This window comes from Narcine bancroftii, chromosome 8, assembly GCF_036971445.1.
Source record: "Narcine bancroftii isolate sNarBan1 chromosome 8, sNarBan1.hap1, whole genome shotgun sequence".
NCBI classification, from domain to species: Eukaryota; Metazoa; Chordata; class Chondrichthyes; order Torpediniformes; family Narcinidae; genus Narcine; species Narcine bancroftii.
Genome location: NC_091476.1, coordinates 154164615 through 154400240, shown reverse-complemented (window position 1 = coordinate 154400240; position 235626 = coordinate 154164615). Strand labels below are relative to the sequence as shown.

General features: G+C 41.6%; 2 protein-coding genes and 1 pseudogene across 5 annotated transcripts; 1 reads left to right on the top strand and 2 right to left on the bottom strand.

Moving 5' to 3' along the window:
- Window positions 1-34319: 34319 nt before the first annotated feature.
- Window positions 34320-48938, bottom strand: LOC138741909 (protein ripply1-like). 3 transcript variants are annotated; one of them, XM_069896137.1, is made up of 5 exons: window positions 48777-48938; window positions 39097-39309; window positions 36475-36550; window positions 35565-35638; window positions 34320-34636 (listed from the first exon to the last, which is right to left on the bottom strand). In XM_069896137.1, exons 2-5 carry the CDS (start codon window positions 39186-39188, stop codon window positions 34498-34500), a joined length of 381 nt encoding a protein of 126 aa, XP_069752238.1. In that variant the 5' UTR covers window positions 39189-39309; window positions 48777-48938; the 3' UTR covers window positions 34320-34497. The 3 variants fall into 3 exon arrangements, with proteins under 3 accessions (XP_069752238.1, XP_069752239.1, XP_069752237.1); XM_069896138.1 differs by lacking the exon at window positions 39097-39309; XM_069896136.1 differs by lacking the exons at window positions 34320-34636; window positions 35565-35638; window positions 36475-36550; window positions 39097-39309 and adding an exon at window positions 45888-46430.
- Window positions 48939-87762: 38824 nt separating this feature from the next.
- Window positions 87763-162224, top strand: LOC138741908 (protein lin-28 homolog A-like). 2 transcript variants are annotated; one of them, XM_069896134.1, is made up of 5 exons: window positions 97309-97996; window positions 99342-99571; window positions 99760-99929; window positions 152172-152356; window positions 160929-162224. In XM_069896134.1, exons 2-5 carry the CDS (start codon window positions 99541-99543, stop codon window positions 161296-161298), a joined length of 756 nt encoding a protein of 251 aa, XP_069752235.1. In that variant the 5' UTR covers window positions 97309-97996; window positions 99342-99540; the 3' UTR covers window positions 161299-162224. The 2 variants fall into 2 exon arrangements, with proteins under 2 accessions (XP_069752236.1, XP_069752235.1); XM_069896135.1 differs by lacking the exons at window positions 97309-97996; window positions 99342-99571 and adding an exon at window positions 87763-87870.
- A 7794-nt stretch (window positions 162225-170018) lies between these two features.
- LOC138742135 (prolyl endopeptidase-like) lies at window positions 170019-203440 on the bottom strand (annotated as a pseudogene).
- Between the last annotated feature and the right edge of the window lie 32186 nt (window positions 203441-235626).

Sequence of the window (235626 nt, the reverse complement as noted above, 5' to 3'; positions counted from 1 at the left end):
AGCAGCCCAAGAGGGGAAGAACAACAACAAGAGGCCCAGCAAGAAGAGGCCTGACAAAGAGATACAAGCAGCTCATCAGGAAAAATAAGAGACACAAACACAAAGAAGAGAAGAAGAAGAAGACACAAGCACAGGTACAGTCACAGAAGAAGAGGAAGAAGAAGACCAAGATCTTCACAGAGAAATAAAAGGTAAAACTGATGAACAGAATATAGATAAAGTCTTTTTTGAAGAACAAATGAGATCATTAAAAGAATGGTCGTCATTAGAGTTTAATGCAATTAAAAGAAAAATGAAAAGAACAGAAGATAAAATGCAAAGGTTAGAACTGGTAATGACAGAAATAGGGAAAAGAGTAGAGAGTGTGGAAGAGCGGGAAATGGCTGTAGAAATGGAAGTAAATGACTTAAGAGAAAAATTGGAAGAAAGTGACAAAAAAAAATTAAAGAGACACAAGAATTATTATCTCAGAAAATTGATACGTTGGAAAATTATAGTAGGTGAAACAACATAAAAATAATGGGTCTGAAGGAGGGTGAAGAAGGCTTAGACATAAAGGAATTTATAAAAGGATGGATCCTGAAGGTCCTGGGAATGACAGAAATGCAGGAAGAAATGGAAAAAGAAAGGGCACACTCAGAGCATTATCTCCGAAACCACAGGCACATCAAAAACCAAGATCCATCTTAGTAAAATTTTGAGATGTTCAAATATATTGGAAAGGGTAAGGAATAAAATTAGAGAAGATAATAAACCATTGGAATACAAGGGTCAAAAAATATTTTTTTACCCAGACATAAGTTTTGAACTCTAAAAGAGAAGGAAGGAATTTAATACAGTGAGATCAACTTTATGGAAAAAAGGTTACAAATTCATATTAAGACATCCAGCCGTGCTTAAAATATTTATACCCATGGAGCAAAACAGATTTTGCTTGGATCTATAGGAAGCACAAGAATTTGCAGAATGTTTGCAGGACAGGAGAAGAGATGTAACAAGAGTGAAGAATGGCAATAAAGTATATATAAAGATGTAAAAACAATGTATAAGTAAAGAATAAGGGAAAAGAGAAGGGAAGGAAGGGAGTAAGGGGGAAGAAAAGAAGAGAGAGAGCTTTGTTATATGTGTTAAAAAAAAGTGTTTTCTGAGAGGGCTGGGTGGAGGGGGAATAACCGTCACTGCAAAATCAGTTGACGCTGCGAACAAGATCACAACCCAAATGAAAAGGGGAGTTGTGGTTGCCCGGCAAGGGATATGGGGCAACTCAGAGAGGGGGGCAACTTTTGGGGTTAAGGTATTAACGGATGTGGGAAGCGCGGGGGTACTTTATGTCTTAAATGTGTTGTCGTATATTAAGTGTAATAAGAGAAAACTAAGAGATGAAAATGGGGAAAAAGGGGATGGAGGTGGCAAAGAAGTGCAAAAGAGATGTATGCAAGATTTATGATGGCCATGTTGAACTATATGACTATAAACATTAATGGAATACATAACCAAATTAAAAGAAAGAGGCTACTAAATTTATTGAAGAAGGAAAAAATAGATGTAGCATTTGTGCAGGAAACGCATCTAACTGAAGCGGAACATAACAAACTAAAGAGAAACTGGGTAGGACACGTAACGGCAGCATCATCCAGTATAATTGGTTACACAGGGTATATATTACTCCTCAAAAATTAAAAAAATGGGATTCAACATTATCAGATAGATGTTTTCACTGTAAGAAGGAAATGGGAACAACAGTACATGCAATTTGGACATGTGAGAAAGTGAAAAAATTTTGGGAAGATCTAAATCAGGTATTAAATAAAATCACAAAAAGCAACATACCAAAAAATCCAGAGCTCTTTCTTCTAAGTAATATAAGTAAAGAATTAGACCTCAAACTGGATGAAGCGCAAAAATGATTTATTATGATAACCTTAGCTGTAGAAAAAAAATGTATAATGTCAACTTGGAAATCAAAAGAGAACCTGAGAGTACAGCAATGCTACATAGAAATGAATAAATGTATTCCATTGGGAAAAATAACATATAATTTAAAAAATGAAGTCACATTATTTGAACAAATTTGAGAACCGTACATGAAACACAACAGAGAGGGCTTGCCTCGGACCTCCACCCCCTAAAATGATAAAATGATAAGAAGACAAAATGACTTGATCCAGTGTGTAAAAGTAGATGACACAATTTTCTTATTTATTTTCATTGTGTGATGACATTATTTAATGATTTTATTGTATTGTATATGTTGAAGGTTTAATGGGTTTGGAGGGGGGAGGGAAGGTAGGGGGAAAAAAGGGGAGAAAATGCCACTCTGTATATTTAAGAGGGAAATGTTTGCATGTATTTTGATTGATATGGTTCACAGTGTGAAAAATAAAAAAAAATTTAAAGATTTTACAAATGGGATTCAAAATTATCGGATAGATGTTTTCGCTGTAAGAAGGAAATGAGAACAACATTACATGCAACTTGGGCATATATGAAAGTAAGTACGATTTGGGAAGAATTAAATCAAATACTAAATAAAATTACAAAAAATAACATACCAAAAAAACCAGAGATATTTCTTTTAAGAAACATAAGAAGTAGAGAATTAGACCTCAAATTGGATAAAGTGCAAAAAAGATTCATTATGATAGCCTTAGCGATAGCAAAAAAATGTATAATGTCAACTTGGAAAATGGAAGAGAGCCTGAGAGTACAGCAATGGTACATGGAAATGAATAAATGTATTCCATTGGAAAAAAATAGCATAATTTAAAAAATAAAGTCACAATGTTTGAACAAATTTGGGAACCATACATGGAACACAACAGAGAGAGCTTGCCTATGACCTTCATCCCCTAAAATGAGAATGAAAATGATAAGAAGACCAAATGACTAGATTCAGTGTGTAATAAATAGATGACACATTTTTCTTGTTTATTTTCCTTTGTGTGAAAATACTGTTTTATGGTTTCATTGTATTGTATATGTTGAATATTTATGGGTATTGGAGGGGGGTGGGTAGAGGGTAGGGAGGGAAGGGGGGCGGGAAAGGGGAGAAAAGACCACTGTGTAAATTTAATGAGATACGTTTGTACATATTTATTATTTATAAAACCCTAAAAATGTACTTTATTTCTCAACTCCTAGTTCTGATCGACAGGGAGAGCAATATCAATTCCTGGTGTTGCCATTGCTCTGGGCCTCTAAAGGAATAAATGTTTTATGGATATCAGTGAAACCACATAAACTCCATATCATCCATTAAAATTGATGCAACTGATATAATAACCTAGTTACTGCAAACAATACAATGATCGGGAAATGCTGGAGATATTGCATCATGGAAAATAAGATCAAATTTTCCTGGTTGAGAGAGGGGGATGTGCAGATGTCAGTTTCACTCAAAGTTGCTCCACACTGTGACATTTCCTTCAGCAAAACAAAATTGGCATGCATTTGAACAGATATATAGACTCAAATATAAACACTGATAGAAATGCAGACACATAGCTAAATACACATTGATTTGTACTGTACACATACTGACATGCAAATGCAAACAGTTGAAGTAACATAGCAACAGGGTAGGGATCAGATACAAGTCAGGTACAGGAAGGAAAAGAGAGATTAAAAAAGGCAAAAGGGAATAAGAAAATGTAAAATTTATAAAATTAACATTTTGAATGTCAGGGAAGAATTGACTAAAAGCATGAATAAGATGAATAAGGAGTATCAGAGCCAGCCCCATCAGGCTGAGGAACAGTTTCTTCCCACAGGCAGTGAGAATGCTGAATGACCAAAGGAACTGCTCACACTAACCATCTGATATTCTCATATGTACAAAACAATGTCTATTTATTTGTACATACGAATACTTGTCCTGCATATGTGTTATTTGTCTGTATGTGTGTTATGCCTGGTTGTGTGTCTGCGTGTTTTGAACCAAGGACTGGAGAACATTGTCCTATTGGGTTGAACTTGTACAATCAGATGACAATAAACTTGACTTGACATGAAGAGCTCAATAATGGGTGGCATGTTTGCCACAGCGGTTAGTGCAATGATGTAACAGCACCAGCGATCAGGACCAGGATTTGAATCCTGTGCGGTCTGTAAGGAGTTGGTATATTCACCCTGTGTCTGCGTGGGTTTTCCTCGGTAGATCCAGTTTCCTCCCAGCATTTGAAATGTACTGGGGATGGTAGGTTAATTGAATGTAATTGGGTGGCATGGGCAGAAATGGCCTAGTACTGTGCTATTTGTCTAAATTTAAATTTCCTTGATGTAACCAGGAAGGCCAGTTGGCATTGCATGTAAAATTCTTTGGCTTGGCTTCGCGGACGAAGATTTATGGAGGGGGTAAAAGTCCACGTCAGCTGCAGGCTCGTTTGTGGCTGACAAGTCCGATGCGGGACAGGCAGATACGGTTGCAGCGACTCCAGGGGAAAATTGGTTGGTTGGGGTTGGGTGTTGGGTTTTTCCTCCTTTGCCTTTTGTCAGTGAGGTGGGCTCTGCGGTCTTCTTCAAAGGAGGTTGCTGCCCGCCAAACTGTGAGGCGCCAAGATGCACGGTTTGAGGCGATATCAGCCCACTGGCGGTGATCAATGTGGCAGGCACCAAGAGATTTCTTTAGGCAGTCCTTGTACCTTTTCTTTGGTGCACCTCTGTCACGGTGGCCAGTGGAGAGCTCGCCACATAACACGATCTTGGGAAGGCGATGGTCCTCCATTCTGGAGACGTGACCCACCCAGCGCAGCTGGATCTTCAGCAGCGTGGACTCGATGCTGTCGACCTCTGCCATCTCGAGTACTTCGACGTTAGGGATGAAAGCGCTCCAATGGATGTTGAGGATGGAGCGGAGACAACGCTGGTGGAAGCGTTCTAGGAGCCGTAGGTGATGCCGGTAGAGGACCCATGATTCGGAGCCGAACAGGAGTGTGGGTATGACAACGGCTCTGTATACACTTATCTTTGTGAGGTTTTTCAGTTGGTTGTTTTTCCAGACTCTTTTGTGTATTCTTCCAAAGGCGCTATTTGCCTTGGCGAGTCTGTTGTCTATCTCATTGTCGATCCTTGCATCTGATGAAATGGTGCAGCCGAGATAGGTAAACTGGTTGACCGTTTTGAGTTTTGTGTGCCCGATGGAGATGTGGGGGGGCTGGTAGTCATGGTGGGGAGCTGGCTGATGGAGGACCTCAGTTTTCTTCAGGCTGACTTCCAGGCCAAACACTTTGGCAGTTTCCGCAAAGCAGGACGTCAAGCGCTGAAGAGCTGGCTCTGAATGGGCAACTAAAGCGGCATCGTCTGCAAAGAGTAGTTCACGGACAAGTTTCTCTTGTGTCTTGGTGTGAGCTTGCAGGCGCCTCAGATTGAAGAGACTGCCATCCGTGCGGTACCGGATGTAAACAGCGTCTTCATTGTTGAGGTCTTTCATGGCTTGGTTCAGCATCATAAATAAATTATTAAAAGGTACAACTTTCCGATGCAGCTTTATAGTCAGAAATCAAAAAATAAATTGCAGAAGCTCTTAAAAATAAAGGCACAGGATCAAATGAAGTGACAATGGAGCAGTGTAACTCTGCAAGATGCATCCTTGTGTGGATTTTGGATAGTGCAGGTGAATGGGTAATCTACAATGTTCATTACAGAACAGGAGCTTCAAACAAGAGTGTTTATTCTGCTCTAACTGCAAGGAACCTTTTACAAATTGTGCACATATTACCATTACTGAATCCTCTGACAAAATTACTCATTTATGTAACTATACAATCACATCATAATGCTTTTGTGAAGAAAACATGTAAACATATTTCAAACTTTTTCACTGTCATAGATTCAGTCAGATATTTTTCCTTGGAGAGTATTGCCTCGTTGGGTCTGTGGAACTTGCAGCCTCTTTCCCTGATTCACAAGTGTTTTGTGTCTCTTGCATAATTCTTGATTCACTTTTGTTCACTGTTTTAAGAAATTGACTCATTATTATCCTTACATCAATATCTTCATGCATTTTAATTTAAAATTTAAATTTAGGCATACAGCACATTATTAGGCCCTTCTGCCACACGAGCGCATGCCACCCAAATATGCCAATTAATTGACAACCCTTGTACGTTTGGAAAGGTGAGAGGAAACCAGAACACCTGGAGGAAACCCACACAGATACTGGGAGAACATACAAATGCCTTACAGATAGTACGAACCGAGGTCGCTGGCACTGTAATAATGTTTCACAACCGCTACGCCAACCACCCACTTATCTACTGCAGTTCTTTGAAGACATAACTATTAGAATAGATAGGGGTACATTGTGATTTGAGGATTTTAGTACAATTCTACACAAGAAGTTGGTTAATGGAATTAGGAGTATTTTATTGGCATGAGTGGGTTATTGGTCAGAAAAGGTGTGGGAATAAGTGGATTTCTCAAGATAGAAAAATGTGACTAATAAAATACCTCAGCAACCTGTGAGTTAGATCAATAATTTGTCTGAAGGGAATCTAACATCACATTTTCATGTTTGTTCATGATACTAACCTAAGGGGATTTGTAAGAAGGGAGAATGATATAAAAAGGTTTCAGGGTGCTTCAACAACAAACCAAGTGGCTGACAACATGACAGTGTGGTGGGAAAGGTGACCTATATTGGTGTTCACACAGAAGATTATCTGTTAAAGGGAAAGAAATTGGTAAGTGTTGATCAAAGTGTTACCGAAGACTCATGATGCAGGTTTCAGAAATGGTGAGTTTGTCAGATGAGTGTAGGCTGGGAAGGAGGAATGATATTCTTCCATTTTGAAAAATAATTGACAATCTCATCAAAATTTACAAAATTTTTAGAAGACTTGACCTGTTAGATAGAGGGAAGATATTCCCCCAGACAGAAGAGTCTAAGACTGTCAGTATGGCTTAAGAATAAGGTGGCCACTTAGGATGGAGTTGATAGAAAATTTCTTCACTTAGACTAATTGTGACTCTAAACTTTGGAGTTCTCTACTGTGGAAGGTTGTGGAGAATCCATGGTTCTGTACATTCAAAACCACGATTGATGGATTTCTGAATATAACTATTGTTATATCCCTCAATTCCCTTCATATTCTGAAATCATATTGCACACTATTGTAAGGTAAAAACATCATGAGTTGGGACCGGAGAAAGAGTCACCCAGTACTAAGGAGTAACAGGATGCAGGTGTGACCTTGTACGCTCAAGATAAGTGTGGCAATAACAAGATGATGTGCAGCAGACTAACAGAGAAGGGTAGCAACAGCTTATTCATTGGACAATGTAATGGTATGATAATTTACTAAGTACGTGTCCTGAGGTATAAAAAAAAACACCACTTGCTGATATCAGGAAAATGCGCCTTCTCCAACTAACACTGTTAGTTGCAAGTGTTACAATCCGGTAATAAAGAACCTTGATTTCGACTCAGTCTGGTGTCTGACTCACTCATTCTCGAACAAAGCAGACCTAACAATTTGGTGACCCCGACGTGATGGGTGAGTGGACACTAGACGACGGTTTCTGTTTTTCTTGACAATCATCTCAGCCAGCTGACAAAAAGGTCCAGAGAAGCCTGTTTTAACAAAATTCTCTCTCTCTTAAAATCTTTATGATTGTCAGTAAGAACTGGAGATCGGACAAATTAGACAATCATAATTGAAGGTCGTCACCTGCCAGGATTGTAACACGTAAGTGTTTACAGACAAAACTATAAAAGTCCTTAAGGTGTTTTAGTGACATTTGATAAGTACTTCGCCGACAAACTACTAGAGTTTAAAAAGTCTTTATTGTGACGTTGCAAAGTCCAATAGAGTGAGAAGGTGGTCTAAGAACAATTGGAGACCTGAGTTTTCTGCCCTAAACCGGTTATTAAGAGGAGAAATCTCCCACGTGAAGGTTGGGCTTTGAAAGAAAACGAAGGTTCAGGCTTATTGGTCTCCATTGTATAAGACTCGCTTATAAATGTCCAGTAGGTATGATAATGTCTGTATACTTGAAAACTTAAGAATTTATTTCCCAAATTCGCCGTGGTGGAATACCACAGCGGACATTAGAGACCTTGAGACGACAAAAAGAGTACTCAGAGATGCCTGCCTGGTGAACAAGGGCGACGACCAAAGACTGCAAAAGCCGGATCAGGTAGGAGATATCAATGAAAAAGTTGACAGAATCTTAAGAGACACATGGTTTATTCGAAATATTTTTGACAAGTTAAATGAAGGTATTCCCAGCATCACCAAGGAGATAAAGTTACGTAAATTCATAGATTGGTACAGGGAAACTGGACAAAAATATAGCCTAAAAACTTGGTTTCCTAGTTGTAACCTAACTTTCAGACCTCTTTGGGAAAACAGAAAGTGGAAGACGAGCAATCAGAGTATACAGGACAGTCTGAGGTCCACCGGAGGACCAGACTTGGAGACTGTTTCACTAAAAACTTTTGTCATCTGGCCTGAAAGGAGACATTTTTAAAGGCGATTTTTGTTAACATAGATCCTCTAAACCACACATGTCAAACTCTGGCCCGCGGGCCAATATAATTATATTTGACCCGCAAGATCATTTCAAAAATGTATTAGAGGTGGCCCGCCCTGCAGCGAGAGCCGATGCTGTTTTTTGGTAATGTCACCCCCACCATCCTCCCCCTTCATTGCACATCCTTCCCCATTGTAACACGAGAAATTGTAACACGAGAAGTCTGTCGATATCATCAGCCGGCATGCCGGTTGGAAGGCTCCCCGCACAACCAGTCACTTCTCCCACCTGTCGAGCGGTGCGGCGGATGGGCGAGCGCCTGTGATTTCCTGTCGGCGTGACGGGCATGGCAGGCTGCGCACGGCCCTTGGGCAGCGCGAGCCCTGCGCGACTGGCACCGGACGGCCCTTCCACAGCGCGAGCGCACTTCCCCCGGTCACCACGGCCTTCAGCGCTTGCACCCGCGCGGACCCCAGGGACGGCTGGTTCGGCCCTGCATGTGAAGAGAGAGATGGTGGCTCTCCGCAAAGGCTGATCGGCAGCACGCTGGGCCTGAGTGGGTGGGTAAGCAGGGGTGGGCAGAGGGTGTAGGTGAGGAGTAATGGGCAGGGGAAGTTATGGTGGTGCGAGGAGCAGTTAGAGGGAGGGATGAGTAGAAGGAGGGGTGGATAGGGAAGAGGTAAAAGGGGAGGGGCAGGGCGAGTAGGGGAGGGGTGATTAGAGGGTGAGAGACGGGTAGAGGGAGGAACAGGTTGAGGGGAGAGGCAGTAGAGGGGCGTGTATAGGATGGGGTGGGTAGAGGCAGAGCGAGTGGTGTGAGGGGTGAGTTGAGGTTGGGTAAAGAACTGGTCAGGTAGAGGGATGGTGGGTCGAGGCCTAGATCCTGAGGAGTGAGCAGGAAATGCTAAGTCCTGATGCAGGCCAAAATGGACACAGCCTGTGAATGCTGACTACATCTCCACAGGGATCAAATAGGTTTCCCTCAGGTCAAGCAAAGGGTGAACTTGAGCTACCTACTCCTGACCTGTAACATTATCCTCCTAAAGTTATATCCTAAAGTTTAACATTACATATGTTGAAAGAAGAGAAAACATGCAGATGTTGTTGAAAAATTTCAATAAATATTTAGTTCGGCCCTCGACTTAGTCCAAGTTTTTAATTTTGGCCCTCCGTGAATTTGAGTTTGACACCCCTGCTCTAAACGGACAAGAACCTAAATTAAGAGAGGCATTAGGAAGCAACCCCGCAGCAATGGCTGCACAGTTGCTGGCTAAGACCTTTGATCAAGTTATTAGGGAAATTAATCAGGAATTAGAGAAGTGAAATATCAGTAAAGAGGCATTGGAGAAACAAAGAATTCTCCGAAAATGTGTAGATCGCTGGAGGAAGATGGGGTGGTTACCCGGGAGCGCCGAGATGTTCCTGACAGGTGAGGGAAACAAAATTCTAAAGCGTAGGGTCTTAGATAAGCTGGAAGAAACAAAACGAGACATAGAAAGGAAAATCTTTAATCGTGAGTCTGCACAAAAAAGATGAGAGACAAGGAGATATGTTACCGCGATGTCCTAGCTCTATTCGAGGAATTTAGTCTCCCTGATAACCCACCTATTATGGCCCCTGTAGAAATAGATTGTAGACCCCCACCCTATGCATACGTTGAGTCACAAGGTACCCCTGACACCCCAGATGGGACCCAGGAGTCACGTCCCTTATATCCAGATATTGAAACACTGGGACATGACGGGAACATCAGGAATGGGGACTCGTCAGTCAAGATACAGGCCCCTTTACTTAAAATAAAAGGGGGATTAATAGACATCGAGACCCCCGCAGGATCCAAGAAAATATAAGAAGACTCAGAGACACAGAAAAGGAACATGAAAAAGGTTCAGGATAACGTTGAAAACTTAAAAAAAAGATGTGATTGTGCTAGGGCAGATAAGTAAGGAACAAAAAGAATTAATGGTAGATGTATTGAGAGAAATGGAAAAGATAACTCCAACAATGTCAGCAGAACTTCAAGCTGGAGGAGTAGTAACAGGAGTAAAGGACGAAAAGTGTAGTACAGATGAGGAAACGAGATACGTCCCACCATGGGAGGGAAGTAGCACAAGAGAACTCGGGAAGGAGAAGAGTAGACATGCCTGCCTGGACATAGTTAGGACGAAAGAGAAAGACGTGAAACCACTAGACAATGACCGAAGAAATGATCTTAGAGACAAGCGTGAACGATATACCTCCGACTCTGAGACATCAGGACCTGACGGGGACAGTGACAGTAGTGACGAAAAGGTGTCTGAACAGGGAGGACAAAATAGATGTATTCCAAGAGTAAAGATGGAACAGAAATCCCCAAAATTGAGATATCAATTGCTGATCACGGGGCAGGGAAATCAAAAGTATGTACCCTGGTCATGAATGGACTTAGAGAGTCTAATGAAAAGACTTCCTCCATTAAGTAATGGGGCTGGTCCATGGATTTCTTGTTTCGAGCGAGAAACCTGTCAGGAACAATTAGCACTCGCAGATGTCAGAACTATCATGATAAAAGTGAAGGCAGAAGGGGCCCTGAAGCAAATAGAGAGAACACTCAAAAGCGGAAAATTGGGGGATGAAATAGAATTTGACCCACTTTGAAATAGATTTTGGGAAGCACTTAGAGAAGCATTCCCCTACGCCCTATAGTCTGGACGCCTTGGTAACCCTCCAACTAAAAGAAGGGGAAGGTGCACATGAGTACCTCTCTCGAGTGTGGGACTTATGGGAGACAGGGACTGGAGAAAGATCCGACCACAGCCCCCTAGGAAATGCTCATTTTCGAAATGGGACAATAAACAGACTACCTAGTCCAGTTCAAGCAAAATTAAGGGACATTGTGGGGTTAGAGACGATGCCAGAGGACTTGTGGAAAAGACTCCTGACACATGCACTCAAACGACATCGTCAATCAGAACAGGCTAAGTCAGAAAGTGCATCCCAGAAGGGAGTGGACAAGACAACCGATAAATTGATGAAAGTCATAGAACAAATAGGGATAAAACTAGCGGCCCAACAGATAGTCCCACAGGCCATGGGGCCAGTGATAAATCCGGGACCCCAAGAAAGGAATGGTTGGGAAAGACCACTAAGTACCATGTATAGAGGAGAACATACCCTATGCTGGCACTGCCACAATCCTGGACACTACCAGCGGGACTGTCCAGAGGCTGGGAGAGGAAGGGGCATAGGATTACCCTCTATTAGAGGTAATAGAGGAAGAGGAGGAAATTTAAGAGGACAAGCAAGGGGTAGGGGTGGACACATCGATCGGCACCAGAAAATTGGGGGATGGCAGAGTGATCAACAAATACAGGCACCCCAGTATGACGACGATATTTGGGAAGGTGCTGAATTAGATTATTGACGGGGCAAGAGTCAAGATAGATTCCAAGCTGAGGGAGAAGCTATTTGAGGAACCCATGGAGGAGGTGGATTGGGAGTTATTTACAGACGGAAGTTGCCATAAAAGTTCAAAGGGTAATGTGGCGGGATATGCAGTGGTACGATGGGTGGATGATGCACCCTATCTAGTAGAGTCCTCTATCATCCCCCAACCGGCATCAGCACAATTGGCAGAAGTGATAGGGCTCATAAGAGGATTGGAGCTGAGCGAAGGTAAAACGGTTAACATTTATACTGACTCTGCGTATGCTTGGAGTGCAGTCCATATTGAAGCACCAGGCTGGATAAGAAGGGACTTTCGGACTGCAGCCAGACAAAACATCCGACATGATCTGGTTTTACGGAGACTTGTCAGGGCAGTCATGCTTCCCCGGGCTCTAAGCCTAATTAAGGTGGCAGGCCATTCCCTACAAAACACAAAGGAAGGGAAAGGAAACACGGCGGCTGACAGAGCAGCCAAACAGGTTACTGGATATTAAGAACCTATACAGGGGATGATTCTGAGGTCCCATGGCAAAAAAGAGGAATTAGGGAGAAGAGAAAATAGTAGTAAGTTGAGTGACCAAAAAGAGAAGGAGGGAGAGGGACCCCCACCAAATATTGAACACCTGATAGAAATACAGGAAAAAGCTAGCCCAAGTGAGAAAGAGGAATGGATGAAACGCGGTGCTACATGACAGGAGATCATCTATGACAATCGGACAGTACATGTCTGGCGCTCCCCAATAGGTACGATAGTTGCCCCCCGCCAATTACTTCCGCTATTATTTGAAGAAGCACATGGGCCGACTCACATTAGCGCCACCAAAACTTATAATACGCTTAAACAACATTGGTGGAATCCCTACTTACGCGAGCACATTGATAACTTTAGAGCTGAATGTACTATCTGCAATGGGCATAATCAAAGGATCACCTTACCCCACCCGCTTTTACGATTTGCAGTACCGACAGCCCCATGGAAAGATATCTATATTGACTATACAGATATGGGTACTGACCTTAGGACAAAGGAAGGATACCGATATCTCTTAGTGGCAGTAGATAGGTTCTCACGGTGGGTGGAGGCTGTCCCAACGAAGAGGGAGGATGCGGATAGTGTAATAGGCTGGCTGACGCGAGAGTTGATACCCTGCTACGGGGTCCCCAGCAGAATATGCTCTGATAATGGGTCCCACTTTAAGCATGAGCTGATCCGACAGGTTGAAGAATACTTAGGGATCAAACACCGTTTCGGTAGGGTCTATAGGCCTAAGAGCCAGAGGCTAGTAGAAAGGGCAAACAGGACGATAAAATCCAAATTAGGAAAGGTTTTGGGTGGGACCAGGTTGAATTGGGTCGAGGCATTGCCATTAGTACTGATGTCTATGCGACAAGAGAAGGCCAAAGATACCTTCCTCTTACCACACGAGATTCTAACGGGTCGATCCATGCCCGGTCCAAAGACTGATCCAGCCTGGGTAAAGAATTGGGAAGAAAGGGAAGTGGAACTGGACCATTATATGCAGATGCTGGGTAATATGGTTGCTTTAGTTTCACAACAGGTGGCGAATGCAAATAAAGAGAACCCAGACACTGAAGGAGTTCCAGTGAAGGAGGGAGACCTGGTGTATATCCGTAAACCAGGGAAGGTACATTGGACTGAAATTAGATGGACTGGACCATACACTGTTACCGCCGTGACAGATAGGTCGGTAAGAATTGACAAACCAGGGGATAATAATTGGCATCATTTTGTCTTTTGCTCCAAGGCAAAACAACAAGTAGCGAGTATTGGAAAATATGATGAGACTCATGTGGACAATGCCGAGGGCCCTATGGGCATTCCTGCTGATGGGTGGCCAAACAAGCCAACAGAGTAGTTCGGATCCATGCGGGGCCAAAGTTATTCTAAAGATAGATAAAGACAAGGATAGCACCTTCCAGTTCGATCTATGCAGTGTGGTAGGAATGAGGCATCCTGGAGAGGATATGATGTTTACATGTGTAACTTTCAGAGAGGATATCCGGAGTGGGGCCTACATGTATGTCCGTCCTGGAGTGAGGTTTGGTGGTGGACAGGACCCGACACTAGATGGATAAGAAACCCCTTTAACAAAGGGTCCAGCAGACCCCTTTATAATTTTTTCACTAAGGTCTCCCTGATACGTGGTGCCGTTACCCATACTATGAAAGGCAAAAATCCCCTGATTTTGGCAGTAAAAGCGGGGTTGAACAACCCGTGGAATATGAAGAGATGGAGCTCTAAGACATGCGAGGGGGGCACAGGGAGAGAACCTGGAGTCGGAGATCTCCTCTACCTAATGATTGGAGTGTCTGTAAGTGGAAAAGACCCTTGGGGAGTGGTGAGGTTTGACTTACAAACCTACACAAAGGACATACCCAAACCCACTTCTACAGAGGAGGTAGTGTGAAAATTTGATAGTAAGAAGCTGTCCAGGGGAGAGAAGATAGCAATTGAGACAGGTATAGATGAGACAAACTCCTGGATAGAACAGATGGGTAAATATGCGGATCAGGCAAGGTATGGAAACTGCTGGATCTGTGCCCGGGGAAGGCCAATGTTACGGATGAGCAGATTGATTTTTGAGGAGACAGATGCTATGGACTGCGCCTTGAACCTAATGTCAGAGTCTAACCCACTGAATAGGTGTCTGACATGGGAACAGGCGTTTCCCATAGCTCCGGCCAATGTGACCCCTCCCCTATCTTTAGATCCACGGGCATAAGTAATGTTACTTGCTTCGCCAATAACAACACAGCGGCACACGCTTTCCACATGGGTTGGCTACCCAGTGACTCATGCAGGACTCATGTTGATCTCATGGGCAGCAGAAATGCTACCTGATTGACCCAGGCTAGGGCAGATATTTGGTGGTTTTGTGGAGGTAGAGTGCTGTATAACTGGCTCCCCTCTAACTGGAATGGTTGGTGTGCTTTAGTAACGCTTAATGCGCCAGTCCTGATTGTGGAAAGGCAGGAGGGGGACGAGGATGCCCTAGATCTACACCACACAGGGGGTTGGATGTGGAGAAGAAGAAGGAGTGTTGGACTCCTGGGGCCAGAAGGAAGGAACCTTGACGGGGTGTGGATTGATGCAATTGGCCAAGCCCGGAATATACTGGACGAATTTAAACTAGCTGATGAGATTGCAGCTGGGTTTGAAAACTTTCCTATATTTAGTGCAATCTTTCCCATCACAGCAAATAAAAACATAAATAGGATCAACCTAATTCACTATAATGTCCAGCGCCTTACAAATTTGACCAGGGACGTTGTTGAGGGAGTACACCAACAACAGTCAGAAACTTCCCTTATGACGCTTCAGAATAGGATAGCGATTGATATGGTCCTGGCGGAAAAAGGCGGAGTGTGTGCCATGTTTGGAGATCTATGCTGCACTTCTATCTCTAATAACACAGGGCCAGATGGGTCACTCACTAAGGGGCTGACAAAACTTAAGGCATTGGCGAAGGAATTAAAAGCCCAATCTGGAGTCTCTAACCCTGTTTTGTCCTGGTTACATGGAGTGTTTGGGAAATGGGGCACAATGTTGGGACAACTTTTCCTAGGATTGTTCATTTCTGTATCCATTTTTATCACTTGTGGCTGTTGTTGTATTCCATGCATTCAAACGCTGGTCACGAGGACCATTGAGAGAGCCTTGCCAACCGCGATGAGCTGCCTCCAAAATATCAAGCTCTACAAGCTACGGAGTGGGACTATCTCACGTCACAGGAGGCGTCAAAAAATGCTGAGATCGATCCGGAGTCTGATGGAGAATGCGACAGGGAGGAGGGATTATAAAATAGATTGTAGAACAAATATTATAAAATAGATTGTAGCACAAATGTTAACTTTTATCTTAACTAATTACAAATGCTTAGAAGGGATAGCCAGTTATTTGCTTGGGGGCAAACGGGGAGGAAACTTGTAAATGGGCAATGGGATCGGGGAAACGGATGGGGGGTATACGCTAAAGAGGGTTGGGGGGAGCCCTCGCCCACCAGCCGAAAAACCCCGTGAACAGAACCCGTATAGAGCTTGGCAATAATAGGCGAACTAATGTAACGCGGTGGTAGCATAGTCAGGGCAAGATTGTCCTCTAAAGAGGACAAAGGAGGGATTGTAAGGTAAAAACACCATGAGTTGGGACCGGAGAAGGAGTCACCCAGTACTAAGGAGTAACAGGATGCAGGTGTGACCTTGTACGCTCAAGATAAGTGTGGCAATAACAAGATGATGTGCAGCAGACTAACAGAGAAGGGTAGCAACAGCTTATTCATTGGACAATGTAATGGTATGATAATTTACTAAGTGCGTGTCCTGAGGTATAAAAAAAACACCACTTGCTGAAATCGGGAAAATGCGCCTTCTCCAACTAACACTGTTAGTTGCAAGAGTTACAATCCGGTAATAAAGAACCTTGATTTCGACTCAGTCTGGTGTCTGACTCACTCATTCTCGAACAAAGCAGACCTAACACTATATAATAGGAAACATTGGTAAATTTCTACACACTATATAATAGGAAACACTGGTAAATTTCTACAGATGTGTGGTGGAAAGTGTGTTGACCAGCTGCATCACAGACTGGCATGAGGACACCAATACTCCTGAGCAGAAAGCCCTACAAAAGGTAATGGATGCAACACAGGATATCACAGGCAAAACCCTTCACACCATCGCTGCCTTTGGAGAGCAGCATTAATCATCAAGGATCTACATCAGCCTGCACATCACACTCTTTTCTCACTGCTACCATCAGGAAAGAGGTCTAGGTGCCACAAGACTCGCACCACGAGGTTCAGGAGCAGCTGATACCCCTCCCCCATCAGACTCCTCAACAATAAACTCAAGCAGGGACTTATTTAATGACTCTTACCTTTGACCTTATTGATTTTTTTCCCTCTCTTTATTGCACAGTTTGTTTGCATGTGTACATTGTGTATAGTTTTTTTTTGCACTGCCAATAAGTGGTAATTCTGCCTTGCCCACAGGAAAAAGAATCTCAGGGGTGTATGTGATGTCATGTATGTCCTCTGACAATAAATGTGAAAATCTAAATCTGAAATCTAGTGCAGGAAAATGGAGCTGAGGCAGCAGATCAGCAAATTATCTTGATGAAATGTGCAGCAGAATTGAAAGGGCAGCGGCCTACTCCTGCTCCTGTCTCTTAATTTCTTGTAATTACTTAACGTAGATGATTGTTTCAGACATGATTTGCAACCCTGACTTGGTGATAGGGTGGCAGTGAAGGGTTGTTTTCCAGATTGGAGACCTGTTTCCAGTGGTGTATCAGAAGGGGTGCTGTTGAGTCCACTGTTATTTGACCTGTATTAACAAATTGGGTGAGAATGCATTTAACGACAAAATGAACTTATACCAATAACCTTGAGCAATAAAATTTTGGAAGCGTAGTATCATAAAGGTATACAACATCTGGAGGACGGTTATGAAAAAGGACTTTTCATGTAATTTTAACCGCTGAGGAAGAAATATGAATTGCACAACTTTTTTTTGTTACCTTCAGTTCCAATCCTTCCTTAGAGCCAATTTGGGCGCTGAAGTTTAACCTCAAGAACAGTTTCTTTCGGGAGGAGTCACGTGATGGAGTAGTGGCCGGACGGTGAACTCCAGCCCTCTCCAGAAAAGTCGGGAAAAACAAAGGAAAACACAAAGGCACAGAAATAAAAGTTACAGAAAAGTGAGTATAAAGGTGGAAAGAAGATGGCGACAAAAAAAGAAAAATCGAAAGCAACGGTAAGAAGAGAGGAAGAGAAGACAAAGGAGGAAAAAGGTGAAGGCCTTACCTGTCCGAAGAGGCCCGCTGCGGAGAGAGAAACCCGCTCCCTCAGGTCGGTAAATAATGGACTACAAAAATGGCTCGCTGAGCCGAGTAAAAGTGCGCAACCGCGCATGCGCGAGGAATCGCGCATGCGCGATGCGAATGAAAATAAACACACCGACGGGAGGGGGGACCAGCTGGGGAGTCGATCTCCACAGCCGGCAACGACAGCTGCAGAACACCTGCAGCAAGAAGAGACCACAGAAGACAATAGAAACAAGAAAGAAGAGAAGGAAAGGGCACCAAAGAAACAACAGATGGTCAACCCAGAGGAAGAAGAAGAGGAAGAGGAAGAGTACAATGAAATAGAAGAAGAAAAGAAAGGCAAGGTAAAGAAGGTACTTTCTCTTATTAAAGGATACATGGAGTCATTTAAAGAATGGCAAACACAGGAATTTAAGGATTTAAGAAAAAGAATAAACAACACAGAAGAGAAAATATATAAAATAGAGATGACCTTAACAGAAATGGGAAAGAAAATGGACAAGATGGAAGAGCGGGCAGTAGCAGCAGAAATGGAGGTAGAAGACTTAAAAAAGAAATTGGAGGAATCTAATAAAAAAACTAAAGAGACACAAGAACTACTAGCCCAAAAAATAGATATAATGGAAAATTATAACAGAAGAAATAACATAAAGATAGTGGGCCTTAAGGAAGATGAAGAAGGCAAGAATATGAGGGAGTTTATAAAAGAGTGGATCCCTAAGACCCTAGGATGTCCAGAACTACAGCAAGAAATGGAAATAGAAAGGGCACATAGAGTATTGGCCTCTAAACCACAACCACAACAAAAACCAAGATCTATTGTAGTAAAATTCCTAAGATATACTACAAGAGAAAAGGTACTGGAGAAGACAATGGAAAAAGTAAGAGAGGGCAACAAACCACTGGAGTATAAAGGGCAAAAAATCTTCATTTATCCAGATATAAGTTTTGAACTCCTAAAGAAGAGAAAAGAGTTCAATATAGCAAAGGCGATTTTATGGAAGAAAGGGTATAAATTTAAACTAAAGCATCCAGCGGTATTGAAAATATTTATTCCAGGACAACAAAACAGACTATTCTCGGATCCAGAAGAAGCACGAAAATTTGCAGAACAATTACAAAAATAGACTGAGGGATGAAGACGGGTAATGAGAGTAAAAATGATCACGATTGATATGTATGTGGGTAAAGACAAAAATAGACTGAGGGATGAAGACGGGTAATGAGAGTAAAAATGATCACGATTGATATGTATGCGGGTAAAGAGGTATAAGAGTGAATAGAGACTGTGCATACGTGAATGTATCTGTACTTAGAGGAAAATATAGATAGTATGGACAAGAATTAATAAGGGAAGGTAATGGAATAGAGAGAATAAGGAGGGAATTAAAAGAGTGACCTTTGTGACATATGAAAAGTGAAATCTTTTCTGGGGGGGGCGGGGTGGGGGGAAATAGCGGTCACTGCAAAATCAGTTGACGCTTGCGAGTGGATTCGCAAATCCAAATGGAGAGGGGAGATGTGGTTGTCCGACAAGGGATAAAGGACAACTCAGGAGGGGAAGGGGAGAATGGGGATAAATAAGATAGAAATAGGAGAATAAGGAAAATGTTGGATGTTGTAGGAATGTTGTCTTATAAAGAGTTGAAAATAAGAAAACAGAAATGGAAAAGGAGGAAAGGTAATGATGGAAAAACGGAAAGAGAAGATAAACAAAATATAAAAGGGCTACGCTGAACTATATGACTTTAAATATTAATGGAATACATAACCAAATTAAAAGTAGGAAACTACTAAATTTAAATGAATAAATGTATTCCATTAGAAAAAATAACATATAGGTTAAGAAATAATATTGAAATATTCGAACAAGTACAGGAGCCTTACATTAAATACAATAGCGAAAACCTCCCGGGGACAAACATTACCTAAGTTGATGGAAGGAGAAGGAAAGAAAAGAATGGACTCAGTAGAATTTCTGGTGTATTTTCGTTGAATGACAACATTGTCTGACTGGCTTAATGCAACCTAGATTGTATACCTAAAATGGATGAGAGGGGGGGGGTGGGGGGTGGCTTGGGAGGAGGGGGGGGGGGAGAAAAAGTCACTGTATATGTGTGAAAAAGAAATAGTGTATATCATGGCTAATGTGATTTATGGTGTGAAAAATAAAAAATTTAAAAAAAAAAGAACAGTTTCTTTCCAACAGCTATCAGACTCTGTAACCTCTGCTTGTTACTGTCTGCAGTATTGCAAATCACTTTTTTTGCACTAGGATTTCTATGAATATTTATTATCTATCCTATGTATTCATTACTTCTTTTTTAATTTAATTCATTTAGTTTACTACTGTAGTTATTTTTCACAACTATCCTCTTTGACTGAAGCAAGAATGTAAATGTAAAATGTATATGACAATAAACTTAATTGCAACTATTGACTGGATATTTTCAAAGTCCAGTCAATGATTCATACTCAATTCCCATATTTGGTCTGAATAGATTTATCAGAATAGATTTATCTTTCTCGAAACATTGTCTTGGTTTTGGATTTGCACATTTCTACTTCAATTTAGGCAATCAAATTGAATCATTCGCAAAGACGTCAATGCATAACCAGCTCCGGGAAGATAAAACTAGTCGCAAGGTGTGGTCATTTCAAAACTGCAATCAACCAGCTATAAATCATGAACCTGTAATAATCCTGGACTACTTTTTCTTTCCAGATTGCTTTTAGACATGTACATTTTTCTGAGCTGCCTCTTTGGAAGCAGAATAAAACAGAATATCAACAAGATGTTTGATATAGATACAGCTCCCAAAACTCAGAAAAATGCAATAAACTGGTCTGATATTGAACATAAATTAGCATCAATTCAACTCCTTAACTTTTCAATTTCACTCCATCGAAATGATGCCACAATTGAATCAGCCATTTCCACAGACAGAGCAGTATCGTAAATTGTATGGACACAAATTCGTCCAACTCAGTACTGAATTTGTGCTTAGCAAGCAGCTCTTCTTGAGAACACTTGGGCTGACACCTCATTCCCATTTTAAACATCCCTAATCAGGTGATAATTCATGTTTAGAATTTTAACGCTTCATTTCGAATCTTCAGTCTAATTCATCTTACTAAATCATTTTCATAGATCCCTTTTATTGTTTTCTTTCTTTTTAAAATATATTTATTGATTTTTTTCAGTATAACCAATAATGAGCTACAAGATTTAGCTCATTATACAATGAGCTACAAGATTTAAAAATATTTTAGAAATAATTCTAACAATTGTATTAGCTGCTAATGGAATATCTTCATATGTGTATTATAATAGGAACAAACTTTAAAGCACTTATGCTAAAATAAATTCAGTGCTGCTGACCAATTATTACTGGTTATAGTTGTGGATGACTTATAGAATATTTTTGGATTTCCTATCATGTGTCGGTGGCATGGTTTGCAATTAGTGCAACGTCTTTACAGCTCCAGCAATTGGAAGCAGTGTTCTAACCCACACTGTCTGGAAGGAGTTTGAATGTTTTCCCAGCAGCTCTGGTTTCAAAATGTACCGGAGTTGTAGGTTAATTGGGTGTAAATTGGGCCAAAAGGGCTTAAGGGCTGAAATGGCCTGTTACCGCGCTGGGTGTCGAAATTTTAAAATGTATAAAGTTATCAATACTCTTGAATATACTCTCACTTTCATTTACCACTTTTATTTCCCTTATGATTTTTTTTCTCTAATTTGTCTCTAATGTTTCTTAACTTTAAACAGGTTGATTTTGAGCTCAAGCACCGTGTATTCAAAAATGATTAGAATATTCCTGTCCTCCTTTTAAACAGACTTTCTGTTATTTCCATGGCATTTCTTCACCTTCAGACCACAATCAGTGAAGATTGGTAAGAACTTCTCCTCCACAATTCCCATCAGTACCAGAGCATCACAGGTCTGTGTTCTTACCCCCTTGGTCTCCTCACTTTACACCTTATGACTGAGTAGCTGAGAACGACAATAAAACCTCTACAAATTTTCTGACGATGCCACGGTTGTGGGTTGTATAAAGGAAGGGGATGAATCAGCATACAGGATGGAGATTGAAAACTTGGCTGAATGATGTACCAACAACAACCTCTCACTCAATGACACCAAAACTAAGGAGCTGATTGTTAACTTCAGGAAAGGAAAGCCAGAGGTATTCAATCCACTGATCATTGGGGGATAAGAGGTGGAGAGGGTGAGCTGTTATGGGCCCAGAGGACCCCAAACCCCAGCAGCAATAGAAATTCACTAAGACAAATGATTACTTAAACAAAAGTTGATTTTAATTACCTTTAAACATGAAAACAGGATCGAGGAGTCACATGATGGAGTAGTGACTGGTAGGGTAAAACCAGCCCGCTCCAGAAAAGAAGAAAAGTAGTTAAGAAGTCAAAGTTCAATAAATATAAAATATAATAAATAAAAAGATAAAGTTACAGAGAAGAGAAAGAAGATGCCACATAAGAAGGAAAAAGTAAAAACAACGGGAAAAAAAAGAAAAGACACCGGAAAAGAAAGGAGAAGGCCTTACCTGCACGAAGGAACAGGGAGCCGTGGTGGTGAAGAGCGCCCGATCTCCGAGGTTGGTGTCGGCCCTGCAGAGTTGCGACCCCCTGACCGGTGGACTGCAAAATGGCTCTCTGAGCCAAACAAAAGTGCGCAACTGCGCATACGTGAAGAGTCGCACATGAGCAGTGCGCAATCTAAGGTAAAGAAAAACACCGACGGGAGGGGGGGTTCAGCCAAGGAGCGGGCAACCATGGCGTGACCAGCTGAGGGATGCCCAACACCAGGGCTCTCAGCTGGAAGATGAGAAAAGCGGCAGGAGAGGGAGTGAAGTACCAGGTGAGAAAGAAAGTCGATGGGGTGAATGGCAAGAGGAGCAGCAGCAAGAGGCTCGACAGATGAGCAGCTTAGAAGGAGAGGACCAACAGCAAGAGGCCAAGCAAGAAGAGACCCGACATAGTAAGACAAGCATCTCATTAAAAAAATCCGAAGAGACACAAATACAAAGAAGAACAGCAATAAAATATATATAAAGATGTAAAAACAATGTATAAGAACTAAAGAAGGGAAAGAGAAGGGAAGGAAGGAAGTCAGGGGTAAAAAAGAAGAACTTTGTTATATGTGTAAAAAAAAGTGTTTTCTGGGGGGGTTGGATGGGGAGAGAATAACCGTCACTGCAAAATCAGTTGAAGCTTGCAAGCGGGTTCCCAATCCAAATGGAGAGGGGAGTTGTGGTGGCCCGGCAAGGGATAAGGGGCAACTCAGAGAGGGGGGTGGGGGTATTTAGGGTTAAGGTAATATTGGATGTGGGAGTTGTTGGAGTATTTTATGTTTTAAATGTGTTGTCATACATTGAGTTTAAAAAGGGAAAACTGAGAGATGAAAATGGGAAAAAGGGTGGCGGTGAGGAAGCGGAAATGAGGTGTAAACAGGATATGAGATGGCCACGTTCAACTATATGACTATAAACATTAATGGAATACATAATCAAATTAAAAGGAAGAGGCTATTAAATTTACTTAAAAAAGAAAAAATAGACATTTCATTTGTGCAGGAAATGCATCTAACTGAGGTGGAACATAAATTAAAGAGAGACGTAGCGGTAGCATCATATAATTCAAAAGCTAGAGGTGTAGCTATATTAATTAATAAAAATGTACCAATCGAAATAGAGGAGGAAATAATAGTTCCAGCAGGGAGATATGTAATGATAAAGTGTCAGTTATATTCAGAATTCTGGAATTTGATGAATATATATATGCACCTAATGAGAAGGATCAAAAGTTTATGCAAGATATTATTTTTGAAGATTGTAGATACACAAGGAAATATATTGATAGGAAGGGATTTTAACCTTAATTTGGATCCAATGTTGGATAAAACTGGACAAAAGACAAGTAAAAAGAATAAAATGTCCAAATTTATGGTTAAATCAATGCAGGAAATGAAACTTATGGATATATGGAGGAAGCAGCACCCAAGGGAGAAGGAATACTCATATTATTCAAGTAGGCATAAAACATACTCAAGGATTGATATGTTTTTGTTGTCGGCCCATATTCAAGGGAGAGTTAGGAAAACTGAATATAAAGCTAGATTGCTATCTGATCACACACCCCTGTTATTAGCAATAGAACTGGAGGACATCCCACCAAGAACATATAGATGGAGGTTAAACTCCATGCTACTTAAAAGACAGGAATTTAGAGAATTTATTGAACGCCAAATTAAAATGTACTTTGAAATAAATACGGAATCAGTGAAAGACAAATTTATATTATGGGATGCAATGAAGGCCTTCATCAGAGGGCAGATAATAAGTTATGTAACTAAGATGAAAAAGGACTACAATCGAGAAATAGAACAGTTGGAAAGGGAGATAGTAAGTACAGAAAATGAACTAGCAACAAGGGATATAACAAAAAGAAGAGAATTGGCGGATGAAAAAAAAAAACGAAACATTACAAACATGCAAGGTGGAGAAGAACATAATGAAAATAAAGCAAAAGTATTACGAACTGGGATAAAAAACACATAAAATATTAGCCTGGAAAATTAAAACAGAACAAGCTAAAAGAATTGTTTTGGTATCAAGGAAAAAGGACAAACAAATTACATATAATCCAATAGAGATTAATGAGAACTTCAAGGAATTTTATGAACAATTATACCAAACTGAGAATGAGGGGAAAGATGATAAAATAGAAGAGTTTTTAAAATTGAACTGCCAAAATTGCAAGAAGAGGAGCAAAACAAGCTGATAAAACCATTTGAAATAGAGGAAGTACAGGTTATATAAAAAACGTTGCCGAACAATAAAACACCCGGAGAGGATGGATTCCCAATAGAATTCTATAAAACATTTAAAGAGTTATTAATTCATCCTCTCCTGGAAGTAATGAACCAGATAGAAGAAACACAAAACTTGCCAGATTCATGCAAGACAGCAATAATTACAGTAATACCAAAGACGGGGAAGGGTCCACTAACACCAGCATCATATAGATCAATATCTCTACTTAATTCAGATTATAAGATAATAGCAAAATTATTAGCAAACAGATATGCCGACTGTGTACCAAAAATAGTAAAACAAGATCAAACTGGATTTATTAACAAAAGACATAACATCAGATAATGTCTGTAAATTTATTAATTTAAGTCATGCAGTTCAAGGAAATAAGAAGCCAACAGTGGCTGTTGCTTTAGACATAGAAAAAGCCTTTGACAGGGTAGAATGGAATTATTTATTCAAAGTATTTCAGAGGTTCAATCTACCAGAAAAATATATTAATTGGATTAAAGCATTATATAATGGACCATTGGTGAAGGTGACAATAAATGGATATATATTGAACCAATTTAAATTAAGTAGGTCAACTAGGCAGGGATGTCCACTGTTCACTTTAGCAATAGAACCATTGGCAGAACTTATAATAACAGAAAATAAAATAAAAGGGATAAAAATAAAGGAGAAGGAGTATTAAATCACTTTTTTTGCAGATGACATCATAATATTCTTAACAGATAAATGGTTATATATGGTAACCAGAAATATCAATAAAAGAACTACATTGAAGGAATATGGAGAAATATCGGGGTACAAGATTAATGCAAATAAAAGTGATGCGATGCCAATGAGTAATGCAGATTATACAAAATTTAAAAGAGAATCACCATTTAAATGGCAAACACAAGCAATCCAATACCTAGGTATTAGATTAGATAATAAGTTAAGCCACCTGTACAAATTAAATTATCAGCCATTAATAAAGAAATTACAGGATGACTTAAAACATTGGAAAGAATGACCACAAATGTTAATAGGGAGGGTAAATTCCATTAAAATGAATGTCTTCCCAAGGATACAATACTTATTTCAATCATTACCAATTCCCTTAACAGAGAAATTCTTCAGTGAACTAAAGGGAATAATAAGGACATTTTTATGGAAAGGGGGAAACCCGAGGATAGAGTTAGACAAATTAACTGAGTGGTACAACCAAGGTGGTTTGCAGTTACCAAACTTTAAAAATTATTATAGAGCAGCACAATTAAGGTATTTATCAGATTTTTATCAAACAAAGGAAAAACCAGATTGGACTAAGATAGAGCTAGCTAAAATAGGGGAGAAGGTATCGGAAAATATATTTTATAAGTGGAATGAAAAGCTGGTATGATATAAAAGCTCACCAGTATTGCATCATTTACTCAATATATGGAAGAAGATTCACTTAGAAAGGAAAAAAAACAAATTACCAAATACCAAAATTATTATTGATGCAAAATCAGCTAATCCCTCTTTCCTTTAGAGAATGGGAGAGAAAAGGAATTAAAAGAATTGAAAATTGTTTTTTGGGAAATAATTTATTAACATTTGACCAAATGAAGTACAAATATGGAATAACTCATGGTACAATGTTTGCATATCATCAACTGAAAGCCTACTTAAAGGATAAATTGGGTAACAGACTGAGATTACCAGAAGGAAGCAGCTTTGAATATGTGATTACAGACACAATGATAATTAAAAGATTTATAACCAACATTTATAACCATTAAGGTATTTATCAGAAAATGATGAAACAAGCTATAAATCTAAACAAAAGTGGGAAAAAGATTTAAACATAAAGATAAAAAATGAAACATGGGAAAAGTTATGCTCTGGAACTATGAAGAATATAATAAACACAAGGTTACGCATGATACAGTATAATTGGTTACACAGGTTATATATCACACACCGAAAGTTAAAAAAATGGGATCCAACATTATCAGATAGATGTTTTCGCTGTAAGAAGGAAATGGGAACAACAGTACATGCAATTTGGGCATGTGAGAAAGTGAAAAGGTTTTGGGAAGATCTAAATCAGGTATTAAATAAAATCACAAAAAGCAACATACCAAAAAATCCAGAGATCTTTATTCTAAGTAATATAAGAAGTAAAGTATTAGGCCTCAAACTGGATGAAGCGCAAAAAAGATTTAATATGATAGCCTTAGCTGTAGCTAAAAAATATATAATGTCAACTTGGAAATCAGAAGAGAGCCTGAGAGTACAGCAATGGTACATGGAAATGAATAAATATATTACATTGGAAAAAATAACATATAATTTAAAAAATGAAGACACATTATTTGAACAAATTTGGGAACCGTACATGGAACATAACAGAGAGGGCTTGCCTCGGACCTCCACTCCCTAAAATGATAAAATGATAAGAAGACAAAATGACTTGATCCTGTGTGTAAAAGTAGATGACACAATTTTCTTGTTTATTTTCATTGTGTGATTACGTTGTTTAATGGTTTTATTGCATCGTATATGTTGTATTGTATGGGTGTGGAGGGGGTGGGAAGGGGGGAGGGAAGGTAGAGGGGGAAAAAGGGGAGAAAATGCCACTGTGTATTTTAAAAAAAAGGAAAGAGGTATATGTGCCACAAGACTCATACCACCAGGTTCAGGAACAGTTGTTATCCCCTCTACCATCAGACACCTAAACAACAGGCTTAGAGACTCATTTAAGGACTGTGCATTATTCATTACTGAATATTTATTTTTTCTGTATTTGCCCGATTTGCTTATTCTTTCTTTGTTTACATTTCCCCCTTTTATATACATATATTTTTCTTGAGTACAGTTTATCAATAACTTCCTGGTCTGCAGGAAAAGGAATCTTAGGGTTGTATGTGATGTCACGTATGTATTCTGACAATAAATTTCAACTTTGAACTTTGAAAAGGACAACATGTTTGAGAAACTGAGAGATTAACAAAAACTGGTAAAATATTGGGCAATAGATTGTAACAATTGACAGATCAAGGAGAAATTTAATGGTGGAAATTCTTGGGAGAAGGTAAGTGGGAGGTAGGGGGACAGTACCAGACTTGAATCATTAAATAATCAGCTGGCAGGAAAGAAAGTTAAATGATCAGCATTTTTTTTGTTTAAAAACCAAGTTTGTCTTTTATAAAGTGTTTCAGCCTTTAGGATGTGAGTCAAATTGTTAGGTTGGAAATTTCTGGTACTGTTGAAAATTAAATGGGGTAAGTGGGAAAAATGATGTCAGACTCGGAGAGTTCTAGCCGCCTTCAGGTTTGCACGTTTACCTGTCTGTTTGCTGAAACTTTGTAAATGTTTTACTATTATGGATGTTCTTTTTTACTGCCTTTGAGAAGTTGTTTGCACAAGAGTCTGAGTGAATGATTTCCACTGCTAACATTGTTCATTGTGTAACTTTTCATGTCTCTCTCCATACCATTCACCAATGCATAATATCATTCAGATAAACCTGACATTCTCTGAAGGGAGAAATAAGAGATGAAATTCTAGATTTAATCCATTCTTGGAACTGCTGTCCAGGCAGTCATTTGTTGGCTTTCTTAGATGCCCCGCAAAAATGATGGTGGCATTCTAGTTGATATGCCTGGGCATTTTCCTTTCTCACTATGGTGTATGGCTGGTGTTACACAAACGCTGGATTGGTCATGATGACCGATCTCCCTCTTTAAAGAACAGTCTAAACAAATTACTAAAAATCGAACCTCAACTGCAGCTTCTGGAAATCTGAAACAAAAATAAAAAAATGTTGGAGATGCTCAACAAGCCTGGCACCATCTGTGGAGATGGAAACAGTTAATGTTTGATGTCAGTCTTTTCATCTGATCTGGGAAGATTTAGAAAGTAGGCAAGATTAAACTATTAAAGAGGGGAGGATTTAGATTAAAGGAAATTTACTGAGCTTCACATGGAAGACAGGACAATAGTTGACCGACTAGGAGAGGATATTGAAATTGATCAATGTGGAAGGGGCATACACAAAGGGATGATATGGGAAGGAATATATAGCCCTTTTTACACTTGCATCCTTGTAAATCGGCTGTTCAATGTCCCCATTGGGAATGGCGTTTTGCTGTTCACACTTGGCCACTCTTAACCAGGACGCTGCACACTTTCACACTTAAAAGGAAATATCCCTGGGGATAGGACTGTTCTACCTTCAGTCAGAAGTGTCCGAATGCAATTCTCATTTCCATGCTTGACTGATTGCAACGCCAGCATCTGCAGACAGTGGGGATTGCAGTCGGGGTCGAGGCAGTCTAGCTCTGGGGTGAGGTTACATCATTTCACGCCAGCGTTCAGACGATTTTGCTTTCACACTTGACCCTTTTTCAGTCGATTGGCCATTAATTCTTGGGACCACTTGCAAGTGTGAAAGGGGCTGTTACAGAGGCTGCTGGAAAAACTAAATAAATCATATTAATTTAGGACATCATTCTCATCTTCAAGCCTACCATCACTCTCCCTTCTCTTCAACCCAAACAGATCCCTCATCATTCCCCACCCAGACTTCTTCACACTTCCCCAGCCTCAACTGCTGGAGAGAATTCACTTTTGTTCAGTTTGTGCCCAGTGATTTCATAGTCACTTATTTATTACACTGGATTGTTAAAAATTGTGAAAAATGCACAATGAAATTTAAACTCCCATCAGCTGGACTATTAGAATCAAAATCAGAATTTATTGTCATGAACATCACTGCCTGATATGGCAGCACCATCTCTCAGGACAAGAATAAACTCCAGAGGGTTGTTAACTCAGCCTGCGACATCACAGGCATCAGACTTCACTCCATCGAGGACATCTACATGAGGTGGTGTCTCTATCCTCAAAGACCCCCACCATGCCCTCTTCACTTTGCAACCATCTGGGAAAAGGTCCAGGAGCCTAAAGACGAGCACTCAACAAGGACAGCTTCTTCCCCACTGCCACCAGATTCCTGATTAATGAACCAAAGACATGGCCTTACTTTTTGTGCACTCTTATTTTTATTTTCTTTTTATTTATAGTAATGTTGCAAGGTGGTTACAGTATGAATGTTTGCTCTGTGATGCTACCACAAAACACCATATTTCATGATTTGCTCATGACAATAAATTCTGATTCTGATGTGTCATGAAATGTTTATTGGCAGTATTATGTGTGCAAAGTTGCTAAAGTGCAAAAAGAAGAGAAAAAGTTCTAAAGATACAAGGTCAGCCATGCTCGGGGATGGCTGAATCAGGGATAGAGCTAGAGTGACTGAATGGACCAGAAAAATCTAGCGGAAGTGCTCTGTGTGAGCTGATACTCTACCTTACGCACATATTATGAACAGTGATGCAATTAGAATATTGATGGCCATGGCACCCTCTTACCCATGCAACAAAATAGCTTCAGGGAAAACGGTAAGAAATGAAGAAAAGACTGTGAGGGAATACCTCGTCCATCACTGGTACATCAAATTTAGACATTCAGCACAGTAACAGGCCTTTTCGGCCTGTGCCCCCAATTACACGTAATTGACCTACAACCCCTGTACATTTATGAAGGGTGGGAGGAAACCACACAGACCTGGGGAGAACGTACAAACTCCTTACAAACAGCACTGGATTTGCCCACCACGCCCATCTCCACCCTTTCTCATCTTCAAGCCTACCATCACTCTCCCTTCTCTTCAACCCAAACAGATCCCTCACCATTCCCCACCCAGACTTCTTCACACTTCCCCAGCCTCACAACTGCTGGAGAGAATTCACTTTTGTTCAGTTTGTGCCCAGTCACATTCTCAGAATCTGGTGCGTAGTGTTCTGTTGTCCTCAACGGTTTCCATCTTTTCTCCGAAAGGATTCTGTTCTTTGGCAGAAGCTGCACAAATCTCGAAGAGATTACCCTCCTCAGTGTAATGCTTTGGGAAAGCAAGGACAATGTGGTGCAGTGTCATATGTAGGGCACAGTAACCAAACCCGGAGTGAACCCTGGGCAGAACACAAAGTAAAATGCCTGCCTTAAATCTCATTGGATTCATCAAAGTCAAAAGGATTCTGCTTGAGAGAATGATTTGGGTGATAAATGTACTGACCACAAAAATGGCCCGATCATATCCCACTGTACACAAGCCCATTTACAGAGATAAGCCCCACTGATCATTTCCAACACATTTTATTTTATTTCACCCTACTGTTTTTTTTTAAATTTAGACATACAGCACCGTAACAGGCCATTTCAGCCCACAAGAATTTGCAAGACCACAATCTTGTATCAAACAGAGATAAAGGGGAATGATTTCCAGTTAAGCACTTCATTCCTTTAAACGGAGTGAGTTGATTATTCACCTCTATAAAACACTTAGGGTTACAAGGTCGATGAGTCCAGATAATCGAAACTCAATTAGACATCAGTGTTAAAGGCAGTTGAAATGTCACAGTAAGCACAATTTACTCAGACTACATTAGATTCCTACACATTGAAGACTTTCTAACTATTATTTCATAACTTTAACTTTCATCAATTTTTCTCCTGTGGTTTCCAGATACCGTCATGATGTACAAATTAAAATTGATCACTGGAGTTTGTGGATTTGCCCAGGTGAAACCTTCAATACAACGTTTTTAACATAATTATTAACAAAGAAACAGATCAAGCCAATAAGTAAATGTCCAAAATTTGGTCGAGGAGAGGTTAGTTGAAATCCTAATGTCGGAAGCTGAAGGCTTGGCCCTCATTGGTGCAGCAATTAAATTTGGAAAGGGGAAAGAGGACAGAGATAGAAGAGGTGAAGTGTGTGGTGAAAATGCCAAAAGTGAAGACAGTCAAAGATCAACATTTTAAAATCAAGCCTTTGCCTAACATGCAGCTAGAGTAAGAAGAGCAAACAGAACATTGCAAATTTTGCATTACCCCAAGTTTACTGATTGTGGACTCCAGCCATAAATGTGCTTATATCATCGTCTATAGTTATTAAAGGCAGGGATGTAGCTTTCTGCAGCAGTATTAGAGTGGAAACCAACCATCTTAATGATGTCATAGATACAAGATCCACAAAGAGATAAAATAACACCATTGCTAATCAAACTGTTAGTTTGAGAGCTGGAAGGGAGAAGGGTAATGTTGTTTACTGATGTCTTGAAAATAATTGATCAAAGAGATATTAGTTGGATTTTTAATGACAATCCAAAAACCTCACATTTTCTCCTAATTAAGATACTTTTTGTAAATTGATTAAAAGCCCAATGTGTTGGAATTCTCAGTTCCAACAATCCAAATGATTCCTGTCCTGCAATTCCATTGAAAAAGCCAGAAAACCATTTTTCAGCTGAAATCAGGAACATTTGTAGGTGGCTCAGCTCAGACTGGAACAGAAGAAACTTCTGTCTCGTAGAGCAGCTTTGCCCATTCTTTACAATTGCTGGAATCGTCCAGAGCAATCTCAAAGCCAAGCCTGACCCCAAAGCATCAACTGGAGACCACATCTCCAATGGCAGCATTTCCCAGGGACACTTTCAACACTGGTTGAACAATTTTATAACACAAGTTAAATAACTAAACTAAAAGCACATTTCTAGAATGTTGTAAATATGACAACCATCCAGGGACAGTTCGTAGATGAAGTTACAATACCAGACCTAACAGGCAGTCAGCTTCAGGATGAAATGTTGGCAAGAATACTGTGAGCCCTTCAACCATTGCAAACATCAGAGGGACTCAAGCAGTCCCTATCTGTAACATGTGGACCTGATGTTGCAGGTGAACATGTGTCCCGCTGGAAACTGGTGTGGAGCAAGTTTCCTCCCTGTTGGCTGTTTGCCAAAAGCAGAGGGTAGGAGGAGGGGCCAAACAGATGGACATCAAAGGATGAAAAGAGGGTGAAAGATGCCTCCAAAGCACAACCCATCCCCCCAGTAAGACAATGCTTGCAAATCTGAACTTTCACTTTATCACCTAGAAAAGCTAAGGTCTTCTTCAAGTAAAGATTGAAGGGGACGTGATGAGCTGAAGCATGTTGTAGGAAAGAGAAATGAAAATGTATACAATTATTGAGGTCTTTTGATAAAGAGGTGCTGCTTCCACTGGTACATTCAGTAACTGGAGCTCAAGATTGTAATATTTACCATCTACAAATAGCTGTGTATTTATTTGACAAGGGTACTTTAGTAACACATCCAGCACTTGCCTACTGCATGGACAAGGATGCCATCCATTGTGGAATTTCCATCAATGGATTTAATGTCTTCTCTGAGTATGAATGTTGATTAGCTGCTCCAGCCTTTGTCCCAAGTGTCCACCAATTAATTGGTTCTTCAATTTGAGACTCAAGGCCAAGTTGTCCTTAATTGCCTCAATTACTTAAGGTTTGGAGGACTACTCTTTAAGACACTCCTCAGTGTAATGCTTTGGGAAAGCAAGGAAGTATCAGCAAGACTGAGCTCATCTATTAGAGTCTTGACTGACACCAGCAAACTCAGAGCCTACACCTTTCACAGATTCTGTACTGTGCTTGTCGTCATGTCTTGATGCATCATCTCCACCCAAAATGTCTCCCATCTTTTTGCCTGCACAGATGCGACTTGAACCGTTATGTTCTTTCAGTAATTTACTGCTTGCTCCAAATTCCAGCATAGAACATTGAATAATTCATCACAGTATTAAAGGCCCTTTGGCCTTCGATGTTGTGCTGACCTATATATTCCTACCTCATAATCCTCTATTTTCTTTTCATCATATGCTTGTCTAAGATCCCCTTATGTTTCAGCCTCCACCATCACCCCTAGTAACGAATTCCAGGTACCCAAAACTCTTTGTGTAAGAAAAACATACCCCTGATGTCTCCCTTAAACTTTCCTCCCTTTACTTTGTATGGATGTCATCTGGTGTTTGCTGCTCCTGCCCTTGGAAAAAGCCATTGGCTGTCCACCTTATCTATGCCTCTCAAAATCTTGTAGACCTATAATAAGTCATGTCTCATCCTTCTTTGCTCAAAAGAGAAAAGTCCAACCTCTGCTAACCTTGCCTCATAAGACTTAATTTCCAATCCAGGGAATATCCTTGTAAATCTCCTCTGCACCTTCTCTATCACCTCCACATCCTTCCTATAATAAAGTGAAGGATGTGGAAAGATTTTCAGTCTGTCACATACACCTCCATTATGTATACTTTATATATTAACCGATTAATATTGTGTGTGAAATATTACCTATCATTTTCCATTGTTAGTATCCATAAAATAAAAGCTTTTGCTGTAAACTGAGTGTGATATAGATTCCACTCGACAGTGTTGATATAATTTAATGTCTTTTCCTGGACTGTGCCAGTGCGCAGTCCTTTACAAGAGAGGATCTGGATGAAACAAGATGGTGTTAGAGAGCAAGCCTTCACTTCTGGTAACTTGTGGCCTGATTCCCCTCTCTTCTGTTAGATGGACTATAGGTTATTGATTGCCTGTCAGCCTCAGGGAGGTCCTATTGATATTTAGTCATAGGGAATATTTCCTTTGAATATTGAATGGTGTTATCTTAGCTATGTGGACTTCAGTAAACAGGAGATAGTGTTAGAGCAGCCCACTTATATATCAATGTTTCATAGAATTTCATGCTTGCAACAGGTCTCCCAGGCAGTGTCCAAGATTGGGAAGAGTGGCTGATCTTTTTGACAGGATCAGTTCAGAGCAAACAGAGATTGAACTAAATATTTTATTTACAAAATAAGGTGGATTTTTATAAATACAAAAAGAATTCAGTTAGTTTCTGAATTATAAATAAATATGTAAATAATGTAGAATGCAGATCAATAATCCTCCAAGCGAGAAATTCCCTCCCAGCCACCAGCAGTGCTTGTATTAGAGCATGGTGTTATATACTTCAGTCCTTACTCCATGGATCCTGTCTCTGGCTAATCATTATCTTCGTGTTCAGATTCACTGTCATTCTCCTGATAGAAGGAGATTGTTGCCTGCACTGGGAAATTCATCAACAGATCAGCGGCATCTTCATATAAATAATCAAAACATTTTGATTTTGGCCAGAGAAGTCTGTTAAAAAGACAAAATAAGAACATTGTTTAAGTGTTTCACAAACTTCAGTTCTTTCACATTTACATTTGTAATAGTACCATGCTGATCTATGTCCATCCCTCCTCCCAATCCACAGCTCCCGAACTGTCCTTCTCTGATACTACCCTTCAGTGATCATTTCTTCCCTCTTGCTCATCCTTTGTCACCTTCCCCTCCTTCCCCACATCCCTCCCTTCCTCTTTCCCTTCACCACCACCCTTCAGTCTCTGGGATTCCTCACATCATTCTCATTATTTAAGTTCTACCATTTGGCTTATGTCACCTGTCTTAATAATTCTTTTGAATCAAAGGCCAAAAGTTCTGTAGAATTATGTACTTTTCAAAGTGTAGCAGCTGTGTTGTTAGCAGTACAAGATTCAAGTGGTGAACAGGAAGATCCCATAAACCACAGCTGGTTGATTAGCACAGTATAGAAAATGATCTCTTCCCCCAAACACCTCTCAGCCTTGGTACAAAGAGAAATTGTCCCATGCAAAGCATTCTAGCCTTAGAGATGCAACTCTGCCAAAAAAGGGACTGAATTAGCATTACCACAAGCTAGAACCAACATTTTAGTGGGAAGGGAACACTCTAAATGTAGCATCCTCACTTGGCAAAGTTCCAGGATTGGCGGGCCCATCCTACTCCCACTGCAAGTGCCTGAAAAAGTTTGCCTATGTTAAAGATGAGGCATCTTGGCACTGCCCCTGGGACGGAACTCATTCAGGTGTCTTGTAACAGTTTGAGCAAGGGGGCTCAGCAAAGAGCATGTGTCTCTGGACTCTGAGACCATGTACTGGAAAGGAAAGGTTTGAATAACAAGTTCCCCAGTCACTGAAGTGGGGCTGAATATGTATATTGGATATTAATCTGCTTCTGAAAACTAGTAGCACAAATGAACACTTACTTGACAGGGTGTTGGAATGATGGTACTTTGTCTTCAGTGGGTGTTGGCAGAGGTTGCCCACTGCTGAAATTCAACTGCAACAGGAAGGTTAGAGGTTTAGTCTTGAATAAATACCATCTTCATTACCTTTGCTTCATTATATACTAGTTGGTCCTGGCGCTGCAGGAAGGCCAGTATGAGATTTGTGCACGCACACACATTGAATGTCACGTACGCAAGTGAGAGATCACACAACCAGACAGGCCATTGTGTACTCATAAAGGTCTCTGCACACCAATGGAGGCATTCTATAGCCATCCCAGCCATTCTGCACATGGGCAGAGCATTGTACAATTATGGTGGGATATCGCATACCTAGAAATACCCAGAGGGAACATTACCCATTCTTCAAAGGCATCGCTTCTGAACTGTATGATGGCAGAGATGGTGTAACATCATTATCAGTTAGATACGGCTAGGGTTGAAGGGGGAAAGGGAGTACCATTTTCTTCTCCTATTCTTTTGATATTGAGCTGGAGTGTGTATGAATCTCATGGTCTCTGCTGCCTACTGAGATGGCTTTGTGAAAAATATTTAACTTTGTGAAAAATATTTAACATTTTCAAACCATTGATTGATAACAGAATTGGCCACTACACAAAAGTGCTAGAGAAATTCAGCCGGTCATGCAGCATCCATAGAAAGTAAAAGGCAGTTGATGTTTCAGGTCTGGGCCCTTCTTCAGGAGCCCTCATCAAAGAGGCCCTTCATGGTTTAACATCCTCCTGTTACTGTCTGAACTTTATTATTTGAGCATTCACAGGTGAGTAGGTATGGCTGGGAAAGAGGAAAGAGGGTGTACTGTTTGAGAGGACACATTGATTAATCCAGGAATATCTCTTTGACTAACATATTATTTGATCAAACTTACATTTGTCACCTGCCTTTGTTGTTCCCGTTCAATATCTTTGGGTGTGATCAGCCATGGTCTCCAAACAGTAGCAGCGCTATCAACATTAACACAACAGAAAAGGTAAGAAGAGAATAGCAGAATCAAGGTCAAAGTGCTACAAGATGTCTTCCCTACAAACTGGCAGAAAAGATACTGAAGGAATGATCCACCATGGAAGGTCCTGTATTTGAGGTGAGATATTTGAATGAATCCTTGCCTTCCCCATCTGATGGACATAAAACCTTTTTTGGAAATTCATCCTAGAATTTATCCCTCACCCAGTATCACATGAACAAATCATATGGCGGCATGGTTAGTGCAGTGTTCAGCGTAACGCAGTTACAGGGGCAGGAACCTGGACCAGGATTTGAATCTGGTGCTGTATGTAAGGAGTTTGTACATTCTCCCCATGTCTGTGTGGGTTTCCTCCGGGAGCTCCGGCTTCCTCCCACATACAAGGCTGCAACTGGCCAGCTCATGGGACAAAAGGACCTGTTCCTGTGCTATATGTCTAAATTTTTAAATTTTTGATTATCTGGTCGTTATCATATTGCCATTCATGGGACATTCTTGGGTACATTTTGGCATTTGCTTCATTATCAAAGGCATTTAATCAAATCCAAAGTACTTTGAGAAAAGCACTTCCTAAGTGCAAGCCTATCTTTTGATGTTACTCGGGTGCGTTTGTCAACAGAGCATGCGTCCGTCCAATCAAGACACATTCTCTTCTCTCCCCTCCCTTTGGGCAGAAGATGCATGAGTTTGAAAACATGTACTACAGAATCAAGGGCAATTTGTTTCCTCCTGCTATCAGACTCTTGAATGGACCTTCCATTGATATAAAATGATGACTTGCACTGTTTAACTACATTTTTTCTCATCAACACTTAACTCTCCACTTTACTTTTATGTAACACCACACACTTGTGTTTAAAGGTAACACTATGTGTTTAAGGAATAAGAGATATGGGGAAAAGGCAGATAGATGGGGTGGGTCAATGATCAGGTGATCTCATTGAAAGGCGGAGTAGGCTCGACAGGCTGGATGGCCGACTCCTGCTCCTATTATGTTCTGTTTTTGCACTACCTGCTGTACTTTGGTTGATTTGTCTGGATACCACACGATGCAAAGTTTCCCACTGTATCTCAGTGCTCATGACGAGAAACAATTCAATTCAAACAACTAAATAGAATTTCTTTGGGAGCTGCAGTCTCTGCTCCCCTATGTTGCTGTCATGGGGATGTCACCAAATCAGTGAACAGCAAGGACTGTGCTCTGTTGTAAAGGATTGATCATTAATGGTTCAATTGATTGGGTTAACTGATCATACTCTGTGGATAGATGGGAAGGTTACCTGTCAGTGGGGTCATTAACCCTGGGATAAGGAGGGGACACAGTCAGATTGCTCACTTTCTGCTGCCCATTATCCCTTGCAGAATGTGTATGAGGGAGCATGTTAAGTAGGAGCAGGAGTGATTTTTCAGCTCTTGGATCTAGTTCTGCCATTCGATCAGACCAAGGCTCAGCTACATTTGCTTCACTCCCTTGACATTGTTACTCAACTAACATCTACTAGTCTTGGTTTTGAAAGCTCCAACTAAACTAAACATTGGGGGGCAGAATCTCTCTTCCTACTATTCTTTTAGTGAAGAGTTCTTCCTGATTCTACGTCTAACATATCTAGCTCCAATTTAAAGATTGCATTATGGTCATTTAATCCTTGACTTCCCATTGGAGGAAATTGTCCCTAAGCATTCATCATTTTGCTTCCTTTTTCATTAATCTCATTTAGATTAGCTTTCAATCTTCTGAAAACAAGAGTGCAAACTGAATATATATATACATATATATATAATCTGTCATCCTAGTTTGAGGCTTTGTAACAATGGTTATGAATTTTCCCTCGACAACATTCAATGACAATATATCTCTCTGAAGGTGAGGAATCTATCATTGATCATAGATCCATTCAACCTTTTTTGAGCATTATTTCTTACCTTTTGCATTTAAGAATATGTATTTTTTGACTAATTTTCAGACCTGGACACCAGACTCACTGATTTGTGCACATCAAGAATTAAATGTTTCAGGTTCAATAGCTCCTAATCACTCATTATTAAGAAAAATATTTTACTTGGTATTTCTTGTATAATTTGTTTCATTGAACTCGATCTGCTGTAGTTTAGAATGCTTCCTTCGTCTAGTTTCCTCCTAACATCCATGCATGTTTACTGTGCCTGCTAACTGAGTGTTATCTAAACTTCAAAGTTAGAACTTGTTATTCCTTTATCCAAGTCCCAGATGTATCAAGTCAGCACAGATTCCTGAGGGAATACCACTTGGCATATTTTCCTGAGCAGATTAGATTATTCAATGGTCAACACTACCCACATGTAACAGCCGCAAGGAGAAAAGATGAAAGGACTGTTGTTTTTTCAAAAGTGCTACCAACGCAACTTTGAGGTCAGAGGATGAGGATCAAACTACCTGTGCATATTATCTTTACAATGACCACGGGCAAACACCCAGAAAGTTTTCAGTCGAATTGAGCTTGAGGTGTCTTAACATTTAACAATCAGTAATAGAGATGAAAATCTTACCTTCTGTCTGCTGACAGATAAGCACTGCAGACTCGGTGTAAACACTCCAGGCAGATAGGGCCTCTCTGAGCTCTCTGTGTACTCTCGTTCATCTCTAATCGATGATGCTGCGGTTTCTCACTCAGGAGCTGCCGGCTGACAAGCTTTGTCAACGTGACTCTGTCCTCCTGCTCTGCCTCCTGTTCTTTTTATACTCTGCTGCCACTAGCCCTCCTGCTCTTTGAAAGCGGATAGGCTGTAAGCTCAGGAATTCCCCTGAACTCAATGTGATGGGTGACCTGCTTGTGTCAACACAGGGCAAAGAGGGAGGGGGGAGGCAAATGCTGAGTGTGGGCCACTGCTCCAGGCTTTCAACACCTCTAGTGGAAGCACCACAGCAAGAGTAAGGGCGTCAGGCAAAACAGTGTGCAGTCAACACAGAGGCCCCTGACTCCAGATTGTCACACCCTGACACACTTTCACGGCTTCCTAACCATCAGCACATAACAGTGAGAGTTACCAGCTCCAGGACTTCACACTGAAGGGTCATCGCCTTATCACAAGGGCAGAAAGACAGGCTGTGCATGTGGAGCATTTAGCAGTTGGAGGGTAGGTTTGTTTAGTTAGATCAACTTGGAGCTGTATCTAAAAACACAATGACAGTTGTCATTTGTGGATGAGGAGAGGGATGAGATGGTAAAAGTGCACAATTTCTGCTTTGGGGACAGTTGGCAATTTGCTTCCAACATATGCTTGAAATTCCTGGAGTTAAATTAGTTTTTAAGCTTCGGCTAAAATTTAACGGTGTAATCACAAATGTCAAATATTCCAAGTATTAGGACAGTGGTTTTCAAACTTTTTCTTTCCACTCACATATCACCTTCAGTAATCCCTATGCCATTGGTGCTCTGTGACTAATAAGGGATTGCTGAAAGTATGTAAGTGGAAAGAAAAAGTTTGAAAACCCCTGTTTTAATCATACCTAATTGACTCATTACATGCACAGTTTCATAACTCCAAGAAATTTTTCTCAAGCAAAATATTTCAGAATCAGAATTTATTGTCATGAACAAATCATGAAATTTGGTGCTTGCAGCAGCGTCTTAGTGCAAACATTCATATTATAATCATCTTACAACATGACTATAAAAATTACAATAATAGGGCATGAAAAGTAAGGCAGTGTCTTTGGTTCATTGATTATTCAGGAATCTGATGGCAGTGGAGAAGAAGCTGTCCTTGTGTCATTGAGTGGTCGTCTTTAGGCTCTTTTACCTTTTCCCCAATGGTAGCAGAGTGAAGAGGCAATAGCCTGGGTGGTGGGAGTCTTTGAGGGTAAGGCTACTTTTTAAAGACACTGCCTCATGTAGATGTCCTCGAAGGAGTGAAATTCGGACCTGTGATGTCACAGGCCAAGTTAACAACCCTCTGGAGTTCATTCTTATCCTGAGAGTTGGGACCTCCATATCAGGCAGTGATGCAACCAGCCAGAATGTTCTCTACGGTACACCTGTGGAAGTTTACGAGAGTCTTCCGTGACCTACTGAATCTCCTCAGACACCTCACAATATATAGCCGCTGGTGAGCCTTCTTTGTGATTGCATCAACATGGAGGCTCCAGGGCAGATCCTCAGAGATGTTGATACCCAGGAATTTGAAGTTCTTGACCCTCTCCACTACTGAGCTCTTGAAGAGGACTGGGTCATGTTCCTCTGACTCCCTCCTGAAGTCAATTATCAACTCCCTGGTTTTGCTCACGTTGAACACAAGGTTGCTGTAGTGACACCACTCGAAGCTGCTCTATCTCCATCCTCATTGCCGTATGTGATTCTTCTGACAACTGTGGTGTCATCAGCAAATTTACAGATGGCATTGGAATTGTGCCTGGCCACACAGTCATGGGTGTATAATGAGTAGAGCAGTGGGCTAAATGCGCATCCTTGGGGTACGCCTGTTTTGATGATCAGTGAGGAGGAGATGTTGTTTCCAATTCATACTGACTGTGGTCTTCCAATGGATCCAGTTGCAGAGTGGGGTTACAGAGGCCTAGAGTTTGTAGCTTCTTGACCAGCTCCAAGCGAATAATGGCATTGAAGGCCGAGCTGTAGACAATGAAGAACAGCTGTAAGTGTGAATTGCTGTTTTCGAGGTGATCCAGCTCCGAGTGGAGAGCCAGCAATGTTACATCTTCAGTGGAGTGATTGTGACAATAGGTGATTTGCAGTGGGTCCAGATCTTTGCTTAGGTATGTGTTAATTCTGGCCTCTCAGAGCATTTCGTCACAGTAGAAGTTAATGCTACTGGGTAGTAGTCATTGAGTCAGCTCACACTACTCTGGGTCTAGAGCACTGGTTCTCAATCTTTATTTCCCACTCACATACCACCTTCAGTAATCGCTCACAGAGTACCTATGGCATAGTGATTATTGAAAATGGTACGTGAGTGGAAAGAAAACCACTGTTTAGCATGATCAAGCAACCTGAAATTATTTTCTTTATGCTCTTAACCTTGAAGAGGATTCTAGGGGGAGTCACGTGATGGAGTAGTGGCTGGTCGAGTGGAACCAGCGCTCTCCAGAGAAAAAAAAAGTGTGAAGAAACAGAGCACAATAATCATAAAATACAGGCAGAGAAAGATAAAGTTACAGAGAAGAGATTGAAGATGGTATCCAAAAGGGAAAAAGTAAGATTAACAGAGAAAAGGGAGGAAGGAAAATCACTGAAGAAGAAAGAAGAAGGCCTTACCTGCACGTCAGAGCAGAGAGCCACCGTGGAGAGGAGCGTCCGATCTCCGGTATTGGTGAGTCCCCAGAGGAGTGGTGTCCTCCCGACCGGCGGACTTCAAAAATGGCTCTCAGAGCCAAGAAAAGGTGTGCATGCGCAGTGTGCAAGTAAAAGAAAAGGTTAACACCTGAGAGAGGGGGACTCAGCTGAGGAGTGGCTAGCTGCGGAGCAGCCAGCTGAGAGATGCCCAGTATCGGGGCGTTCAGCTGGGAGAAGTAAGCAAGAAAGAAGAAGAGTGGTGAGAAAGAGAATGAAGGGCTGGAAGAGGGTGAGTGGCATCAGGGCGACTGGCAGGGGGACAAACTGCGGCAGGAGGCCTAGCAGTAGGTCGACCTGCAGCGGGAGGCCCAACAACGGGTCGACCTGCAGCAGGAGGCCCAACAGCAGGAGACACAGCAGCTGGAAGCCCAGCAAGGATACAGAAGCAGCTCACGAGAGAAGGATGAAGATACACAGATACAGAGAAGAGAAGAAGATGACACAGACTTAGATACAGACACAGAAGAAGAGGAGGAAGAAGATCAAGAATTTCAAAGGAAAGAAGAAGGTAAAATAGGACAAAGTTTAGATAAAGCCTCTTTTGAAGAACAAATTAGGTCATTAAAAGAATGGGTATCATTAGAATTTAGTTCAATCAAAAGAAAAATGAAAAGAGCTGAAGACAGAATGCAAAGCTTAGAGTTGATCATGATTGAAATAGGGAAAAGAGTAGAAAATGTGGAGGAATGAGAAGCTGCTGTAGAAATGGAGATAAATGATTTAAGAGTGAAGTTGGAAGAGAGCGAAAAAAAAATTAAAGAGACACAAGATTTATTATCACAAATATTGACGTATTGGAAAATTACAGAAGGTAATTAAAAAATAATGGGCCTGAAAGAAGGCCCTGAAAGAAAGGTCAGATATGAAGAAATTTATAGAAGGATGGATCCCGAAGGTGCTGGAAACGACAGATTCACATGAAGAAATAGAAATCGAAAGGGTGCATAGAGCGCTAGTACCAAAACCGCCACCACATCAAAAACTGAGATCCATATTGGTAAAATTTCTAAGATATACGACAAGGGAAAACATATGGAGCAGGCAAGAAAGAAGGTTAGAGAAGACTTTGGAATAGTTGGAATATAAGGGACAAAAAATATTTTTTTACCCGGACATAAGCTTTGAACTTTTAAAGAAGAGGAAGGAATTCAACATGGCAAAAGCAATCTTATGGAAGAGAGGGCATAACTTTATATTAAGACATCCAGCAGTACTCAAAGTATTTATTCCTGGGGAATGGAATAGACTGTTCTCTGACCCAAAGAAAGCCCAAGAATTTGCTAAACATTTGCAGGACAGGAGAAGAGAGGAGGATGATCGGCAAGAAAATATATAAAAATATGTAAAAATATAAAGTAAAGATAATGTATATATAAAGATTTAAAGATGGATAAGAGAAGGGGAAGAAGGGGGAAAAAGAGAGATCTTTGTTATAAGTATAGGAAAATAGTGTTCTCTGGGGGGGCTGGGGGGGAGAATAATGGTCACTGCGAAATCGGTTGACACTTGCGAGTAAGTTCGCAAACCGAATGGAAAGGGGAGTTGTGGTTGCCGTCAAGGGACAAGGGGCAACCCAAAGAGGGGAGGTTCATTTGGGGTTAAAGGGTTATTGCTTGTGGGGATTGTTGGGGTATTCCATGTCTTAATTGCGTTGTCATATATTGAGATTAAAAAGGAAAACTTAAAAAACAGTCATGGAAAAAAGGGATGGAGGCGGTGAAGAGGTGGAAAAGAAGTGAAAATAAAGATATAAGATGGCCACGTTGGACTCTATGACTATAAACATTAACGGAATATATAACCAATTTTAAGTGTACCCCATTGGGAAAAAAAAATCACAATTTAAAAGACAAAGTTGCAATGTTTGAAAAAACCTGGGAACCCTATATGGAACGTAACAGAAAGAGCAGGTCTCGGACCACCACCACCTAAAATGATAAGAAGATAAACGCGATCAGATTTAATGTGAATAAGTGGATGATACGTCTTTTTTGTTTGTATTCCTTTTGCATAAAGATATTGTTTTATTGTATTTTATACGTCCAATATTTACTGTTTTTGGAGGGGGTGGGAAGGGGAAAGGGAGGGATGGGGGAAAAAAGAGAAAATGTCACTGTGAATATTTAAAGAGATGCATCTGTAAATATATTGGTTGATAGGGTTCATAGTGCGATAAATAAAGAATTACAGAAATAAAAGAGGATTCTATAATTTGTGATATTTAAAAGTGGAGCCCTGGAGTGGTTTTATTAAAACAGTTGAAAGTACATTCAGCATGAAAAAGTCACTGTATATGTGTGAAAAAGAAAAAGTGTATATCACGGCTAATGTGATTTATGGTGTGAAAAATAAAAAATTAAATAAAAAAAAAATCATTTCAATAAATGTATCGGGACCCCTATTTGTGAATAAAAACATTAAAAGTGGCAGAACAATTTCAATAAATTCATTGGTGGAGTCAAATCTTTTTCTTAATAAGTAAAATACATTTTTGATCATAAAACTTTCAAAATGTAACTATTCACTGCTGTACTCCTTAGAAAATGAGTGGAGTTTGACCATCTTTCCTGAACCAGGTCAATGCAATCTTGCTATGTTTATGGAGGGCAAGTGGTGGGTAAATTCTGTGATTTGAGCCTTTTCCAGGTAACATGAAGAAGGGCTCAGGCTTGAAACGTTGAGTGTACATCTTTATCTCTTTTGGACATCGAGAGACCTGCTGAGTTCCTTCCGCATTTTGTTTTTACTACAATCACAGCTTTCTGCAGACTTTTGTGCTTCACTCCAGGTAAGATGAACCCATGTAGAAGATTGTGGAAAAAAAGAAAAATGGTAATTTGACTATAAATCACATGTCCTGTTCTTTTGCATTGATTTGACCTATTTCTTTGTGAATCAGTTTGAGGTGCTGAGTGGCCTTCTCTTAGAACAGAACAGTACAACACAGTAACAGGCCCTTTGTCACTATGTCTGCATCAAATATAATGTTATTTTATACCAAAACTCTTGAGCTTACACATAATCTATGGCCATCCATCTCTGCATATTTAAGTGTCTATCTGAAAACCTCTTAAACATTGCTATATTGTCTCCTTCCATCACTACCCTTGGCAACATTTTCCAGGCACCCACCAGACTGCATTAAAAAAAAAGCATTCCACACATCTCCCTTAACCTTTCCCTCCTCACCTTAAATTCATGCCCTCTAATACATGGAACATAAAACAGTACAACACAGGAACAGGCCCTTTGTCACTATGTCTGCATCAAATATAATGTTATATTATACCAAAACTCTTGAGCTTACACATAATCTATGGCCATCCATCTCTTCATATTTAAGTGTCTATCTGAAAACCTCTTAAACATTGCTATATTGTCTCCTTCCATCACTACCCTTGGCAACATTTTCCAGGCACCCACCAGACTGCATTAAAAAAAAAGCATTCCACACATCTCCCTTAACCTTTCCCTCCTCACCTTAAATTCATGCCCTCTAATACATGGAACATAAAACAGTACAACACAGGAACAGGCCCTTTGGCCCACCTGCCTGTCCTGAACATGATGCCCAAATTAGATTAAAACTGCTGCTTGCTCGTGCATTCCCCTGTAGGTTCATTGGCCTATCAAGAAGCCTCTTAAATGCGACTTTCATATCTGTGTCCACCACCACCTCCATTCTTCTCATCCTGTTCCATTTCCGTCACCTACTCTTGTCCTGTTCTAGGTTTGGTGTAAAATCTCTTATTTTCATCTGTTTTATGTTTTAATATTCTGGATTGTGTTGGCATTAATGATTATAACAGGTGAAAATTCATCCACTAAAACCTTTAAGGAATGAACCTGTGAGAGCCTCCACAATGTTAGAGTTTTCTGTTAATATGATTTGGAACTCCTAAAATATGCTAGTGTCGTTGTCTCTCCGGGGAAGGGCCTACATGTTCAAAATTGTTCACCTCATACATTTTTTTATTGTTTTTATTTTTTTAAATTGATTTTATCATTTTACTCACTTCACATCTTCCTCATGGTTTTTTCCCCCAATCTTTGGGTGGTTGATCTTTGGGTATTGATTAGATTAGTCCGGACTCAATTTTGGGGACCCTAACAAGCCAATCTTCTCAGGGTCGGTCCACTGAAACAGGTAAATAAAATGCAAGCTGAAGTGGGAATCCTTGTCGCATTTCTTATCAAATCCATGCCTGTACTCTAGATCTGTCTGTGCAGTGAGATAGGGAGCTGGAGAGCAGTAGAAAGCACGGAGAGGGAGCAGTGAAATAGAGTCTTGATGAAGGTTTCCGGTCCAAATCTTTGACCGTTTTTCTCTCCTACAGATGCTGCTCGACTCTGCTGAGTTCTTCCAGCAGATTGTTTTTTTCTGTGCAGCAAGTACCCTTCCAATGCTCTGCTTTTCCTGGTTCTGATTAAGAAAGTACTTCTTCCCAGGGCCTTTAATGAAGCCATTTGAATGCTGTTGTTGTTCACCCTTCAAGTTTGAAGATGGTGATGAGTCACTGGTTGGTGTGGTTCCTGTGAGCAACCACAGTTGTTCAGTCAGAATAATTTGAACTTTCAATTTTTGGTGGAATTGTGAATAATGAGATAATAATGATGATAATCAGGAAATGTATAGATGAAACTTCACCAAGAGGATTGATCACAAGTGAAATTCTTTCAAGACTAAGGTAAATGCTAAAATGCTTCACGGACAATTAGAGGGAGTCCTTGAAACTTTACTGCTGCCCTCAAACAGGGCAAATTCTTTTATCTGCAGAAACCCTTATTTGACAGGCTCTCGTTTGATTTTGTACCCATCTAATTTATGAGCTTGACCCTAGAGTGGATGCTAAGAATAGTGTGTCAAAACCATTGTGGCTGTGGTCACATCTTACTCCACACAACTTTCTGCAGTAATGTAGGAAGTACAACAGCTGCTCTGCACACAGCAAGATCCCACAAGCAGAAACTCTCTACGACCTGTTGTGGACCTGCTAAATTGTTTAGAAATATTTGACAGAGGTCTAAACATTGCTCAGGTCGTGGATGAAACCTGCCCCGTGTTTTTTCAACTAATTCAGTGGGCCTTTTAATTGCACTTGAAGGCCAGACAGGACTTTCACATCTTAAAGATCTCCAACTATGTAACATTCCCTCTGAACTCTATTGGAATGGTCTTCTAGGATGTGTAGGAATGATTGGGAGAGACTGGGTTTGAGAGGGTTGAAATGAAATAGACAAAGGAGAACCGAATCCAACGTATCCACCGAGCGCTGCCGTGTAGAATGGGGAACCAGCCTGGTTGTGCACCTTTGATCAGACCTGGACATCTTGTCTGCTCTTTCTCCATTTGGCTGAAACTTCCCTTCCCGTGGAATGGTATTATCTAAATTATTCAACTGTAAAATTCAGATATGAAAGTTCTGCTGATGTGGTTCTCCAGGAACCCCGTGGGGAATTCAGTTCGGGGTCGGGACAGGAGCCTTGATTCGGACAGGGATCTGGGGGACGTGTCATATCTGACAGCAGGCTCCCTCACACCGCTCCGAGCAATTTGTCTGCAGACGTGTACTTTTGTGGCAACGTCTTGCGGGAGACACTTGCAGGGCGGAAGGTCTGTTTATTTTAATACTGCCTCCACGCATTAACTTTTGCCTCGGGTGACATTTGCAGCCCGACCCGTCCCAATCTGTGGATCCATGAGAAGTTCAAGGGTCCAGGGTATGGAGACTCCTGCCCTAGGCGTCAAACAGATAGAATAAATCGGCAGAAGTGTAGCGGCTGGAGACACACTAACATAAACCTTTAGCTCACGGCTACTCATGGGGGTAACTTCTCCATTAACTGCTAGATAAGCATGTATCACATACACTGACGAATGAGATTCAAGATTATTTTGCTAACATGTAATAAAACAGAAAATGTAATATTACACAAACTGTCTACAGTGAAGCCGACAAAGAATTGCCATTAGCAGAAATTGCCCAGCGCCTCTTCCAGTCTTTATAAGTTAAAGAGAAACCCCCCCAGTCACTGAGTGTCGTGGATTCAGCCACACAACCTTCAGTCCAAACCATCAGGATCCCTAGCTCCGGATCCAAACCTCTGATGCTATCATGAAGCCCTGGGCACCTTCTTGCCCTTCGGTTCCCATACCTGGTCCCCCTCCAACCAGTCTCCACCAGTCCAATGGAGAGTGAACTGAATGAATAGTTAAAGAGTTCTTTTCCAAGTTAAGATGCTAAGCCCAGGAAATGGAAAGGCCTCTTCCCCTATTAGATATATCAAAGACATCAAAATTATTTGGGCCCAGAGTCAATTCCCTTCACTTTGTCTCATCTAACGCTGACTGGACAGCAACAACATGAGGATAATAGAATAAAAGTCCAATACATTGTCCCATTGAATAGCCAAGCAAAATTAGAAACGGCATTCTTCAAGAAATATTTATGGAATTTATTTCCTTATTCATTAAAAAAGTTTCAAATCAGGATTTGGAGTCATAGGTTATTGTTTGTTTGTTATGTCTGGTTGTATGTTTTTCACCAAGGACTGGAGAATGTGGTTTCGTTGGGTTATACATGTACATACAGATGAGAATAAACTTGGCTTGATATCATGAGATCAAGTGCCTTCAGCTTTTCCAAAATTTCCTTTAATCTAATATTTGATATTAAACAAGCAATTTAAGAGAAGGGGGATTTAGGTCGATCTGTTTTTATTTAGCTGTGCTAAAAATGTGTTTGCAAATGTTGCCAAGACACTAGATGAGTTGGAACACAAGCCACAGAGTTATAAGTGAACACAGGTGAATGTAGAATGTAAACACAGGTCAGAGGTATTAATGTGTGAACATAAAGGAATTAAATACTGGCTCACCCTGTGGCATCCATATTCCTTGAATGAATTAAACAGAAGGAACAGGTAGAGATGACACAACAAATGATTCTCCAATGAGGAATAGATAATAAGAATGTAACAAGGCAAGAGTTTAGCTATCTTGTTGGATGGCAGAGGAGAAATGCTGGAGGAGGATGTGGTCACCCTTTACAAAGGTCAAGAAGGAGGACCTCATTGGTCATGTTCATACAGGCTGTCATTTATGACATCACTGATGTTGAATGGGTTTCAATAATGAAGTAAAGAAAAATTGGGTGTTTATTTTGGGAGACAAGAACATTTTGAGGATTTTAGATAAGCACTTATGGTTAGATGTGACCTGGATATTTATTTAATTTACTATTTACAGAGCACTACTGTGTGTGAATGATTACACTTCACAAGCAATTGATTGTATGGAAAATGTCCATAATTGTAATCAGGCTTTGCAAATATATAAGATTTTTAAAATCTTTCTTTTTATATTGTTTAACAATTCATAGTCTATGAAACACTTGGAATATTTATTTTATTATTTACAAAGTAATGATGATGTGATTCATAGCTGTCTGTTACCATGTTCTCATCTCTCTGCTGGTATCACTTCTTCCCAATCCCTTATTGACAACTTTTTCAATGGCTGTGCCTTCTATTGCTTTAAGCTCTGGAATTCCTTCCTTAAACTTATTGGCACTATTCCTTTTTGACTTAGGTTTTAGTCATTCATATTCATATCATTTTATGTGGCTCAGTGTCAAATTTTGTTTGCCAACAGTCCCATGAAATCTTTTAGACATCTAATGGATAGGGAAACTCTCCATTGTAAAAGGGCATTTATATATTGTGGTAATTTAACTTTTATTATATTGAACTGTTTCAAACTAATGTTCGCATGTAACCCTAAACTCTGTTCACAAAAAGGACTGACTCTCAGCCTCACTTCAACCCACCAGCCCCCATACTCACACCTACCCACCCCATCTAGCAAGTGAGCACTGGCAGGGTCTGGGCAGATGTTGTCAGCTACTGATGGATTGACACCTTTTGTCCACACTTTAACACCCGCCAAAGCTCAGGTCAAGCCCCTTTCACACCCAGCCAGACCCAATGAGCTGCTGACTGCCTCGCAAGGGGACAAATTTATACTTCACCATTGGGATAGTTGACACTCACACATGGGGCAGACACACTTACAGAAAGGGACAGACAGACAGACACGCATGCACTATGACTCAGGGGCCAGACCCATTCAAACACTCGCATAACAGAGACAAACACCACACAATCACAGTGTAGAATGAATTGAAATGTTTGTTGTCGTGTGTACTGAGATAATGAAAAACATTGTTTTGTATGTTATTCAGCTATTCTTAAGCACAAGTAGACACCGAACATAAAACAGAAGGGCAAAGTACTGCCTTGCAGAGTTAAAGATCAGTTAGAGCAGTGCAAGGAGAGCATCATTTTACCAAGGAGAAGGCCATCCAATCATCTAATAACAGTGAGGAAGAAACTGTCCATGAATCTGGTGGAGCATGTTTTCAAACTCGTGCATCTTTGAGCTGATGAGATGGGGAGAAGAGAGTGTGACCAGGATGGGATAGCTCTTTTCATATATTGGCTGCTTTCCAAAGGCAACGGGACATGTAGGTGGCATCGATAGAGAAGCAGTTGACAGGAATAGACACAGTTCAACACACAGCCAGAAGGGAAAATGTACTCACGAACACTCAGAGGAACCAGTCATATTCACACATAGTTACTGAGGGACATAAATGATTACCTTCAGTCACACATATACATTCACAGGGGAAGGCAATCATACACTCATTCAGACAAACTAGGATAGATTCACCTACCAACATCCACTCATGGATGTGATCGTTGATGTAAATTAAATGGTTGACAGTGGAGAGGGATAGTCCTAACTAAGATTAATCATGATGACTGTCAGTTCTGTGTTTAAAATAATCACCATTTGATCTTATCAGATGGTTACACTTATCACATACTGGAAAGTATTGTGTAATATTCTTATTGCCTTGGGGAGATATTTTTGTCCAGTATTTAAGACTATACTTAATTGGGGTATATCCTCTCTCAATTTCTTTCCCTAACTACCCAGCTTTCTCCCTGTTTTCTCTTTGCCATAGTCCTCTCTCCTTAATGTCTTTCTAAACCAGAGTCTATGTACCTTTTCTCCTTGTGTTATTCTGTTTTCTCCATCTCACTGTTTATTTTGGCCATGAGCTGAAGATGTGTCATTTTTAACAGCAGCCGTTGCCTCATCCTTCCCCCTCACTCCACCTCTCACGCACTTCCACAGGTCCTCACACCGTGACTGCAGCACAAAGCAGAACAAAATCAGACCCAGTGGGCCGATAAACACTTCAGCACCCTTTTACACACTGCTATCATGATTAGAAGCCATTTGTTTCTTTTGACCTTTAATTGTAGAGAAAGTGATTTATATTTTAAATATAATTGCAGATTTACTTGCAAGTTTCCTCTTCATATTCCTTAATGTGGAGAGTGGCATTGATTTAAGATTGTTTCACTGTTTGAGCTGTTTGTGCTAGTTATAGTTAGTAAACATGCACCAAATGTATGACAAATGCACCATATGTAGAGAGTAATGAGCAGTGAATGTTGTTATATGCATTCTGAAAGGTACAAATGCACCAAAGTTCTTACTTGGAGCAGCTAAGTGGGTAATTTGTCATAAAAATGAATAGCATACATTAAATTAAATTGAAAGAGATAATAAATACAAAAAGGTAGATAGATAATAAATATTCAGTTATCATGGCTCTAGAAAGAAAAGCTGGCTATACAATAGAGCAAAGGGATGTTTCCGCAGTCCGCCATTTCTCTTGGTGGTCTGTTATGTTCCTGGAGCTGCTTGCATTTAAGGTAGGAACTCACACATGCAATGATCCTACAGACTCCTGGTACACTATTCACGACTTTAGAGTGGAGCCATGAATTGAGTCATGGCTAGAAACAACTAGAGTGTATCTCATAGAAACATAGAAACATAGAAGATAGGAGCAGGAGTAGGTCATTCGACCCTTTGAGCCTGCTCCGCCATTCAACGAGATCATGGCGGATCTTAAAGTTCAGTACCCCGTCCCCGCCTTCTCTCCATAACCTTTAATACCCTTATACTGAAGAAATAGATCTAATTCCCTCTTAAATAGATTTAATGAACCTGCCTCTACTGCCCTCTGTGGCAATGAATTCCACAGATTCACCACCCTCTGGGTAAAGAAATTCCTCCTCATCTCAGTCCTAAATGGTTTGCCTATTATCCTCGAACCATGGCCCCGGGTTCTGGATTTTCCCATCATTGGAAATATCCCATCTGCATCCATTCTGTCCAGTCCTGCCAGAATTTTATAGGTCTCAGCGTCGCTTGGTTGAGAAAAGTCCTTGTGCTTCCCCTGTGTTCAGCTGATCATGTTACGTGTACAGGTTGCCTAAACAAGGTTTGGATTTCCTTATGTTTGGAAGACTGGCAGTTGCTCTAATCTGTATATTGGGTTTGATGGTATGGATGGGAATGAACCTATGGTCTTTGGCAGGGAAAACCCAGCATTTATTTTAGAATTAAGGTTTTACCACACAATGGGTTGTGAAAATCAGAATTCCCTCCTCTCAAAAGCTTATGGACACTGGCCTATCAAGGCTGCATGACTGAAAGATAAACTGTTTTGATGGTTAAGGAGAAAATGAAAATGGAGCAAAGATAATTAATTGAGTTGTAATATAGATTCAGCGGTGATCGAACTAAATTGTGGAGGAAGATCATAGGCCGAATGGCCTCTTCCAGTTCCTGTGGTTTGTGCTCAAGTGCAGTGAGGTACAAGGGAAGGCATTTGCTTTGGATGAACCATTGAACTCTTCGATCTCATGCTGCTTTAGAAAGAACAGGAGAGAGTTTCCTGTGTACTTGTCCTTCAAATGAAATTTAAAAAGAAGTTTACTGAGTCAGTTTTCATGTTGCTGTTTGTGGGTTGTTGCTGTATGCATTCAGCTGCAACCTCTGCTTCTTTTCCATTTCCTGCACAGACTCCCTTCCACTTCAAAAATGTAATGTTTTTAAAAGAATATTTTGCAGTTTAAGATTTATTTCCCCTTGTGTTGCTTTGTTAACTTGTCCACCCTCTCCCCCACACTTGTTCTGCTGTAGTATAGAAGATGCATGCCCAGAAATAGAGGAAAGACTGGCACTGAAGATGAAGGCTGGTCGTGAGCAACTGTTCGTTGAAGGCTGCCACTCCTTTAAAATTTGTGTCGTATGACTAATTGTTCTGTTGGTCACCAAAATTTTTAGATGGAAGTTCCAGAGAAGAATAAACCACATAAGGTTGTTTGAGATCTTCATAGCCAAGTCATGCAGACCCGCTCTGTACTTGCAGTTTCTCCACCTATCTATGCAGAAACACACATGTTGTCTATCACCAGTTGCACCCCCACCCCCCCCCCCCCACCCCAGGCTAGCCCCTCTGTCTAACTCTCCTTCCTAACTCTGTCTAACTCCGTAGCCTCTTCCTGTCTTGTGCTTTGGCACCTCCGTACCAGAGAGTAATCCAACTAGTCAGAATGCTCTCCATGGTACACCTGTAGAAATTTGCAAGTCCTCGGTGACCTACCAAATCTCCTCAGACTCCTCACAAAGTACAGCTGCTGGTGAACCTTCTCAGATTTCAGATTTATTGCCAGAGTACATACATGACGTCACATACCACCCTGAAATTCTTTTTCCTGCCAACATGGCAGAATTACCACTTATTGGTAATGCAAAAAGAAAACTGTACACAGTGTATACATGCAAACAAATAAAGGATTGTAAACTTATAACAAACGTAAACAAACCGACTGCAATATAAAGAGAATTTTTAAAAAATCAACAAAGTGCACAAGTAAGAGTCCTTAAATTGAGCTTGTCATTGAGGAGTCTGATGGTGGAGAGGGAGCAACTATTCTTGAACCTGGTGATGTGAGTCTCGTGGCACCTATACTTCCTTTCTGATGGCAGCAGTGAGAACAGAGTGTGTGCTGGGTGGTGTGGGTCCTTGATGATTGCTGCTGCTCTCTGACAGCATAACTCCCTGTAGATGTTCTCGAAAGTGGGGAGGGTTTTGTTGTGATGTCCTGGGCTGTGTCCACTACCTTTTGCAGGGCTTTATGCTCTTCATGAAGGCTCCAGGATAAATGATCAGAGATGTTGACATCCATGAATTTGAAGTTCTTTATTCTTTCCACTGCTAACCTTAATAAGGATTGGTTTATATTCTGGTTTCTCTTCCTGAAGTCTACAATCAGTTCCTTAGTTTTGCTAACGTAGTTTGTAAGTTGTTGTGACACCACTCAACCAGCTGATCTATCTCACTCCTCTATGCTTCCTCATTGCTGTCTCTCTTTTGTTAGGTCTGCTTTGTTCATGAATGAGTGAGACAAACACCAGACTGAGTCGAAATCAGGGTTCTTTGTTCTTTATTACCGGATTGTAACACTTGCGACTAACAATGTTAGTCGGAGAATGCATTCTGCCGTTATCAGCAAAATGGTGATTTTTTATACCCTTGGATACATGCTTAGAACATCATCATATCATTACTTGTCCAATGACTAAAACTGTTGCTATCCTTTCCCTGCTAGCTTCCTGCCTCTCAATCCATCAATGTCTCTCTTATCTTGTAAGCACAAGGATGCATTCACATCTTGTTACAGCCCTGCACAGGGTAACTCCTTACACATTCCCATCTCATGATGTTTTACCTTACACTTTCTGCCAATGACTGTGGTACTTCCAGCAATCACTTCAAAGCACTGGAAAAGTACTTCAACCACAAAATCCTCCAGATCTAGTGTCAAAACAAGCAAGTCTACATCAGGACCTTTCAGGCCACCATTCCCAGTAATTAGGCTCTGGTTCCACTCCGTCAGGTCTGTAAGGCAGGGCATATCATTCACTTCTCTGGCATCAGACTTCCAGAAGAAACTCTCTGTTTTGTCAGGGTAATAAATTATTAGGTAGCCAGAGAAAAATATTAATGGATGTCCTTAAAACCTCCTTTAAAGTGTTCCTTCTGATTCTTGTGAATCCTGGCTGATGACTGGTCAACATGGAGAAGGATCAGTGGATGAATGACCAGCTCACACATCACTCTCTAACCCATCCCATCTCATCCAGCAGTGTAAGTTTCTGCAGTTCCCACACTGACCTTATCATACCTTCAGAACCAACTAAACCAGTATTCATGAAGGGTAAGTGTTAATTCAACAGTATCAGAGTGAATCCTTGCAGAAGCTGGCGACCCTGTGATACCAGTCTCTGAAGCCAGCATCAGAGCATTCTTCAAGAGGGTGAACCCTCGCAAGGAGTCAGGCCCTGATGCCGTACCTGGCAGGGTAATGAACATCTATGCCAATCAACTAGCTGGAGTGTTCACGGACATTTTCAACCTCTTGTTGCTGCAGTCAGAGGTTCCCACCTGCTTCAAAAGAGCATCAATCATCCTGGTTCCCAAGAAGAGCGGGATGAGATGCATCAATGACTATCATCCGGTAGCTCTAGCCTCCACTGTGATGAAATGCTTTGACATGATGGTTTGTGGTTTGGATGTTCCTGAACAGTGCTGTCTGGTCTCTGAGTGTCGTCCTTCATTTCCTATTTTTATTAGATATATGTTTGCCTTATTTAGAGGGAGGAGTTTGATTATTAGTGGGGGGGGGGTCCTCTTTTTCCTTTTTTTGTTTTCTTTTTTTTTCATTTTCAGTATTTTTGATATAGTGGGTTGGATCTGAAAGAGTGCACACAATTTATACTGTGCATAATCAAGGTTTTATTTGAAATGTTCAAATTTTTGTTTTTTTTAAATCATATCTATTAGATCTATATGTGTGTATTTTTTTTCAAAAGCTTGATAAATATATTTTTAAGAAGGAAAAAAATGAGAGGTTAGTTATGGCCGGAATTAGCTTGTACCCAAGTAAAGATTTGGACCCATTGCAATTCACCTACCACCACAATCACTCCACAGCAGATTCAATCTCACCGGCTCTCCACTCAGCCCTGGATCACCTGGACAACAGCAACACATACATCAGGCTGCTTTTCATTGATTACAGCTCAGATTTCAACACCACCATCCCCTCAGTACTGGTCAGTAAGCGCCAAAACTTGGGCCTCTGCACCTCCCTTTGCAAATGGTTCCTGGACTTCCTCATCGGAAGACCACAGTCAGTGCAATGCCTCCTCCTCACTGACAATCAACACAGGTGCATCTCATGGATGCACACATAAACCCTCTGCTCTACTCGCTCTACATCCATGGCTGTGTGGCTAGGTGGAATTCAAAAGTCATCTACAAGTTTGCTGATGACACCACAATTGTCGGCAGAATCATAGCCAGCGATGAAGAAGTGGACAGGAGGGAGATAGAGCAGCTCGTTGAGCAGAACAACCTTGAACTCAATGTTAGCAAAACTAAGGAACTGATTGTGGACTTCAGGAAGGGGAAAGCAGGAGAACACAAACCAGTCTTCATCGAGGGGTCAGCAGTAGAAAGGTTTAAGAAATTCAAATTCCTGGTTGTCAATATCTCTGGGGTCTCAATGCTGATGCAATCATGAAGAAGGCTCACCAGTGTCTATATTTCATGAGGAGTTTGAGGAGATTTGGTATGCCACTAAAGACAGTTACAAATTTCTACAGATATACCATGAAGAAAATTGTGACTGGTTTCATCACTGTCTGGTATGGAGGTGCCAATGCACAGGACAGGAAGAGGCTACAGAGAGCTTGGCCAGTGCCATCATAGGCACCAGTCTTCACTCTATTAAAGGATATCTACAAGAGGTGGTGTCTCAAGAAAACAGCCCCTGTCCTTAAGGACCCTCACCACCCAGCCCTTGCCCTCTTCACGCTGCTGCCATCAGGAAGGAGGTACAGGAACCTGAAGACGAACACCCAGCGGCACAAGGACAGCTTCTTCCCCTCTGCCATCAGATTTTTGAACGGACAATGAACCACAGCCATTACCTCACTCTTTCTCTTCTTTTGCACTCATTTATTTATTTTTAAAAATGTGATTTATAGCAATTTTTTTCACTTGTAAAGCTGATGCAAAACAACAGAATTTCGTGACACTTGTTGATGACAATGAATTCTGATTTTGTAAACTGATCAGAGAATGAGGGACTGAGGGAAACGTGAGGATATGGCTCCACCCAGTGGAAATGATGGGGAGTGGAGCTGGGAGCAGCTCAAATCCTTCTGTGGGGATCATGGTGAGATGGTGAGGGTAGGTTTTATAGATACTGCAGAGCTCCAGTGAGAGAAGGGGCCCATGTGAAGGCTGGAGAATTAGAAAAATCAATATAGTAACTTGTTCATTACTGTAGGAAAAATAAAAAAGGTTTTGCTTCACATTAGTGCCCAACACTTCTTTCCAAATCTGTAAGTGCACCATCATCAATAATTTTCTGAGGAGAATATCGCGTTGCTTTGCAGAAGAACAGTGGTGAATTAGCAGATGACAATAGGTGACAGATTGATTAATCTTTGTGCCATGTTTTTGATAAGCTAATGTTGGCTGCTAGTTGAAGATGGATGGGTATCCTGTGGTAGTGCCCTTCAGGACTACCAAATGCAGGCAAATGAGACTAGCTGAGAAGGCCAACTTGGGTATCCTGTGGTAGTGCCCTTCAGGATTACCAAATGCAGGCAAATGGGACTAGCTGAGAAGGCCAACTTGGTCGGTGTGGATAAGCTCCGTCAGTGGAGGGGCTAACAGACCACTTGGTGATGGACTCACCTGGAATATATTCTCTGCTATATTTTTTACTTGTAATCCTTCTTCCAAGCATTCAACATTAATCAGCTGATCAAAGAGGGGTTCTCTTGCCCATTTTGAGAACTCCAAGCATCAGTCCCTCCACCAACATGCATGTGTGCTGTCATCTTTTATTGATCTCATATGTCGATGAGATAAGATATCCACAGGATTGATGATGGGGGAAGCTGATATGGTGCCTGTGTAGTACATTGCTATAAGTTTTCTGACTGCACTGAACAGCCCTTCCAATTTATAGAGCAATTTCCAGATGTTTGTGAAGGGGGCTCTGTCAGGTTGACTTGGCTGACAGAAGAATATGTCTGAATTCACAGCTTATGTTGATGCCAGGAAATCTATTCAATTTAAACCTGGTAATAATGGAGGGGAGCATGAAAATCTGCAGACGCTGTCATTGTAGTCAAAACACAGAGATGCAGGAAGAACTCAGCCAGTCTCACAGTGTCCACAGGAGGTAAAGATATATTACTGATGTTACAGGCCTGAACCCTTCCTCACAAGGTATGTGTCAAAAAGGAGAGACGGGCATCTGTATTCAAAGACTGGGAAAAAAGGGAAGAATGGGAGGGGGAGAAGTGCAGGCCAACAGATAATAGGTGTTAATTGAATAAGAAGAGGACAGGAAGGAAATGTGAGAATGATTTTGGCTCTGTGAAAGGAGACATAAGGAAAAGGGAAGAGAGAGTGAGTGAGAGAGAGAGGAATGGGCTAGAGGATTGGAAACATGGAGAAAGAGGGGGGTGGGGTTTAATGGAAACTGACAAGTCGATGTTAATGCCATCTGGTTAGAGGGTGCTCAGATGGAACCTGAGGTGTTGCTCCTCTAATTTGCAGGTGACCTCAGTCTGGCAGTGCATGAGACCATGGACAGACATGTCAGTAAGAGAATGGGTCAGGGAATTGAAATGGGTGGCTAGTAGGAGATCCACGCTATTGCGGCAGACAGAGCCGAGGTGCTCAATGATGCAACCTCCCAGTCTGCGTCTAGTCTCTCTGAGACCACCGTGGGAGCACTGGATACAGTTGATGATCCCTCCAGATTCACAATTAAAGTGTTGCTTCACTTGGAAGGACTCTTCGGGGCCATGAATGGTGGTGAGGGAGGAGGTGTAGGCACAAGTGCAGCATATCCTGTGGTCACGGGGATTGAGTAGTTGGTAGGCCACTACAGAGGGTATTTTAAAATCAACTTCACAGAGCAGATCCTGAGTCAGACTGGGTAAGGATGTTGGGAACTAGATGGGTTTGTACAACAAAACATGAACTCATTATAATTGTCATGGCTGAAAGTAGTTTGTGTTTTTTTTCCCCATCTTAATTCTGCATTTTTATTGAACAATTTTTACAGCTGTCATGGTGGAAATTAAACTGTGGTCTCTAGATTGTTCATCTGGGGCTCTGGAATATCAGCCCATTGAAACAGATTGGAGCCTCAGCCTTCGTATGAGATTATTTCCCAGTGAACCAGGGTCAGCTCCTGATATTCCGGGCTCTCTGGGTTTTCTTTTTGTCCAGAAATTCGCCGAAACCATCACGAACTGGACCTTCAACTTCCAGCTGCTGGTAGGATGAGGGCAGTGGGTAAATGTGGGGCGGTGGGGGGGGGGGGGGGGCACCGTCACTAATAAACAAGGTGGTTGAACATCCTCCTCCATCTATCACAAATGGGCTCAGCAGGTCATTAACTTACAGACCATGGCCTGGAGTGAAGCACCTTGGGATCTGGCATCATGGGTTTGAACTTCCAACACCGGCAGCATTACCCTTCCTGGGGTAAAAACAACACAAAATTCTGGAGAAGCTCCGCAGGGCAAACAGTGTCCTTTATGTAGCATAACCAACGTTTCGGTCTTGAGCCCATCATCCTGGTATCAGCAGTTGAGTGGCCTTTTGAAAGTTTTTTTACTTCAACCACGGTGTCTACAGATTTTTGTGATTTACCCTTCCCAGGGAGGGCTGTTTAGAAGAGGGGAACATTTATTGGTGACTTAAAATTTGAATGTAAGGAATTATGTGAAGATTAGAGAAAAGAAAGTCATTATACTACAATTGTAAAAATCAATCACTAATCATCCATCAATATCTGCTTTGCCAGATGAGCAATGAAGTATTCACAAAAAAAATCAATGGACTTATCAATAGATTCCTCACTGATTACATTCTCAGCACATCAGCTCCCAGGGGCATTATTACCAGTGATACCTTTCAAGTCTTTAAATTAATGAGATAGTTTCCCCCAACTCTGTTGGGGGAGGGGGAGTAAGAACATATTACTTACTCATAGGGTGGTTTAAAAATCTTTTGTATTTAGAAGAAATAACCTGATGAGATATAATTAACGACCTTAAGAAAATGAATCTGCTGAGAGAGTTTAAAATGCAAACCGCTTTCTCCATCAGAATAGTGGACTACCCTTCAAATGTATTTTATTGGCCATAAAATGCTTTTGAGCTTCCCAAAGTCATAAATTATGTTTTATAAAAACAAGTCTCTCTATTAGTTAGTGGTCTAAAACATGAAGAATTCTTTGGCAGCTCCACCCACCCCCACCCCTCAGCTCACTTTCTATCACTGCTGTGTTTGCCCAGAAATTCATCTCAACCTCTTCTGCACCACTGCCCAAACCATGACATCACCACCTTTGTGGTACGTGGGGACACCATCACCTTGCAGCTGTAGTACTTACCATATTACCTGATCCTGAAGTATCTTTATGATTGTTCATTCCAATATTTTGTATGAATAGAAGTCTAAAGTGTTTGTAAGTGTATGACTATTGAATGCAGAAACCATGTTAATTTATTTTTGGTAACACTCCAGCCTCCAGCGATTCTTTTGTAAGATTAGTCATTATTTGCTCCCTTTGTTCTTACTTTGTCTCTAACTCCCCACCCCTCAGTCGTCTCTCTGCCTCTCTGCACCTGTCTCTCCACCTCTCCCACCCTTTCTCCTCTACCCTATCACTATTTAGCCCCTCCCCAGCTACTCTCCCAAACCTCCAATCTGTTCTTTTCCTTCCCCCATTGATATCACCCCTTCCGACTTCAATCTCAGTAAAGGTTCCCAACGTGACCTGACCATTTCTCTCCATGACCCGTTGAATCTCTTCAGTATCTTATTAATTCAACATTCTAGCATTGCAGTTCTTGTAAGATAAAACATTTGTTGTGAACTTGGTTTTTAGTGATGGACTTTAGCCAAAATTTTCCATCTGTGACAGAGTAGATAGAAATATTTCTGGGAGATTGGGAAAGGTTTGTTAGGGTAGGTCACAAGCAAATACTTTAAAACAGATCTTATTTGAAATGCTGGAGCTCTGATAATACTGGAGACATAGTGGTTTCTCACCTTTTTGCAAGAGCTTTGAAGAGTCACTAAATGGGTTCTTGTTTACCCAAAAGTAACATAAGAAAGAATGCTCCTATTGTCTGCAGGAGAGTTTTGCTGTTGTAAGAGGTCATGTGGTTTGGCAAGCAGAGAGAGTCAAACAAGCTTTGTCTGTGTGTGTGTGTGTGTGTGTGTGTGGGTGTGTGTGTGTGTGTGAGAGAGAGAGAGAGAGAGAGAGAGAGACAGAGATCAGGGCCAGCCAGCAGAAGTTGCTGGAACTGAAACAGGACAAGCTGGCAAGCATTTGGAAGACAGCCTGGTCGAAGTCCTTGTAGTTCATGCAAGAGGAGAAGATTGGCTGTCTAATGTTTCACTTGGAATAAGAGAAACAAAAAGGAACTCTGTAGTGACCTGAAAGAAAGAGGTTATCATCTGGAGAGCCCTGATGGGGCAAGTTTCGTCAGCAAGACACTGAGGTGACTGATGAAAGTACATCAGTTGTGGATGTCCTGGAACAACACATCTCTCTCTGAAAACCAATAAGAACTTTCCTGAGCGGTAACCATTTACCTTTCGAGCACCAAAGCCTGGTGAACTTTATAGATGTTAAATTCTCTGCACAATATAAGAATTGCCAGTGAACTTGGAGGAATAAGAAGTGAGATTGGACTGTGAATCAAAGAACTTTTCTAAACTTACACACACATTACATACACATGCACTTAAAATTAGAAGGGGGTTAAGTTAGGTAAAGTAAGTAAATAGTGATAAGTTAAAGTGTGATTCTATTTTCATGTTTAAAGATAATTAAAAGTAACTTTTGTTTAAGTAACCATTTTGTTTTGGTGAATATCTATTGCAGCTGGGTTTTGGGGTTCTCTGGGCTCATAACATCAAAATTTAATGGTGCCCCTTTAGATAAGATATTATTTATCGTCATGTAATAAAACAGAAATGCAATATTACATGAAATTGCATTTAATCTGCCATAAGGCAGGGGAAGATTCACTATTAGTATTGCCTGGCACCCCTTACAGTAGGAGAATGAGAAACAAAAAGAGTTCCCTCAGAGTCACATTTGCTTCCAGTGCTCTCGCGGACTCTTCAGCCACACAAGAATCCAGTTCAGTTGAAACCACTGGCAGCCCAAGCCCAGATCCAAACATCCGACACGATGAGTGTCCAGGGCCCAGGGCCCTTCAGGAACCCTTCTTGCCCTCAGTACCCTTTCTAATCCCGGTTCCGATATCTTTGTTCTCATGAACCAGTCTCCAGCAGCCCACAGCCCACAGACTCGCCCGCAAGTCACCAACAGTGCCAAATGTAATGCTACCCCTTTAAGGCATTTACTCCTTGTTAGAAGAACCCATAGCTTCATATGTTCCTAAATGTTTGTCCATTGCCATCCTCCTGCCATCTATTAATCAATGATGTTTATCATACAACACAACACAACCACAGTGCTATTTATAACAGGTCAGTCACTGTCAGTACAAACTGACCAGCATGAATTCAAAGCCCTGTAATCATCCCCCGGCCTAATTATAGAAGCTTCATGGCTTAGAGATAATTTGTTTTTTTTTAAAACAGTTTCTTGTGAGGAAATAAAGGAAGCTTGTTCATATGCTCTCTGCCATTATACTGAGTACATGAATCCAACAAACCTCAGCACACTGAAACAGCAGAATAACAAGTCACGGTCTCTTGTACACATCAAGTAGGCTGCCCCTCTGCTTTGGATTTTCACACACTGACGGCAACATGCAGGGATAAACCTGAACACCTCGGCCTTACTGCAAGTGAGTGGGCTGCTCTGACTGACCACAGAACAGGTTGTGGACAATTTTCTGCACCTGGCTGGGATCAGAGCATCAACCATCGGGAAAAAATTAGTTGGTCTTTAGGGGTAAAATGGAAGAGTTGTTTTGCTGTTAGTCAGTATGCTGTAGGGGGGACTGGAGACAGTAAACTTGTAGCACCTGCTGTTTACCACTATGGTCACAGGATGGTGATCAGCAATCCTGCTCATAGCTACCCTTTCACAATAGTCCATCCTCTGCTACTAGTTATGGAGTGGAAATCGATGGAGATCAGGGCAGGTTTGGTCATTGGTTGCAGTATTTTATGCCGTTGTGTAGTGAGGCAATTTCATAATAAGAGAATGAGATAGAGAAGGTGAATATCACGATGCCTCCGTTGTTGCTTTCGATCGTCAATATGGCGTGGTCACTGTGTCAGCGGGGAAAGAGAGATCAGCGACCACGCTAGCCAGTGGTGTGGTGTCAATAGTGATAGGGAGGTTGGTTAGCAGATGTTTGGGCAGCTCAGTGGGGATCTGGTCAAAGGGGAGTGATCGGTAAACAGTAGTCATTGCATTGGGTCAGCAGGGAGGAGTTACCTGAGATGGCAGCGAGGAGTCTCAGAAGGCAAACAGCAACTAGGAGTAATTAATGGGTCTGTGGGGAGCAGAATGGCCATTAATGTGGAGTAGTGAGCGAGGCGGGTTAGTAGGAAGTGTTCCATTGATATTGGTCAGTGGGAATGGCCAGAGGGGCCAAGTCGGTAGAGAATTCCCTTGGGCTTGCTCAATACTCAGTGGAACTAGTCAATGGGAGTGCTGAGCAGATGGATGTTTAACTATTTTTTTAATGTATTTATATATTTTTATAATTTATTTACATTTTAAAACTATTTTATTTACACATACAGCATGGTCACAGGCCTTTTCGACCCACAAAATCGTGCCACCCAATTGCACCTCTGTACTTTGAAGGATGGGAGGAAAGCGGAGCACCCAGAGGAAACCCACGCAGACACAGGGAGAAAATACAAAATCCTTACAGACAGTGGTGGCGCTGTAAGTGTTGTGCTAACCGCTATGTTAACCATGCCTCCTGTTGCAGTCACACCCTCCTCAGGAAAGGTTTGAAAATCTTACAATCAATCCATTGTTTTAATCAGCCATTTTCAACGTGGGGCCATAGCACATTAAAGGGTGGAATTAAATCATAAAATAACTGGAGAAGGGGCCCATAAAGTTTGAGCAGAGCCCAAAGGGGGCCTAGCCAAAAGAAGGTTGAGAATGGTGGGTTAAATCATCTAGAATTTATGAACTTTGGAGTGAAGATAGAAACAAGAGTTCAGCTGTCATAGTAATTAAAATTATTAGTGGTAAAATCATCAATGCCTCTAATTTAGTTGAGGTTAGGTGCGTGATTCAAATTGGTGTCCGTGATATTGCAACTCAAGTGTAAATTTTAGTTTCAATTACTTGTTTGTAACCACAGACAATGTTGCCAGGCACTCTTCATTTTTCTGGTTTTCAGTATATCATTGTACATCTTCACATATACAACCTTGTTTACCTTACACTTGTCAAATACAGTAATATTCCCATTATCTGGAATTCAAGTAACCAGCAGCCTCAAGCAACTGGCAAAAAATAAAATTGCGGAAAATAAATAGGTAAAAAATACATGTTTGAAATCGATGCACTTTAGTGATCAGTTCGCCAATTCATGCAACACGCAATCTCAAGCAACTGGCAAATTCTCTTAAGTGGCATCTACCAATCCCCATAGGTGCTGGTTACCCGGGGAGGGGAGGGGGTAGTTTTACTGTATAACGGCAAACACAAGCAATCCAATACCTAGGTATTAGACTAGTCTATGTTTCCACAGACCTTCCATAATAAATCGATGGATCAGCAGTGGTCCAAGGACCACTAGATGGGAAAAACTGTACTAACAGTTAGATAGCGGAATCGAGTTCAATGAGAATTGAATAAATGTCTCCAGTGGGGAAGACTGCAGAGTTTTGGGAAGAGTGCAGAGTGGGATAACTTGGACAGCACTTCCAAAAAATTGACACAGCCATAAGAGACAAATGACCACCTTCTGTGCTGTAATGTTTCCTTAATACTGATGGCGCTTCTTGATTATGAATTGACGTGACACCTCATTACTTTCTCTCCCTCACTAACCCCTGGGTACCAGATTCCACTCCTGCATCTTCATCCTTTCTGCCTGAGTAAATTTGTTACTGACTCTACAATTAAAACAGGCACAAAGGTCGAAGTTTGCCTCTATAAACAGTGCAGTGGGATTCACAGGATCGTCCGTTCAAAGGTCAGAAGTGAGAAAGGTCAGAAGGACCATTTTATCAGAGGTGCTGATTCTCAGTCTTCCCCAGGCTAATGAAATCTTTAAAGGTTCAGCTGCCTGTGCTTGGCCATGCCTGTGACTGCTACATGATGAATGTGCTGCTTGGAAAGGCTCAGGAGGGACAGGCTGGTGTCTTTAAATTCATTTCCATTGATATCCATTGCTCCTCCTGTCCTGACCTGCCTTAAGTAAGTAATATCCTGCCTTCAGTTCATCTGCGTACCAGTTAATATTTTCCATTCCCTCAAAAATATTTCTGAGGCTCAATGACTCACTCTTCTCCAGTCACTCTGCACCTTTCATCCCCTTTACACTGAGGTTCTGTCTTAACTGCATTACATTGCATTAAGCTGTGTGTTAAATACAGGATATATTAAAAAAGCTACCGAACAATAAAACGCCTGGAGAGGACGGACTCCAAATAGAATTCTATAAAACATTTAAAGACTTATTAATTCCTCCTCTCCTGGAAGTAATGAACCAGATTGAAGAAACACAAAACATGCCAGATTCACGTAAAACAGCAATAATTACAGTAATACCAAAGGGGAAAGATCCACTAACACCAGCATCGTATAGACCAATATCTCTACTAAACTCAGATTAGCAAACAGATTGGCTGAGTGTATACCAAAAATAGTAAAACTAGATCAAACTGGATTTATTAAGAAAAGATGAACAACGGACAATATCGGTAAGTTCATTGACTTAATCCATGCAGTACAAGGAAATAAGACGCCAACAGTGGCAGTTGCTTTAGACGCAGAGAAAGCCTTTGACAGGGTAGAATGGAATTATTTATTCAAAGTACTACAGAGGTTCAAGCTACAAGAGAAATATATTAATTGGATTAAAGCATTATATAAGAGACCATTGGCGAAGGTGACAGTAAGTGGATATATATCAAACCAATTTAAATTAAGCAGGTCAACTAGGCAGGGATGTCCACTATCTCCCTCACTGTTCGCTTTAGCTTTAGAACCTTTGGCAGAACTGATAAGAACAGAAAATAAAATAAAAGGGAGAAAAATAAAAGAGAAGGAATATAAAATCAGTCTATTTGCAGATGACATCATAGTATACATAACAGAACCAGAATTATCAATAAAAGAATTACATAATAAATTGAAGGAATATGGAGAAGTATCGGGGTACAAGATCAACGCAAATAAAAGTGAAGCGATGCCAATGAATAATGCGGATTTCACAAAGTTTAAGAAAGAATCACCATTTAAATGGCAAACACAAGCAATCTGATACCTAGGTATTAGACTAGTTAATAATCTAGGCCATCTATACAAATTAAATTATCAGCTATTAATGAAGAAATTACAAGATGACTTAGAACATTGGAAAGATTTACCACTAACACTGATAGGAAGGGTAAATTGCATTAAAATGAATATCTTCCCAAGGATACTATACCTATTTCAATCATTACTAATTCCCTTAACAGAGAAATTCTTCAATGAGCTAAAGAAAATAATATGGAAATTCTTATGGAAAGGGGGGGAAACTGAGGATAGCACTAGATAAATTAACAGAATGGTACAAACAAGGAGACTTACAGCTACCAAACTTTAAGAATTATTATAGAGCAGCACAATTAAGATATCTATCAGATTTTTATCAAACAAGGGAAAAATCAGATTGGTCCAGGTTAGAGCTAGATAAAATAGGGGAGAAGGTACCAAAACATATACTTTATATGTGGGATGAAAAGCTTGTGCAACATAGAAGTTCACCAGTATTGCACCATCTGCTCAACATTTGGAAGAAGATTCACGTAGAAAGGAAAAAACAAATTAGCAACTACCAAAATTATTATTGATGCAAAATCAACTAATCCCTTTCACAATAGATAACCTTTCCTTTAGAGAATGGGAGAGAAAAGGGATCAAAAGAATAGAAAATTGTTTTTTGGGAAATAATTTATTAACATTTGAACAAATGAAGTACAAATATGGAATAACTCACGGTACAATGTTTGCATACCACCAACTGAAGACCTACTTGCAGGACAAATTGGGAAGCAGGCTGAGGTTACCAGTAGGAAGCAGCTTTGAATATGTGATTACAGACACAATGATAATTAAAAGATTTATAACAAACATGTACATCAAGCTGCAAGAGAAAGAGAAAGAGAACGATGAAATAAGCTGTAAACCCAAACAAAAGTGAGAACAAGATCTAAACATAAAGATAAAAAATGAAAAATGGGAAAAGCTATGCTCCGGAACTATGAGAAATACAATAAACACGAGGTTACACATGATACAATATAATTGGTTACACAAGCTATATACCATGCCCAAAAGTTAAATAAATGGGACCCAACAGTATCAGATAGATGTTTTCGCTGTAAGAAGGAAACAGGAACAACAGTACATGCAATTTGGGCATGTGAGAAAGTGGAAAAGTTTTGGGAAGATCTAAATCAGGTATTAAATAAAATCACAAAAAGCAACATACCAAAAAATCCAGAGATCTTTCTTCTAAGTAATATAAGAAGTAAAGAACTAGGCCTCATTTTGGATGAAACACAAAAAAGATTCATTATGATAACCTCAGCTGTAGCAAAAAATAATGTATAATGTCAACTTGGAAATCAGAAGAGAGCCTGAGAGTACAGCAATTGTACATAGAAATGAATAAATGTATTCCATTGGAAAGGATAACATATAATTTTAGAAATAACGTCACAGTATTCGAACAAATTTGGGAACCGTACATGGAACACAACAGAAAGGGTCTACCGCGGACCTCCACCCCCTAAAATGACAGAATGAGAAGACGAAATGAACTAACCCAGTGTGTAAAAGTAGATGACACAATTTTCTTGTTTATTTTCATTGTGTGATGACATTGTTTAATGGGTTTAATGTATCATATATGTTGAACATTGAATGAGTGGGGAGGGGGGTGGGAAGGAATGGGGGGAAGGGAGGGGGGGAAAGAGGAGAAAATGACACTGTGTATATTCAAGAGGGAAATGTTTGTGTGTATTTTGGTTAATGTGGTTCATAGTGTGAAAATTTTTTTTTAATTAAATTTTTTTTAAAAGCTGTGTGTTAGAAGGGGAAGGGGGAGACCAGAGAGTGGGGCGTAGGAGGAAGGGAAAAGATGAAGTGTGGCAGTGGGAATGGGGTGCATGGACAGTGAAGGAGAATGCAGATGGGAACAGGGGAAACGTGGAAGCTAAGCCAATGAATATGAGCCATGAACTTTGTGATGAATGGTGAATGTTTTTTTTTGTGAAGTATAATTGTGTGTGCATATATACTTACAAATAATGTATGGGCAATATTTTCCTGATATAGGATTGTAGTGCATTGAATGACTCAAAGACTTATTGACTCAAATGTAACGAGCAAAAGACTGGAGCGTAGTACATCGAGGTCAACCAGTCCAGATTGTCCTGGGTCTGGTTAGAAGCAGCCCTTTATGACCTGCCAGTAGGCGTGGCTATGGCTCTCAGCCAATCACTATTACTACATGTAAATATATTAAAATATATACATAGGTGATAGGATCCTGTACTATCACAAGGATAAAAACAAGAGAAAAACAAGAGAAAGTGTTCCATTATTCTATTATTTAATAAGATCATGACTAAAATTTTACATCAACCTTATTTCCTCATTTATCCTCCTATCCCTTGATTCTCTGAGCTCTGCAGAACCCCAATCCTGAGTACACATTTACTCCATTTGTGGTAGAATTCCAAAGGCTCTCAACCCTCCTTCCCAGAGTTGCTGCTCCTTTATTCAAAGATTGGCTCCCAGTTCATTCCATCCAATACCATGCACAAACATGATGGAGGAACTCAGCAGGTCACACAGCAGCCATGGAAAGCAAAAGATAGTTAACTCTTCTTCAGATGTGTGGAAAATCAGGCCAGCATCCAAATAGATTGTGTATCATGCAGTGATGCACCCCGACATGACGCTTTCAATGGTGTACTTGTAGAAGATGGAAGGGATGCTGGTGTCATCAAATTTCTTCAGGCTTCTGAGGAAGTAGAAGCACTGCTGCACTTTCTTGGCCATCCCTTCAATGTGGATGGACCAGGACAGTCACTAGAAATGTTTGCCCCAGGAACTTAAAGCTGCCCACTGTCTCCATCTCAGCATTGTAGATGTGGACTGGGGAGTGAGATGCGCCCCTCCTCTGGAAATCTATAATCAGCTCCTTGGTCTTGCTGACATTGAAGGAGAGGTTGTTGTCCTGGCACCAGGTCACAAGTGCCTCTATCTGTCTTCCCACTCCATCATTATTAAAGATCCTGCCAATGAAAGTGGTATCATCTGCCAACCTATAGATAGGTTGTCTTGGGTGTTCAGGCAGTACACAGCCCTTGTAGGGCCCAGGTATCAACAATGATCATGGAGAAAGTGCAGTCTCCAATCTTCACTGAATCCGGCCTGCAGGATAGAATGTCATGGATCCAATTGCAGAGAGGAATACTGAAACCAAGGTCACTTAGATTTTGTTTGTGTTGAAAATGGATCTGTAGTCGATAAGTAGAAGTCTGATGTAAGTGTCCTTGTGGTCCAGCTGTTCCAAGGCTGAGTGTAGGGCCAGGGAGATGGCATCTGCTGTAGATCTATTTCATATGGAGTAGTTGGTAGGCTGGATTTGATGTGAGCCAAGACTAACCTCTCAAAGCACTTCATGGTAATGTATATCAGAGCCACTTGCTGATAGTTTTTTAAGCTCAAAGTTGTCTGTGCAGGCACGGAAGGACATGTCCAGGGACTCCATCAGGTCCAGATGATCTTGGTGGGGTGGGTTACTCTCTGGAAGGCTGATCTGACATCGACAGCAGTGACTGTGGGTGCAAGTGAGCTCGAGGTAGGGGAGCTGCCTCACTGCCCCCCTGTTTTTGGCAAGGGTAGATGGCTTTGAGCTTGTTCAGGACGGATTCGCTGTTGCTTATTATTCTGTCCGCCTTTGGTTTGATCCATTATCCTTAGCTTTGCACTTATTTTTAGCAGCAGGGTTCCAGCACTCTCCTATTTGGGATGGTCTGACTGGAATGAGACCACAGTGGACAATTTTGTTTTGGTGCACAGGTGAGTGATATCCCTTCCTGATGGTTTTTGTTCAATTCCTGGCTGAACCTTGATGAGTTTAAACGTTACATTTTTGGGCATACATCCTGGTAACAGGCCCTGCCGGCCCATGAGCTCGTGCTGCCCAATTAACCTACAACCCCTGTATGTTTTGGAGGGTGGGAGGAGACTGGAGTACTCGAGGATACCCACACAAACCCATGGAGAATGTGCAAACTCCTTCCAGACTATGATGGATTTGAACCCCAGTTGCTGGCACCGTAGTCGCATTGCACTAACCACTACGCTAAATGTGCTGCCCGTGTTTAACGTTGAATTACAATTTGTTGCTAATTTCTGACTCTCCATATAAGCAAAGCAATGACACCAGCAAAACAAAAATGAGTTAGGACAAAACTTCAATGGACTATGGTTTCCAAAGACAGTTGTTTTGATGATATTAGGATTATATTCAAGGACACCGTCAGTGATGCATTTGGTGTTATTCATCTTCATGATGAATCCTTAAAACTTACCATGGAAACAGATATTATCACAGTCCTGTGCTGGGTAGCTGCCCATTTTGGAGTGACGGAAGGCTTCAGCACTACAGGCTGTGCCATCTCTTTAATTAATTTATCTAACATCCTTGTTTTTTCCCCAATTATCCTTAAATAGAGAAGAAAACAATGGTTATTTGTATAAATTTCCTCAAAAGAATAGCTTTATTATTAAATATTCAAGACTCTCTTATTGTCATGTAATAAAACAGATGTAATTTTACACAAAATTACCTTTCAACAAAGACTTGCCATCAGCAGAAATTGCCCGACTTCCCTTACAGTCAGAGAAAGTGAAGCAAAAGAGAGTCCCTTCAGGGTCACTGAGTGTCCGTGGATTCTCCTCCAGCGCTCCCGCATGGACTTTAGTCCACATTATCGGCAGAGACGGTACAGGGCGTACTGGATAAAAACAGGTGCCAATTTTTCCACAGATAGATTGGACACTCGGTGATCTGAGGCTGGTGGAAGTATAGGTAGTATGGGTGATAAAGAAGGCACACAGAGTGGTAGCCTTTATTATCTGGAGCTTACATTATCAGATCAGGGGATTTATGAAAGCTTTGTGAGCCATTGTGTGCAGTCTGGTCACCACACTCTGGAAAGCACATGATTGGTCTGAAGAGAATTCAGAGAAGATTCACCAGAATCTGTTATTGAGAGAGACAGGATAGATGGGTTTTGTTTTCTTAGAATGGAGAGATCTGAGTGAGATGTAGAAACTAATCTTAGAGCTGTGTGCTACCATGGGCACATGAAAGGTTTGGAGGGGATATAAGGAAGAGTCCTTTCACCCAGAAGGTGGTTGGAGTGTGGAATGTTATACTGAGAGTGTTGTGGAGGCAGAAACTCTCATAATGTTGAAGAAGTATCAGGCAAGGGAAGGTAAATGGGAACAGTGTGGAGGGATACAGTAGTTTGCTTTGAAAACATGGGCTGAAGATCCTTGCTCTAAGGTCTATGATTCTTTATTTAATGATTCTAAAGATGAGGGACTTCAGTTGTCTAAATAGACTTAAGAAATGAGGATTGATGCCCATGGAATAGAAGTAGTTGTAAGGAGATGTGATTAAGTTATAGTAAAATCCCTGTTATCTGAAATTCAAGCAACTGGCAGCCTCAAAAATGCAGAAAATAAATAAGTAAAAAAATATAGAAGTTTAAAATTGCCACACCTCACCATTAGTTCACCAATCACGTGATACACAATCTCAAGCAACCAGAAAATTCACTTATCCAGCATCTACCAATCTCAATAGGTGCCAGATACTAGGAGCTTTACTGTATTTAAAGTCATGAATAGATGTGAGACTTTTCCCTTTGATAGATAAGTCAAAGAATGAAGGTGTTTGGCAAAAGATCCCAAAGTGACAAAAGGGAAATTCCTTTATACATTGATTTGTGAAGGTTTCAAATACTCTGCCTGGGTAATGCTGAAAGGATATTCAAAGGGGAGTTGGATAACTATCTGTAAAGAGCAAATTTTCAGGCCTTGATAAGAATACAAAGGAGATGGGCAGGCCGGATCATTTGACCATGGAGCCAGTATGGCCTTGATGGGCTGAATTGCCTTCTTCTAAAGAGTAACCACAGAGATATTTTTTAATCAATGCTGGGAAAGAAAGGTTTGCGTTTAGTTTGAGTTTGCTAATGTTCAAATATCCTAAGCGTCTCAGTATGGTATGCCATTTTCTTTTATTTATGACCCGCTAAAAAGAGGTACAGAGGGAAGTAACACAGAAAGAGGCCATTTGATGCCTGTGCTTCACACAAGTCTCCTTATCAATACATTTGTCTTTTCTCTCTCAAGTCAAAACACAGTATTGCTGAAGGAACTCAGCCAGTCTCAGAGCATCAGGCTCAGGCCCAAAACATCGGTAATACTACTCATCTTTACCTCATGCGAGACTGGCTGAGTTCCTCCAGCATTTTTATGATTTTACTACAGTTACAGCATCTGCACACTTTCATGTTTCACTCCACTTTCCTCTCAACTAAATTTTCATTAGATACACCCATATTAAGCATCTCAATAATGATATGTAGGATTGATAGAGCCAGCACTGGGAGGAGGGGTAGTGGCGGCACTGCGAGGGGGTTAGCGGTGCCGCTGAGAAGGGGGTAGTGACGCCAGTACAACATGGCAGCCACTGAGACCAGTTCTCGTGAGAACGCTCCTTGTTGCTGTTTATGTTGCTCACTACTACCCCCCTGAGTCTGGCCAGAAAATTACTGCACTGGCTTCTTTCAATAAAATTTGCAGCCGACTGAATAATAACAAGACTGAAGGTTCGGGAACACCCCTTTTTACCTCACCGCCCCCTTGGATCTTTTCACCACCCACAAGGGGGGGCAGCAGCACTCACTTTGGGAATCACTATTTTAGAACATGACCAAGTAGAATGTAAAAAGGTTCCTATCTCTTCACCACATCTAAAACATTTATCTGATAAATCCTATTTCATTTTATTCAATTTTTGCGCCGTTAAATATAATTGATGTAAATAATTATATTGAACTAATCTATACCTTACATTTATAATGTTTGTCATACAATCTCAACAAAGATCTGACCATCTTTTTTCATCAATTCTAATATTTAGGTCTGCCTCCCATTTCTGTCTAGATTTCTGAAATCCCTGTTTAATAGTAGTTGCTTGTAATAAAAAGTACAATGCAGAAATAAATTTCTTAGTATTACTTCTCCTAATAAGAATTTCCAACTCACTACAAACTGGTAAGAACATTGTTGGACCTAATTTTTCCCACAGGTATCCTCTCAGTTGAAGATAGCAAAAAAAAGTGTATTTATTCCTTAACTGTTGAAATGACATCAATTGAACTTGTTCATAACATCTCCTACATTTTAATGCCTTTATAAAACCAAATATTTAAAAATTGATTATCTTTAGTAAAAGGTATGAGATTATTTTGAAACAAGGGTGTTTTAGGTGAAATACTTTCTTTTGTTCCCATTTCATTATTTATCTTGTTCCAGTTAGTAATCAAATGTTTCAACAATGGAGCTTTGAATCCCATTTGCCTATAAATTCCTTTGCTAATTTCTCTCCTATTTTATCCATTTCTATTTTGACCCATGCTGGTTTTCCTGATCCCTCAAAAAGAAAAGTAAGAAATCTCAAATGAGCCACTTGGTAATAATTCTTAGAAGTTAGGAAGCTGCAAACCTCCTGATTCATATTTGCACGTTAGTCTTTCTATAGAAACTTTTGACATTTTACATTTCCAAAGAAATTTCCTTGTATGTTTATTTAATTCTTGAAAAAACTTTTGTGGTAGTAATGTTGGTAAGGTTTGAAAAAAGATATTGTATTTGTAGAAAAAATATTCATCTTAATACAATTAAGCCTTCCTACTAAAGTTATTGGCAAGGTCATCCATTTTTTTTAAATCCTGTTCATCTTTTTTAAGCAATGGTAAGTAATTCAGTTTATATAAATAGTTTAAATTATTATTTATCTGGATCCCTTAATATTTAATTCCCTCTTTTGACCATTTAAATTGAGTATTTCTTCGATAAAGACTATAATCTCCTTGTGTAAGGAGCATAACTTCACTTTTATCTCAATTTATTTTATAACCTGAGATCTTACCATATTATTCCAGATTTATATGCGGTTTCCATAAAGAATTCTTCAGTTCTGTCAGATATATCAAAACGTTGTCTGCAAATAAACTAATTATATACTCTTCCTGACAGACCTTAAACCCCCTAATTTCTAAATCGCTCCTAATTACTTCTGCTAGTGGTTCTATAGCTAAAATGAACAGAGCTGGGGATAAGGGTCAGCCTTGTCTACTAGATCTCTCCAATTGAAATGGAGTGGACATTTGTCCATTAGTTATTACTTTCACTTTAGGGTTAATTGTATAATGCCTTGATCCAGTTTATAAAAGTTTGGCCAAAACCAAATGTATCTTGCACTCCAATCTATCAAACACTTTTTCTGAATCTAGGGCCACTGCTACATTCAAATCTTTCCTTTTTTGATACTGATTAACTTAGCTAAATTGTCTGCCAACTATCTCATTTTAACAAATCCTCTCTGATCCATGTTTATTAATTTGGGCAGTAATTTAGTAACCTGATTTGCCAATATTTTAGCAAGTATTTTGTAATCTGCATTTAATAATGCAATAGGGTCTATACAATGAAGGTTTTAAAGGATCTCTTTTTTTTGTATCACAATAATTATTGCTGTTGAAAATGAGTCTGGAAGTCATTGATGCTTGATCTAACATTTCCACAAAAATAGGAAAGAATACGTCTTTAAATTCTTTATAAAATTCAGGTGGGAAACCATTTTCCTCTGGGGATTTATTACTTTGAAATGAAGCAATTCCTTTCTTTACCTCTGATTGTGTAAAATGTGCATTCAATGTTGTTTGTTCTTCCATATTTAATCTAGCTAAATTTATCCTAGATAAATATCTGTCTATTTTATTATCATCTTTTAAGGACTCTGAAATATATAGTTTAGAATAAAAGTTTTCAAAAATTTCATTTGTTTCTCGAGGTTTATAACTGGTCTTATTCAAATCATTTTTAGTTGGATTGATCGTTCTTGAAGCCTGTTCTGATTTCAATTGCCATGCACAACACCTAATTTGTAATACCTTTGTTTAGTTCTTATAATCATTTTTTTTCTGTTCTATAGGTTTGTAATGTATTACATTGAAGTTTTTTTAAATTATTTTCCTATGTTTATCTTTGGAACTTCACTTCTGAAGATTTTTTTCCAATACCTTTATTTCTTGCTCCAATTGATCTACCTCTTTCATATAATCTTTCTTAATTTTAGCGGTAAAACATAATTTGCCCTCTCAAATAGGCCTTTAAAGCATTCCATATTATAAATATATCATTCACCAAATTCAAATTTGTATCACAAAATATTGTCTTCTAATAAAGTCGTAAAATTCTTTTCCTTTTAGTAATATTGAATTCAGTCTCCATCTCTTTATCTGGCATTATAAGAGTTATTAACAAAGGTGAAAGATCACATAAAATTCTTGTTTAATATCCTACCTTTATTGTGCAAATAGTAAAAATAAGTCAATTCTAGAATAAGAATAATGTCTATTTGAATAAAAGGAGTAGTTTCTTTCTCTAGGATGAATTCTTCTCTCACGCATCTATTAAATTCAAATCTCTCATTAATACCAAAGTAGTGTTTAGTGCTTTAGATCTCCTCTTGTAGTTTTATCTAGAATTGGATCTAAGCAAAAGTTGAAGTCTCCTCCTATCAAAATATTGTCATGGGCATCTGCTAAATTCAAAAACATATCTTGAATAAATCTCTCATTATCAACATTTGATGTGTAAAGGTGAAGAACCATCCATAATTCTGAAAATATTTGACAATGTACCATTACATATCTCCCAGCAGTATCTGTTACTACATTTTGTATTTTAACTGGGATATTCCTTTTCACTAAAATTGCTGCACCTCTTGCCTTAGAATTAAAAAAAGAAGCTACACCATGTCATGGGTTATTGTGATGTACCTGTTCATGTTTGGGCAGGGATCAATGGAACGGAAATAGTGAAAGACAGGAGAATAGAAAAAATATTCCAAATAGAGAGGTGATTAGCAATAACTGCCATTAATTCAGTAAGATGTCCCAACAAGATTCACAAGAACATTCTCAGATAATGTTTAACATGTTCAAGTGAAAAGGTCATTAGAACAGATGACCAAAAGCTTAACCTAAGTCATGAGATCAAAGATTGAATTAAAAGAAAAAGAGGGAGCTAGAGGTGGAGAAACTTGTTTCAGGGATCCAGAATTCCAAGGCTAGGTAGGTGATAGCATGTTTGTTAATCATGGGAAGGATGAGATGCCCAAAAGCTCCATTTATCAATAAAAATAAAGAACATCTATCTTTGGGTTTGAAGGCATATCATCATGAATCTGTAATTGAGGCCTCAAAATAGGTTTTCTATAAAAATTCTAATCAGCATCAAGCCAACAGACTGACCCTGGATGAATCACATTTCCTGTCATAAAATGTTCCAATATATTAGGGAGGAAAACAAGGTAATCCAGCAGGAAATCAGATCAGCAAGGTCAGGTACTTCATGATGTTGATCTAGCTGGCTGATGGATCAAACACTGCCAGGGACAAATTGTATGTATACTCAAGGACCTGTTAGATGACTTCTCACTTGATTCTTGCTCTGTATCTAAGACCTGTGTGCAGAAAGGGTGTAATTCCAGAAGGTTACTGCACATGTGCGCATATGCACATAAAAGCAAGGGAAACTGAGTGCCATAGGGGAAGCAGACATTTGTTCTTAGAATACACAGAGAATTGACCTCAGTAACGGAAGTTCTTGTAATACTATCCATGTTCCATTTCTTCAACCGAATCCATTCCAAGGCTTCCTCTTTTAGGTTTCATTTCTACCTTTCTCCTCAAATACAGTCTCTTCCTAGTTCTTCTCTTCTGTTCCTACACTGTTCCTACCTTTCCTTCCCCAGATTCCCCTTCTTTAATGTGAACATGAAAGGGAAAGATATGTTCCCCTCCACCAATAGAATACTACCTAGATACTGACAGACACAATCTCAATTTAGGGGAGAATCTCACCTGGGGATGTGTTTTAGCCTGCACTTTTATGAAGTTGTTAAATATTTATATTTGTCGGCACAAGAAGGTCTAGCAGTATGGGCAGGAATATCAGGTTGGCAGAGATTTTCAGATTGGTACAATTAACCTTCATTCTCTTTTTCTCTCTGTCTTGTGTTATGCAGAACGAGTTGAAGAGGTATCTGCATCTCGGGTCTTTTCCCCATAGATTAGCGTGATATTGACGACAACAGAGAAAGGGCATAAACAATGGATTTGTGATCAAGCACTGCACCTTCAATTAGCCATTCTCAAAGGGGGCCGCAACACATTTAAGTAAAAGCCTTGCTTTATTTTCACCTCATGTAACATAAATATTTTTACATTTTTTATGTAGTCAGTAGGAGAGAAGCAAGGAAGAAACCAAAACTTGACAGGAAAGGGGGCCCATAACCTTTGAGCAGAATCCTAAAGGGTCCATCGCTGCAAAAAAAGGTTGTGAACTGCTGCTTTAAACAGTTGCTTCATCCATTGAGTCTGGGCTGGTTGTATGAAAGGACAAGCCTACTACTCCAATTTCCTTTACACTTTATCCATTCCCTTTCAAATCTGTTACCCATAGTATTTGACTAATTTTCTCTTGAAGCTTTGAACTTACCTTGCTTCAGTTACCCTTTTAGACAATGCATTCCAGATCATAAAAATTAATTGTTTGGAAAAATGGTGCCTCATTTTCCCCTCTGGTTCTTTTGCCATTGCCCATTGATAACTAATCCTCCTCAAACAAAATATTTAATTTATTAGAGATACTTAGAATTTGGTTTAATTCTGTCAAATCCTTCGCCATTGGGAACAATCCTCACTTCCCTAATCTCTCCACATAACTGAAATCCTCAGCCCTGCTGCTAATTTTGTAAATGTCTCGATTCCCTCTTTTCCAACTTTTTAATATTGATGGCCAAAACTGAACAGAGCACTTTGGGTGGAACCCAACCTTTATGTTTTAAGTCAGTGGTTTTCAAACTCTTTCTTTCCACTCACATACCACCTTAAGTAATTCCTATGCCATAGGTGCTCTGTGATTAATAAGGGATTAGTTAAAGTGATATGTGAGTGGAAAGGAAAAGTTTGAAAACCACTGTTTTAATCATGCTAATTGACTCATTATGTGCATGGTTTCATAACTCCAAAGGAAATGGGCCAGTGACAAAATATTTCAGTAACAATTGGGTCTAGAGCAATGGTTTTCAACCTTTTTTCCTCAACTCACATACCGCCTTAAGTAATCCCTTACTAATCACAGAGCACCGATGGCATAGGAATTACTTAAAGTGGTATGTGAGTGAGTGGAAAGAAAAAGTTTGAAAACCACTGCCTTGAAGGTTTAGCTTTTGTACTCTATAAATAGCCTTAGATCCCAAATATGGCAGTTACTTCTTTGACAGCTTTGTCAATGGTCTGCCACCATCAAACCTCTGTGCACAAGACACTCTTAAGATTCATCTTCCTCCTTTAAAATAGTTTAATTTAGGTTAACCTCACTCTTCTAATCAATGTGCAGCATTTACATAGAATAGTACTGCACAGAAACAAGCCCTTCAACCCACTATGTCTGTGCTGACCATGACAGTGGGCTGTATAAAAAGGGAAAACGAGTCAGCATACAGGAGAGAATTGGAAAACTTGGTTGAATGGTGCACCAACTATAACCTTGCATTCAATGTCACCAAAACCAAAGAGCTAATTGTTGACTTCAGGAAGAGAAAACCAAAAGTATATAATCCAATGATCATTGGGGGATCAGAGGTGGAGAGGGTGAGAAAATTTAAGCTCTTGAGTGTCACTATCTTGAAGGATCTTACCTGGACCTAACACACTAATGGCATCGTGAAGAAAGCACATCAGCGTCTCTACTTCCTCAGGAGTTTGCGGAGGTTTGGTATGGCATCCCAACCCTGGCAAATTTCTATCGATGTGTGGTGGAAAATGTGCTGACTGGCTGCATCACAGTCTAGTATGGGGACACCAATGCCCCGAGTATAAAGCCAGGCAAAAGGTAGCGGACACAGCCCAGGATATCACAGGCAAAACCCTCCCCACCATTGAGAACATCAACGGGGAGCGCTGCCATCAAAAAGAAGCAGCAACAATCAAGGATCCACACCACCCAACACACGCATTGTTTTCATTGCTGCCATCGGGTAAGAGGTATAGGTGCCACAAGACTCACACCACCAGGTTCAGGAACAGCTGCTACCCCTCCACCATCAGACTCCTCAACAATAAACTCAATCAGGGACTTATTGAAGGACTTACTTTTTTTTCCCTGTCAGTTGTTTATATTTCTTTATTTGTTTACATGTGTATATTGTGTACATTTTTGATTTACACTACCAATAATTGGTAATTCTGCCTTGCCCACATAAAACAGAATCTCAGGGTTGTATGTGATGTCATGTATGTACTCTGACAATAAATCTGAAATCTGAATCTGAATTTGAACTAATCCTATTTGCCAGCACATGGTCTTTTATATCCTTCCATTTCCCGCCTTTTTGTATGCCCATCTAAGTACCTTCGAAATGTTGCTATTGTATTTGCTTCCATTACTGCTTTTTACTCACACCTTTTTTAATTTTTTTTTATTTTTCACACTATGAACCATATTAATCAAAATACATACAAACATTTCCCTCTTAAATATACACAGTGGCATTTTCTCCCCATTTTTCCCCCCTACCTTCCCTCTCCCCTACTTTCCCTCTCCCCTTCCCACCCCCCTCCAAACCCATTAAACTTTCAACATATACAATACAATAAAACCATTAAACAATCTCATCACACAATGAAAATAAACAAGAAAATTGTGTCATCTACTTTTACACACTGGATCAAGTCATTTTGTCTTCTTATCATTTTATCATTTTCGGGGGTGGAGGTCCGCGGTAGACCCTCACTGTTGTGTTCCATGTACGGTTCCCAAATTTGTTCAAATAATGTGACTTTATTTTTTAAATTATATGTTATTTTTTCCAATGGAATACATTTATTCATTTCCATGTACCATTGCTGTATTCTCAGGCTCTCTTCTGATTTCCAAGTTGACATTATACATTTTTTTGCTACAGCTAAGGCTATCATAATAAATCTTTTTTGCGCTTCATCCAGTTTGAGGCCAAATTCTTTACTTCTCTTTTTACTCACACCCTGAAGAAGGGCTTAAGCCCAAATTGTTGGTCATGTATCTTTACCTCCTATGGATGCTGTGAGACCTGCTAAGTTCCTCCAGCATTTCTGTGTTTTTTTACCCAGTCTTTGCACCACTGTGTTAAAAAATACACTTCCCTTTTAAAGCTCTGCCTAAAGCTAGGCGCTCTAATATTTGATATTTCCACCCTCAAAAAAAGACCCTTCCGGACTTTTGGTCAATGTTACAGGGGGAAACTGGGAGAACCAATATATAATTTTTAACCGACAGCCCAATTTTAGTAAACTTGATAGCCATTTTGCACTAATTATCAATGCTTGAAAAAGAGCAAAGCAGTTAAAGGACAAAAGGTTACCAAAAGAACGACTTGCTATTTCTGTTCAAGTAGAGCCATTGAAGTCTGAAAACAACCTACTGAGCCTATTAGATCCACGTTTGATGCTACATCTGAAAGCGAGTGATAACTAATGTGACCTCAACATTGAGTTAAAACCATTTTCTATTTTCAGACAAGATGATATGTTCTAATTCTGGATTGGGCCTTGAATCCTACATTTTCCTGTTGAAGGTAAAAACAAGTAGACCAAACTGACATTGCATTAGATTGTTTACAAAAACATATGGAAGTTATTTGATTTATTTTCTCCTTGGATTATCATCCAACTCAGCTTCATGTCCTGGTGAATAATCTCCAACACCACCAACTAAAAATGACTTGTTTCCATTCCTTATGAACTTCCATATTACAGTCTATGACATGGGTGGCCAAACGTTTTTGGTTGTGGGCCACATAATGAAAAATATAAGGAGTCACGGGCCAAATAATATTAAGCTTGGCAGTTTACAACCGGTTATATTGCAAGCAAAATGGTGTTTTTAGACCTGAAAACCCCTGTGCCATCAAAAATGAATTTTCTATCTAAATTACTATATGACACTAATGAACAGTTTAATTGTTGTCATTACAGTAGTGTCTTGATGTGCTCACATATTACAGTAGGCATTCTGTGCATTACAATGAAATAGATTGTATGTTGATGTATACCTTCTTTGGCAATAGCATAGTGAGTATATTAAGCAATAGCATTTATTGTCTTCAGGAAGATTCAATGAAGCAGAAATGTCAACGTTGCAACAACTGCTATACCTTTTATTCCATTTATTGTGAGTATATGGTTAAGGTTCAATGACTGGACTTATTAAGAAAGCTTATGAGCTCGACTTCGGTGGTAAAATTGGTGACTAAGACAAACCCTGGGCTCCCCACATTTGTTGTGCATCGTATGCCGTCAACCTGAGAGCTTGGCTCAGATGTATATTATGCGATTAAACATGGTAAATTCAATAAAAGTTAACTTAATGTTTCTCCAACTTTCCTATGTGATACAGCAAATCTGAAATTACCTTTGTGTTCTGTATGAAGTTGTCCTTCATAATCCCCAATTTTTTTTTCAGGAAGCAAACCTTTCGAAAAAATATGTTCTCCAGTGTTACTGCATCTCGTCTACAGAAGTGCCAGTGCAAATCACTGCTTTGCTTCTCCACTCTCACCAAAAACCCAATTCTTATAACACTTCCCCATGAAGCTGCAGGAGATGCAACACTTCACCTTTTACTGACTCACCTTCCAGGAACTTGCAGAAGGGGAGTAGTAATTCGCTACTCTTTCGAGACACGAATGCCACTAACTAAATGACAGTCTGTCTGATAACAGTCTCAAGATCAGGAATATTAACTCAGGAGAAGACACAGAGTGGATTGTTTAGCCTTCCAGCGAATTTGAGGGATTTTGCAGAGACATATTTTGTGCTATTGTATCTCTCTGGAGTTTCAGGTCCAAATCTAAAGAGCATTGGATATCAACAGTCGCTGGTACCTGGCATACCATGGGTTGAGGTCTTCATCTTCAAACACCTTTTCCTCAGTCAGGCTGTGTTGAAACAGTGTGGAAGTTCATCATGGATGTCCACCTTTGTTATGAATTATCCCGAGATATCAGGGTAAACAGAAACCCATTCATGTTGCTTTGAACCTGTGCCAGTTAATCCATTGCATGGCCTGAGATAATTGTATCAGGCAAGTACACCTCACAGGGCTCTGTAACACAATACTAATCTCAGAGCAGTCGAAGCCTATGCTCCTCTTGGCCAGCTGTAGTGTGTGGTTTTTATCCACCAGATGCTCAGGAGAGTTAGGGAACCAGGCTCAGAGCCTGCTGCTGTGCCTGTGATTATGGTGGTGCGGTGTTGGGTGGTAGCCTGAGCTCCTTGGGTTAGTGACTCAGAGCTGAGTCAGAGGATGAGTTGAGGATCTGTTTTCCTTGTACAGCGGATGAGTTGGTAAACCACACATCTCACTAATAGGCCCTTGGAAACATAACCCTACTCTGCCCCAGCCCAAAAGTGAACAGATGCTGCCAGAAATCATTGAAGATCACAAGAATGTACAAGCCATTATTATTTATGAGCATACGCCTGTATTGTGAATGTTCCACTGACCTTACCCTGCAAATGATTGATACAAGAATGAAAGAGATCTCTAGTTATTTAATTAAATTTTAATATTGGCATCATGAACACTGTTTTTTGTCTTCAGGTTCCATCCACAAATAGAATGTCCCCCATCCCTTCCTGAGGTGTGCCAGTATTGTGAAGAAGCTTGTTTCTGGTGTTTTGTGTTCTTCCCGGGCCAGATGAAAGTGTTGAACATAAACTTTTCTCATTTCAAACACTCAACATTTCGCAGCTCAATATATCTGTTGAAAGGTACCTCCAAATCATTTCAGGAAGGAGAAGGGGGAGTTGTTTTCCTCACTTAGAAAATGGCCTGAAACTACTCAACTCCGTTCCTTACCGTATGTCCTGTGAAATGCTTAACCCATTTTTCATGTGGGTCAGGAACCACAATTGCTCATCCTGATTGAAACCAATTGGATACTTTGAAAGTGTTATTGGTTCAGCAATTACTTAGAGTAGTAACAGAATTAACAAGCCAGGTGCTCAAGGCTGTGAACCCATACACAGGTAAGTCCAGCAGCGAGGAAATATGGCATGAAAATGCTGGCGAATGACAGCAATAGGAACAGTCCGAGACACTGAAAATCAAGTTCAGGCCAAGATTCCAGAGTTCGTCCAGTGATGCCTGTGTTACTTTGGCCCCCAGTAACACTCGTCTTCAGCTGGATTGCAGGATGGTGTCTGTTTAAGCTTGCAATAGAAAGGAATCATCGTTTCTGGAAGACAAAGGGAGAAAAGTGGCCCTGTCTCCTTTTACTGCAGGTTTCCCTCTGATTTGAGACCCAGGTCTCAGTTCAATCCCATTTACCTGACCTCTTCCCCACCATCCCTACTTAATCAATATCCATCAGACTCAGTCCCTGCTATTTTTAATTGACTCCCCAGAACCTGCAGAGTTTGGAGGTGTGATTACTGCCTAGTGTGTTGTCTTAGTGTATGTGGGTGGTAGAGTTTGGGGAAATGATAGGAATGTGGGGAAAGCTCACAGGTGTGTGTGTGGGTATGGGTGTGAGTGTGTGTGTGTGTGTGTGTGTGTGTGTGTGTGTGTGTGTGTGTGTGTGTGTGTGTGTGTGTGTGTGTGTGTGTCTGTCTGTGAGTGTGTCTGTATGTGTGTCTGTATGTGTGTGTGTGTGTGTGTCTGTCTGTCTGTCTGTGAGTGTGTCTGTATGTGTGTGTGTGTGTGTGTGTGTGTGTGTGTGTGTGTGTGTGTGTGTGTGTGTGTGTGTGTGAATGAGTGAGAGAGAGAGACCCGACAGCATTGGGATTTCTCCCTGAGCTAGCAGTGGGTCAAGTGCCTCCATCTATGTTGTATAGACATGGAAATTAGAAATGTTGACTCCACTTTATACAAAAATATGTTGCTTATCTCATTCTAACAGTAATATTAGTTTTTCTTTCTTCGATCCTTCACCAGCAGAAACAATTATTTCGCTCACAATTACTGAACCCCTTCAACATTTTAAACCTCCGTCAATCCACCTGTTGTGTGTGGGGGAGGCTCCATGCCTATTGCTGGTGGTCACTTGGCCTCCATGCCTAAAACTCATTCGGAAATCACACCACCTGTCAGTACGTGGTGTGCTCTTTGTTCCACTCAAAGTTACAAAGTTATAGACAATGTTACAAACTGCAGGTAGAATGCTAGTTAGGATTGGGCTCAGACCACTGGTCAGTGTGCACCTTGCCATTGGCTGGTTCAAATCACTCAGCATCCTTACTGACTAGACCCCTGTATTTAGCACCAGCACAGAGGACATTTGCTCTCTCTGCCTTATGGTGATAGCCCTGGACACCTCTCCATGCCAAATCACTGTTGCAGACATCGCTTGGAAGAGTCGCAGGTATGGTGCACACTGCACTGAAGCTAAGCCGTAGTATTGCTATAGCTTAAATTTTTATAGATCAATACTGGCTGTAGAGCCACAACTCTCAACTGATCAGGGGTCTGAGGGTGTGCGAATACCCCTGTAGGCACAGTGGTACCAGGTCCACCTCCCCTTATTCAGGGGCTTGGGAGGATGTGTATAACCCCTGCTTATAGGGTGTGAATGACTGTATTGCCTGTTTAAATTAATACTTGTGTACTGTCTAACGCTCTTCCCTGTTTGTTTCTGGTTCCCACTTTCCCTTATAAATTGTCTCTCTCATTAATTATTCTATTAATAAAGTGATGTTTGATTGCAAACCCTAGTGTCCAATCGTGTCTCTCTTTGAACCCACCAAACCTGACACTTTCTCAACAAAACACTACCCTAGTCTTATAGCTCAAATAAGAACAAGCCATGTCCAAGCAGATATCTGCATAACCCACTATGCTTGGTAGAGTTCCTGCAGATCTGCAATGTGGCCACTCCAGGCTATTGTTGAGGTGGAATGTCCAGAACTCTGAATGAGCTCTAACCTGAGCTTTCTATTGTTGCCACACAGGAAAGAACAAGCTCTGTCAAACTTCTACTTCCATACAGCTGATCTGTATCTCGACTCTTAGTTCCATCTTAAATAGTGTGGCGCAACAGAAGGTTAGCATTCTTAGTTTTGAAATTTCTAATTGACTCCAGCCTCAGCAGGATTTTGCTGTGAGAGGTTCAGAATTCCACTGAGTGAGGTGAAGAAATACTTCCTGATATCACTGAGAATGGTTGAACTCTAAATATGTTTGTTCCTCAACTCCTTCTTCTGGACATAAATAGAAATAGTTTCTCTCTCTATCTGAACAACTTCTTTATCATCTTACAAACCTCAGTTTGATTATCCCTGAATCTTCAAAGGGAATAAAATCCTTACTCTTCTCCTCAGCATTATAATTTAATCATTTCACCATCAGTATTGTTCCGATGGGTCAGTCGCCGCCCTTCAATGCCTGTCTAAACTGCTCCCTAGCTTTTAATGAAATTGAAGTATTTCAACCCCTTCATTTAATTCAGTTCTTATTGCTTTTGTTTGCCGTCAGCTTTTAATTATTTGTGCACCAGAATCCTGAATCTTTTCTTCTCCCTGCAGCTCCCAGTGTTTCACCATTTGGAAAACATTTTAGCTTGCCATTATTTTTGAGAGCATGCACCAGTGTTCACCACCAGCATTATCGGAATCAGGATTGATTATCATGAACAAGTCAAGAAATTTGGTGTTTAGCGGCAGCATCGTAGTGTAAACATACGTATTATAACCATTACGGGTACCTGTGTGTATAAAACTTACTTCTGACGTCTCCCCTAAACTTTCCTCCTTTCACCTTAAACATGTGTCCTCTGGGGCTTGCTATGGGAACAAAAAGTGCTGGCTGTCCAACCTGTCTCTGCTTCTCATAATTTTACAAACCTCTATTAAATGTCCTCTCATCCTTTGTCGGTCCAAAGAGAAAAGCCTTAACTCGGTCAACGTTGATTCTGCTTCAATGCTGTTGCTTGACGGATATATTTTGGTCACCATATTGGGGGCAAGTTATCTGCTCTTAGTTTAAAGTCTCATTATAAAGTTGGAGTGTTCAAATATGCCCCACTCCTCCAGAAGGCAGCTCAAAATATGTGGTTCAGATTCTGAGTGGGACTCAAACCCACAACATTATATTTCAGAACCAACATGCAGTTCAATGCATACCTTTTACTTCAAGAGGCAGTCTTTTGTGGGTCCTTAAGCAATTCTGAGAGAATTTAAAATATGGATCTATGTAAAGGTTAAACTCAGGATGAAATCAGATGAGAAAATCATGTCATTAAGCACCCTCCTTTACAGACAATGACATGTACTTCATAAAGCTCAAATAAAGTAGTAGTCACTCTTACTGGTCAAGGTTGCGTGGAACAATGAGACTGTAAGCTGCTTGTAATAAATGGCTAATTGATCATACTCATTAAAACCACCTTCTGCTCCTTGATAATTGTTATTGGACCATGGGATCCATCTTGATCTCTTCATTTAGAGACCAGCCCAATAACCTATGAAGCTTATTGGGCTGTGGTCAGTCTCACTCTACCTCAAGTCTTTGACAAACAGATGGTTAGGATGACAATGGCAGCTGGTAGGAATGTGAGACAATCAAGATTACTTTGGAGGCAGCCTACTGTAGTTCTGTGTTGCAACTTTAATGTAAGCAGTGGGGATTTTCGTAGAAGTCCTGACCTGTGTATAATCATAGGCGATTGGTATTAAAAGTTTGGTTCCATCCACTGAATAAATCATGTACTCAATCCTCCAGATGATGGATTGTTTGGTGAACTAGGAATAATTTATATAATACTTTTCACAACTTCAGAACATACTAATATACCTTGCAACCTAAGAAGTATTTCTGTACAATTGTCATGGATGTAATGAAGGAAATGTAGAGGCCACGAATCTCAGTCATCCATCCAATAAACCCTTAGTTTAAAGAACTTTCAGACAACATTGAATGTGTCTCTCATAGTGTTCAAGTAACAGATATTGCTCATGAACCCACACATTTCTGCCTCAGTAATACCAAAATGATTTGAAGAGAAAAATTATTGAAGAGAACTGGAAGGTAAGTAATAGGCTATGTGTATATCACTTAAAACATTATCTTGCTACAATAGACACCAATGTGGCTTCCAACTTTTATTCAGGCTTGACTTATCTCAGAGCCAAAAGGCAGTATATCCTTTAGGAGCTACATTACCACCATTTATTGCTTTTTTTTGTCTTACTAATCTTATTGTTTATTTCACTAGGTTGGCTTGAATATTTTCTATCTGTGACAACAATTTGGAGTTGTGAAGGACATAGAAACATCCCAGTGAAGAGACAACAAACAGCTGATTAGCCTGCTGGTCATGGGTTTGGTCAAAGAGGTGAGTTTTAAGGATCTTGATGATGGTGGGTGGAGGTGGAGGGGAATTACTGGGGATTTGGGGACCAAAATTCAAAACATGAAGCTGAGAGATCAAGGCTACCATTGATGAAGCAGGGATGGTGACGAAAGCAAAGTTGGTGGGTTGAAATATGCCCCGCTCCTCCTGAATGCAAAGCAGCCCATAGTCAGAGGACTGGAAAGTTTGGTGGGTAGGTGTTTCTGGAACAGGAGGAATTTATGAGGAAGTAATCACAGTATTTAAAATGTTCAACCTGTGTGGACTTGACTAGGCAGTTAAGGTGGTCTGTGATGGGAGAGTATATTACAGACCTATAACAATAATGCCTTGCATTTAACTATGAATTGTCTTTTCGTGAGATTCAAAGAAAAGATGTTCAAAAGTTGATATTCATCCTTATAAAGAAATTTCAGAACAGGAATCCAAAGTTTGTTCAAGGAGCATTTCTAAGAAGCAATAGTTACATGAGGAGAGTGAAAGGTGGTGACTTGGTGACATTTAAGAATTCTAGATCTTTATAACTGAAGGTCCAGCATAACAAAGGTACTGTGGCAATAATGGGCTGATGACAATTTGAAATTTGCTGGAAGGTAAAACTCAAGGAGCACCAAGATTTCACTGGATTTCAGAGCTAACAATAGTTTTAATGACAGGGCAAGGTTGGGGAACATGCACAGGATACATTTTAAAAACAGCTGCATTGTTGGCTCAGGAGCTAAGGTAGGTTCGCATAAACGTGTGTGTGATCAGTGAATGTGACCAAGTTCGAGCTAGTAGCAAGGTAGATTGTTACATGTTAAGGAGCTGGATCTTGTGGCCACTAATTTTATGTAATGTTCGTTTTTGATGTGACATGTTTCCTGTGGAGTTGGAATTGCTCACGAGTTTCCATTTGGGCTTTTAGTTTGAAGTTTTGTTTTCTCACTTTTACCATCTCTGTATGAAATAGGTCCAGCATAATGTCACACTGAGCAGGGTGGAGAATCAGCGACGATCATTCCAAAGCTCTTTGTCAGCATCAAATGATTATATCTGCCCCATTAATTCATTGGGTCTCCATCAGTGATACTCCCATTGTTCTACCCACTTTCTCTGATACTGTAAAGTAATACATTTTCTCTCTTCCACAATTAATGTTAGCTCATTTTCTCTTCCTACAGGTCTTCCATGGACCTGTAGGGTGTTGGGAGCATTTTCCATTTTTATTGTGGAGTTTTGCTCTGTATCTAACTTATGCTGTACTTGGGCAGGAGTAAGGGTTTTGACCCAGCAGAAAGCGAGGGCCATTTCTGTTCATAGAAGGGCGGAACGGTTAGAGTAGCGTATAGAATGAGGCTATTACAGTGCCACTAATGTAGATTTGAATTCAGCACTGTTCTTCCTGTGACCTGTCTGGTCAGTGATCTGAGTGCTCAGGATTCCACACAACCTCCAAAACTGAGGGTGTAATTGGGTGACATGGGTTTCATTAGCCACTTTCAGGTGGCCAGAATACCCCAACGTAAAGCCACCTAAAATACCCGAATGTGGCTGTTGGGAGGCCACCTGAAAGTGGAGAACCCTGACCTGAAGGGCACTCTCCTCGGGTAGGTGTATTCTCCGCTTCCGAGCGCTCCCCCTAGGCACCTGAAAGTAGGTGAGATGACGGCCACAGTCAACAGGAGTCGGCGTTTGCTCCGCGGCGCCTCTCCCTGCTGCAGACCTTTCAGGTGCCAGAACAACACCTTTAGCGCTGCCACTTGAATGTCGCTTCACACATACCCACAGCCGCTCCGGAGCTGAATTCTCGTGGCAATTCCACCTGAAAATGACTAATGGCTCAACTTGGCTTCTACCATGTGGTAATTTGAAAAAAAGTGAATAACCAGACGTCCTAGATCTAACTTAATTGGGAAAAATAAAATCCAGGGGTGAAATGAGTGATATATTTCATGGTCAAGAATGCACTATTTTATGGGGAAGTATGGATGCAGATTCTCTTGCAGGTTTCAAAGGGGAATCACAGATTCAATGGGGGGGGGGGGGGGAATTGCTGCGTACAAAGGATTGGTCCAAATATAGGTAAGTAGGATTGGTGTAGACGAAAAAAAAGGGCACTGCGGGCATCGTGGGACGAAGGGCTATTTCTGGGCTGTGCGGGCAAAAAGTCAGAAAACGGGACTGACGATTGGTCGTTTTGAACACGGGCCAACTCTTCCTTTGATAAAAGAGCATGGGTGCATTGGGAGCCCGATGAAAGGCAGGGCTCAGTTCTGTGAAGCTCACTCACTCGGAGCCTCACTGCACGTCCAGTGACCAGGCACCCAGGCAAGAGTCACACCGCCCAAACAGCGACAAATCACTGCACAATGGGAGGGGGAGGGCATTTCCAAGTCTCGCTTGAGTCGGTGGCCGTATTGAAACATTAAACACGCAGCGACTCCCATCCAAATCACAACGCATTCCACTCGTTAAGAATATATACTATATAATATATAAACTTTTTCTAAAGTTGCAGGTAGTTGTCTCCTTGTAGCGCACGTGTGTGTCTGTACAGGGAAAAAAAACCTTGTTAATTGCACAGATATGTGCAGAACCCTTCTCTTCATTATATATGAAGATATCGATAGACCGAGTGTTTAAAACGCACAAATAAAGACCCCTGTAACATTGCCACGCTGAGCTCAGGGTGTGCCGCATTGTCACGTCCAGTTCCTCGCTGTGTGAGGCACCTCTGCAGACTCCAGCCAGCGAGCCGCTGCCCAGCACAGGTGCTCTGCGTGTTCACAGCCGCTGACCAACCTTGCTCAAAAATATAATTGGAACCCACCGTCCGACCACCCCCGCCGCATAAAGACACGATGCTAATAAAGTAACGGGAGAAAAGTATATGTTAGGAAATATCTCATGATTTCGAATGAATACAGTTAACTCTTTGTGCGCTGATTCACATCCTTCCCCACCCCATGTACCTGCACATGGACCACTCCGCAACCACCGCTGCTGGGAGAAAGCGAGGAGTTTTGTTTATTTCTCTGGAGAGGAGAGTTCTGGCCAGATTTATGGCAGAGTTAGTTCAGTTTTTTTTTCTGGAGTTTTTTAAGGTGTGGTCTGTGGTGATCTTTTTGATGGGGGGGGGGGGTGGAACAGGGTGAGTTTTTTTTATCTGAAAATGGAAATAAAAGCAGAAAACACTGGCACCGTGCATGGAGAGAGAATGTCTCAGTTCGAACACCTTCTGTCAGAATAAGGTGGGGAGGGTATGGTTGGGGTTGCTGTGGGGATACGTAATGAGTGAGGCAGTTGGAGGGTGAGTCGAAATGGAAGGTCCCAATGAAGAAGGGAAATCAAAAACATGGGTTGGGGATTATGGTCAATAACTTCAGGAAAGGAGGCAATATTCGGGCTTCCTAAAAGACGGATTGGGGTAGTTTTTCAAGGGGCGGGGGGGGGGGCGATTGTGGTTAATGTTTCTGAAGGAGGGGTTGAGGGACTGCTTTTCAGGGGTGGGGTTAGGGTGTGTGTGTGTGTCGGGTGCTTGGCTGGTGTTTGGTTTCTAGGGCTGTCTACAGCCAGTGATTTTGGGAGGGGAGCTGTGATCATTGCTTTTGATGGGGCCAGTGTTTCTCAATGGCAGCACGGTTGGCGTAGCGCAACGCCTTTACAGCGCCGGAGTTCGGGACCAGTTTAAATCCGGCGCTGTCTGAAAGGAGTTTCTGCGTGGGGGTTTTCCCGGGCGCTCCGGTTTCCTCCCACCGTTCAAAGATGTTCGGGGGGGGGGGGGTAGGTTAATCGGGTATAATTGGGGGTCATGGGTTGAAATGGGCTGTTATTCTACTGAATATCTAAATATATAAATTCAAGAGTGCTTCTGGACATGAGGGTTGTGGTCAGTGTTGCTGTTGGGAGTGGAATGGTCTCTCGCAATGTTCTTGGAGGGAGGGTTTGCTGTGTAAGTAGTTAATGTCTTTTATGAGGGTTGGAGGGCACTGTCCTTGGATGGTGTAGGTACAAGGTTTGGCTCATGTTTCTTCCAAGGAGCATATTCAAGTGCAGTTGATGACTGGGTTGTAATTCTTATCGAAGTGTTTCTTGGAGTTCGGGGGTGGGGTTGTGGGGTGGGGAGGTGAGGGAGGCATCTTCCTGGATGGGGATTTGTGATCAGAGTCTTGGCTATGGAGTTTGTCTCTCTTTCTTGCATTAACCTTGCATTCCTTGCTATCGCTTATATCAAAAAATCTATTGACCTCTGTCTTGAACACCTTCAGTGATTAAGGCACCATAACCTTTGCACTGTTAAGTGAGGAAGAAATATCATCTGTGCTCTGCTCTGAATGACTGGCATCTTTTTTGAGGTCCTTGCCCCTGGGTCTACAAACACCTACCATAACCAATTCATTAGACCACAACTGATCCTTGGAAGAAACACTGCTCAAACTTGCCAGGGGGCCATCAATCTAATACAGTAACTACAGAACAACATACTCAGAAAATTCAACCCCATTCTAGAAACACTGATATCCCCACACAACCCCCAGCAATAACAATTCACAACCCACACCATTAGCATCACAGGCTAGAACCTATCACTGCCAGAAGCACTGAACATGTATTCACACTTGAGAAACATTGGCCATGTCCTTGGGCTCAACCACGTAATGAGTCTATATCTACCCAGGTCAGTGTTTTGGAGTGTGGATACTCTGGATAGTAGGCTTTGTGGTCAGCAGTACCACTGGTGGATGGTTGTGGTCCATTCTTCTGGGGAGTTCTCATCAGTGTTTTCAGGGTAGAGGCTTGGGGTCCTTGTGGTTGGGATGGGATTTGGGGTCATTGCTTGTGAATTTCTTTTGGGATGGTGGAATGGTTTTCCTATCTTAAAATCTGTGGTCAGTGTTTCTGGAGTTGGTGGGGGGTTCATGTTCACTTTTTCTGCTGGGGAGTCTTGTGGTCTCTGTGGTCAATGTTTGCAGGACTTTGAGATCAGTGCAGGTGGGGTGAGGTTTATAGTTAGTGTTACTTTGTTTAGGTGTTTACAAGTTGGAGAATTGTGGCCCCTTTTGCTTTGTGATCAGTGTTTCTAATGTGATGGTTTACAGTTTTTCTGTGCTCACTATTTCCATGCAGAGATACAAGATCTTTTATGATGAATGCTTCTGGTTGAGGATTTTTCAGTGTTTAAATAATTGGGCTTGATGGTCCAAGGATGGAATATTTTTGGGGAGAGCTTGTGACTGGGGTTATTTACAGTGAGTTTTTTGTGGTTAATATTGTGAGGATGGGGATTTGTTATTCAGTATTAAGGTACTTTCAAACAGGGAAAACATCTGTCTGTAAAGACAAAGGTTCTTCGCCCTTGCGCCTAAAGTCTTGCCTCTCTGAATGCGCTGTGGCTGGCTCCAAGGTACCGATTCCAACCCTTCTTGGGGAAAGATAATCGGCTGTGTTCTGCCGCCCGTTCTGATTGTACAGCCGCTGCAAGTGGCTGGTTAGGGGTGTGAGCCCACAACCAATCTCCCCACTCATCCCTCTCCCTCCATGACCCCCTCAAGGCAGGGGCCATCAGTAGCCATCAGTGGGCAGCTGGTTTTGGATGTGATATCCTCACTGGTCCGCTTCGCCCTTTGGAGTCGCTCCCTGCGTCTCAAAACACGGCAGAGCAATGGCTGTCTTCCCTATCCATAATCTCCCACACAGCTGGAACTGTTGTGAGAAACAGAGGATAAATATGTTCTGCCGCATATTTATGACGGGTGGTGCTATGGCACCAGTTGCCCCATCACCATCGGCTCCGGAGGGTGCTATGAGGTGCTTCTTGATATGAATGCGAATAAGACTGCTATCTGAAAGGTAAGTTTTAAGTTTTTGATCTGCCCTTGTAGCTGGCCTCCAGGCAGAGGCCTGACGTGATATGCCCTTTACGAGGTGAGGATTTGGGGTCTGGGGTAGAAAATTATGCCTCCTGTTTTTGTCAGAAGGTTTGTGATCTATGTTTCAAAGGAGTAGATTTGTGGTCAATACTTCTACATTTAATGTTTCGGGTGAATAGAAATTGCAGAAATGAGTAAGTTGGCTGGGGTTTCGGATGCAGCTTTTTTTTTGCCTTTAATTAAGGCTGGGTATTTATGATCAATGTTTTGTGATTTATTTTTAGCGATTATTGCTTCTGGGTTGGGAATATGTCACTGTTGCTGGAGGGTATTGTTTCTGATGGGGTAACTATTTGCAGTGAATGATTTGTGATCATTGTTTATGGTGGGGACTAGTTTGAGTCTTCAGTTATAATATGGCTATAGTGTAGTATTTTCTGCATTGCAGTCAATTTGCTTATATTTCTTTTTGTTTACATTTCTTTCTTTTGATTACTGTACAAAGTATAGAGAAATTCTTGAGAAAGTAGAAAGTCTGCCTGGCCTGCAAGAAAATAAATATCTGGGTTGAATGTAATGCCATGTATGCACTTTGACAATAAATCTGAACTTTGAAATTTGAGTGGGGGATTATGGTGATATGGTGATGGTTTGCTGTAGCCATTGTTGTGGCAGTCGGGTTGTAGCTAGTGTTTCTGCATTGGTTTTGAGGTCAGATTTCCTTGCTAGGGATTAAAGTTGGTGGTTCTTGCAGGAGATGTATGGTTTGGCCATTGTTTAGGACGTGGTCAATTTTTCCATGGAAATGTGATCATGATCAGTGTTTAAGGTAGAGATTGCAGTTGATGATCTTTGGGTGTTGTTGGAGGTGAGAGCAATGGTGGAGTTTGCTGGTGTTCAGTGTTCCTGGAGTTGGGGGGGGGGTGGGGGGGTTGTATTCCTTACATTCACAAGCACCTTCTACTCTACAGCACTTTCAACCTGACCCCTCCAATCTTTGCATCCGACATCATTCTCCAGCATCTCCACAAACTCCAATATGATCCCACCACCATCCCCTCTGCATTACTCTCCCATCTCTCTGCTTTCCACAGAGACTGCACTCCCTTCTCACCCACTTGGCATATTCCCCTGTGATCTAAGGAACTGCTACACCAGTACCTTCACCTTCTCACCACCATCCAGAGACCTGAACAGCCCCTCCAGGTGAGGCAGAGATTCACCTGTACCTCTTCCAACCTGATCTGCGATGGGGTCTCCTCGACATTGGTGAAATCAAGTATTTAGCCATCGATTTGGAGAGGTCAATTGCAAGTTGGAAGAAGAGCATCGTCTATTTATAAATGTTGCATTTTCCGATTTCAAGGGACCCACAACACAGGGTTCTCCTCCCATGCACTCACCTGTCCACCTCAATTTCTTCTCCCTTTCTTCAGCCCTTGCATCTCCTTTTTCCACTGTGTACCATTCTCCTACTAGCCTATTCCCCATACCCCTACCTACTACCAATCTGTCCTCTCCCTTTTAATCTTGATACAAGTTCTCAAGCTGAGATCTCACCTGGCACACTCTTTGCCTCCACAGCTACTGCTTGATTCTAGGTGCTGTGTTCTGTTTTGGTCATCAGCTTTATTGGCGTTGGGGTAGGTGTCAGTACATTTCCCAGCAGAGTTTGTGTTCAGTTTATCTGATATAGCTTGTCAAGGTGACTGTTTATGGTGGGGGATGTAGTTCAATGTTTCCAGTGGGGATTGTGGACTGTAGCATCAACAGGGGAATATTTGGTTTGGGTTATGATCATTCTTTTTAAAAAAAAAAATTATTTTATTTTTCACACGATGAACCATACTGACTAAAATACACGTAAACATTTGGTTATGATCATTCTTAATTAAGGATTCTAGTTTACAGCTGTGAGGTGTGTAATTTAGAATTGTATTTAATGTTTTTAAATTTAGAGCCATGGCATGCTAACCAGCCCTTCCTGCCCTTGAACCAGCACTGCCCAGATGCACCTATGACTAATTAAACTACAAACTCAGTGTTTCATCAGAGGGGGGGGGGGGGTTTGTGCTTGGTTGGGTGTTGTGGTCTGTGTTTGGTATGGAGGGGATATCTTGTAGTCATTATTTCAGAGGGAAGGGGGTGTTGTGGTCTATGTTTTGGAGGAAGGGGTATGTGTTGAGGTCAGTGTTTTGGAGGGGGGAATGTGTTGGGGTCAGTGTTTTGGAGGGGGGAATGTGTTGAGGTCAGTGTTTTGGAGGGGGGAATGTGTTGGGGTCAGTGTTTTGGAGGGGGGAATGTGTTGGGGTCAGTGTTTTGGAGGGGGGAATGTGTTGGGGTCAGTGTTTTGGAGGGGGGGATGTGTTGAGGTCAGTGTTTTGGAGGGGGGACATGTTGGGATCAGTGTTTTGGAGGGGGGAAATGTGTTGGGGTCAGTGTTTTGGAGGGGGGAATGTGTTGGGGTCAGTGTTTTGGAGGGGGGAATGTGTTGGGGTCAGTGTTTTGGAGAAGGGAACATGTTGGGGTCAGTGTTTTGGAGGGGGGAACGCATTGTAGTCAGTATTTTGGAAGGGGGTGCATGTTGGGGTCAGCTTGCTTCTGGCTGCTGGCAGTCTGTTTGTTATTAAGAGCGCAGTGAATACAAGGGTTGTTTCTCTGCAGTCCCGGGGCCTGTGTACAGTGGCTCTCAGTGTCCGAGCTGGAACCGCACAATCCGAATTCCTGCCATTGTCCAGCCCCAGGACTCACAGGAAATGAATGAGCCGATAAGATTTGACCTGCAGAGATGGCTCTTTGATCGGAACCTTTAAATATCCCCTTGCCCCCAGGGTCCTGGAGATGGGGGCAACATGAAGAAATCGATGTGCTGAGAGGGACTCGGATCGATTAGAATCGTTGATTGTCAAAATTTCGATCGTTTTGCGCGTCGATTCGAAAACGAATCAATCTTTATAATGATGGATCTTAAACTTCGTTTCAACGGGTTGGGTTCCCCGGATAGTGCTTTAGGGCTGCGATAATCCGACAACACTTCTAGTTTGACCGACCTGAGAGTATTTCACGGATCAATGCCCAGCAGGAATTTTAGTTATTCATCTTGATTCAGTTTTGCTTTATGTATATTTTAAAAGTATTTTTATTTATTGGGCATATCGAAATCACTTGCCAGTGGACCCGTTTCACATGTCAACATAAACTCACTTAAACTGCCTTGACTCCAGCACTCTCTGATATTAACATTACAATATCCCCCCCCCCCCCCCCCCCCCAGTCACCGGAGGTCAGAATACAATCTGTAGTTATTTAAATCCACTTCATTTTTTTTTAAAGTTTTCTTCTTTGAAAAAGGATTCCCTGAACGGGCTGTTTTGAATGATATTTAGACTTGAATCTATTTTACACATCTCACCAAATGACCCTGAGTGAGACGGGGTTGTTTAAGGCCGTGAGTTCATGGCCCGGAGCTCGCATCAACCCCACTGTCCCGTAAGCGGCACCCGCTTGTGACCCCCCCCACCCCCACCCCTCCTCCCCGCTCCGCGTCCCCCCCACCCCCACCCCTCCTCCCCGCTCCGCGTCCCCAAATCAGGACAAACTGGAATGGAACCCTCGGAGCAGGAAAACGAGAACCGAATGCACCAATCGTCCCCACCCCCAATTTTCTTTTAAGTAAACTGATAACCTAAATGGTTACTTTCCGGAGGGAAGAAATGTTTTGTAATTTCCACCGTATACTCTTTCTCCTAATCGTAGGAGTTGTATCAGGATTTTACAATTCTTCCCAATCTTTTTTTCCCTCTCTCGTTCTCGAGATTTCTACCCCCCCCAACCCCCTTTTCTACCCCCCCCCAACCCCCGTCCCATTGTTAAACGTGAGTAAACAGCCTCCCTCGCTCGCCGCACATTTACAAGTTCACACCTATCCAACGTGAACCAACTCGGTCACACACATTTAAACGTACACTTCCCGTTACACAAACTCTGCATTGATGCACAGGATACAAAGAGCCTCGGCGTTGCTCGCACTGACACCCACCCGTTCACACAAATGTCCTTTCTGTTCTTTTGCTGTTCCCTTTCACCCTGGGTTTTAATTTTGGACGGGGAGGGATTGGGGTAGATCTGGAATTTCTAACGTTGACGAGCCTTCAGTTCGGTGCTTGGGAGGTCCTGAGATATAAAAGGAATGTGCCGTGAAGGGGCTGTAATTGCGAATGTCCTAGGCCCGAGCAGACCGGTCAGTTGACCACCTTGTAAGTAACGTAACCGGGTTGAAAATCAACCCCCCCCAGCTTTCATTTCTTTTCATCGCCCAACTCTAAATGAGATTGAGGTTGGTATGTGGACTATCAGTGAAATTCTAGTAACAAGGCATTGTCAATAGCAGTTACACTGAGTCCTTATTTACTACCCCACCCCCATCCATTCAAAGTTGGTTCAGGATCTTAATGTCATTAAGGCACCGCGTTAACGAAGGGATCGAGAATATCCATATGATTCCCAGATATCAATGAAAAGTTCCAATTGCTGACGTTTACTGGAGTATGTTTGAGTGTGAATGTGTTAGTTGTGAGTGTGTTTTGTCAAGTTGAGGTTATATGTGCGATTGAGAGAGAGAGAGAGAGAGAGAGCAACGGCGTGGCTTTCTGAGCTTGTCTGATTTGAGTCTGAGTGTGTCCGTACGTGTAAGAATCTGTATTTGAGCGTATATTAGTGATTGCTGGATGTTTGAGTTTGCTTTGACGATGTGTGTGTTTAAGTATATTGTTATTGTGTGTAAGAGGGAATGTATAACTGTGAGAGCGTTTGATAGAGTATGTGTAACCCGAGATAGGAGAGTTAATTTTCTTTGAACGTTGTATCTAACCTGTGATGCGGTGCAAAACGTTGCAGAAGGGTTAAGCAAATTTTCCCTTGGCTCTTTCAATCTATGGCAGTTTTAAAAAAATCGGTTGACCTCTTCAGAAACCTCACACAGAAGTAGGCTCCAAATTAGTGCCCCCTCATCTCAGTGCCCATTAAGGATGGGAAATTCGAGTGAAGCAACGGTATATTTTATATTTTCTGTGTGAGGATCCATCGAAGAGGGTCATTTGTGGTAGTGATCGATTCAGGGAAGGTTTTAATTTGGAATCATGCACATGGAAAGGAACCAAAAAGGCATATAAGGTGCACTGAAAGGAGAGACGAGAGAACTCGTTACCTGCCTAATTTACCAGCGGCGTGTGTGTTGTGTGTGTGTGTGTGTGTGTGTGGGGCGGGGGGTAGTTATTTGCCCAAGACTCGCATCTTGTCCAAAGGGGACACATCCCGGGATTAATACCGTTTGGCAAAATGGCCGAAGGTAGATTTTTTTTATATGGAGAGGAGGAGGGGGGTTGTCATTTTGACCCCCCCCCCTTGTTCATTTGAATCGTTGCTTTTATGCGTGTGTGTGTGTGTGTGTGTGGAGGGGGAGGGAGAGGGAGCTCGGGCTCGCTGTCCATTGTTTATCCGCTCCCATTCTTCAGCCCCACGCACCGCCCACCTTCATTCAAAGGGGAACATGTTTTGTATAGCTCCCATCCCGCTCATCCTCTATCCTTTCGCTTTAAGCAGCTCCCGGGACCTGCAGCAAGTTTCACGTTTGGTCTCAGTGAGGATTTACAAGTGAAACCGGGAGACCTGTTAGAGAGGAGGAGAGAAAGCGAGAGGGGAGAGCGCGAACGGGAGGAGTGCGAAAAGAAGTGAGGGAGGTAGAGAGGATTAAGAAATCAATCCAGCTGCAAGGAACGGAGGTGGTGATATCGACACCGGAATGGGATCCGTTTCCAACCAACAGTTTGGAGGTTCTGTATCGATTCTCCGACGTTCTTGAATTTTTTTCTCAGTTTGTGTGGGATTGGACTGATGTGTGTGTGAAAGGGAGTGTGTGTGTTTTTTAGTGAAGGTGTTGGAGTGAAGAATGCGGGTTGTGCCTGTGAACGCTTGTTTTTAAGTGAGTGTTGGATTTTCATGTCTTCGCATCCTCTTCCAGGTTCCGGGAGAAGCTCTGACCAGGAGCTCGGAGACTCTCCCAAGGCGGCAGTCTCGTTCGGGACTGGTCAGTGTAAATGGTTCAACGTCCGGATGGGATTTGGTTTCCTCTCCATGACTGGACGGGACGGAACCCCACTAGAATCGCCCATCGATGTCTTTGTCCACCAGGTACACCCAATAGCAGATCTTTAGATTCGCGCCTGCCCCCTCGCTTTAAGCAGACTATTTATTGGGGCTGATGAACCCTCCGAGTCTTGCTTTTTGTATTGTAATCCCCGGCTTGGTCTGTGTGCCTGAACGGATTTTGCCTGATCTGTGTTGTGTACCTGACCTCCTTGTACCTGTTTTGTCTGTATCTGATCGCCAACTATCTGGGTTCCCTCTATTTTTTTGCTCGGAAGATCCGAGCCCAAAAAAAGTTTTAATTAACGTGTCGGAATGAGCGAGAGTTTTGGAATTGGCAAAGTGTGGGCCCGGGACAGGCCGGCAGATCGGGACTTGTGGAAATGTTGGCGGTGACTTACTGACCAGGATAACGTGGTCACATGTTGGCTTCATGGGCAGAACCGAGAACTTGCGGCTGACTGGTGAGAATTCGAAATTACATCGCTGCAGGTTTCCAACTCGATGTTCCCCATTTCTGGGAATGTGAGCGTTGTATTAGAAATATTGAAACTTTCAGCGCATTGGTGCTCCTTCTCCGCCCCCTCCCCCTCTATATCCTTCACTCCATCTTCCTTCCCACCAAAATTCCCCCTCCCCTCCCTCCTCCCCCTCCCTCTTCGCCCCCTCCCATCTCTTCCCATTCCTCTCCCTCCTTCCTCCTCTCCCCCATACCATTCGAGTCATCTCCTCTCCATTCCCATCGTCCCTCCTCCGTCCCCCTCATCCCTCCTCCATCCCCCTCGTCCCTCCTCCCTCTTTGACCCATCTTCCCCCCCCATCCTGTTTCCCCCTGTGTGAAATTGCCGGACGACCCCTCCCAGAACCTATTTTTCAGCTGTTTGACCCCCTGCTCAGTTAAAAGTTCAGTAGAGTGCAGGATGCTGCCTATGTTTCTACATGATGGGCAGAGATGGATGTCCTATACTCCAGGCACCCACACACACAAGAATTATTAAATAATGCATTGGTTCTCCCGCTTGAGTTAATGAAACTCGTCCAGTGATGTCACTGACAATAACATTTCATTCATAAAAAATCTTTGCACTCCAAGTGAGATCGCAGAAATAAGAACCACCTTCAATAAAGTGAATGATTCTTGTTAGGAGATTTTCAGTGCCATCCTTTTCTGCTGTTGAACATTGAGTTTAGAATAGGTTGAAAATACACTGAAGGTGGTGTCTTTTTCATGTGTTAATCCAATTGTGAATAATTAGTTGACTCCTGGGCTACTTCCTGCCAGGGGAGACAATACTTTGTAAATCGATCGCTATCCAGAGTCCTCACTTCAATAATATTAAACATGGGTTTAAACAGTGTGCCCATGTGATTTTGATAGGATTGCAACTTCTTAGTCTCAGACTATATTAAATGATTGTTATAGCAATCAATCTAGAGCCTAGGTTGATTACAATAACAACTATTTAATATGGTGATCTTTTTGTTGGGTACTGTTAATGCAGATTTCTATGTTGGTTTTGGTTGGCGCTCCCAATGAAGAAGAGTTGTTGAAGGGTTGTGCATTTATGACTTGCTCAGTTCTTGCAAGACTGGCTGCTCTGACAGAAAGCAATCATTCAGACAAAGGACCATGGAAGTTTCCAACTCTCTGCCATGTATCTGTGATGCTAAGGAGAAAGAAAAAAAACTTTCAAAGCTCTGTCTGGGCTTCACGTTCTGAAGGAGAATGGACAGTACTGGAGAAGGGACAAGAAGAATGTCCAACTATGACACTAGAGACAAAATTGTAGAGTTAATGGGAAGGGACAACCAGATGTGAAGCAATTGAGGGAATACTAATTATGAAGGAGAACATTTTTCAATTATGTCAGAGGTCAAAACAAGGGGCTATTTTTAAAAAAAACCAAATGCTTGTAACATTCAGGCTGTACCAGAGAAAGGAGAAACTAAGCTAATGTGGTTTAGAAAGACTTAAATATCTCCTCACAATTTGATATACAACCCTGAGATTCTTTTTTTAAAAAACTTGCAGAGAAGGCAAAATCACAATTTGATATACAACCCTGAGATTCTTTTTTTAAAAAACTTGCAGAGAAGGCAAAATTATCACTTATTGGAATGCAAAAAAAAACTACTCAACATGCACGTGTGCAAAAAAAACTGTACTCAACATGCACATGTAAACAAATAAAGAAATGTAAACAAATTGTGCAATGCAGAGAGAGAAAAAATCAATAAAGTGCTGAAGTAGGAATCATCAAATGAGTCCCTGATTGAGTTTGTTGTTGAGGAGTCTGATGGTGGAGGGGGTGCAGCTGTTCCTGAACATGGTGGTTCAAGTCATTTGGCACGTATACCTCCTTCCTGGTGGTAGCAGCAAGAATAGAGTGCGTGCTGGGTGATGCGGATCCTTGATGATTGCTGCTGCTCTCCGACGGCAGTGTTCCCTGTAGGTGTTGTCAATGGTGGGGAGGGCTTTACGCTCAGGTATTGGTGTCCCCATACCAGACCTTGATGCAGCTGGTCAGCACACTTTCTTTCCACCACACATCTTTAGAAGTTTTAAGCAAGGGACTTGAGAGGTAAGCAATGAAATCTTCATGAATATGTTGGCCTGGAGTTAGCAATTCAACAACAAAGGGTATTATACTGGTGGTCAGGGAAATTTGGGCAATTGCAAACAGCTTTTGTCGAAAAGTCATCATCTTGTTAACATCATGGTCTTGTTCACTGCTAAACACACCATTTGGTGTCAGTTTCATTGCAATTGTTTCTCCCAGGAAGGCCCCAAATGGTTTATTTATTGCTCCAAATGCTCTGGTTTGTAAGATCAAACAGCAACGCTAACATGCCAGTTCCTATTTGTTTACCTTTTGAAGATGTTTGCTAAAGTTGGATGACTGAGTGTTTTCTCTTGTCAATTTTTTTCTGTCCAAAGAGTGCTGATGGAACTGCTTCTAAAGTATTAAAAAATTGTATTAATACCATTCCCTGTCTGTCTTCAGGGTGTTTCCAAAATAGTTTATAATATTTTAAGTACCTTTCTGAAATATAATGTCTGATGTTCATTATTAGACATGGTAGCCAATTGATACACATTCCCACAGAGCAATAAATATGCACAGATGAATGACTTTATTTAATGTTGAGAAATATGCTGTCACTCAAATACAGGCCACTCCATCTACTACAAGTGCCTTCGAGAGCAGGTGGAGTTTTGAGTTCATGACACAGCTACATGAAAACATATTGGCCAACCACAATTGTAGCATTGCATCAGAACTGATTTTTCCATGGAAAGGTTCTTCTTTGATGTTTGGTCTTTAATGCTGAAAGCCACAGCAGTGATCATTTATTATTATATCAGAACGTCAGGCAGGCTTACTGGTGATGTTATGAAACTACTAAGCATTTTTAAGGAGTTGTATATCGTGTTTTGCATTGCTAAAAGTAGTATTATTTAATTTAAGATGAGGAAATTGATTAACAGCACCTCGGAGCCAAAATCAATTCTCATCTTTCCTCTTATCACCTTTGGCTGTTGGTCTGCCATTCTGCCTCCTTTCTCTCCTCAGTCTTTATTCAGGAGCCTATCTGGTTTTTGCTTGTACCTCCAATATATCTTTACCTCCTCTGAATGCTGCGAGATTGACTGAGGCTCCAGCAGGGTGGCAGAGTTTGCGTAGTGGTTAGTGCAATGCTGTTACAGCGCCAGTGATCAGGACTGAGGCTTGAATTCTGCGCTGTCTGTAAGGAGTTTGTACGTGCTCCCCGTGTCTGCCTGGGTTTTCCCTGGGAGCTTCAGTTCCCTCTCACCCATCAAAATGTACGGGCTGGGTAGGGGGGGGGGGGGTGTTGTAGGTCAACTGGGTGTATTTGGGGCAGCAGAGGCTTATCGGCCGAAAGGGCCTGTTAACGTATTTGTATGTCTAAATTTAAATTTCTGTGTTTTTACTGCCATTGAACAAGATCACGGACGATCTGAATATGATCAAATCTCTGTTCTTTCACTCCAGTCTGTTAATTGGACAAAGAACTACTGTATTCAAAAAGATACTTAGTCAGGTGGCCAAATGTCAAACAAATGGATAGGTTTTAAACAATGAAGAGGGAGGCGAAGATATTCACAGAATAGAATTGACTACAGAAAGTATAACTAGCAGCAAAACCAGAGGAGGATGTAGTTCCAGGAGTATTGTAACCCAAGAGGAGATGCAACAATTTGAACAGATGAGCTATTAAGGGCTCTTAACACAAAAGATACAAATTTTAAAATATTATAAGTCATGGATATTGTAAGTCAACGGAGACAAGTGTGCAGGTTGGGGTAGGTGTGGCAGATATTTGGACGAGATAAGCTTTCCAAAGGATGGAAGATGCGATTGAACAGTGGAATAATCAAATATAGAGAAAGCAAGGTCAAAGGATGAAGTTTTCTGCAACAGCTGGTCAGAAGCAGGTGAAATATGGGTGATATTATGAGGGTGAAAAAGGGTAGTATAAATGCTGGGCAGAATATGGGAGCCTTGGAGGATTAGTGAAGTTCTGTGAGTTAAAAGACACAAAACATTTTCACTTAAATGGTCTCTGGGCAGAATGATCAGAATGCAGCAAATTGAAATGCACCAGTTTCGTTTGGATTCTTTGGAGTTGCATCTGTACATCTGCAGAGTAAAGTCCAAAGCAGCTCAGATACAACTGCAGAATGTTTGATGAGGGTAAGTACCAGTTTTTAAAAAAAAAACAGCCAAGGTGTTTCTGCTACAGAGTGATTTGATGGCCAGTGAGCACCAGTATAGAGGCAAAGGGCTAAGTCAGCTTCCTGTTGTAACTTTAGCTCAGGTTGTGGGGATAACAGGAAATGAGCTAACAATTGGAAACTGATTGGAAGGAAGAAAGGGAAAAAAAGATAATTGCAAGGAAGGCAACATTTGAGCAAAGGAGAAACAAGGAGCGAAAGGAGGATGAGAAATAAAAGCATGCTACTAAATGGAATGTGAACAAAAGCTAAACAAAAGGAGGGAATGATAGGGGCTCACAGCAGAAAGATAAGGGAAGGAAAGAATTGCAAATTCAGTTTGATGTTTGATTTCCCTTCCCCCAATTCCTGTTCAGTTTGCACTGGGGGAGGGTGCACTAATAGAGACCCTGGAGAAGGATTTGTTATCAGACAGTGAGGTCTCCAGGACTGAACTAGGCAAATGATCTTCACTACACATTTCACCTGGGATATTTTCTACACAGTACAGAGGAATGAGAAATGTGGATATTAAAAATTAAAGGGGAATTCTTTCAGACACACGTAGCTCCCTCACTAACCTGGAATGTTCATGTTATTTTCGTACTTTCACATTTCCTTTTGGAGGATGGTATGAAATGTCTAAAGGTTTTGAGGGCTGATTAATGTCTGACCATACTACTGTGAACCATTGTTATCCCAGCCAGTGGTGGTGGAGGATGATCTATACTAGCCATTCTCAATCTTTTTTTGTGCTATGTCCTCCTTAGGACACTGCTCAGTTTATAGGCCCCCTTTCCCTGTAAAGCAGTCAATAGCTGGTTTCTTCTGCACTCTTCTACCGTCGACATGAACAACATTAAAAAAATTATGATTTCAGTCCCCCCACCTTAAAAGTGCTGTAGCCCCCAGTGGGACTATATGGCCCTTGTTGAGAATGGCTGATCTATACTGCTGGAGGGTATAAGTGGGCTCCCACAATCCAAATAATAATGGAGGAGTGCCCACCAGGTGTCCAACTAGAAGTCTGAACATAATTCTCTGGAGTGGGGTTCAAAACCAGTACCTTGAAATTTGGAAGTGGGACCAGCTGTAATGAAACGAAAGGACATCTCCAAACAAAATGCTTACAATTGGTTTGTGTGATCTGTGCTGATGTTTATGCCTTCTCTGTCTAACTTGGTCAATCTCATGCGATTCCGTTTCCATCATGTTCTTGTCCAGCTTCCCCTTGTATGCATCTGTGATTTTTTTTTTGTTGCCTCGTGTGGAAACAAGCTCTGTTTTTTTTTAGTTTATTTCTCTACAGGATGTGAACATTGCTGTCAGTACTAGCATTTATTGTCCATTCCTAATTGCTCCCTTAACTCGGCAGCTTTCGAGGCAGTTAAGATTTAACTACTGTGGTGGGTGTAGTGATACAAATGGGTCAGACTAAAGAAGGCAGATTTCCTTCTCCGATGAAGTATCGTTTGTGATTTTATGGTTAAGATTACTGGTATGCATTTAATATTTAATACAATTTAAATTTGCTCATCTCTGCTGCAGCAATACTTGAACTCCTGTCACTTCTGGATGCTAGTTCAGTTAACTAACCATTATTCCCATTATTTTCTAATGAATTCTCCATTGGATTCATCATGGCTTCTTCAGTTGATGCTTCAGTTGGATTTAGTGATTCAGAAATAAATGGACAAGAAATTTGGGTTTTGATAGCATCCCCCTACCTACTTTTGAGTTCCAGCTCAAACTCCTTTTTTCACACAAAGGTAATACCTGCACTGATCCAATTCTTTCATATGATTTTAAAGTGATAATTGGGTGATTTGATTAAATCCTTTGACAATAAATGCATCTAAAAAAATATGTAAATTACTTTTAAAATACCTAAACCAGTTTTTTTAAAATCTTGAGACAAATTCAAGCAAAGCTCACATTTATTTAGCAAGCAGTTTTTATTTGCCTTTTTTGTAAAAAAACTTGTTTAATTTTTGAATGAAGTTAGTGGAACCTAGTAGTGATTAATTTATGGGGGGGGGGGGGGGGAGGGGGGGGTTGGGCATTTTTTTGGGTGGTGACTACATTCTGTATGACTTGCTGCTTTATTTATAGCCTTCAGAATTGGCCCCTTCACAGACAAACATTGGCCTGTTTTCAAAGAGCTCAGAAAAATAGCTGTGGGGAAAGAATTGTATGCAGTGTTTGTTTCAAAACAGCACATGGTCACACAGTGTTACCTTGAGGCCGCGCTAATTTATTGTAATAAATGTAATTCCTCTGCCTGAAGTTGAGGTCCAGCTTTGCCATTTATGCCATGAGAAGAAACTGAGGAAGGCCTGTAGCTTAAGGATATTTGTTCAAGTAGTTGAGGTTTTATAAAATATTTCCAGTGGCAGAAGGGACAGATAATTGATGGATAAAGTCATTGATGGGGGAGGGTAGGAATGAGAATTTTTACAAAAAGTGCAACAAATTATTGTTCTATCAGTATTGTATTGCTGGAGAGAGTGGCGGTAACAGGTTCAATAGTAAATTTCAAAAGGGAATTGAATATACACATAAAAGGAAAATTTTGCAGAGAGAGGGTGGAAAGGGCAAGGGAGTGGGACTAATCAGATAGCTCTTTCAGAAGGAACAAAATAATACACGGACTGTGCTTTCAGCTGCTTAGGCAATAAACTCTTCTTCCCTGAACCTCACTACCTCTCTTGCACACTCTCCTTACAAAGTACCCCACGACCAGAGTTTAATCAGCTGTCTCAAAGACTTTCTGAGGGTTATTGCCAAAATTGATAACTGCTGCAAAATGCTTGTGGGGATGTTTGGTGACTTGTTGCGGTTGATTTTGGAATGACTTTTGCCCACATTGATGGAACTCTTCCACAAGGTGAAAAACACAATGCTGGGAAAACTCAGCAGGTCAAGCAGTGTCCTTTGTATAGCTCAGATCAAGAATCATAGCTAACATTTTGAGCTGGAGCCCTTTCTATACCTTGATGAAGGGCTCAAGTCTGAAATGTTGGTTCAGTATCTTTATCTTTGTTACATACACTATTTGACCTGTTGAGTTTCTCCAGCATTGTTTATACTTCGACCATGTTTTACTTCTGAACTGTTCCACAAGTCTGGCATCTACATTTTACAATTTGCCGACAATCAAATTCTGTCAGAAATGAATGAGAATGGAACGAATAAAATAAAAGAATTATCCACTTACCCTACTTGCAGCCGGTTCGGAACTGTTTCTGTTGTAAACTCCTCCAGATACTCCCCTCTGTGATATAATTAGTATATGTAAATGCTGAAAGTCCTAGCATTCTGCAGAAGAGGGAAGTATTACTATTACCCTACGCCCACTCTGTCTCTCTATCCCTTTTATACAGAGGATTCAAGCCGGGTATTATCCACCTTACGAATGCTTCACCTACCTGTGTGAATGTATCAAAGTTTGATTGAGGGGTCTGAACTTATCTGGCTTTTATCCGCCAAGGTAGGTGTCAGAGGGAAGGTGGGCTATACTACACGACCCACCTCTTTAGCATCAGGAAGCTGGTTGCTGTGCAAAAAGACTTACTGACTAAGATTTTCTTCTTTTCTGTTTGAAATAGCAAGTCAGCTTCTAGAGACAACTTCTCAGTGTGAAAAGGGTACTAATTTGTGCCTCTGCATGGCTCAGATATATTTAGACCAACAACATCTTACAATTTCTCTGAATGCAGCAAGTACTTGGGGCACTAAAGTTTTGAAGAGTGGAAGTGATAATGGTTGAGAGGGTGGGGATTTGGGCTGCATTGACGAGTCCTATACCATGATGCACTGGAAGGCGTGGCTTAGGATTTGAATGATAGAATAGAGGGAGTTTGGACAGGTGAATAAGACTTAAATCATTTCCACGACTACAAGATGTTACAGCTTTACAAAAAACCTTATGAATTGCATGCTGTAACATGATGAGTGTGATGGCCATTTTGGAGCATATCAAGGTTGCACAAACAAGATGATAAAGATCAGATCATTTTAAGTGATGTTGGTTTAAGGGATAAATATTAAGAGAACACTCCCGCTGTCTTCCACATATCATCATAAATTCTTTTAAGTGAACTGGAGAAGGCAGATCAGACTTTGTTTCAACATCCCAGATGATAGTTTCACCAGTGGAACGTGCCTTCATTAGCTGCAAGAGGAGCATCTGTTTATGTTATTTAAATTTAGACCTACAGCACGGTAACAGGCCTTTTCGGCCCACGAGTCTGTACCACCCAATTTACACCCCATTAACCTCTGGTACGTTTTGAACAGTGGGAGGAAACGGGCCCTCGGGGAAAACCCACACAGACATGGGGAGAACGTACAAACTCCTTGCAGACAGTGCAGGATTTGAACCCCGGTCAGGTCCTGATCGCTGGCGCTGTAAAGGCGCTGCGCTAACTGCTTCACCAAACACGATTCGATTCTCCAGAGAGGGGTAGGAGTTCAGTCGATTTTAGTTGCAATACATTAAAAAAGTGTGCTGGTTTGTCGCCCTCCCAGAGGGTGTGGTGTCACTTTAAGAGAAGATTGGAGCAAATAACCAGGATAGCAGATCCACTGGCATCAATGCTGCCCAAAAGCAGCTCACAATAGCCTGAAGCTGAGTTGTAGCGAGAGGAGGAACAGGAGTGGAAAACTTTCTCAGTGATTTCTGCGACCTTTCCTTTGAAAGAATGTGGCACTGCCCCACATCAAATTCCCGTCTTTAACCTCTGACCCTGCCATACTACAGGAAAGAGCTGTATCTTTGTGTATTCTTGGAAAAGTTCCTGTGTACGTGAGCGAGTGTGAAAAAAATCTATTTATATTCGTATCTCTATTTACATTTGTGTATATATAAAATTATGTTGATATAAATGTATATATTTATATGCATAAAGTGAAAATGCTTGTTAGTGAAGTGTATATTAGTGAGTTAGTGACTGTCAATCTCTTGGTGTGGTCAGTGAAAGTATGACTCTGTATTTGTATGAAAGAATGTCTTGTTTGCTTGTACCTTTTGCACCATTGTTCTGATGTCTGTATCCCATGATGTCCCATGTGGTTACAGTTGTTGGCTTGTTTTAGTGTGCATCAATATATGTAGGTCTGCGTTGATCAATGTGCAGATCAAATAGGCCAATGTTGTGTTGGTTTAAGTGTGAATGTGCAAAGTAATTTTACATCAAATTTTTACAAGGGTTTAATGTGCATGGAGCAGCAACTCCTCCCTTCTTAAAATTCATTGGATTTCATAACAGCTGGGTTCTCTTATTGGAATTTTCAATGAGAATCAAGTTACGTAACAAAAAGGGGCATAAATAGATTTTACAGAAAATATGTTTATATAAGGATTGCTTTCTGTAAGAATCATGATGAAGGGTTTTCGCTCAAAATGGCGACCTTCCGTGGATGCTGCATGATCTTCTGAGTTTCTCCACAGTTTAGTGTGTTGCTCCGTTTACCAGTATCTGAAGTCTCTCTTGTTTATTTCTCTTATTAATGGGGTTGGCTGAGGATGATATTGATAAGAAATTGGTTTAGTTGGGAAAGTTTGTACCAAATTCTGTTGGTCACAGGATTGGAGTTTACCAGCTCTGTAATATTCTGGGAAGGATGGTTGCATTTGCCTGGCGTAATAAATCATATATGGAAACAAGATTGTCTTTCAACAAATTGCCTGCTTGGAGCTGGAGAGGATCCTTGTCTATACTTTTAATCAGACATCAGCTTCACCTGGGAACAAAGTCTTTACCACTTTGTTCCCTCCTCTTGGGGAAGGGGAGGGAATCACCAAACACAACTGCAGTAATGCTTTCACTAAGAGTCTTATTTAATTCTCATTCTTGGGTGTCAGTCTCTCTGGCTTTTTGGTTACAGATTATGAGCATGAAAACACCTAAATTTAGACCCCTATATTTAATTGGTTATGACTACAGGCCTTAATCCACTGCTAAGGTTTGTGGATTCATGTATCCAGCTCCTATGAGGATTGGTAGATGCCAGATAAGCAAGTTTTCCAGTTGCTTGAGACTGTTTGTTGCATGAATTGTTACATTTCTGTATTTTTTACCCATTTCTGTGAATTTTTTTTGCCAGTTGCTTAAAATCTGGATTACAGATATTTTACTGTATAGAAATGTAGCTGAAGAAGTTGAGCTGGTAAATCTGTAATTGTGTTGCATTATGACAGAAGTGAACAACTCTACCAAGAACAGGGATGGACTCTCCAAAATAGACGATCAGAAAGTTTATTTCAGATCAGTACAAAGGGGTGCTTCATGATATTTAAACATTAAAGTTACTATTTAAGTTCAAAATTCACATTGGTCTTACTCCTCTAATTGTATGGTGTATGTTCAATAAATGTCATCTTCGGGGGAGATTTGGCAAGGGAATGGAATCTGAATTTTAGAAAGGATGGAAGCAAAATTGGATTTGGAAATGGAAGCATTTAGAAAGTAAGAATGGAATGCTGTGAGAACAAATCACAAGGAAATGAAGCAAGCCAGTTTGGCAGAGCTCAGAGTCAAATACCTTAATATACAGGGTCTAGGAAGTAATAACACTGATGCAGCAAGGGCACAAATTCACATTGGATTATGACACTTGGGGTTTACAAATTTGATTGTAACATGAGTTTAACCTGCCATTTTGGCAGGTTATCTACCTGTGTACAGGCCAATTGGTGGGTAGAATTTAAAAAAAACTGCATGGGTTGGCAAACCACCTTAGAGATGGATCGCTGACCTGTGTAGATGTACCGTGTAGCTGCTGGTGTTCAATTTGATAGATAGCTGCCTGGGTTGAAGATGATGTCAGTGCATGCATGCTTGCATGCGCTCGTCATCAGTGCCACACATGGGTAAGAAACATGGGCCCCGAGCAGCCTCAGTTTGTAAACCCCTACTGTGATTGCTAAAACCTGGCGTTAAATGGGCAGGAAGGACAGTTCAATTTAGAGGCAATTGTGATATTGGGACATCTTATGGGAGAGAGGGAAATCGAAGAGCTAATGTAGAGGAAGTCTCTGAGAATGCTAAAATAGCAGGGCAGGTATAGCTGGAGATTTCAACTACACTTATTAATTGGACAGTAACACAGTCATAGAAAATGTATAATGCATTTCAAGAATTTTTTTCTAAATTTTATTTAAAATGTAAAAAGTTATTTAGACATACAGCATGGCATGGTAATAGGCCCTTTTGTCCCATGAGTTCGTGTCACCTAATTAACCTAAACCTCAATATTGGGAGGAAACCCATGCAGATACTGTGAAAATGTACAAACTCCTTACTGAGAGCACTAGATTTGAGCTCAGGTCGCTGGTGCTGTAACAGCATTGCGTTAACTGCTATGCCAACCGTGCCACCCTAAACTCTAGGCCTCTTCTTCTTTCTTTTTCTTTCTTTGGCTTGGCTTCGCGGACAGAGATTTATGGAGGGGTATGTCCACGTCTGCTGCAGGCTCGTTGATGACTGACAAGTCCGATGCGGGACAGGCAGGCACGGTTGCCTTGGTTGCAAGAGAAATTTGGTTGGTTGGGGTTGGGTTTTTTCTCCTTTGTCTTTTGTCAGTGAGGTGAGCTCTGCGGTCTTCTTCCAAGGAGGTTGCTGCCCGCCAAACTGTGAGGCGCCAAGATGCACGGTTTGAGGCGATATCAGCCCACTGGCGGTGGTCAATGTGGCAGGCACCAAGAGATTTCTTTAAGCAGTCCTTGTACCTCTTTTTTGTTGCACCTCTGTCTCGGTGGCCAGTGGAGAGCTCACCATATAACACGATCTTGGGAAGGTGATGGTCCTCCATTGTGGAGACGTGACCCACCCAGTGCAGTTGGGTCTTCAGCAGCCTGGATTCGATGCTTGCGGACTCTGCCAGCTCGAGTACTTTGATGTTGGTGATGAAGTCACTTCAATGAATGTTGAGGATGGAGCGGAGACAGCGCTGATGGAAGCGTTCTAGGAGCCGTAGGTGATGCTGGACCCATGATTCGGAGCCGAACAGGAGCGTGGGTATGACAACGGCTCTGTACACGCTGATCTTTTTGTTTCTTCAGGTGGTTGTTTTTCCAAACACCTTTGTGTAGTCTTCCAGAGGCTTCCATGATGCTGAACCAAGCCATGAAAGACCCCAACAATGAAGACGCTGTTTACGTCCGGTACCGCACGGATGGCAGTCTCTTCAATCTGAGGCGCCTGCAAGCTCACACCAAGACACAAGAGAAACTTGTCCGTGAACTACTCTTTGCAGACAATGCCACTTTAGTTGCCCATTCAGAGCCAGCTCTTCAGCGCTTGACGTCCTGCTTTGCGGAAACTGCCAAAGTGTTTGGCCTGGAAGTCAGCCTGAAGAAAACTGAGGTCCTCCATCAGCCAGCTCCCCACCATGACTACCAGCCCCCCCACATCTCCATCGGGCACACAAAACTCAAAGCGGTCAACCAGTTTACCTACCTCGGCTGCACCATTTCATCCGATGCAAGGATCGACAATGAGATAGACAACAGACTCGCCAAGGCAAATAAGCGACTTTGGAAGACTGCACAAAAGAGTCTGGAAAAACAACCAACTGAAAAACCTCACAAAGATAAGCGTATACAGAGCTGTTGTCATACCCACACTCCTGTTCGGCTCCGAATCATGGGTCCTCTACTGGCATCACCTACGGCTCCTAGAACGCTTCCACCAGCGTTGTCTCCGCTCCATCCTCAATATCCATTGGAGCGCTTTCATCCCTAACGTCGAAGTACTCGAGTTGGCAGAGGTCGACAGCATCGAGTCCACGCTGCTGAAGATCCAGCTGTGCTGGGTGGGTCACGTCTCCAGAATGGAGGACCATCGCCTTCCCAAGATCGTGTTATATGGCGAGCTCTCCACTGGCCACCGTGACAGAGGTGCACCAAAGAAAAGGTACAAGGACTGCCTAAAGAAATCTCTTGGTGCCTGCCACATTGACCACCGCCAGTGGGCTGATATCGCCTCAAACCGTGCATCTTGGCGCCTCACAGTTTGGCGGGCAGCAACCTCCTTTGAAGAAGACCACAGAGCCCACCTCACTGACAAAAGGCAAAGGAGGAAAAACCCAACACCCAGCCCCAACCAACCATTTTTCCCCTGCAGCCGCTGCAACCGTGTCTGCCTGTCCCGCATCGGACTTGTCAGCCACAAACGAGCCTGCAGCTGATGTGGACTTTTACCCCCTCCATAAATATTCGTCCGCGAAGCCAAGCCAAAGAAGAATTTGCCTTGGTGAGTCTGTCATCTATCTCTTTGTCGATCCTTGCATCGGATGAAATGGTGCAGCCGAGGTAGGTAAACTGGTTGACCATTTTGAGTTCTGTGTACCCGATGGAGATGTGGGGGGGCTGGTAGTCATGGTGGGGAGTTGGCTGATGGAGGACCTCAGTTTTCTTCAGGCTGACTTCCAGGCCAAACATTTTGGCAGTTTCCGCAAAACAGGACGTCATGCGCTGGAGAGCTGACTCTGAATGGGCAAGTAAAGCGGCATCGTCTGCAAAGAGTAGTTCATGGACAAATTGCTCTTGTGTGTTGGTGTGAGCTTGCAGGCGCCTCAGATTGAAGAGACTGCCATCCGTGCAGCACTGGATGTAAACAGCATCTTCATTGTTGAGGTTTTTCATGGCTTGTTTCAGCATCATGCTGAAGAAGATAGTAAAGAGGGTTTGTCGTTATACACCTATGACTGTGTGGCCAGGCACAATTCCAATGCCATCTACAAGTTTGCCAATGACACCACAATGAATCACAAATGGTAATGATGAAGCATTCAGGAGGGAGATAGACCAGCTCACTGAATGGTGTAACGGCAACAACCTTGCGCTCAACACCAGCAAAGCCAAGGAGATGATTGTGGACTTCAGGAGGAAGTCAGCGGAACACTACCCAGTCCTCATCGAGGGCTCAGTAGTGGAGAGGGTCAAGAACTTCAAATTCCTGGGTGTCAACATCTCTGATGATCTGTCCTGGAGCCTCCACGGTTGATGTAAGCACAAAGAAGGCTGGCTCACTTTGTGAACTGTCTCAGGTGGGTCGGTACGCCACTGAAGACTCTCTAAAACATCTACAGGTGTACTGTGGAGAGCATTTTGGCTGGTTGCATCATTGCCTGGTGAGGCACTAACTCTCAGGACAAGAATAAACTCCAGAAGATTGTTAACTCAGCAGGCACCAGACTTCACTCCATTGAGGACATATACAGGTGGCGGTGTCTTAAAAAAGCAGCCTCTGTCCTCAAAGACTCCCACCACCCAAGCCATGTCCTCCTCACTCTGCTACCATTGGGGGAAAAGGTACAGAAGCCTAGCACTCAGTGGCACAAGGACAGCTTCTTCCCCACGGCCATCAGATTCCTGAATCATCAATGAACCAAAGACACTGCCTTCCTTTTCATGCATTATTATTCTTATTATTTTATTGTTTATAGTAATGCCATAAGATGGTTATAATGTTTATGTTTGCACCCTGATGCTGCCGCAAAACACTGAATTTCATGACTTGGTCATGAGAATATATCCTGATTTTTGATTCTAAATCTGTATCTGAAGACAATAGCTATACTGGAGAGTTGGTGGTAGTGGGAAAATGTTGGTAGTGTTTATCATTCATTTATAGATTTAGCATTCTTATAGTGAAGGACAAAGATAGATCAGGACCTAATCTTGCCAGACAGAATTATGATTCCGTTAAACTAATAGAAATTACTCACTGAAGGTAAATTTATGCCCGAAGCAGTGGGAGGCTTTCAAAGAAAGTAAGTAAGTGTTCCAACAAAATACATTCTCAATAAATCACAAGGGGGCTTAATGATCTGGTCATTTTACCTTAAATCATTGGAAGAATTGAGGGTGAATGAGATGAGGGAGGAAAGTTCATTTCAGGGAAGTTTGCAGAAAGCCTAGATGGCGCAGAGATTAAAATAAAAAGAAAATTAGAAAGGCAAAGAGTGGAAATTACCAAATCAAATTAAGGAAAACCCTATGTGGTTTTATAATTGTGAAGAAAAAGGGGATAATGAAAGGAATGTAAATTTGTTCAATACCAACATGGGTGAGTTTGGAGGCAGGGATATCTGTACACTTCCAAATGAATGATTGCTCGCTTTATCAGTTCAAGTCAATGGCCTCATTCGTTGATCTTTCTAACATATGCCATTGCTACTTGTGGTTGTAATTTTCTCCTGGATCAGAGAAGGATGCTACATTGGGGAGGAATATGAAGGGCTGAAAATAATTAAATTTGATAAATCAGAAATTGTAGTCCAGCCTCTGAAAAGAAACCAGTAAAGGAGATTGTGTGGAATCTGACTTTCACTTGGCTTCAGGCATTGTATCCGAAGACTAAGCTACTGATGAAGAAAATCTGATATAAAGTACTTGTAGGTCAGATACCCCTATTATAACTTTTTTGAGAAAATTAATGAAAATATACAACCAGAACACAAATTAGTACTTGGAGAAGTACAGGTTAATCAAGAATACAGCATAGATTTGTTGAAGCATGGTTACGTTTAAATAACTTGCCATATATTTTGACATACAAGTCAAGTTGTAAAACCCTCAAAAATCATCCAAAAAATGGGGGTCAACTTATATGCCAGATATACTTTTGAGACCTTAAATTCAGGTCAAAAACTGTTTGACACCGATTTGGCATATTAGTCGACCCTGAAATCACCAATTTGGCGTATTAGTCGACCCGGAACATCTCCCCACTGCTAGTGCTGCTGTTCCCCTCTGCCGAGTGTTGCCATAACCCACCCAGGCATTCTACAATTTTAGAGCCTGAGGTTCCCATTACTGCCCAGTGAGGTTCCTGCTCCTGCTCCAGAGAACGAGATCGTTGCTCCGAGGTTCCCTCTCCTGCCGGGAGAATGAGGTTCACGCTCCTGCCTGGCAGGCCAAGACTTTTTTTACTGTTCCCTTTCACTTGCTTACGGTAATTTACAGCTTTGTTATTTGGTGTTTTTTTTTAAATTTGGTTTGCTGGAGGCCTGGACAGCAGAAAATGGGGGTCAACTGGTATGCTGGATATACCATAAAAATCGTTTAAAAAAAAAAAAGGGGGCGACCTATTTGCCCGTCGACTTGTACGCCGAAATATACAGTAATTGAGCAAGTAACAAGGAGAGGTAATGAATTCAGACCAATACATTAATTTTAGCAAGATAATTGGAAAAATCTTTCTTGGCAGGGAAGTAGAAAATTAAGACCGTGAGATTGAAGGAAAGTGACAAATTACGTTAGAAAAAAGTTGACTCATTTGCAATAAATGAAGGAAAATTGTCAATAATTTTTAGGCACTGAAGGGTTGTAATACTGGAGCTTCTCAATCAGATTCTGTGCTTTTGGTAACCAATTAATATTTTGCAATTGCATGTAGGAGCCATGATTGAGATGTTTATACATAGGTACAACAGACCCAATAACAATGCAGGCTGTTGTCAAGCAAGGCCATACAAATAACCATCTCAAATCTCTTTTTTTGTTTTGCTGCACTTTATCTCCACAAAAACATCTGACAAGAGTGGAACTAAATTGCAAGACAAATGGGAAATCATTCAGCTTGGAGTCAAACATAGAAGTCTGGAGACACTGTGACTGAAGTTAAAACACAAAGCTGGAGAAATTCAGCAGGTCAAACAGTGTATTTTATTTAGTAAAGATAAAGATTTTTTTTTAAAACATTCAGCTTGGGTTGTTTCTACTCCAAGTCATTGTGCTGCAGTTCATAGATGATGCTTGCTTACATGTGCGTACATGCACATGCCATTGTTACTCATTGCTGAAGCATGTACAGGAGAATTGGTCTTGTGCAGAACATCTATGAACTAAAGATCTTTCACAATCAAATGCTAACAGCACCCTTCAACAATAAAGGATGGTGATAGAACTCCCATAAACCATGGACTACTTCTTACACCACAGGAGTTCTATCTCACTGAAGGCAGAAACCGATGATGAAATTATCTATCACTCAATTTGCCAGCATCTCGTATTGGGGCCTGCAATGCCCTCCAATTGGACCCCAACAGGCAGGTCACATTTGCCTGCTGAATACAAGACATCAAAATGATCCATCCATCTAGTCTGTAAGGTATCATCTTCCAATGTTGCCATTCCATCATTGATCCTATCAGTCTCCTGACCCCCACAACGCACAAGGAGGAGAATTATAGGGAGTGTAGTTAAGAGCAAGAAATATGTAAATGCAGAAAGATAAATATCGGAGGACTGGTTACAGAGCACAAAAGTGGCAAATGAAATTCAATATGGAGATGAGTAATGTTATCTTTTCTTTGGCTTGGCTTCGCGGACGAAGATTTATGGAGGGGGTAAATGTCCACGTCAGCTGCAGGCTCGTTTGTGGCTGACAAGTCCGATGCGGGACAGGCAGACACGGTTGCAGCGGTTGCAGGGGAAAATTGGTTGGTTGGGGTTGGGTGTTGGGTTTTTCCTCCTTTGCCTTTTGTCAGTGAGGTGGGCTCTGCGGTCTTCTTCAAAGGAGGTTGCTGCCCGCCAAACTGTGAGGCGCCAAGATGCACGGTTTGAGGCGATATCAGCCCACTGGCGGTGGTCAATGTGGCAGGCACCAAGAGCCTTGTACCTTTTCTTTGGTGCACCTCTGTCACGGTGGCCAGTGGAGAGCTCGCCATGTAACACGATCTTGGGAAGGCGATGGTCCTCCATTCTGGAGACGTGACCCATCCAGCACAGCTGGATCTTCAGCAGCGTGGACTCGATGCTGTCGACCTCTGCCAACTTGAGTACTTCGACGTTAGGGATGAAAGCGCTCCAATGAATGTTGAGGATGGAGCGGAGACAACGCTGGTGGAAGCGTTCTAGGAGCCGTAGGTGATGCCGGTAGAGGACCCATGATTCGGAGCCGAACAGGAGTGTGGGTATGACAACGGCTCTGTATACGCTTATCTTTGTGAGGTTTTTCAGTTGGTTGTTTTTCCAGACTCTTTTGTGTAGTCTTCCAAAGGTGCTATTTGCCTTGGCGAGTCTGTTGTCTATCTCGTTGTCGATCCTTGCATCTGATGAAATGGTGCAGCCGAGATAGGTAAACTGGTTGACCGTTTTGAGTTTTGTGTGCCCGATGGAGATGTGGGGGGGCTGGTAGTCATGGTGGGGAGCTGGCTGATGGAGGACCTCAGTTTTCTTCAGGCTGACTTCCAGGCCAAACATTTTGGCAGTTTCCGCAAAACAGGACGTCAAGCGCTGAAGAGCTGGCTCTGAATGGGCAACTAAAGCAGCATCGTCTGCAAAGAATAGTTCACGGACAAGTTTCTCTTGTGTCTTGGTGTGAGCTTGCAGGCGCCTCAGATTGAAGAGACTGCCATCCGTGCGGTACCGGATGTAAACAGCGTCTTCATTGTTGAGGTCTTTCATGGCTTGGTTCAGCATCATGCTGAAGAAGATTGAAAAGAGGATTGGTGCGAGAACACAGCCTTGCTTCACGCCATTGTTAATGTACAGTTGGCAGAATAAACAAGGTGAGGGAATATATTGTAAATAGATAAAAAAACTTGGGTGTCGAGTCCATGCCCACAGATCTCTCAGAAGTGTCAGGGCAGGGAGAGAAGATGAATAAGAAAGCATGATTGTTAACTTGGCTAAATCATTGAATACAAAGGGAAGGAGTTTGGGCTAAACCGTTATCAGATGGAACTCTTGCCACTGGTAAAGGTTTTTTTACTACATAAAAAACTGAATGTAATGCCAATGGAGAGAGTTTAAAGAAATTTTTACCATGATGTTGCCAGGCTGGAGAATTTTATTTGAGGCCTTTCCATGGAATCTTGGATGCTTTGATTCACTCTGGGTTCTGAGATGACTGATCCCATTGTGGATTCCATAGACTAGATCCTAGTTGGTCAGGTGGGCCAATGGGTATTTTGGAGGTGCTCCTCTCTTTCCTTTGTTTCTGCTAGTCTTCTGTGCTCTCTCAACAAATGCACACATGGTTCTCAGCATTGTGAAATACTCCTCTTGACTTTGGTATAGGCCCAGGATTCCATGAGCACACCCTTGCACAATTCCCCCTCCCCCACCCTGTCCATCTGCAATCATCCTGCTGTAACAGAGCCTGAACCAGAGTGCGTGTTTCTGGTTGTGGCCTCCTTTCAGAGCTGACGAGGAGATGCTGGAGGAACAGGCAGCATCCGCGTGTAGAAATGGTCCGTCAATATTTGGGGTCAGGTGCCTGAATGCAATTAAGGACATTGTGTTCGTGGATTTTGAGGAGATGGTGGTATTGCTTCATTGCTTTGAGAAGTGTATCTGAGGTCATTGTCACTGTTGCCCAATAAGGCACTTATTTTGTGGTGGTTTTGATCTTCAATACCTTTTTGTCTGCCAAAGGCTCTGATGCACTTGAGATAATTTTGACCATCATCAATGATATCCTGCCTTCTATGAATGGTAGCTGTTGAGATATTGTATCACAATAAAACTTCCAATGTTTTATTGTGAACCATTGCTGTCAGGGCAGTAATATGTTGTGCAGCTTTTGGGGTTGGTGAGGTTGGTCAAAGACTTTTTGTGTTCCAGATGTTTACTTTATTATTCAGTCAATATATTGTCTTGTAGCTTGGCCTTGGAATGGCCAAGAGACAATTGCTTTCTACACCTCGATTGCTTAGGTTGATTCTGAATAAAGATGAATTAGTTTGAATTATTTCCAGTTAAATCTTTAGATGATTTTCCATCTAGCTTCTTGGAGATGAAGTGAAGCATTGTAGCAAGAAAAATTGGAAGTGTGGGGGTGTTGTGTTTCTGGTGTCAGGTTTGCTGGGTTCACAGAGAGATGAGTCTGGACACAAGTGCTACAATCAAAAGTAACTTTATTGAACACATGGGAGACAAACAGGGAAGGCGCCAGAGTATACTTAATTACTCTACTACTAAGTAACTACGTAGATATTCACATTGGACCCAGATTGGATTCTGATACCAGTGACTGCCTATCTTCTACATGGTACAAGACAAAAACTATAAAGGGGCAATCAGACTCTCCGATACGGTGATTGCTTACCCTATCACAATCCCCTGCATATGTACACACTTAACATATTTCTGATTCTCTGTACCAGTGGGACTGTAGCTCTCTGCAAGCACTGATCTATTGAGGTATTATGGATCAACTCAGTGTAGTGCACACCTTACCCATGACTCCTTCAGCAATGTCCACAGTAGCGACCTCGCATGGAGTGATGTCCAGGACTTGGACCAAGAGGCGAAGAGGAAGAAATCAATGTTTCATACTGTTCTGAGCTGGGCATTCGCCCAATAATGAGACTGAATTCATTTGAATAAACCAAACTGTAAGGTGTGCACTAATGGGTGGTTGGAGTCCAACCTCGATTGGCAGATGATATGACTTTCAGATAAGTCAAGTCACCTTTATTTGTCGTTCATACCATGCATTTGCACAGTAAAGATGAGATAGCATTTCTCCAGGACTGTTTCATTCGGGGGGGGGGGGGGTGACATGACTCTCCATAATATTGCAGACAGAAGCTACGTGTTCCTCCGAAATCCACATATAATGGGAGAAATAATGTTGCCATGTTTGACATTAGTTTCCATCTGTTGTAAATCCCAAGTTCAGATCGCATGGCACTATGAGTGAACAGATGACTGAGGTGAATTTTTGCAGACAGTAAAAGACATTGCTTCACAATCCCTCTCTATTTACAGAGTCAAAGGCTTGAGTGATGACAAAGTGATTTACAGTGATTGCAATTTCTTTTGAAGTTGTGATTGGATGAGAAGCATGCATCACGCTGATTTTAGGAACAGTCCGCACCCACAGGGAGAGGTGGTTGAGTAAGTCCCTATTGATGATTTTTCTCTGTGGCACTTGGCAGGGATTGCAATCACTACAGTCAGATTTGCCACCTTTCTTGAAGATGATCATGGCATCCCTGAGATCCTTTGGTACATTCTTTTCTTACCAGAAGTTGAGACTGAAGTCCTTTGCTGTATGGATTGCAATAGTTTGTCTAAATAGATTATTAAATTTAAATTAAATTTTAAATTTAGACATACAGGCCATTTTGGCCCACGAGTCCGTGCTGCCCAATTAACACCCAATTAACCTACACCCCTGGCAGGGTTGGCGTCAGAACAAGTCTAATCGGAGGTGGGGGGGCATTAAGGTAACCGCAGGGGGGCACAATATATTGTTTGAAAACTTACTCGGGGGAGGGGGGGAAGGGGTGGAGGGGTGGTGCCTACCTGCAACGAACCTCCTCCGTGCGGCGCCGTCACACTTCCCCCCTCCCTCCGACGTTACAGACAAACACACTGCTTATATTGCGTGGAGACTAGTGATGGCACAATAACTCATTTGGGGGCAATGGCCGCGAATGCCCCCCGTTGGGGCCAGCCATGACCCCAGTATGTTTCAAACAGTGGGAGGAAACCAGGGAAAAACCACGCAGCCATGGGAAGAACGTACAAATTCCTTACAGATAGCACGGGATTCGAACCCTGGACCCGATCAGCTGTAAAGATGTTGCACTAACCACTATGCCAACCATGCTGTCCCATGTAATGACTTACCTTTTATAAGGTGATAAAATCATAGATCATGAAATTGCCTGACATAATATGATATAATTATAGAGCTTATTCCACAGGATTTAGAATGTGACATGGTAAAGAATGGTACATTAAATATTGTGCAGGAAATTTCAATCTGCTTACAATTGAGGTATGGTAACTGTAAAAGATTGACTCTTGATACAATATTTAAACATTCCCCTCACTTATAACTTTATTCTTTTCTCTATTTTTAGTAAAAGTGCCTGCTGTGTGATGCTGCTTAGAAAAAAAATTCCAATATTTTCATTTCCATATTTAACTGAATGCTCTAGGGTTTGTTTGGATACATGGACCACAGAACGTATTATAATGTTCAAAGTTCAGATTTATTGTCAAGAGTACGTACGTGAGATTCTTTTCCCTGTGGGCCAGGCAGAATTTGTAATGATTGGGAGTGTAAAAAAACTGTACAAGAAAGATATGTATACAAAAGAGAGAAAATAAAGAAATGTAAATAAACTGCAATACAGAAGAAAAAAATTATTCAATAATAAATAATGTGCAAATAAGAGTCCTTTGTGACATTCTAAATCTGTTCTGTGTTCCAGTGATTCCAGGGACTTGTACCACACTTCCTTCAGCTGGAAGAGGCATGGAGTTTATTTCAAATGTGTATTTTATTTCACCTTTTCTTCTACTACTGGTGTTCTGCTGTCAAAATAAATTACTACTTAGTTGTGGTCACGACATAATGTGGTTCCATATTTGAAAATGAGATTAATGACCAGGTACTGTAATATCTCTTTGCTTGATGTGGGTTGAGGAAGAATTACTGATCTGGGAGACTGTTCAATGAAATTAAAGACGAGGGAGATTTTATATTCCATGTTGGATTGTAGTTTTAACTCATCAAACGACAGCATTACTAGACTCCCTCATGGTGGCAGAGGATCTCTCCGCCTCTCATCAATTTCCTCAGTCGTCTGAAATAAAACAATCAGATCGATTCTAAATCTTCAGGATTTATAGAAAATCTTTCCTCGCCTGAGCATTGGTCAGCCGAGCAAAATACAAACTTTTTTTGGGTAGAAATCTAAAATGGCAAAATGGTGGTGATCATCAGCGAATCAGACAGTTGTGAGAAACAGTCAGGCTCTTCAAGCTGGGTGACCTTTCATCAGAAATGGGGAATATTAAGAAGTTAAACATGTTTTACATTGTGGAGATGGATGAAGAAAGCAAAGAGAATGTCTTTGACAAGGTAGAGACCACCAGACACTGAAGGCTTCTTGATTGTAGCAAATTTACCTGGAGGGTGTGTAATAGGAGGACTTGAATGAAGCAGAGAGATGAACAATGCCACGACTGAGAGTCATAAAATGCTATATTTGCCGCAGGTCTGAAATAAAAGAGAATGCTAGAAAGTGTTCTGAATGCAGCAGGTTGAAGAGAGCGGGAGAGAATTAACATTAAATGTTGACATTCTTGCATCAACTCTCCAGATAGAAAGGCTTGCCATCTGAAATCTGGCTTGCTCAATTTGGGTCCACTCCACACTGTCCAGTCCACAGGGGCGACTCTGAGCTTTCATTTGCTTCTTACTTATATTGTCCATTCTACACCCACATTGAAATTTATATCTTTGGTCTTTACACTCAGTTTAATTGGAACAGCGTAAAGTTCAAGGAATCCAATTCGATCCTCTGCCACCATGAGGGAGTCGAGTAATGCTGTAGTTTGATGAGTTAAACTACAATCCAACATGGAATATAAAATCTCCCTCGCCATTACAATAATTGGGACTCAACAGTGAATTCCAAATCTGTCCAATAGACAAGAGATCTGATGAAAGTTGATCAACTTGAGATGGTAACTTTTTTCCATACATACTGACTGACTTGCTGAATATTCCCAATATACTCTGGTATTTTAGATTTTTACCAATTGTAGTTTTTTTCTTTCATTCCAGCTGCTTTTTTCTTTCTTTTCATTAAATTTCTATTTGCATCTCCTTCAGTCAGAGGAGCTGTGATTAACAAGCCTTCAGCACCATCACAAAGCCACCACCACCATCATTTGTGTCATTCAGTTTTGCTTGGAATTTAGAAGATTGCAGGGGATCTTATAGAAATGTATAAAATTCTTAAGGGATTGGACAGGCTAGATGCAGGAAGGTTGTTCCCGATGTTCGGGAAAACCAGAATCAGGGGACACAGATTAAGGATAAGATGAAGGTTCTTTTAGAACTGAGATGAGAAAAAAAATTCTCTCAGAGAGTGGTGAATCTGTGGAATTCTTTGCCACAGGAAGTAGTTGAAGCCAATTCCTTATCCATATTTAAGAGGGAGTTAGAGTTGGTCCTTGTGGCTAAGGGGATCAGGGGGTATGGGGAGAAGTCAGGTACTGGGTACAGAGTAGATGATCAGCCATGATCATAATGAATGATGGTGTAGGCTTGATGGGCCAAATGGCCTACTCCTGGACCTATTTTCTATGCTTCCATGTTTCATGCAAAATAAAATATCTTTCTAACCTTCCTGTTTTGACAATTGGGAATTAAAATGAAAATTTAACTATCTCTCTTCATAGATAGTGACTGATCTGCTTAGTATTTCAGATACCTGCATTTATTTAATTTCTGGTGCATTTGCATTTGAACTACTCCAAACCTAATTTATCCTATCTGAGGTGTAAAGGGGAAGTGATGCAATATTCCAGTTGTAAAACACAGAGATTCTGTTGACATTGTGGTTAAGTGTAAAAACACTAATGCTGGAGAAACTCAGCAGGTCAAACAATGCCTTTTACCCATCTTCTGCTGCCTGTTTCTATCTTCTACCCAAGATACATAAACCTAACCATCCAGGCAGACCCTCTTGCCCCACGTAACTAATTTCATCCTACCATGACTCCATCTTTTTCTCCCCTAGTTCAATCCCTCCCCATCTACATCCAAGAAACCTCTCACACCCTCCACCTCCTCCAAGACTTAGATTCCCTGAACTGGACTGCTTCATCTTCACGATGAATGTCCAATCCCTTTACACCTCCATTCTTCACACAGAAGGCTTCAAAGCACTTCATTTTTACCTGGACCTCAGACCTGAGCAGTCACCTTCCACCACCACCCTTCTCTGCCTGGTAGAACTTGTCCTCAGCCTTAACAATTTTTCCTTTAACTCATCCCACTCCCTCCAGATTAAAGGAGTATGGGTCCCAGCTATTCCTGCCTGCTTGTTGGTTTTGTGGATTAAAACATTCTCCAAGCCTACACAAATAAGAGCCCCCAACTCTTCCTTCAGTTCATCGATGACTACATTGGGGTGGCCTCATGCACCCGTCATGAGCTCGTCAATTTCATTAATTTCATGGCCAATTTCCACCCAGACCTCAAACTCACCTGGTCCATCTCCGATGACACTCTCCCTTTTCTGGAGCTCTCTTGAGATGGAGACAGAATCTCCACTGACAATTATTACAAACCCTCTAACTCCCACAATTACCTGGACTACACGTTCTCACACCCTGCAAGGACTCCATCTCCTTCTCTCAATTTCTCCATCTCCACCGCATCTGCTCCCAAGATGAGGAATTCCAGTCCAGAGCCTTGAAATGTCTGCCGCCTTCCACAAACGAGGCTTCCCTTCCACCACTATTAAGTTGGCCCTCACCCACATCTCCTCCATTCCCCCTCGTCCTCACCTACCACCCCACCAGTCTCTGCATCCAACACATTATCCATTGAAACTTCCGGTATTTACTACAGGACCCCCACCACCAGACACATTTTTCCTTCTCTCCTCCCAGCCTTCCATAGGGACCGCTCCCTCTGTGACATCCTTGTTCATTCTTCCCTCCCCACCCATTGACTCCCCCCGTCACTTTCCACTGTGGTCGTAAGAGGCATAATACTTGCACCCACACCTCCTCCCTCACCACAGTCTGAGGTCCAAAACAGACCTTTCTGGTAAAGCATCACTTCACCTGTACCTCCAAAGAACTCGTTTACTGCATTTGGTGCACCCTTTGTGGCCGTCTCTACATTGGAGAGACTGGTCGTAGATTAGCAGATTGCTTCGCCCAGCACCTCCTCTCTGCAACAAAAGAGACCTCCCTGTAGCTAACCATTTCAGTTCTGAGTCGCATTCTCAAGCTCACATGTCTGTCCATGGCCTTTCATGCTACCCCACCCTGACCACCCGCAGATTGGAGGAATAACACCTCATTTGTCATCTGGGCACTCTCCAACCCCTAGGGCATGAACTGCATTCCACTAATCAGCTTGCTTGTTCCCCTTCTTCTCCCCCCCCACTTTAACTAGTCATTCCAGTTCCTACTTTTCTCTCTCCACCTATCATCTCCCACCCTCACCAACCCCTCCCCTTCCCCCTTTTGTTCAGACATCTCTCGTGTTCCCCCACATCTTGATGAAGGGTTCAAAATCTTCACAGTTGCTTAAAAAAAGACACTGTTTGATCTGCTGAGTTTCTCCAGCATTTGTGTGTTTTTTCAATATTCCAGTTGGTTCAGGAGCAAGAAGTGTCATGTCTTTGGGCTACAGGGAGGAGATTCAGGTGAATGGTGGGGTAGAGTTTATTCTGCAACTGCGTCAAACTATTCCACGTAGATCTGTCAGAAGATGGCACATGTTGAGGAAGCTTTACATTTTTCTATATTTTGGAGGGAAGTTATTAAGTCAAATAACTTCAATAGAGTTAATTCAATTTCCCTGTTTTCTTTTTGCATAATCCTGCAATTTTTTTCCATCACCCTTTCAGGCATTCCTGAGCTTAATAATTCACCGTATTAAGAAACCATCTCTTGTGTTGTTGTCTCTGGATGTCTCGCCAATTACCTTAAATCTGTGGCCTTTAGTTACTGGCTCCTGTCTATAGAACCATGATCTCTATTTTATCAGGATCCTTAATGACTTTTTTTAAGAATATTTCTTTTTACTTTTGATTGACTTTGATTTCTCTCCCCAAATCCAACCATTTTTGAACCAAAATAAATGAACAGTCCAAGCAAAAAATACAATGAGTGATGGAGAAACTTCCATCAGAGTTTAATTATCTCAGTCTTCCGTTCCCAGGCTGCCTTTGATGCAATCACTGATCGCCCACTTCTAATCTGATCTGATGGTGCAGGCACTTCAAGAATGTGGCAGTAATGACCAGCAGGGACTGACCACTACTTTGTTCTTATCATGTGTGCCCAAACACAGAACAGACTGAGGGTGGCCTCTGCCAGACCACCCATCACCTTGGTCACTGGATACCCCTATTTATCCAAAGGGGACATCCTTAGCCTGGGAATTGCATTTGCAGACTTTGAATGGGACTAGAGTGATGGGGGAGGTGCAGTGCTCAGTGGGTCTCTTCTCAGTGATAGGAGGCCCCCCATTGATGATAAGTAGTTAGGCTGATCAGTCTCTGGCTGTCTTCCATTCACTGACACATAACTTGAACTAAATGTGTTAAAATCCCCACCCAAAGTTTTAAAAAAACCTGTGTAACCAAAGGGAAGATTTTTAAATGATTCTGATGGCATTGGTAATCACATGAGAGGTTGCGCTTATAATTTGTTAATTCGGTTGGGATTTGTTGCTGCTTTTGTACTTATTTTTATACCCTTTCTTAAATGACCTCCTGCTGAGTTCGAGGGGCAGGTTGATTATTCTGACTATTCCAGAGTTTCCACTGGGAAGAAGGAAAAAAAAATCTGTGCAGAGCAGTGACAGATTTGGAAAATAATTTCACCGAGGATAGAAAAATACACTTGTAAAATTGGAGCAATTTAGGGAGGCAGATAGATGAAGCCATTCTAGGGCAGTATGTGAGGCTGAAATAGTTCCTCGTTTTTACATCGAGTCCAAAATATGTTTTCCAACTTGTGGCCAATTTTGGTTTTCTGCCACTGTCAGAAGGCAGCCTCACCTAGTTGAAACAAATGAGAGAGAATGAGGCAATAAAAATCCCAGTGGTCTGGTACTGAAGTGAGAAGGGGGTCAGTGGGGGAATGGGGTGGGGAGAAGGTAGGATGCCATGCACCTGAGTGGCTGGTTTATTCCTTATTCAAGATTATTTTATTGTCATGTAATAAAACAGAAAATGTAAAATTACACAAAAATTCCTTTAGTTTACTGTAAGGTGGACAACGATACACTATCAGCAAAAATTGCCCAGTGCCCCTTACAGCCAGAGAAAGAGAAGAAAAAGAGAGACCCCCCCCCCCTCCTCGTTACTAAATCTCCACCTCCAATGCACCTGCAGCCTTCAGTCCGAACCATCAATAGCCCGAGCTCTAGATGCACACCGCTGACATGATCAGGAAGCCTCCAGCACCCTCTTGCATCCCGGATCCAATACCTGGGTACACTTTCAGCCAGTCTCAAGCAGTCCTTAGCCTGGTGTGTGTCCTTTGACTACAGCTGTCAGCAGCCCTCACCCTATGTGGGGATCTCACCTTATCTCTTTTGCCCAACATCACCACTTATCGAAGGACATATTTTTCTTAATTTTTTCATCATTAATGATTAATCAGTCTCTCAGTCTTTGGCTTGGCTTCGCAGACGAAGATTTATGGAGGGGTAAATTGTCCACGTCAGCTGCAGGCTCGTTTGTGGATGACAAGTCTGATGCGGGACAGGCAGATACGGTTGCAGCGGTTGCAGGGGAAAATTGGTTGGTTGGGGTTGGGTGTTGGATTTTTCCTCCTTTGTCTTTTGTCAGTGAGGTGGGCTCTGCAGTCTTCTTCAAAGGAGGTTGCTGCCCGCCGAACTGTGAGGCGCCAAGATGCACGGTTTGAGGCCATATCAGCCCACTGGCGGTGGTCTACGTGGCAGGCACCAAGAGATTTCTTTAGGCAGTCTTTGTACCTCTTCTTTGGTGCACCTCTGACACGATGGCCAGTGGAGAGCTCGCCATATAACACGATCTTGGGGAGGCGATGGTCCTCCATTCTGGAGACGTGACCTACCCAGCGCAGTTAGATCTTCAACAGGTGGACTCGATGCTGTCGGCCTCTGCCATCTCGAGTACTTCGATGTTAGGGATGAAGTCGCTCCAATGAATGTTGAGGATGGAGCGGAGACAACGCTGGTGGAAGCGTTCTAGGAGCCGTAGGTGATACTGGTAGAGGACCCATGATTCGGAGCCGAACAGGACTGTGGGTAAATGGTCACATTCATTTGGAAGGGTTGAAAGGATAAATAACAGTTTTTCTAACATTTTGATTGTTCCCAGGTGTGGAACAGGTAGTGAGCATCCCCTTGGTTTGGTAATACCAGCTGAAGGTGGGCAGGTTGTGGGGGCAGACTGGAAGGAATATTGAATATTGCATTCCCATCACACAAGGCAGGGAGCTGGAGGATCTGTTTCCGTGCTGCGTGAATGTATAATTATGGCTCTCTGACACAAATAATGACTATACTTCTTACGGCATCTCATCACTTTCTTCTCAGTTATAAAATTTTATGTGGCTCTGGTGTGACTGGATTATGCAGTATGGTAGACAATGTCAACAAATCTAAGGTAAACTTGAGAGAGACCATGATTTGTTTTTGTATAGCACCTGTAACATGCTAAACACTTCCTAAGGTTCATAGTCATTAAAAAATTGAGATGCAGGTTTTAATTTTACTTGCAGAGAGGATGAAAGAAATAATCTCTGCAGTCAGCAGGTCACCAAAGAGCTGGAGTGGGCTCTGGGTGGCAAATGAGGTTCAGGCAGCATGTCCCAAACCTTAGGCTTGAACAGGTAGACATCTTTTTGACAAGTTCCTACCTCTCAAAAGTTTTTTTAAGAGCTTTTAAATGTATGGACAATTAAAAACTCTTCAAACAGAAATTAAGTTGAAAATTGTTTTAAATTAAAACAGCTAACTACAGTAAATTCCCATCATCCAGAATTCAAGCAACAGCAAGAAAATAAATAAATTTTAAATATAAATAAATAAAAGTTTAAAATTGTAAATGTTCTCTGAAGTAACACGGAAACCTTTGAAGATGGGAGCAAATATTCAGCCAGCAGAGGGCCTTGGTCGTGCTTTGCTCATAGCAGCTGTTTAAATAAAGTTGTGTTTGAGTAAAATGGCATCACCCAGGATGAAGAGCTGATTGATCTTGGTCACCGTTGGCTGCCAACTTAGTAAGTGTCTTTATATTTATTAGTATGTTATTAAGTATATTAGTTAAAGCTTTATTCGTAAACTTGGGGTGGGGGGGGATTTAATTATCTATAATGTTATTGTTTGTCTTTCCGGAGGCACCCTGGTGATGCAGCAATGGTTAGATGCTTTCAAAGAATGTGACTGAAAATAAGGTAAAATTATTTAAGGTTTACATATCTTCAAGCAAGTGAAGTTTGTTCAGTATAAGTACAGTGTAGTATTTCTGTCTTTTAAACTATTTATTCTGAATGCTGGTGTATAAGTTAGGCGTTGTAAGAGTGAGTCTCAAGCGACGGGAAAATTTGCATACCAATCCCAGAGGTGCTGGATAACCAGGGGTTTTAGAACTAATAAATAATAATAAAATAATAAAATAATAAAATAAACTTACCCATTCAAATAAATTTGGTCACTGTACCTAGACAGGCCCTTCTCCCTGGAGAAACGTTGAGGGCTTCAAGCATGTCTTGGACTCCCGCCTTCTACTGTATGCGCGCAAGTCTGAGAAGGCTGAGGCGCAGGCAGCGATGCCTCAGTGCCTGTGGCCTGGGTTCTATCCTGACTTCTCATGCTGTCTGTGGAATTCGCATGGTTTTCCTGTGACCACATTGTTTTTCACTTCTGGTCCAGTCACCTGTGCTAAGGTATGCAGTTTGGAAAGTTATTGGCCTGTGAATAGTCTCTTCCAGCATGAAGGTGAATGGTAGAATCTGGAAAGAGTTGATGAGTATATGATGAAAGGGGAAAAAAAATTGGACAAATGTAGGATTAGTCCAAATGGATTGCCACAGACCTGAGGCTGAAGGGGCTATAGAATCTCTCATTGGCACTGATTTGGATGATTGGCAGACTAATCAAAGCAGAAATGCCACTTGAGCCAAGGAAACTTGACAAATTGGATTTAAAACGACAGGGAATGCATGTTATAATGAATGAAACCCTGTTAATCTTGAATCATTACAGCACAAGCACCTTGGCTTTTCAGGTTATATATCAATTATTAAGTAATCTTTGAGGCACTCAATGAAGAAGTTTTAAGATAATACACAAATTCCACAGCTGATTGTGAAGGAGTAGAATGAATCATGGGTCCTCTACCGGCATCACCTACGGCTCCTAGAACGCTTCCACCAGCGTTGTCTCCGCTCCATCCTCAACATCCATTGGAGCGACTTCACCTCCAACATCGAAGTACTCGAGAAGGCAGAGGCCGACAGCATCGAATCCACGCTGCTGAAGATCCAACTGCGCTGGGTAGGTCACGTCTCCAGAATGGAGGACCATCGCCTTCCCAAGATCGTGTTATATGGCGAGCTCTCCACTGGCCACCGTGACAGAGGTGCACTAAAGAAGAGGTACAAGGACTGCCTAAAGAAATCTCTTGGTGCCTGCCCCATTGACCACCGCCAGTGGGCTGATCTCGCCTCAAACCGTGCATCTTGGCGCCTCACAGTTCGGCGGGCAGCAACCTCCTTGGAAGAAGACTGCAGAGCCCACCTCACTGACAAAAGACAAAGGAGGAAAAACCCAACACCCAACCCCAACCAACTAATTTTCCCTTGCAACCGCTGCAACCGTGTCTGCCTGTCCCGCATCGGACTTGTCAGCCACAAACGAGCCTGCAGCTGACGTGGACATTACCCCTCCATAAATCTTTGTCCGCGAAGCCAAGCCAAAGAAGAAGAAGAGAATGAAGCTGGAGGGATATGTCAAACAACTGGTCAGGTGGGAAAAAAAACTAAATGGAACTCAGTTTGGTGAACTGAGGCAATGCATTTGGGACAGGCAAGTACATTAAAAAGTAATCAGAACATAAGAAATAGGAGTAAGCCATCTGGCCCTTCGAGTCTGCTTCAGAACAAAAGGTTCTTGGAGTTGATGTGCAGTTTCCCAAAGGTGACAGGGCAGGTGGATAAAGACAGTATACAGGATGTTTATTTTATTGGCTGAGGCACAGTATACATGAGCAGAGAGGTCATCCTACAACTGTATAAAATACTAGTTAGGGCACGGCTAGAGAATTGCATGCTGTTCTGGTCACTGCATTACAGGAAGGATGTGATAACACCGGCAAGAGTACAAAGAGAAAGAATTTACGAGGAGGTTACAAGGACTGGAGAAGCTTAATTATGAGGAAAGGTCTGCTAGCCTGGGTTAGTTTACTTGAGAACAGTGGCTGCTGAGGAGAGATTTAAATTATGAGAAACTTGGATGGGATGAATAGGAAATAGCTTGGAACTCGCTGACTGGAGAAAAAAAGCTAAGGAGATATGGGTTTAAAATAAAATGCGGGAGGATTCTGGGGGTCCTTTACACCCAGATTGGTGGGAAGCTGAAACTGAGCCTTATAAGGGTGAAGGAGGCAGAAAACTTCACTGAACATTTTAAAATGTGCCTGGCTGAACAACCTGCAGGGTTACACAAGAGCCAGGAACTGGATCACCTGAGCAGGTCTTTGTTGGCTGGCACTAAATTGATGAATAAATGCCCTTTTTCTGTGTTATGTTTGTCCGAACTGATAAAACTTTGAAATGTCTGTACTCCTTCAGTGCTGGCCGCTTGAATTATGACACCATTTGTACATTGCTTTTAGCTGCCAAGAATTCCCCCCTAATAGCCTTATTTTTTTTTTAAACCTCTTAATCCTCCTTTACGATGCTGCTTAAAACCTATTTGGTCTATCATCTTGTGTGACGAAAAGTCAACATTTCCATTCCTGAATCACTTTGGGACGTTGCTACTTTAAGTACGTTATATAAACAGGTTGTTGTAGTTGTGGTGAAAGTTCAAATTACATGTGAGATTTCTATTACATGGTTAAAATATCTGGAGTTTCCTGTATACTAGCAGGGTATTTCTGTGTGTTATAACGTCGCTCTATCAGAATGTCCAAATGTTATAAAGTTAATGTATGTGGATTATCCTGTATCTAATGAGGGTGCTCTTTTAATTGTCATATAATAATAGCATTGAAACAGGTGCAAGCCTACTACAGGCCTTTTTGTAGTGAGAAAATAAGCGCATGTAAAGGCGGATATTCTCCATGTTTAATCACTTAACTTTAAAAAATCTCAGAGGGGGAATCCAGCACACAAACTCTTATCCATCCTGAGGGTACACCCAGATGTCGAGCACAGCCGCTCACCTCCTCCATAAAGGCTGTAAAGGGCAGGGCTGACGATATCGCGATGATGCGACCTAGAAGCCACCATTCAGGGTTCCCAAGGTGCTGGGGTTGGCTCGGGGGGCCACGGCCTTTCATGCTGCTGATTATAGAGGGGCCGAGGACCATCGTGTGTGTGTCCTACTGCGGTTTGGTCTTAGTTCCAATGTTGGTCATGTTTTATTAAAATACCTAAGAGCGCATTAAATACCAAAAAACAGCAGAAAATCATCGATTGCAAAAGTGAAATGACCTCAGATAACTCGAGCTTCCTCCCGTAAATGCTGGGAAGAAGAGCTGGAAGAAGGATCCTCAGGTTTTATAACGAGAATGTCTTTTTGTTTTAATGTGGGGTCAATGGCCGCCTTCATTACCCATAATCAGTGTTTCCCTGGCACTGACAGAGCGGTTCCAGCTGCGTGGAGGATTATGGGTAACGAAGACGGCCATTGTTCGGTGGATATGTTTGACGTCATGACTCACCCCGCCTCCCTCAGCTCCCGGTACTGCTGTCCATAAAAGCAACGCTGGTTCAGCCTTATAGGCCTTCTCCATAAAAGGCAAGTCCACCTTCTTTTCCCTTGTTGAAGCAGCTTCAATGCGGCATTGCTCCATAAAAAGGCTATCAATGCTAATCACAATTACCAGCACTTGGTCTGCAGTCTATGATGCTTGGGCACTTCAAATGTTTATCCAGATGCTTCTTAAATATGGTGAGAATATCCACATCCACCACCTTTTCAGGCAGTGCTTCCAAAACTTTCTCTACTCCTTTCTAAATCTTTCCTAACTCTATGCCCTCTGATTTTAGATACCTCTGCCCTGGAGAAAAGTTTCTTGCTATCTATGCATCTCTAAGTTTGTATTCCTCAAATAAATTCTTCATTAGCTTTCTGCTACCTAAGGAAAACAAATTCGCCTTGCCCAGCCTTTCCTTGTAACTGAAATATTCCATTCTGGGGAGTGTCTTCTGCACCCTCTCCTGAGAAATCGTGTCTATTTCAGTGAGTGGACCAGAATACTGCACACGCTCTTCTAGTGACACCAGTCCCTTGTATTCTAAGCCGAATTAATGAAGACAAGCATCCCCCACACTTTTATCTTGTGTGTTGTCACCTTCAGAGGATCTTTAGAATTTTGCACCATTCTTTGTTTGTAAATCCCCATGTTGCTCAATATGCCCTTTAGTTCATGGTGCATGTCCTACTACCCTTTTTAGTGCCCTCTCCAAAATGCAACTCCCTATACGTTATCAGGAATGAGATCTGTCTTCCATTGATCTTTCATAAGATCCAGGAGTTTTTGCAATTGTTATCCTTGCCCTTCATCTTTACTGGAACAAGGCTTTGAACTTGAATTATTTTGCCTCTATAAGTCTCCAGATTCCTGAATGCAGTTCAAGTAGTTGCTCCCAGTCTTCATTTGCCAGGTCCTCTCTATTGACATTGAAATCAGCCTTCCTCTAAATTCAGAGATAATTTCTGCACTAAATCTATATCCATTCCCATATCTATATTGAAACTTACCGAGTTTTAGTCACTATTCCCTTGGTGCTTGACCACTGTCTCTGATAGGATTATGTATTTGCAGGCACAAAAAGCTCTCCACAAAAAATTCCACTCCCTCTAATCCAGGGGTCCCTAAACTTTTTAAACCATTGATCCCTTCAGGTACTACATGCTCCCTCACCGACCCCTAGGCATGGAATCCCGGTGCTGGATTTGGGTGGGGGGTGGGGGGGGGCTACGATTTTCTGATACTGGAGTAGGTTTATATAGGTTGCCACAACAAGGGCTCATACTGTGCGGTACATAATGCCTAATTATGTTTTAATTAGACATGATTAATTTTGCTTAAATACAAGATTATAATATCCTAATATATTGATCAGGATTGCAAATTTAATAAATTGAATACCAAGTTTATACCTTTTTAAATCAGTGTTGTTATTTGGAAGAATATCTTTTGTGTTTCCCTCACCTTCCTGCACGCATACAAGAATGTAATCAGCGCGTCACTAATGAGCCCCGGCATACCGGGTGCCCATTCATATTGGAGCCAATTTGAAATGGATCAGCTTTGATACTACCTCCCTAGGCAGTTAATTCCCGGGTTGGTTTGGATCCCTGTACTGGGTTGGGAGTGCTCACACTGGTAGGTGAACCGGTAAATTGTTGGTTAATTACTGGGTTCAAATGCCAGTGTGAAAGGGCCTAGTGATTGCCACAATATCAAGGAGCAAGGAGGGCTCCTAAAGGGTCTCGTGCACTAAAGGCTTCCTGATCGTATTGGAGGTTTGGTTCTGAAGCTTAATTTGCTGATGAATTGAACAGGAGTTGGTGCAACTGCAGCGGCTGTGGGACTGTTGGAGATTATTTCACGGACACTCAGTGACTCTGGAGGCACTTTCTTTTGTTTCTCTTTCTCACTTACTGTAAGATGCACTGTGCAACACTAATGGTGATTCTTTGGGTGCCTTATGGCAGGCAGAAGACAGTTTCATTTAATATTACAAGTTCTGTACTATTACATGACAATATAGGAATCTTGAATATCCTCGGGTATTCTTCAATGGTCTTACGTTTACTACCTTATTGGTCAGACTCCTTGCAGTAAGACAGATGTATATTCACCTTGTAGATCTCCTGTGTGTTATATTTTATCAATGTTTTCACTGCTTACAGGACTGACTAGAATTTTCTTCTATATTTGACTGAACCTCACCACAAACTGGAGATACTTCCATTCCTCTGTTAAATTAGATTAAAACCTCTCCAGCATGAGCAATCCTTCCACCAAGGATATTGTTCCCATTCCAGGTGAGGTGCAACGTGTCCTGACACAAGAGGTCCTACCTACCCCACAACCTTTCCAATGATCCAAAAAATCTAAAGCCCTTCTCCTACACCATCCTGCTGGCCATAAATTCATTGATCTCTTTTAAGTAGCATATGGAAATGAGCTATTATGTATAGTGCCTCTGTCTTGATAACGTGATATTTTGTAGTTAGTATTTTATATGGCAGAGTGGTAGTTCTATGATTGAAATAGTTCCATTTTGATCATTTTACAGGATATGAGCATTGTTGACAATGCAAGCAATTATTGTGGATCCCCTAATTTATATCCATAAGAAAATAGAAGCGAGTCACCATCTAATATCGTGGCAGAACTTCTGGTCAAATTAGAGCCACCCTACTGGTGATTTTGACCAGACAGTTCTAAAGGATTAATGATAAAGGTAGTGGTTTGCTTATCCTCCTTAGTGCTGATGTCAAAGGCTTGTGAGTAATTTAGGCTAAAAGCTGCAATGACTTTCATTCACACTGCAGCCATGGCATTCTGACGATAGGGAGAAAGAATGTGGAGGGAGGTTGTTGGTGGAATGGGCAATCAATACATGTTGTTTGCGATAAATCTGCTTGTATAAAGATGTTTCAAAAATAAACTGGGTCTACATTACTAGTCTTTTATGTGCTAAATATCTAGTGCATGTTTAAGGTTCTATATCTTTGCAAAGATAGTATGGTATAATTATTATTTTGTGCATTAAGAATCTGGGATGTATTAATGCCCTTACAAATTATATACAAAAGTCTGTATATGGCGGTCTCTGTATAATTTAGAGAATGCATATATTAATAATGGTCCAAGTGCTTTATGAAGCTTGTGTATGTGTAATTGGGATTATATGTAACCGAGAATTTTCCGGTTTATGTGAAGAGGAGTTAAATGTGTAAATGAATATGTTCATTTACAATGGAATGGCCTGATAACTTAATATCAAACACTATTAATCATAAAGCTATTTTATATTGCAAGTTGTAAAAGAATGATCCTGCACAATATCGAAATGGTTTTAAGTTACTCAACTAACTCTGGATTATTGCCTGAAGATACCAGTTTGAATTCCACAAGGGAGTTAGGCAGTGTGAATTCAAATAAAGTAAGTGAATCTTGAATAAAAGGGTGTTATCAGAGAAAGTGATCTGGTGGATTGGTTCATTGATGTACATCAGGGAAAAAAATCTCGCCTGTTTGTGACTATAGACCCACCAGTGTCGTTGATGATTAACTGCCCGCTGAAATGGACCAATGAGCCACCGAGTACAAGGGGAAATGAGAGATGTTAGTCTAATCGCAGAGCTTGGCTTTGTTAAATTCCCACAACATTCTGCTTGGCAGTCAAGTCACCTTTATTTATCAAACATACCATGCTCGCATGATAAAGATGAGATAGCCTTTCTCCAGGATCACGAAGTGCATTTACATAAATATGATAGAAGTTAAACACATTGAAGTATTAAGATGTATACAGTAAAAGTTCATGGTACATGATTCACACATGTTCTGGAAATTCAGGAGCCTGATGGCATGGGGGAAAAAAACTGTTGCCCAATCTGGATATAAGGGCCCGAGTGCTACGGTACCTCCTATTAGATGGCAGAAGGGAGAGTAGTTTACATGAGGAGTGTATCACAATGTCTATTGCCTTTTGCCTGCACCAAGTGTTGTAGATGTCCTTCATGGTAGGAAGAGAGCCCCCAATGATCTTTTCCACTGACTTCACTATCCTCTGCAGAGTCTTGCGGTCTGAGGAAGTACAGGATGCTCTCGATACATCCTTTGTAGAATGTAGTGAGGATGGAAGGTGGGAGATGAACTTTCCTCAGCCTTCACAGGAAGTCGAGGTGCGGTTGGACTTTCTTGGCTATGGAACTGGTGTTAAGAGACCATTTGAGATTTTTTTGGCAAGTGCACTCCAAGGAACTTGATGCCCTTGACTCCCTCAACGGTTGAGCCATCAATGGTCAGCAAACCCCCCCCAACCCCGGGCCCTCTTGAAGTCGACAACCATCTTTTTAATTTTCTCATCTCTTCTGGATTAGATCCCTATTAATGGCAATGGGATTTTTGGCCTGTGGAATGTGAAATTATTTTCTTTAGGTTAATGCTTTCACTTATTTCTTGGTTTTAATTAACTTCATTTTCTTAGTTTTCAAAATTTTATTAATTATTTACATAACTTCAGAGGGATTGTAAAGGTTAGCAATAGCTAGGCCTTGTGCTTTCACCAGAAGTGAAAGCTCGAAACTGGTCTTGACTGCCATCTTTGGGGATCAAAGGGTGGTACTTGAGCAGTACATTGCCTGAGGTCTAGCTGTCGCTGAGATCTTGCTGCCTGGCTCCAGCTTTGGATTGGCAGTGCCATTAAGTAATATTTGTGGAATATTTTACCTTTCTAATAACTCAGTTTCTTCTACACTCACCTCTTGGTGAATCACAGTGCGCTGCTGCATCCAGGGATGTGATTGTTGGGGTCCACTACAGAGACTGAGAATGAGAGGAATATGAAGTCCCAGAAATGGTTGAGAGGGAGATCTGAAACTCGCTGAGCATCCAAGATGGACGCCAGCAATCAAGAGGGATTGAGTTAGATAATTATTCTCATTGCAATAGAGGGCTTTCATTGCAGAATTTGCATTCATGCATTAGTGAATTTAAGCAGAGCATTGAATTGTGTTGAATTTCTATACATTATAGAGCTCATGATGCAATTCCTATAATAGATTTAAGTTGTTTTCCATGGATGTTCCTGTATGGTATGAAACTGTAGTGTCTTGTTTCTGTTTGGCATTGTAAACTATAGACATAATTGCTTATCATGCACATTATTAATTAAGCTTGTCAAACCTCTGGTACTTTTAAAACTGGGGATATTATATATATATATATATATATATATATATATATTAATGCTAATGTCTTTGAAATCGTTCTTAAGTTCTTAAAATTAAAGTTAGGCTTTCAGCATGGTAACAGGCCCTTTCGGCCCAAGAGCCCGTGCCGCCCAATTACACCCAATTGATCTAAAACCCTGCTGTTTTTGAACGGTGGGAGGAAACCGGAGCACCCTGGAGGAAACCCATGCAGACAGAGGGAAAACATACAAACTTCTTACAAACAGTGCTGGATTCAAACCTAGGTTACTGGCACTGTCTTTCTTTTGGCTTGGCTTCGTGGGCGAAGATTTATGGAGGGGGTAAATGTCCACGTCAGCTGCAGGCTCGTTTGTGGCTGACAAGTCCGATGTGGGACAGGCAGACATGGTTGCAGTGGAAAATTGGTTGGTTGGGGTTGGGTGTTGGGTTTTTCCTCCTTTGTCTTTTGTCAGTGAGGTGGGCTCTGCGGTCTTCTTCCAAGGAGGTTGCTGCCCGCCGAACTGTGAGATGCCAAGATGTACGGTTTGAGGTGAGATCAGCCCACTGGCGGTGGTCAATGGGGCAGGCACCAAGAGATTTCTTTAGGCAGTCCTTGTACCTCTTCTTTGGTGCACCTCTGTCACGGTGGCCAGTGGAGAGCTCGCCATAGAACACGATCTTGGGAAGGCAATGGTCCTCCATTCTGGAGACGTGACCCACCCAGCGCAGCTGGATCTTCAGCAGCGTGGATTCGATGCTGTCGGCCTCTGCCATCTCGAGTACTTCGATGTTAGGGATGAAGTCGCTCCAATGAATGTTGAGGATGGAGCGGAGACAATGCTAGTGGAAGAGTTCTAGGAGCCGTAGGTGATGCCGGCCGGTAGAGGACCCATGATTCGGAGCCGAACAGGAGTGTGGGTATGACAACGGCTCTGTATACGCTTATCTTTGTGAGGTTTTTCAGTTGGTTGTTTTTCCAGACTCTTTTGTGTAGTCTTCCAAAGGCGCTATTTGCCTTGGCGAGTCTGTTGTCTATCTCGTTGTCGATCCTTGCATCTGATGAAATGGTGCAGCCGAGATAGGTAAACTGGTTGACCGTTTTGAGTTTTGTGTGCCCGATGGAGATGTGGGGGGGCTGGTAGTCATGGTGGGGAGCTGGCTGATGGAGGACTTCAGTTTTCTTCAGGCTGACTTCCAGGCCAAACATTTTGGCAGTTTCCGCAAAACAGGACGTCAAGCGCTGAAGAGCTGGCTCTGAATGGGCAACTAAAGCGGCATCGTCTGCAAAGAGTAGTTCACGGACAAGTTTCTCTTGTGTCTTGGTGTGAGCTTGCAGGCGCCTCAGATTGAAGAGATTGCCATCCGTGCGGTACCGGATGTAAACAGCATCTTCATTATTGAGGTCTTTCATGGCTTGGTTCAGCATCATGCTGAAGTAGATTGAAAAGAGGGTTGTTGCGAGAACGCAGCCTTGCTTCACGCCATTGTTAATGGAGAAGGGTTCAGAGAGCTCATTGCTGTATCTGACCCGACCTTGTTGGTTTTCGTGCAGTTGGATAACCATGTTGAGGAACTTTGGGGGGCATCCGATGCGCTCTAGTATTTGCCAAAGCCCTTTCCTACTCACGGTGTCAAAGGCTTTGGTGAGGTCAACAAAGGTGATGTAGAGTCCTTTGTTTTGTTCTCTGTACTTTTCTTGGAGCTGTCTGAGGGGAAAGACCATGTCAGTAGTTCCTCTGTTTGCGCGAAAGCCGCACTGTGATTCTGGGAGAACATTCTCGGCGACACTAGGTATTATTCTATTTAGGAGAATCCTAGCGAAGATTTTGCCTGCAATGGAGAGCAGCGTGATTCCCCTATAGTTTGAGCAGTCTGATTTCTCGCCTTTGTTTTTGTACAGGGTGATGATGATGGCATCGCGAAGGTAGACCAAGGCAGCTTTCCTTGGTCCCAACAAAGTTTGAAAAACTCATGCAGTTTGACATGTAGAGTTTTGCCGCCAGCCTTCCAGACCTCTGGAGGGGATTCCATCCATACCTGCTACTTTGCCACTTTTCAGTTGTTCAATTGCCTTATATGTCTCATCCCGGGTGAGGACCTCATCCAACAGAAAAGGGCAAGTTCTACACTGACTTGCGCAACCTCATTCAACGCACCCCTACAGCTGACAAGGTTGTCATCCTTGGCGACTTCAACGCTCGCGTTGGCAAAGACTCAGAAACCTGGCCAGGAATCCTGGGCAAGCATGGTGACGGCAAGTGCAACGACAATGGGCGCCTCCTGTTGGAGCTCTGCGCAGAACAGCGGCTTGTCATTACAAACACCCTTTTTCAGCAGAGGGACAGCCTGAAGACTACCTGGATGCATCCCCGATCCAAACACTGGCACCTCCTGGACTACGTCCTGGTGCGAGAAAGAGACAAACGAGATGTGCTCCACACCAGGGTCATGCCCAGCGCGGAATGCCACACTGACCACCGGCTGGTTCGCTGCAAGCTCAACCTTCACTTCAAGCCAAAGCCCAGGAACAGTAAAGCCCCAGAAAGAGGTTCAATGTTGGAAACCTGCAGTCAGACGAAGTGAGAGGAAACTTCGAGGCAAACCTCAAAGCAAAGCTCGAGGATGCAATCCACCTCACGGACTCGTCCTCTGAAACCCTCTGGGATCAGCTGAAGACTACCATACTGCAATCCACTGAAGAGGTACTGGGCTTCTCCTCCAGGAAAAACAAGGACTGGTTTGACGATAACAGCCAGGAAATCCAGGAGCTGCTGGCAAAGAAGCGAGCTGCCCACCAGGCTCACCTTACAAAGCCGTCCTGGCCAGAGAAGAAACAAGCCTTCCGTCGCGCATGCAGCCATCTTCAGCGCAAACTCCGGGAGATCCAAAATGAGTGGTGGACTAGCCAAGCAAACCCAGCTCAGCGTGGACATTGGCGACTTCAGGGGTTTTTGCGAGGCTCTAAAGGCTGTGTACGGCCCCTCACCCCAAGTCCAAAGCCCGCTGCGCAGCTCTGACGGCAAAGTCCTCCTCAGAGACAAGATCTCCATCCTCAACCGATGGTCAGAACACTTCCAATCTCTTTTCAGTGCCAACCGCTCAGTCCAAGATTCCGCCCTGCTCCAGCTCCCTCAACTGGCACTGTAGTGTTGTGCTAACCACGCCGGCCATCCATTTTGCCATCAATCCCCTTGTACACTCTAAATGTGACTTTAAATTTTCATTTTTTGATTTATTTGTAGTTCAGGTACTATATTTATTTGTAGCATGTTTTGGGAAAATCAGCATTTGCTGAAGAAAAAATCCTCAACATCGGTTCTGTTTTGGATTCTATATGCCAATGTGTGACTACATTGAACTTTTCTCAGCCATCATGTTGCACAGAGAGATTGCAGAGTTGCTCAGTGTCCATCTCAGTGATTATATTTGTTGATATCTTTCTTTGGTAGAATGGAAATGGAATCATTAAGGCCTACTCTTATTGAATCTGAGCTCTCGTCAAAGGTGACAGGTTTTTGTAATAATCACCATGATGACCCTTGGATGTATTATGGAGCAGATGTAGGTGCATCTACAACATCAATATATTGAACAGCATGAAGTGGGTGGTTTGAATCCTCCATGTTATAAATCTTCTGACTCTGCTCCATTGTAAACTTGGGTCGTTCTAACTGTTGTAGACAAAGCTTGATTTATATTAATATGGCCATATATTGCGAAGTTGTTGAGGTTCTTGAACAGTTCTAATTTGATATATAGCTTTGGTTCTACAAGGTTAAAAGCTGGTATCTGTTAATCATATTTGACATAAAGTTCTGGCATACAGGTAGTTATAAGTCTGGTGTATCACATCAGCCTATTTAGCCAATCGATATGCTGTTTTATGTAGATCCACTGTTAATTATAAAGAAACATAACCAAAATTTCGGGCTTGAGCCCTTCATTAAGGTATGGACAAAATGTGGAACAGTTACTAGAACAAAATGGTGAGGTGGGAGGGGCTAATTATGATTGTGCCATAATCTACAGGATGATTGACATCACCAGAAGCACCAATATAAAAGGAAGTGACTTTATAACGTACAAGATCATCAAAAAGAGCCAAGTCTACAATATAAACAAAAATAAAATACATCACTCTGGAATAACCTCCAATGCATTTAACCCTGTCTGTTTATCTTCCTGTAGAATATAAAACTGTTATTTGTTGCTTCTCCTGTACAACATAAAAGAAGGAAATGCATTTATGAACAGAATGAAGAGATGCATGTTGATCCTCCTTTACCATCAAAAAGCTGGTGTCAATAAGGTCATCCTGTCAGATAGAAAGCTGATGTATTTTATTTTTGTTTATATTGTAGCCTTGGCTCTTCTTGATGATCTTGTACGTTATAAAGTCACTTCCTTTTATATTGGTGCTTCTGGTGATGTCAATCATCCTGTAGATTATGGCACAATCGTAATTAGCCCCTCCCACCTCACCATTTTGTTCTAGCAACTGTTCCACATTTTGTCCATACCTTAATGAAGGGCTCAAGCCTGAAATTTTGGTTATGATTCTTTATCTTTGCTCTGAAAAGAAATTACACTGTTTGACCTGCTGAGTTCCTCCAGCTTTGTTTTTACTTGCTATAAAAACTATTCCTTTACTGTATCATGCCAATCTGAGCAGTATAAAGTGGAATTTTTCAAAATCTGCTATTGTTAATTCATTTAAACATAATGAATTCTTCTGTCTATATTATTGCCAGTGTCAATCCATGTGTAAATTACAAAGCTGGTTCTTTCAAAGTTTGTGACTATTTTAAAGCCATTGGATATTGATTATTTTCTATAGCTGGTGTATGTTGAACCTCTGGTACATCATAAATCTGATTCAATCCTTCTATACATTGCAAAACATCAAATTTGTCGTGTATCTGTACATTAGAAAACTGGTCTCTTTTGATCATTTAGTAGATTATAAAGTTAGTGAAAGAACAGAACTCTTATAACATGGTCATTTCGCCCATCAAATCTATGTTAGGTCCTGTTGAGTCCACATCACTCCTGTTGTGCATCATCTTCTTTGGCTTGGCTTCGCGGACGAAGATTTATGGAGGGGGTAAAAAGTCCACGTCAGCTGCAGGCTCGTTTGTGGCTGACCAGTCCGATGCGGGACAGGCAGACACGATTGCAGCGGTTGCAAGGGAAAATTGGTTGGTTGGGGTTGGGTGTTGGGTTTTTCCTCCTTTGCCTTTTGTCAGTGAGGTGGGTAATGGTAATGGAAAGCTGGTCCCAATTGATTATAGAACTAGTTTCTTTTGATCGTCTTGTATGTTAAAAATTCAGTACCTATTGAATTTACAATCAAAGTCATTGCCTATCAATCCTACTATATGTGATGAAGTTGATGTTTGTTAATCCTTCTGTAAATTGTAAAGCCATTTTATGCCTTTGTTTTAAAGTTGAGGTTCCTTTGTTCAAGAATAAGATAAACTTCGTGAATACTGGCCTTTTGAGATTATTGTTGGTAGCAGGGAAATGAAAGGAAATCAATTTTGAGGGACAGGATTAATCCCACGCTTGGAAAAGCAAGAAGTAATCAAAAGATGGTCAACATGGCCTTGTTAGGGAGAGTTCCTATTTGACCAATTTGAAACTAATGAACAGGCTTGATGATTAGTCTGCTTAGATTTTATTAAAGTTCTTTGATAGCGTTTTACATGGGAGACTGATCCAGAAGGTTGGAAGATTGTTTTTATGATTGGAAGCCTGTGGCCAGTACAGGTAATGGGCCACAAGGATTGGTGGTAAGATGTTTCTCGTGTACGTTAGAAGCCTGGAGGTGAATATGGACTATATAATGCCGTTTAAAATTGATCATGTTATTGATAGTTATTAGGGTAGTGTTGGGGCACAGGATTTTATAGAATGGATTGAACAATGAAATTTAGGCAACCTTGACAAGTGTGAGATAGCCAATTAAGTACCTGAATCATTGAGGTATAGAGAGCAATGGGGTAAGTATTGATGGGTACTCACAGGCTGGCATGGACATGAAGGGCTGAAGGGGTGTTTTCTGTGCTGTTGTTGGAGTTTCTATTCATCCTGCTGCACTGTCCAAAATTGGGGTTGGTGAGCCTCCTGTACTTTATTAAGCAGTGAAATTTAAATTCATTTCATTAAATATATTTGGAATTTTTTTTAAAAGCTGGTGCCATTAAAAGTACTGGACTTTTTTTTTTTTAAAAATCTATGTGGTTCACTATCAGTTATTTAGTAGGAAGTAAGGAATTGAGAATGGTGCCAACACTGCCATTACCAAATGACTGGATAACATCATATATCCTTGTGTGAATCCAATTGCATACTAATGGGGTTTAATTTTCATCATGACTTTGTAAGCTATATCATTTAATCAATTTGTGGCTATTGGTTTCTGAGGAATGCAGCCTCTTCCCAAGAAAACAAGGGTTGGACATTTCAATGTCCATTTTCTAAGAAATATGATGATGACCAACATACTTTGAATTTTCTTGTAATTTCTGTGGACCTTTTCTCTTCCCACTTTACTATGATTGCAAATCTTTATCTCCTGTCCTTCCCTCTCCCTTTTTCTCTCTCTCTATTTTCTCTTGTTATTATCAGAATAGCTGCACCTAACCTTTTACACCCTCACCCACTCAGTTAAGTTGGATTGAGTGGTGGACAAAGACCTGTGGTCCTTCCTATCAGAGTCTATTATAAAAAGTCACAGCCCTAAGGTGACTTACCTAGATTTGGCATTGGGGCCAATCACATCTGGGTGCAGACATGAGGTTGTTCATTTCTAACAGGGAGATCATATCTGCAGGTTTATATTTGAAGGTCAGATTTATCATGATGTACTGGACAATTTTTTTATTCCTCAATGGTCATTATTGCATGTACATCCATTCTGGGATGAAATTAAGTTAATTTTGGAAAATATAACTTTAAGTTACCATTAGATCCATCAATTTTTAAAATTGGCTATCTTCTTTGGCATGGCTTCGCGGACGAAGATTTATGGAGGGGGTAAAAAGTCCACGTCAGCTGCAGGCTCGTTTGTGGCTGACAAGTCCGATGCGGGACAGGCAGACACGGTTGCAGCGGTTGCAGGGGAAAATTGGTGGGTTGGGGTTGGGTGTTGGGTTTTTCCTCCTTTGCCTTTTGTCAGTGAGGTGGGCTCTGCGGTCTTCTTCAAAGGAGGTTGCTGCCCGCCGAACTGTGAGTCGCCAAGATGCACGGTTTGAGGTGATATCAGCCCACTGGCGGTGGTCAATGGGGCAGGCACCAAGAGATTTCTTTAGGCAGTCCTTGTACCTTTTCTTTGGTGCACCTCTGTCACGGTGGCCAGTGGAGAGCTCGCCATATAACACGATCTTGGGAAGGCGATGGTCCTCCATTCTGGAGACGTGACCCATCCGGCTATATGATTCCTTTAAAGGGATTAGGGTTGGATAACTTTCAAATTGCATTTGTATATTTAGCATTGTCTGTAGCTCGAAAATGTGTAGCAAGTACATGGAAAGATTACATAGTGATTAATATAATGTGATGGCAGAATGAATTGAAAGCTTGTATTATGGAAAAAAATTACATATCTGCATGTTAATAATTCTTTTGTTAATAAATGGTTACCATATGTGGAATATATGCATTTAGATATATTTTGATTTATTATATATTCTTATTTCTGTTTCTATATTTTTGGCCCTCCTTAAGAGAGCTGGCTGATGGGGTGGGAGGGTGGGTGGGGATTTTATTTAATTTAAAAAATTTTTTTTTTCTTTTTGTTTTTTATATATATTCATATAACATTTTCTTTATGGAATGTATTCTGTATTACTATTAATGATCCTTCAAATAAATAGTTTTTAAAAAAATGGTTATTACCTGATTGCTGTTTGTGGGAGTTATCTGTGGATAACTCTCTGCCATATTTTATACAATAAAATCATCAGGATGAAAAGGACTTCCATGGTGTTGAAGCAAGTTTAATGTATTTAAACTGATGTAGGGTCATGTCTCAACATGAATCATCCCTTTCCTTCCAGGGATGCTGCCTGACCCATTGGATGTCCTTCAACAGCTTGTTTTGCTCCAGATTCCACCATCTGCAGACTTTAGTGTCTCCTCTTATAAATAAATAGTTTATCTCTTTATTTATCTGTGTAATATTCTATCTGTCCAACTTTCCATTTCTATTTTACCTGTTTCTCTCTTTGGCTTGGCTTCGCGGACGAAGATTTATGGAGGGGGTAAAAAGTCCACGTCAGCTGCAGGCTCGTTTGTGGCTGACAAGTCCGATGCGGGACAGGCAGACACGGTTGCAGCGGTTGCAGGGGAAAATTGGTGGGTTGGGGTTGGGTGTTGGGTTTTTCCTCCTTTGCCTTTTGTCAGTGAGGTGGGCTCTGTGGTCTTATCCTGTTTCCCTTCTTTGGCTTGGCTTCGCGGACGAAGATTTATGGAGGGGGTAAAAAGTCCACGTCAGCTGCAGGCTCGTTTGTGGCTGACAAGTCCGATGCGGGACAGGCAGACACGATTGCAGCGGTTGCAAGGGAAAATTGGTTGGTTGGGGTTGGGTGTTGGGTTTTTCCTCCTTTGCCTTTTGTCAGTGAGGTGGGCTCTGTTTATCCACAGGATAAATGTACACTGAATTCTACGTGACCATAAAAACAATGAAGGTCAAACAGTGGATTTTTTGTAGCAAAGATAAAGAAACATAACCACTGTTTTGGGCTTGAGCCCTTCATCACTGTATTAGCAAAATATGGACAGGGGCTTGAAAAATGGTGGAGGGGAGTGAGGGGCAGGAGTAGTCCCACAGGCAGGAGATAACAAATGGATAAGGGAGGGAGGGAGGGCACTCCAGTGAATTAGGGGAGGGGGGTTGGCTCTGTGTTTGCTGGAGTGCCCTCCCTCCCTTATCCATCTACTACCTCCTGACTGTATTCCTCTCCCTGCTTTCCCCCCCCCCCACTACTTTGTTTGGGTGACTGTCTATATTTTAATCATATTTTGAAGGAGTCAAGTCTGAAATGTTGGTTTTGTTTCTTTATCTTTGCTTTTTAAAGTACACTGTTTCTCCAGCATTGTGACTTTACTTCAATCACAGTGTCCACAGACTTTCATGTTTCACTACTTCCTGTTACCTTTACCCCTTCCCCAAAGAAAGTGCCAAGAACAGTCAGTTCATTGTGAATGTGAATTCACTAAATCGTCAACAAGTTAGCTGGAACCTGGGTGACGTGGCTAGCGTGGTGCTGTTTCCACTCCACAAACAACCTGGGTTTGAATCTGATGCTGTCTGTAAGGAGTTTGTATGTCCTCCCCGTGTCTGTGTGGGTGCTCTACTTTTCTCCCATCCTCCAAAAAACATATGGGATTGAAGGTTAATTTGGGTGTAATTGGGCGGCACGAGTTTAAGTGGCTGGAATTGGCTTCTACAGTGCTGTAAAAAATCTTGTTAGGTGGGAATGATTGTGGGTGATGGGCAGAAGGGGTGAGTGGGGGACGGGAGGTGCTTTGTCCTCTGGGTTCAAGATGTGAAGACTTTGCCTGTTGGCGGTGGCTCCCTGAGGCTTGCCTTTTGTTTCCTGTTTGTTTATTCTTCCTTCACTGCCTTATGCAGATTGTTGTTGAGGGCAGACAAGGATGGATTGCAGGAGAAGAGGCAGTTTAAGTTTGACATAAGTAGCTATAAAATATACCAGTATTTTCTTCTAACCTTTCTTTGGTTTTAATTTATTGCTTCAAATAGAGGAATAAATCCAGGGGGATTTTTAATGCAATGGATGGTCCTGTAGGGAGCTGGGAATGCCTTGTGCATTGTCTATGGGTAGGGATATCCTGTATTCTCAGCATGCCTCTCTCTCATTCCTGTGATTAGAGGATCTGACACACTGGCCTCTCCTTGGCTTTCAAAGTGGGCCCCATCATCATTATCAGGCTATTATTTACAGCACTAACTCACCTCCTGCAGTATCAGTGGCTGTGGAATGTCCCAGATTTGGCTGCATTGGGAGAGTGTGGGGGTTGGGACAATAGCTAGAGTGAAACTTAATGTTAAAACCTTCACTGTGCTTTGAATCCCCCGGGTCTTTGCCAGTGTGTGTGGTGGGGGGGGGGGGGGGGGGGGGGGGGGGTGGAGTTGAAAATGGTGACAAACTCCTCTCAACAGAGTTTCACCATTTTGCCAGGTCTGAGACAAATGGTGAACACTTCAACATGGTTAGGGCTGACCTGGTCAGTCAGTGGGTGGAACTGATGCACAGGTGTTTCTGGTTCAGCAAGTTGTCTGACCTGTTGCTGAGTATCACTCCCAGTACGTTGTGGCTAACTTGTCAAAGTTGTGACTGTTCTGGTCTCTTCTGCCCTGATGCATAAGGAATACAAATACGTAGTTAGTACATACAGCCACACTGTGCCAGTGGTGGAGGAGTAAATGAGTTTGGGTCAGAGGGTGGGGTTCCAATGCAATGCATTGTTTTGTCCTGGAAAGTACCATATATATTTGTTTAATAGCTGAAATTCCTTCTTTTTTTGGGACCCAAAATTTGCGTGCTTTCTGTACATTGTATGTAAAAGCCAGCTCTTCAGCGCTTGACGTCCTGCTTTGCGGAAACTGCCAAAATGTTTGGCCTGGAAGTCAGCCTGAAGAAAACTGAGGTCCTCCATCAGCCAGCTCCCCACCATGACTACCAGCCCCCCCACATCTCCATCGGGCACACAAAACTCAAAACGGTCAACCAGTTTACCTATCTCGGCTGCACCATTTCATCAGATGCAAGGATCGACAATGAGATAGACAACAGACTCGCCAAGGCAAATAGCGCCTTTGGAAGACTACACAAAAGAGTCTGGAAAAACAACCAACTGAAAAACCTCACAAAGATAAGCGTATACAGAGCCGTTGTCATACCCACACTCCTGTTCGGCTCCGAATCATGGGTCCTCTACCGGCACCACCTACGGCTCCTAGAACGCTTCCACCAGCGTTGTCTCCGCTCCATCCTCAACATCCATTGGAGCGCTTACACCCCTAACGTCGAAGTACTCGAGATGGCAGAGGTCGACAGCATTGAGTCCACGCTTATGAAGATCCAGCTGCGCTGGATGGGTCACGTCTCCAGAATGGAGGACCATCGCCTTCCCAAGATCGTATTATATGGCGAGCTCTCCACTGGCCACCGTGACAGAGGTGCACCAAAGAAAAGGTACAAGGACTGCCTAAAGAAATCTCTTGGTGCCTGCCCCATTGACCACCGCCAGTGGGCTGATAACGCCTCAAACCGTGCATCTTGGCGCCTCACAGTTTGGCGGGCAGCAACCTCCTTTGAAGAAGACCGCAGAGCCCACCTCACTGACAAAAGGCAAAGGAGGAAAAACCCAACACCCAACCCCAACCAACCAATTTTCCCTTGCAACCGCTGCAATCGTGTCTGCCTGTCCCGCATCGGACTTGTCAGCCACAAACGAGCCTGCAGCTGACGTGGACTTTTTACCCCCTCCATAAATCTTCGTCCGCGAAGCCAAGCCAAAGAAGATGTAAAAGTCAACCCTGCTATTTTTGGCCATGACCGCCTGCCCATCTGAACTCCTGATGCCCCAGCTGTGAACTCTCACCCCAGCCACCTGCCTATCCAAGCTCCCAATGCCCCGGCTGTGGATCTCTGCTCTGGCTGCCTGGTCAACGGTGCTTTGGAAGCCCCGACTGTGGATACTCGTTTTGGCTGCCCATCAGAGTACCTGATTCCCCAACCGCGAACCATTGCCACAGCTGTCCACACATCTGAGCTCCTGACCGCCTGGTCAACGGTGCTCTGGAAGCCCCGACTGTGGATACTCGTCTTGGCTGCCCATCAGAGTACCTGATTTCCCAACCATTGCCACAGCTGCCCACCCATCTGAGCTCCTGATGCCCTGGCCACCCGCCCACCAGAGCTCCTGACTCCCCGGCTGGTCCTGGCCATCCGAGCTCCTGACACCTTGAACATTGCAGGTACTTGCTACGGTCAAAAGTATGACTTGAGTAAAAGTTGACCACTCCACTCCCCTCCCAAATTTGACCCAAACAATTGATCCAAAAATCTCGACTGTTACACAAGTATATACAGTATTCAGTGTTGTGGAGCTGCATACATTCAGGGAACATGGAAGAGTTTTTCATTGCACTAATGCATTGTAGATGGTGGAAAGTTTATGTCAGGAAGTAAGTCATTGATTGAAAAGCAATGTGAATCATAGATGACATTATTGGTGAGCTTTGTAACTAAGGTTCAGTTACTGCAAATAAAACATGAAAGTCTGCAGACCCCGTGGTTGAAGTAAAAACGTTGCTGGAGAAACTCTGCAGGTCAAACGGTGTACTTTATATAGCAAAGGTAAAAATACATATCGATGTTTTGGGTTTGAGCCCTTTATCAAGATATGCAAAAATGTTGGGTGGTGTCTGAATAAAAGAAGGGGGAGGAGTGGTTGCAAAGGTAGGTTGGCTAGGTGAATAGGGAGGGAAGGTGGGGGGGGGGGAAAGAGAGCTGGAACTGGGAAGTGGGGGGAGGTTAGCTGAAATTAGAAAAGTTGATAATGCCATCTGGCTGGAGATTGCCCAATGTACGAGCATCCATAGGACGTAAAAGTGACCAAGGCGTTGGGCCTGAATCCTTCGACAGGAGTCGAAAAAAACAGGTGATGTGTTAATTTTTAAAAATGTGCGCGGGGAATCTTAGTTACTGAGTACTCATAACTATAGACATCGTGTTGTCTCAGCGTGTGTTACACTCTGTTCTAAGTTGTGTTCCTTGCATCTTTCAGTATGGGATAATTTGGTAATTATTTTGAGATTACATAAAATCATTGTGAGATTTGGTGCTTTTCGGTTCACACTAAATGGAAACCATTTTCCTTACCACTGAGTGCTGTTCCTTTCAGAGCAAGCTGCACATGGAAGGCTTCCGTAGTTTGAAAGAGGGAGAGCCAGTGGAGTTTACATTCAAGAAATCCTCCAAAGGTTTGGAATCGATACGGGTAACTGGTCCAGGTGGCACCTCTTGCATCGGGAGTGAAAGGAGGCCGAAAGGGAAGAATGTGCAAAAGCGAAGACCCAAAGGAGACAGGTGAGATGGGTAGAGGGATGGTGCGGGAGCAATCTCAGCACCATGAACCAAATCAAATCTCCAGAACTTTAACATTGGAGCCTTGTTTTCATTAGCACCCCAAATGGAGATGGGAAGAAAAAGGGAGGGGAAAGACGAGATGCAAAGTGAAGAGAAATTATTAATTGCTCCTGAGTTTATTGCAGTAAGGCATCACTACTTATCAAGGATGCTTGAGTTACAAGCTATAAAAGCTGCAGTCTATTGCACTCAGTCTCATTGGGTTGGAGGGTATAGAATACAGTGAGTTTAATCAAGGTGTCTGCAGACACCACGGTTGAAATAAAAACACAATGCTGAAGAAATTCAGCATGTCAAATGGTGTACTTTATATAGCAAAGATGAGCTCAAAGCCAAAACTTTGGTTATGTATCTTTCTCTTTGCTATATAATGCACTCTGTTTAACCTGTTAAGCTTCTCTATAATTGTGTTTTTACTTTTTAATTTAATCAGACTATTGGATAAGTGCAACAACCCCGCATTAAAGCCAACAGGAATAAATGGTGAAATTACCTTTCATGGTGATGGCCTATAATGCGGATTCAGAGTGGCCTTTATGAAGAGCACAGAGTCAGAAGCTGTCTTCTGGAGCTGAGGGAGGCAGGGCGAGTGGTGCAGCATCACCGCCCGCAATCGTGACAACAAACATATGTGCTGGCAAGTGAAAAATTAATATAGACATTCCCTCCTGCCCAAAAGAACAAGAAACTTTAGCCATCACTCATGAATAGAATAATGATCCCTTAGAGACAAATCACAGTTGCTATTGCCCTATATTTGAACGATTTAAAAAAAATCGTGCTTGGGTCGTGGGCTGATGAGGTCATTGTGATGTCATCAGACTGCAACTGCTTTCAGCGGCATTCCTATAAAGGAGGAGGTGGAGCGACTACACTCCACCTTTAAGTGTACGCCCCAAGGCAGACGGAAGCCTGAGTGTTTTCCAGCAGTCCATCCACCGTCGGACTTTTTATGGCAGTTTGTGCAGCGATATAAAGCCTGTCCCGCATCGGACTTGTCAGCCACAAACGAGCCTGCAGCTGACGTGGACATTTACCCCCTCCTTAAATCTTTGTCCGCGAAGCCAAGCCAAAGAAAAAATTAAAGACGGAGAATCTGTCTTTACACTCGCCTTTTTTTTCTCTATAAAAGGGCCTAAATGTCTGGTCTGAACCCTTTGTCAAGACACCTTAAAAAATAAAGATGAATTTTAGCGGAGGTGGGGGGGGGGGGGGGGCTGTAAGGATGTCAGATAACAAAAATCAGGATTGATGTCGTGACCTTTCCTGAAGCTTGGGTTAATGAGCTGAAATGTATTTAGCTTTTGCTGATGTCCACCAAACCAGTGGTGAGGTGCTTCTCACAGGCCAGCAGGTTCATGACTCGCTTCGCTGTGCAAAAATACAGAACGCTCCCGAGGGTCCAGTTGCTGGCAGTTCTGAGCTCCTGTTTTGCAGCAAGATTCAGCACAGAGTGGGGTAATTCCAAAAGCAAGGGATTAGAGGCATTTCCTATGTGTTAGTCATTCCCCTTTAGTTTTATGTCAGATGTGATTGGTGTATCTATGTTTCTTACACTGTACTGCATGGAAAGCTAAGTTTGAAAAATTTGACATACAGACCAGTAACAGGCCATTTCGAACAATGAGTCCGTGCGTCCCAATTTATACTCAATTAACCTACACCCCTGGTAAATTTCAAATGTACAGCGGATGAAGGAATGTGGTTCATTTCATTTGAATGTTTATAAGTAACATCGATCCGTTAAATCTACTCTTCAGTTAATCTATTTTGATTTTAAAAAATTACATCTATAGTTAAATTATTTTCATTTAAAAAAAGTTAATTGCAATGTCAAAAGATATTATACATTCCATGGAGTGGGCCTGTAGTCTGCTGCCTTGATATCAGGGAGTAGGATGTCCAGAGATTAAGGTCGGAGCTCAACTAAGCATTTGAGGGATGTTAAAGATTAGTGCGGCTGCAGGGGCTTGCCTGAGGTGAGGGAGTGTGAATGTTAGTTGCAAGCTGGTCAACTATGAACCAGTCATGGTCTCAGCTGTGAAACCAAGGACAAAAACTGCAATTTGACTGGTTTATTTACAAATGATTGGAAAGACACAAGATGAATAGGAAGGGGGGTGGGGGAGGAGAGAAAAAGAGAGAGAGAGAGCATTAAGGTAACTGCCATGGGGGAGGGGGGTACAATCTGACATTTGAAAACTCGCTCGGGCGGGGGGGGGGGGTGGGGGGGGGGCAGGGGAAAGAGGGGTGGAGCCTACCTGCCATGAACCTCTTCTGTGCTATCACACTTCCCCCCTCCCTCCCTCTGACATAACATACAAATGCGCTGCTTATATTGCATGGAGGCTAGTGACCAACCGCAGATTGGAGGAACAACACCTTATTTTTCCGTCTGGGAATCTCCAGCCAGGTAGCATTATTAGAGACTTCTCTGCTTTTCTGCTAACCAACTTGCCTTTTCTTTCCTCTCCCCCTTTCCAATTTTTCCAATTCTCCCCTCCCTTCTCCCTCCACCCACCCAGCCATCCTTCCTTCCCCTGCTGTCCCCTCCCTCCCTTCTCCTGCCTTTACCACCTCCCCCCCTCCACTTTTCCTCCCCTCATCCTTTTGTTCGGACACCCACCAACACTCTCATATTTTGATGAAGGACTCAAGCCGGAAACATTGGTTATGTATTTTTACCGTTGCTACATAAAGGGCATTGTTTGACCAGTTGAGTTTCTCAGGCATTTTGTGTTTTTACTACAGATTTTCATGATTTCCTTCTTTTGCTCTCTGTCTGGGAGGTGGGGGGGGGGGGGCACAATTATCTAGCCAAGGGTTCCATCCTCTCTGGCACTTCTTTCCTCCTTGCTCTTGCTACCTTCTTGTTCCCCAGCTCAACCTATCTGCTGCAGAAACCTTTATCCATTCTGTTGTTAGTCTAATGTGACCCCCACCCTGTTGGCCAATCTCCATTCTTTCATTATCTGTTAACTTTAAACTCATTTACTGCCTGAATCATCATCCCCTTCACCCATGACCCCGCTGCTCACTGAGAAAACAACATATGATCTCATCCTATTCTTCCATTTTAATATTTTCTAGCCCTGAAGTCCTCCAATAGCCTGTGCACCTCTTACTCGTTCATCCCCAGTGTAATTGTTGCACCATTGTTAACTATGTCTCCAGATGCCAAGTCCCTCAGGGATGGAATTCCTTTTAAGAAATACCTTAAAATCTTCCTCACTGACATACTCTTTTACCTTCTTCAGTGATATATTGCCAAATTTTGTTTGATCAATAGCCTGCAAACTGTTTTTGGGTGGGTGTCACTCTATCAAAGGTTTAGTTGATGTTAAGACAGGAAACCACAGAAAGCAGATTTTGGGCCACACAATTCATGTAGCAGGTAGTGCCATGGTGCTACAGTGAACGACTGGAATTTGAATCCGGTGCTGTCTGTAAAGAGTTTTTATGTTGTCCCCATGTCTATGTGGGTTTCCTCTGGCACTCTGGTTTCCTCCCACCAGTCAAAACTCGTGGTGTAGGTCAATTGGGTGTAATTGGGCGGCATGGGCTCGTGGGCCGAAAGGGCCTGTTATCATGCTGTATGTCTAAATTTTAAATTTAAATAGAAAGGGAAAATAGTAGAGAGAGAAAGAGTGTGAGGTGTGCTTGGAAGGGTACACAGCACTGGAGAGGATTTAAAAAAGGATAGAGAGTGGCGAGGATGGTTACCTCCCTGAGGGTGTGTAGTTTGTTTGGGAAGTGGCCTCCTGACCTAATCTCCCCCTTATCAGTGTGATTGATTTTCATTTAATATTTCCATGGTGATTGATACTGATGACATTGATTAATTGAGTCTCAGTTTCCTTTGTGTTTATTTACCAATTGAATCTCATGAATTATTTATTCTGCATCACTTATTTAGTTGCCATCAAAGGTCAGGAGGTGATGATTAAAGTAAGATGCTCATTCTGGAATGTCAGGTCACTCATACTTTTGGTTCCTGCTCTGCACACAATTATGAGTTTTGTGTAATGGAAGTTGAATTATGGAGTTGAATGGAGGAGGAAATTTTCCGTCCTGATTTCCTGACGCTTCCAGAAAAGCTGCTGGCTACTGTCGTTCCAGCTCTGATACACTGGCAGCCATCATTGGAAACTTTATTCTGAGGCGTCCAGTCTTCAATTATCCTACCCTGCCTCAGGGCATTCTTTGGTTGACTTGTCAATCATTGCAGAAAATGTGAAGAGAAAGACTTAAAAACTTAATACAACTTCAAGGCATCCTTAAACACTTCACTGCCAAGGCAGTCCTTTGAAGTGTAGTCATTGCTGTAAAGTAGGAATTGTGGCAGCCAGTTAATATGTGACCATAATCACATCACCTGGTGTCATTGGTTGGAGGATAAACCTTGGCCACAGTGCGGTAAGAACTTTTTGTCATCCCCCTTTAAGTTCATAGGGGCTTTGATTTACCATTTAATTTGAAAGATAGATACCTAACCATGCATCATTCCCTCAGTTCTACATCGGAGGCCTTTTATAATGTGGGCAATGCCGGCAAGAACAACATTTATTTAGCTGAGAAAGTGGTGGTGGGCTGATTCTTTGATCTCTTTCAGTTTTTCCTATGGTTCTGTTGGGAAGAATTACTACAGACCTGGAGTCAAATCTAGCACTATCCTGTAACCTGCGTGGATTTTCCTTGGGTGCTCTGGTTTCCTCCCACTGTTGAAAAATGTACAGGATTTGTAGGTTAATTGGGTGCCATGGGTTTCAATAGCTGAAATTGGCTTTTACAGTGGTGCGAATAAAGAAATACATTAAATATATTATTTGTGGCAGCCTCTTCTGCTTCCTTGGACAGAGAATTCCAAAGTTTCCCTACTCTCTGGGAAAGCAATTCCTCCTCATCCTAAATCTACTCCCATGAATCTTGAGCCTAGGTCCCCTAGTTCTAGTCTCAATCCTAGTGGAAACAACTTTCCAGCCACCATTTTGTATATCCCTTTCATAACTTTATGGTCCTATGCAACCACTTCTCATCTTCTGAATTCCAGTGAGTATAGTCTCAGGCAACTCAATCCCTCTTCACTGGCTAACCTCATCTTTGGAATCAATCTGGTGAACATCCTCCACACTTTCTCCAAAGCCAGCATATCTGTTCTCATGAATGATCAGCAGTGTACTCTTGCTTGGCCTCTCCAGGACCCTGCACAGTTGCAGCAGAACCTCCCTGCTCTTAAATTTAATCCCTCCAGCAATGAAAGCTAACATTTCCTTTTTCCTCTTGATCACCTGCTGCACCTCCAGACTGACCTTTTGCAATTCATGACTGAGCAATGTTGGAGAAATGAAAGTTGATGGGATATCATAATTAGTGCCAAGTTATTCAGGGTGAAATCAAAAAGCAATTTCCAATGAAAAGGAAATCTGGAAATTTCTCCACCAAACTATACAAGTTCAACCAACTTTTTAAAAGTGTGAACTGCTAGATTATTTTTATTGCCGAAGGATTATTGGATAACGGAAAATGAAGTAAATGGAACTCAGGATGAATGTTCTCCTATTCTTCTTTTGTGTTTAACCTCAATTAATATCATGTTGCCAAGTCTCATTTCGTAGAAACAGAATCTGATGATTGAGCATGTTGCAGCCCTAGCTGAACTTGAACATTTCTGTTCATGAACTAGCCTACAGAGGGCATGAGGCCTGGGCATATTTTTGAACATAGGAGGTCCAAGAGGGTGATAAAGGCAAGAAATAAAATGACAATAGACATACATGTATGTATGTATATAAGTGGGAAAAGACCAGTGAGGGTGAGTGTGGATAGATAAATACAATAGATTTGCAGGAGAATTTGTAATGCGGAATTAGGAAATTCCAGTGTGATTAAATGATTATATTGGATCTAACTTCATAAAAGATCCAAAACTATAGAATATATTAGAGAATCAAGTATCCAGCGATAATGAGGAAATAAAAAATTCGGTATTATTCTGCTAGAAAAATAGGTGAGTTTGACAAGTCTGCTGGGGTTCTTTGTGGATGTGAACAGCAGATAGATTAGGGAAGCAGGTAGATGGGATATATTTGTTTTTCCAGCCTACCTTCTAGCACAGAGTGTGATGAATAAGATTAGGCACCTGGAGTTAGGGGTAATATACTATCCATGACTGAGAATTGGTTGTATACAGAAAGGAAAAAGGGGAATTTTAAAAAAATCGTCAGATTGGGCGCTCTGTAATTATTGGGCCGATGAAGGTGGAAGGCCTTGCTCCAGCTCTTTAGACGAACAAGAGATCTCATTTAACTTCATTTTAGGGTTAATGTTGGAAAGAGAAATAAGTAGGTTGTATATGGAGTAAGATGAAGATAAATTACCTTTGAAGTTTCATGTCTTGGAAGGATATGAAATTGTTATGCCATTCAATGCACAGATTGATAGATTTCTAGACATGAAAGGAATAATAGAATATGGGAATTATGCTGGATAATGAGCTAAAAGATCAGCAATGATCTAATGAATGATGGATCAGAATTAACAGCTGAATGACCCTCTCCTCTTTCATGATTATTTTCTGATGACGATTCAGCTCTTTGCCAATTCCTCCTTTCTATTGCAGGCCAGTTAATGTCCAATTAACTGCCATAACAAAGGCAGAATGGATTTATTACTCAAAACCATGTGGCCGCAGAAGTGATGGGAGTTCTTGTAGCGCTCTCTCTTACTTGAGTAAGATTATTGGATTCAATCTGTTCTAGAGACACGAGCAGAAAAGCTAAGCCCATGAGCTGTGTCTTCAGAAAGACCTCGATGTGTCAATATTTTTTTGAATGCACACACATTAATTATGTCTGTTATAGTATGTAGAGTGTGGTTTGCAAGTGAATGTACATACGAGTAGGTGGATCTAAATTGCGTGTGCATTAGATGGGTTGGTGAGTTTGACAACATAGTGAATCCATTGTTGAAATACACTCACTAATGAAGTGTATCTATATGATGGATAAATGAAACTCTGTAAGCTTGATGAGCTGTTTCTATCGCTACTGATGTGTCAATAGGGATTGGAAAGTGGAGGTTGTATCACAGCATTCTGTGCAAGTAATCCAACAAATTAATTACAGCACCTCTTGTTAGCAACAATAATAGCCACAGACATTATGGCAGTTAAAGAAAATAAGTGTATGAGATGGATTTTGGGCAAATGTTAACAGGCTCCTGAAGGCTCTGCTATTTATGGCATGACAATGCCCCTGCTGTTTAATTATGTGACATTGCCCCCTGATGTTTATGTGGAATGAAGCTGGGAAATCCTCGCTCAATTAATGAACCCGTGCATTTGTTTTCTTAGTTTTGTATCTCTCCGCCTTCTTGCAAGTATCTAAAGGTCTGTGAAATATTTCCTTTTAATCGGAGTTTCAAAGGATATTGTGGGAAACCCGTTCGAACTAGGGATCTTTAGTAAACCACTGTTACAGTGGCATTACTGAGGGAGTACTGAACTATCAAGTGGGGCAGTATTGGTGGAATACTGAAGGGTCAGTAGTGAAGTGAAATATTAAACCAAGAGTTTATTTACCTTCTCAGACTGAGACTCAAGCTGACGAGGCATACTTCCTTATTTCTATTGTTTAGTTATCATCAAAAATTGAAAATTAGATTAAAATATTGCTTAAAGCATATTCTTTCATGTACTTAAAGACAGTATGGAGTAAAATCCCCGTTATCTGGAATTCAAGCAATTGGCAAACAAAATCACAGAAAAGAAATACAGTGCCCTCCATAATGATTGGGACAAAGACACTTTTTTCCTTTATTTGCCCCTGTGCTCCACAGTTCAATGAGTAGAATTATTCCTTGGTGATGAGGGCCATGACAATCCCCTTTCTCTTTCCCTCCACAGATGTTGCCTGACTTGCTGAATCAGTCCTCCACCAGTTTGTTTTTTTTAAACTCTAGGTTCCAGCATCTGCAGTCCTCACAGTTGATTTTGTACACAGATGGAGCTCCAGCATGATGACTTTTAAACTTGCACATAAGGTCGTATAAACTTGATTGGCGAAGGTTATAATTTTAAATCCTGAGATTGCTTGGATAATTTTGAAGAAATTCAGGGTTGAGCAAATGCTAAAGTTGTTTGAAAATAAATTGAATCACTTTGTAAAGCTTGAGAACACCTTTACAGCAAGAAGCACTGCCAGTGCATCATGTATTTCTATACATTCAGACCCCTGGAATTCTAGAAAATTTATATGAACTGCTCCATACAAGTACATATTCTTTAGAATTCTCTTGGGATTTGTTAATCAGTGCCCCATACCCAATAGTTAAGTTTTTTTACCACTTACCAAATAAGGAGGTTCTTATCAGCTCCAGCTGATTACAAGAAAGAATGGAATGGAGACATCTTCTGCCTTCCAGTCAGCATATTAAAGCATTCTCAGAAACTAAGTGTAAAAGAATGGAGTTTCCAGGCTGAAACATATTAATCCTTGTGTTTTTTTTGCATCAGATGCTACAACTGTGGCGGTTTGGATCACCATGCAAAGGAGTGTAAGCTAGCTCCCCAGCCTAAGAAGTGCCATTATTGCCAAAGTATTGGCCACATGGTGGCCAATTGCACAGCCAAAGCTACCCAGCAACAGCAGTCTACTGGTTCTCAGGGAAAGCAGGAAAGCAAACCAACAACAGAGCCATTGGCATCCTCCCCCTCGCCTACTATGCCATATGAGACGGGAGAATATAGCACCAACCTGCTTCTTGAGGAAACGGGCGAGCATGTGGAAAAGCTGCTTCATGAGAGTGCAGAGAGTGCCCAGCAAGACTCCACCGAAGAGCCAAGCAGGCAAGGCTCATGTTTGCAGAAGAGGAAAAAGACCTGACACGCTGTTAGCGCTGGGAACCATTTCAGGGTCTAAAACTACCTCAGGTTCACCTACTCTGAGTCCTAAACCCAGCAGTTTTCCAAAACAAACTAAAAGACTTGATCATGAATCCAACTTCTACTCATTCTGTTCATGAATAGGATTTGGAGAGATTCTTCCAACTGAAACCTTTTTAGACCTTTCTGATTCCTCATAGTCCCTATACCTGCTCCTTCAGTAACCCCACAATTGTTATATCCTTCATCACAAATATTACAATTCACTCCTTAATGAGATTTTTTTTTGGTTTATGTCCATTATTCCAAGGGGGCAAGAGCAAGAAGTGTATGTTTTCTTTCTCATCCAATTTATTGTTGTTTCTCCTCTAGATGAGGTGAACAATGGTTGGAATGGCTCTCCATTGTATTGACCCTTCTGGAGCTTACGTGCATGGGGTTTTGAGCTATTGACTATCCAACAAAGAGTTCTTCATTCCTAGTTCAGAATCTTCTGCCCTATTCATAAAATTGGACTTTAGTTCACTAAATCACAGTATCGTAGTAAAGAAAATTTGATATACCCTTTAGGATTTTGAATACATTGAGACGTCCACCCAAATAACTAATAGTCCTCTCATTTGGGGTGGTAATTTCTCCATTTAACTGGAAGCTCACTTGTCACATCAGAGCCAAATTTTGATGTGTTCCCATCTGACTTGATCTTCTCCCATTTATCAGTTAAACCAACTGGTATTAATAACATAACCAAAGCTCCAAGAACTATAGAAATAAAATATTAATGTTTCTAGAACTGATCATGATCAATTTGGATAGCGTATTACTGTCTCAATATTTCAAAAACCATGCATTTGCAACAGGCCACTGTAATTGATATTTTTAACTCTACAGAAAAATATAGAAAAATAATAGAACATTTCAAGACTGGGAAGGGACATTGTGCAACAGACTGATGTTTTCTTGGGCTACCTTTTATAACCACTAATGCTATTCTTATTAAAATGTTTGCCCAATCTCACTTTGAAGCCATTTCCCCATCAAATCTCCTTGAATTGGATGAACTGCTCTCTTTTTCCATCCATTCGATTCTCCTTATGTTATGGGTGTTTCTTCATCCTGTGCAAGATGAGAACCTCACAGTAGAGGAGGCTCTGGCAAATGGCTTGTTACAGATAAGACATTGATGCACAAACCTGGTGCAGTGGTCCAAAATCCAGCACAATCTGTACCTTCATCTGGAGTCAAAAGATTGATTAACATCAGGAAGGTAATTTTTCTCATTCCCAAACACTAATTCATAACAGGCAGTGAGCTGACTGATTGAAGCTGTTGGGGAACTTTTTGAAGATGATTTTTGCTTGGAGACCCACTGACTATTGATTGTAACTGTGTTTAGCAGCAGATGGATGATTATCATTGCAGACTTGGTAAAAGGTCCTCCCCAGTTCTCCATAGTACATATTCCAAAATTATTTCTGTCCTTTTTTTGTTTAATATTTTGTAGCTAAAAGCCTTGCTTGCTGGGGGAAGAGTTCCTAGGAGTGTACATGGAATTGTTTTCACTGAAGGATTAATTTGGTGAATAAATCAATGCTAAAGTTTCTGGAAATGTAATCTGGTGAACAAAAGCACTCTACCACTTGATAATAACATTAATATGTTTCAGTTTATGGCCCTATCAACTGGTAAGTAAATCCCCATCCTGTGGTGGCTGGCACTAAATAATGATCACCCATAACTTACAATTAGTTGTTGAACTTGTTCATGCAATGAGGTGAGGATGACTTTCAGTGACCATCCTAAACTACCCTGGCAATGATGAGCTGGGCTTATTCAGAAGGTTGAATGGGGCATGAAGATGTGACGATGGGAGTCAGGTGCAAGTTCAAGAAATCAAAATCTCTTCCTGAGATTTGAACTTGTGTTTGATTAGAGAGCTAGGCATAAACATAAATGCTGTAACTAATCCACAGCCTGAATGTCTTAAAGGTGGACATTTCTGCCTTTATCATTCCATCCACATAATTGAATGAGATGGCATGCTCTTTGGAGACTTCTGCTGCCTGGAGCTTTGCAGTAGGTCAGGCAGAGATGGAATCCATCCCCATCATTATATATAAGCATCACAAAATTAAGAAAGGCTCTGCAGATCGTGGGGTCTGGAGCCACCTTCAGTCTGAGCCCTCTTTTGGTGACCCTTTGGGGGGGGGGAGGATAATGAGATCATTGATGAAGGATAATCATTTGGTTGTGGAGATTAGAGCATGCAAAGGGAGCATATCCAGTCCCTATCTGTCCCAAGGGGTTGAAGCACACCGTACTCTCCATGGTTGGAGTGGCAGGGAATGGGGCTTAGATCCCTCTCCACAAAGATTCTATTCCTCTTCTTGACTTGGACCTCAAATCACTCAAGTGGAATTCCATTTCCAACCGGACCTTCTACTTCATCTTCTTGCCCTTGGAGGGGGTCCATACGTGATCTCTTGTAGACCAGAATACTCCTCTTTCACTACCAAGCTTGAGCTTTATCTGACACTGAAACCCCAGGGTAGGGAGGATTTTGCCTACATTTCCAGCTCCTTTGCTTGATATCATTGCTCCTGGAGATTCCACTGTTTGAATAGAATCCAGCATAGACTGGGAGTGAATCTAGTCTCTGAGTCAATGCTGCACCTTGTCATTAAACTTCACTCCTTGTTTTTAGTTGTAGGATTGGGAGGACATTTTAAATCTACTTCAGGCTGTCTCGCATTTACCTAAAGAAATTTTTATCTCAGGGATTTTAGGACTTGTGAAGCAACTGATGAGATTTGAAATGCCTTTGAAGAGGTGCACGTCAAATCCCAGTTATAAAGTTTAGGACATGAACTGGACCTCATTATGGCGCATTACGGAGCAATAGTAAATTGGCCATTCATGGAGAGATTTAAAAAAAGAGGACAGCAGGCTCACTGTAGAGTCTCTTGAAGGCCAGAACACTGCTGTCTTTCACATACTAATGTTTTATCTAACATAGAAGCCCACGGTGGGGAGGATCTTGGCTGTGCACATTTCCAGTTTCTTTGCCTGATATCTCTTGGGAGGAAGCACATGATTACTCCTGATCTTAAAGTATTTCAGCACTCATGGCCCCTGATCATTGTCATCTGTTGAGTACCAACCCAGCCGTGCTTCAGGGATGCTGAGGCATCTCATTTGTTTGCGCAACATTTTTGAAGATGACATCCTAGTCTTTTGAGTTTGATTAATCTTGTATCATTCTTGCTCTCTCTACAGCTGTAGTCTATCTAAACTGACTGCTCAAGTATACTGTAGATGCACAGGGATTCCATTACACAGCAAAAATGTTGTTTGGATGCAACAAATTCTGAATTGGGTTCAAATTTGTATTTTTTTTTCTTTTGAAAATAAATGGTTGAGGTTTTCATCAAAGTTCTACAGGAAAGAGAGATTGGGTTGAGATATTTAGTTATATTGGCAAGGAAAACAGTTCACACAGTACAGCAGACCATTAATTGTGTCAGGACAGGAGAATAGAGTCATAACTAGCATATCCATCTGCACATATTGAGTTTTCCTGTTTTTAACCACAAAATGATTGTTGGCCTTGTTTTGCCAGTGAATTTAACAAAATTGAGTTTATAAAGGTAGGTTTGTTGTGCCAATGGAACACAGCACTAACAGAATATTGTACTAATAGAGTATGATATTGTATGACTGGGCCCATGATACAGGCATTGGGCTATGAAGCTAGCAAAACATGCCAGTTATCAGTGAAATTTGTGCCCATGGAATCCTGTGCCATTCGATCAAATTCAAGTTTGCTGTGAACTGTCAGAATGAAGTTTTAAAAAGATTCCTAAATTCCAAGTTGAGTCCAGGAACGGTATAGGGAACTAATACAGGGCATCTACCCCTCCAACTTTCTAAACTGCTGACATTTTAGTATTGTATGTAGCAAAACCCTGTAACACTGGAAGACCTGAAGTAGCACAAAACATGTATTTGAAACCCCAAATTTGAGTGTCTGAAATTCTGTAAACAAACTGATAAAGGTTGTCTAATTCAGGCTGAAAATTGTGGGAATCATAGAGCCATCACTGTGATAACTAGGAATTTCTTTGATCCAAACTTGAGAACTCGCTCTGTCCTGCTGTAACTGATTTTTTAAAAAGTAATGTTTAAAGTCTGAATGCCAATATCAGTGTGTGCTCATACAATGCTTGCAGGCTATGTTTTAATATATTATTTCTGTATTTTTATATATTGTAATGTCTAACTGCAATCAAGTAACTCAGGATGAAAAGCTCTACTCAGGGACTGTATGAAGCTATTTCATTTTGGTAGTGTAGTGTGTTGATGCATAATCAAATTGCAATGGTACAATTCTGATATAGTTTGGATCTACCTCTCAGTATTTTTTGTATAATGGTAGTTTTCTGATTGTTTTTCAGACCAGACATCTTTTCTATACCTGTCTGGTAATCTATAACTTATATAAAAAAAAAAGAGCAATTAATGACCAATTTTAATAATAACACTGAACTCACTGTGTTGAATGGCTGTCTGAGGGAGTGCAACAGCTAGGGATATCTGGCATTGATTAATGGAAGCTAAACCTTGACCCAAATGGAAAATAATATCTTCGTGGACAATTTCCCTTGACTTCTATACCGAACAAAATTCATCAGATTTCCAGTATCCTGCAATCTAACTGATTTCAAATTTCAAGCAGAAGATTTGGTAAATACCAGATTCAGAATTCTACTTAGTTATTCATGAGGATAAAAAAATTGTTCGTCTGTTAATTTGGAAATGTTCCTTTCTGTTGCTCCTAACCATGTTGATGCTCCTACTCTACAATCTTGTGTTTCCTTGTTGGATATTTGGCTTGCCCATTGGAAGGAACTAAGACCCGATGAGCCTGCTGCTCAAGTCGATAGAATTGAGGTAAAAGCCCAGCAATGAATTTAATCTTCTCACGTTCTTTAATTAGCTTGGAGCATGAGAAACTTTGCCCTCACTGTCATCAAACTGATCCAATACTTAGAGGGTTCTAAAGAGTTCACAGTTCCCCAAGAGAATGTCCTGAATAGCCTGATCCTCATTAATAAATGCTCTACCAGGTGAATTAACTTCTTGGCACCTATCTGATAAACCCTCAACAAATGTTATCTCTAAACAATCATTAAAATGATGGATTGTCTGCAGCTAAGTTAGCTCCTTACAATCAATAGTAAAGATTCAATGTGAAATTAATTTGGGCAGACAGCCACTGTTGACAATGAGCATGGATAGATAGGCAACCTTGCTTTGGAAGGTCAAACAGGAGACTGGCAGCTCAAACTCGTTCAATCTATAGCATCGTGAGTTGGGAAAATAGTTAAAACTAGCCAAGATGACTAGCAGTAATTCTCAACCTTTTTCTTTCCACTCACATACCACTTTATGTAATCCCCATGCCATCGATGCTCTGTGATTAGTAAGGGATTCCTTAAGGTAGTTTATGGGTGGGAAGGGGAGAATCACTGCTCTAGACCCAATTGTTACTGAATATTTTGTGTGACAAAAGTTGTCATTGGCCCATTTCCTTTGGAGTTACGAAACTGCACACAAGTCAATTCGGTACGATCAAAATAGTGATTTTCAAACCTTTTTCTTTCCACCCACATACCACCTTGAGCAATCCCTTACTAATCACAGCACTGATGGCACAGGGAATACTTAGTGGTATGCGAGTGGAAAGAAAAAGGTTTAGAACCACTGATGTATAGGATGTAAAATGGAGGTAATGGACATACAGCTAGTGAAAATCCACAATCTATGCAGTTAGCCAAAATCTCTTGAGTAAGAAAGCAGTTAAGATCTATAGGCTGCAGATCTGATCAAGAGCTTATTGGATAATGAATTGTCACCAGAGGTATGATCCAAACCTTTTTCGAATTTCTGATACAGCTGACAATTCAGGCAGAGGTGTCGCAATCTGATCTAGAGGATGAGAAAGGAGGCTGGTAGTGGCAGATGTAAATTATAATGCACAGGATGCAAAAAAAACCTAAAAAATGCAGGAAGTCTGAAAAACAATACTGCAAGTCATCAGCAGATCAGGCAGAATTAATGGAGAAACGGAGTAAATGGTTCAGACCAATTTGTTCTGATGAAAGCAATCTGTACTGCCGAGATGGTTGGTAGTGAATCACAATACAGGTGTCTGGGACAACCAGGAGATCACTCTTGATTCACCAGTCCTATCACTGTTGCACTCCCCTTACGTGATTGTCTACAGTGTCCATTGCGTGAATGTAAACACTGCAATATTATGCAAGTAGAATCATTTAGCATAGACTTGATAGAAGGGCATGAATTGTTTGAACCTTTTTAAGTGTTCATTGGTCTTCCCAGGTCACAGGCTGTGTTCCAGAAAGTGGATGGTTCATGTCATTAATGTAGAGAAGTGAAATGTGTATTCATAGTGTATACACTTTTCAATTTTTAAATAACTATACAGAACTACCTCAGGATAGTTTGTGTTACTGAGTGGAACTTGTACAGGGAATATGCAATTTCTGTGAAGTTCCCCCAAGTCTCTTTCTAGTAGCTCCTGTGAATAAGACAGATGTGAACACTTTTTTTGTGCTTGTATGTAAAAGTATAGCAATCTAGATTAGAATTTGTTACTTAATCTCCTAAAAATGTGATATTTATGTCGTGTTTACCTTTTTTAAAAACATTTTTAAAGACACGGTTTACAGATTGATGGATATACCAAAGGATGTAATTGAGATTGTATAGGAAGAAATGACGGGAGAATGTAGCATTATTTACTGCTAATAACCAAAGCAACGCAGCCCCTGTAGATTACAACTGCTGTTATAAGTGATATGCAGGGTGGCTGTATGAAGGCCATTGAGTGCCAGGGAACAAACTGTAACAAACATTTTCAAGAAGTGATTCATGACTTGAAATGGAAATTGAATTAAAAATGGATAGTGTTTTATGTTTTATTTTGTCCCCTCATTCTGTGTGTTTACTATGCAAGGAGCATGGATCTCATTAACGTGAAACTCCACAATGGGATCAAAGTGTAGTTTTGACGTGTAAAGTCAAGAAAGGCACCATTGAAATTATGTGTTTCCCTTTGAAAGGTACAGGTTGTTAGAAATAGTCACAATTATGCGCAACAAACCTTCCACAAGAAGAATTGGGGTAATCGCGAAGGGTAATGGTCTACCAAGGGAGTACAAGATCTCCCCTGCTCAACTTTGTGCAATGCCATGGGATGCAAAAAGCCAATTCCAAATGATAGAAAGTACCTCACTTACATTCACCACCGAAGCCAGTTTCCTTCAGTCTCTAGGAGTCGAGGAAATGTGTTTCATTTTTTCAGAGCTTCTGCTTAATTCAGGTTATCATCATCTTTTTATTTTGTTCATTGCACAAAGATTCTCAAAAAGATTTCTCAATCAGTATGATTATCGTAACAGTTAGCAATGATACACCATTGTTAGACTGAATGTTACCAAAAGGAAATACAAATTGTCTTCTGCAACAGGGCACTTCACCATTCATGGAACACTCGAGTATTGTCACTTGAATCGCCACCATCTAGAGTCAACTATATTAGTGAATTTGGTTGGGGGAATAAGTGATAGTCTGGACAAAAGGGTCTAAAGCTCAAATGTTACCTCAAAGTGCTAAGGGATTCTAACAGCTGACTTGAGACACCAGAAACTGCCACAATTTAGTGCCACACAGCACAGAAACAGGCATTTTGACCTACCATATCCACTCTACATCAGTTAATACTTCCTCTGTGTGGAAAAGAAAATCCCCATATCTATCGCCTATATGTTAGAAATCCAGCCAAAGCATTGATAAGTCAAAGTACCTGAATATGATGACAATTGGTAGAATGCAAATAACAGCTAATAGTACATATACAACTGTCTTAATATGGCAACTTCCAAAATTTTTATACCCTCTGGACAAGTAGTAATTTATGAACCATCTTTTAAAAAAAAAACTTTAGACACTTTATTTGGAGGAATTGAAATCTTATTCAGAAACCTCCCTCAAATATAATTTGTGAAATAAAAAAGAGAAGGGATGAACTAGGGACTTCTGTGCATGGGGTAAGAATAATAAAAGGGACTTTGGGCAGTGGAATTTCACAAGCCCTTTAGGGTTTATTATTACAGACACGGAGGGAAGATTCCAGTGGGAACACCAAAGTTCCAATAGCCTTCAAGTGGAGTGTTCACATACTCAAGCACGAGCGAAAGTCTGCAAACACTGTGATTGTAGTAAAAACACACTGAAATGCTGGAGGAACTCAGCCAGTCTTGCAGTGTCCACAGGAGACAACCATATATTGATGACATTTCAGGCCTGAGCCCTTCAAGAAACCAACAAAGAATGAAGGACGCAGGCCTGATACGTCAGCAATATATCTTGCTGCCGCAAGACTGGCTGAGCTCCTCCAGCATTTTGGTGCGTTTTTACATACTCAAACATATTGTGTAGCAACAGGTCTCTCAAGCCTGCACAACAGAGCATCAAGACACACTGCCATGTAATCTGAGAGATTCTTCTCAAGCTTGTTCAGTGAATTGAAACCCAGCTCAGGAGATCGACACAAAGGGAAAAGGGAAACATTATCTAAAGAAATAAAATGCTTCATTGACTTAAAATTAATGGTCAGCTGTAACTGTGGCATGCCCCTCACTCCAGCCAGTCAAGCTTCAAGGTCTCAGCAACGAAGGAGAGGATGTCTGACTCTTCCTCAATTACCTTGGTGGTTGGTTTCCCAGCCCCGTGACCCGATTTGGTATCGATGCGAATCAGGAGCAGGTTCTTCTGATTGGGACTACGGCCCACTACATGCTGCACTGTAGCAATGTATTTCAGAGAATGATGTGGCACCACTCGATCATGATGATCAGCAGTAACATGGCTGGGTATTGGACGCCTGCCTCTGGCACCTCGATGTTGTGCAGTGGAGAATATCTGCCAATAAAAAGACAAACATCATCGTTGAAAGTTTTCCTCTCCACTCGTTTCTATTGTACATGGTTTTACGATCTCATTCATTTTTTTGGGTGCATATCGTGGGGTGGGAGATGGACCAAATTTCAGTGGGATCAGATGTAACCACCTCTTTTAAGAAGGGATTGCGTTGAAACACACTGTCCAGGGTTCCATGTGATATTGGGCTTTAAGCATGAACCTGGAGGATTAAGTTAGAGAGAGAACTGAACCCCATCTACTCTGTTCCAATGGAAGTGTTGCCATGACATCAACTCGCACTGGGGTAGTGGTGCCCTGAAAATTCCACTGTTCAGTGCACGTCTCACCATTTGTGCAAAGTTCAGCACGACCAGATTGCCAAGCCTGTGGCAATCCTAAAGCTTACTCACTTTATCAGCCATTCAAACTGCTCCTTTTTGTCAGAACAGCCATAGTCAGAAGTCCCGGCGCGGCCAATGGTAAACTTGTGAAATTTGAGCATGTCCATCACACTGACTTCGATGACTGCGCAGCCGAACAGGTCAGGTCGTTGGTTCACGCAGGCCCCTGCGGGAGAGACAGCAGTCATACGCATCACTGAAGTTAAACGAGAGGAGCCATTTCACGGAAACTACTATTCATCCATCACAGCTCACAATTTATTCTCAAACAACTCCAGAATTTGTTATCCGCTTCCCATCAAAAGTAAGTTTCACGATCTGGTGCTCAGCTAGCCTTTTGCTTGTGTGTCTGATTTCTTGTCTTCAGCTTGAATTAGTGCTCTGTTAAACATTTAGGAACATAGGAAGTAGGAACAGGAGTAGGCCAAAAATGGCCCATCGAGCCTGCTCCGCCATTTAATACGATCATGGCTGATCTAATTTATGACCTAACTCCACCTACCTGCCTTCTCCCCATATCCCCCAATTCCTCTATGATGTAAAAATTTATCTAACCGAATTTTAAATATGTTTAATGAAGCAGCCTCAACCACTTCCCTGGTTAGAGAATTCCAAACATTCACTACTCTCTGGGAAAAACTATTTTTCCTCACCTCTGTCCTAAATCTACTCCCCCGAATCTTGAGACTGTGTCCTCTCATTTTAGTTTCCCCGGCCAGCTCAAAAAACCTTCCTACATCTATCCCATCCATACCCTTCATAATCCTATATGTTTCTATAAGATCTCCTCTCATTCTTCTGAACTCGAGCAAATACAATCCTAGATGATTTAATCTTTCATCATAAGTCAACCCCTTCATCCCAGGGATCAACCTAGTAAACCTCCTCTGGACCATCTCCAAAGCCAGTATATCCTTCCTCAAATATGGAGTCCAGAACTGGACACAGTACTCCAGGTGCGGTCTCACCAGTACCTTATACAGTTGCAACATTACCTCCCTACTCCTGAATTCAATTCCTCTAGCGATGAAGGCCAACATTCCATTTGCCTTCTTAATAACCTGCTGCACCTGCAACCTAACTTTTTGCGATTCATGCACAAGCACTCCCAAGTCCCTCTGCACAACAGCATGCTGTAGTTCTTCACCCTTTAAATAATATTCGGCTCTTTTATTTTTCTTGCCAAAGTGGATAACCTCACACTTACTAACATTGAACTCCATCTGCCAGACCTTTGCCCACTCATCCAGCTTAACTATATCCCTCTGCAGACTCTCCACATCCTCATTACAATTTGCTCTTCCACTCAATTTGGTGTCATCCGCAAACTTGGCTTTGAGCATGAGCATGAGTTTCCTTCACTTGGAACTCATTCCCAGATTAAACTTGTGACAACACGAAACAAGTTGCATTTTATTGATGACTACCTGCCAGGCTATGTTTCAGAACCGTAAGTGTTCCCCAAAGGTACAGCTTGACAATTACCAATGTATTCATGGTATCTACAATTTCCGCTCTCAAAAACAATCACTTTCACCTTTCTCCACAATTGAGTTGCTCATGTGCAGCAATCAATTGTGTGCTTCTAATCCTCACTCTGTCCAAGGCTGGGCACGACTCTGCCTCAAAGGCTAGAGTTGATCATTGCAATATCACCACCAACCAACATTTGCATGTAAATCCCAGACGCAAGATTCAACATTCTTTTATTGTGTAATAAAACAGAAAATGTATATTACACAAAATTTTCTTCAGTCTACCATAAAGCAGACAAAGATTCGTCATCAGCAGAAATTGCCCGGTGTCCCTTATAGTCAGGGAAAAAGAAGCAAAAGAGAGTCTCCCCACCCCACTCCCCCCCCCCCCCCCCCCACAGAGTCACTGAGTGTCCATGGATTCACTTGCAGCACTCCCGCACTCTCTGCGGTCACATAGAATTCAGTCCAAACCATCAGCAACTTGAGCTCTAGATCTGAATCTCTGACACAATTAGGAAGCCACCAGCACTCTCTTGCATCCTGGATCTGATACCTGGTACCCCTTCAGTCAGTCTTTAGCCAGTCGCCAGTAGTCCACAGCCTGGTATGACTGCAGTTGCCAGAAACGTGCATGGGTTCCTCCTTTTCTCCTGCATGGGTTCCTTCAGCCTCAGAGCCCCTCAATGGTCTGCCACCATAGTCACCATCCCATGAGTCATCTCCTCTGCTTCTTCTCAAACTGGTGGTGGTCTCCCCATTTTCTGGTGCCCTGCTTCCCCTGAGTCTGCAACCCCATACATAGGTGCCGCCATCTTGAGCCCAGTCCCTGCGGTTGCAGGATTTTAAGATAAAACATCATCGGCTCCTTTAAGCCTGTATAGAGCTAACAGCAGTCAGACTGGGCGGTTGGACCCCATGGGTGAGCGCTGTGTCTCCACCCTCTATCAGTCTGCACCAGCGGCAGGGCTGCTGTTATAGCAGCGTCACCATTCTTTTGTGAGATACTGATCTGGTGATGCAGATCAGCAATTTGGGTTGAAACTTGGGATTTAACTCTCAATCCAAACACCAAAACATTATATTCGTCTGTCCCGCATCGGACTTGTCAGCCACAAACGAGTCTGCAGCTGACGTGGACTTTTTACCCCCTCCATAAATCTTCGTCCGCGAAGCCAAGCCAAAGAAGAAGATATTCGTATTACTGTTAAGTGCAGGGCTGAGGAGCACTGCATTGTCTTTCAACTGAGCCATAAAACCAAAGCCTGGTCCTGCTGTCTCTGGTGAGTATGAAGGATGAGATGGCATTATGAATGGGAATTGGTGCCTGTCCTTTACCTGATGAATGGCTCAGTCAAAAACAACATGATTAATTCTAATCTTTCAAATATACCAGCCATTCAGTGCATTGATATCAACAATGCGACTCTCACACAAGCTATCTGATTGGTGCTCCGTACCAACAAGCAAGCCTCCATTCGAGCCACCGTTGATGGTAAGTTTCTCTTGGCAAGTGAAACCTTCCTGGATCAAGTACTGAGCTGCGCTCTGGAAATCATCAAATCCATTTTGCTTGTTTCCCACAATCCCAGCTGTAGAGAAGAAGAAATAAAATTGGTTACTCATGGAATGGAGATGAGTACGGCATCATTGCTATGCACAAGCCTCAGGGTGAGGGAGTTAATGAATAAAGTTAGAATTTGATCTCTCAGCAGTGGGCTAACATATTGCATCCATTCAATGACTTCAGGAAGGTTGATATCAAGCCACAACCCTTTAATAATCACGCAGGTACAGGAAACAAAGAGCAGAACTCCAATGGATGTGATTAATGCACACTGTTGTAAAGGACAGGTGAAGCTCTAAACCTTGGTTTGTGGCTCATCCTGGGTGAAGACATATAGTAGATCAAAGACAATTGGTAGGCAATGGAAACCATTGCAGTTGCTCTGCCTTAGTAAATACTTCCAAGCGGACAGTGTGAGTGTATTTTGATCTGACTCAGGATACAACATCCGGGTGGACAATAAGCAGTTACAGTAAAACGGTTCAGAAAGATTCCTTTTATTGAAACCTACGAGAAGACTATTCCCTACAAAAATTTCCCCAAGCCACATCATGGCATGGAAATATATCAGCTGCTCCTTCAGTTTCACTTCGTAAAAAGTTCTGGAATTCTCAACCCAAGACCTTCATTAGATCACAAGGTTAGAGAGGAAAATTAAAAGTCTCACATTCTCGGGGCACCAAGGATGTATAATAACTATAGACTTTTCCATAATTTGAAGACAAATGCAGTGCTAATTGTGGAAGGAGGAGTTGTTTGTGAGGCTACCACTCCCACTGGTCGAGTCCACTTCAGGAGCCAGCCATCTAATGTCAAAGATATAAAATTATGGTTCAAATTTGATTGCTATTAATGGATTCCCAAATATTGACACAAACAAGCTAATGGTTAAAAAAAATACTAATCTCTGTGATCTAATTAAAAATGATGCTTCTATCAAGAGATCATGAGAAATATTTTAAACCAAATCAACGCCACCAGAATAAAGTTCAAAATGTTTGAATCATCCAGACAAACACCGCATTATATTTGTGCCATCTTAGAACTGACAGCAAAGCTGGCAAGAAATAAATTGTGAACAAGGATGCAAACTAAGGAAACAAGTTTGGAATGGCCACAATTATTTTCATGGTGAGTTAAAATGAATGAACTTTGCAAAAGTTCTAAGCTTAAGATCTCCATTTTCATTTATTCACCAAGCTTTGTTGCCTTCCGGTGGTGGGGTTGATCTATTTGAAATAGTTTTCTTGTTAGACTATTTGAGAGGTTGGTTAAGTTCATCACAATGGCTCCAGGCAAATGCAAGGGTTTTAAACACAAAAGTCTACAGACACTGTAATTATAGGGAAAACTCTGAAATGCTGGAGGAACTCATCAGGTCTTAAAGGGCTCAGGCTCAAAGTCTTTTTACTGAATGTTTATTTCCTAAGGATGCTGTAAGACCTGCTGAGTGTCTGCAGCATTTCTGTGTTTTCATATGCAACAGTGACCAGTTAAGGGTCAGTAACTTTTTGACCCAGAGGAGATAAGCAAAATGATTTCAAAATCAATATGAGAGCTTTATACCACCTTCTCTGATATGAAAGTACATTCTGATTCTCTGGAGAAATAGGCCAGACTTCCAGTGTCACAACATAAACATTATTTGCCTTCAACCAGCTGCAAAGTACAGAATTAACAAAAAGGCTTAGCTCAAGTGATGATTTGATTTTCAGACATCTCCTCCCTTGATGCCAGGTTTCTCCATATTCTCCACCTCCTTGTAAGTTAGCAACAAAAAAGGATCCCACCCAGGTGCCTGATGAAAATCAAGTATGGCACACTGGAAACACAGGTAGGGGAGAGAAGCAATTCAATAAATCATTAGAAAAGGAAGTCAACAACAGATGTTTGAATAATTTGGGTCACTAGTTGCAAATCTAGACTTTCAAATGGAAATAGGTCACTTGGACTTGAAGATCTTGAGTCCATCAATAATTATAATTGATGACAAACTACTTTCAGTCCATATACATTTAAGATGTGAAGTCTTAATTGGTGATTTTAAAATAAATCTACAGCCATCCTGATGCCTCAAGATGCTCCAGTGCGTTTTACAGTCAACTGAAGTGTCAGTGAAGGGCTATTACTCTTGGAATTTAGGAAGCACACACTTCTAATTAAACTCACAGGAAACTCCTACACAAAATAAACCATGAGATTAATGCACAGATAATCTGTCTTTGTGATGTTACTTGAGGGGTAAACATTAGCTGGGGGAATCCCATACATTTTGAATGCTGTTTGGCTTCCAGCTCCTTTGCCATGAAAAATCAAGGCAGGTTGCTTATTCCTGAACATCATGCTAACACTTTAGTACCGGGTTCCACGTTTCCATCAGTTTCTAATCTTTCTGGGAGAGAGCGCTTCCTGCTTTTGCTTTCAGCAACCTAGCTTTAGAATCAAGGATTTTAAAGCCCGGTAGAAGCTGATTCCAGCCATTTAAACCCGTGGTGCCCAATTACACTCAAATTAACCCCACTGTTTTGGAAGGCGAGAGGACCCAGGGAAAACCCACTCACACATGGAGAATGTATAAACTCCTTACAGACTGCACTGGATCATATTTCTCACGATCAGCTGATAGAAACCTCATTCTTAATTAAACCATGGATTTTACCATCTTGTTCTGAACTTTCCCATTCCTTCTTGATACCCTTGAATTTTTCAGTCATTCTAAACGCATCAGTTATAATTCAACCCTTTATCCAAGGTCTCATCCCCTGAATCTGTACTGGACCTTTCCTTGGTTAAAAACAGATTTTTAAAACATTTAAATCAGCTTAAAGCAAACAAGAATATTATTGATCTATTATTCCAGGCACTCTGTAACAACATACTACTATATAAGACCATAAAATGTCAGAGCAGAATGAGGCCATTTGGCCTATCGAGACTGCTCTGCCATTTGAAGCATGGTTGATGTATTTTTCCTCTCAAACACATTCTCATGCCTTTTCCCCATACCGTTTGATGCTCTTAAGAGCCTATTAACCCCCACTTTACCTTTACCCAGTGACTTGACCTCCACAGCCCTCTGTGGCAACAAACTGCACAGATTCACAATCCTCTGGCTGAAGGATCTTTAAAGTGACAGCATGCTACAATACTTGTTTCACATTATGTCCCATGTTGAAAAGGAGACCCAGTAACAGTTTCCATCTTGGGTTCATCTTACTTGTAATATGGAGTCAGTGAGATGTTGAACCCTCCATAGCCATGCAGGAAGACTGGGTGAGAATCATCTCGTTTTAGCCCTTTCTTGTGGACAATAAACATTGGGATCTTTGTCCCATCTTTACTTGGGTAAAAAACCTTTAAGAGAAAAGTAAGAGTTATGGCTTAGCAAGCACCCAGAACAAATACCCCTGCCTTGTCTATTGCCTGCAACTCTGACTCTCCCACAGTCTCCCTCCATCCTGATGCTGTTAACTCCTTGGCAAATTTCAGTTCAACATGTGGGAGAACTGAAGTGCCAGTTGATGAAGTAGACAAAGACGATGTGGTCAATCAATAATCATGGCTTTTATTAGCAGAAACTCATGGTACAATAATGAAAGACAATAGGTGCATATACAGTTATACCCAAGGGGAGTGTCCTTAACAGTAGAGATAATGTTAGTACAGCAAGGTTCGCCAGAGGGGAGACAGGCAGCTTGGCAGACATTCACCACAAGAACCTCATCAAGTCCCTCAACATCCTTGAGTGGAAATGCTAATGCTGAAGGGTGTTTGACAGTGGTGCAATCTAATATCACTCCTTTTACAATTCTGCTAAATGTTGACAGATGGTTAATCAACTGGGGGAATCCAGCTTTCACCAGCTCCTTCTTCCTCAGAGGATGACCTGCACTGTGAAGAAACAAGGACAAAGGCCAGTTCCTCCTTTTACTAAGGCAGGACTCCATTCAACTGCAAATTGTAGTGCATGCACCAACTTGAAACGTGGGAAGAATGGCACACACCCAAGAAGTTGAAGACTGGTTTATTGCACTGGAAACCTGGCTTATATTCTCTTCTCATTGCTGATGACAGGAGTGACATCACAGCAGCGCTGGCCTCAGATTGGTCAGCGTTCCCGCCATTGTTCGCTGCTTCCTGCCGTGTGGACTGTCACCTGGGATGACAGGTGACACGTTGGCCCCCGTGGGGTCTGCGCTGTCATCCCATTTGTTGGCCATCTTGTGTACTGGGTTCGCGTCATGGTTAGCGGGCTGCTACACAGCCCTATTATTCTCATGATTCTAATCAACTACACTGCAAATACTGTGGAATAAAGTTGGCGGGGGGTGGGCTTATAGAACTAGGGCAAAGTTTTAATATAATTAAGCTACCTGTAGGCATTTTTCTCTAATCTGTAGCCAGCATTTAGTCCCCATGTTTTCAGGTGAGTGTCCTTGTCAATGTCCAGCAGAGATCTCTGAGGATGACCAGATACTACTATCTTGTTTGCTGTTATGCTTTGGTATTATCCATCTTCAAAAATAAATCACACTGAGCCAACCAGATAGTAGTTTCTAAAGGTCAATCCTTCCTGGTGCCCTGAACAATACTTGTACCTCACCCTAGGTGAATGAATGAGGATTATCATATTGCCTTACAGAACACTGTTGCACACATATGACCTGCTGTGCTTTCTAAAGCTTGACTACACTTCAAGAAATGCATCATTAGTTGTAAAACAGTTTGGAATAGAGTCTGGGATGAAATATGAAAGTCTGCAGACACTGTGATTATACTCGAAAAAAAGAGTGCTGAATGAACTCAGCGGGTCTTGCAGTGTCCTTCGGAGGCAAAGGTAGATTACCAACGTTTCGGACCTTAGCCCTTCCTCAAGGTATGAGTGAAGAAACACAGGGTCTGAATTAAAGGTTGGGGAAAGAAAGCATCCAAAACAAATACCTCTGCCTTGTGTTCAGCCTGCAACTCTGACTCTCCCACAGTCTTGCTCCATCCTGATGTAGCTAACTTCTTGGCAATCGCAGTTTGGATCAGCCTTTAACTCAGACATGTGTTTCTTCACTTGTACCTCGAGGAAGGGCTTAGTCCAGAAAAGTCAGTAATACTGCATATATTCATGTATTACTCCAATATTTTAGGTCAAATTTGGGGGGGGGGCAACTTTTACACGGGTCACACTTTTGAAGGGCTAAAATTCACACAATCCAAAAGTACAGTATATACTCGTGTAATAGTTGAGTTCTGGGGACCAATTTTTCTGGTCAAATTTGGAGGGACAGCTTTTCACCAAGCTAAGTACCTGCGTCGTTCAAGTTGTTGTGAGCTCAGATGCTGGGACTGGATGGTAGGTCCACGTTAAGGGCATTGGGAGCTTGGATGGGCGGGCAGCTGGGATTTAGGAGGACTCTGTGGCCGGGGCCTCCAGAGCTCTGGTGTTTGAGTGGCCAAGGCGAGGGCCTGCGGTCAGGAGCTTTGGTAGGTGACAGCTGGGGCAAGGATCCGCGGTTGGGATGTCGGGAGCTCCAGTGGGCAGGCAGCTTGGGTGTTGGGAGCTCGGATAGACGGGTGGCTGGAGCAAAGTTCCATGGTCAGGGTGATTGGAGCTCAGATGGAAAACATGATTTTTGAGCCAAAAATGAAAGGGGGTCAACTATTACACAGTATCGATGATTAGATGAGTATATAGGTGTATCTTTACCTTTGATGGACGCTGCAAGACTGGCTGAGTTTTTCTAGTATTTCTGTGTTTTGGAATAGAGTCTGGCTGTTTGATCGGAACCCCATGGGACCCAATTACAAATGTTAATTTGGGGTTGGTTGGGTGTGTTTCTGACTACAGAAACAAGAGGTTCTGGAGCCTGAATTTTTCAGTGTGGAAATCAAAGCAGTGGATTCTGATCATCACACAGTTAACCAGGGTGGAGGCTGGGGTTGCATTAGTTTGCACAGTGAAACCCTGTTATAATGCAATTGTTGGGGTCCATAAAATCTCATAGCACTAAATCAGGATTTCAGTAAGTTGTTGTTGTTACAGTTAGTACACAATTGGGGTTTACCGTACCAACTAAGCTCAGTATATTATCCAGGTCAGAATAATTGGCTTGGTTTTACTGCAGGTCTCCTTTTTTCTTCATCAATAGTGATATTAACGTAGCAAACATTACTTTTCTGCAAATGTTTCAACATTAATATGGGTCTGGTACAGAAAATGTTACAAGTACTGGGACTCAGATTGGGCTTTGATTTAAAACCTGAACAGACCTGGTTTGGATTCTCGCAAGGTTGGCAAAGGTGTGAAGCGACTAAGCCTATTCCTTCCCACAAACACTGGGAAATGGTCTCCTTACAACAGGGGTCTCAAACTCAATTTACCCAGGGGTCGCTGGAGGTAGAGTCTGGGTGGGGCTGGGCCACATCAGGTTTTCCACAAGATAGGCTCTTACCAAGGCATTCCAATGTTATCAAATGTCTTTATTTTTATTTTTTAACACAAAATAAGATGAAAAAAATAAATAAACACTTCATAAGAAAAAGAATAAAATCAATCAGTAATAAATAAATAAAATGAAAATAATAATAATGAAAATAATAATAATACAGCACATATAGAAGACTGAAGAAACCACATATAGTTGCTGACTGGAGAAATATAATTATTATTATTCAGATTCAAATGTCTGTATTAACAGTTCTTTAACTTTGAACTTTCTGAACATGAATGGAACATTGAACATAAACTGTTGTGAGCATGTCTTCTTCTGCCTACTTCTTACTGCTAGAGATCTGGCAGCGCTTCCTCTCGCATAGCCGAGCCACATTTGGCTTAAGGGAGGAGGCAGTTGAGACCCTCAGTAGGGCTTGAAGATGCTCGTCAGTAAGTCTGGACCTGTACTTGGACTTATTGAAGTACAAGGTAGAGAAGAACTTTTCGCACAAGTATGTGCTCCCAAAAAGACACATGGTCCGCTTGAACATTCGAGAAAGCTCAGGGAAGCTGGGGGGCAATTCTCTCAAAAATTGCTCAAGCTTGTCTGCTTTTCCACTCACCTCCCTGAACTTGGTTTTGAGTCCAGAGTTGCACTGCAGGTCAATGAGCTCCATTTGAAGCACAGGAGGGGCATCTTGCACATCAAAGGAGAAGGGGTCCACAAAAATTTGAAGTGTGGCTCTGTGCATCTTGAAGTCTGCAAATCTGTGATCAAATTCCTCCTGTAGCTTCAAAATGACATCCACATACTTCTCACCACTGAATGGTGTGCCTGAATCCATGAGTGCCTTGCATGCTGGGAAATGGCAAAGGTTTGTCTGAGAAAGCTGGGCTTTCCATAACATAAGTTTCGCAGAGAATGCTCTCACGTTGTCATAGGCAGCACTGACAAGTTGCCCCTGGCCTTGTAACTTCTTGTTCAGTACATTAAACTCATGTTTAATATCAACAAGAAAAGCTAAGTCCATGAGCCATTTGGGATCACTTAGCACGGGAACAGCAACCCCATCTTTCTCCATGAAGGCTTTCACTTCTGCTCTCAACTCAAAAAACCTCTTCAATATGTTTCCCCTGCTGAGCCAACATACCTCGGTGAAGTAGAGCACATCCCCATAATCTGACTCCATTTCCTCTATAAAAGCACGGAAACTTCTGTGCTTTAAGCTCCTGGATCTGATTTGGTTGATGCATTTCACGACAGACATCACACTGTTAAACTTCAGGCATTTGCTGCAAAGAGCCTGCTGATGGATAATGCAGTGCAGAGCAATGGCCTCCTCCACACTCTCCTCTTCCAGTTTTTTTTAACAAGTGCCACCAGTCCATTGTTCCTCCCTGTCATTGATGGCGCTCCATCGGTTGTTATTCCAACAAACCTCTTCCATGGCAAACCGGCATTCTCAATGGCATCACACGGCTGGTAAAATATCTCCTGAGCGGTGGTCTGTCCATGCATTGGAATTACTGTGAGCAACTCCTCTGTGACTTCAAAATTGTCATCAACACCACGAACATAGATTACGAGCTGGGCAGTGTCGGTGATGTCTGTGGTCTCATCAAGAGCGACTGAGTATACACTGAAACATTTTGCTTTCTCACACAGTTATCCTAAACGTCCCTTGACAGGTCAGAAATGCGCTCTGCCACGGTGTTGGCAGAAAGGCTGATGTTGCTAAACTGACCTTTCTTTTCTGGACAGTCAATACTTGCAGCCTGTAATATGCACTTTTTGACAAATTCACCTTCTGTGAATGGCTTTCCTGCTTTAACAATCATCTCACTAACCACGTAGCTAGCTTCAACTGCTGCATCATTCTCTTTGGTTGCTTTCTTAAAGAAATCTTGTTGCCTCACTAGACATGTTTTAAGATTAGCAACCCGGTTGGCTCTCTCATCTCCTTGGTATTTTGCATACTCCTCAGCATGTCTAGCTGTGTAATGACGTTTCAAATTGTATTCTTTGTGCACTGCAACTTTCTCTGTGCAAATAAGACACGTCGGGATACCCCTGTGCTCAACAAAGAAATATTGCACTTCCCACTTTTCCTGAAATTGTCTGTGCTCATCACCAACCTTTCTCTTCACTGCAGGCTTTGAAAAAGACATGTTTGGGGCTGTATAACATATATATAATTCCACTTGGTGTCATTGTTGCGTTGAAGTTTCAGTGTTTAGCCGATGCGTCTTTTCCGCTTCTTTTTCTGTCCCGCTGAGCAACAACTTCCGGGTTCAGACTGGACGCCGAAGCGCTTGAAGCAGGAGCAGCCGCGGAAATTGCGCATGTGCCGCGTGCATATAATGACAAATAGAAAATGCACACAAATATGCTTATATTCGCAACAAGCCCAGCTGATGTCCCGCCCCCGAGAGCAATATACCCCACCGTGATTGGTAGGTTCGTTCAGCTCCTCACACAACACTGAAAAGTGCCAATCATATCAAACTCGCGGGCCGCACTAACATTAAACTTTCATATTAAGAGGGGCCACAAACTATCGTCCCGAGGGCTGCAGTTGGCCCGCGGGCCGCAAGCTTGAGACCCCTGCCTTACAAGGTCAGAAACCTTGAGTTAAATTGGACACCAAAAGTCTGAACCAAAATTAATTCAACTCAAAATTTGATTCAGACCTTATATTTGAATATAAAAAAATCCATGGAAATTCTCTGTAGTGAATGAATCATTTGGCCCCGCATAATACACACTGCCAAGCTTTCATTTACACAAGTCCCATGTTATTTTTCAAAACATCCCCATTCTCAGCCTCAAATTCAATTACCCACCTGCACACCAGGAGCAATTTACAATGGCCCATTAACCTACCAACCAGCACATCACTGGGAGATGGGAGAGAAACAGACCATCCAGTGGAATCTGCCCTGGTCAAAAGGAAAACATGCAAACTGCATACAGACAGCACCAGCGGTCAGGATTAAACTCAGATGGCTGAAGCTGTGAGGTACTGGGATCAACTCCCTGTGCTAGTGTGCTGCTCTAGGACTAAAGGGAAGGTTCTTTATGTTCCCTTTTCTTTGGCTCCTCAACCTGCAATTATTCTCTTAGGCTCAGCATCTTAGTGTCTCACCTGAACTGTCTGATAATCGGAGAAGTTGAATCCTTTGATCTCCACTTCTCTGAAAACTTTAGGCTCCAAGACTTCTTGAGTCAGGTCACAGTGGTAGATGATTCCTGGCAGAGAATGAAAATTATCCTGTGAAAAGTTATCATGGCCCTCATTTCAGGACACTTTCGTTCAACATTTATTCAGGATGTGGATAGCGACACTCCCGATTCCTCCAGCCCAAATGACCTCCAGGGAGCAGAGTGTAAATCACTGGGCTCTGGGGCAATGCTGACACTTGTCACTAGGGGTCTGATGGTAATAAGGCTGCGGTTTTATGGACAGGATTTTGATAGATATATTTGAAGACAATTAGGGCAGATGTCTTGGCCAATACTTATCCCTCAGTCATTAACACTACACCAAATTATTTGGTCCCTTATCTCAATGGTGTTTTTAAGGACATTGTTTAATTGAGTGTTGAATTTCTAGATTACAATATGGACTAACCAGGAGAGGGTGCTGTGCAGACAAAGAATGGCTGGAGAAATTCTGTGTGTTCTCTACGAAAGAATGTTATTACCCAAACAGTACTTTGGGGTAATCTCAAGTTGTAAAATATGGAACACAAATAGCATCAGAATTGCTCTGTTGAAATACCAGTTTGGGGACTTTGCACATCAGAGGATCTGGATATGGACTTCCAAAGGGAATTTGTTGTGATGTCATATCAAATCACATGAAAAAGAACATTGGAGTGAGTACAAGTTGTATTTTGGGAAGTGTTCTGTGGAGTCCCTCATGCATTGGCACAAAGATTACTCCTGTTCTTAACATATATTAATGACTGACCTGGGTGTATAGCTTCCAATTTTCAAACAGCCTGATATCACAACTCTTAGAGGTGCAGTGCACTGTGGGTAACAATGGATGTCAAGGAGACAGATAGTGGGCAGAAAGGTGAGTTGAGAAATGCGAAGCGTACAACAATGATGTAATAACAATGGTTTCCCAAGGTACACCCGCAGTGGGTGTAATGGTGTGGTATTTCAGGAAACGATGTAGATACAGGGCAAAAGAGATACATGAAAATGATTCTAGGGAAGAAACACTTCAGTTACGTGTATGGCCTAGAGCCACTGACAGGTTTCCCTTGGAATGGAAGATGTTTTGCAGCATCTGATAGGGAATCATGAAGTTTACACAGCAGATAGAAAATTCCCAGAAGGATATAGAATGAAGGAGACTGGTTTTATTCTCAGAGGTCATGTATTTTACCACTTTCCCAATGCTTGTATATCCTTTCTGTAAGCTGGAGGGCAGCATTTTTTAGTGATCCGACTCTCACATAAAATCATACAGCGTTTCAACTCTTCTAATTGTTTCATTAAAAACCATACCCAATAGATGGCTTGATTATTCCCTTTTATGTTTCAAGTCACCTGTGACATAACTTATGTGATTAACAACTTCTCCCACAATCAACCCTCTATTAACTCTACCTGGGGTCAGGTAGGAAGTGAACTGGTAGAAAATCTCCTTATTCTTCTTCCGGTCGCTGTATCCAGAGGTGCTGCCAACATCAAGTGGGAGGTCCTTGAGGAATGTTCTGAAGGCAAGATCGTCCAGCTGGAGGATGTCCTTCACATCCCTTAGGTAATTCAGCACCAGGAACTTGTAATTAACACAGGTTGCCCAGTCTGAAATGTGGAAGATTAAGATATGCTAAGACATTCTTGGTGCACAATTTCAATCAATGTATAGTGCCTTGAATGATCTTACCCAAGACACCCTCTTGATGTTGGGCAACGAGTTCCTTCCATTGTGACATCGCTGGCTGCTCCAGGTTGTTATTGAGGACTCGATAGCGAGGAGCATTGAGGTTTGTTCTGAATGTGAGCACAGGTCCTCATTTGTGATATAATTATACTCTGCAACAAAGTTGTCGATCAGTTTAACCCAAGGAAGGAGGCCTGTAAAAATGATAGACTTTGAAAAGGTGAAGATAGAAAAACCTCATTTATCTGTTGCATGTGTGGTAGGTTAACTTGTACTATTAAAAACACACAGAAATGCTGGAGGTACGCAAGGTCCATAGGAGGTAAAGATATATTACCGACGTTTCGGGCCTGAGTCATTCTTCCAAGAAATAAGCAAGGAACTGGAAGGCGTCAGAATAAATACAGGCAGGGGGAGGAGTCCAGACCTAACAAAAGAATGATAATTGGGTATGATAAGGGGGAGGTGAGAATCGATTTGGACTCTTAAAGGAGACAGAGATGGGGTAAAGGTGAGTGAACAAAGATTGGGGGGGGGTGGGGTGGGTGTGGCAGTTTAATAGAAGTCAATGTTAATCCCATCCATTTGGAGGGTGCTCAACAGAAGACAAAGTATTGTTCCTCCAATTTCCTGGTGGTCTCAGTCTGGCAGTGCACGAGACCATGAACAGATATTTCAGCCAAGGCATAGTACAGGGAATTGAAATGGGTGGCCGCTGGGAGATCCATGTTATTAGTGTGAGATCTGAATAAAACAGTGTGAGCTTTATAATTGTAGACTAACATAGCCTAGCAAGTGCAAAGAGTGATTAGTGAACTGGGTTTATTCGGGACACAGGATGGAGGCAAGTGTTCCATGAACTGGTTCAAACTTTTTGCAGCCCAGATCCAGTTTATATACAGTTATGGTCTCCTCTACATTGGAGAGACTGGGCGCAGGTTGAGAAATTGCTTTGTTGAGCACTTCAGCTCTATCCGCTGTAATAGCATGGATCTCCCAGTGGCCACCCATTTTAATTCCAGGCCTCATTTCCTTGCTGACATATCTGTCCATGGTCTCATGCATTTCCAGATGAGACTATCCACAAATTCAAGGATCAACACTTTATCTTCTGTCTGAGAACCCTCCACTCTGATGGAATTAACATAGAATTCTTCAGTTTCCTTTAAACCCCCACCCCAATCTTTGTTCCCCAGTCTCCTTTCCTCTATTTATGTCTCTCTTCCCTTTTCCCTCCATCTCCTTTCACAGAGCCAAAATCAATTCTCACCTTTCCTCTTATTATGTCCAATTAACACATTTTGTTTGTTGGCCTGGACTCCTTCCCCCTTTCTCTCCCTAGTCTTTATTCAGATGCTTGCCTGCTTTTTAGCTTATACCTTGAATAAGGGCTTAAGCCCGAACCCTCAGTAATATATCGTTACCTCTTACGGATGCTGCGAGACCTGCTGACTTCCTCCAGCATTTCTGTGTTTTTTTTTACTGCAGTCACAGGATCTGCAGACATCCATATTTCACTCCAGTTTATGTACAGATCAACCATAATCTCACTGAATGGTAATAAATGTCCAGAGGCACCAAATGGCATTCTTCTGTTCCTGCAATCCCAATGCTAAAAATTCCCTATTTGATCTTCACACCTTCTTGTTATTAAGATACATGTTAGGTAGGACCTTTATATTTAATTACAAAGGGAGATTTACTGTCACAGGGTGACATTGCGACATTGTAACTCCTGGTAGGTATTTATCTGATTTATAATTTGGCCTCTGGGAAGAGATTGTAGAAGGGACTGAGTCACGTGATATTTGGGAGGTTATAGGTCAATTAGAAGATTAGTGGGAGAACGCTCAGAGAGCCAGCAAAGGCTCAATGGCCGAATGACTTCCATGTCACAATGGAAGTTGGCAGTGTTCCTAATAAATATTTCTGCTTGCTCTAGATCTGTAATGTCCCAGGTGAAAAAGTGAAATGAGCAGTGGAGGCAGTAAGCACCTCAAGACCATTCTGCTCTTTCATGAGAGCCCATTGATCTGAACCTTCCTGTATAGTTCTCCAACACTCTAATTAAAATCTATCATCGTGGCAGAACTCCAAATTTCTACCAGTTGAATGAAGAAGCACTTTACACACGTCACCCCGCTATTCTGTATTTCATCCACTAGATGTCTGTTTAGTCCAGGAATCATCTGTTCCAAGGTTATTTAAAAAAAACTGTATTGGAAAATTAAAAACTATTAGAAAGGAAAATTAGGGTGAACTCAGGACTGCTGAACAACATTACTTTTGATGGTCTTCGACTTCAAGAGAGAGAGAGAGAGAGAGAGAGAGAGAGAGAGAGAGAGAGAGAAGTAACGTTTCATGACTGACCTGTGAGTATTTCTAAGATTTTCTGTTCTTATTTCATATTTCTAGCATTTGTGTTTTAATTTTATTTTCAGCATTCTGTATTTCTACAGCAATGGAAGATCCCAAATTATCACCAAACTACAAAAGGGAACATCAGGGCAGATGTCCGAGGAAGTATGGTTGACTGTGGTGGCACAGTTAGTGTAGCAAACACAGTTCGAATCTGGCACTCTCCGTACGGAGTTTGTACTTTCTCCCCGTGTCTGCGTGAGTTTCTTCTAGGTACTCCAGTTTCCTCCCACCCTTCAAAATGTATGGTGGGTGGGGGGAGGGGATGGAGGTTATTTGGGTAGCATGGGCTCATGGGTCAGAACGTCCTGTTACCATGCTGTACATCTTTGTCTAAGGTAGGATTTAGAAAGCATCTTGCAGGAGAAAGGGGAGAGGGAGGGGGCCAGTGTAGCTGAGGGAGGGAATTCCGAGCTTAGATCTGAGGCAGTCACAAGTTCAGCTGCTTGTGGTTGAGCCATTAAAATCAAAGGGAGCAAGAGAATTTAAGAGAAGGTTAGTTGTGTACATGGATGTGAGGGGTTGGAGGGTTATGGGCGGAGAGCAGGAGGGGGAAGCTAGTGGAGTTGTTCAAGTGAACCGGCGTGGACTTGAAGGGCCGACATGGCCTGTTTCCACGCCATAAACAGTTATATGGTTAGTTACATGGAATGCAGAGAGCTTGAAGATTATTGGAACAGGATGAGGGCAGAGGAATAAAAGGGTGAGGCTTTTGGGATAAATGAACAAAAAGGTTAATGGAATGTGGGCTTTTACATCAAGGAGGTTGAATGCAGGAGAAAGAATGAGCAGGATCCAGAGAACTAGCCTGTCCTGGGAAGAAAGTCTTAGGAATTATATATTGGCCTTGGAGGTGATACAGCTCAGATTCCCTAACAGCAGAGGTTGAGGACTTGAAAGGCTTCTTCCTGTTCTTCAGTCACATGCAACTGGACATTGGAGGGATAGACTCAGTCCTTGAGGAGAGGGTGAATGGCCTTTTGTCATGATTAATCTTGGGTCCACTTCAAAAGAATTGTCATTGTTAGTTTGAAAGGCAGTGGTAATCTTGGAGGGGATTCCCTGTATCATCAGATTTTCCACCCCATTCTTGTGGCTTGATTGGCGTCTGTTAGCAGCAGGTACCTACCAGTTATACCATTTGGTAGCTGATGCAGGTCACAGTACCACATCCAGTTCTTTGGCTGGCAACCCTCTCGAATAGATAAGAGCACATAGCGACCATCGTCAGAAACCTGAGTGAAGATAAACAGGAGTGAATGATTTCTGAATCAGAACCCAGAAGCCCAACTCTTCCATGCCGACTGTGTTGCCCAGCTGAGCTACGGAGTTTGATCCATTTTCCTCAAAAGCTTTCCTCTCCATGCCCCTGCACAAATGTCTTTTAAACATTGTAATTGTACCCACCTCTCCCCTTCCTCAAGCAGGTTTTTCCACCACCCTCTGTCAGATCATCTATATTCCCTATCTCTTTAAACCCATACCCTGTAGCTTTACTCCCCTCCCTTGGGGTAAAAGATTGCTCCTATTTACCCTATATGCACCCCTTGTGATTTTATAAACCTCTGTATGATCATCCCTCTGCTCAAGAGAAAACAGTCCCAGCCTATCAAGTCTCTCCTTGCAACTTAAACCCTCTAGTTCCCCGCAACATCCTTGTAAATATTTTCTGCATCTTTTTTTTTGAATATTTTATTTTGAGAATTTTCAATCAATATGCAGTCAAAACGAAGAATAATCAAAATTCAAAATCCATATTAACAAAATAATCGATCCTTGTGTCGACATTAAAGTGAGAAAAAAGTCAACGTGTGATTCAATTATTATAAAGGAAAAATATTACAATAATATCACAAAAATGCAAATTCAATGTCCATGTTGAACCAAAGGGAGAAAAAGATAATAGAGAGAAAGAATAACAAACTAAGAGGAACCCTCCCACCCCTCCCCCCCCAAAAAAGTAAGAAAATAGAATAAGAAATGATTGGCTTCACCTAGGATAAATCCCACTTCCATCAAGGGTCAAACAACCTGACTTATCTAGGGTCCTTGTCACTGTGGGCACTGGGGGAAGAGATGGGGGGTGGGGGTGGGGGAGGAAATTGTTAACAATTTACCCCAGTGTACCTTAGGTATGAATTCCATATTCTTGAATATGTTTCTGAGGTTATAGGTGATCTTCTTCCAGGGGAACAAAATTATGCATTTCTATCTTCCAGTGGGCTAAACCTAGTTTGGAATCAGATTTGCAAGTGACTGCTAAGCATTTCCTGGCCACTGCTAGAGCAAGCTTAACGAATTTTAATTGATAATTTGACAGCCTCATTTTAGATCTTACGTCTTCTAAATTCCCCAATAAAGTTAACTCAGGAACCTGAGGGTATTGAATTCCAGTAAATTTATTTCCAGGAAATTACCCAAATCTTCCCAGAAAGGCCTCACTGTAGCGCATGACCAGGTTGAATGCAAGAAAGTACCTATTTCTTGACCACATCGAAATCATTGGTCTGATATTTCCAATTTCAAGTTGTGTAATTTTTGCGAAGGTACAGCTGATGCAAGAAATTACATTGCACCAGCCGATTCCTTACATTAATCATGTCATTCATGCTGTCCCAACAGAAGTCAGACCAGCAAAATGGATCAACTTCTATACCCAAATCTGATTCCCACCTTTGTCTTGATTTATCAAGCCCTTGTTTAGGGGTTCCCGCCTAAAGTAAGGAATACATTTTGAAATAATTTTTTTTGTGATCCCCTTTCAAATAAGTTTATTTCGCTACACTGCGGTGAGGTTAGTGTTGGACCTAATTTGTCCCTTAAATATGGTCTTAATTGAAGATAGCAGAAAAAAATTCATTTAAAACTCCATATTTATTCCTAATTTGCTCAAATGTCATAAATTGTTCCTGCTCATAACTAATCCTTAATACACTTGACCCTTCTCTTGGACTAAATGTCCAGGATTTTATTATCATTCGTTAATGGAATTAACATATTTGGAGCCAGGCGTGTTTTAGATGAAAGACCCCTCATTGTCCCCAATTTGACCATTAACTTTATTCCATATTGTAATTATATGCTTTAATAGGGGGGCTTCTTTAGGGGCAGATAATAATTTAGAATTCCATTTATGTATAAGGTTTTCTGCTATATTCTCACCAACCTTATACAACTCCAATTTTACCCATGAAGACTTGCGTCCTCCTTCAAAGAGGAAGGTGACAAACTTCAATTGGGTTGCCCAAAGATATTTTTTGAAATCCAGGAGCATTAATCCTCCCAATTGATAATTCCAAGTTACCTTTCCAAAGAAACTTCCTGATATATTAAGGGTTTGGAAAGAATCTTTGAGGTAAAGGAGCAGGCAAACTTTGAAAAATAAATTGCACTCTAGGCAGCACATTCATTTTAATACAGTTGACCCTTCCAAACAAAGTTATTGGGAGAGCAAACAAAGTTATTGGGAGAGCTATCCATTTATTAAGATCATCCTCAATTTTCCGAAGCAAGGGAATGTAATTCAACTTATATAAATTCTGCAGGTTGTTATCTACCTGGATACCTAAATATTTAATCCCATTGAGTGGCCACTTAAATTGAGAATTTCTCTTAATTTGTTTATTTTCTGCATCCTCTCATTCGCAAAGCATGGTGAGCAGAATACTCCAAGTGTAGTCTCTCCAATATCTTTTACAGCTGCAACATGACTTCCCAACTCTTGTACTTGATGGCCCAACTGGAAAAAGGCCAAGCACCCTGTGTAATTGTGTCACCATTTTCAGGGAACTATGTACTTGAATCCCAAGTATTTCTTGTATCCAAGAAATATCTATTCCCCAACACTCTCCAGAGCCTTGCCTTTCATAATGTACATCCTGACTTTGCTTAACTACAAAAAATACATTACTTCACATCAGTTCAAATTATGTTCCATCTGCCACCCCTTTGTCCACTTTCCTAGTTGATCTAGATTCTAACGTACCTTTAGAAAGCCTATCCCACCATTTTTGGTGGTATCAACAAATTAACTAATCATACTATTTATACTCTCCTCCAAATCAATAACTGGCTCTCCTGTCCCACCCCCAATTCAGTTAATTAAACATTCCAGTGTGACAGCGCAAACAAGAGGGGAAGTCCTGAGACACTGAGCTTATGGCGGCACAGTTAGTGCAGCAGTTAGCGCAACGCTGTCAGAGTTCCAGCAATCGGACCGGGTTCGGATCCTGTGCTGTCTGTAAGGTGTTTGTATGTTCTCCCCATGTCTGTGTAGGTTTCTTTCAGGGGCTCGTTAATGTTCAAAATGCATAGGAGTTGTAGGTCAATTGAGTGTAAATTGGGCGGCACAGGCTCATGGGCCGAAATGGCCTGTTACCATGCTGTACGTCTAAATTTTTTAAAAATTATTAATAAATTAATATGTTTTCCTGAATGGAGGAGCAATGTTTGTACCTTGAGAAAGCAGTTCACAATCAAAGAGAATTATTTTCAGTTTCTAGTGTTACTTAACCAAATATGTCAGGCATTTTGTTCACAAACCCAATGGTTAAGTAAATAAGTTACAGTGAAGAAACAAACTATTTTACCTGCTCAATCACTCAAGGTTTACCAGTCTCCTCCCAGCTTTATTTATCTGAACTCATCAATAAAACCTCCTATTTCTTTTTTTTTGCATTTTCTTTTGCTTCTACAACTTCATTCAGTGGTGATTTAAAAGTTCCCTTTTAAATTTATTAGCCATTACCTTGTCTCCACTGAGTCGTCTTCACAGTTCATCAATCACACAGCACACACTCAAGCAACCAGAAAATTTCCTTACTCAGAATCTATGAATCCCCATAGGTGCTGGATACCAGGTGTTTTTCTGTACATTTAGCCATTTCAAAAGAGTTCACCATCAATGGATTATCTTTCAGATTGTGGCTATATTTCAAAGTGCTGCAGATGGTAACTGACCGGCAAATTCTTCTGAGTGGTCATGAGTTAAAGGCAGTGGCCTCAAGAGTGTCATGGAGCAGAGGGATCTATGGGAGGCAGCTACTTTAAAGGTGGCAGCACAGTTAGGTAGGGTAGTGAAGAGAGCATTTGAGTCACTTGCCTTCATCAGCCAGGGCACTGAATGTAAATGTTAGGATGCCATGTTGAAGTTATACAAGATGTTGGTGAGGCCACTCTTGGAATATTGTCTAGCTATAGGAGGGATATTATGAAGTTGGGATGGGTAATAAAAAGCATCAATGAAATTGTTCCCAGGATTAGGAAAACTGAGTTATCATGAGAGACTGGAAAAACTAGGGCTGTTTTCTATGGAGCATAGGAGATTGAGAGGTGATCTTACTGTGGTTTATAAAATCATGAAGGGTATTGTTAAGGTGAATGGTGACAGTCTGTTTCCTAGACTGGGAGAATTTAAGATGAGAAGGCATGACTATAAGGGAAGGCCAATGGGATTTAGAAGGAATATGAGAAAAGAGGGTGGTAGGCAGATGGAAAAAGCTGCTAGGCAAAGAGGTAGAGGCAGGTAAATTAGCTTCCTTTAAAAATACACTAGGGTAACTACATGGATGGAGGGGTTAAGCCCTGCTGTGGGCATGTGGGACCAAAGCAAAAGGGCATGTTGTTCCTTTGGTGTGGACAAGCTGGGTTGGTGGGCCTGTTTATGTGCCGTAAGATTGCATGAGTCGAAAAGTATCTTCTTCAAAATACTCACATAGGATCTGCATCCAAAGACTCAACTTCACTTTAACATCCCATCTCAAAAAGAGCACTGCCAATTGTACAGTATGCCCTTAGTACTGCACTGGAAACATCAGTAAAAACACAATGCTGGAGAAATTCAGCAGGTCAAACAGCATACTTTATAGAGCAAAGATAAAGAATACATAACCAACATTTCAGACTTGAGCCCTTCATCAAGGTATGAGCAAAATGTAGGCAGGCACCCAAACTTTTTTTACTTCAGTTATGGTGTCCGCAGATCTCCGTGTTTTACTTCTGTAAATACCATCTTAGGTTATCTATTAAAGCCTCTTGAATGGGAATCAAAGCCAGAACTTTAGGATTCTGGGTCAACAGCTGACAGTCTATAGACATCAATAAATTACCTGGGCTGCACTTTTCCATTTGGGGTTATCCAGGAATTCTGCACACAGGACATCTTCAGACTGGCTGGTGGCAAGCACATGGTAATAGATTTTCTGGTTGATGTTAGATGTGGTTTCAGTACCTAGGGGAAAAAATGGATCATCAGGACATCATGCATCGAATCTAATTACTCTACAAAAGCAGTAGAGACTGAGATATGTTAAATAAAGATTGAAATAGGATTCTTTAACAAAATTTCAGCTCAGAATTAGCTTAAATAAAAAGTAAGGCAAAATACAATTGAGCTGGAAGATGGAATGTGATTGATATTACAAGTTTGGAGATGAACAACTAATGCTTGAATGTGGTTTTAAATAAATAATATAGTTCATGCAACAAAAGACATTAATTAAAAAAATTGAGATTTATACTGCACCTTGCAGTGAATATTCAAACTTTTACAATCAATACCTTTAAAAAATTAATTACAGCAGAAAATGTGTAAATACAAGTTATTTTGTTTGGACCTAACATCCTTTTATTTGCCAGTTCGATAATTAATTTTATAAAACCAGGTGCAGGATGCTACATAAAGTCAATAGTTTGTTAGCTGGCTTTATCAGTCACTCTCAAAGGGGGTCCAATGCCTGCCCCTCCCCCGGCGGCCACAACACATTTAAGTAAAACCTTGTTTTCACCTCACATAACATTAATTTTATTTTAATGTAGCCAGCAAGAGAGAAATACAGAAGAAACCAAAACTTGACTGTTTCACAAGGAAGGGGTTCCATAAACTTTGAGCAGAGACCCAAAAGGGCCAAATGTTGAGAATGGCTGGGTATAATGACACTAAATATTGCGTACTCCTCTCAAATGCCCCATTACCACATACCATCCATGTTTCCTTCTTGTCCTGCATAGCTGTTGTAGAAAATTCCCTTTCCACCATGACAGGCAGCTGAATTTCACCTTTTCTAGAGTGTCCGGTAGATCTTCAGGACCTTCGACTTTCAGTATTTTGATTGTGACCCAATCTGAGCCACTTTCACTCAGTCCATACGCCATGAACTCATTGTTATCAGAGAAGGCCAGCACTATGCAAACATAATCAGGGGTTAGAGTGAAACACGATAGGCTGCACATGTTGGGGTTAGTACAACTCTGTTGTTAACTGAACTCAAGAGTACCAGAGATCTGTGGTACTGTGTTAATTATATTCTTCCTCATCATTAGAACAGTAAATGAACACTCACCCCTTGAGCAAACCATTCAGTTCAACCACAATCTTTGGCTCCTCTAAACTTATTGTTCTTGCTTAACAAAATACATCTCAGAGTTTTTTTAAAATTTACCCTCTCCCTACAGCTATTTCCACTTTCCCTACAACCGAGCACGCGTCAAACATTCATTGAATTGACTTTAAAAGTCTCTTAGAATCCAATTCCATCACCTTCAAAGTTCCTATAAGCTATGAGGTTTTCCTTATATCCCTTTCTGGTTCATGAAACAATTTAAAAAACCTAGATCACAGGAGGGAGATAGATCACCTCGTCTTGCTGAGTGGTATCCCACCAACAATCTTGGGCTCAACATCAGCTAAACCAAGGAGATGATTGTGGACTTCAGGTGGAAGTCAGGAGAACACGATCCAGTCATCATGTTGATGCAATCACAAAGAAGGCTCGCCAGCGGCTATACTTAGCGAGGTGTTTGGAGAAATTTGGTATGTCGCTGGAGATTCTTGAAAACTTCCACAGGTGTATCATTGAGAGCATCTGGCTGGTAATGGAGGTGTCAATGTACAGGACAAGAAAAAAAACAAAAGGGTTGTTAACTCGGCCTGAGACATCTCAGGCATCAGACTTCATTCCATCAAGGACATCTTCATGAGGCGGTGTCTTAAGAAAGCAGCCTCTACCCTCAAGGGCCCCCACCAGCAGGCCATGCCCTCTTCACTCTGCTACCATCGGGAAAAAGGTACAGGAACCAAAAGACAAGCACTTAGCAGCATAAGGACAGCTTCTTTCCCACTGCCATCAGATTCCTGAATGATCAATGAACCAAAGATACTGCCTTACCTTGACTTTTTATGCACTATTTTTATTTTGTAAGGTAGTTTTTATGAATTCACTGTGATACTAATTTTATAATATGTTCGCAACAATAAATTCTGATTCTGATCCATTTTCCAGAGAAGAGATTATTTTCCTTACTCTAACAAAACCCCTTACAATTTTGAATCCCCCTGATAATTTTGGCTTGCCTGCAGAAAGCAGAGGGTAGTAGTAGATGCAACGTATCCTGCCTGGAGGTCAGTGACTAGTGGAGTTCCACCAAGTATCTGTTCTGGGACCCCTGTTCTTCATGATTTTTTCTAAATGAGCTGGACAAAGAAGTAGAGGGGTGGGTCAGTAAGTTTGTAGTTGATATGAAGGTTGGAGGTGTTGTGGATAGTGTAAAGCAATGGTTCTCAACCTTTTTGTTTCCAGTCACATTCCACTTTAAGTATTCCCTATGCCATAGGTGCTCTGTGATTAGTAAGGGATTGCTTAAGGTGGTATGTGAGTGGAATGTAAAAGGGTTGGAAACCACTGTTTTAATTGTACCTAATTGACTCATTATGTGCACGGTTTCATAACTCCAAAGGAAATGGGCCAGTGACAATTTTTCTCAAGCAAAATATTTCAGTAACAATTGGGTCTAGAACAGTGATTCTCAACCTTCCCTTCTCACTCACATACCACCTTAAGCCATCCCTTACTAATCACAGAGCAATGATGACATAAAGTGGTATGTGAGTGGAAACAAAGGTTGAGAACTACTGGTGTAAAGGTTGTCGTAGGTTACCACAGGATATAGACTGGACGTAGATTTGGGAGGAAAAGTGGCAGATGGAGTTCAATTATGATGACTATGAAGTGATGCAATCTGGAAGGTTGAACTTAGAACACATGGTTAATGGCAGGTTCTTAACAGGGTGGAAGAACAGCGGGACCTCGTGCTCCAAATCCATAGATTTCTCAAGGATGCCACACAGGTTTATAAGATAGTTAAGAAGCCTTACGGTATGCGAGCCTTCAATTGAAGAGCCATGAGGTAATGTGGCAGCTCTATAACTGGTTCAGCCACACTTGGAACATTGCGATCCAAAAGAACTTTCTAAATTGTGCCCATATTCTCAACCCATGACAAATTATCAGATTATCAGTTAATTCATATAAAGAAGAGGATTAAAAAAAGACCCTAACTAAAATTGCCAACATACAAGTATTTTTAGTAAAATTCATTTCCATTTCTACCCATGAAGGGCGGTCAGGTAGATTATAGAAGTGTAACAAAAGAAGCAAATTACATAGATTGACCACTCAATAATAAAATCTAAAATTAGGAAACGCCAATCCACCATTCCTTTCAGCTTTTTGAAGATGAGTTTTTTTTAAGCGGGGGCATTTCCTTGCCATATGTAGAAAGATATAAGCAAATCCAATGAGTCAAAAAAGAATTTGGGAATTAAAAACTGGTATAGATTGGAAAAGAAACAAAAATTTAGGTAAAATGTTCTTTTTAATAGAATTGATACGACCAACCATGGAAATAGATAAGGCTGACCATCTCGATAACTAATTTAACCTGATTAACTAAAGTCGAAACATTTTTCTTAAAAAGATGATATATCTAATTATATTATATCTAATCATCTTTTACATCCTTCTTTGCAAGATTCAGTCTTTAATGTCTGGCACAGATTGGGTATTAAATGTTTTAATGATCTTTTTATTTGAAACAATTTTGCTTCCTTTGAACAATTGTTGGCAAAATTTAACTTACTAAACACATTTAAAAAAAAAAGATATTTACAAGTTAGACATTTTGTTCAATCTCAGATCCCTGACTTTTGTGAAATCCCGAGTCAAACATTCTTTTTTGATTTACAACTTTCTCATAAAGGTTTAATATCTTTATAATAATTTATAAAGCCTTATTAGTTAGAATTAAGAATGATTGGGAACAGGATTTGAATCTTTCATTCTCAGATGAGGCATGGGATTCTAGTTGTAATCTGATTAATACTACCTCCTTTTGTGCACTTCACTGTTGTAATTTAAAGTGGTCCATAGAGAACATATGTTTAAAGTTAAATTGTCTTGTTTTTATTCAGCTATAAATTCACGTTCTGGACTTTCCCTAGTTTAGAAAAAAATTGGAATGATTCCTTTCAAACATTATCAGTGATTCTCAGGTTCAAATTAGATCCTTGCCCTTTAATTGCTCTACTCAGATCATTTCAAGATGACGTTTTACTGACTCTTAACTCAAAACTGAATTTTATCTTTTATTTCATTGATAGCCAAATGTGCAATTTTGATTAAATGGAAAGACAATACTCCATCTACACATACACAATGGTTAAGTGATATTATGTCTTATTTAAGTTTAGAAAAAAATAGATAGGCTATTAATGAGTCAAATATTAACTTCAAAAAGATGTGGGAGTCCATTAATGGACTATTATCATAACCTAAAGAATTCGGTTGTTCTGAAGCTTTGGTGCAATTCATCTCCAGGTTGTTGTTGTCACTTGATTCCTACTTTTTACCTTTAACCTTGCTTAGTGGTTGGGGGGGGGGGGGTGGCGGGGGGATTTGAATTACAGTACAAGGTTTTTAAAAAAAATTCTCATCTTTTGAATTGTACATTACAATATATAACTGTACTGTTCAACTTTTCATAATGTAAACGTCAATAAAAATATTTTAAAAAGGAAAGACTATTGTGTTCCATTCACCTCATTACAGGAAGTATGTAGAAGCTTTAGAGAGGGTGAAGAGATTTATCAGGATGTTGCCTGGATTGGAGAACACGTCTTATGAGGCAAGGTTACCTGAGCTCGGGCTTTTCTCTTTGAAGCAAAGAAGAATGAGACGTGTCTTGAGTACTACAAAATTATGAGAGGTATAGATAGGGTGAACAGCCAGCACCTTTCCCCAAGATTGACAGTAACAAATACCAGAGGACATCTGTTTAAGGTGAAGGGAAAATAGTTTGGGGAGATGACATGGGTAAGATTATTTTAAAAACAAGTTCATGCTATTTGTCCCATTATTTGGAACTAGGATTATTGTGGTGTATGGACTCCAAGGCCAAAATAGCCTTCCTGACCCCAAAGCAGAAAGGAAAAATTCTCATCAGTGCAGCACCTTTTATGATCAGTTAAATCTGACAGCTCTCCTCTATTAAACAGGGCACTGAAAAAGTTATTTGATCTAAATGTTAATGCCTTGCATTATGAGGGTGGAATTTGACAATGGAACTGAAACTCCATCTTTGATGATAACCTACTTTTCAAAGCTACAGTTCCATCCTCAGAGAGCTTGTTGGGATCCAGGAAGATCCAGGGTTCTCCGTCCAAGGAATCCTGAACATACAACACATGCTGGTTCTGCAGCCCAGAGTTGTGGAAGTAGAAGTATCTGAAAAATCAGAAAACTGGCATTTAGCAAGTCTGGCCACAGTTTCATAGCAATCTTAGCCAACAAGTTCCCCATCCCTTATGTCAGATCTGTTGCCATATTGAATTTCTTGTTGAACCCTTACTCCAGTATTGTACCTTGCTTTATTCATCAGGAACAAAACTTGACTTTTAAGAGTTGATAGACTATTTAGCCAAATCAAGTATCTCTAACCTGACATAACCTGAAGAACTGGCCATCACACAGTGCATTGACTCTTGAGCCTGTAACATTCAGGTTTAAGTCCCATTCCACAGATTTGAACACCAATTTAAGGCTGGTTCTCAGCACAGGAAGAATACAACAACTGACCAACAATTTGCACCATTTGGTGCCTGACTCCTTCCAGGTCTCTGGATTAAATTTCAATTTAGAAATACAGCACGGAAACAGACTATTTCAGCCCACCAGTCCAAGCCACCCAATTTACACACAATTAACCTACACTCCCAGTATGTTTCAAATAGTGGGAGGAAACAGGAGACCCCGTGGAAAACCCACACAGACACAGGGAGAATGCATAAACTCCTTACAGTGTGGAATTTGAACCCCAGTCAACTGTGCTGCCCCAAATACTGAATGTTTTTGTTCAAATTGATTCACAAGGTTTGCTAACAAAGTTGCCATTTATTGGTCTTCTCTTATTGTCCTGAGAATATGGAGAATCTTGAGTCAACCTAAATCAGCTGAATGGCTGAGCAATCTAGAACTAGTGGACCATTTAGATCAAGATAAGCTTTTTTATGCAGATGATGGGCTTCCCTTTTAAGGAGTAATTGATTAGAATTGAAGAAAAATGAATTGACTGGATATTAAAGGAATAAAAGGACAAGAGGATAGTGGAGGAAAATGGTGCCAAGGTAGAAGTTGAGACCTGGATTTGTTGACTGGTGGACCTAGCTTGAGAGTTGAATGGTCTCCTCCTGCTGCTATTTCTTATAGTTTCTTATAGTTTTAAGCTGTGGCTTGTCCAACTAAGTTTACGTTGTTAGGTGCTTGGAATCATGTATTAATCCACTCTGGGTAAAGACATTATTTACCATTTGTAAGATGGGCTTTACTTTAATTCAATATGTCCAAAATAAAGAAGTTTTAAAAACAGAATTCAAATTCTTAAAAGACAGTGGTAATTGCATCTATTTCTAATCCAGTTCCAGACTCAGTGCACTGTCATATCTATTACATACCCATTGCCCTTTTATACCCAGTTGGAACTCCAGTTGCTTGCAGCTTTCAGCATACTCAACAATCAATAGTACAGTACCACCAACAGGAGGATGTCAATGCTACACATTCTGATATAATACCCACTGTTTCCCTTTCCTGCAAGGGCAACTGTACTTGGGGTAGTCAAACAATTCAGTCATACATTCTTGGAGTCTCTTTCTGACTTTGCCCTTTTCTAAGAAAGGCATGGTTAGCAGGTTTTGGGCTTCAACAAAGGCCTGAAAAGCAAAGAAACTGGCAGATTATGAGTAGAACATTAATCCACTCCTTTTACTGGTGGGAGAAATAAAGAGGCATTCTGATTGGTGGATTGGGGCTGGTTTTATACATTTAATCAACATCTTTCCTTGACAAGTAATAGGAGAAACACATGTGCTCTATTAGCAATGTGCATTCTATGTACCATTCACACTTTATGCATATAGGCACAACGACTGCCTAAAGAAATCTCTTGGTGCCTGCCACATTGACCACCGCCAGTGGGCTGATATCGCCTCAAACCGTGCATCTTGGCGCCTCACAGTTTGGCGGGCAGCAACCTCCTTTGAAGAAGACCGCAGAGCCCACCTCACTGACAAAAGGCAAAGGAGGAAAAACCCAACACCCAACCCCAACCAACCAATTTTCCCCTGCAGCCGCTGCAACCGTGTCTGCCTGTCCCGCATCGGACTTGTCAGCCACAAACGAGCCTGCAGCTGACGTGGACTTTTACCCTCTCCATAAATCTTCGTTCGCGAAGCCAAGCCAAAGAAGATACTCTGTAAATTATACCAATTCTTTGTACGTGGGCAAATCCCATGGAAAACCAATGGCTCCCTTCAATGTATGCATAAGCACATGTTGGACTTTGTGCCAGTACAAAGGAACTATGGAACCCACTGAAGATTGGATGCAGATTCACCTAAAGTTTCTTTCTCTACCCGAGTTCAACAGTGAAACAAGGGGATGGTTTGGAATCATCCTGAACTGACAGGCTCAGATACATTTTCTATTTTAACTGCTTGATTATCCAGTAAGATCCCCAAATCCAAGCAAGTTTATTTAATTTTTTTTTTTCTTTTCAATCTTTTATTAAACATATAGTAAACAATATATGAGAAGAATAAAGAATTGAATAGTAAAAACAGAAACATCAATACATAATACAATGAACATTATAACAAATGGAACAATATTATCCCTTTTCCCTCAATTTTGAATATTCAAAAAAAGAAAAAAAATGTTATTAAAATCCCATCTAACCTATGTAAGGTAAAACATCATGAGATGGGAATGTGTAAGGAGTTACCCTGTACAGGGCTGTAACAAGATGTGAATGCATCCTTGTACTTACAAGATAAGAGAGACATTGATGGATTGAGAGGCAGGAAGCTAGCAGGGAAAGGATAGCAACAGTTTTAGTCATTGGACAAGTAATGATATGATGATGTTCTAAGCATGTATCCAAGGGTATAAAAAATCACCATTTTGCTGATAACGGCAGAATGCATTCTCCGACTAACATGGTTAGTTGCAAGTGTTACAATCCGGTAATAAAGAACAAAGAACCCTGATTTCGACTCAGCCTGGTGTTTGTCTCACTCATTCATGAACAAAGCAGACCTAACACCTACCAAAATAAACAAAAAAAAAAGCAACTACAACAAAATAAAAGGCTGGGCAGCCTAAACTGAGAGTTTACTACAACAGGTCAATGCAAAGTATTTATCTGGTCTTTGCCAATAAAAAAAACCCAACAGAAACACAAAACAGACTGGAAGGTAAAGTCAAAATACAAATGAACTTATACAAAGATAATTTATAAAAGGATGCCAAGTTTCTTCAAATTTAACAGAGGTATGAAAAGTGCAATTTCTAATTTTTTTTCTAAATTTAAACACTACATAAATTGAGAGAACCATTGCTCCATTGTAGGTGAATTAGGATCTTTCCATTTAAATAAAATGGCTCTTCTGGCCAACAATGTAGTAAAGGTTACAACCCGATGTGCAGAAGTGGGAACTTGATCCACCTCTGGAACTATAATTTCAAAAGTAGCAGTCAATGTATAAGGTTGCAATATAATACCTAGTATTAATAACAAAGTCTTGAAAATATCTGTCCAATACAGAGCAAGACCAAAACATATGCATTAGTGTGGCCACTTGTGACTTACATCTATCACACACAGGAGTAACATTAGGAAAGATACAGGCTAATTTATCTTTCGACACATGAACCCAATGTACCACTTTAAACTGAATCAATGCATGTCGAGCACATAATAAAGAGGAATTAACCATTCCAAAAATCTTTTCCAAAATTTCCTCTGGAAGAAGAGACTGAAGTTCCAATTCTCAAGTTCCTCTAATTTTATCATTAGAGATTGGTTGCAATTTTAATAAATTATTGTAATTTATTAAAATTGAGAACTCAAAGGAGGCATGAGAAGGCCTTGGCATGTAAAATTATGAGAAGGATTCAAATGAAAAGAGTATCAACCAAATCAGGTTAATATGATAAGAGGAAAGTTAGGTAATATTTTATTTTAAAAAGTTTGAACTTGAAATATCTGAAAAAAGCGACTTAGATTATATTTATTGGACACCAAAAGACATTAAATATCTATCTATAAACAGATATGAAAAATAGACGTCTTTTGCTTTTCCAAAAAGAAAAGGCATGATCGTCATATGTTTTAATTAACAGTAAGTTGTGATCTTAAATAAATGAGATTATTTGTAATCTTCTTTTATTTCAATCAATTTCATCTTTTTTTTAAATATCTCTGATTATTAAGGGCATTTAAAAGCAGTGAAGTTGTTGAAGGCTGCCAGCAGTGAGGCTTCAGGATGTATCAAGAGACTGGGCTCTCATCTGTTCCCAGAAAGGTGAAGAAGGTCTCATGAAACCAATGTAAGAGATGACTTAGCCCCATGCATTCTCTCAACTCCATACATAATTTGACATCAGTACAGAAAAATTGATAGAAACAGTTACAAGAGTGAGGAAATAGGACCTCTGAAAGCACTGGGTTCCTTCTCACCTTGGTCTTCTCGCTGTTGGAATCCTCAAGCCAGACATAGGGGTCAGGGACTTTAACCTCATGGTAATCATCCACCTGAAACCAGGAGCAAGCATCTATCATTTGGATCCATACACACATTCCATGCACATTTTGCATTAAGAGGTAAAGACCAGAATGAGAACGAACATGCGTTATTAAAATGATGAAAATTACACGGGAAACAGTATGTGTGAGGCATTAGGTTGGATTAGACTGGGATTGGAGTCAGGATCTGGTCCGGGCACCGTAATCACTGCCGACCCCGCCAGCCCGTTTGTCCTCATGCTCCCTCCCTCTCCTTCTCGTCCCCCCAGCCCGGACCCTCCCCCTCCCCCTCCCCCTCCCCCCTCCCCCCTCCCCCCTCCCCCCCTCCCCTCCCCCTCCCCTCCCCCTCCCCTCCCCCCTCCCCCCCTCCCCCTCCCCCTCCCCCCCTCTCCCCCCTTCCCCCCCAACTCTAATTGGTCAAAAACAAATTTGAGACAGCATTGGAGAGCAATGTCTAGCGGGGCATCTCACCAGCTTGGAGGAGACATTCCACCTTCTCGTTGGCAGTGTGGCCTTAGAATGGTTGATCGTTCCAATGTGAGGAAGCTCACTGGTTCCCCAAAACCAAAGCAGCAGGTGATCACAAAAATATATCCCTGTGCCTGACTCCTCACGGTATCATCGTGGTGACCAGTACAGAGTGAAGACCAAGAGAGGTGAGAGGGGTGCAGGACTTAGAGAGATATAACACTAACAGAGAGGCTTCCCGAGGCAACCTGAAGTTCCTTGGCTATGGGTCACTTCGATTATGCAGACACAGAGAGAAGAATGTTCTGCACGAGCAGAGACAAGGCACATGGGAACATTTTTTTGCAGACCCTGCACCCCTTTTTTTTTGCTGAACTGAGATAGGACAGAGAGTTGCCTCTAAAGAGAAGATTGAAAACTGCAGAGAGTTGGTTCAACTTTGGATCTGGAGTGGAAGTGACGTTAGAACAATCTGAGTGTCAGCTAATCGCCACAACATTGTCTGCCCAGTACCACCTCCACTTCAGATTATGCATTCCCTGAACTCCATTGCCATCTCACTCAGCTTCTTTCATTTTGCCCTGAGCAAGAGTCTGGGGTCAGCCGCTTTTCAAGAGATGCTGAAGGCGTGTATGCAGAGTGAAGGTGTGAGGGAGCGGGTAAATGGAGCCATGCCTTCCTACATGTTTTTACACTGGGGTGGGCAGCAGTAACGTGAAATAAACTGTTATTTTCCATTTGAACATTATTTCATTTTGCTTTATCGCAAATGACTCTCAAGATATTGAAAGTGTTTCAATCCATTCTTAATGGGAGCACATAATCCTTGTATGCAGAGGTAAGTCACATCGCTGTAGCTCCTGTGGGCATTGATGCATTCTCTGCAATTCTGAATAAAAAGTTGCTAATACCGTGCGTTTTGTGTCAACCTACTCAAGGACAGCCTTGATTTTTGTGGATAGTGTGTGAGACTTTCCCATGAACAACAATAACCTTACTGCAGCAGCTTATGTATTTATGAAATCATTCTATAGCTGCCATACTATTTATTCTGGCTTTGATAGCATGTGGCCTCCAATGGAAGGTGAGTTCCTGCCTCTAAGTTTTCTATGTTTTCTCCCTGGTTGATCTGCTCATAGTGACAATCTTCAAGAAAGACACTGGTACATAGTAGATCAAAATATCTGCTCTGATCCTTGTTTTTCGGCCTCATTGTAATTATAGGTGAGAGAACATCAATAAAAGTACTTAATGCAGGAAATCATGGCAGTGGGTTGTGAGCTCAGGGACATGTTGTATTGGAGGATTTAAACCATGCTTTTGCTTTAGATTTAAACCATGCTTTTGCTTCAGATTTAAACCATGCTCTTGCTTCTGCAAGGCTGAGAATCAGTAACCTGCTTTGAGACTCAGCAGACATCAGCTAAATTCAACCATGGGGCCCAGAGATACAGTTATCTGACAAAAAAGACATCTGTGTACCAAGAACGTTTAATCTTCCTGCTTTGTATTCAAAGTGATAAGCTAGAAAGTTGTGTTATTCGATAGAAGCCTAGGCATGCTAGCTTGCTCGCTTATCTTTCTGCTGCACTGGGAATAGGTGCTTGGGTAAGCAGTTTTTGGGTAATATAAGCCATGGTCCCACTGCTGAAGTTTGAGATTCTCTGAGAGGTGGCAACATCTCTAAGCAAGAAGAAGAACTTCTAGAGTTCAGCCAACATCCCGGTTGGGGGAGGTGGAGAAGCTGCTACTGGCGCCCCGACAACCTACTACAAGTGTGCAGTCGTTGCCTCACCTCGCAGTTGGGACCAGTCCAGGCATTGATAAGTATAATTGGGAAGGGCTTGCATATTGTAGTTTGATTATCAGCTTTAGAATTTGTAATAAAGATTTGTATAAACTGAAGTGCTCTCGGGGTTTGTGTCTATTTTCTTTCGGTAGCTCAAACACTGTGACCAAACTAAAATGAACAAAGTGAGAGGTACAAGTTTACCCAGGACACATGTGGAGATCTTCGTGCTGAGACTTTGCGCCTTCTCCATTGTGTCCTTGGAATGGGTAATTAGGACAGAAGCTTAAAGTGAGAATCTCTTGTTGGGATTTCTCATTGAGTAAGTGTGAACTTCATTGGCTTGATATGTGCCCCCTTCAGCTCATCTCCCTTTCTGATGCTGCCATGCTTCTGTGATGTGGTATCACTTCCAGCTGCAGCGGCTACTCCTGTTGATGGTGAGTCGAGTTGTTAATCCACGTTGACTGTAAGTGGAGCTGCTCTGCAGACAAGTGTATTTGTGTGGAAGTCATTGCCCTTTGTGGGGGTGGGGGGGGGTCAAGCTGAATAGGCAGAACAGATATTGTCACAAGGAATTTAATAATTAGATCAGGGATTTCTTCACTGATGTATTTGTATCAGCCCCTACACAACAGGATGTGAAAGAATTGTATACATTGTCGAGTGGGGCAGGCAACTTAAAAATATTGTCTTCTACATTGAGCACTATGCAATCTGGTTTCAAGGCTATAAACTTCAACCTCAATGTCGGGAAAATCTTTAATTGGTTGAGTGCTTTATAAATTTATTCCATCTCTGCCCAGCCTTGGTCTTCCAGACGAAAGGTGCTAAATCAATGTGACACGTTGAGGGAGGGAAAATGTCTCTCTCTCTCAATGAAGAGAATGTTTTGTAGGAATGAGGCTGATTTTAGGATCGAGGTTGGTTGGTGGGTGAAAGAAGATCCTGTCACTGGCACAGAAAGGACACATTGAGAGAGCTTTACTTCATATCTAACCAAGATGGAATAGGGTGGGGGGGGGGGTTTACTTTGTTCTTGACATAGACTGCACATGTATGAGGCACAAGATAGATGGAGCTTTATTATGTATCTTGTTCATTCAGCCCCTGGTCCTGAGACAGGTATCAAGGGATGCTTTACTTTAACTGAATGACATGGGCAGGGAAGATGGTGCTTTGGCTTAAGGTGTGAAAAATGGAATCCAAACTATGGGAGGGTCTTAACCATCCTTCTCTGCAACTTAAACCTATTTTCTCTCTTTCCAAGTTCCGCTGGAAGATAAAACAGGACAACGCAGCATCTCGGAGCCATGAACTCTGCTTCTCCGGGTTGACATGCCGTTTTATTGTTTTATCTGTTAAACTTAGATGATGATGTGGTGACATCATGTGGCCCTTAGCAGCATTACATATGTATGCTGGCTATTTTGAGCTGGAAAGATTTTTTTTTAACACCTCACCTTGACGTTACAGCCTAAATAAAGGCTAGTTTAACGTTTAAAAGTGACATATACAAGGGGAGCCTTAGTGAAATAGCCAACTCCAAGTAAAAATCAAACCAGCTAGTAGCTTTCATTCACTTAGCTTGAAGCATTTCAATTCACTTCACAATTAACTTTTTGAAGTGTCGTCATTGATGCAGTACATTAGCCAAATAACAATAAGCAGATAAATTGTTTTCAAGTTAATTTGGTTCAGGGAATAAATATATATATTCACACCAGTCCTGAAAACCTTGCTCTCAGACCTCAGGAGAATATTTCTATTATGACGAATCTGCAGAAGAGATTCATGGAACTGTAACTTAAATGTTGTTGGATGTTTGTTTATTACTAACTGTTATTAGCTGGTACTAATGAGGGCATGCACTGCTGTCAGGTGTGGAAGATGTGGCCCTCTCCACAACTGAGTAAAGGTTACAGGAACAGGATGTTGGACGAATGGGAGTAGGCAGAGAGGAGATGGCTGCCGCCACCCTCCGTGTTCCTAATGCAGTCTTTGTCCCTTGAGTCACGAGTTTAGTTTTCTGTGTGGCTGTAAATACAAACAACTTTTATGCTTTGCCTTTTGATGAAGTAAAAACATCCCTAACTCCTCAGGGTAGAATGCTATCCAAAGTTGGCAACTGAGCCTTATGAAATACCTCAAACAGATGAATTTCTATTATGGAAGGGAGTGAGTTGAAGAGCTGAAGGCATGGTGGCTGATGACTGCAACTGTCCAAAATCTGAGGCAAGCCAAGATATGGTTGAGTGGCAGAGCTGGAGGAGGGAACAAGGAGGGCAGACCTCCCCCAGCACTAATGAGGTTAAACAAGAAGGTCTGCAGATGCTGTGGTTGTAGTTAATTTACAAAAGTGCTGGAGAAACTCAGCAGGTCCCACAGAATCTGTATAAGGCAGAGATATATAACCAACATTTCAGACCTGGGCCTTTTGTCAAGGTATTGGCAAAATGTAGGCAGGCGCCTGAATAAAAAAAAAAGCAGGGGGAGGAGGGAAAAGGGGCAAGGGAGGAGCATAAGCCATATGAGGATATGGATAGGAGGGCAGGAAAGCAAAGCTGATAATTAATCGGGGTAGGGGGCAGCTTAGTGAATGGAAAGCTGGAGGAGAGAGATAAGGGGAGGTGAACTGGAGGAAAGGAGACATAGGGGTGGGGAATGAGAGAGAAAGGGGTTGGGGGGCCTCCAGAAACAGGAGGTCACTGTTAATGCCCTCTGATTGGAAGTGCCCAGATGAAATATGATGCGTTATTCCTCCAATTTGTGGGTGGTCTATCTCAGAGAAGTTTTTCATCTGTACATGAAGTTAAATCAATGCAACTTTCAGCTAGAGATGGCCTTCCAGGTGTCTGCCTTTTTAACGCAGAAATTTTTGAATCTATTATATTCACCTGCTTTTTCATCTCGCTAATTATATTTTTCTATTCCTTTCTTTCTCCTTTTTTTGAATATTTTAATTTTCCCAAGACTCATATGGAACATGCAAGTACTATTTAAAAATTACAGAGTCTCATATGATTGCCCCAATCTCACCCCCTCCCTCACTGCTAACACAAGAATAAAACAATTGTCCAAAAAAGAAGGGGTGTTTGAGCATGACTTTATCTTGATCTTCAGGAATTCAACATTATTAACCTAACTGTATTATTTAAAACTTTTTGGGGAAGTTGATTATATATATATCCTTAGCCAGTATGATTCAAATAAGGGGTTTCAATATTTTAACAACACATCTTAAGGTTAGAAGTTATATTTTCCAGGGGGCACAACTTTGCATTTCCATAATCCAACGAGTAATAAGTCGGGGGAATTGATTTCTGTGTGACAGTGATACATCTCCTGGATATTTTGATAGTTTTGTGTCAATAAATACAGTTCTGGTTCCAACAGAAAATCCATTTCTATAATTTTTGTCAAAATTTCTGTCAAGTCTTACCAAAAGGATCTTACTTTCACACATAGCCTGTCTGGACCACACCTAAAACATGAATCCGGAATTTCAGATTTTAAACCGTGATTTTTGTCGTGTAAGTTATAATTGGTGCATAAAATTGTATTGTACCAATCTATGTCTGGATTTAATAAATGATGTCATATTATCAGTGCACAATTTTGATCAATATTATTCTTGAATCCTTTCCCCCAAGTCCGTCTCCCACCTTTCCCTTGATTTGTGCAAGCCCAGTTTCAGGCTATTGCAATAGGAAATACATCTTAGTTATAAATTTTCTGGTGAACCCCTTTCGAAGAGGAGCCTGCATGTCACATTGGCAGGGTCATGGCTGGTCCTAAACTACCTCTTAAAAAAGATCTTAATTGAAGATAGCAGAAGAAAGTTCTATTTGCTAAATCATATCTATTTTTTTTTTAGCTGTTCAAATGTCATAAATTGTCCTTGTTCTTAACAATCCTCGATACACTTGACCCCTTTACAGTGCTAAGTGTCCAGGATTTTATTTCCTTATGTCATTGGTACAGTGTATTAACACATTTTGATAAAAAGGTGTTTTTGTTTCTTTTAGTTATTGCCTCAATGCACCTATGATTGTAACCTCAACTATCTCTGTGGTAGCTTGATTCTCTAGGTAAGCAAGATTTCCTGATTTCACCTTATTAATGACAACCTTATGTTTGTGGCCTCTAATTTTGGTCTCCTCCACATATCAAAGCACCCCTGTATCTTCTGTTTCAAATTTTTTCATAATCTTAAACAGCTCCTTCAGGTCTCCCCTCAGTCTTGTTTATAGAGAAAAGGACATTAATACAATCAGGGTTTCTTTCTCACTGAATGTTTTCACTGAACAATCTCTCTTTCACTGTGTTGCTGAGTTATAAGCTGTGACTGCATTAGGTTACAGTTCCGCAGGTCTGGCTCTGACTGATGCAAGTAAAATTTGAAAGTCTGCGGACACTGTGGTTGAAGTAAAAACACAATGCTAGAGAAACTCAGCAGGTCAAACCATGTACTTTATGTAGCAAAGATAAAGATACATCACCAACGCTTCGGGCTTGAGCCCTTCATCAAGGTTATGTATCTTTATCTTTGCTACATAAAGTACACTGTTTGACAGCTGAGTTTCTCCAGCATTGTTTTTACTTCTGACATGTAATTCCACTCCTGCCTGGAGATGGTACCATTGGTTCAATGTTCACCACTGGCTCAGAGAATTCCGTCAAGTTTATAATCTGGAAACCGAAGAGCATAACAAGTCGGAGCAGGGGTCAGCCATCCAAACCTTTGAGCCAGTCACTTAGATCATGGCTGATTTTCCTCAGTGACATGGGTGGCACAGCAGTAGAGCCACAGTCCCACAGTGCCAGACAGTGGGTTCAATCCTGACTTCGGTGCTGTCTGTGGGGCATTTGCACGTCCTCCTGGTGATTACGTGGGTTTCCTCCAGGTGCTCGATTTTCCTCCCATGTCGCAAAGACGCAGGCATTGGTAGGTTAGTTGTCTGCTGTGAATTTGCCGTAGTGTACAGGTGAATCCTGGAATCTACAAGGAGTCGATGAGAATGTGTAGAGAATGAGAAGAATGGGATTAGTGGTAGAAGTGTAAATTAATGGGTGGTGGTGGCTGGGGCACAGGTAGTGCATGAAAGGACCTGTTACAAGCTGTATCTCTTGATGTTTTTTTTTTAAATTATTTTTCACACTATGAACCATATTAACCAAAATACACACAAACATTTCCCTCTTGAATATACACAGTGTCATTTTCTCCCCTTTTTCACCCCTCCCTTCCCTCCCTCCTTCCCACCCCCCTCCAAACCCATTAAATGTTCAACATATACAATACAAAAAACCCATTAAACAATGTCATCACACAATGAAAATAAACAAGAAAATTGTGTCATCTATTTTTACACACTGGGTCAGTTCATTTCGTCTTCTCATTCTATCATTTTAGGGAGTGTTCCATGTATGGTTCCCAAATTTGTTCAAATAATGTGACTTTATTTTTTAAATTATATGTTATTTTTTTCAATGGAATACATTTATTCATTTCTATGTACCATTGCTGTACTCTCAGGCTCTCTTCTGATTTCCAAGTTGACATTATACATTTTTTTGCTGCTGTATCAGACAATATCTATATTGTTTGACTACAATATTTTTATGATATTATCCCCTTATCCTTTAATGTTTATACATTTATTGATCTGAGTTTTGAATAAATTAAATAACTGAGCCTCCACAATCATCTGAAGTAAAATAAATTCTAAAGATTCACCTGGCAGTGAATATTTCAATTCAATTCTGACTGTGCTGTGGGGAAGAATGGCAAGTAGTGTAAGAAGGCAGTGGAGTGGGGCAGAGTAGGAGAATGGACCAGCTCATAATGGAATTTATGACTTTGTCATTTCTGTGTGCTAAGATTATTCTGCACCATGTGCGCAAGCACAATGTCTTGAAGACCATGGTTCTGTTTGACAAATTTAATAACCATTTCCATTAACTTTTCTGCAGTAGCCTTTTTTAATATTGTAAATTACAGCTTTTCTGAAGTGGCATGTTTCCATTAGAACAGTATCACTCACACCACATTCTAGTTTCTTAATTATTTCAAGTTTGTCATTTAATTTCAATGTCTTCTTCTTCCTCTTCACACCGTGGTTTATCTATTTTAAGATCCATTATTATGTGTTGGCAAACACATATGCTAAATATGGTTACAGCTGTACATCTGTTGTGCTTATGCATGCACACACACAAAAACCTGCTAAAGTTTTTAAAATTTTGAGTTTTTGAAAAGTTCAGATTCTTGGGTGGTCTGGATTTCCAGCATTTGGATTTTTGTACATCTACAATAAATTTGAACTTGAACTTGCCTACGAGGAAGAGGTGATAAGCTGTGGAAACTATTAATAAATTAAACTCCTTTGATTTTTTATTGTCTGTTATGTTCAAGATCCAAGGTTGTTTTATTGTCATGAAATAAAACAGAAAATGTGATATTACATGAAATTTCCTTTAGTCTACTGTAAGGCAGAAAAGATTTGCCATCAGCGAAATTGCCCAGCGTCCCTTACAGACAGAGAAAGAAAAGCAAAAAAGAATCTATCAGAGTCTCAATGTCAGTGACTTCACCTCCAGTGTTCCTGCAGCCTCTGCAGCCACAACCTTCAGTCCAAACTTATTAGCAACTCAAGCTCCAGATGCACACCTCTGACGTGATCGGGAAGTCTCTAGCGTCCTCTTGTGTCTTGGTTCCAATACTTGGTACCCCTTCAGGCAATCTTTAGCCAGTTTTGAACCAGTCTCCAACAGTCTGCAGCTTGATGTAAATTCCTTGACCACAGTCACCAGCAGCCTAAGTGGGTTCCTCACCTTGAGTCACCAACAGTCCATCGCCTGTTGTGTTCTTGAGTGTCAGAGCCCCTCACTGGTCCGCCGCCAAGGTCACCATCCCGTTGCCGCTGCTGATCAAAGGTGTCACCATCTTGGGTCAGACTGCGCAGTGGTGGAATTTTAAAATAAACCACAGTTGGCTCTTTTAACAGGCTTTTTAAAGCCTATATTGAGCTGACGGCGGTAGGCCTGGGCAGTTGGACCCAACGCGGTAGCGCTGCTGTTACACCAGCTCCTGCAGGGCTGTCATCATTTAGATGAGATCATCAAGGGGAAGAGGACCTCCCTTGTAACAAGTTGGTACTCACCCCAGTCAGGTGGAACCAGTAATTAACTGCATGTCTTCAGTTTCAATATTCAAAACTAAAGTTGCTTAAAATCATACATGTCCCTGTTTGATACACTGTAAAGTTGAAATGCCTGCTTTGCCCAAAGATCATCTACTGTTCTGGTAAAAATAAAGATTAACTTGATTTGTTTATTAAATTCAATCAGCAACATTGACAAAAAAGATCTTGAATCTAGAATTTTCTTTTGATGTCAAGGAATTGGCGTGAGTCTGTTTTAGTGTGCCTTTAAGTAAAAGTGTGATATCCTTCGGTTCACCATGTCCAAAATAGGAAAAAGCTGAACAAAGAAAATTGTAATTCTTAGAACTCGGTGGTTCATGGTTAGCCTGAACACCTGACTGCACAACATCAATGTTGTTTACATTCACCTCCAGGATATTATTGACCTTAGTTCTTTCTCTGTTGAAACTCTCAATGGTATTTTTTAAAAATCTCTTGACTCAACTATTTCAATGCTCTTCTTGCAAGTTACCTACCTTGTCCATACAAGTTAACTTGGAACTCTGCCTCCTCTATCCTATCTTACAAGTCACATTCACTTGGAATTTTAGTTTGTTAATTGGATGCTTTAAGTTGCTCCCCTAATATGCAGGTGAGTGGTTGAATCTGGGAAGGGTTCATGGAAAAGTGGTGACTATTTTAAAAAAAAGGATTAATATTGGATGATGGTAAATAGGGGATTAATGGTTGGTGCAGACTCGGTGGGAATTAGAGGGGCATGTAACAGATGAACAGATGAACAGTAATCATGCAAATTTAGGGTAGACCTTTAAATATTTTAATTTTTAATGATTATTTAGACATACAGCATGGTGACAGGCCCTTCCAGCCCATGAGACTGTGCCGCCCAAATACCCCAATCAATCTACAACTGGAACACCCGGAGGAAAACCACGTAAACGCAGAGAGAACGTACAAACTTCTTACAAACAGCGCCAGATTCTAACCCAGCTCGTTTGGGCTGTAATAGTGTCGTGCTAACCGCTACTCTAACCGGGCTCCTTTGATTCACTGTGAATCATTTTCTCAGCCTGTTTGATTTCTATCCAGCAATAAAGTGGAACAAATCTTCAGGCACAATTTGAGAAGGAGAAAGGGAGAGAGTAGGATTGACAGAGAATGGTAGAAATGGTGATTTTAGGATGGAGAGGAGATAGGGATCACTGAAGAACTGTGAAGGAAGGAGAAAGGGGGAGAGTAGGATTGACAGAGAATGGTAGAAATTGTGATTAAGAAGGAGAGGAGATAGGGATCACCGAAGAACTGTGCTGGAAATTCAAGGCAAAAAACAATCTGTGGGGGAATTGCAGTGGGTTAAACAGCATTAGTGGGACAAAATGACTTTTTAACCCTTTAATTCAAAGCCATTCACAAGTCTTGAATAAATCTGCTAAGTTTCTTGAGCAGATTGATTTTGATCCATATTTTCACCATTACACTTTCTTTTGTCTCCAGAAATTCAAAAGGCATGCTAATTTCATTGGACAATGAAGATTTCCCTTTTTTGAATAATTTTGGTTGTATTTTATGGATTCTGGGCTGCTGATCTCGAAAATAGCCTTAAAAATTTCCTATTACGTACCGTTTTTTACCTATAACCTAATTTTGTGATTTCCTGTTACATTTTTAAGTCTACTGGTATGTTGACCACAAAGCAAGCTGTTTTGGTCAGTCCAAGCATGCCTGGGCATGCACACAGAGGTGCTATGCAAATGTTGTCTTAGGCCTGGGTATGCTTAGACAGGATAGATGCAGATAGAGTATAAAAGCAGCTCACCTATACAGATGCTGTGCATTACATTTATAGAGATTGAACGTATGTTGATGCATGTTCTTCAGGAAATAGCATAGTGAGTGTACTTAATAATAGCATTTATTGCCTTCAGGGGGATTTAATTCAGCAGAATTGTCTCATCAATGTTGCTATACTGACAATAACCACACTAGCAGTGCGAGTATAAGACAGCTTTAATAAATTAATATGTACACTAAGAGGTCTTGTCTCTGCAAGATGAACCTGGAAGGCTAGAACGTAGCTCTGGACTGCTTTATATACGAGGTCACCAGGATGACCCCTGGTGACCTAGTGGTGTAATTTCATATCATCACATTCACCCCTCCTTAAAAAAATTGTTATTTCCCCCCACCCCCACCCTCCTTCCCTTGTTTGTAAGTTCATAAGTCCAAAATTTTTCATGGCTTCCATTGCTTTCTGGACCTCCTCGGTAGTGGTATAGGGGTGGAGAGTGCGGTCTGCCTTTCAGCCTTTCTTGGTGGAGGTTGTGGGAGTGGGAAGTACTAGATGGCCATGTGGCTGTGTGGGCTGGGGATCCTCTTGTATGGGATTAGGTCCTGCCATCAAGTCTAGGGTGGTGATATTTTGTGGGGCGGGCATACCCAGGGTCCTGATTTCCGGGGTGGGTGGTCTAGTCCTCTGGGGTGACTCGATGGACGACTGTTTTAGTGTTTGCTGCTGCGTTCCTTGTTGATCTGTAGACATCTGTGTTTCACCCGTGTTGTTCACACATCCGGCTGGCGCGAGATCCCTGGTGGCCACCGAGTCTTCTCTTCCATCTGGGAATATGACGAAGGCGTACTGAGGGTTCGCGTGCCTCAACTCCACTTGATCCACCAGCGGGACCGCTTTGTGGGGTCTGCAGTGCTTCCGGAGGAGAACAGGTCCCGGGGTCATCATCCATTTAGGCAGCACTGTGCCCGTCGTGGCTTTCCTTGTGAAAGAAAAGATATGGTCATGTAGGGTCATGTTAGTGGCAGTTCACAACAAAGAACGTAAAGAGTGTAGGGCTTCTGGGAACACTCCTTGCCATCTAGTAACAGGCAAGTCTTTTGCTTTTCAAGTCAAGAGGACCGTTTTCCAGATAGTGGCATTTTCCCTTTCGACTTGTCCATTCCCCCTGGGATTGTAACTTGTAGTGCGGCTGGTAGCAATCCCTCTCTCGTGCAGGTACTGCTGTACTTCTACGCTCATGAATGCAGCAACCCTGTCTGTGTGTATGTAGTTCGGGTACCCAAATATGCTGAAGATGGGTTGGAGTCATTTTATAACCGTGGCTGCTGATCCATCAGAACACGGGATTGCGAAGGGGAAATGGGAATATTCATCTATTACGTTTAGGAAATAGACATTTCTATTATTGGACGGGAATGGGCCTTTAAAATCGAGGCTGAGGCGCTCAAAGGTTTGGTAGCTTTTATCAGGGTGGCTTTGTCTGGCCGGTAAAATTGTAGTTTGCATTCTGCACAGATGGAACAGGTCTTGTTCAGTGACCTCACTTCCTCTACCGAAAATGGGAGGTTTTGGGTTTTAATGAAGTGAAACAGTCTAGCGACCCCCGAGTGGCTCAGCTCATCGTGCAAGCACTGCAACTGGTACGTGTGGTTAAGGTTGGCACAAGTGCCTCTGGACAGTGTGTCTGGGGGCTCGTTGAGTCTCCCGGGGCGGTATATAATGTCATAGTTAAATGTAGACAATTCTATCCACCAGCGCAGGATTTCGTCGTTCTTAATTCTCCCCCTGTTCTGGTTATTGAACGTAAAAGCCACAGACCTTTGGTCTGTGACAAGGGTGAAGTGTTTGCATGCCAAATAATGTCGCCAGTGCCTTACTGCTTCCACAATAGCTAGGGCCTCCTTCTCTACTGCTGAGTGTCTTACCTCTGACCCTTGTAGGGTTTGCGAGAAAAAGGCCACCAGTCGTCTGTCTTGGTTTAGGGTGGCTGCCAAAGCCATATTGGATGGATCCGTTTCTACTTGAAACGGGATCGACTCATCTATGGACCGCATGGTAGCTTTAGCGATATGGTCCCGAATGTTCCTGAATGCTCTGGTGTCTGCTGGGCACAGTGAGAAAACTGAGGCTATTATAAGTGGGCAGGCCCTGTCGGTGTAGTTGGGGATCCACTGGGTGTAGTAAGCGAACAGTCCCAAACACCTTTTTAGTGGTTTCAGCGTGTGTGGCACTGGGAGGTCTAGGAAAGGGTGCATACAGGCTGGGTCTGGGCTGATTTCCCCGTTCTGCACTATGTATCCCAGGATTGGCAACTTCCTGGCGCTAAAGATGCATTTGTCCCTGTTGTATGTTAGGTTCCTTTCCTCGGCTGCCTGGAAGAAGCGTTTTAAATTCGATCCATTTCTCTCTGAAACAGGGACACTCCATTAGTGACACCGAAGGGGAGTCGCAGAAATTGATACAGCCTGCCATCTGCCTCAAATGCCGTGTAAATGCGATCGCTGTTTCTAATGGGCAGTTGGTGGTATGCTGCCTTCAGGTCTATGGTGGAGAACACCTTATACAATGTTGTTGACTATGCGTGGCAGGGGGTAGGCATCTAGTTGTGTAAATTTGTTGATTGTCTGGCTGTAATCCACTACCATGCAGTTTTTCTCCTGACTTTATTACAACCACCTGGGGTCTCCAGGGGCTGATGCTCTGCTCTATGATGCCCTCCTGTAGTAGCCTGCAGACCTCTGTCCTAATGAAGGCTCTGTCCCTCGGGCTGTACCTCCTGCTCTTTGTGGCTATTGGTGTGCATTCTGGGGTCAGGTGTGTGAACAACGGAGGGGGTTCTATGTTCAGTGTTGTTTCTTCGTAAGGCGTAGTGGGGGGTGAGGCCCGTTGTGCACTATTGTAATGCTTTCTAACTGGCACTGAAAATCTAACCCCATTAGTACCGGGGCTCAGAGGTGAGGGAGTACTAGTAATTTGAACACTTCGTATTTTGTGCCCTGGATTTCTAGAGTAACCCTGCAAAACTGTTTTATCTCAGTCGCAAGGCTGCTGGCTGCTAACAGGATCTAGGGCTCACTCAGGCATGTGGGGAGGGCAAGGTGGTTGACTAACCCCTGGTCAATAAAACTTTCAATGCTTCCACTATCTATTAAGCAATTTACCCTCACATCATTAATTTTGATGTACACAGTGGCATCAGATAAATTGTGTGGACTCGCCTGATTCATGCGTAGGGAAGCAAGTCTAGCGTGTCCTTCATGTCCTTCCATCCGATAGTACTCGGCTTCATATTCATCTCCTGAAGACTGTGTCCTCTGCTTTGTAGCATTTGTAGCATTTGTCCAAGATGGCCGGCTGCACATGGCATTCTTCTTCTTCTGTTTTTCTGTGGAGAAAGAAGAGCTTTACTGCCTCTCATTAGCATGAGAATGGGCCTTGGTTGTGGCCTTTGGGCTTTTGCGTAATACCCACGTTTTCCACAGTTGGAACAGACATTTTCTCTGGCAGGGCAGAGGGCTCTGGGGTGCTTTCTTTGTCCACAGATAAAGCACTTGGGACCCTCAAGGTTTGTTGCTGCTGCTGTGAATTCCTGTGAGGCAGCGTACTTTTCTTTTCGTGGGGCTAGAGAGTCCAGCAGTGTGATGTTTGTTCCAGCCCCAGGTACTCCTCCAATTCTTTCCTGGTGCTTTCTAAAACTTCTGCAATAGTCTCTGCCTCATTCCTTTCTCCAGTAATTGATGTCTCGTCTCAGTGGACCGTATGCCTGCAACAATTTTGTCCCTAACAAGGTCCTCCGCATACTCGTGAGCTGATACTGCTTCAAAGTTGCAGCCTCTCGCCACGTCTTTCAGAAAGAGAGTATAAAGTCTCTGGCAGACTCCTCTACTTGTGACCTGGTCATGAGTCTGTACCGGGAGTGGAGTTCACTATGCCCCTCACTGTAATGCCTCTGTAAAATGTTCATTGCCTCTTGGTAGGACCTGGCATCCTGTATAAGGGAGTAAGGGTGGTCTCCCAGCTGGGCTAACAGCAGCATTAATGGCTCTTTATCCAATGCCTCCAAGTAATTCAGAAAGCATCTCTGCCAGCGGCCGAAGTGCGTGCTATCTCCGGGATTTCTGGGGTCGAGCTCCAGCCTGTCTGGTCGCAGCACATGACTAAGCCGCAGTCTCTGGTCCCTTAAGTGTAGCAAAGGTGGACCCTGGGGTACTGGGAGCTGCTGGTAGAGCCTCTGTGGGGCTTGTGTCTGCTGGAGGAGTAACCTGGATGCTTGGGGCTATTGGCGAAGTCTCTGGCTTTGGGATATTTGAAGCGGCCTTGGGGGTGGGGGGGTGATCCCAGTGGTTGCGTCAGGTCTCCGTGGTACAGGGGAAACTGCTGCTGGGGGAGTGATGGTAGCGGTATCTGCTTTCCCTGGCTCTGGAGTGGTCGAGAATTCTGCACATACGTGATGATTGGGAGCATAACTTGTGGAGATCCTTCCACCCGCACTTGTAGTGGCCCCTTTCTGATCAGAAGGTTTAGGGTTGGCGGCGCCTGTACTGGTGAACCCATGGGCAGGCAGGGCTCTTGGCCGTTTCTTACCTGCCCAATGTCGGACTCTGGCTTTACCTTACTCTTAATTTAGTCTATGTGTAGTCTGAGTCCAGCGTGTTCTTTGAATGAAGTGATAGGAGAAGGTATTCGGTTCAACAGTCAATTTATTACACAGCACAAGAATAAAACTTAACAGAGCTCTGGGTCACTCATTAGTTCATAGGTCACCTGCACAGTGAACTACTCCCCAAGACTGACCCCTATTGTCCAGTTGGTTCAGTTTATATAGGTCAACCTTATCATACAGAACAAAAGTTGGCTTCCTTTGCTAGATTTCATTATCATACAGAACAAAAGTTGTCTTCCTTTGCTAGATCTTTTTGCATAAGGGTTATCACAAGTCATCTCCTGTTTTGCAGATATCTGGGGGTGTAGCACTCCCGTCTTAATCCTCCAGGCCAGACTATCCTGTTGTGTTGATCAGAAATTAATTCATCCCCAGATATTTCTAATCACCATTCTGTTCTTGGTCGGCCAATTTCTGCTGCTCTCTTTAACACCTCCTCCTGCCTTAATCTTCCTCCTAGACTGGTTTTCCATTCCCTTTGTTTCTTGCAGGCCATTCTTTGTTCTGATCTGGCCTGTGTCTCCTGTGCTACTCACCACCTCCTTTAGTTTGAGCATTCCTCCTAAATCGTTTTATGCATTTCCTCTCCCTGTATTTTGGAGCAGACAATTTTGCTCAGCCAACTTTGCTCCATGCTGTGATTGCCACTTAATCACATTCCTTTTTCCCTGAACCATGCAGTAAATATACACTTATTAATTAATCATTTATTTCATACTGTTTTAACCCCTAGATTCCAACACCTATCATACTTCTGTGGTCTTCCCCGCATTCCACCACAATTCCAGTACAGCGGTATCTCGCCATCTCTGTCCTCGGATGCACGTGCGTGCTAGTCATCCCCGGATTCCATTCCTCAGGAAGAGTCTCCAGGTGGTCAGGAATGCATGTTGGAGCAGAAGCAGCTTCCATCTTAGTAGCTATCATATTAGTTTATTAAATTGTACTGACACCAGCAATGCGAGTATAAGACAGCTTTAATAAACTAATATGTACACTAAGAGGTCTTGTCTCTCTGCAAGATGAACCTGGAAGGCTAGACTGTTGCCTTGTATACAAGGTCACCGGGATGACCCCTGGTGACCTAGTGGTGTAATTACATATCATCACAGTTGCAACAGCTGTTGACACATTCTGTTATATTTGTAGTGAGTGTATGCTTTTTTTTAAACTTTATTTAAGATTTTATAACATGAATAACATATAGGATTACATTAAAAAAAATTAAGAATAAAATAATAAAGTTACAATACAGTATCAGTAATCTAAATAAACTATACCCTCCCCAATAATTATTACACATTAATAACTCAACTCAAATTAGTCCAACCCCCCCTTCCCCCAAAATAAAGAGTGAATAAATTAATAAAGTTAATAATATATGTGAGAAAAAAACCCCACTTACAAAAAAAACAAAAACATAACCGATTAAAATACTAACAAAAAAAAGTAATTAATACGAAGATATCAGACTTAAAAAACATATTTAAATCAAATTTAAATTCATATATTTAACAAACGGAGTTAAGATGAAACATATATTTAACTCAAACTTAATATAAAAAATTAGTAAAGTTAGTAACTAATTATCTATCAAAAATTCTTAAACAATAATCAATTCTTAAAAAAAATTTGTAGCATGAAAAAAAGATGAAAAAAAAACTTTCTCTATAGAGATAAACCTTCACCAAATATCAACTAACTTCACATCTATCATCATATTAGTCACATAAACCACCATCTTAAAACAAAATTCAAACCTCATTAAGCATTGTACAATTCAATTTTAGTACTCTTCCACCATTTTTCCCTTTTACTCTTGAATAGTTATCCAATAAAAGCTCCAATACCACATTTAAATATCCCCAATCGTTACGTTAAAATTCATATATCCAAATAATAAAAACACATCTACAACGAAATCTATATCTTCAACAAATGGAGCATAAACCACAAACAAAATTCAAGCCTCATTAAGAATTGTACAATTCAATTTATAACTTTCACCATTATTCCCTTCATTCTATAACTAAAATAGCAAAATAATATACACCAGAATTACCACTCCTTTCACCTTAAAGTTAAAGAAAAAATATTAAAAAAAACTTATCCATCCCATTCACATTTAAATTTCAGATATTCCTTATCTACTGAATAAACTTTACAACAAAAACCACATCAATTTTTAGTTTTTTAAACAATCAAATACTTTCTTATGCTTTTTTAAAATATTTAAACAAAAAAAAACCCTTCACTCTTTAATCTAATAATACAAAAAAAAGGAAAAATAACGGATAGGAGGTTAAAAATACCCCCTCCCATCTAAACCGCGCAATGCGGTAACTCCCAAAATAAAATGGGTGTGAGTTAACTCACACGTAGCAGATGACTTTCAGGAAATAGTGCCTATCCAGTTCTCTCCCCCAACTCTCACTTCATCTTAAACTAACATCATCATTATTTAATATCCCTTTTTTTAAAAAAAAAGCATTAGAAAAAAAAGGACAACTCTTCTTTTAATCAGCTCCAACTGCCGAGTCACCATTACAACCATTCCTTCTTGGAGCACGGCTCTTTTCTTCCATCTCTTGTCTCCTTAGAGATCGCGGCGGACTATGTCTCTGTTGAAACTGAGTAATTGGCAGCTCTTGAGCAAATGCTATAGCTTCCTTTGGAGAATCAAAGAACTTTGGTTGGCAACCATCTTGAAAAACCTTCAAAACAGCTGGATATCTAAAGGTTGCCTTGTAACCTTTCTTCCACAACAACTCTTTAGCAGGATTGAATTCCCGTCGTTGGAACATAACTTCTTGACTCAAATCCGCATAGAAGAAAACTCGATTATTTTGAATTATCAAGGGTGATTTTCTCTGTTGTGCATTTCTAATAGCCACTCGTAAAATTATTTCTCTGTCATAATAATTCAAACAACGAACCAAAACAGGTCTTGGACTTTGACCTGAAATAGGTCTTCTACGCAAGGCTCTGTGAGCACGTTCCAGTGTTATACCTTCCGGAAAATGTTCTTGACCCAGCACCTGCGGAGTCCATTCAGTAAAACATTTTCTTGGGTCTGGTCCCTCCATATCTTCCGGCAAACCAATAATCTTTATATTGTTCTGTCTGGATTGGTTTTCCGTGAGTGTATGCTTAAGGCTCAAAGATGCAGCATCACTGCACTTAATAAGAAAGCCTATGAGCTCTGATTCAGTTGTAAAATCGAAGACCAAGACAAACCCTGGGCTCCTCATACACTGTATTTGTTGTGCAGTCAACCTTTTTTTCTTTGGCTTGGCTTCACGGACGAAGATTAATGGAGGGTTAATGTCCATGTCAGCTGCAGGCTCGTTTGTAGAGGAACTTGGACAGGTTGGGGGAGTGGGCTGCTGAATGGAAGATGACGTTCAATGTAAGCAAATGTGAGGTTATCCATTTTGGGGGCAATAATAGGAAAGCTGAGTATTATTTAAATGGAGACAAGCTAGGGAGTGGGGAGGAGCAAATGGATCTGGGAGTACTTGTTCACCGGTCACTGAAGACTAGCATGCAGGTTCAGAAAGCTGTGAAGAAGGCTAATAGCATGTTGGTTTTCATAAAGAGGGGATTGGAGTATAGGAACAGAGACGCCCTTCTGCAGTTGTACAGGGCCCTGGTGAGACCCCACCTGGAGTATTGCGTCCAGTTCTGGTCTCCAATTTTGAGGAAGGACATACTAGCTATAGAGGGTGTGCAGCGCAGATTTACAAGGTTAGTTCCAAGGATGGCGGGGTTGACATATGCTGAAAGGCTAGAAAAACTGGACTTGTATCCGATGGAGTTTAGAAGGATGAGGGGGGACATGATTGAGGTATACAAGATTATCAGGGGGATAAACAGGGTGAAGTCGAATTACTTGTTCCCAATGATGGGGGAGACGAGGACTAGAGGGCATAGTTTAAGAATACAGGGTAGGCCCTTTAGGACGGAGATGAGAAAACATTTTTTTACCCAGAGAAGTGTGAATCTGTGGAATGCTCTGCCACAGAGGGTGGTAGAGGCAGATTCGCTGATTATGTTCAAAAGAGAGTTAGATAAGACTCAAGTGGGCAAAGGAGTTAAGGGTTATGGGGATAAGGCTGGAAAGGGGTACTGATGGTAGTGATCAGCCATGATCTGTAAAATGGCGGTGCTGGCTCGACGGGCCGAAGGGCCTACTCCAGCTCCTATTGTCTATTGTCTATTGTCTATTGACAAGTCTGATGCGGGACAGGCAGACACGGTTGCAGTGGTTGCAAGGGAAAATTGGTTGGTTGGGGTTGGGTGTTGGGTTTTCCTCCTTTGTCTTTTGTCAGTGAGGTGGGCTCTGCGGTCTTCTTCAAAAGAAGTTGCTGCCCGCCGAACTGTGAGGCGCCAAGATGCACGGTTTGAGGCGATATCAGCCCACTGGTGGTGGTCAATGGGGAAGTCACCAAGAGATTTCTTTAGGCAGTCCTTGTACCTCTTCTTTGGTGCACCTCTGTCACGGTGGCCAGTGGAGAGCTTGCCATATAACACGATCTTGGGAAGGCAATGGTCCTCCATTCTGGAGACATGACCTACCCAGCGCAGTTGGATCTTCAGCACCGTGGATTCGATGCTGTCGGCCTCTGCCATCTTGAGTACTTCGATGTTGGTGATGAAGTCGCTCCAATGAATTTTGAGGATGGAGCAGAGACAACGCTGGTGAAAGCGTTCTAGGAGCCGTAGGTGATGCTGGTAGAGGACCCATGATTCGGAACCGAACAGGAGTGTGGGTATGACAACGGCTCTGTATATGCTAATCTTTGTGAGGTTTTTCAGTTGGTTGTTTTTCAGACTCTTTTGTGTAGTCTTCCAAAGGCGCTATTTGCCTTGGCAAGTCTGTTGTCTATCTTGTTGTTGATCCTTGCATCCGATGAAATGGTGCAGCAGAGATAGGTAAACTGGTTGACCGTTTTGAGTTTTGTGTGCTCGATGGAGATGTGGGGAACTGGCTGATGGAGGACCTCAGTTTTCTTCAGGCTGACTTCCAGGCCAAACATTTTGGCAGTGTCCGCAAAACAGGACGTCAAGCGCTGAAGAGCTGGCTCTGAATGGGCAACTAAAGCAGCATTGTCTGCAAAGAGTAGTTCACGGACAAGTTGCTCTTTTGTCTTGGAGTGAGTTTGCAGGCGCCTCAGATTGAAGAGACTGCCATCCGTGCGGTACCGGATGTAAACAGCATCTTCATTGTTGAGATCTTTCATGGCTTGTTTCAGCATCATGCTGAAGAAGATCGAAAAAAGGGTTGGTGCGAGAACGCAGCCTTGCTTCACGCCATTGCTAACGGAGAAGGGTTCAGAGAGCTCATTGCTGTATCTGACCCAACCTTGATGGTTTTCGTGCAGTTGGATAACCATGTTGAGGAACTTTGGGGGGCATCTGAGGCGCTCTAGTATTTGCCAAAGCCCTTTCCTACTCACGGTGTCAAAGGCTTTGGTGAGGTCAACAAAGGTGATGTAGAGTCCTTTGTTTTGTTCTCTGCACTTTTCTTGGAGCTGTATGAGGGCAAAAACCATGTCAGTAGTTCCTCTGTTTGCGTGAAAGCCGCACTGTGATTCTGGGAGAACATTTTCGGTGACACTAGGTATTCTATTTAGGAGAATCCTAGCGAAGATTTTGCCTGCAATGGAGAGCAGCGTGATTCCCCTGTAGTTTGTGCAGTTTGATTTCTCAGTTTGATGGCATCACGAAGGTCCTGAGGCAGCTTTCCTTGGTCCCAGCATGCTTGAAAAACTCATGCAGTTTGGCATGCAGAGTTTTGCTGCCAGCCTTCCAGACTTCTGGGGGGGATTCCATCCATACCTGCTGCTTTGCCACTTTTCAGTTGTTCAATTGCCTTATATGTCTCTTCCCGGGTGAGGACCTCATCCAGCTCTACCCTTAAGGGCTGTTGAGGGAGCTGGAGCAGGGCGGATTCTTGGACTGAGCAGTTGGTACTGAAAAGAGATTGGAAGTGTTCTGACCATCGGTTGAGGATGGAGATCTTGTCGCTGAGGAGGACTTTGCCGTCTGAGCTGCGCAGGGGTTTTTACGAGGCTCTAAAGGCTGTGAGATAGACAACAGACTCGCCAAGGCAAATAGCGCCTTTGGAAGACTACACAAAAGAGTCTGGAAAAACAACCAACTGAAAAACCTCACAAAGATAAGCGTATACAGAGCCGTTGTCATACCCACACTCCTGTTCGGCTCCGAATCATGGGTCCTCTACCGGCATCACCTACGGCTCCTAGAACGCTTCCACCAGCGTTGTCTCCGCTCCATCCTCAACATCCATTGGAGCGCTTTCATCCCTAACGTCGAAGTACTCGAGATGGCAGAGGTCGACAGCATCGAGTCCACACTGCTGAAGATCCAGCTGCGCTGGGTGGGTCACGTCTCCAGAATGGAGGACCATCGCCTTCCCAAGATCGTGTTATATGGCGAGCTCTCCACTGGCCACTGTGACAGAGGTGCACCAAAGAAAAGGTACAAGGACTGCCTAAAAAAATCTCTTGGTACCTGCCACATTGACCACCGCCAGTGGGCTGATATCGCCTCAAACCGTGCATCTTGGCGCCTCACTGTTCGGCGGGCAGCAACCTCCTTTGAAGAAGACCGCAGAGCCCACCTCACTGACAAAAGGCAAAGGAGGAAAAACCCAACACCCAACCCCAACCAACCAATTTTCCCCTGCAGCCGCTGCAACCGTGTCTGCCTGTCCCGCATCGGACTTGTCAGCCACAAACGAGCCTGCAGCTGACGTGGACTTTTACCCCCTCCATAAATCTTCGTCTGCGAAGCCAAGCCAAAGAAGAAGAAAGAAAGAAAGGCTGTGTATGGCCCCTCACCCCCAATGCAGTCAACCTATTATGTGATTAAACATGCTAAATTCAATAAAAGTTAATTTAATTTTTTCAAATTTCCTACGTGATACAGCAAATCTGAAATTATCTTTGTGTTCAGCTTGATGTTGTCTATCACAATCTTCAATTTATTTTTTGGAAGCAAACCTTTTGGAAAAAATTTATTGTCTAGTGTTTTAATTCAACCCACCCAAACAGAGGTTGCCGATACCTATTACTCTCTTACCTTGACTTTCCTTCAATCTCTGTCCCTTTTTCAAAAGTAGGTTAAACACAAGGTGTAAAAGGCACTTGATGTGACCCAAACTGCCCAGGGTTCATTGTGGCAAGCCTACCTCGCTGTGAGAACGAAATGTACTTGAAACTACTGTCAGGGAATGCTGAAAGGTATTTTGTAATGAGCCACTTGCAACTTTCTGTGGGAACACACAATCATTGTCTTGTAAACATCAATAAATAAGACGGATTCTACTTTTTTATGGCTATAAATTTTAGCTTTGTTTGGCATAGAGGATGGATGGTCTGTCTTGGAACACGTAGATACTGTTCCTCATTTGGACATCCCACTGATTACAGTGTTCCAGTAAGAATGGGACTTCTTGTTGATTGGACCCAAGATGTCAATCTCTTTGCTTCACAGATTAATGAATTATTTCAAACTGACAACAAGCAAAGATGCTATGTTATTCCTACAGGTCATGTATTCATTGAAAAAACAGGAAGCTATTATGGCCTGGTGAACATTTGAAACTGAGGCAAAACATCCATTTCATTCGAATTGTATGTTCCAGTGAGTAAGTCGTGCCATATTTTCTTTGTTGTTATCAGAATGTGTGGCTCACTGGCATACCTGCATTCAAATCCTGCCCCCTCATACAAGTTCAGCTGCTCACCAGGGTTATGTCAATAACAGTTTTATCAGCAAGGTGGGTGTACAGATTGGATAAGGATGAAATTCCTTTTGTAAATTAACTTGAGTGAAACATTTTAATCAGAATTCTCTGGCTTTTGGGCACATTTTTTACTTTTATATTTTTGTTTAAACTTAATTTAGGCTTTCAAATTGTTATGATGGAGTTTGAACCTATATTTTAAAGTCACAAATTAAATCTGGTTTGTCTGTATTTTTTTAAATTATTCTTGGATTTTTTTTCAAAATATATTTATTGATCATCAAAAACAACTTAATGCACATTATGTAGATGCATCTTGTGTTCCTGTTATTTTTAACAGAAAAACCAACATATGTAGTGGCCTATCTGACGGCACTACCTTACGCAAGTGGTAATAAATGACACTGGAGATAGTAGAGTCAGGAATCAGTTCCTTTATAGTTCCCTCTGCGCGTTTCATGCTGAGCCTTCTGGGATGCGGTACTGACGTCACTTTCCAGCCTCAGGTGTCGGGTGCCATAAAAAGCACGGGCTCTTATTCGTGCGCTTTTCCTGATTGCTGGTGCCTGGCTTGTGGGAGCCCCACGCGAACAACAGAATCGCATGCAGCCACAGCAGTTTAGTGAGCGCATTACCAGAGCGTGTCGCCTCCAACGACGTCCCAGTCCTCCAGCTACACATACATACATACACACAAATGTTCACATAAACTCTCAGATACACACCTGGACCCCCACCCCTTGACCACGTTGGCACCTTTGCTGACAGTATCATTGGTATATTAACGATTCAGCCAAGTGTCTGCAGACTTTTGTGTATCACTGTATTGTGTTCAGTGTTTATATCCAGGCCAGCTGTTTGGTGGTGTTTGATGTTGGAATAGGAGGGCAGGGAAGTTGAGTGGAATTCCTGATTCTAATTTACTATACTTTCGTATTCTACAATTTGTTTTTAAATGTTATCAGAAGAGAAAAAATATAATAGTTCAGGTCAAAAGCCTTTAATCATAACCTGACCTGCAAAAGGTTCAACACATCTTCAATTTATGTATCCCTAAAAAATCATATTATTTGGTCTTTATTACATTGCAGTTTGTGGAGTTGCTATGCACAAATTGATTGCTGCTTTTCCAACAATAGTGATCACACTTCAAAAATATTTAATTTGCCGCAGAACACTTTGAGACAAGCTGAAGTTTTTATTAATATGTCAGTTGATATTCAGCAGACCATTGAATCACAGGAGCACCATAACTGGACCTGACCTTGTCTTTGCTGTCACCTTCACATGAACATTTTGCAGGAAAGATATGGGAGCAATAACGAGGGTGATAGAATCTTGAACTAGAAGATGCAGTTTGAGATATAAGAGGAGAGATATTTAAAGGTGATCTGAAGAATTACATTTTCAGGGAGGGAGTGAGCTTCCAGTGGAGAGTCGCGGCCAGTACAATTACCTGCTGATTTCTTCCAACAGTTTGTTTTTTTGATACAATTACCTGTACAATGTTTAAAAGGCTTTTGGACAGTATTTGTAAAGGTTTAGATTTAGATTGATATGGATGGCCCTAATAAAGACAAATGAGATTAATTAACATGGACAGATATCATGGTTGACATGGATGAAATGAGTTAAAGGAACCTTTTTCAATGCTTCTCAGTTCTATGATCCTATGACTTTCCTGCGGTGAATTGGAAGTGGGATGGGTAATATGGCTCAGGAAATAAAGTCCTAGTTAAATGGTCGAATAAATAGATCATAGCAACTTCTCCCAATAGGGTAAATATAGTGAGTAGGGAAATGTTACCACAAGATCAAGACACAAAACTAATCTTAGCCATTTAAAATATTACCCATTGCTTAAATAATCTTAAGAGTCATGGTAATGTGTTTTCTTGAAACACTTTAATTTGTGCTACAAAGGTTCTTCTGCAGGATTGGTGGGGGACTGCATTTTGACATCCAAGGAACTGTTGACATTGGAGAGGAATGGTGTTTCCACACATATGCTGCTATTGAGATAAGGAAGGCAGTGGGGTTGGAGTAGATTTAAGTGTGAGCTCTATGAAACGTTTGGCCTATATGATAAGGAATAATGTTTCTGAAGCTGGAATTAAGGAATGATTTGTGGGTAGAGAACAGGGAACCTTCCTCTGAATCCATTATGATCTATATCTGACCTGTCTTTTATATAGACAAACGTCAATGTGGTCTGTTTACCAATAATGATTACAAATAAAAACACTCAAAAACTCCTCAGTTTTTGTGGAGTCCTCCATCACCTGATTCTCATTCATTCTTTTGCTCTCCAAGTTCTTCTTGCTGCTGTTCATGGTCTACATCAGCCATTCACAATAGGGGCTTCATTAAATGTACTGCAACTCCCATTTGGTGCCACAGCACATTTAAGGAGGGCCGTGGACTGAAATCTTTTTTGCACTTTTTTGTGATCGGTAGGAGAGAATTACAGAAGAAACTATCTAAACCAGTGGTTCTCAACCTTTTTGTTTCCACTCACATACCACTTTAAGTAATTCCTATGCCATCGCTGCTCTGTGATTAGTAAGGGATTGCTTAAGATGGGATGTGAGTGGGAAGGGAAGGGTGAGAATCACTGCTCTAGACCCAATTGTTACTGAAATATTTTGCTTGAGAAAAATTATCTTTGGCCCATTTCCTTTGGAGCTATGAAACCGTGCACATAACAAGTCAATTAGGTATGATTAAAACAGTGGTTTTCAAACTTTTTCTTACCACCCACATATCCCTTACTAATCCCTTACAGACCATATATGGCATAGGGAACATTTAAAGTGGGATGTGAGTGAAAAGAAAAAGGTTGAGAACCACTGATCTAAACGACTGCTTCACAGGAAAGGGGGGTGATAAACTTTGAGCAGAATCCTAAGGAGGCCACAGCCAAAAAAAGGATGAGAATGGCTGATCTATATGGTAAGTGATGCCACTGTGATACTAATCTCTCAAAACTGCTTAACAGCTGTTCTCTGGAAGAAAAATAGTTGATGATGGACTTGCCAACTGAAGCAAGATTTTCCTCATCATCTCCAGACAGTAAATCAATTGTCAAGTGGATTGATGAACAGAGCAGAGGGAAACTTACAAGGATCCCATCAACCATTAAACCATAGAAACCTACAGCACAGAAAACAGGCCATTTGGTCCTTCTAGTCTGTGCTCTCCATTATTCCACTAATCTCATTGACCTGCTCCATTCCATGACCCTCCAGACATCTCCCATCCATGATTCTATCTAATTTATTCTAAAAAAATTAAGATCAGCCTCCTTTCACCACATCAGATGGTACCTCATTCCATATTCCCACCACTCTCTGAGTGAAGAACTTTTCCCTAATGTTTCCCCTAAACCTTTCCCCTTTCATCTTAAAACTATGACCCATCATATTTATCTCCCCCAACCTGAGTGAAAAAAGCCTACTTGCATTCACTCTTCTATACTTCTTATAATCTTGTAAGCCTCTATCAAATCTCCCCTCATTCTTCTTTGCTCCAAGGAATAAAATCCTAACCTGCTTAATCTTTCCATGTAACTCAAATCCTGAAGACCTGGCAGCATCCTAGTAAGTCTTCTCTGCACTCTTATTGATATCCTTCGTATAGTTAGACAACCAGAACTCCACACAATATTCGAAATTTGGCCTCACCAATGTCTTAAACAACTTCAACACAACATCCCAACTCCTATACTCAATACTTTGATTTATAAAGGCTAAAATGGCAAAAGCTTTCTTTACAATGCTGTCTACCTGTGACGTCACCTTCAGGGAACAATGTATCTGTATTCACAAATCTCTTTGCTCCTCTGTACTCCTCAGTGCCCTTCCATTTACTCTGTGTGTCCTACCTTGATTTGACCTTCCAAAATGAAACACCTCACACTTGTTTGGATTAAACTCCATCTGCCATTGTTTGGCCACTCTCCCAGTTTGTCCAGATCTTTCTGAAAGCTTTGAAAATCTTCCTCGCTGTCCACCATGCCTCCTATCTTTGTGTCATCAGCAAACTTGGTGATTCAATTCACCACATTATCATCCAGATCATTGATATAGACAACAAACAACAATGGTTCCAACACAGATCCCTGAGGCACACCACAAATCACAGTCCTCCAGTCTGAGAGGTAACCATCCACTCCCACTCTGTTTTCTCCCACACAGCTAATTTCAAATCCAGTTTACAACCTCTCCATGGATACCTAATGTCTTAACCTCTGAACTAACCTCCCATGTGGGACCTTGTCAAAGGTTTTACTGAAGACCTTGTAGACAACATCCAGAGCCTTTCCTTCATCTTCCTTCTTGGTAACCTCCTTGAAGAACTATGATTCGTTAAACATGACCTTCCATGCACAAAGCCATGCTGACTGTCCTTAATCAGCCCATGGGCATCCAAATACCTCTATATCCTATCTCTCAGAACTCTTTCCAATAATTTACCCATTATTGACATCAGGCTCATTAGCCCATGATTACCCGGTTTATTTTTGGAGCCATTTTTAAACAATGGGACAACATGAGCTACTCTCCAATCATCTGACATCTCACCTGTGGCTAAGGACATTTTGAATATATCTGCCAGGGCCCCGGCAATTTCTACATTAGTCTCCCTCAAGGTCTGAGGAATATCATATCAGACCCAGGGGATTTATCTACCTTTATTTGCTGTAAGGCAGCAATCACCTCCTCCTCCTTGATCTCCATATGTTCCCTGACACTTCTGTTTGTTTCCCTTCCTTATACAGTATGCAAGTTTTCTGAGTAAATACTGATGCAAAAAAAACTGTTTAAATTTTCCCCCATTTCGTGAGGCTCCACACATAATTGACCACTCTGATCTTTCAAGAGGACCTTTATCGTCCTCTTTCTCACTAACTGCCCTCTGCCTGCAAATCTAATTTGAACCCATCAAGACAAAATTAACAAACCTACCTGCATTTATCTCTTTCCAGATCAGCTGCATCTGTCCTGTCGGTACAGATCCCACCTTCCTTGGTACAGAACCCAGTGATCTAGATGCTGGACATTTTCAACTAAAATGAACTGACACAGTGTCTCTAAATTAAAACAATGTAAATCCAGGATAAATTACCATTCCCAGATGAAATCATTAACACTGATTCTCTGCTAAGTTACAAATAATAGACTTGTAATTTTTTTTTTCTTTGGCTTGGCTTCGTGGACGAAGATTTATGGAGGGGTAATGTCCACGTCAGCTGCAGGCTCGTTTGTGGCTGACAAGTCCGATGCGGGACAGGCAGACACGGTTGCAGCGGTTGCAAGGGAAAATTGGTTGGTTGGGGTTGGGTGTTGGGTTTTTCCTCCTTTGTCTTTTGACAGTGAGGTGGGCTCTGCGGTCTTCTTCAAAGGAGGTTGCTGCCCGCCGAACTGTGAGGCGCCAAGATGCACGGTTTGAGGCGCTATCAGCCCACTGGCGGTGGTCAATGTGGCAGGCACCAAGAGATTTCTTTAGGCAGTCCTTGTACCTCTTCTTTGGTGCACCTCTGTCACAGTGGCCAGTGGAGAGCTCGCCATATAACACGATCTTGGGGAGGCGATGGTCCTCCATTCTGGAGACGTGACCTACCCAGCGCAGTTGGTTCTTCAGCAGTGTGGATTCGATGCTGTCGGCCTCTGCCATCTCGAGTACTTCGATGTTGGTGATGAAGTCGCTCCAATGAATGTTGAGGATGGAGCAGAGACAACGCTGGTGGAAGTGTTCTAGGAGCCGTAGGTGATGCCAGTAGAGGACCCATGATTCGGAGCCGAACAGGAGTGTGGGTATGACAACGGCTCTGTATACGCTAATCTTTGTGAGGTTTTTCAGTTGGTTGTTTTTCCGACTCTTTTGTGTAGTCTTCCAAAGGTGCTATTTGCCTTGGCGAGTCTGTTGTCTATCTCGTTGTCGATCCTTGCATCCGATATAGGTAAACTGGTTGACCGTTTTGAGTTTTGTGTGCCCGATGGAGATGTGGAGGGACTGGTAGTCATGATGGGGAGCTGGCTGCAAGCTCACACCAAGACACAAGAGCAACTTGTCCGTGAACTACTCTTTGCAGACGATGCCATTTTAGTTGCCCATTCAGAGCCAGCTCTTCAGTGCTTGATGTCCTGTTTTGCGGAAACTGCCAAAATGTTTGGCCTGGAAGTCAGCCTGAAGAAAACTGAGGTCCTCCATCAGACTTGTAATAATTATTTATGAAATAACAGGTGGCTGAATTCATGAAATTGTGGAACTCTACTCTCTTACTGTATTTCTTACATTAACAGTGGTGTCTTGACAACACACAAACAGGCTGTTTGACACAATTAACTCAAGATGCTGTCTATGCTCAGTGTTCTTCTTCTTCTTTGGCTTGGCTTCGCGGACGAAGATTTATGGAGGGGGTAAATGTCCACGTCAGCTGCAGGCTCGTTTGTGGCTGACAAGTCCAATGCGGGACAGGCGGTTGCAGCGGTTGCAGGGGAAAATTTGTTGGTTGGGGTTGGGTGTTGGGTTTTTCCTCCTTTGTCTTTTGTCAGTGAGGTGGGCTCTGCAGTCTTCTTCAAAGGAGGTTGCTGCCCGCCGAACTGTGAGGCGCCAAGATGCACGGTTTGAGGCGCTATCAGCCCACTGGCGGTGGTCAATGTGGCAGGCACCAAGAGATTTCTTTAGGCAGTCCTTGCTCAGTGTTACCCTACATCCAATCAACATGCCTTTCATTCTTTCTCTGTATTTTCTTTGCCTCTCTGGAAATTAACCTTGACTCCTCCATATGCTCACCTTGTCTGCAACGGCTTTCTGAGCTTGAGGTCATAGGGCCTGGTCAACCATGAACCTGGAAATGGTTGCAAGTGTGATTTACTCCAGATTAACTCAATTTCAATTGCATTTTGCTGAAGAAATCCTGTACTATTTGAATTATTATCCAGGAAACTGTATTTTATATTTTAATCAACTCGACTCCAGAGGACCTTGGCCCATTCTACTCATTATCTCCTCATGGGACAGCAGTCCTTTTACAGAATCCACCTTGTGATCATTTATCGCACCCACTTCAGATTAAGTCTATCCAAGATTCAAGATTCAATTTAGTGGCATGTGTCATTTAACACAGAATTACTTTTCCCTGCTGTAAGGCAGACAGATTCGCCATTGGCAGAAATTGCCTGAAGTGCCTCTTATAGTCAGAGAAAGAGAAGCAAAAGAGAGTCCCCCCAGAGTCACTGTGTGCCCATATGCATTTGCCACCAGTGCTCCTGCAGCTTCCGCAGCCACACAGTGGCCAGTCCAAACCCTTGGCAACTCGATTACCTTTCTCAGGTAAAGGGCCGTGAAAATAAAGGACTCTTCTCTCACAGCAGGAATTGGACACCTTTGCTCTCATAACCCATCCATCTTGATACAAAATCTAATACTTGCCTTCCAAAATGGGGGTGTCTTTTCTATACTTCCCACTAAAATAGATAATGTCATACTACAACATACTATACTCGTTATACCATTTTCTTTCCAATAACTTAACTGGTCTGTATCTCTCTGCAACTGGTATGTTTCCCCTGAACTTAATTTCTCATTAAGCTCTGTGTCATATGCATTTCAGTCCCATTGTGTAAATCATTGATATAGATTATAGGCAGATAAGACGACAAGTGTTCCATTGCTTCTCCTCCAGCTTTTTTTTTGTCTCTTAACTAACTCTCATCATATAATATCTAATGGTCTGGTGTAGTACCTGATTAAATGTTGTGTGAAAATTACAGTGATACTGCATTGACTCATGACTTATAATTCACATCGGAGAAAAATGAACTATTGAAAGGCAACAAATTTATTTTCCTAGATTACATCAGTGAAACATGATAATTTTACAAATGTCTGACTCCTATGGATGCTGTACGACCTGCTGAGTGTCTTCACTACATTTGTGTATTACACTTGACCCTCAGCATCTGCAGATTTTCTTGTTCAACTCCTTAACGGTCACTTTGTTTGAAACCCGCATTTTTTTTTTCGAAGAGGATTGAATGACTTGAAGTGCCATCCTAAGATTTTGACCAATTTCTTCTGGATAAGTAGACAACACACAGCCACCTATATTTCCTGAACAAAAGCAAAATTCTACAAAAAAAAAATCTTAAAGTCCGGGTTCTTAAAGTTAGACAGCTTCTGCGAAGAGAGAAATAGTGTTATCCTTGCTTTGGAACTCGTGAATCCACCCGAGGGGAAAAATGGGGAAATTAGAGATCAATGAGCTTTCATTGACGATCCGTTCGGATGGAAGGTCATTAATCTGAAATATTAATTCTGTTTCCTTCTCCACAAGCAAGCCCTAATTGTGAAGTAATTCCAGTGTTTTGCTCCTTATTTCAGATTTAACCACCAGATTGATCCAGAAATTAGTTATATACCAATCCTGCTTTGTTTGTCATGTTACACTTGAGTAATAGGTTAAGTGTATGGGGTTGCTTCTAGTAAAGTGGTGAGTCTTGGTTGTAGTAACTCAGTAAGAAGAATTTGCTTCCTGCAGTTCACTTCCAGTAGACCAGGAGTAT

Excerpts from the sequence above, each read along its gene's own strand:
- LOC138741908 (XM_069896134.1), top strand. The coding sequence starts at position 99,541 with ATGGGATCCGTTTCCAACCAACAGTTTGGAG. Across the intron at positions 99,572-99,759 it reads TTCCAACCAACAGTTTGGAG|GTTCCGGGAGAAGCTCTGAC; the intron begins GTTCTGTATCGA and ends ATCCTCTTCCAG. Across the intron at positions 152,357-160,928 it reads CGAAGACCCAAAGGAGACAG|ATGCTACAACTGTGGCGGTT; the intron begins GTGAGATGGGTA and ends TTTTTGCATCAG.